Genomic DNA, 244,348 nt, shown 5'->3' with positions numbered 1-244,348 from the left:
ATAATCATTTGTCTGAAGTGGTGTAGGGTTTCCTGCCTAGGCAGGGGGTTGGACTAAAAGACCTCCAACGTCCCTTCCAACTCTGTTATTCTGTATGTGGTTCAATGGCTAACTGGGAAGCCCTCTTTCTCTCTCCACCCACTTATGCCCTTTGTTCTCCTTTGCTAACTTCAATCTTGTGCAATCAGCTGGAAAGGGAAGAAGCAGAATGCAAGTCTGCTGCCATAATTTGGCTGACAATCAGGGCCAGGGTCTCTACTTTGTGAACAAATCATTAACGAAAGCCTGTTTACAGGGAATTGTTGGCAAATGCTTTGGCGGTCACCTGAAACAAACCAGATTTGCTCTACGTCTGATGTCCCAACTTATTTGATGGTCATGTTCCTTGAAAAAGAGCAGAAAAAGTTACCTTTTAGTAGATCAGATCAGTGGGCAGCACACCGTGAGATTCTGGAGTGGCAGTGGATTCTAAGCCATGGGTTGGGTCCTTGATGCTATTTGAGCTTGGTTGTTCTCTAGCTGGATAATGAACTGTCTGCAACTAAAGAACCAAGCTTAGAGAGCACAAGGATTCCACAATTCAACCTTGAGCTACATATATGCTCTTCTATGGTATTGGATCTAAAACCAGCCTAATTTCATGGACCACAAATCCCAAAATCAGAAGAGAAAGACAGGAGGGGTGAATAAAACCAGTATTGGCCGTTTTAAGATGCATGGATTTCAACTCCAGAATCTCCATAATTCCAGAATTATCCAGCCAGCATCTTTATAATCCCATTACGTTGATACACTTACACTATTTATTTGCAATTGTTCAGGCTTGACCTCTAGGTTGCTCACACTATCACTAAGAGGCTACCTATGAAGACTACAACCTTCAACTATACTATGTATATGCGTGGGGCTAGCTGAGATATTTGTGAATGATTGAGTAGATGGTTCCAATAATGTATCAACTGCACTGGCTGCTTACTGGATTCTGAGCTCAGTTCAAAGTGATGTGTCTGTGTGTGTGTTTGTGTGTGTGATAAAAAAAATCTTTAAACCAATCTGCCTGGTCTGGCACCTTCTAGACACTATTTATATCTACATCATGTCTTTTGGGGAGCAGCACAGCCATAGAATTGTGCCCTAAATATTCAAATATCTAAAGTGAACTTGTTTGTGCAACCAAGTTCAATCACAGATCAGCATGGATATTTTTTTTCCGTAAAATGTGTTTTTATTTTCCATTTTCCATTTTCATACAGTCACATATATACTGTGCATAACCGGGGCCATACAACATTAAACAATAAACACAGCAATTCCTCTTGTCAACAATACCCCCCAAAATAGAAACCCACTATACCTCTTCAACCCTCCATACACCTCTTTCTTTTGCCCCCCTCCAACTTTCCATCTTCCCTCCATCATTCCCCTCTACCCTACTTCCCCTCCCCCTCTACCACTCCTCTCTCCCAGTCCACTCCCTCCCTTCCTTCTCACCCTCCCTCCCATCCTCTCTCCGGCCCTCTCTACCTCTCTTTCTTCTATCCTGCTACTCCTCCCTTTGGTGTATTTCTACTATATGTCAATATATTCAGCTTGTCCTATTTTTACAGTGACATTAAAGAGAAACAGTATACATGTGAGATCAGCATGGATTTGAAAGACTTTGGGTGGACAGATGGATGTGGACTCTGTGAGAATGATGGCAGCTTTAGTCCAACACATTTAGAGGTTCCCAAAATGGAAACACTAATAAATATTATAGTCAGTAGATATCCTTTTATTTTTGCAATATTTTGTGATGGGAAAATGGATTGACTGAGGCCTTGTTAACACATTTTTGTTACATTCAACTTGGTAGACCAGCTCCAAACCCCCATATTAGAGATCCAGATATTCATTACAGAACCATCATAATGATAAAAACTGAGATCTATTCCTGACCTGATGAGCGGTTTGAACATTGTCCTGTTTTATGCTTCAAAACTGCACTTATCCAATTGCCATATCTGATAACCTATCATTATCTAGATCATTTGATTGAATCATATCTTGGCAGATAGGATTGTTTGCAATCTTAATAAATGCCAGTTGCTTAATTTTGCTAGCTGACTTTGGGCCATTCACAGATTCTCAGTCCAACTCTGAGCAAAATAGGAGCAGGAAGGAGTATTAGGTGCCACGTTGAGTTATTTATGAAAAGAAAAGAAAAGTGGCATTTGAAAATATCTAATGTCAGAATTATTTTTAAGACTTTTAAAAACGAAGCATTAAAAAAAATTACATAGACTGCTCTGGTGCTGTTTGGCTTAGGCACAGATGTACTGGGATGAAATGTGGAAGGACTGGCTTCCCACCCAGAACTAGAAGAGATGCCTGCAAGTGAGGCAAAAAAAGGGCAAAATAATGGCAGTGACTATGCAATCAAAATCCTGCCCTTTTTCCATGTCCCTATGTTGGAATGATGAAAGAAATGTCCTCCTGGGTTCAGCTCCAAGTAGGGAAAAAGGCACTGGAGACATGGAGGCTGCTTGGAAAGATGGTTTATTAGTGGACAGGACCACATGGCTTGAGCCCTGAACAGGGCTCACAAGCGTCAATGTTGGTGGAGAAGAAGAGAAGGGCTGAGGGAGGGGCTTGCTAGACTTTTTATAACCTGTTCAGTCCCACCTCTCTGTTTCCTGATCCTGTGTAAGAAATGTATTCTGATTGGTTGTCAAGACTCCCATGGGGCCATGCAGGGGCAACTCTCTAGGCTGTGTTTTGAATCCAGGTCTGGTTGAGTTCTCAGGTGCCATGTGGTCAGTTGGGGCCAATATTATCATGCTTTAATCCCATCCCCCTGGAGCTGAAGTGGAGAAGCCTTTATTATGTAAAGTGGACTAGCTTGGCCTTCTTAATGGCCCATTGACAAAGTGGGGATGGGCAGGAAGCTACAGGCAGCTATTCTGTCTTTTAAAATATGTTTCTTTTCTTTTCATATCCAGAGACATATTCTGCCTTTTCAATATTTCCTAGGATATTTCATTTTTCTGGGAGAGGGCTGGGTGATACTTCCTACAGGAAGAAGTGTCCTTCTGAGTTCAATTCCAAGTGGGGAAAAAGACACTGGAAACATGGAGGCTGTTTGGAAAGATGATTTAATGGTGGACAGGACCACATGGCTTGAGCTCCTGAACAGAAAATGGGGATCATATGCTTCCAGATGTTAGGTGAAAAAGCAAGGAGAGAAAAGGGACTTGATGAGAGTTCCTGAGTTTTTTATACTCTCTGTTCATCCCCACCTCTCTGTTTCCTGTTCCTGTGTAAGAAATGTATTTTGATTAGTTGTCAGACTCTCAGGGGCTGGGTGGTGGTCTTAGCTAACGTTGTAGGCTGTGTGTCTTTTGAGTCCCAGGCTTGGTTGAGCATTTCTTCTTCCCAGGCGCCCTGTGGTGAGATGGGTAAAGGGCTAATACTATCATGTCTTAATCCCAGCACCCTGGAGCTGAAGGGGGAGATCTTTGTTATGTAGAATAGACTGGCTCAGGCATTTTAATGGCCCATTGACAAAGGTGGAGGCTATTAAGAGTGAGTCTGTTTACTTCCTAAAACATGTTTCTCCATTTCTTGGCCAGGGAAATATAATCTTCTACCTTTTCAATATTTCCCAGGATATTTCATTTTTCTAGGAGAGGGGTGGGTACTAACCCCCCATACTTGTAATCCAGCTATATTCATAGACCTCAACCACTCCTTCCCCTTGACAACTGAGGGGGAAAAACTAGTCATTTGAGTCATTCTAGCACCCTGAACACCTTTGGAGAATGTTAAGAATGTTATCAGTTTTCACTTGACTTAAGTGATAATTGCTTCATTGTAGGCACAATGTCTCCTGACAGCTGGAAGGGACCCAACAAGGTCATCTTAACCAACCCATAGCTAGCTGGTCATGTTTTGCTCAGCAAATACAAAACTGGCAGCACTGCAATGGCTTGGACTGTCTGACCTGCTTTATGGCTGATACGTAGGCTATTTCTGGATGACTGTGCTATGTTTCCATAACACACTGTGGCAGAAGATAGTCAATCAGCCATGATTTAGTGTGCTATGCAAGGCCAACTTTTGAAATTAGTTACAGGCATGTCAATCAATCACAGGTATGTCAGTCAAACAATACTCAATAAAAATACTGGGGCTTATTTTTAACGCTGAAGAGATCTGTATTGTCACTTAGATTGAAAGCTGGACATAACCTGATACAAGCTATTTTTAATCCTCATGCTGTCTATGCCCCCAAAATTCTCTAAACAGAGGTAAAAATCTAGAATATGCTTTCATGATTCCAAGCCTGGTTATTGTAAACCGTATTTATTTATTTAGTGTGTTGTACAAATGCAACTTGTTCAGTTAGTTTATTGTTACTATTATTATGCAAACACAGAAAATAGCCTAATTCAGTTAGCAGGTTGTGTGGATGTGTTGTGAATAGAACAGCTACTAAGTCACCAAACTGCCAGCCATATTTATGTCATGTGTGTTGTGCAAACCCAAAAAAGTACAGGGAGTATGTTATGGTGTAATGAGCCATGGTGTGTACCTTGTGCAATCCCTGTCATTTTTCAGTGTCCGTTATATCTGTTATTGAGTGAGCTACCACCTTGTGTGCTTTCAGAACCCTGAACGGTTGTTCTGTGTGTCAATATTTGATTCTACCAATTCAGTTGTTCTTACAAAAAGCACATTTGCTGCAATTACATTCATGGAAGCACTGAAGGGGGAGATTCTTTTAAAGCATAAGTTATATATCTACTTTTTAAACAAATAAATATAGTTAGGAACTGCCAGCGGTCATTCGCTTCGAAGGTTAATATTAAACTATCGTGTCAGAACTTTCAACTGTACCTTGATTTCACTCTAAAAGCAGACCTGTCTCTCTACCTCAAAGCGGTGTTTTGGAAAGTGCACAACATTTTGATACATATTTTAGAAAGTAAGTTTTGTTATCCAAAAAGAACCCAGTGGACAAGCCTTTAGAGCAGTGTTTCTCAACCTGGGCGACTTTAATATGTGTGGCCTTCAATTCCAAGAATTGCCCTGCTAGCATGCTGTTGGGGAATTCTTGGAGTTGAAGTCTAGACAACTTAAAGTTGCTCTCTTTGGAAAACACTGCTTTAGATTATATTTAAGTTACAGTCAGAACAGTCAAAGTAGACATTTTGAAAACAAGAAGCAGAAAAGCACTAAGCAGCTGGAACAGGTTAACTGTAGTTAAACAATTTACTGATTAAACTAAGCTACACACACACACACACACACACACACACACACACACAAATCAAGAGGGGAACTGCAAGTTATAGCCAATTTTATCAACATTCCAGCTTGCAACTTTTCTCAAGGCTGTCAAACTTTTATGCAAAGTACAGACTATCACAAAATCATACAACTGAAAAGTACAATTTGGATCACTGAGTCCAACACCCTTTTCCCCACAGGAATTTTCAAACATTCAGGATAGATAGCTCTGGTTGTCGAACTTACTCTTGAATCCAGCATTCTTATTAATTAAGCTCACCACTTCTCTTGATAAATGGATCTATTGTGGCTGGTTCTGACAGCTTTTCTAACATTTAGCTGGAATCTGCCTTCCTGGAACCCCAACTATTATTCAACCTCTTGGGAGAATAGCCAACATAATCTGTTACATCCTTCTGGGTACCCAAAAGGTACAATCATGTCTCTTTCTAATCTTCTCAAGGCTAAGTATTTGCAGATCTTTCAACTTGTCTTCATGGGATGTGGTTTCTTTCCTCTGTTCTTCCTTGTTCTTCTTGGGACATATTTCGTGGAGATCACTAGATCCCATTTCTCAAGAATGGACCTGGACAACGCAGCATATAATGGATTCCTTCCTTCCTAAGATCCAGAAATTATATATTTGTTGACACACCTTAAAACTGCATCTGTTGTTTTTTTCTCCATTGTATCACATATGCCAGTTCATATTTGCTAATCACCAGCATACATTGCAACACAAGCTTCCCCACCTGTTGCCCTCCAGTGATACTGGATTACAGTATTATTCCCACAGGGAAATTGCTGAATTATGGAAATTGTGGTGCAACACAGGTGAGGTACTAAATTTGGAAAAGCTTCAATCTACCAGAAGAGCAATAACACAATATTAGCATCAGGAACTCATGCGTAGAAGCAACTGTTTACTCCTAGTTTTTGGGGCGTTGCTGGTATATACTGTATACTGCTGCACATGCTAATAACATATGAGGCACACATCATGCTATCACATTACTGATTTAAACACCAAACCAGATTCTTTATAGCCAAGCATAAGGTATGAGCCCAGCTTTCGATTGGGAGGGACACATTTGCAATTTTAGAATATAGTATGAGCATTAGGGGACACAGTGATGCTAAGATGATCAGAAAGGTCGACTGCTCGGCGGTTCGAATCCCTAGCGCCACATAACGGAGTGAGCTCCCGTTACTTGTCCCAGCTTCTACCAACCTAGCAGTTGAAAGCACGTAAAAATGCAAGTAGAAAAATAGGAATCACCTTTGGTGGGAAGGTAAGTGTTCTGTGCACCTTCGGCATTTAGTCATGCCAGCCAATGACCATGGAGACGTCTTCAGACAGCACTGTTTCTTCGGCTTTGAAACAGAGATGAGCATCGCCCCCTAGAGTTGGGAACAAGCACATAGGTGCGAGGGGAGCCTTTACCTTTATAACCATTAAAGCAAAAAGGATGGGGTCTTTTTGGGGGGGGAATGTTCCCCCCATTTATAAAGTGGCTGCCAGGACAATGCACCCATTTCCAAAACAACTGCTACATTTATTAAAAATATTTGCTGTCTATCTCACTCGAGGGGCTACTGAAGGTAGCTCAGGGAGTTGAGAGGCATTCTTGGGAATAATGAGCTGAGCTGGATTGCTTCACACATTTAAAATAAATCATGTTTGAAATATAAACCGAGAGAGGCAGGGAACTCTCTAGATAGCAAATGGATTTCTTCAGGGCCTACAGTATTTCTGGGTGCCAGGTTGGGGGCTAGGGAGATGAGCCTCTGCCAGTCCTGGGGCCCCATTTCTCCAACGGCTCTAAGAGTTGGGATTTATTCAGCGTCTTCAGGGCAGGCTGTTGTATTGTAGCAGAAAATCTGTTTTTGGGATTGTTGGAAGAAATGTCCATCTGGGTTCAGCTCCAAGTGGAGAAAAAGACACTGGAAACATGGAGGCTGCTTGGAAAGATGGTTTAATGGTAGACAGGATCACATGGCTTGAGTTCCTGAACAGAAAAGGGGGATCACATGCTTCCAGATGTTGGGTGAAGAAGAAAAAGAGGGCAAGATGCTAAAGTCCTTGGTTTTATGTCCTTTCTGGCCTTTGATCTTGATCTTGTATTCTGATTGGTTGTCAGACTCCCATGGGGCCATGCAGGGGCAACTCTTTAGACCAGTGTTTCTCAACCTTGGCAACTTGAAGATGTCTGGACTTCAACTCCCAGAATTCCCCAGCCAGCTGGCTGGAGAATTCTGGGAGTTGAAGTCCAGACATCTTCAAGTTGCCAAGGTTGAGAAACACTGCTTTAGACTGTGCTTTGAGCCCAAATTTGGTTGCCTTCCTGGCTGATATAATTTTCCCAGATGCCTTGTGGTGAGTTTCTGTAGAAGGCTAATACTATCTTTGTTATGTAGAGTAGACTACCTGTGGCTTTTTTTAATGCCCCATTGACAAAGGTGGGGGCTATTAAGAGTGAGCCTGTTTCCTGCCTAAAAACATGTTTCTTAGCCAGGGAAATATAATATCCTGCCTTTTCAATATTTCCCAGGAGATTTCATTTTTTTTCTAGGAGAGGGGTGGCCTTTTAATTTCCTACAGGATAACAACAGGAGCAGTGGAATCCCCCTGGAGGGGAAAGATGCAGCAGGGGATAAGATAAGAACAAAAGAGCTCTCCCCTCTTCTCACTCCGGCCAAGCATATCCCTCGCCTCTGACTTGGGACCTTTGCGCCCAACGGCGAAGACGCTTCGCTTTGGGGAACCCAAAGGTGCTTTTTCAAGAGGCAACTGAGCTTTCTGCTCCACCCACCCCCGCCTTGAAGACGTTTCGCTTCTCATCCAAGAAGCTTCTTCAGCTCCGAAACTTTTTGGATGAGAAGCGAAACGTCTTCAAGGCAAAAATAGAGGGTCCAGTTGCCTCTTGGGGGGGAAAAAAAGCACCTTTGGGACAACCCTGCCCTGGATGACTGAGCATATAGACCTTTGCTTTTGGGGAGCTGGTCCTCCTCCCGCTGTCCTCGCCCTTGACTCGCCCCAGACTTTGAGTTTCTTTGCAGACGTCGCGAGAGTTGCCGAACTTTGGACCGTATCCAAACTCGGAGGCAAAACAACTCGAGGGGGTATAAATGCCAGCGAGCTGGGCGGGCGAGCGAGCAAGCGGCTTGCGAGCGGGGGAGGATCCTTCCGAGCTGCGCGGTGAGTTTTCTTGCGCGCCTCTGGAAATGTTCCGTGGAAGTGGCAGAAGGGGGACTTTGAAGGTCAATTACGAGCCGGGAAATGGGGGGGGGGCGGGAAAGGGGACTTCGAATGCATTAAAAAAAAAACAACCACCCTATTTCCCTCCTCTTCAAGACGCTGAGATCCACGCGCGCGTGTAAAAATACGGTTTGGGTCGAGCGCGCCTCCGGAAAAACGCGCGCCTGTGTACCGACGTAGCTCCAGGAAGCTTAGTTGGTTCAAGCCAGGGGTGTCCAAACTTGGGAACTTTTAAGACTTGTGGACTTCAACTTCCAGAATTTGGCTGGGGAATTCTGAGAGTTGAAGTCTACAAGTCTTAAAAGTTTCCAAGTTTGGACACCCCTAGTTCAAGCGATTAAAGCGGGGAGTATTTTTGGGAGACGGAGCGGAGCGGGCTCGTTTGAAACATAGTTAAGAATCCAAGTCATCAAAAATAATAATTCTCTAGCGAGGTTGTGCGTAATCCCAAAGTTAGTGCTTTGGGATGCGCGAGGCTGCTCCTCTTAATTTCATTCAGTAGTAAAACCCGCGGAACTCTGCGCGGCTGGCTCCCTCCTTCATGTATGGAAAGGACTGCAGCCTTTTTTGCTTTTGCTTTTTGCATGAAGTACGATTCCGCTTGTGCCCTGTACAAGCTCCGAGGACACGTTTCTGTAATACTGCCGTGCTCCTCTTCCGTGGGATATCTATTCCCAGTTTAGATGTGCGACCTGCGAGAGAATATTTGCTCTGTACTGTATGCGAATACAACTTTTCATGAAGTTATGTTCAGCTTAGAATTGCCCAACGAATAAAAAGGAAACTGAGAATGGCAATGCATGAAATATTGTGAAGGTGGGCAGGAATGCATTGTCACCCATAGTACAATGTGAACCATGTTAGTCTATGGGAGCCCCAAATTAGGAGTTAATCTTACAGCACCTTTTCAGACAATAGTTGTTAGGCTAAGCTACTAGACACCTCCTGATTTTTGGGTAGCTTCCTAGGAGAAGACCAGAGTTTTTAGAATAATCGAACCCATTGCATTCTTTACATTACATTCTGCAATGTAAAGTGCAACTCTGCAGTGATTTCTGAGTAAACAGATTCAAAGATCTTATTTTCATGGCAGAAAAGCTTTCTGTCTCTCATATGTTTTCAGGTTTCATCCGTCCCCAACCGCATGTCACTTTCCATGAGCCTAATAACCAAGAAATGTGAAATTTTACTATTTATGTATGAATAGATTGAAGAACAAAAAATACTTTTCATGGGTTTCAAACATATTCTTGTTCCAATGGTGGACATAGTGAAGTAGAAAAAAAAATTTTAAATAGGAAATGCTTGAACACTTTGATTGATTAGATATTTTATCCTGCCTTTATTACTTTATAAGTAACTCAAGGCAGCAAACATATATAATACTCCTTCCTCCTCGTGTTTTCCCCACAACAACCCTGTTGAGGTAGGGATCAGTTGAGCTGGCTTTCATGCCTCAGATGGGATTATGACGCACAAGTCTCCTGGTTTCTAGACCAGCATTTTAATCACTATACCAAATTGGTGTGGCAAATTAATAGTTCATGTCCTGTAACTTTAATTTGTACAAAACAATTTTAGGGAAGAGATGTTCCCATGTTTTCAAAATCTGTTGGTGCTGCTATTCTGAAAGAGTCAGGGCACAGGACAGATGGTGTGATACAGATAGTCCTCAACCTATTACTACAACTGAGCCCAAAATTTCTATTGTTAAGTGAGACATTTGTTAAGTGAGTTTTGTTCCGTTTTACGATTTCCCCCCACAGTTGTTAAGTGAATCATTGCAGTTGATAAGTTAGTAACCAAGCTGCTAAGTGAATCTGGCATCCCCATTGACTTTGCTTGTCAAAAACTTGCAAATCACATGACCTTGGGACATAGCAATGGTCATAAGTATGAACCAGTTGCGAAAGCATTTGGACTTTGTTCACATAATCATGGGTTTGTCACATTTTTTCAGTGTCGTCGTAACTTTAAACAGTCACTAAATGAACTGTTGTAAGTCGAGAACTACCTGTAGTCTTTAATTTTCTTCCTTATTTTTTTTTCTCTTTGCAGGCCACATCCAGCCATGTGGGCTGGGCTAGGACTAGCCTTGGTCCTCTGTCTCCTCCCAGGAGGAGGATCAGAGCATCCGGGTCGTTGTAAAGAACCCCCAGAATGGAGCATCGGGGAAGAAAATCCCATGATGACCTCAAGAGGGTCAGTGACTGTGGTGGCTCTACTCCAAGCTAGCTGATACCTGTGCCTTTTGCAGGCTTCCAGGTAAGGTCCACCCAATTAGGCAAGTGCCCATGAATGTATATCCTTTTGGGATTTGTTTCTTAAAGCAAGAGGAATTTTTATTCAGCTTTGGGTGGGGAGTGAAAAAAAATTCTGGCACAATAGCAATGGCACTTAGACTTATATATCGCTTCATAGTGCTTTACAGCCCTCTCTAAGCAGTTGGCAGAGTCAGCCTATTGTCCACAACAATCTGGGTCTTTATTTTACCGACCTCGGAAGGATGGAAGGCTGAGTCAACCTTGAACCAGTGAGATTTGAACTGCCGAACTGCAGCTAGCAGTCAGCTGGAGTAGCCTGCAGTTCTGCACTCTAACCACTGCGCCACCTCGGCTCTTAATAGCTTTTGCTTGCTTGCCAAAATTACTGCTTTACAGTTATGTTTCGACTGAAACTGGCATTCTGGCTTTGTTAAACAGCCCCAGGTGACAATTTGTAAAAACAAAACACCTTGGTGGCATAGTGGTTAGAATGCAGCATTGCAGGCTAATTCTGCTGACCGCTGCCTGCAATTTGGCAGTTCCAATCTCACCAGGCTCAATAGCAATAGCAATAGCAGTAGACTTATATACCGCTTCATAGGGCTTTCAGCCCTCTCTAAGCGGTTTACAGAGAGTCAGCATATTGCCCCCAACAATCTGGGTCCTCATTTTACCCACCTCGGAAGGATGGAAGGCTGAGTCAACCCTGAGCCGGTGAGATTTGAACCGCTGAACTGCTGATCTAGCAGTAGCCTGCAGTGCTGCATTTAACCACTGCGCCACCTTGGCTCAAGGTTGACTCAGCCTTCCATCCTTCTGAGGTTGGTAAAATGAAGGGCCAGATTGTTTGGGGGCAATATGTTTACTCTGTAAACTGCTTAAGAGAGGGCTGGGAAACACTGTGAAGCAGTCTATAAGTCTTAAGTGCTATGGCTGTTGCTATTGCCTTCTTCAGTAATATTGTCTCTTCATTTTTGAATTTAATCCCAAAGTGGTTTTTCTGAAAAATTAGTGACTGCCCACCCTATTGCATATGACCTGTTTTTTATGAATTGTTCCCAGGCTAACAGATTAGTTTGTTTTCTTTTTGGTCCAGGTGTATTAAAGCGGCTGTGGCTTTTCAAATGTGAACTGTTTGATTGTATAGTAGGACTCCTAATTCTATAGTATCAACTTAGATAATTGTAGATAACAAATAAACAAATTCTGTTTTTCTAAAGGGAAGAAAATGAAGGCATAAAATGTTATTTACTTATTAGACTTGAAGACCTGCAACTGAGGCTGGCAAATAGTGGACTGGTCAATATCTCTTTCATTGTGGTCAATCACCAAGGAAACCATTCCCAGCTGAAGTACCAACTTCTAAGAGAAAGGGTTTCAGAAGACATTCCTGTATACCAGCAGAATGCAACGCAACCTGATGTCTGGACAACTTTAAGAGGCAGAAAAGATGATTTCCTGATTTACGACAGGTCTGTTTATCAAACAAATCAAATGGATTAGAACTTCTTAGGTACTTCATATTTTGAAAGCACCCGAGGCTTATTTGGACCAGATGGCGCCCTAGAGTTTTGCCTAAGAAGCTCTGTGCGTCTATCTGCACAATACATTCAGAGTACATAAAAGTGGTTTTCTCCATTCATTTGGCTCTGTGGGTTGGGTAGGTTCACAGAAGATGTCAGTGTGATTGGCTACATCATATGTGTTTGGTTTGGTGAGTAAAGCATCAGGCTAAGAACTGGAAGATCATGTGTTCTAATCCTGCCTTTTGCATTAATAATTCAGGTGGCCTTGAGCCAGTCACTTTCTCTTAACCTTAGGTAGGAGGCAATGGCAAACCCCTTCCAAAAACTTGCCAAAAAAACCTGCAAGGACTTGTCCAGTTTCCAGAGTCAACATTGACTCGAAGGCACAAAACCCCCAAACCTACAAATAGTTTATTTTGTCCCAAAGTGGTTTATCTGGATCAGTTTACGCAACTTAAATGAGTGAACTTCCTTACAAGTATTCGTGGCCCTTGCATACAAGTTCTCACTTTACAATTTCCTTCCCCTGGTTTTGCTGCTTTTCCAACTAACGGGACTTTTGCAGAGAGATGTGTTCTTTCAAATGAGCCAAGGGTGGGCTGCTGGGGGTTCGCAGGAACCTCTACTAAGATTCTGTGCAGTTTGGAAAATCCTCAAATCCCACTCCTGGCTGGCCCTGCCCACCCCGCCCACCCCATCCTGCCCCTCTCAAGTCCCCATGTGGCCCGTTTTGGATGCAGGTAAGTGCAGGGCACGCACGGAGGCTTGGGGAGGGTGAAAAACGGGCCTACTGGAAGTTCGGGAAGGCCAGAAACAGGCCTGTTTCCAGGCTCCACAGGGCCTAAGGAGCATGGGGAGGTCATTTTCTCCCTCGCAGAGGCTCGAGGAAAGCCTCTGGAACCTGGGGAGGGCAAACTGCCCCCCTCTGGCCATGATGCCACTCCCATCATGATCACACCCACCCAGCAACCGGGCAGAGAACCCCTTGCTAAAATTTTTGAAGCCCACCCGATATGGGCCCTTCTTGTTAATGGGTTTTATCAGGCCCCTCTTAATGAGATTTATCACTCTTCTGCTTTCATAAAGGTAGGAAAGTTCAGAAGGAGACAAAATAACTCCTGTTCATTCAAAACAGACAGCAGAAGAGAAAGGATTAGGATTACTGTAATGATGCTATGACAGAAGTGCTAGTATGACCCTAATCCTCACCTTTACTACAACAGATTTTGGGAATCACGGCAGAAGATAAGAAACTTAAGTTGTTTTTAAAACTCTTCTTCTTAAATATGGTGATGCATTGATATTAAGAAGTGGCTTGCTTTCTTCCTAGGTGTGGTCGTCTTGTTCATCACCTTGGCTTACCTTATACTTTCCTGAATTTTTCATATGTAGAGAAAGCTATTCAGATTACCTATTGTGAGGACACTTGTGGAAATTGCTCATACACAGTATGTATTCCTTTTTCCCTTTCACTAGAAGTATCCACGAAAAAGAAAAACGGATTAAATGAAAACTTAAAAATGACCACTGACCATTTGGTCATTTCTAAGAATTGTATAACTTCTTAGCAAATAATTAACAAACTTTTTCAAATGTTTTTATTCCAAAACAAAACCGATTGCTAGCTTTCTTCAAGGAAAAATAGAGAAAGAGGTATAACCAATGGTATCCTTCATTCTGATTTATTAAGTCCCAGTGGCTAAGTCAATGAAGAAGACTGAGGGGAGACAGGATAGCAGTCTTCCAATACTTGAAGGGCTGTCACAGGAAAGAGGGTGTCAATTTATTCCTGATAGTAATCTTGAGGTAGGACAAGAAGCAATGGATAGAAGTTCATCAGAGGGACATCCTACCTGAAAATAAGGAGGAATTTCCTGATGGTCAGAATTATTAAATAATGGAACAGTTTGTCTTCTGGAGTTAATGGTGCTCCACAGTGGTGGGTTCCGGATCCCGTTCCAACCAGTATGCTTGGAACGGTCCTGGGGTCGTCCACATGGATGCGTGCAGCGTGCGCACATGTGCGCAGGGCACATAGCACGTGCTTGTGTCTTAGCACCTCCGTGAGCCTCCATGACACTCCAGCTGCTCAGCAGAGCATCGCATAGGCGCTGTATATGCCGTGCGTGTATGTGGAAGTGCCAAAGACTTAAAAGACCGGTAAGGAGCTCGGGCGGGTGGGCCGTCTGGAGCACCATACTGGAACGGTATCCGATGCTACAGGCAGGCTCCTGTACACCCCTTACCGGTGCGTACCACCTGCAACCCACCACTTGTGCTTTATTTCTGGAAATTTTCAAGAAAAGCATGAGCAACCATTTATCTGAGATATGAAGACTCCTGCCTTGGACAGAGGGTTGGACTAGAAAACCTCCAGGATCCCTTACAACCCTATCATTCCATGAGTTCACATAACATGCTAAGCTCAAATTCAGTTAGTATAAGGCAGTGATGGCAAACCTTTTTTGGCTCATGTGCCAAAAGCGGGGGGAGTGCAGTGGGGTCATGAGCAGGTGTGCCACACCCATAATGAAGTGTGCAACCCCCAGCGCGCATGCACGCATAACCAGCGTGACCCCCCAGTTTTTGCATGCTTTTTTTTTTACCCTCCCAGGCTCAAGGCTTTATAGGAGCCTGGGGAGGGTGAAAACAGCCTCCCCCCACCCGGAAGCTTCAGGAGCTTCCCTGAAGCTTCCAGAGTGCAAAAAACTGACCCTATGGACAAACCAGAAGTTCGGGAACAGGCTTCCGGTTTGCTCGTAGGGCCGGTTTTAGCCCTCTGGGGCCTTCCGGAGGCTTCCCTGAAGGCTCTGGAGGGCAAAAAACGACCCTACGAGAAACCGGAAGTCACTTCTGGTTTGTCCAGAGAGTCGTTTTTAGTCCTCTGGAGCTTTCAGGAGGCTTCCCTGAATACTCTGGAGGACTAAAAACGGCCCTACAAGCAAACTGGATGTTTGTTTCAGTGAAGCTCCTGAATCCTCCAAGCGGCCTCGGGGGGGGGGGAGGGCTGTTTTCGCCCTCCCCAGGTTCCTATAAAGCCTCTGGAGCCTGGGGAGGATGAAAAATGGCCTCAAAAGAAGGCTGAAGTCAGCCGCATTGCGTGCCCTGACAAATGGCTCCATGTGCCACCTGTGGCATGCGTGGCATAGGTTCGCCATCCCGGGTATAAGGTATGAAGCCAGATAAGGTGTATCTGTACAGATATCATTCTACCTCTGGTATGCTTCATCTTCTAGGCATTTACTCTCCAGATGCTTAATTTAGAAAAAAAATATTCCCATAAATGCAGACCTATTGAGCATTTCCTCAATTTCAAAATGATTGGATTGCCACTCCACAACCAATTTGTCATTAAACTCAGTGCTGTTCATCTATAAGATTCAGATCTTTGTAAATAAGTAGTATTTTATACATTGTTTTTAATTCCTTGAGAAGGAAGCAAAGTGTTGAAATAAATAATAAATAAACCAACATCAAATGGAACTAGGACTCTCACAGCTTTTGCATGGTCAGATAATTATAAATCTGGATATTTTCTAATGTAAGAGTCTCAAGAATAGTCCTGAGAGAAGCTGAACACATTGATTGTGATTTTAAGCAGAAATCCTAGGCTTAGTTACATTTATTTTCTTTAAACTGCTTTTAATCTGATCTCTGCTTGCATTTTGTGTTGACATGCTGTATGAGAACTACTGAAATTCTGACTATGTTGTCTGAACTTTTTCAGACACCTGAAATCGAAGAAATATGTAAAAGAATCTCAGAGAATCTAGAAGAAAAGCAAATTGAGGCAGCTTCTCCCTCACAGTTGCGTCCCACTGAGCATCCCCGCCATCATCCCCACCACCACCACCACCACCATCATCCCCACCACCACCACCACCACCATCATCCCCACCACCACCACCACCATCATCATCATGGACGTCATCCCAAAGGGGATCGGCCAGAAGTAAACGATCAGCATAACAGGAGAGTCTTGGGCCAGGATCCTGCAGAAGCTGACCTTCTATCAGCAGCTCTAGACTTGCATAGCGGCAGGCTCTGACAAAAGGGGGGTGGCATCTGCAAGCGCCAATTAAGCTGAAACTGGCAGCTCCCATATGCCAGTTTCAGCTTAATTGATCCCATCACCACTAGCTGATGCTGACACTGACGGCACTTGTTGTTTGAAGATCAGCAAAGCACCACTTCCTGACATTGTCGTGGAGTGCTCCCATCTTCCTGACGGTGACAAGGGCAGCTGTTGGCAGATAATGTGGCTGAGTCTTGACAGTGACGTCTGCCAACTACTGTTTGACTGTTACCAGCAGCAAGAAGGAGTGAAACCTGACAATGAGCAGGACTGGACAACTGAGCCTGAGGAACAGTCTAAACACCTATGGAAGATTGCAGACTTTGGAATGCATTGCACAATAATTTGAAATTGGTCCTACTATCTCTGCCAAAGTGTTTGGAAATCCTTGCTGTAGGTGCCCCCAATGGCATTAAAGCAGAGGAATGCATTCCAGCAGTAATCTTCCTGGCACACATACCACTATGTAAATTATTGGGGAAGAAAGAAAAATAACCTTTACACCTGCCACTTAAGCAAGAGTTCTTGGATTTCAGCTGTATTTGTTCAGGTGTAATCATGTGCTGTGGTTTCACTGATAGAGAATACAGTCCTTGTCATCCGACTTTGCCTTAAACAGTAAGAACAAAACTTTCCCATAATGGTATGCAGTTGTTTCTCAGTGCCAGTTCCAAGTTTCTGTGGTGTTCGTTAGCCTTTCTTTTTGGTTTCCTCCCCTATCATTCTGTTTGCATTCATGAAAACAGGAGCATAAACTATGACTTAGGGGCTTCTGTTGGATACGGAGCAAATAAGAACAGGAGAGGGTAAGAAAAGGTTTGCTAGCTATGTTTTACAATTATGGGTTAAGACCAAGTGAATAAATGAAAATGTTTTTCTCAGAAACTCTAGTCATTTAAGATAATTGTAGAGAATTCTGTGCGTACTATTCCAACCCAATATTTCCACCAAGAAGTCTACAGAATTCATTACTCTAACATCAGATTTTATGTTATAAAATGTGAGTCCTATAACAAGACCTATGAAAATCAATTTCTGAAACTGTTCTTCGTTTGAAATTTGGGATAACAGTCTTGAAAAACATGAAGTGAGAGTGATGGGATGAAACAAATAGTAATTTCATTGAAGGATAAGTACCTGGTAATAAAATTTGAGACTTGCACTTAACCATCATCTCTGCTAACCAGTGATTTAGACAATCTTTTGTAAGTGATCAAGCATGTTTATATACTGTCTATCTTTATGTAGCAAAATAGTCTTGTTGTTTCTGAAATTTCTGAAATTAACTGAATTTTTGCAAGTTCTAGAGAGGAAAGAAAATGTTGAACAGAGGGAAACTCTTTATATTGTATTTGCCATAGTTCATGATGGTTTGGTAGGGAAACCATACCCCTATAAAACCTGAATTATTTTATGGTGAATGCTTACAAGTGGGAAAGTAGTTCAATATACATAACTGGAGATCTTGCAGGTGGACAAACTATGTTTTAATAAATGAAAACATCTTTGAATTCAATGTGTGTCTCCCATTCAGTTCTGTTTCCTAAGTAAAATTTGTGGTCTCATGTTACTCTCAAAATTGCCGCTGTTTAAAATAGCAATCTTTACGTTTGTCGAGCTTTTCTTCTAAGTCTTTGATAGTACTTCGAAGAAATTCAATTTCTTTATTCTTTTCTTCTTGAAGATGCTGGAGCTTCTACAAAAACAAACAATAACAAAATTATACCCTCTTATACCTATACATGAAAAAGTGTGTATGTGTATCCATATTTCCAGAAATGTATACACGTACACAAATTGAGATATTGATGTGTTCCATAACTTAGTTTCTAGGAATCGGAATTATTTATTCTCCCATAGATCAACAAATAAAACAAGAAAATCATAATTATTCTAAAATATTTATTCTAAATTATTCTAAAAAATATTCTAAAATATTTAAGGATTAGACCAGACAATACAGCATACTATACAGATTATAGAACAGTACTTAGCTATGGTCAAAGAAGTCAAATCAGATTGATCTGATAATATTAAGGTAAAACAAGTTAAAACAACCAGGTTGTTTAGTAAAGTATGGGAAAAAGAATTCCCGGTGAGTATCTGCATAGAGGAAATAATGCAAAATATCATGCTATCTAATGAGAGAAGCATTTATAGAACTTCTCTTTCTTTTGAAGTAGCTCTGGGATGTTTCCTCCTCACCCTCATCCCAGCATAAGACACTGATTAAAACAGAATTTTTATTTTATTTTATCTTGTAAATTGATAGAGCTGCCCATCTCACATATGTGACTATATGTAAACAGAGTACGGCAAAATATCTGCAGTCAAATCATCTTAACACTTAAAACACTTTACATTTTGGAGAACAATAAAACACTTACCTTTCTATAGATATTTTGAGGGAGTCCTGTTGGGTTAGTCTGCATTTTCAGTGTTTTGGTCTGCAGCCTTTCCAGTTTAGTATTGAACTGATTAAAAAAAAGATTCAGTATATTGATAAAAATGTAAATGAGAGGAAAAGCTTCTCTGAAATTAATACTGTTTTAATAATGTACAAGCAACTCTTGGCTAAGGATATTTACATTAACACAGGGAAAACAGACTCCCATTTGGCCATGAAGTGAAAATGGGTAAAATTGGCTCATTATCATCACATGGTAATATCAATTTTAAAGAGCTGAAATGGAATTTCCCCAGAGGAAAGCAAAGTATAAGTGTAATACATGCACTGAAGACAAATTTCTTGTGTGTCCAATCACACTTGGCCAATAAAAAATTCAGTTCTATTCATGTGATTAAACTGTAGCTTAATTGACTAGGTCATATATTTGTTTACTGCTCAGAACTGACGACTTTGCAGAAAATGGGGAGGGAAAAATGCAACTATAAGAGAGAAAGATATTAAGGCTATAATCCTAATAAACTATCAACAATTATGGTATCAACACAAACTCTTAAAGGCATGAATACATTTCTTTTAGCGCTATGAAGCATAAAATACTGCACAATATTTGTTTACTCCCTTTTGGGGGGGGGAGAAGGAATGAAAACATGAAACAAAAACATACTTTTGCCATCTTAATGTTAAACTTATTTACTAACATTAATTGGATATCATCTGCACTCCAATTATATTTCATTCCAAACAGTAGATGACCCTCCTCCCTCAGCAGGCCTTCATGGCAATTGTCTGGATCCATATCTGTGCTCCCCCACCATTGCTTCAGCCAGCCAGAAAGGGCAGGGGTCAGGTATGGAAGTCAAGGAACTAAAGTTATAAAGAACCCTGTCAACTTCTTCAGAAGTCACTGGTTTAAAAACGTCCCAGGCAGCATTGCAAGACACTGTTTTGGCCATCTCACTGACTCTTGTCCAGCCAGTTTCTAGTTTATCCTGAATCATGTTAATTTACAATCTAAGACCCAATAATCTATGGTGCGGGAACTCATGGGACTGCACATGCTAATAAAGAAGGTTCCGAACTAATATCTATGGAAATTCTCAATCATCCAGGTCATGGTTGTCCCAAAGGTGCTTTTTTTCAAGAGGCAACTGGACTTTCTTTTACCAGAGTCAGTGGCCTCTTGACAAAAGCACCTCTGGGATTGTGAACTAATAATTCTAAGTATGCAAAATACTTTTTACAAATACAGAAACTATGTGCAATAATGGGGGGAAAAACCAGTAATAATTTAACTGACATTCTCAACCTTAAATAAATCTCAGCACAAAATTCAACAGACTGGAAAGACACCATTCCTGAGGTATCCTCACTGATGTTCTGATCCCAAGGGAAAATATTAATGTGACAGCTCTGGCAAAAATGAATCTGAATGGAAAATGATGAAATATGAAAAATGAAATATGGATGCATACTGAAATCGTATCAATTTCAAACTTAAAATTATTCCTTGTCAGGTAGTTCTTTTAATTTTGTAAAATGCAATGTTTGATTTTGATCCACAATTTATAATAAATTATCAATGTAGCATACTGTTTCTCTTGTTATTATGGCATATTCTCAAGGTGTCATAGATGGCATACCTCTATTTGTAACTTGATTATCTCATTCTGCTTTTCCTTTTCTTGAGCTTTCAGTTGTTTAGTTAGTTCTAAAATCTCTAGATCTTTCTTCTCCGTTAGCTTCTTATGCTCTTCCATGTTGCTTTCAACTAATGCAATTGTTAATACATACAAAATTAAAAATGAAGCAAAATCACTGCATTAATCAAATAGAATTATATACTTTATTATTTTAATGTCAACATAATTAACAAAAACAATCATTCACCATAAGAAATTTCAGAAGTTTCAGTCTTTGTTAATTCCCAAATGGCCTTCAGAGGGGCTTGCAGAAGGAGGTGTTTCATAGCATAGCATAACTAAACAAAGTGCACATTAGGCCTCAAACCTTTTCACTTCATAAAATGAGGGTACATTATCTGTTTCCTCTGGGAAAATTTCATACATTTTAGACAGATCAAATCTATTAATAGTAGTTGATCCTCCAAGTACACGGGTGGTAAGGCATACAGGATTTTGAAAGTGAAAACTAGCACTTGGAATTGCAACCAGAAACTTATTGGGAACAAGTGCAAAATAAGTGTAATAGTGATTAACAATACTCAACAAGTGCACCACTGCTTTTTCACCTACCTATAGTTCTGTGTGATCTTCAAAGGCAGCCCCATCTACAATACATTATAGAAGCCTACTTTCATGGTGGTGAGGTTCTGTCACTTAGAGGTATGCTAGTTTCAGGCCATCCAGATTGTAGCAACATCCTGACTTTGGGATAAGTGCCATCCGCAGCTGTGCTGCAGGTGGCTATATCAAACGGAGTATAATTTTAAAAAGGGGAGCTAGGAGGAGCATGAATAATTCCTTCAAATGGCAAGTGTCATATTTCCTTCTCCAGAGTCAACAGATCAAATTAATCTCAAAAAAACCCCCAAAAAACCCAAAAACCCAGAACTAAATGATGCCACAGTCACAAAATCAGACTGCCCAGGAGAAGTCAAGATTGATAAATCTAGGTAACTTAGTTGACAAAATGTTGAGTAAAATGGTCAACAGTGGTCACTGGAGATTCTTCCATTCATCTTCCTTTAACAGGGAATTTGTTATGTTAAACAAGGCTGGTGATGAACAGCCTATTGATGCAATAAGGGAGAAGTTTGCCATCCTTTCCAGCATACTATAAACTGACACTTCAGCTTGTAATCTTGGTCAGTCAAATTTACTTTTGATCTTTCTCTGTTTTAGGTGTCATTTCTAAAGCTTCATTTTCAATGCAATCAAGAATACTTCTTATTGTAACAAAATAGATTAGAATAGATTTTGAAAACAATGTGCATTCACTCTGCAGAAAAAAAGTCTTCTGAAGGCATGGGACAAGCCCAAATGCTTCAGTATTCTTCATATCTTCTTCATGACTCCATATCATATAGAATATGTCGCCAGAATTAGCAATTGTCAGGGACTGGACAACTAAGTGGCAGCACATTCTGTCCTCATCCATCTGCCAAGGGGGCCAAGGGCCATGGGGGGGGGACTGTATACTTTGCTTCCCAGAAAGAACATACTAGTAGGAAGACGACAATCTGGCTCCCTACATTAGCTAAAGCAAAAGCAGCTGTTGTTGCAAGCTTGCTCCCTGGCAAACAGAAAATCAGATCCTATTTTTACAGTTGATTTTGGGGCAAGAGTAGAAAACCGCTTAATTCTTGCTCTATTCGCCAGCTATCCATGAAGGACCACCAACTGCTGCTCAGAGACTAGCTTGCTCTGAATTGGGGGTAAATTATAGTAATAAATTTTGTTGCAAACCTGAAGAAATCCTTCCTTCCTCCTTCCTTTCACTTTAATATTTTCTTTACTGTTTTTAAGCAGAAGCAAAGTTAGTTTTTTAGCTGATGTAAAGTTTTTTATGACATAATTCATATCTGAAAAGGCAGGACAAATGAATTGTGTTACTCATTTGAAACTGTCTAATTTTGCTAGAATGGAAAATAAGTTATTAAAGATGTGCAGAGCATACATGTACAGCTTTACACTTATTCTCTTTTTCAGTTGGGAATACATATTTTCAAAATACTTGTAACATGTAAATCTCAGTCTTTTATTAGTGAAAAGTAATTTAATAGTGCACTCAATGAAGGCTATGCCTTACACTCTGTATCTCTCAAACATGGTGTACACATTATTTATTATGCTTACGTTGCTTGTTCATGTCGCTGTGAAGTTTGTTCTGTTCGTGGTTGTGTTCCTTCTCCTTGTTTTTAATTTCTGTAATGAGTTTATCAACCATATTTTCATGTTCCTAGGAATGTATTGAAACATTTAAGTCTTTGCAATTGATTTATCTTAATATAGTTTTCACTCAATGTACCCCTGCAAATTGCTTTTTAAAAAACAAACAAACAAACAAAAACTTTAAATTGGGTTCCTCAGGGATTCCTTTAGTGTTGGGATCATTCTGGCACCCATTGATCACTTAAGGTGGTATGGGCATACCTGAATCCTCTGGTTCCTGAGCATGGTTTTCCAGAGCCATGGGCAGATGGAAAGTGCAATTCTTTTAAACTGGGCTCTCCTCCTGTACCTACCAGTAAAACAATCCCTATTTTTGAAAACTGAATCAACCAAAACAAGACCTGACTAAAAGTGATCGGGAACAGGCAGCGTGTGTGAGAGAGTGATGGTGGCTAAAGGGGTGGATGAAGACAAGGAGTTAATTTTCTTTGTTGGTTCACAGTGCAATCCTCCTCTCAGCTGTGATTTGGGCTACTTTTGAACATAGGGTATAGGACAGAGGTGGTATGTATGAATAATATTTCCGTTCAATACACACCAGAGGTGGCATTCAGCAAGTTCTGACCCGTTCTGGAGAACTGGTGGTGGACATTTTGAGTAGTTCAGAGAACCGGTAAATACCACCTCTGACTGGCCCCATCCCCATCTATTCTCTGCCTCCAGAGTCCCAGCTGATGGGTAGGTAATGGGGATTTTTCAGTAACCTTCCCCTGCCACGCCCACCAAGCCACGCCCACCAAGCCACGCGATAGTAAAATGTTTTGAATCCTACCACTGGTATAGGGATCTAGCTGTCTGTAAAAATCTGCAGCCCTATTTAGCATTTTGTATTTGTATTTGTGTTTATTTGTATGCCGCCCTTTTCCCTGGGGGGACTCAGGGCGGCTCACAATCCAAAGGAAGGGGGGAAAACAGACTTTTACATATAAGACAGTACATGATTAAAACGCAACATTCATACCATTCGGGCGGGTTACAATCTTTAGCCCCAGGCCTGACGTGATAGCCAGATTCTAAGGGCTGTGCGGAAGGTCTGGAGGGTGGTGAGGGTACGAAGCTCCACGGGGAGATCGTTCCATTGGGTCGGGGCTACCACCGAGAAGGATCTTCTCCGCATGGTGGCCAGTCGACATTGGCCAGCGGATGGAACTCGGAGGAGGCCTAAACGATGAGATCTAATGGGTCATGTGGAGGTGATCGGCAGTAGGCGGTCTCTCAAGTACCCAGATCCACTACCATGAAGGGCTTTATAGGTGGCAAGTAGCACCTTGAAGCGTATCCGGAGATCGACAGGTAGCCAGCGCAGCTCGCGGAGGATAGGTGTTACGTGGGTGAAGCGAGGTGCACCCACAATCGCTCGCGCGGCTGCATTCTGGACAAGCTGAAGTCGCCCAATACTCCTCAAGGGCAGCCCCATGTAGAGCACATTGCAGTACTCCAGCCTAGAGGTCACAAGGGCACGAGTGACTGTTGTGAGAGCCTCCTGGTTCAGCAGTAGCCCCGACCCTTTGGAACGAGCTCCCCGTGGAGATTCGTACCCTCTCCACCGTCCAAGCCTTCCGCATAGCCTTGAAGAACTGGCTCGCCCGTCAGGCCTGGGGATAAGGATCGCTACCCCGCCCGAATGATGTATGCATGTTGTTTACTATTTTATTATATGTTGTTGTCTCAATGTTGTATTCCCCCCTCCCTGGTTTTCTGTGAGCCGCCCTGAGTCCCCTCAGGGAAAAGGGCGGCCTACAAATGCAAATAAAACCTCAAAACCTCAAACCTCAAAAAAAACCTCAAACCTCAAACCACCAGGCGAACCTGGGCAAATGCCCCCCTGGTCACAGCTGACAAATGGTGTTCGAAAGTCAGCTGTGGGTCCAGGAGGACTCCCAAGTTGCGGACCCTGTCTGAGGGGTATAATGTTTGACCCCCCAGCCTGAGAGATGGAATATTTGCCAAATTGGCGGGAGGGAAACACAACAGCCACTCGGTCTTATCCGGGTTGAGCACGAGTTTGTTAGCCCTCATCCAGTCCCTAACAGCTTCAAGTCCCTGGTTCATCACGTCCACCGCTTCATTGAGTTGGCACGGGGCGGACAGATACAGCTGGGTATCGTCCGCATACTGGTGGTATTTTATCCCGTGCTGCCGAATTATCTCGCCCAGCGGTTTCATGTAGATGTTGAAAAGTAGGGGAGACAGGACCGAACCCTGCGGCACCCCATATGTTAGGGGCCTAGGGCTCGATCTCTGCCCCCCGACTAACACCGACTGCGACCTGTCCGAGAGGTAAGAGGAGAACCACTGTAAAACAGTGCCTCCCACCCCCACCTCTCGCAGTCGTCGCAGAAGGATACCATGGTCGATGGTATCGAAAGCCACTGAGAGGTCAAGGAGAACCAGGATGGAGGCATGGCCTCGATCCCTGGCTCTCCAGAGGTCATCGGTCAATGCGACCAAAGCGGTTTCTGTGCTGTAGCCAGGTCTGAAGTCGGACTGGAATGGGTCAAGATAGCTGGTTTCCTCCAAGGCCCGCTGGAGCTGAAAGGCCACCACCTTCTCAACAACCTTCCCCACAAAGGGGAGGTTGGAGACTGGACGGTAATTGTTAAGAACGGCTGGATCCAAAGATGGTTTCTTCAGGAGGGGTCTCACCACCGCCGCTTTAAGTGCGGGGGGAAAGACCCTCTCCCGAAGGGAGGCGGTAACAACCGCCTGGATGCAGCCCCGTGTCACCTCCCTGCTGTTGACAACCAGCCAGGAGGGGCACGGGTCCAGTACACATGTGGAGGCACTCACAGCTCTCATGGCCTTGTCCACGTCCCCAGGGGCAACATCCTGAAACTCAACCCAGAGATGGTCTGCCAGATTATCCCCCTGTGCCTCGGCTGGATCTGCAAGATCGGAGTCCAACTCCGACCGAAACTGAGCAACTTTGTCTGCCAAGAACTGGACGTACTCTTCAGCCCTACCCTTTAAGGGGTCCCCCGTATCCCTCCTATTTAGGAGGGAACGGGTTATCCTAAACAGCGCGGCTGGGCACGACTCGGCGGAGGCAATCAAGGTGGCAATATAAGATCTTTTTGCCGTCCTAATTGCCCTGATGTAATCCTTGATGCATGATGTTAAAAGTGCTCGGCTCGATTCGGATTTGTTGGATCTCCACAAGTGCTCTAGGCGTCTCTTCTGGTGCTTCCTCTCCCGGAGTTCCTCGGTGAACCAAGGGGGCCTCCTGGATCCACAGCCTCGGAGCGGCCGTAGTGGCGCAATCCGGTCAAGGGACCCCGTCGCTGCCGAGTTCCAGGCAGCAACCAGGGTCTCCACCGGACTGTGGGCGAGAGTATCAGGAATAGCCCCAAGCTCCGTCTGGAACCTCAAGGGATCCATAAGTCGCCTGGGGCGGAACCATCTGGTCGGTTCCTCCTCCCTACAGCGGAGGTTTGGCCTCCGAAAGTCAAGCCTCAGTAGGCAATGGTCTGACCACGACAGGGGTATGATCTCATTACCCCTCAGACCAAGATCACAAGTCCACTGCTCCGAGAGGAATACGAGGTCGAGCGTGTGACCCGCTGAATGGGTTGGGCCCCGAATTACCTGGGTCAAGCCCATGGCTGTCATGGAAGCCATGAACTCCTGCGCTCCATCAGAGTGTTCACCGAGCGAAGGCAAATTGAAATGCCCCAGAACCATAAGCCTGGGGAACTCAATTGCCAGCTCGGCTACCGACTCGAGGAGCGAGGGGAGGGCTGCTGCAACGCTGTTGGGAGGCAGGTACATTAACAGCAAACCCACTTGACCCTTGAGGTCCAACTTCACCAGCAGGGACTCACACCCGACAAGCTCCGGAGCAGGGATCCTACGAGGTACTAGAGACTCTCGGATAACAATAGCCACACCTCCACCCCTTCTCTGGGCTCTCGGCTGATGAAGCACCTGAAAACCTTCTGGGCACATCTCTACGAGGTGGACTCCTCCCTCCGGGCCCAGCCAGGTTTCAGTAATACCTGCCAGGTCTACCCTCTCATCTAAAATTAAGTCCCGGAGGAGGGGAGCCTTATGAACTACAGACCTGGCATTTAGCGACAACAGCCTGAGACCAGGGTCCTGATTACTCGCGCCATCTGGCCTTGGAGTGGGACTCATAGGGCCGGAAGGAGGGATCTCTATGACGTAGTGAGCCCTCCTTCCCCGGTAATGGCCAGCCCTAAAGTCCCCGCCATATCTGCCCCTCCCTGTTACGACCATAATGCTCCGGCCCACTCCCGTGGCCGTGGTTCCCTCAACCACCCCTATGGCTCCCGCGTTCCCCGGCAGGCCCTCCGAATCAAACACACTCATTTGTTCACTCAGACAGTCCCCACGTGGTAATTAAAACACATAAAATACAATAAAATGGAATAATAAAAGTGGGATCATTCATTCAATCACAAGCAAGTCCCATGCACTCACCATGTCTGTAGCAAATCTTATGCCAGTATCTTTGGATAGCATTTTAACTTGGCTAGAAAGAAGGGCTCAATGCCTTCTTCAAATTCCACTCTCTTCGAGAGACCAAGCCAGAGCAACAAAAAACTTCTCACTCCACAGAAAAGGGAAAAAAATGCAAACCCTTCCCTTCTATGAGAACATTACCCAAGAAAGACAAATAGCAGGGTGCCACTTTGCAATTCACTGACTCCCTGCTGAAGAGGAAGTAATAACTCAAGTGTTGCCAATTTATTTTTCTTTGATCTGAATTACTAGGCTTCATGGTTCTACAGCCAAAAGAGCTAGGATAAATCTTTGTGTAGTGCAATCAACAGGAATGTATGCATTTGTCTGATTGTATTAAAAACAAATCTAAATTGTTGTAGAGAAGCAAGTCTTTTCTCCTCTTTATCCCTTATGAACAGTTTACAACCTCAGTCTAAATGCCAGGAGGTAAGGTGAGGCTTCCTGACAATAGGAAAACAGACTGTCCACAAACTCTGCAGAGTTCTGTCCCTGCAAATGAAACCATGATGTGTGTGTGTATGTGTGTGATTTCAGAAATACTTGCAGCTCACCCAGAAATAAATCCACTCAGCCCCTTCAATGTTCTAATAAAATAATTTTCCAAGGCTTTTTAAGTGGAAATTGGGCATAGACTTGCATTCAAACATTATGATTTAGTGGTAAAGGCAAGTCTTCCTTTCTAAACTGTAAAGATGTTTGTATTTATGCAATTTATAATTGCCTTAAATGCCATCAAATGTAACATGCAAATTTTACCAATTTAAAATGTAGTATAATATATTGTTGCTTTCATGCACTTGCAAATAATTGTTCCACTCCAGTTACAATTCCTGGAAACTGTCAGGAATAAGTATAAAATTACCAGGAGACAAGGCTAGCTTTTAAAAAATTTATTGTGAGCCGCACATAAAACATTGAATTTTAACCGAACAATCTAATATGCTTGTATTTAAGTCATTAACAAACAATAAGGAAGATAGTAATGATTACTATAAAAATCAGAAAATCACCTAAAGGCTCTCTAGAAATCAGAAACAAGGAACTTTGAAAACAGGGTGATCCTACCTTTTCACGACTCTTCATTTTCTCTTCTAAAATCTGGATTGTGTTTTTGAGCTTCTCGTTTTCATCTATATAAGGATATTAACATTACAATGTAAGAGAGATAAATAAATTCCAAACTATTCTGAACTCTAAAAAAATTGTAAGGATCCTTGACTTGAACGTCACTGATTTAAAACTGCAGGACCATCTAAATTAAGGGGTTCTTACATAAGACAACAAGAGAAGAAAAGGACTTTAAAAAAATCCTGAATCTTTTCATTCTCACATTCTCTCTCAACCGGATATGCTGGCAAAATTGCTTAGTACTGCCATAAAAGAATAATATTTTTACTTGTTTTTATGGAGCAGAAATCTAGGAAAGGGGTTGCAAATCAGAGAATGACAATTGAACTGAAAATATTTAAGAAACAACTTAACTCTCTGAAGGATGGTCTAAATAGGAAAGATGTTTCTCGTGAAAAACACTTTGCCTGTGCTGTACTGAAAAACTGTGCATGGCTTTTTCTTCTTCAAGAGTCAGGCATAAATTCTTCTGGCTATGCAGGTAGTCCTTGACTTATGACCACAGTTGTGACCAGACCATTAAACCAATCAAACTTCCCCAATAGGTTTTTGTGTGTGCTGGAAACAGGTTAAAAAGTGCACAAATTATGATCATGGGACCATAGGATGCTGCAACAGTTTGTAAATATGAGCCAATTAACAAGCACACAGATTGTGATCATGTGACTCTGGAGATGCTGTGATAGTTGTAAGGGAGACCACAGTTTGTAAAGCGCTTTTTCTAAGGTCATTGTAACTTTGAACTGTTATTAAATAAATGGTTTTAAGTCAAAGACTATCTTTACAGGATCTCCAGTGGTGGGTTCTGGATATTGTTGCAACCGGTATGGTGCAACGGGACTGGGCATCCACCACATGAATGCGTGCAGCGCACACATGTGTATTTACTGCTTGTGACACTCTGTGATGCCTCTGTGACGGTGCATGTAAGCCTGAAAAACTCAAATTCCGGTAAGGAGTGTGGGTGGGTGGGCAGGCAGTCCAGAGCACTGTACCGGAATGCTACCCGGTGCTCCCGGCAGACATTGCCCGTACTGGGGCGTACCAATCTTAACCTACCACTGCGGATCTCCCTCACAACCAAGAAAAATAACATTTTACGAAATCAGATTGCACTTCTTTACCTCTCAAATTATATTGATCCTCTATAGTTTGTTGAAGACCTTTAATCACATTCTGGAATGTAGCGCAGTCTTTTAAAAAGAAAAGAAGAAAAATTATTATATTTATTTTTAAGTTATTGTTATTTTGATAATTATACAAACTTTTTAAAATTATTGCACTGAGGCATACATGCTTCCAAGATGGGTAGAATGAAAGAAAACCCAAATTTGATATCTGAAGTATCATTATTTTCTATTTTAAGTTTGCTTATTTAAATATCAGCAATTGTACTTAAAAATAAACTGTATTGTCATATTCCAACTCTCCTGCAATTGCAAATAGTGGCCACAAGATGGACCTCTGGTATCCTGAATTTTACTCATAACATTAGTTTTAAAATTAAAATGTGAAATATTGATTTGTAAGAGTTCAGGGAATACAAATGTGGAGAATTTAAAGCCACATTATATTTTCCCATTCTGGAGAGATTTAAAAATGCCTAACAATTTCAATTAAGGAAAAAGTATCACATATTTAAATGCTTCTTTGGGCTTGCCTTGTATTTATTGTTGCTAAAGTGGAGTTCAAGTAAAATAATAGCTCAGTGGTTCTCAACCTTCCCAATGCTGTGACCCTTTAATACAGTTCCTCATGTTGTGGTGACCCCACAACCATAAAATTGGTGTCTTGGTTCCTAAGACTATTGAAAAATATGTGTTTTCCGATGGTCTTAGGCGACCCCTGTGAAAGGATGGTTCGATCCCCAAAGGGGTCCCGACCCACAGGTTGAGAACAACTGTAATAGCTGCTATATCTTAGAAGAATCTATTCATTATCAGCTTCTTGTATATAATTATATATAATAATAATTATATAATTATAATTATGTATTTGAAAAAAGTTTAAATATTTCTAATGAAAACTGAATCCTAACATTCAGGTATGACATTGCACAATTTATATTCTTTCCAGTTATCATTATATAACTTAATTTATCTAGGCACTTATATCTTTTTTCAAGATAGATCATCAATTGTAAAGTAACTAATTAAAAAGCATGTATGAATAATTGTTCCTTTCAATACACGCCAGAGGTGGCATTCAGCAGGTTCTGACCAGTTCTGGAGAACTGGTAGGGGAAATTTTGAGTAGTACGGAAACTGGTAAATATCACCTCTGACTAGCTCCACCCCCATCTATTCTCTGCCTCCTGAGTCCCAGCTGAATGTGAGGAAATGGGGATTTTGCAGTAATCTTCCCCTGGAGTGTAGAGGAAATAGAGATTTTACAGTATCCTTCCCTTGCCCTGCCCAAAGACCCAGTAGTAAAAAATATGGAATCCTACCACTGATACACACATTAATGGAAAGTCTGCAGAAGCAGGTATTGTCTCTAACAGAGAAGAGAATGTTTCTTCCAAGATGAAGCTTGCTATAAAATTATAATGCACGAATTTAAAAAAAAGTCTCTCAAACCTAGGCTGATCTGAAAGCGTTGGGCCTGCTTAGTTATTAAACAGAGTTGGGTCTCTTAGTGGTGGGTTGAAAGATCACCAGGAAAAAGTTAGCAATTAATTATCATTGCTGATTGTGTATTATTATTAATGGTTAATAAGTTTTATTTAAATGATAATTTTAATTTGTTAAATTGTTGTCTTAACACATGATGCAATTCTCAACCTGTCTTCAAATGTATAAGGAACTAAAATTAGACACACTGAATGGACACTTATTTTGCAAAGGAATAATCTGTGTTCAGATGATTATATATTAAAAATAAAATTCTGATTAATGTTAAGCTTTCAAACTAAATGTTATAAAATGAAAAGGCTATTTTTGGTTAGAAAATCAATTTCTCTGGAAATATATATTATTTTAAATCTGCAATTCTGCACACTTTTGTTTGTAAGTAAAACTCACTGAATTTAGTTTCTGTAAACAGACCCCTGAAACCTACCTGAGCAGTTCTGGGTTGCATGAGGCCCTCATTCTTGAGGTAGCTTTGAAGAATGCTCTTTTGCAGCCTCTGCAAACCACATGTCTTACAAATTTCAGAGGTTTTGAACACCACATGACTTCTGTAGAATCCAAGGGCTATGCAAGAGCACATTCCATTCTTGTGCGATCTCCACAGCCTCTGAAAATTGCACAAGACTGTGCATTTTTCAAATGTAGTGTACTTTTAATAATATTTGCTGTCAAGCGAATGCTGGTGTGTCACCCAAATGTCAGTCCTGTCACCTTTGATACCTTAGACACTTGTGCCATAGGTTCACCTCCACTGTCCTACAGTAATTAGCAAATTCCCAACAATTTTCTAGCACGGTATATCTATTATGATAGTATGCAGGGTGCTTGCGTTGCAGAGGCCAAGGTGGAGCGAAGGGAACTGTTTTCAGATGGAGCAACATTAACCTGCATCACAGCAATACATCTGGCATGAAGAAACAGCAAGATAGTATGTATGGCTATAGACAGCCAATTTGGTATAGTGTTGATCAGTTTACAAACTGGGAGATCATGAATTCTAGTCCTTCCTTATGTCCTCCCTCTCAGTTCTCAGAAATAAGGCCATCCCCGGGAAAGGGGGAGTTCCCGAAGGGAATAAAGTTCTGTCGCAGTATAGCATAGAAAAGAGTGTGGCATCAATCAAACAGGATGACATCACGGGGAGATGGAACGAGGAGATGACATGTCCACGGGGGGGGGGGGGATCCGACAGTATTCAAGGGGGTAGCGGGAAACTGCTGCTGGGCACACCCACACCTAAAGATTTGAGGCTTAGTTACTGTGACTTTTTTCATTCACCTGCTAGCAATATCCAGAGCCATTCTAAAGTGGCAATGAACTTCATTCCCCAAAAGATCCAATTGCTTTCCAATTTTAAATAGTGAAAATGTATAGGGAAGTACTCTTCCCACTACAAAACCCCTATGCGTTGAATGCCAGCTCCTTTGGCGCTGGTGCAATAAGAAAGTTCATTGCCACTAGCCAGAGTATTGGGGCTGCTCTGCTCTTGGACCATCTCTATTACAAAAAAGTATCCACATACACATTTTATGGGTTCTAAGATACTGTATGACTGGTGGTAAACATCGCCAAGGAAATGAATGCTTACCTCGTTTAGCCATTTCTTCCCTTGCCTGGCTTATTGTCAGCAATTTATTTGTTTTGTCCAACTCAAGATTCAGAAGATGATTTTTTCCGTGAAGTTCTGATATTTTCTGTAGGAAAGTATTTGCATTTCAAATGAAACCTCTTGTTTGAAGGAGCCTTCCCAGCTCTTCAATTATTCTGACAGAAAAATCTTTTTTGTAAAAAAAAATACATGCTGAACGTTTGCTGATATTTGGTCAAGCATTAGAAATCTAAAAGCATGATCCTTAAAAAAATAAGAATGATCTTGGATGTGCTTCATAAAGAATGGTGAATTTAAAGGGGCTGATTTCATATCCATTCTGAAACTGAATACTGACTGAATAAAACACTAATAAAATTGGTTATCTGATTATTGGGATTCAGAAAAGGGATTTTGTTAGCTCTTTTCCAGAGATTATTTTTTGGAAAAATGAAGTCCAAGAGTTCATTATGAAGGTAAATTGCCCATGCATTCTATTGACCTATGGGTCTTCCCCCTGAAACTTAATTCATTATATAAAAAGGTAAGTATAAAAATAGTCTCATAATGTCGAGAGAAAACAATTAGATTCAGTCTATGACAGACACTGGAGAAATCACTACTTCAAATTAAAAAGCATTTTCAGTTGAAAACTGAATTGACTTGAAGAGCTGAATCTCCTAAATGAGATCAGAGCTTACATAACACCTTACTACATCTACCATGTACCACATTTTTCACAAGTTTAATTATCAAGAGTTCAATTCCACTGCATAATCAGACCCATAAAAAGAGGGACTTCAAAGGCATAGTGAAAGAAAGTATTTATATATTTAATTTATATGCCACCCATCTCGCTATCCAAAATGACTCAGTGAGTTGCTAACTTTTAGGGAAATGTATAAGAATTTGGGTAAAGTATATTATTGTTTTTCTACTTGATCATTTACCATTTCTATATGTGAGAAGTCCCCTAAAAGTTTGTCAAGATTCACCACGCTGGTTTTCTTCATGTTGCAAGACTGCTTCACAATTTGCTGTACATCAAAGAAAATATGTAATATGTATAAATTTAGCTATCTTAAGCATAATGGTCTATTCCTTTGCCATGTGAGAAGCAATTTCCATGGGGAAAATTAGCATTTTTTTACATGGTAATAAGTGACATAGTAAAAATTTAAAACATATAGCAGTGCCTGCATTCTGTGACCTGTATGCACAAATGTTACAGCCATTTTTGTAGACAAGGCCATGAACTGTATTCAGCAATGCTTAATGTTAAATTGTTAAATATTCTAACAATATTGCTATTATTAAGTATGTCTAAGTTTTCTGTCTTAGACTCAAGTATCAACATCAAGAATATCAATATTTCAAAATTATTAACATTTCATGTTTGGGTTAAATAGCTCCATTTACATAATCTCAGTTTGCTTATATGCTGTTGATATTTTAAGCTCTTCCCATTTATAAATTAATCAGTGTATTTTTATTTGTTAAATTTATATGCTGGACATCTCACTGTTGAAGTAACTCTACTTTTCTCTGATTTGGCTATGACTAGCTTTGCAAAGTCTGTTTTTTTTTAAGTAACTGAAATTTGGACTCTTGTAAATAACATTTTCAGTCAGTAATAATTTTGCCTTCAGGGAACCAAAAGAATTGGCAGTTTTCTTTTGTAGAAACTTATCTGTTATTTTTGTGTGTATAACATTACAGATTGCAATGTATTGTGCCATTCTTATCTTTTAACTGCAGGCTAGGCTGTTTGTAGAGAAGTTCCCAAATCCCCATCTAGCATTTAGTCAATATTGTTAAATGTTTTTCAGCACTTTTTTCCCCATAAAATGTTCCAAATTATTACATTTCTTGAATAACATCTTATATAACATATGCATTGCCTTTTTCTGTACTGTGAGCTGCTTTCTAAGCATCTAGGCCTTGAAAGCAGGATATAAACCTACGGTATTGATAAATATGTTAAAAAATTAAAACAGTCAAGAGGAGCAAAAATGTTCAGCAGGATTATATTACCAATTTCTATTTATCTTGGACAAATGATGTATCATTTAAAATTTATGTTTTAAAATTAAGTTGCATTGAAGCTGAGGAAAAAAATGATGTGATAATTTTGTGAAAGATACAAACACACACACACACACACACACACACATCACCATTTTTTTTCTTATCCCTTCAAAAATTAATTGGACATTATGTTTAGTTTCATTTGTAAATAAAGAAGCTATGGCTTGTCCCTATCGGTTTTTATCATTAAAATATCTCTTGAAGGCAGAAGAGCAGGCCAAGTCTATGTTCTAGTTGGCAACCCCATCTCTGAAGGAAAGTATCTGAATATATATTTGAAGTGAATGGAGAATAAGTTGATAATACGAGCCATAGGATGCACAGTGAGGAGTTGTGTACATTAAGAGAGAAAGTAAGAAGCTCTGAAGGCCGATGGGCTTAATCTTTATGTGGAATCATAAAGTGACACACAAACCAGAGATAGAAACACCCTGAAACTGAACTTTCAGGCAGGGAAAGATTCAGCCTAGGACGATTTATGGAACCTACCACTCATCATCCAGAATGGGGGACAGACACCCCCCACCTTTGTTCTCCTTTTGCTGTCCCAATTGTTGAATGACCCGCATAGTGAAATGCCCTAGGACTTGGGGAGATCCTTCTGCAGTTTTCTTAGGGGAATTAAATAAACTGAGTCCTCTCTGAAAGCAGAGTGCTCTTGCAGAGAAGGTGACATATGTCAAGTAACAAGCAAAACAAATATTACAAAAAATTTCCCCACTGCTCTTTTGGAAGAAAAGGGTACAGTGATTGTATAGCCAAGGGAAGGTTCTGGCCAGAAACCTGTATTAATTAAAATGATTAATTTATATAATTCCCATTCCTTTCCTTTCCCTCCCCCTTTTTCTTTCCTTTTCCCTCCCTTCCCCTCCCCTCCTCTTCCCTCCATTTCCCTTTCCCTTCCCTTTCATCAAGCAGAAGAATTATAATATTTCCAGATGGTGGAAACTCTTTGAGAGGCCTACCAGCTGTGCAGCTATTAAAAACCTAGGAGCACTGCTAGATGAAGAAAATGTGACTATATTTGAGTAGAGGAAGAAATTATGTTTCTTAACGGACTTTAGGGCAAAGATCAAAGCTCGAAATTCAACCCCTAATTTTTCAAAAAGTGTTAACTGCATATGTTAACTGTATGATTAATACATTAGATAATACAGAATAGAAGTACACAGCATTCTAAACCCCAAAACACAATTGGGGTATTTATGCAACCAAAATAAATTTATAACTTAAGTAAAATGTAAATTTTAATTTATTTATATTAATATAGAAACGTAGAAAAGTGAAAACAGAAAAAGACCCGGTGGTCCATTGAATTTCCCCTTTAAGTTTTTTGTTTGTTTTATTTTTAATTAATTATTTTTATTATTCATTTTTATCTTATTATTATTAATACAGTATTTTTATTTGTTCCTTATTAGTTCATCAGACAGGCAGTCAGATGTTCAAACTGGATTTGGCATTTTTGTTTAAAGTTTAAAATTTTAATATAGTGATAATAAATACATTATGCTATGGTTTTAATGTGATCCATTTCACAAAATATTCTAAGACAAAAATTATAAACTACCATAAACTACCAAACCCACTTTAGCTTAGAATCATAAAAATAGGCCAGGAAGAAATATTGGAGGTCTTCTAGTCCAACCTCTTGCTCAAGGCAGGAGTCCTTATACCAATCTATGATCCAGAACAAATTCTGAGAAGTTAGTTGAATGCCTTTTGAGAATCCAACCAGGATATCCAGACAAGGTGGTGGTAGGGCAAAAAAGTCAGGATGGTGGTTGCAACTGCAAGTTCAAACCCTTTAGATATGTTGTACACGCATACACACATTGATCACACAATCACGGCTTCCATCTTGATACTTTGACTCCAATCCTCACAGATAATCCTCTTTATCATGACAACAATCGGGCAGTATTTTGTCAAATTTTGTCAAGAGCCAAGGTGGCGCAGTGGTTAAAAAGCAGCACTGCAGGCTACTGCTAGATCAGCAGGTCAGCGGTTCAAATCTCACCGGCTCAGGGTTGACTCAGCCTTCCATCCTCCCGAGGTGGGTAAAATGAGGACCCAGATTGTTGGGGGCAATATGCTGACTCTCTGTAAACCGCTTAGAGAGGCCTGAAAGGCCTATGAAGCGGTATATAAGTCTACTGCTATTGCTATTGCTATTGCTACAAATATTTTAATTTTTCCTTTCTTTTATAATTGCACCTCCATCCCTACACTGGGGCACCTGCAGGAAAAGGTTTTAAAAAGTCAAGATGCAACCACAACCCGCCAATTGAAACGCCATAGATTTTTACATGTATTGCATGCCCAATGTACTTTAAAAATCAATTACGCAATCATAGCGGCCATTTGGCTTTTTTGACCTCTCTTGCAGACACCCTTGCTATCACTGATGTCTAACATTGCCCATTGGCATCATATGCACGTGCATTTTTTCTCCTTTAGGCCCAGTCAGGTATTGAGGGATTCAAAATGAAAACAAGGAGAGAAGCAACTTAGAACTGAGGAGAAATTTCCTGACAGTTAAAACAATTTATCAGTGGAACCACTTGCCTCCAGAAGTTGTGAATGCCCCAACACTGGAAGTCTTTAAGAAGATGTTGGATAACCATTTGTCTGAAGTGGTATAGGGTTAAATGTCTAGGCAGGGGGTTGGACTAGAAGACCTGCAAGGTCCCTTCCAACTCTGTTATTCTATTCTATTCTATTCTATTCTATTTCACAGCACTTTATTTGTTAAAGAATCTCCACCTTTCCTGTTGTTCTTTAAGAGTTGGGTCATTGATTCTTGGGGCCGTGGGGCTGTTGGGATTTGCTGCTACAAGAGAAAACTATAATAAATGGAAGATTGCACCATGCATGGATGCCTCCTGAAATGAGTACCAATGGAAAACATGACAAGCAGAGAATAGGAGCAGGGGAAAATAAATAGCTCTTGTATTTATGAGGCTATGTGAGAAGGTATTGAAAAATATAGAGATCACATTTTAATGCAGTGTAATAGTTTGTTGACTTCACGTCTTCTGTGCTTGTTTATTGTGTATTGCCTTGCGGCCTCAAGTCACAAGGTCTTCTAATTCTGCCTCAGACAGGAATGACTTTTGCCAAGCAAAACTCACCTCACAGGGTTGTGAGGAAAAACAGGAGGAGGAAGTAATATTAGGTATGTTTGCCACTTTGAGTTATTTATATAAATAATAAAGGTGGGATAAAAGAAAGACATGAGCTTGAATTTTCTACAAATTTGAAAGAGATGAAAGAAGGATCAGCTGTGTTTTGTTGTAAGAGAAAGAGTGGACAAAAGTTTACTTCCTAAAGTACGCCATTTATTGGTTCAATCATTATAATAATGATTGTTTACAGCCAAAAAGGTTCCCCAATCCTTATATTTTGCTTTTTTAAAACCAGAGAGACCATTAACTGTGCTCATTGCAATAAATGTTTGCAAGCCTAAGAAATTAATGCTATGTTTTAATACTTGGAAATATTAAACGATACCAGAAGCAGCTTCGCTAGGTTCAGGTTCAGAGTTGATTAATTTAATGAATTCTAGGGAACAAATTTAATGAATGCTAACCAGAGATTTTAATGACAAAGAACACAGAGATTAGATATTGCAAATGGCTGTTTACCTGCTGTTTTAATTCTTAATATCGATAGAAACTGCTCCCTGATTTGTATAGAAACAATTATTTTAGCAAAAATAACAAGGACCTTTTTTTTTCATCTTTAGCAGAAATCTGAGGGTTTTATCAATTTATTTAGATTCACAATTATTGTCAGAAAGGAAGACGTCCATACACCTAGAATTCAAGACTAGGTTGTTTCTAAGTCACAAAACAGAAAGAAATTACGAATTCAAGCAAGAAACCTCTGGCTAAGTTTCTATTACGTATACGCATTAGTAATACATTGTATTACCTGGATCAATATTTTCCCAAATTCTAATTAAAAATATCACAGACTAATTTTTAAACTGTACTTTTGCTATTCAGTACATGATAATTTGTTCCGTATATTTTTAAGTTTTATCACAGATCCTCTGAAATGCTGTACTATTAGTTTAAAAGCTATTATTATATACTTCAATTTCAGTCTGTCCACCTCGTCTTCTTTTTGCAGTACAACCATTTTCCTTCCTACTTTTTCTGATGGAGGGAAGGAGAAAAAAATCCATTTGGGGTTTCGTAATTTATTAATGAATGAGGACCCAATTTTAAATCAGGAATCATCTATTGGCAAATATAATCATGCCAATCAGATAAGAACCTTGAAATGAGTAAATCTGCTCACAACTGAAATAATGACTTGAGAAAGTTTTTTTGCCTACTAAAAGTCTAATTTGCATTAAATGTTGCTCAATTTTTTTCTCTAGGCTTTGATCTCATTTGACCTGGGGCTGTGATGACGAACCTGTGGCACACAAAGCCCTCTCTGGGGCACACGCACCATCGCCAGCTGCTCTTCTGATTTCTGGCGCATGCATATGCGTTGCCCAGCTGATCTTTGCATGTGCTGGAACCCCTCATCTTTGGGTTTCCGATGCTCATGAAGACCAGCTGGCTGGCGTGCATGCACGTGGCAGAAACCAGTGGCCAGTGTGCACATGCGCACTGGCCAGCTGGTCTTTGAGTTTCTAGGGGTCTGGTATGCACACACATTCTGGTTTGGGCACTCAGCGCTGAAAAGGTTCGCCATCACTGACCTAGGGTTTTGATCCCTAATCCCCTATTAAAAGTGTTCAGGAATCATAAAGCTGAAGTGTTCATCACTCAAGTGCTCCAGAGAATCCCTGAACTTTGTGTGATGTTTTCTGGAGGCGTGGAATTAGTTTCACCGGTGCCACAATCAGAAGTGTGGAGTTTTTGGAGCTTTCTGTACTTAGTTGTTTGCTTGTGGACATTTCATTATCTAACTAGGTAACATCTTCTGTCCATTGATGACGTTACCTAGGCATGTGATGAACCATCTCTTAACAAACAACCAAGTTCAGGGAGCATCAAGGGCCCTGTAGTTCAACTCTGAGCTACATATATTCTCTTCTATTGGTTCAATCAGAAGTTCACAAAGAAGCCAAAAGATATCCTGTAATATTTAGAGAATTTTTTCACCTGCTGTGTCTTACACCTATGGAATTTATTTTTGATTTTTAAAATGTATTCAATAATTTATATGCTTCCTTTTGAAACAGATGGAAAGATGGAATAACAGCTCTGGAGATTTTCAGGATGCTAGAATTTCCATGTGGAGTCTTTCATGAATTAAATGAATCAAATATTGTTTAGAATTCCCCAGACCAACTTTTCCCGTAACCAAAAGAATATCCACCTTCATTACATTTGGGGCTATATAGTCCTCCTAATATATCTTACTGTGTTTCACCAGTGGGGGCAGTAGAGTTCATGAGGCAATTTCACCTTCTGTAGGTCAGCCTTTTCATATCTGAGTAACCTGCAGACCTCATAGGATCACACCACGTATGTTGATGAGGATTTTGCATACTTTTCTTGGGGTTTTAACTGTGACATTTTACGGTTTACAGAATGATGTGAAAGAATTATTTCAGTTTTCAAAAGGTATCTCGAGGGCTACAACTACAGAAATTAGGGCCTCTGAACTAGATGAGTGGGACTATAATTCTTAGAACCCAATCTGGCATATCTATAAGCAGAATTGGACTGCCTTATTCTCAACAACAAAAATATGTGGAAATTAGGTCTGCCAATCATGCTTTATGTATTTCCCCGGATTTCATTTATATTGCATAGAAACAACATGTAAAAATGCATCTGCTGACAGTACAGTAAACTATCTTTTTTGATATTGTCCCCTCCCCCTTCATTGTAAAGGTTTGATAATAAAGTATGCAACAACATCATGATGAATTAAAGAAAATAAATTTATTTAAACTTTGAGGATGGAATCAGAACACTGACATAAGGCAAGTTAAATACATAAAACAGAAATACACAAATCGTCATACTGTGGTATATTGTTTTACGTAACCAGCAAAGTACCAAAGGACATTCTGAGATTGAGGTATTTAACTAGTTTTTGGTGATGGGAAAAAAAAAAACATCCATCAAGGGAAATGTATCATTAATTTCCCTTGTCATTAAGAACGGCTTACATAGCTCTAATTGCAATAGTGCCTAAAATCAAAGGTTCCAGCTGTTAGAGAAAATACATCTTAAATACAAAAGCCAAATGCAAGCCAAAGAATGAATATCAGAAAAGTTTATTTCTGAAGCACTGACTTGATTTTGAGCAATTTTCTTCCTTTTAAGAAGCATTATACATGATTCAATCTCCAGCTAAAATGTGCATTTCTACTCAAGGCCTACTTATATAACACAGGATTAACATCGTAGCTGAGAAGCAGGTGCGTGGTCATTTTAAAATTTCTGCACCATTTCATATGTTTACTAAAGCTTGATGTCAGATCTGCTCACTTGGTATTCTTTTCATTCTAGCTGTTCTTTGCTGACAGGGTCTCTTACAACCTGCTAATGTTTCCCACCATCCTCTTTCCCACCCCCAGTTTTTCTAGTGACAATTAGCTGAGTGTGATGAGTACCTATATGGAAAAAAGAGTCAATCTTTCAAAAATGTAAATAAATGAAGCTTACATTCTTTTTCCGTGGTGGTGTCATCCCAAGCAACTTTATTTAGATGTCCTATGTGAGCTTTTTGGAAACTTCATCCTTATTTGTTTGGCCAACATAAAAACCCACAAAACGGAAGTTGGCCCGATAGCACATTCTATGGTTTATTTCTAAATAAACCAGAAACAATTGCACTACACTTGTCTTTAAGACTGAAGACTATGGCAAATACACGTAACAAGACCTTCACCTTACTTCTTTAAAACAAATCAAAACAATACTAACAAAACTGCCACCCAGGTATAATATCAACGTATTTCCAAGAAGGCAGTTATAATCTACATACTACGATCATTATTATCACAGCTTATCATATGGCCATTAATTGTAATGGCCCATGAAGGGAACAGCAATGAAAAGGAAGGATTTTTCATCTAGATTTAAATCCTTTTAAGACCAGTTCAGAGGCAAATCCTACACATTCCTCCCCCCCCCCTTTTCCAACGTTTTTTCTTTTTGGTGGGTTTCCATTATTGTGATCAGTGCAAAATATCTGCACCCTTTCCATAGGGGGCACAACCTATAATCATCTCTGAGTACCTCTGAATTCACTGCAATGTTTCCCCATTCACATTTTTGCTCCTGTCAGGGATTAGTGGCTCGGCGATATAATCCATGTTTTATGTGCAGAAAGGTCCACGGATTGATCCCTGACATCTTTTTTAAAAAAATAGACTGAGGCAATAGGTAATGTAAAAGACCTGCGCTAAAGATCTTGGGGAAGCTAAATTCAATAAGAGGCTAAAGGGAGAAGCTTTCTGAATCAGAACAAGGAACCTTTAAATGGCACAAGGCTTCCCACCCCCAGGTCATAAACTCCCAGTTCAAATCAGTAACTCTGGGAAGTTTGTGTGACATTTGCGTGATGTTTAGGAACGGGTTACCTCCAGGCAGGCTAAGGCTGAGATTAATATTAGCAGTCTGGAAAACAGCAAGGAAAAAACCCCAAGCAGACTGCATATTTGAAAAGGAATTTAAACCTCGTTTATGTAAACAAAATATAAAATTAAAGTATGTTAAGGCATACCTTGAGAAAGGAACAGATACACGTAAGGCTTTAAGCACACTAATTCTTTAAAACTTTCCTACATCGGTATTAATTAGCATATTATCCTAATTTAAAAAGTTATACTGTTCATAATACTGTTCTATTGAATTTTGTATTTTCATTCGATTCACAATCTAAAATGATGATAATTTTTGACTCTATATTAATATTAGGTTTGTTGTTTAAAATTTAAGGGATGTAAACACTTTCTTGTGAAGAACACTATTAAATCGCCTACTTAGTCATAAAAAAATAATTGTATTCCTAAAAAGCCCTCAAATTCCAAATCCATCTTAGGCTTTACTGTTATAAAACTGTAATGACAGATTGGTTTTACCAATACAAAAATATTCAATGTTGTACATGTTTTTAGTTTGCTACAAAAGGTAAAAATATGAATAGTGCTTTTAAGAAATGATCACCCCCACCCCCAGCAGCACTGCAACTTAAAATTCTCTATAGCTTTGATGGAGATATAAAAATATTTTCCTTATTCTTTTGGTAATTGCTATACTGATTGCAGCAGACACATTCCATACATCGATCATAATAATTAAACCTCAGAATGTAGTCCAAGTATAAAATATTCATGCTTGCTTACCTGAAGTATTAAAGTAGATTTCTATTTATATTAACCATAATAATGCTTTACTTAACAAAACTTTTTTTGCTTCTTTATCTAATCTTTCATTCTCCAATTCCCAGTATAAACATTTCAAAATCTTCAAACAAGCGAGCAAACAAACAAAATTCCACACTTGCTAATAGCTTTTTGAAGAAAAAAAAATGATTTACAATGCATGACACAGATACCCAATGTGTTTGGGAGAAGCCCAAAGCAACACCTATAATGAAGGACAGTCATGCTACTGAATCAGCACCAGCAACATTTGGTTAGACAATATTTACAAGACACAAAAGCAATACTGTGATTGATTCAACAACACAGGTAAAAGTGGAAAGGACTGCATCATCACCAACCATCTGAATCTATTGGACACCTTGGCTCTGGTTAAAGCATAGGAACACAGAATTCCTTTTGGGAATTGGCCTCCCCATTCACATCATAGTTAATAAATGTTCTGTGAACTTCAGACGTTTTCTGTAACACTGTACTGAATTGGAAAACTCCAACTCCATATGTGTTCTGAGCTTCAGAGAGCTAGGGATGATACAGTTTCCTACATACTAAAAAGAAAAAAGAAAGAAACCTATGACAAGATTTTGTTAAGTTGCTCTGTGCTCACATAGCCAGATGACATGATGAATTCTTTGCTTGGCACATGGAGAGCTGTTGCGTTGAGAACAAGACCTTGTGGGGACTGTACCATATGAATGGAGGTATAGTCTGCCACAGGTATCTCAGAAGCTTCCGGATCTTTTTCTTCTGCAGCTGTTGTTACCATAGCAGGGATCACAGGATGAAGGACAAGGCTATCAGTGGTCAAGTAAGCATCCTCTGAAAAGCTCTGTACTTGAACTTCTGGCTCATCTTCTTTGGGGTGTGTGACAGTGACACATTTTTTCACATCCAGCTCACAGAAATAGGCATTGTCCATGGCCAAGGTTGATTGACACTGTGCAACTGGTTCTCTCTGAGCTTCACTTTGAGTTTTTCCTGTCTTCATTTTTTGTCCTGGGGAGAGCACAACACTTCCTCTTGGTGTAATGTTGCTGACTTGTGCGTAAAAATCAATGTTCCTTAGTGAACTTTGATTGCTCAACTGGGTCTGGACTAGTGGATTGGTTATCTCAGTGGCAGGCACATGGGATTTTAGGTCCTGTTCTTTGGTTGGATTATCCAATGGCAAGCAGGCAGATGCATCGTCAAGACCTGGGATTGATTTCTCGTTGTCTTTTTGATCAAGGCACAAGAGATCCTCTTCTTTATCACTTACCCTTTTGGACTGATCAATGTCAGAAGCTCCATCACATGTATCACTTGCACTAAAATCAGTCTCTGGGACATCAGGCTCACAGCAGCTGGCCCGTCCAGAATCATCATCCCTCACTGCAAGGCATCCATGAGACTTTGTGTGAACATCACCAAGGAGCCTTTCAGTATCTGATCCTTCGGTTCTATCTTCAGCGTCATCTATATCCAGTTCAATAAATTCCACCCAAGAGTCATTTCCATAAAGCTGGGGCATGTAGCTACCATGACTTGCTAATATGAAATTAACTTCATCCAATTTTCCTTTCTGAAAACAAATGTTTGAAAATAAAACAAGAGAGTAGCAATTATTGTTGAAATTTAATCATTCATGTGCGAATTCGATATGCATGGCAGCAATATTTACTCTATTCAGACATAATTTTTAATCAGTTTCCCAATTAAAAGATCCTGCAAATTAGGGCACAAGACTTGGAACTTGGTCACCCAGAGGATGGAAGTGTCAGCATCACTCCATTACATAATTAGGAAAGAAAGACTAAGAGACTCCATGGAAAAGGAAATCCAAAGTACTTTTACTAATTATAAATGGTAAGCAAGCAGTTGCGAAGCAAAGTCTACTTAATTAGGCGCAAAAGCGATTGATATATAGAATAGCCCATTCCCCACCCCTTAGGATCATAGCTCCAGGCCAATCATAAGTCCTTCAAGTGTCAGGTGTGAGATAACTTCAAACAGGCATCACGAAGATGGAATGTCGAGGCCGTTAATCTACGCGGGAAGCTCTCACGCATGCGCCATCCGAGCATCTCGAACATCCTAGAAGACTCCTCCAGCACATCAATTAACCCCCCCCAAATACCAGCCCTCCCTCCCCGTTTCATGGCAGCTGAAGCAACAGCAAGGCAGAAGCTGACATCCGGCCGTCCCCCGGAAAAAGGCTGTTAGGCCTGGGAAAAAAAACAAACGAAAGAGACAAACAACAAAACACAAAAAGAAGAAGGAGGGGAGAAAAGAAAGTCAAGGCTTGTCGGGATAAGCAGCATAAAATTCCTGCAGGAGGCGGGGAGCACGAACATGGGATTTATCAACCCATTCCGTGTGGGAGGGAGGAAAGTGCTTCCAAGCCACCAGGTATTGGATGCAATTACGGTGCTTGCGGGAATCAAGAATGGCACGAACTTCAAAATGACGTTCCCCATCAATTAGTAATGGAGGAGGCGGAGGTTCATCTGGGGGACGCAAGTGGGAAACCCGAACAGGTTTGATGAGGTTAATGTGGAACACCGGGTGGATTCGGTTGAGGTGTTTTGGCAATTGTAAACGAACAGAAACAGGATTGATGACCTTTACAATAGGGAAAGGGCCAACATATTTGGGTCCCAATTTCTTTGACTTCTGCGTAGTGTGCAGGAACTTCGTGGACAAATAAACCAAATCTCCAGGCCGGTATTCATAGGGCTGAGAGCGTTTTTTATCTGCTTGCTTCTTATGGGCTTTATGTGCAGCGTCCAAAGTGGAGAGGGTCAATGGCCAAATTCGACTGAGACGCTCACTCCAGTCCGCAATTGAAGGGACTTGCGGTTGGTCACTAGGCAATTCGGGAATAGGAACAAAATCTTGACCGTAAACGACCCGAAAAGGGGTGAAACCCGTGCTGGAGTGAACCGAATTGTTGTAGGCCACCTCAGCATGTGGTAACAAGTCTACCCAATCGTCTTGTTGATAATTGATGAAACAACGTAAATATTGCTCAAGAACGGAATTTGTACGTTCACAGCCGCCATTAGTCTGAGGATGGTAGGTGGAGCTAAGGCCCTGGGCGGAGCCAATGCGTTTGAGAAATTCTTTCCAAAAATTAGATGTAAATTGGACCCCACGATCGGAGATAATACGGTCGGGCACTCCATGCAAAGGGTAGATGTGGGAAATGAACAGTTTAGCTAATGCCTTGGCGGAAGGAATTTTGTGACAAGGCACGAAATGAACTTGCTTGGAAAACAAATCAGTGACCACCCATATAACAGTATGCCCCTGGCTTTCGGGAAGCTCAACAATAAAGTCCATAGAAATCTCTTTCCAAGGGGCAACCGGGCGAGCGACAGACTGGAGCAGTCCTTGCGGTTTCCCTGGCGGTTTTTTGGCGGCAGCGCAAACTGAGCAACTGGCAACATAAAGTTCAATGTCCTTTTTTAAAGAGGGCCACCAGAATTGTCTCTTCACGAGATGTAAAGTTTTTACGAATCCAAAATGACCCGCCAATCTGGAGTCATGAGCGCGACGAAGGACCACGAGTTGTAGGGACGCAGGGATGTATAATTTAGCACCAATCCACGGTAGATCGTCCCTCATGGTGCACTCGTCCCGATGGTGCAGGAACCAGTTGTCGTGAGGAAGAGCTTTTTTGAGGTCAGAAAGTAGATCGTGAGGCACCTCCCTCTGTGCTTGGGTCTGTTGACGCGTGAGTACCGGAGCTGCTAGGAGCGGTTGGACGATACTCAGTTTAGAGCAATTATATTGAGGTAATCTGGACAAAGCATCCGCCATGAAGTTCTTCCCTCCCGGGATATACTTTAGAGTGAAATTGAAACGCTTGAAATATTGGGCCCATCGCATTTGTTTGGGGGAGAGACGACGAGGCGTCCGCAACGCTTCCAGGTTCTTGTGGTCAGTCCACACCTCAAACGGGTGTTTAGCGCCCTCTAGGAAATGGCGCCACGTAGCCAGGGCCCAAAGGACCGCGAAAGCCTCCTTTTCCCAAACCGCCCAACGCCTCTCCGTGTCAGTAAGCTTTCGGGAGGTGTACACGCAAGGCTGCAGGTTACCGTGGTCATTGGCTTGCAGCAGAATGGCCCCTACGGCGACATCGCTGGCATCAGCCTGGACGACGAAAGGCCGGTCTAGGTCAGGATGCTTAAATACTGGCTCAGCGGCAAAGAGGCGTTTAAGTTTCTCGAATGCCGCCTGGCATTCCATGTTCCAGTCCAAAGGCTTATTAGGTTTAGGTTTCGAGTCTCCCTTCGTCTTGAGCAAATCAGTAATAGGAAGAGCAATCTTAGCAAAAGAGGGAATGAACTGACGGTAGAAATTAGCGAAACCCAAAAATTTTTGCAATTGTTTACGGGTTTTGGGCGCGTCCCATTCAGTGACCGCTCTCACCTTCTCAGGGTCCATTTCAATGCCATCTGGTGAGATGCGATAGCCAAGATAGTCAATTTTAGTTTGGTGAAACTCACACTTAGACAATTTGGCATAGAGGTCAGCGGCACGGAGTTTTTTCAAAACAGTGCGCACCAGAGCGACGTGGTGGTCATAGGTGCGAGTATAGATAAGGATATCGTCCAAATATACGATAACTCATTTGTACAGATGATCGTGCAAGATTTCATTAATAAGTTGCATGAAAACAGCAGGAGCCCCCTGTAGGCCAAAAGGCATGACCCGGAACTGGAAGCAACCAAGAGGGCAGTTGAAAGCAGTCTTCCATTCGTCTCCTTCCTTTATGCGGACTCTATAGTAAGCTTCCCGGAGGTCCAATTTAGTAAAGATGCGGCCCTTCCCTAGCTGTGCCAACAAGTCTTTCATCAACGGGAGTGGGTAGAGATTCTGAGTTGATACAGCATTAAGATTTTTAAAATTACAGCATAAACGAAGAGAACCATCTTTCTTTTCACGAAAAAGTACAGGGGCAGCCACTTTGGGTCGAGCCGGTTCAATGAAACCACATTGCAAATTTTTGTCAATGAAAGAACGCATTTCCTCCATTTCCCTGGGTGACATGGAGTAAATCTGGGGTTTAGGGAGCTTAACCCCGGGTAAAATGTCTATGGAGCAATCAGTAGGCCTGTGGGGGGGGCAGATTGTCTGAAGATTTTTTGCTGAAGACCTCCTTAAGATCCCAATACTCTTTCGGAATTTTCTCCTCTCCTGCAATCCTCTCCTGCCCTCTAGCGGCCACCTCAGGAATGTCAGTTATAGGTTGGTCCGGAGAGCCCTCCCCCACTGGAGGCACCTTTGAGTGAACGCGTAAGCGGCCTGTCCGCCAATTTATGTGAGGGTTCCACTTCCGGAGCCACGGGATGCCCAAAATGAGTGGCCTGTCCATGCCAGGTGCGACCACAAAGGAAATTAGTTCAGTATGGGTACCCATCTTCATTTCCAAAGGCTCCGTAAAAAAATGCCCCCCCCCCCTGCAATAGATCCATCTATTTGGCAAAACACAATTGGGGTTTTCAAAGTGCGCAATTTGAGGCCCAATTTTTCCACCATGGCTGGATTGATCATGGATCGGGAACAGCCTGAATCGAGCAAGGCCTGAAGGGTGGCAGGTTGCCCCTCAGGGGGTACTTTTAACTCTATGGGGATTAGCAGGGGCCCTTTGTTTGAACTCAACCAGTGAGACGATGTGTCGTCATCGGAGTCCTCGGAAGAAGAGGAGTTGGCGTTCGCGTCTCCCTCTAATGGCTGGGCGAAACGAGGGGGGTTGGAGTCCACAGCGAAAGCAGTTTCCTTTTTCTTCTTCTCGGAGACTCTGCCAGACTTTTCCTCACGTTTGGGAGGGAGTTGAGCAGAGATGGGCAATTTAGCACGACATTCGGGGGCAGTGTGCCCCAATTTCCCACAACGGAAGCATGTTAAAGGTCTGGAGAGGCCTGAAGGGGGCCCCCTCCCTTCACCTCGTCGTTTGAAGAGTGATTGAGTGGCTTGAGGGGGGACGGACTTAGCAGCCCTCTCTTTCCGCTTCCTCCTTTCCTCTTTAGCATAATGGAGCCTGGTTAAGTCTAGTTCAGCATCCGCTGCGTGCTCAAACCACGTGATCAAACGTCTGGGCAGGTTACGATTGACACATTGCTGATAAATGTCTTCATCTAACCCCGAAGCAAATTTGTCCAGCAGGGCGTCCTCCCCCCAGCCTCTCATGTATTGTGAAAGACACTGAAATTCCTGGATGTATTGGGCGACAGGTCTATCGTCCTGTTCGAAGGTTATAAATTTCAATTTGCTCCGCTTCTCCGTTAAAGGGTCATCAAAACGTTGGCGGAAAGCCTCCATAAAGAGGTTGAAATTCCCCAAGAGGGGAGAGCCAGACATATGTAAAGCCGTTGACCATTTAGCAGCTTCACCATCCAAAGATAAAAGAACCATTCTGACCCTCATGACATCAGTTTCAAAATCACGGCCATAAATTTCCATGTAATTAAAAACCTGCATAAGAAAAGAGGCTAGGCCAGCAGAATCACCATTGTAACGCACAGGCAAGGGAGGGATTTTAGCCATCCGATGTCTTCGGGGAGGTGGGGCTCCTGGGCCAGCAAAATCTCTAGCCGCAGGGGGTGAAGCAGGCCGAGGGGGAGGGGGAGACGGCGCGCGTGGGTAATGTTGCTGCCAACTTCTCCAGTCTCTTTCATCGTCCCCCCTTCTTTCCCCAAAGTACCTTTGACCCCAATAATCGGGTAATTCACTCCTCTGGGGTTTTCTCATGGGCCCCTGTTGCTGCCAGCTTCTCCAGTCTCTTTCATCGTCCCCCCTTCTTTCCCCAAAGTACCTTTGACTCCAATAATCAGGGAATTCACTCGTCTGGGGTTTTCTCACGGCTCCCGTCTCCAGCGTTGGTTGTCGGGGTTGCCTTTGGGTGATTCCAGCATTCCAGCTAGTCTCTGCCTCTCTTTGTCCCACCGAAGTCGACCATCGGGGGGGGGGGGGGAGGGTCAGGCTGGCTGGAAATTTGCAGTTGAAATAAATCTTCGTGCAGGGAGAGGTCGGGCGGGCTGGGCTCGTGAAGCGAAAGGTCGGGAGGTCCTACTCCGCTGGAATCCGCACCTCCAACGGCCCCCTCCTCCTCCCTGATCGGAGAAGACATTTCCTCCCTTCACGGTAGACGTAAATCTCCTGGAAAGGGTTTTTGTAGACTTTGCTTCTTGTCAGCATCACTCCATTACATAATTAGGAAAGAAAGACTAAGAGACTCCATGGAAAAGGAAATCCAAAGTACTTTTACTAATTATAAATGGTAAGCAAGCAGTTGCGAAGCAAAGTCTACTTAATTAGGCGCAAAAGCGATTGATATATAGAATAGCCCATTCCCCACCCCTTAGGATCATAGCTCCAGGCCAATCATAAGTCCTTCAAGTGTCAGGTGTGAGATAACTTCAAACAGGCATCACGAAGATGGAATGTCGAGGCCGTTAATCTACGCGGGAAGCTCTCACGCATGCGCCATCCGAGCATCTCGAACATCCTAGAAGACTCCTCCAGCACATCAATTAACCCCCCCAAATACCAGCCCTCCCTCCCCGTTTCATGGCAGCTGAAGCAACAGCAAGGCAGAAGCTGACAGGAAGAAAGCAGAAGTTTTACTGAGATGTCCAAGAATATTAGCTTTGCTGGAGAGACTCATGAAAAGGAGATTTGGGAATCAGCATAAATATTATTTGTTCCTGCCTTCTGTTTTATTCTCTTTTGAGTCTTTTGCTATTACTAGCCAAAGACAAAACAAAACAAAACTCTGGCTTGGGATTATTAAAGTTGGTTGTAGGGTGCTGGTAGCTAATACTAGGTCCATAATAAAATCTGCATGAATATAGTAGTAATGAAAAAAAAAAACAAAATATTCCTTTTGGGAGTCATTTTAGTTCCAGTACATGCAATGTTTATTTCTGGAGAAGTCTATCATATTGGGGAAGGTGGAAGGAAAGAGAAGATGAGGACAAGATACAATTACAGAGGTGATGCATGCTTGGAAGTCCTGAAGAATCAGTTTGGAGACAGACTGTCCTATACATTTATTTATATTTATATTTATATAGTCACCAATGTTGACACCAATTTGATGGCACATAATAAATAAATAATCTCAATACCTAACTAGAAATAATGTTTTGAATAAAGGTGTAAAAATTTATTCCACAAACTTGTGCAACAATTGGGAAAAACCTTTCTTTAGAGAGTAGGCCATTTTAGACTATTTAATCCATCCCTGCTATGCTGGCAAACCTTCAGGTATACTGATTTCGTACAACAGCAATCAATTTCTCATTACCTTTAATAGGTCTGGATCAATTCCTTTAATTTTGGGCACTGGAACAGGAGGAAATATTAGTATTTTCAACCTGAAAAAATAAGATTAACATTTAGGTTCTAGGACTTCTAAACTGCATCAAGAAAAATACAATACAATTCCTTATTTTAGGAGGATGGCTATATCTTGGCAAATCCCAAACTATGGTGGAATATTTTTACTTTTTGGAACATCAGATATGTACCATTGTGCCATTTCAGATTGTCAGCAAGACATCCCATTCAACCTCATTAAAAAGTGTTTGGTTTATGGAAAATGAAATAGTCTGAAAAATATTTAGTTTAGATCTGTTGCTAATACGTTGCACTCAAAACCCAGAATAAGCCTATTCTCACTGCCCTCTGGAAAAGCCCTTTGATACTACCTTCCACATTTTCCACACAAGCTATGCAAGTGACACTACCTGCATCCTGAGAGTCTTGCTGGATTGGTTTGGTTCAGTTAAGGAGAATATATTAACATCTTCAAAGCAAAGATTCTTAAAAGCAAAGGGAAGGAATATAGGGTTGGTTTATTTGCTCAAAGTTAAAATACATATGTTGTTTTTGGTAAGTGGATTGTTGTTCACAAGGATCAAATGACAAGGCATTAAGGATTTGCTTACAGATCCAAAATAGAGGAAGAAGAAATCTTTTATTACATTTTCATTATATTATATTTCCATATACATTAACAAAAAATTAAAGTGTCTGGAAGCTTTAATTGGTTCAAAATATGGCTGCTTACATGGTTTTATGCAGGCCTAGATGTGTATTTATGTCATCTCCTGTAGCAGCTGCATTGGCTGCTGATTTGCTTCTGGGTCAAATTCAAGATGATGGTTTTAACTGTCAAAGCCCTCTATGAGGCAGGAAATGCTATGGTTTCCCTCTCCTAAAGAGGTCCATCTAGCGAGACCAAAGAGAAGGGTTTTATTCATGGTGGCTCTCTCCCTGTGGAACATCATCCCGACTGAGATAAGATTGGCTTCACTTTGGCATTCTTTTGCAAGGCCCTGAAGACCTAGTTTTGCCAATGGACCTTGGGGACTCTAGTGGGATGGAGCCCATCAAACGGCTCATTTTTTTTTTGTTGCTAGAGGGTGGGTGGGATGGTATGGCTTTTATTGTTTTTATATTGGGTTTTTAACCTTTGTAAGCCACTTGGAGTGAGTTGGGTGGCCATATAAACATTCATTCATTCATTTGTAATAAATAATCTAAACCATGCCAAATCATTGTTATCTGAAAGTCCTTTTCACGGTTGCTTATCTGTTGGTGAACTGCATCTTTTAATAGCTCCTTTATCACATACTAGTTTATGAATACTAAATTCTGTTTTAATGGGTTTTCAATCTAAGCTTGGCGTTCCAGATTTTCTTGGAGAGATTCATCCAGTCATGTTCTTTTTCCCGCGATTTAGAATTTCAGTTCTGAGTAATAGAGTAGTGTTTGTTTTTCATGTGGGGTTGCTCAGCAGTATTAATTTTGTCAATTTGTTCAGCAATTTTAGCTAATTGGTCTTCTGCAACTCTGCACTTGTCCTTTGACTCCTAAGCGCGGTTTCTGAGAAAAGTGAAGGAATTTTAACCTTTCATTTTGGCTTCTTTACAAAGCAGCATTCTCCAAGCAATTAAAGAGCAATATGCTAGCTTGTGGCAATTTTTAAATCCCTTTTCTTTCTCCCTCCACAGGAATGAATCCAGCGCAATAAAAAAGTTACTTCCTATTCCCCTTCAATGGGAGGGAATCCTGCCTATAAGCATGATCTAATTCACAATCATTTCCCACATTGCTGCCTGTAGCTGCCTGGTTACCCTAACTGCTGTACTTGGGGGTGAAAATTTTAGTAAGGGCATCTCTGGCCGGTTGGTGGGTGGGCCTGGGTGTGGTGGGTGTGATCTATTCAGCCTCCTGCACCATTACGGGGTGGGGGTGTTTTTGCCTTCCCCATGCTCTGGAGGCTGGAAATGGGCCCGTTTCTGGCCTTCCTGAACTTCCAGTAAGCCCATTTTTCACACTCCCCAAGCCTCCGTGTGCGCCCTGCCCTTACCTGCATCCAAAATGGGCCGCGTGGGGACTCCTGGGAGGAGTGGGGTAGGCGGGGTCATCCAAGAGTGGGATTTGGGGGTTCTCTGAACTGCCCAGAATCTTAGCTAGAGGTTCTCCCAAACCCCTGCAAACCCCCAGCGGCCCACCCCTGGCTGTACTCAGTATGCAAATCAATCAATCCAGCAAATACCGTCTACAAGGGAAGCTCAAGCAAGCACCTTGGCAACCCTTCGGAGATCCACCATGCAACAATCACAGCTGTCTTGTTGAATTTGTTCACTCCCAAGATACACTGCACAATGCCCAATAACCCTGGATGTATTCTGCAAACTCAAGAGTCTGAGGCTTAATGCCAGGGTTATCGAGGGATTAAAACAGAAGTGTAGTATAGACCTCTCCATAGCACTGAAAACTCTGGATCATTTAGCTCCATGAGACTTGCCTTCTCTCATATTATCCAATGCTTTTCAGACTCAAAAGTTGCCTCCCAACAGGATAGGAGTATCATCACATTTGCCAGAAAACCATTTGCTAATATAGTAAAACAAGGACGGGCAAGCTGAGAATATTCCAATGTATCTCTTGGGTTCTTTTAAAGCAAAGTTTGCAAACAAGACTCAATAATCAAACCAGCCTGAAAACTGAACATGTTATTTATTATAAGATTGGTTCAACCTAATCTAAACAAGGGAAATTAAAGGTGCAGGAAGACGCTAAGGAGAAATTCATCCACTTCTTCTGATGTTTCAATTGCATCAATACAATTGATTTCTCACTGATATTGATACCTTCTCAGAGCTGTCAATGTTTTCGTCATTTTAGGGCATCCAAGAGTAGGAACAAAATGTATGTGCTATGTGGAAGCTTCAGGGACTGACGATTTTCTGCAGGAGGCATGTCTACCATTTTGTCTCCTTTTCCTCCTCCTCTTCCCCTTCATTCTCCTCCTTCTCTTTCTCTGGGGTTTTGACTTATGGGTTTTTAATATTAATCCCTTCCTTGAATTCAACCCTCTGAAATAGAATCCAGCTCTGTGGCTTCTATCTTCATTTTGGTTGGAGATCCTCCTAGTCTTTATGCCTTCCCATAAATATAAGTAGCCTTCATTACTGAAGTCTCATTGGCAGCTTTCGTCTCTATTGCCACATGGTTGTTGCTTTTCCCTTATCTGCTTCATCTTTTGGACTTACAAAGATGAAGCAGTTGGCATAGCTGTTATCGTGATATCTTCTTAACCTTTTGAACCTACAGCTCAACAAGCATGACCAACACTAGAATACATAATACGTTGAACTTTGATTTGCAAAAGCAACTGGATGTTGCCCTCAAGGCTACTCTAGCTGTCAACATGTAAATTGAGATGGAGAGATTTTAAGGGGAAGGAATGTATAAAGGAGAGGTATCTTTATCCCTAATGCAATATCCTCACACAGTGCGGGACGCATCCGGCCAGCAGTCTTGGAGTTTGACAGCCCTGATCTAGAGTGACGGAACCTAGTCTTTATGACCTCAGCCATACTGCAAACTAGCTAATGGGCTGTTACAGATTAAATCAGTTCCTCATCATCAAAGGAATGAGACTAGAAACAATTTCCTCATCATCTAATTTCCTTTTCATTTCTGCCATTCTCTGTGAGGAAAATTATGTTTTTTATCAGCTTCTCCCAAACCAAGTAGAAATGTATGTGCCATAATACAAGTATATAAGTAAATTTCAAATATGTGTAAGGGTGATACGTTGAAATGCTTACAGATTTGTTAGTAAAAGTCCAAAAAATAGGAAGTATGCCATATACACACTTCAAGGTGTATTTTTCAGTCATTTTTGACTGCTAGAAACTATCCTTGCAGGTTTCAATAGTTTCCCATTCCAATATCTCCAGTAAAGATTATTTTGCTCCCCACATGACCACAATCTACCATCAGTCGTAAAACTAATTGTCTGGAAAGAGTTTCTGAACATCCTTTTGTCCTGATGAAAGAACAAATGTACCTGGGAGAGGCAAAATAAAATGACCCTGTCAAAAAGTTCTTAGAGAAAAGCCACAGAAAATGGATGAGTTAGATTAGAGGCAAAAATCTACCAAAAACTTACTTTTGTTGTTTAGAATAGAAGATTGAAGACAGTATCACAATTAGGCCAAGTGTTCCAAAGGCTATCGCCAAAGGCCAAGCAATTTGGATTTCTGGAACAAAAAAACAATTAAAAATGTGACATTTCTATCACTTTCCAGTTTTGTTTGCATTTCTTTGATCAACATGTTGCTGTTTCATGATTGTTTAGAAAATATCTGCATGTGATGTATAGATTTCCCACACATGGCATCTCCCTAGTAAGTCAACCAGGTCAGTCTTATTTAGTTCTCTGAACTTGGTCCAGATAAATTGGATTTCAATGCCTACAATTTTCCAATGGCTATGCTATCTGGGTATTGAAGTCTAACACCACTGGAACTCAAGCATGCTGTAAGCCATGGGTATCAAACTTGCCACGTCACGTTGCTGTCATTTGACATTCTGCATCATTTCCCCCATTTGCGGAGCTGGGGTGGGCGTGTCTTGTGTGTGAAGCATCCGGCCCATGGGCCATATGTTTAACACCCCTGCTATAAGCAATTTCCCTTTTGTACATGTACATGATGACATGATGCACAACAAAAGGGGTGGTATTTGTAGCACAATCATCTGCCTCTCTTTTCTCCTCCCTGTGGACACTTTTGACCCGAAAATAACCAGATTGGGAAAAGATGATCCAGTTGAATGCCACTAATAAACCAAGACATTTCGTCCCTACTGTAAGAAATAATACTATTTGCTGACTCATAGTCACCGAGGCTTTTCATTTTTTTTGTTTACAGAATTTGCTCAGAATTCAAATATTTTTAATTGCTATTTCTAGCTTTTCACATCTTGCAAATCTTGCCTCTGTTTTAAATCTCTTCTCTTTCTGCAAGGCTAGAACTTCAAATATTATCCTTATTTTGCTGGCTCGATCAGCAGTTTGCTTACAGTAAGTAAATTCATTTCACATAACAGCAGTAATACCAACTCACCAAAGCATAGATATCAGATAATGAGATAATACTGGCTATTTAATAAAGGTCCTTAAGCTGTTCGGCTTCTAAAGTTTCAGTTTTCATAGTTTATTTTGTTTTTTCAAGTCAATTTTATGTTGCAGAGTGATACATCCAGGAGTGATTCAACAGGTGTAACTTTCACAATCTCTTCATTAGAAATATTCCTGAAGAATGTATACCTGATAACATCTACAAGTCTTCAGAGATGAAGGTGGTCTGTTTAATTAAACCAGAAGTAGATTCCCACGGGTTTGGACCGGTTCGTCCGAATCAGTAGTAACTTGGCGGCCTGGGTCGCTGGAACTGGCAGCAACCCAGGCCTGCCAGACTTCTAAACTGGTTCTCTCTTGGCCGCTATAGGGGGCGCTATCTTGTTTTTGCCTTCTGTTCATGTGCAGAACAATTTTTGTTGCACTGTGCATGCAACAAAAGTGAACCAGTAGCAGCAGCAGCTGGAACCCACCCCTGAATTATACATGTGCCACCCTATCCTGCAGATGAAAATTGGACATGGATACTGCTAGTCCATCCATTTCCTAAACAGTAATCCAAGTCTCCACTTCACTCTACAATCTCATCAGCCATAGTTCCACTAACAGAATATGGAAAGATGGCAAGGCCTCCTTCTCCGTGGCTTTTCATTCCAGGATTCAGAATGCTTTGTTATGCCAACAAATAATCTTATCTTCATGGAAATTAAGTTCTCTATTTAGAGCTCCCAAAATATATTCTCAGGTGCTCTTGCAAGTTGGAATTTAAAAGTAATCTTGGAAGCACCATTGTGGGGAACAGGGTGGAGTGGCATCATTGTTTTTTGACATGTTTATGTTTTATTTTTATTTATTTTTTGTTATACATCACCCAGAGTCTCTTCTTGTGAGGTGGATAACCATATAAATTTGATAGATTAGACAGGTAGGCAGGCAGGCAGGCAGGCAGATAGATACCACATATCTGCCTGAGTAGAGTCCAATGAAAACCCTCTGCCCATATGTTTACATCAGACATGGGCATTTTGTAGCCTACAGAAACATCTGGCCCTTTATTTTTTGGCAGTAGTAGCTCTATTAGTTTGGCCCTCCACAACAGTTCCAGTTTCCCTTGTGGCCCTTTGCCCACAGTTTACATCAGGGGTGGTTAACCTTTTTATACCTACCGCCCACTTTTGTATCTCTGTTAGTAGTAAAATTTTCTAACCGCCCACTGATTCCACAGTAATGGTGATTTATAAAGTAGGGAAGTAACTTTACTTTATAAAATTTATAAAGCAGAGTTACAGCAAACCCCTACCGCCCACCACGAAAGCTGGAATGCCCACTAGTTGGCGGTAGGGACCAGGTTGACTACTACTGGTTTACACGATAGATTCAGTCAGCCCTCCCAGGTGAATCAGTCAGGAAATATGACCAGATCATCTAAATCTACTTTATCGTATGGTTACATCAAGAGTCTTACCACTCCGAAAGTGCAAATCTCCTGATGTCACTTTTAATAGCATGATGAATTAGGGTAGGTGTTTTTTAAGGTGTGTGTGTGTGTGTGTGTGTGTGTGTTTTGCTCTGGCTGTTAAGGGGCTCCTTCCTCTCTTGACTGATCTTTCCCTAGACCGCATCTCTTCCCCTTGTCCTTTAAGGTCATTCTCACATACCATTACAGTTCATTTTCCCCAGTGCTACCAATTCAGATTCCAGCAAAAAACGGCATAAGAGGAAGCATGGCTTATTTTCTAGGCTAAAGATTCTGTGCATGGGAAAGTTGGGTTCAGAAGAATGTTGCACATGTTCTCAAGCATTCCATGCACAGGGTGAGCCAAATACAGAACAACAGAGTTGGAAGGGACCTTGGAGGTCTTCAAGTCCAACCCATTGCTTAGGCAAGAACCCCCATACTAGTGATGGTGGATGCGTGTCCGTTTCACACATGTGTGCTCGTCTGGCCCACAACCCAAAAGAGGAGCTGCCCAGGAGGCATGCGTGTCCCGGAAAATGAATTTCTGGTTTCTGGCATGCACACGTGCGCTGGTCAGCTAGTCTTCCAGTTACTGGCTCGCATGCGTGTGCGACAATCAGCTGGCCAGCGCGCATGCTCTCATTGGAAAATGGAAGACCAGTTCTTCCAGTTTCCAGCACTGCTGCACACACAAAGGCCAGTTGATTGTCGTGGGTGCAAGTGCGCCGGAAACCTGGAAGAGGAATGGGCAACGCTGCACATACCACGCGACATGGCTCCGCGTGCCATTTTGAGCACACGTGTCATAGGTTCACCATCATGGCCTTATGCCATTTCAGACAACTGGTTGTCCAATCTCTTCTCAAAAACTTCCAGTGTTGGAGCATTCACAATTTATGGAGCCAAGTTGTTCCACTGATTAATTGTTTTAACTGTCAGGAAATTTCCCCTTAGTTCTATGTTGCTTTTCTCCTTCCGTAGTTTTCATCCGTATGGGCATACAATAGTTTGTAGTGAGTTCTGATGCAAGGTGTTAAGAAAATATTTCAAAAGCAACATCATAGAAGAGATTTTTCTCACCTTCTTCACATGGCACCAGTCCTTTTGAATCAAATGATACATACAGGATGTCACTGAATTCGCCATAAATTTCAGGTAATCCTTTTGCTCGAACCCGCATCTCATAATCTCGGCATGTCTTTAAAGAATATACTGGAACTTCTGTGGCATGTTTTGAATCCACCTGTAATAATACATTGAATCTCCTCAACTGATTGTTGCTACTCATAAAGAAAAGTACTCTTTAAATACAAAACTTAAGCAAGGAGGCAGAATTAGGATCTGAATGTTTTGAAATTCTAGAACATTCTTTCCTAAACTTAACCTTCCAGATGTGATAGACTTCAATACACATAATCCTCAACCACCCATAAGAAAAAACAACAACACCTGGGAAATGCTTCTTCTACAACAATATTAAGGTGGATACTACCTTAATATGTAGTCTATTAGAACTTATTTATCAGCAAGTGGTTCTAATATTTTCCAATCTTTTAATCAATGAATTGAATGAGGGTTGAGTGGACACTTAAGAATTTTGCACGTGATACAAAACTGGAAAGTTTGATTGAAAATGATTAATTGAAATGGGAGGGTATTCTATAGGGAGAAAAATAAAATTCTGCACCTATGGGGAAAAATGTAGGGCACATACAGTATACGGGATGGGACAGTCGTGGCTTGTAGAAATAAATGGAAAAGAGTTTTCGGATGCCCTTGTTGACATGAGCCAGAGGTTGAGATGTTAATTGCTAAAAAGGCAAGTGCAATCTTGAGCTGTATTAACAGAAGCATATAAATCATTTCATGGAAAATAATTGTGCCACTTGACTCTACCCTGATCAGACCCCACTTGGAATACTATGTCTGTTTAGGACATTCAAAAAGGGTAGTGACCAATTGGAGTTAGTTTGGAAGAGGGCTACTGAAAATATGAAGGTCATGGAAACAACCCCCTTGAGGAATGGTTAAAGGTTTTGGGAATATCTAGACCACAGAAGAGACTGAGAGGAAATATGATAGCTGTCTTCAAATATTTGATATGTAGAAGAGGAAGTGGACTTATTCTTTGTCACCCTAGAGAGCAAGACACAAACCAGTATATTAAAAGTATAAGGAAACAAATTCAAGTTAAACACCTCCTTTACTCTTCAGAGAAACTTGGGATCAACTGTGAAAAGATGTTCTACTGAATCTTCTGAACAATATTTAGATTAGGTGATCCCTAAGATCCTCCCACCTCTATGGTTCTGTATAAATTGCAGATAATTCTAAAATGTGAGGCCATATATTTTTTTTCTTTTACGGCAGGCTGTGAACTTAACTGTGCAAGTTTATTTTTGGACTACATGTCTACTGTAGTGTACATTGTTGATGTAATACAATGCTTATTTTTAAGTTCAAGCTGTGCTATTGGCCTTATCCATATGCAAGAGGGATGTAGAGAAGCAGAGGGGGAAATGTCAGAGGTCTATTAAATAGTGGGATCTCCATCTACTAAATATTAAATACTGAATACACGAGGCAAGGGAGGAAAACACAGTATGAGAAATAGAAAGAGAGAGCTGGGACTGTGGAATCACTAAAGTGTGTTGCTCTCACTTGCACTATATATTACATAGGAAAACAGAGTATGTTTATAGAGTCTATGAATATATATGGTAACTCATTGATTTGCAAATATGCAGATGTATTGTTTTCAAAGTATTTCCCAAACTGTAAATTACAAGCTTTTAAGCTTTTGCAGGTCCCTGATATTTCTTTCTCATTCCCAATAACTCTGAGGAAGGTATCTAAGTTTTGTTCTTGCAATACATACCTCATGCCATTCTGTTTCATTGACAGATTTATACTGAAGCTGATAGACAGGTATGATCCATCCATTAACAACATCTGCAGAGAGTGGAGGCTTCCATGAAACCTGAACATCAGTAAAGACACGACTTGGGCTGGTGTATAGCACTGTCCAGTTCAGCCCAAATGGAGGATCTGGAACGACTGTGATTTAAACGTATTTTTCCACAGAGTTAATCAAAATGTAATAGAAAAAGTCTATTAACAGTATACCCCTCCCATCAGCACACATCATAAATAGAATACAATACAATACAATACAATAGCAGAGTTGGAAGGGATCTTGGAGGTCTTCTAGTCCAACCCCCTGCCTAGGCCAGAAACCCTGTACTGTTTCAGGCAAATGTCTATCCAACATCTTGTTAAAAACGTCCAGTGTTGGAGCATTCACAACTACTGGAGACAAGCTGTTCCACTGATTAATTGTTCTGTCAGGAAATTTCTCCTTAGTTCTAGGCTGCTTCTCTCCTTGATTAGTTTCCACCCATTGTTTCTTGTTCTGCCTTTAGGCACTCTGGAGAATAGCTTGACTCCCTTTTCTTTGTGGCAGCCCCTGAGATATTGGAGCATTGCTATCATGTCTCCCCTAGTCCTTCTTTTCATTAAACTAGATATACCCAGTTCCTGCAACCGTTCTTCATATGTTTTAGCCTCCATTCCCCTAATCATCTTTGTTGCTCTTCTCTGCACTCTTTCTAGAGTCTCCTCATCTTTTCTACATCGTGGTGACCAAAACTGAATGCAGTATTCCAAGTGTGGCCTTACCAAGGCCTTATAAAGTGGTATTAACACTTCACGTGATCTTGATTCTATCCTTCTGTTTATGCAGCCTAGAACATTATAGAACTGTTTACACAGCCTAGAATAAATAATGCAAACAGTATTATTTTGAAAAGACTGTTGTATATTTTAAAATACTTAATGCACAAATTGAACTGGCATTTTGAAATTGGACTGAGGAAGGGTAGTAAAGTTCCTATGCATAAAAAGCAGTTTGGGATTCTGACCAGCAGTGATTTTCTAGGTCAGGGTGAGGAATAGCATCTTAGGAGTTATTATAGTCCATTAACTTTTTCTTAATGTTCCCCAGGATATGACTGTCACATCTTGGCAGCACAGTTATTGAAAACTGGCACCAATGCATTATTTTCCCATTTAAGAAAGGATACAGACGAACACTATACTATAAGCCCTAAAATAGTTTTCAATAAGGTTCTCCCCTTGTACCTGGGACAGTCACCCTCTTTCTTACTGGTACCTCTACATATATGTGGAGTAATGGCCCCATCTGCTTCAAAGTCTCAAATTTAGCTATTTTAATTCTGAATAGGGTTTTGAATTGAGCCACTGTAATAGCGAGCAGTGATTTTAGATCTTGCTCTCAGCCCAATGTACTCCAAAGCGTTGTTGTTATGGGAAGACCTACCTAGAACTTACTAGAATCAAACTGAACCTGAACTAAACCTGCTAGACAAGAGTAGTAAAGTCATGCTTCTCTAAGTTGTAAAGAGCAAAGATAGGCAGGAACTGGGAAGGATAAATGATATCTTCATCCAGAATCAGGAAGAGATTCAGAATGGGACACAATTTCCATTGCAGGAAGGTTAGAGAAAAGCACAAATTATAATAGGAGCTGATGAATTTATTTTATGAATATCCTTGTGTGTGAAACTTTTACTCTAGTCTAAGAAGCAAAGCAAAGGGGATTCATATCAAGAGTACCTATCTCTTCCACCCGGAAATCTTTTTCATCGTATATCTGATCGGCAATGTAAAGCCGAACAGAGTAAGGGACCCAAATGGAGGTGAAGGATGCATTGAAGTAACAGCTGTTTTCACCAGAAGTTGTATAATCAGGACAGTCTTTCCATTCTTCCTCCTTCTCCTCCTCCTCCTCCTCCTCCACCTCCTCATTTGACCTAGAAATGGTAAACCAAATAATGAAGATCAAATCAAAGGATTGGAAAGAGGCAGGTAGAACCTTTCTGATTACCAAGTTACAAACGTATTGACAGACTACTGGCATGTCATCTGTTGCTCCCATTGCTGATCCCTGGCCAGATCCTACTGCATCTGTACTAGTTCACTGCCAGATGGCATGCTCCTGAATTTGCTTGCATGGGTTGTGATAGACAAAGCGACTGGTTAATCTAACAGCTTTGCTGCCCTCTTCAACACATCATTAGTTAATGACATTTATGGAGTAGGAGCCAACATTGCGACGATACGGACATGCGGTCTCGATGATCCGAGACTGCCGCTGATACTTTTGCCACTGAGTGGTCCAATCGGACCTAAACTATCTCGTAGAGACGATGAACAGGAAGAATACGTCTTGCTGATCTCAGGGACATCACAAAGTCCCTAATCGATCCAAGAGAAGTTCTTCAAGCTGGCAACAAAAAATCCAGCCATTAGGCTGATGAAGTCAGGGCGGCTCCAAAACTGAAGGATACGGAAAGAGAAACCAGCTGGTGAGGAATTTTTACCATTTTAAAAGAGACTGCCATCCAAAAAACATAAAGTTAATTTAAATTTGAGAACAGAAGAAATAAGTGGCGGAATTAAGCTTTGAATTGTTTTGGGCAGTGGGTTATCTTACTTTTTAAATGCTATGTTCATGGATGGAATTTATGCAAGCCTTTTAAAATGAATGGATTAAGTTTTCTTCTATTTTTTTCTTTTATTATTATTCTTTGTAACCTATGGACTAAAATTCTCCTTCTTCATTACTGTGGGTGTTTTTCTCCTTCTCTTCTCTAACTCATAATTTGACTTTTTAAAAAAAGCTTGGAATATAAAAAGATACAAAAGGAAACAAATAAAATTGTAACAACAGAAGGAAAGAAAAACACTGCTATTCGGAGGCTGGAGGTTTGTGTATTGGAAACAAAACACTTTTACTTTCCTCACTGATTATTCTGGCTTGGCACTTCAAGGTCTCACTGTTTGTTTATAGAGAGTGATAAGAAGAAAAGCATACAGATGTTCCTTTGAAGTATATCTTTAACCAGAGAAAAGTGAAAATAAGACCTTATTGTGAATTTATGCTTAATCTTGTAAAAACCTTCCAAGCCAGAGCAGCAGTGTTTGTCAGCTGGAGATAATGGCACAATTTCAACAGCAGAAAGAAACTTTAAGCCTGCATAAGATATTGTTAGAAATTCAGAAATTATCAAACACATTTGAGAGGACAGAGAAGAAGTTAGAAAACCTAGAACATCTAACAGTAAAATATGATGAAGAAGTTGGAGATGTTTATCAAGTGGAAAAAGTGGAGGTTAGAGTCCTAAAAACCGAAGAGGAAAATGACCATAAAGAAATTAAATCCGCTGATATCTATGGTGATTGGTTTGTGTCTGGAAATGGAAAGAGTGGAACACTGAAAGAGGAATTAAATGGAAGGGAACTCTACCCCAGATGGCAAGATACAGAAGACGAAAAAACAAAAGAATTTATGGATTTAAAGAGAGAAATTTTATTAGCAACATCATTGATAACACTACTGACAATTAAAGATAAGCTAATTAAGGAAACAGAAGAAGGTCATTGAAATTACATGAGAGACTTAATAAGCAATGAGTTGCTAAGAGGAGTCCATACAAATTTGATTAAGGAGATGATTAGAGGACTGATATCACAAATGGCAAAAGACTGTTTTCTTTTGCCATTTGTCAAAACAAGAGACTGTTTTGCTGCTGGAAAGATACAGGTTGATAGATGAAAGTGTATAATTTAAAACTAGTTAAACTTAGTGAAATTTAGTGACAATAGATATAGTCAAATAAATAATTGATAATGATAATAATGTATATATATATATATATATGTATATACATTATATATATGTATGTATGTATGTATTGTTATGATAAGTAATAATTGGATATGAATATTGAATGGTACCTATGAAAGGAAGATTAGAAATCTTTTTGGTTATATATAAAGGCTAATAAAAAAGAACTAAGTATTAGGGGGAAAATGTTATAATACAGGATACAGTCAAATAAAGGAGGGATAATGATAACAACGTATATATATATATATATATATATATATATATATATATATATATATATATATATATATATATATATATATATATATATATATATATATAGGTACAACATAAGGAAACTGGATGTAAATTGTAAACAGTGATTTGGAAAGGAGGATTAGAAAATTTTATTATTAAATATTATGGATGTTTAGCTAGAATAGGCCATAAGGATTCAGTGTTATTGGAGGATTTTACAAATAGCAAATGAAATGCCAGTATGTGGTTATGTTTTAAATCTTAGTATATTTTATGATGAAGGACGTTTAAACAATTATAGTCAAATAAAAATGGAGGTATGATGATAGTAATATGTATAAATATCTGAGTTAAAATACTTGAGTTAATATGAATTATGGTTGATGACTGTGGAAGAGATGCACAAAAGTTTTTTGTAACCAACTGATATACTTTCTACAGTATGTAAAGAAGGAGGATTCTTTGTGTTGTGTTTTAAAAATTTAAAAAAATATTTAAAAAATGAGTTAATGACATTTATGCAGGAACTAAACAGAGTGTACACTAGGCCTCTGTCAAGTATCACTATATTGTTTTGTCTGCCCTTCCTTTCAGATCCCATTCTGTCAAATTAAGTCCCATTAAACCAGGGGTGTCAAACTCGATTTCATTGAGGACCGCATCAGGGTTGTGTTTGACCTTAGGGGTCCAGGGTGAGCATGGCCAGCTTGTCACTTGTGTTGGGGGCGCATGTGGTGGCCCAAGCGCTCTGCCAACAAAAGCAGGCTCCCCAATCTTCATTTTCGGCTGTGATGGCTTCCTACAACCCTCTGCCAGTGAAAATGGAGCTCGGGAGGGCCACAGAGGCACCGCGGGCTGGTCCTTTGCTGTTTCCGGGGCAGGCCCATGGGCTAGATCTAAGCACCCTGTGGGCTGGATCTGGCCCACGGATCTTGAGTCTGACACCCCTGAATTAGACCATTATCTGTTGTGACTCAGCAGATGTCTGCTGTGAGCTTTTTCAGGATACAAAATTCAGGGCTGTGATTCAGCAGTTCTGCTGAGAGTTTTTTCGGGATACAAAATTCAGTATGCAGCTGGGGCTTGTGGGAGGAGGTTTGGAGATAAAAGGAGAGATGCTGCCCCGCCCCCGTCGCTGGAGTCCACGTTCCTTCGTGTGTTCTGTGTTTGGTAAAATATTGTTTGATTACTAATCGTGATTTATGCCTGTTACACTTGGCTTTGGTGTTTCTTGTAAACTGATCCGTGAAGACTTCGGAAGAAGTGCATACTGCTTGTAAGAGTTTTGTTTTGAATTCTTATCGAAGAGTGATGTTTATGTTATTTCTGGGCTCGAAGCCAGTTTGAACTGAAAACTGATAAAGAAAAGTCCTTTTAAGTTTGTCTGCGTTTGTTAACGAGCCGTCAAGGGGGGGGTCAGAACAATTATCTATTTGAACTTGGGACACTACTGGTCAAGGTATCATTGCCAGCTAGAGTAGCCTACTGTTCTTATGCAAATCCAATGAGTTTCTAATGTTGCATTAATACCATGGCAGAATGATGGCAGAAGAGGCTAACCAAGAACAAGAAGAAATGGGATATACCCTTACCAATCTGGAAAAAAAGCTCATCTTTGTTTATTTCTCCCGGTGCTCAGCACACTTTAATAGAAGTACTGTATTTTTCAGACTATAAGATGCACTACCCACCAAAGTGGGTGGAAATGTCTGTGCGTCTTATAGAGCGAATATTGCAGGGGGAAGGGTCTTGGTGCAGTGCTGACCAGCTGTTCTAGGCAGCAGAGATCGCCACTGCTGCCTGTTCGTCACTTCCCGTTTGCTGGTGATCGGGGCAAAATGGGCTGTGAAAGCAGCAAGCGGGCTGTGGCGTGAATGGGCTATGGGAGCAGAAAACAGGCTGCGACAGTGGCAATCCCCGCCACCTAGAACAGCTGATTGGCAGTATTCTGGGAGGCAAATCCAATCACCAATCAGCTGCTTGGCAGTGAAGCATTCCCCGGTGGTGGCATATCTTATCTCCTAGAACAGTGTTGGAATAAGGGGGAAAGCAAATAAACAAGGAAGCGTTACTTGCACATCATGACAATATTAAGGATATTGACCACCTTAGCAGATATTATTGATTAAATGTCTGTTTAAAAATAGGAAGGGAAAACCAATAGCTATCCCAGATGACCACAAGTGTGGCCGAGTACAAAGCTTCCAGTTTTCCATTTTTGTCTTTTTGTGAGTTTTCAATTGTTAATATCTCAAAATTTCTTCTAGAAATATGTGTTATATTAGAAAGGAAAAGTCAGGGTTGAACTAGCATATATGAATATGTTTTTCATCCTGGGAAAATGCTTTGGCAACCTTTCTGCTTACTTATTGTTAAATGCGGTAGCATTTTGAATAAGACGATATTCGTGTTTTTCACAATAGGAAACGGTACTATATGCAAAATGTGCGATAATGACATGGCCAAGCTGGTCAGGTATTGTTCAAGTTGGGTGTAAACCTGAAGTTTGATTTTGATTTTATTGGGTTTGTATGCTGCCCTATTCCCAAGAGACTCAGGGCGGCTCACAATAAAAATGGGGAAGGGATACAAAAAAATAAAATAAAACAACAATTTAAAATTCTACAACAGCCATAACCTCGAATGGGGCTGCCGGAACAGCCAGGTCTTAACTGCTTTGCGGAAGGCCAGGAGGGTAGTAAGGGTCCGGATCTCCACGGGGAGATCGTTCCAGAGGGCACTTAAATCATGTTCCAAAGCAACCTGCATGACAATTTCAACTGGCAGGAGCTAAGAAGAGGGCCTTCCTTTAGAATATCTTACTCTAAGAAGTGAGATGGGTCACCACCCTTCTGCCTTCTGGAGTAGAGTTAAGACCTGGCTCTGCCAATTGACATGTCAGGGTCAGGGTGTAATGCAACCTTGGGGATGGCTGATGGCACTTCCTCCACCTTGTTTAACCTTTTAGCCGGGTCAATTTCTTAATTTTGATTTTTTTAAACTTTTAATTTGTAACTTTTAATCTTGATTTTTTAACTTGTTTTTAACTGTGCTTTTAGTCATATTTAACATTATTTTGTAACATTGTTTGTAAAGCACCAAGTGTCACTAAGGGGAAATGGGCAGTGTAGAAATCAATAAACAAACTGGCAGGTATGAGTTTGTGTGCACAAGCCATTATCTCTGTTTCACTTCATCATACAGTACTCTGGGTTGTCATGAAAAAATTGTCACAATTTGTTGGCTATATAAAGGGGAAGCATTGCCTGAGTGCTAGAAAAGCTAAAGACAACTGCCTCAGTCATGAGTTGGCTTCAAGACTGGATGAAGGCAATAAAAATGTGGTAATTTTGCAGGGAACCCCAACTAAACATCTGAGTATAAAAACCTTTTGAACATATGGGTATAATAATATACATGGATCAGCCCATCCATGGAGAAACCAAACCTCAACTTTTTAACCAAAATTCCATGAAAAATGAGCCATTGCAGATAAAGTAACCTTTGAATATTTTGTTTGTTTTTCAATCTATTATGAAGGACATTGCTTTCATATTTTGTATGAATAAATTTTGTTTTCCATAACAGATTTCATTCTCACAATTGGCTTATCTGTAGATGGATAAGGAATTTGGTGGAACTGAATGATTTGGTGGCTACTAGTTGGTTCTAAAAGAGCATTACAGAAATTCATTGAAAATTACTAATTAGACGCAATACCTCAGTAGAGAAGCAAAGTGTCACTGGGATTCCTGAAGGTAGGGATTATAAGCACCCCTATCTTAAATTTTATTTAAGAATTTTCTGGAGGCATCTGTCTGCTCAAAGTTGGAGGTGGAGAATGTACATTTGTTTTTCTTCATTAGGACTCTTAGGTTCTTACGAAGTTATTTTACATGTTGCCCACCATAACATGACTAAAAACACATTTTCATGTGTCTGAACAGGCAAGATTGGTCTGGAAGAAACCTATATTCTTCTGTTATCCAACCATGACATTAAGCTTGATTGTAATTTAGTGCGTCAGACAGAAATTTATCTTCTGATCCTCCAGGCAATGCAGTAAAAAGATGTTCTCATAATTGAAAATAGGTCTTTATTTCTGCAGTTGCAACAAAAAATGGAAATCATTTCAGATAATAATTTTCAAGGGCATGATTCATTTCTCAGTACCTTGTTATGTACAGCAGTTGAATTTTTCCTGGTTTCAATTCATGAGGAAAATCATCTGTATACCAATAACAAGAAAATGTTTCCATTTCAGGTGATCGACACTGAATTATATGTGGTTCCCTTGAAGCTGCTGTAGGGAAAGGAAAGGGAAAAAAAGGTGAGGCAGGGGGACAAATAAGAGAAAGGAACATATGTTTATAGACAAATAAAATTTGGAAAGTTGAGACTGAAACATTACAGGAAGCCTCAAATTATCTATACATGTAGTCCTCAACATACAACAGTTCATTTAGTGACTGTTCACGCCAGAGGTAGTGGTCAGCCGGTTCTCTCCGGTTCGGGCGAACCGGTAGCAGCAGCTCTGGGAGGCTCCACCCACCCGCCCCAACGTAATGCATTACCTTCTGCGCATGCACAGAAGGTGGCCCGTGCACTCACATTTGTGAACTGGTAGGGAAGGAAAGTGGATCCCACTGCTGGTTCAAACGGTCACTGAAAAATGTTTTTCAGTTACGACCTTGCAGCATCCCCATTATCATGTGATCAAAATTCAGATACTTGGCAACTGGTTCATACTTAAGACCATTGCAGTGTCCCAGGGCCATGTGGCCACTTTTTGTGACCTTCTGACAAGCAAAGCCAGATTTACTTAACAACCAGATTTCTAACTTATCAACTGCAGTGATTCGAAGACTTAGCTGTACCGAAATCCAAATTTTACTACTCAAATTTGATGTGTATTCATATACTATTAGATACTGTATTTATTGCTATTGCTAGGAGGGGGGAATAGGAGGAGGGATAATTATGTACCCTGCTGTGAGTTACAAAGGTGGGATAAAAATGTAGTAAATGAATAAGTATTGATTGTACATTTTCCATATAGTTTGAAACTTTGGTTTTTCATAGCAACTTGCCTTTTGTTTTTTTTAATTCTTATAAAGTTTTTTATTTTTTTCATTTCCATAACATATAATCACATGTATATTATTACATAGCCAACATCATATTGTATTATTAAATGTTTACATTGATTCATCTTACCTTCAACTCCCCAAAACAATTATTGGCTCTTCTGCTCTCCATATACCATATTTGTACCTTATCCACCACTTTCTTCTCCCTTTCTCCTCCCCCTCCCTCCCTCCTTTCTTTCCTCTGTCATCCTTCCCTTCTCCACTTCCCCTTCCTCTCTCCTTCTCCTCTCTCCCCTTTCCACTCCTCATTTCTCTCCTCCTCTTCCCCCTTTGCCCTCTGTTCTATCCCTCTCTTCTTCCCTCTCTCTCTTCTTTTTCCTACTCTTCATCTCATTTATTTGGTGTATTTCATTTTCTGAGCAAGCTCCATTTTATGTTGATGGTATTTATAATTTCTTTTCAATATACATATTTAATTTAACAAGTATTCTCCGCCTTTAAAAAATAGAACAAAAAAGTATACATATATAGTCATTGTACTTTTAGAACTCCCCCCCCCCTCCCAGCCTAATTTTGGTTGAGATGTAGACTTGGTTACAATTCTCAGCTATTCTCATCATTATCTTTATATAATTATACATCCTTACATGGCCACAATTAGTGGTTCTGTCTTTAAATCTCAATAGTTTCCCATTTCATGTTCCCTCTCCATTTTCCATATCTTAGATTAGATTACCCTTAATTGGGTATCAGTATCATATTTATCCATATTCCATAGATTTTAACCTTTGTTTAGTTATTTTTCCATTATTATATTCAACCAATTAGCAACTCCATTTTATTGTCATATTTAGGAATAAAATCTTTATCTTAGCTTTATATTTTCCCATATAAAAGTTTCTAGTTGTCTGATTTTTTCCTAGTAAGACTTTTGTCCCACTTCTCTGTTTCTGTCTTCTCCCTTTTCTTTGTTTTGACACATCCACTCTCTTCAATTTTTCCCAGGTCACCATCAAAAGGATATTTTATATTTCTCTTTGTTGGGGCTAAACCTCCTACTTCAATTTCCCTTATGCCACTAACAGCCTCAACCTCTTTTGTCTGCTTTTTATTCCCTTTTGTTGGGACACCTCTTTTTACAGTTTTTCCTATACCACTGCCAAGGCTAATGGAGTTTTTTGTCTGCTTTTTATTTCCCTCCATTTCTACCCCTTCATTGTCTTGCCCCCCTTCTTCTTTAAATATCTGCTTCTCTGGGTTCAGAATTCTATTTAGGCTTGATTTTACTGATTTTACTGATTTATGCATATTTTTTTATAATTTCACGTAGTTCTTCAAATTCCCAGCTTTCCATGATGTCCAGTTCCAAAGTTACAGTTAGCTATACAGTTCTTATTTCAGAGTTCTGGTCCACCTTAAATTTATTTGCTTCAGCTACTGTGGGGAAGAACGATGGGAGCCATCTTGGTATTTTGTTCTTCCTTAATGTACAGTTCCAAAATTGCAGTTAGTTATACAAGTCTTATTTTGAGGGTCTGGTCAACCTTAAATTCCAACTACTGTGAGACCAGAAGTGTAGCCGGGGCCATCTTATTCTTTTGCAGGGGAAAAGAAAGACGAAAGAGGGAAAAAGAAAACCCGCACATTTCCCAGTTCTTGACTCTATAATAATTTTTCCCCTATCACCTTCTACCTCCAGTCAGCCACAGCTGCTCAAAACATATCAATTGGAACAAAGTTGCAAATAGCCAGATTCAGGTACTCTTTTGCCTCCTGCTTCGCCAAATTCTGAATTATGGTGGTTGGCTAATTAAAACTTCCCGCCCAATCAAGGTTAGGTTATTGGTTATAAGTTAGGATAGGTAGCAAGTAAAATGAGAGAAAGGCTGCAGTGTCTCTGAACTAAATCCTGTTAGCTGTTTTGGTTGATCCATATTTCTGAACTGAATTCCAGCTCAGAGACCTGGATCAACCAAAACAGCTAACAGGCACATTTATACATGCAGTTGTATACCTTCTTTCAGCTGCTCCATCACTTGTGAAGTGTTGTTTAGGCAGGTTTTGAACATGGCTTTAATGCTTTTTGGGAAATGAAGACGCTAGGCAAGGCGCAGGGTTGTACCAAGATATGTCTGAATCTCTGTCTCTCTCATACACACAACCAGGGGTGGGATTCTACCAGTTTGGACAAACTGGCAGCTCTGACAATCAACTAGGAGCGAACCAGTTTGCCCTGACGATCAGATGGGTCCACCCATCCGCCCGTGCTATTTTCCTACTTTATCTTCTCAGCTGATTCACAGCAGAGCAGATTGCCGTGCTAATCAGCTGTGTTACTTCTCCGAAGAAACCAGGAAATGAAAATTTCTTCAAACTGTGCATATGCACGCAGCGCAAATCGCACGATCACCAAACTGGTTGTTCAATTGGGAAAATCCCACCACTGCACACACTTCTTATTTCTTCTGCTTCACTTATTCAATCCACCCTCCACCATCATGATCAATTGCTCCACTCCTTGGGCTGATCTAAATCTCTGAGCTGGAGATTGATTTGGAAATCTGGCAGAAAGAAGGAATAATTTTGATTTGAAAGAGCCAGACTCTTCTATTGCTATCACCTCATCAACACCGAGGCCAGTGAAGCATGTAAGATTGCATACACATGTCATAGTCTCTTTGCTAAGACGAAAAATATTACATCAAACTGGAACTAAGGATAAATTTGAGTTATTTCAGATATGAGCTGGGGACAAGATGAAGGTGACATCATGGGGACATTGCAGGGGGGAAAGGCTGCTGGAGGCATATCTGTCCCAGAGTTAGGTTCTAATAGAGAAAGGTCCTTTAACTGGAGTATCCTTGTGACATTCAACATTCAAGAAACCTTCTATGAAAGATGAACCTATTCTAATCCATCACAATACCTAAAAATGATCTAGTGTCAATAAATTCTGGGTAACCCTCTCCTGTTGTCGTCTTCCTCCCTGTGGTATTTTTTCACAGCTTTTCCATCATTTTTCATATTAGAAAAGAAATCTGTGAAAGGAAGGAAGGGTAGAATAGTTGGAGGATAACTTTGGAGCCTTCAGTCTGAAAGCTTTATGTCTCTGTATCATAATTCATGGCTGTAAAATATGCCCATATTTTCTGAATTACTCTTTGCCTCAAATTGTACTGAAATTTTAGGCTCAATTGCGATCGTAAGTCGAGGCCTACCTGTAAGTCAAGGCCTACCTATATCAGTGAATTGCAAATTAATATGTTATTTTTCAAGGACTGGAGAAATACTTTAGCTCTTAGGGATTAAAAAACTTATTTTGCTTCATCCTAATACCTTCTCTGTTAATTCAGTGCCATAATATTACAAGTTGCCCAGAGCTAACTAGTGTGAGGAAAAAATGGTGTAAAATAAAATGAATTCTACTAGAGTTTGTCAAAGAAATGAAAACAGAAAAAAAGAATATTGCACAAAATAGATTAGAATATCGACACGGAACACATTGTACATGTTATATATTGTATAATTGTCAGTTGAAGTTCTCATTCTGGTCCTCTGTTGAATTCACTCTGGCACCACCTCCATTCTTCGCCCAGAACCTAACAGTATATGTAATACACTATTGTGAATTTGAATGCTGCTATTAATCCCAGGAGGTAACAAAATCAATATTTTCATTTTAATCGCCATCTGGAAGGTAACAATATGCATCTCTTTTTATTCTTCACCCCCACAATCCATCCATACTTGCTATATTACTTATAACTGGAATATACGATATCTGGCTCTCTTTTAAGAAGTAGATTTGGATATGGAAAAAAATAATGTGAAATTCAATAAAAGCTTAAAATGGCTTGAACAGATGTTATTCACAGCTTAATAAGAGAGAGAAATCAGCACCCAGATACCGTCATTGATTTTATATTATGAATGAAAGTCAGCCATTCATATTATCGATCTTAAAATCTCAGCTTAAAGATCAACAATGTATATTTCATGATGTAAGAAGAGTAAAGCTAACTTGTATAATATAAAAACTTTTAAAAGTTCTTTGCAGTAAAACTTTTTGACATTTTTAAAACGAAAAGCAGCACTTGAACATTTTCAATGAAAATGAATGAATGTCCAGTTATCTAACTTTACTGGAGTGCCTGAGAAACCATTCTTGGCAAACATTCCACAAGGCAGGAATAATCACAGAGGAAATATTTAGTAGTTCTCAGCTTTATGTAGTCAGCAGAAAGGAATTCACACTAAATTCCAATGCTATTGGCACTGTTGGTAGGAAGATTATAGTCCAAGAACATTTGGGAGCTTAACATTGTGAACCACTGCATGAATTTTGGGGGTGACGTATCTATGAGGATGGGCCTCAAGAGATGACTACAGCATGCAGAGAATTGATTAGGAAAACATAACCTTTTCTCGAGCCATTACAAGTGAACACCAGCAGCTTAAAGTGAATTCAGAAATAAAGGGTTGTGAGTACAAACTTGTTAAAATAGGGCAAAATGGTTAAAATGCTTAGCATTGAACAGCAACGAAGCTATCACATTTTGTGCCATTTGCAACTTCTAGACATTCTTCTATGGGGAATGCATTCCAAGAATGTAATTTGGAGGGTCATGAAAGAGAAGATGCTAAGAAAGGTAGCTGGCCATCAGGCAAAGCAGGTAAAAGATCTCATAACCAGTTCTGTTCCCATCCTAATGTTCCTCAGATGAGACTATCTGCAATTAGCTGGAAATTTAGATGGTCTAAATTTAAATTTCCAGCTAGTATGGCCAACAACCATGCTTCCTGGGAAATGTTCTGACCTAGGCTTCCCAAGAGCATGAAGCAACTTCTTGTCCCGACAAGAAAACCCTTTTATTAATTTATTGTGAATTCTGCTCATTCACATCCAGTAAAGTCTTTCAAAGGAGGATTTACAGTCACAGACCTTATCTGGCTTGGAGAGCTGACAGGCCGATATCTGCAAAACTTGGCAAGGAGTCTGAGAGAGTCACGAACCAATTAAGCGAATTAATTGTCTCCTGCAAACTCCACTCCCCTTTCATGCCTCTTTTATTTCCTCTGGGAGGGGCCATTCACCGTCCACCTGTGGCCTTACTCCCAAGCTGACCCCTGTTCTTTAGCTGTTCCCTTTGTCTGGCAACTCTGTGCATGTGTCTGACTCTGAAGGCAGCTGATAACTGGTATAAGAGCCAAGGTGGCGCAGTGGTTAAATGCAGCACTGCAGGCTACTGCTAGATCAGCAGGTCAGCGGTTCAAATCTCACCGGCTCAGGGTTGACTCAGCCTTCCATCCTTCCGAGGTGGGTAAAATGAGGACCCAGATTGTTGGGGGCAATATGCTGACTCTCTGTAAACCGCTTAGAGAGGCCTGAAGGCCTATGAAGCGGTATATAAGTCTACTGCTATTGCTATACGGCTCTAGCCCCCAGTCTGCCTCCAACACAGAGCCCTCCTCAGAGCCTTCCCCAGACTTCAGGTCTGGCCCATGTTCCTCCCCAACCTCCTCACTGTCCGAATCTGCTGCCAGCTCTGCTGGCTGCGGGCGGGCCACAACAGGAAACTCATTATCCAACACATCTGACTCTAAATTAGAGAAGGCATACCTAGTGCAATTCTTATACTCTACTATGACTGAATTAGAAGCATAGACATTAAGCTTATATGGATTGCTTTTGTTCCCTAGCAATAAAGATCAGAGATTCCGTCGTGATTTACAAGGTGAGTTCCTTAGACTGTGCTCAAACATACAAGCAAGCTGAGGCAGTTATATGTTTCCATATGGAAAAGTGACTTTATATATTAATTGTAACTTAATGGCTATTGCATTTATTGGCATAATACTTAATCTATATATTTTCAAGTTTAATGATTGCTGTTTTAGTAGCATCCCTACAGATGTGAGGGATGAGAAAATGCTGATTAAAATATACAGTATATTTCCAAATACATATCCAAAATATAGGTAGTCCTAGACCCGTGATGGCAAACCTATGGCATGCATGCCACAGGTCGCACACAGAACCAATTTGCTGGCACGGCAGCCCTCAGCTCCAGCATGCAGGTTGGGGACGGTGTCGCACGTGCATGCGCAAGTGGGTGGGTATGTGCACTTGCGCAATAGTGCACAGTTTGGTATCCTTTAGAAAAAGATTAGCCATCACTGTCCCAGACTTACAACAGATCATTTAGTGACTGTTCAAAGTTACAACATCACTGAAAAAAGTGACATGACAATTTTTCATAGTTACGACCATTACAGCATCCCCATAATCATGTGATTAAAATTCGGATGCTTGGCAATTGGTTCATATTTATGATCTTTGTTGTTTCCCAAGATTTGGTGATCATCTTTTATGGCCTTCTGACAAGCAAGGTCAATGGGGAAACCAGATTCGCTTAACAACAGGATTAGTAATTTATCAACTGCTTTGATTTATTTAACAACTGTGGCAAGAAATGTCGTTAAATGGGGAAAAACTCACTTAAGAAATGTCTCAACAACAGAAATTTTGGGCTGCCATAGACTGATATGCTGCTCTTCAAAATTAAGGCAATAGAAAATATCCTCAAAAATTGGCAACTTACACCCTGTTACAAGGATAGAAACGGTGCTTTTAATTAATTTTGACCATGGATATTTGGTACACTCTGAATTCTGGACAAGCAGCAAAGCAGTTAATGCCAAGTTAGTAGCACTGGAAAACCGCACAATTAGCAGGCATAATTCAGAAAGCAAACATGCTATTTTCCCCTTGAGATTATCTTAGGATCATCACAATGTTTTTTTCCCACTCTCTTGCAGTCAGGGCTCAATAGACTAATCATTTAAAATCATGACACTGAAACCAATGTATAAATCAAGTCTTCCCAGGAAATGCAACTCCCCAGGCTTTTATGTAATTTAGGACTTACAGACCACAATACTGCTAGCAAGTGTTGGTTAAAGAAGGTCACAGATTCCACAAACTACAAATGGAATTTTAAATCCCACTTTGAGGGAGATGAGCAGTTTAAAAAAGCATGAAATAAATAATAAATAAAATAAAATAAAAATTTCTGAAGGAGAGGAATAAGCAACACAAAGTCTTCCCTTACAAATGGGGTGGTTGAAAAGGAAATCCCAAAATGCAGTAAATAGTAAGTCATGTTGAAAATCAAGGATTTTGAGAATATTTAAACATACCCTTCATGATAAAACGTACTAGTTTTGTCAATGATTTTGCCAAGTTTTCTGATAGGTTACAATTTACTGGTGAATTGATTATATGAATATAACATTATCACCCAATGAGAAAAATGCATCTTATATTCTTATGATGCATTTTTCTCATTGGGTGATAATGTTGCATTCATATAATCAATTGGTCAGCAAATTCTAACCAATCTTAGCCTAGAACTGTTTCTTGGAGCAGCAATACATTCAGAGGTGGTATTAAGCAGGTTCTGATCAGTTCTGGAGAACTGGTAGTGGAAATTTTGATTAGTTCAGAGAACCGGTAAATACCAACTCTGACTGGCCCCATCCCCATCTATTCTTTGCCCCCCCCCCCCGAGTCCCAGCTGCTCAGGAGGGAACAAGATTTTGTGAATTTTGACTTTTTTGATTTTGCATAAATAGAAGCTTATCTTCCTGATGATAATTTATTTTTACCAGAATATCTCTTTTTTAAATTTCAAAAATGAGTGGAACAATGTATTTCCATATGATCTACATGTCATGATAACTATAAGATTGAATTAATCTATTATTGATATCAAATTGTTACTGTATGGAGCTCTTCCTTTTATATTAGTTTTTAATGTTGATTTTAATCACTGTAGTGAATGTTAATTGCTAATATATTTTGTTATAGCAGTACTTTGTTAAACCCCACATCAGTAGAAAATGATGTGATTAATATTAAAATGAGAGAGCTTGATTAAAATGAGATAGATATTAAAATTGGATGCTTTATCTGTCTGGCTTAAATCTAATTCATTAGTAAACCCAATATGAAAACAAATGCATTGCTTTATAGTCAGTAGCAAATGGTAATCTGCACACCACATGTTTCTACCTGAGCTACTTTTTAAAAAATGAGAGCAACTAGTCTTTTGGAGAAAGCTGGTGACAGGTATGAAGGAGGAAACATGTGGCAATATTTGGCAACTTGGTGCCAAGGGCAATTTATGTTATGGTGTCAGCTGAAGAAATGATACAACCAGGAGGTGGCACTACACAAGTACAATATAGATATGACAAAGGGACAATCAACTTAACTTTCATCTTTGATTTTAGTATGTGTCTAGATAAGGGACACACACAGACACACACTATACACAGACACACACACACACAAACACACACTATACACAACTGTACATATTTCCATAACTACAGTTTTTAATGGGTATGTGGGCTGCAGATTATGAAAACTGTATCTTAAATACATCCAGAAATTACAAACAAATGCTTTAAAAAAACAGTAGTTGGCAGAAAAAAAATTAACCCTGCATTGATAGTTAGGAATATCTTCTTTTATTCTACATTATGTTTTGTTTTATTTTCTTATTGTGAGTTTGCTGTGGAAGAGAAAGGGTAGTAAATAAATACATTGCTGGGAGAAATTCAATGATGATGCCCCCAGTGCACTAGTTAGTAGAATTACTGAGTGTCCTAGAATAAAATAATCATATAAAGTACAAGATGCCCTTCCATGACTAAATAGATCTACTGAATCATGATTGTCCATTACCGGATAGATGGATGGATGGATGGGATGATAGATGGATGCATAGAAAGATTCATATCCTTCCTTTCTATATCACTTTAAATTTGAACCAATTCTCCAGGAAACATGAATCTAGACCCTATGAAACGGTACCAGAACCTCAAAAATATTGAGTGGCAGTTTTACAGCTAATTTTTACCTTTCACCCTTTCATCAAAGGGATTAAAGGGAGTGCAGTAATGAATTCTATTAGAAGTATAAATTGTCCATAAATATGGAGGATTCATATAAACAATATGGAGCATTCATTGTTACTTATATAAATAGCAGGCCTGGGCATGATTTTTATTACATGACACAATAAAAGCAAGGTTAAAATGCAATTATTCCGTAATTAACTGTTCACAGAGTTCTTCCATTGAAACATTTTCTTCTAAAATAAAATCACCAGCGGTACGTTTATTTATAGCTAAAAATTAGAAACAGTGACACTGGAGCAGACAAAAATTTCCTTTTGAATAAAATTACAAAGGCCCATTAGGAATAAAAAGCTTGTGACAAATGAATGCTATTAAGGCCAGAATAGTCAATCTTTATTGAAGCAAGATCATGCTTGGCTTTTAATTTTTCCAATGGAAGCTTCTTCTAATAAATAGTTAGGGTCATGATAATGAAGTGTGTAGAGCAAAACTCAAATTTGACATGATTTAATTACAATTTAATGAAACACCCTGCTATTATAGTATACCTCATGTATTTAACAATTCTCTACTGCATTGAATATTATAATTTTGCAGCAGCATTGATTTTTTTTTAACAAACAGCATCCTTGAATCAAATTTAGAATACTTTAACCCTATCTGGTTAGTATTTGAGACAGGGACCATATGAAAATTCCCTAGGCTATAGTCTGGGAGGCTGAAAAGTATTCTGGCAGAAGGCAATGGAAACTAATTATGTATTCTGTCAAAACCAGAGGTATTCATATAGACCAATGACTGAGATCTAAGAGAGCTTTTCTCTTTTGCAACTGTTGTGGTGATCCCTATGGGTACCATATTTATTTATTTGTATCTTTCTTTTATTGTTTTTGTAAATAACTCAAGGTGGGGGTGAATATATGCAATATTCTTCCCTTATCTTATTTTGTGAGATGCATTGGGCTGAGAGAGAATGACTAGCTCAAAATCACTCTGCCAGCTTTCATGTGTAAAGTGGGACTAGAGCTCATAAAGATAACACTTTAGCCTCCAAACCTAATAGGCTCTCTATTCAAGAGTTTAGAAGGAAATGGCAGAAGTGATGGTTCAGAACCACTGAGCCATATATTCCATAGATCCTAGAGCACCCAGGAATTACCAGAGGACTAGAAAACAGCTGATTTGGTTCTCATCTTCAAAAGGGGGAAAACAGATCTAAGAAACTACAGACCAATCAGTTTGACATAAATACCTGGGATGAACTTGGAAAAGATAATCCAAGAATGGAATTTGAACACCTAGAAACAAGCAAAGCTAGTATTATTAGAAGCCAGCATGGGTTTGTCAAAAACAAATCATGCCAGATAAAGCTTACAGAATTCTTTGACAAAGTGACTAAATTAAGTGGATCATTGAAATGATTCACTGTGGGCATGGCTGTCTTAGACTTCAATAAGACATTTGACAAAGTAGACCACTGACTGCTTCTTGGTAAAATAGTAAAATGTGGGATAGACAGCATCACCACCAGAAGGATTTGTAACTGGCTGACCAACCACATTCAACATGTAGTCCTTAATGCAACTATATCAACATGAATGAAAGCATGCCTTGGGGTGCACCAAGGCTCTTTGGCCAACTCTCTTCAACTTCTTCACAAATGTTTTTAATGAGCAGATAGAAAGGGAACTCATCAAATTTGCAGACACCAAGCTGAGAGGAATAGTCAATCTTCCCTTAGAAGATATGCACAAGATCCAGAAGGATATTGACAGACTTAAACACTGAGCTGTATCCGACAAAATGCAATTCAGTGGTGACAAAGGTAACTCTTACACTTAGGCAAGAAAAAACAGCAAAAATAGGTGGTACCTGTACAACAGTCCTAACTACTATTAGTTAAATATTCATTACACCTTTCTTCATTCCCTCTGATGAATAACTTACTATATTACTGCTATAAATCTCATATCTCATTTTCTCTGACAAAATGGGACAATGAAACATTCAATCTTAAATTACCTTAGGGATGAATATGTATGCAGTTGTACCACGCTGGAAGCAATTTCCGGGAATTAGCAGCTTGGCTGAGACCAGGATTTGGGGCTGAAGATTAACTGTCCTGCATGCTAATGACGTTAAGCTGTCTATTAAGATTCTGTGTTATTATCTGATATCCTCCCCCATTGGAGAAAGAGAATTACAGGACTTGTGTTATGATTCATTAGGTGAAATATATGTAATACCTAATATTTAGCAACACAGTTCCAATTACAATGTTGGAAAAACCTTTCTTGGAGTTAGATGGCTGCACTGGTCATGGGTTAGATTTCATGGGTATTGATTTATTAAATGCCTGAAAATGTTACATTTTGGAAAGTAGTCAAGATATGCCTCGCCTACTTACAACTTTAAGATATGATCTAGAATATTATATTTATACTACATCCATGAAGCTACATTATGTGTGCAAACATGAGGTTTGTAAAACTGTACCTAACATATCTTGAGAGAGTGCTGTGTATAAAAGGCAACATGCAAGTATTTTTTAAAAAATCAATAAATCATAAATTATCAGATGCCAGAGCAGCATAATTTGTTTTAAGATTTCTACTGGGATCACAGCTAGGTAGAGAAGTGTAAATATTAGGTCTCTTCATTGCATCTTAACATTAAAAAAAATCTTGACTATATATTAAATTACCGATTAAGAATTCTATAATATCAACTTTTGTGGAGGACATAAATTTGGATGAGGATGTGAAGATTTTTTTTACTATTTACTATGAATCTTTTCTTTGGGCTTAGCATGCAGTGGCAATATACTTAACCACATAAAATAGCCAACTACATGTTAGGCTAGGGAATAACAATATGAATATACAATTGTGTTGCATATAATCTGAAAACTGGACTACAGTGGAACCTCCGGTCACAACCATAATCCATTCCAGGACTTCGCTTGGCATCCAATTTGGTCGTGACTGGAAGCAAGACTGACTGCGCATGTGCGCACAAAAAAGAAAAGACGTGGAAGGCAGTGGTAAAATTCAATTGTTTTTACTGCCAGTTCTGTGGGTGTGGCTTGGTGGGCGTGGCAGGGGAAGGATACTATAAAATCTCCATTCCCACCCCACTCCAGTGGAAGGATACTGCAAAATCTCCATTCCCACCCCATACTGGGTCAGCCAGAGGTGACATTTGCTGTTCTCCAAACTACTCAAAATTTCTGCTACCAATTCTCCAGAACCTGTCAGAACCTGCTGAAGTTCACCCCTGAAGGAAGGGGAAATAGCTGCGGCAGGGAAAATCACCGAGGCTGTGATTGATTGCCTGCCGAGATGTGTTTGTGAACACAGTGAAACATTTAGCAGATTTTTTGGTCAACAGAAGTGTTTGTGACCCGAGGTTCCACGGTAAATGAATCATGATTACATGGTCATGGTTTGCCATGAGTAAATGTGTGCTATGAAGCATATTTTATATGAATTCACCTATGGAACTCAGCCAACAAAACAGAGTGGAACTAACCTTGCTGGACAATATAATCTGGGATGAAAAGAATATAAATAAGCAAACAATATAGAATGGGCATACATATGTAGTGTCAATGCTAACTGGCGCTAAATATATGTAGAAATTGCCATATGTGGGACAGTATGCCTTCTTTTGAATAATATGACAAATTGAAGAAAGGGATAAAACAAGAATCTTCTTATTGTGCACATTTATCAACAATTGGTCTATCTTTGATGAAACTGAAGCCATGTTAAAATATAACTTCAAGCTATTGGGTTATCTTGGTTTTCCATCACCTAAGAGCTTTCTGGCTGAGAATTCCAGACGCTGCAGGTTCTAAATTAACTCAAGTATTCAGGCGATTGGAAGATTTTGGCCCCACACCTTGGACAATGTCACAGATCCTCCTTCAAAAATAACTGTGTTGTTCAAAATAAAATCCATTTTAATAGAAAGCTTGTTGAAATATTAATTGTAAAATGGCAGATCCATTAGCTCATTGTGACTTGCCTAAACAGAAGCCAATCCAGATAGATAGATTAAAAGAGTCCTCCGGGAGTGGGCGGCATACAAGACAAATAAATAAAAGCCCTTTACTTATGTACAGAAGTAAGGAGAGGAGTAGCTTAGAAAGTTAGAAAATCATTTTATATATAACCATTTGTCTGAAGTTTGTAGGGTTTCCTAACTGAGCAGGGAGTTGGACTAAAAGATTGCCAAGGTCCCTTCCACTCTGTTATTCTATATTTTATATAGTTTAAACACACTGGATTTGGAATGAGTTCTTTCATTGGTAAAAATCATTTGACTCATTGTTGACATTGCTCATACAACATTTCATAGCATCCCATAGTATTTTTCTTTGTAAAAGATCCACGTAAGCAATATAAAACATTCAAAACCTTTTCTAATATCAACATAAGCACTCTTTAGATCAGTATCAAATGGTACTACTGCAATAAAAACCACAATACATACATATTGACCCTGTCTTTTGGGTAAGCGTGCATAGATTTGTGGGTTTCATCACAATATCAAACTCTTTAGCCCAGAGTTTTTTTTCTTCTACCCTAGTTTCAAAAAAGAAAAAAAAGAATTCTATAGCCAGAAAATTCTACCAGGAAAATTCAAAAATACACTGAACTCTGCCATCTACTGTATAACATCAGTTTTTATGATCCTTGTCAACTATTTGTTCTAATCTGTTTCTTGTGATTTTGCCATGAAAGTTTCAGCTTTGTCAACAAAAAGGATCTGCCTTCTGTCCCTTGTTTCTGTATGGCTAAAAAAAGCATTGATTTCAATCAAGTGTTTATTCATGCAACTGACTTTTTGATAATGATTATCTAGAAATATGAACTGCAAACAGAAACCAAGTAGCAGTAATAAATACAAAGAGATAATGAGAGGCGAATTCTGAAGCGCAAGCAATGGAAAACTGTAAACGAATATGGACACTGCAGTTGGAGGGATCAAAACAGAAACTCAGCAGAAAAAATATGAGCAGTTACAAATGGAAAAAGAGTCTTAACTTAGATATTATCCTAGCATGGAAGATAGAAGTTTTGATTAATTAGATGCAATGCATTGAGGGTAGTTAAATTCAGTGATTAATTCTGTTTGGAATCAACTCCAGAAAAAAATTGAATTGATCATCAGAGTGTTGGCATCATATACTGTACATATACTTTTAGGATTATAGCTTAAGAAACACCTAAAAGAAATTCTGATTTGTACCTCATGTTGCTGTGTTATGAACCTATCCCTTTTTTTAAAAGCATTTTTTTATTTTTTGGCAGCAACTCACAGTTTGAAACTAATGAGCAACTTTCCTATTTGTTAATCGCCCAATTCAGACTGAGCGAAGTGCTGGAGAAAAGACTGTCGATAACATCAGGATTCATACGGACACATACAGGAAGATATAGTCCTTCTATTATAGAGATCTTATAGGGCTTCAAAAATACAAATTAGTCCTTTGAATCCAACATGAAATAGGTTGAGAGTATAACAATGGCAGGACTCCAACTTTAACCTAATGGGAAAATTGATTCTCTATGTAGAGGTTCCCAGCTCAACATGTGACACCTCCAATTAAAAGAACTGCAATACAAAGTGGAAGAAAAGAAATATATTATTCATAAATACTTCGCATAACTATACGCGCAAGATAGTATGGAGAAAATCAAGATAAAACATTATTTAAACACAGAAAAGATAACACCAATTTCAAAAGAACAAAGGGAGCCGATAAACAGGCCAATAACGTTAGCCGAAGTGGAATTAGTCCTGAAAAACCAGACGGAATACTAGTGGAGCTATACAAATATAATAAAATAATATTGGAAGAACTAGGAGTGGAAATGTTTAACGAAGTTTTAGGTAAAGCCAAGATGCCTGAATCATGGACGGAAGCAATAATACCGCTAATCCCGAAGAAGAAACCAATCTACAAGAAATCTAAAACTACAGACCAATTTCATTACTAAATTCCGATTATAAAATATTTGCAGCAATTATGGCAGGAAGAATTAAACAGGTTTTAAATGAACGAATACACCCGGACCAAAATGGATTTTTACCTTACAGAAACATTAAAAATAATACGAGAGTCATCCCAGACATAGTAGAATATTACGAGGCGCATCCAGAAAAACAAATGGTACTGGTTTTCCTTGATGCACAAAAAGCATTTGGCAATGTAATTTAGAAATTTATAATAACACTATTAGGATGAAATTCGGAGGAAAATTTACAAAAATGATAGGAAAAACTTTATAACAGTCAGAGAGCCAAAGTTCTGATGAACGAGAACTAACAAAGAAGATCCAAATAAAAAAGAGAGTCAGACAGGGATGCCCCCTCTCTCCTTTGCTATCTATATTAACCCTGGAAATTTTATTAAATGAAATTAGGAAGGACCAGGGAATAAAAGGTTTGAGACTCAAAAACGAAGAACATAAGGCCAAGCCTATGCTGAATATCCATTAGGATCCAGTCTGAAATTAATTAAAAAATTAGAAGAATATGGCGAAATGGCAGGATTAAAAATCAATAAAGGCAAAACAAAAATGATAACCAAGAATATGACAAAAAAGCAAGGAGAGGAACTAGAATTAGCAATTAGAATGCAAATAACTAAGAAAGTGAAATACTTGGGGATCTAGATGTCTGCAAAATGTTCCACAATTAAGGACAATAATTATAATAAACTAGTGACACAAATAAAGATTTAGAAAGCTGGAAAAATATTCAGCTATCACTAATAGGACATATAGCCACAGTCAAAATGAATATTTTACCAAGAATCTTATTCTTGTTGCAAGCCGCACCTATTAACCTAGGTAAAACTTTCTTTCAAGAATTAAACAAAATAACTGCTAAGTTCATTTGGCAAGGATGAAAAGCGAGGATTAAACTAAAATCAATGTAAGATAGCAAGGAGAGGGGAGGTTTAGCATTACCAAATTGGGAATTATACACATTAGCAGTAACAATAACATGGGTGAAAGATTGGAGAGAGCTAAAGAATAAAAGAATGTTGACCTTAGAAGGCCATGATTTGCAAGCAGGTTGGCATACATTCCTATGGGATGATAAAAATAAAACACACAAATATTTTCAGAAACATTTAATTAGAAGAGCGTTATTGCAAAACTGGCTCAAAATAAAAAAAAAACACTATGTGAAAATCCCGAATTGACTATCACCGACAGAAAGGACGACCAATCCAAATTTTATAGATATGAATAAAATGCTAAGATACAGTAACATAATTGACGGACAGGGAAATTTAAAAACACTTGAAGAATTGGCAGAACAAAACATAAAAGTTGACTGGCTAACCTACTTGCAAATCAAAACTAAACACAATAATGATACTAAAATATATGACATTGAAACAGAACCACACGAATTGGATAAAATAATTCATAGCTCGGATAGAAAGATGATAGGGAGAATATATAAATTTCTCCTGAAGCATAAAATGGAAGAGGAAATCGTGAAAGAATAAATGATAAAATGGGCATAGAACTTTGGCTATAATATTGAATTAGATAAATGGGGAAAAATTTGGGGAACAAACTTAAAAATGACACTATCAGTTGCATACAAGGAAAATCAGTACAAAATGTTTTACAGATGGCACCTGGCACCAACAAGGTTAGCTAAAATCTCAACAAATACCTCCCCAAAATTCTGGAAATGTGAATCAATACATGGAACATACTACCACTTATGGTGGACCTGTGAGGAGGCTAAAATTTTTTGGAAAAGGATCAAAAAGTGGCTAGAGGTAATAACAGGTATTAAAATAGAATGGAAACCTGAAGTTTTTTTATTAGGAATAATGACTGTGAAATATAAAAAAGAAATTCAGTATTTAATATTACATATAATTGTGGAGGCAAGGATTGCCTTTGCCCAGAAATGGAAAAACAAATTAATTCCAAGCGAAGATGAAATAATAAGAAAGGTTATGGATTGTGCTAAAATGGACAAACTAACTAAAGAAATGCAGGGAAAAGAAGAAACAGAATACTACAAGATATGGGATAAATGGTATAGGTGGATGGAGGAAAGAAACAAGGATCAATGAAGGAAGACAACAAAGCCCAAAAATAGTAGTTAAGGAGAATTAACACCTATATATGTATCCAAGTGGTTTAAACTTACTAGAGGTAATCAGCCAATATAGCAGACAGAGGAGTAAGATAAGAGGGTTAAGAAGGGTGAAATACAAATGAAATATAATAGAAGGGGAAACAATTTAAGATGAGTGATATCGATTGGCATTTGCTATTAGAAAGAACAGGAAGCTCCTGTTCATATTGTATTGTGTAAATGTGGTGTACGTCTAAGTTTTGTGTGTGTGAGTATTTTACATGTTTGTAAATAAAATTTAAAAATAAAAAATAAATAAATAAAAGAACTGCAAATAAGTGCAATGCTGCAGTCCTTAATCCAGCACTTGGGAGTAAGCAGTATAACAAAACGAATCAATGGCCTAACCAATTAAGGATTTCCTTTGACCCATGCCATTAGTGTGTAAACTAGGGCAGGGATAGGGGTTGGAGGAGACGGTGGGAAGACTCCACGCATAGATCCTTGATTGCAACAATTCTTTGAACTAAATTTCTCAGGATGTTCCCAGTTCATTAATAGAACAAAGCACTTGACATAAATTCCCTTGACCCTGGCACACTGGTTATGTGAAAGGGAAGACTGACAACTAAAGATAATTGTTAAATGCAGGAAGACTTGGGCTTAAAATCTGCTATTAGAGTTCCTTGACCTCTTACTTTATGATCCTGTTTATTTGAACAATCAGAGGGACGGCCAATAATTTCAGGTCATAGGGCTTTCAAATAACAATGCCAAAATCAAGAATGGATGCCTACAACCAAACCAATATGTGATATTCAGCCCTTTCCCCATTAAGGACACAATGTAATGTCACACAACAGTAATCGCAGGATCAAAGTCCATCAGAATGTATAACTTTAGATGCCTAGCTTAATAATCTGTCTCTTGGTTATCAGGCAGAAGAAAAATGAATGGAAAATGTCAGCCATGTCAAAAAAGATAAGAGTATTGGAATCTTCCAGATTCTGGTTTTTGTCGCAGTTCACTGGTTGATTGAAATGGATGGTCAGATTTTTAGTAATCTACCTGACAAGTTAGTGAGGGTAAAACTGAAAAGTAACCTTCATAGAAGAAAAGTGAGAAATAAACTAAGCAATAACAAAATTACATCATCCCGACTCTATTACTCTACTACTACTACTACTACTACTACTACTACTACTACTACTACTACTACTACATTTTTATCTTGCCTTTTAAATATATATATTTCAAGGCAGCAAACAAAAGCAATACACCTGCCTCCTCTTTCCCATGACAACAACCCTGTCAGGTGGGTTGGACTAAGAGAGATTGACAGTCTCAAAGTCAACCAGCCATCTTTCCTACCTAAGGTAGAATTAGAACCCAAAGCTTCCTGGCTTCTAGGCTAGTACATTTAGCCCTATACCAAACTGGCTCTCTCCAGGAAAAATGGAAATAAAATAAAGTGCTTGCACAACTACACAACCCATCTACATATCCAATACATAATCCATCTGCGGGGGTCGTGCATTATTGCAAATTGCATGCTTGTTTATCTGCATGGACATTAAAAAAAAAAAAAAATCACAATTGTTCCGGTGGCAAGAAATTGCAAAGTTGTTGAACCTTCCACCCTCTTGAAAGAGATGCGAGAACATTTAAAGCCCAGTAGCTGAAGTTGGACATGGAGTTCCTACAAAAGGAAAACAGGCTGTCCACATATTTCATAGGCAGGGAAAGGTTCAAAAGAAATAATCCACTTACTGCAATTTGGAATGCAGTATATTAATTCAGCATGAGCTTAAGCAAGGAGCTCTGTTTGAAGTGGTATAGATATTGCTATATTCTGAAACTCACAAAAAGTTCGTGATTTTGGAGTGTTCAGATTAATCAAAACATCCAATTAACCGATGATTTAAAGGGCACGAAGGAACAGTACGTACAATAGGGAATAAGGGATACTTTTGAGCTTTAAGCCTTTGTCTTAATGTGAGAACCAATCAAAAGGGAAGCAATTTCCTATTACTGTTATTCTTTCTCTTTTTTTATGATTTGTTTAGCACCAAGAAAGCAATGATCTATAACAAATGAAGTTATTTTACAAGCCTTCCCGACTTAGTGGGTCACATAACTGTCCTCTCAATAGAAAGCAAATAAAGGACAACAATGAAAACACAGGAAAAATATGGACAAAAAGAGCAACATCAAAGTAAAAGCATTTATGTTATTATTATATGAAATCAAGATGTGCTTGGGGTGACTGCAAACTTCAGAAACTATCTGAATTCAACTCTTGAGTTATTGACAACTGACTCATAACTCATGAGACAGGAGAATGTAAGATTGGATCACAATTTCTTTCTCTCTTTTTCACTAGGCTATATATATTATTTTCATTTAGTCTGGATGAGTTTAAATCATATATCAGAGCATAGACCAGTGAAGATGAAATTATAAATTTCCACTGGATGGGATTTCATCTTCTCTAAGTGGTTCAGTGGATGCTGTCATAATTAGAATAGGTTATCTCGGAATAGGATTTGATGTTCTAGTTATGTTTTGGCCTTATTCCATTTATTTTAAATATTCTTCTTTTGCAGTCAAACTGGCCCTCCATATTAGTTTTCAACAATTAATATTTGTCTTTATTTCTTGGTATCTCTCTCTCTTCTCAATTCTAAGATCTGCACTTTTATCAATCAGTATTTATTTAAGTAGCTTGTGAAAATATATGAAGTAAAACAATATATATAAAGCTAAATGTCCTGATATTTATAAGTTATACACACAACCAATACTAGTAGCATTCAATTGTAGATGTGCATGGTTTTTATAAGAACATTTATCATATGTTTATACTGCAATAGATCCTAAAAGTCTGCATATTGGCTGGCTTTAACTACATGTAAAATCTAGAGTACGAAACTCAGAAAAGACATTAGTAGCTTCCTTTTAAGTTTTTACTAATCAGAATTACAAATCTCATATCATAAACTAGGAATTCACAGAGTTGTAGGCAAATACATCTTGGCAGCATCAGACTAGAAAGAGCTGGCATTGTAGATTATGATGATGATGATGACGATGAAGAGGAGGAGGCCAAATCTTTCTCCTCTCCACATTGTTTTTCTGCCAGCTTTTGGATAATTGAAACCTGATGTCCTTCAAAGTATAATTCCAGTCATGTGGAAGAACTTCCAAATACTGAGCTCCTGGATTCTTGTAGAATTATTTTCTTTTTTTTCTTAATGGGATTTTTTTTTGTGGGGCAGAGGTGGGGGAGGTAAGAAAACGAAGGAGTGAGAGTTAAAAATGAAATCAGATAACATTCAAACTGCTGTGATTCAGAGAGATGATTTAGTGACAAAAAAAATCATTTGGAAGAGTTAAGAACCGATGCAGTTCCTTCTCCATCAACGAGTTGTACTTCACAGGGCTTCTTCTGGACAATATGTAAAATCCACTTAAATCTCAAGCAGGGGCAAATGGTTTTAATCCCTGTTTAGAACCATGCACTTTCTTTTAAAGCCTGAACATATAAGCTGTCTCCAGGTAGATTTGCCTTGACATGCCAAAGGCAATTAGAGTTGGGAATCTCATATAGACCAACTTCCACAATCATTTTTCATTTGCAGTTTCTAAGTCACAGTACAAAGTTGATGCAATGGTTAGTTTTTAAAATGCTTGAAGACCTTCATTGGTTTTGCTGCAATCACACAAACACAGCTGTGCCTCTGTGCCATTTTTAAATGCCCAAGTCATAATAAATGCATACTGATTTTGTTTTAATGTCAAATATAAATATATGGAATTGGATATCTTGGATATTTTTTTAAAAAGTGAGATTACACAACTACAGAGAAGATCTGAAGGATTTTAAAAATTCCTTGACTGTAATATTGAGAAGCAGTTCTTAAAGGCATTAAATTCCTGAATAATATGCCATAAATAACAGATATACCTTTTGGAATAAAAATGCTAAAGATTTATAAAATAAATTCTTTCCAGATGGCCTCTATTTTTCCTCTGTCCAGCTTGCTTTTAGTTTCCATGTCTTGCTTCCAGCCAATAAAAGTAAAGGCTTACTCAGGAGAGAGTTGGTGAGATTTTTACTTTGCTTGCTGCAGAGTCTGCCTCTGAACAAGAGAATTATAAAAGCAATCACTAAGAGGGTCTATGGGTGGGGAACAAGTAGCAATGTCATGTAAAAACAGGGCAGGGCTCTGAGATCTCAACTGCAGTAATCATGTTGACTTGCAGATGTCTATGGTGGTCAGTGCACTGCAACATCAAAATGCAAACTTTACATGTTTGCATCCAACACTGTAACACAAGGGTGTCAAACTTGATTTCATTGGGGGCCCAATCAAGGTTGTGTTTGACCTTGGGGGGCTGGGGGCATGCCAGTTCGACGTCACTCATCGAGGTTCTGTCTTTGGCTGTGATTGCCTGCCTGGGCTCTGTTTTCGGCCATGAAGGCCTCCTGCAGCCCTCTGCCAGTGAAAACGAAGTTCGGGGAGGCCACACATGCAGCCTTCCCAAGGTCTGTTTTCGCTGGCAGAGGGCTGCAGGAGGCTGTTGTGGCTGAAAGCAGAGCCCAGGTGGGGCCATGCACAGCCTTCTCAAGCTTCATTTTCTCTGGCAAAGGGTTGTAGGAGGCCATCGTGTCCTAAAATGGAGCCTAGAGGGGTCGCAGGCAGCCCCCAACCTCCATTTTCACAGGCAAAAACACCACAGACTGGTCCTTCTCTTGCTTCCAGGGCAGGCCCATAGGCCAGATCTAAGTACCTTGTGGGTTGGATCTGGGCCGTAGGCCTTGAGTTTGACATCCCTGCTGTAACACCAGTGTCAGAGAGCAGTTTTCTGCTATGCCATTATGATGCACATTTCACCATTTTTGCATCTTTGTACTTAAAAAAGCACATCTGTGTGTATCACTGATATTGGGCAATGTATTCACTCCTTAAAAGGTTCTAAATACTGTAAATTAATTTTGGAGAGAGTAAAAGTCGAACACCACATTAAGTGTTCTTGCAAAAAAGAAATCTAAATATATGATCTTGTTCTTGAGTTATTACAATGCACGCTTAAAAGGAAAAAAGTGTCTTACACAACGTCTGAAAATACCAGCCTAATATAAAAAGTTTCTGTGAAGTCAATAAAAATTCAAACAAGAGGAAAGTATTTTGACCATTCATCCCTTTTCAGGAAAAGCAAAATATAAAGTTAGAATATTTTCTAACTTTATACTTTGCTTTTCCTGAAAAGGGATGAATGAAAAAGAAATAGTTATGCTTTTGTTGTTTGTTTACTTATTTTTGTATATGTGGCACTAAATAGTAAAGCTTGCTCTAGTGGTTAAGGCATCAGGCCAGAAAGCTGGAAGTCATGACTTCAAATCCTGTCTTAGCAATGAAAACCAGGGGCGTGACTTATGGCTAGTCACCCTCTCCCAGCTTAACCCACCTCACAGGGCTGTTGTTGTGGGGAAAACAAGAGGAAAAGGAAGGTGTGTTGGATATGTTCACCACCTTGAGCTATTTCTAAAAATAATAATGGCATGATACATATATAATATATAACATAACATAATAACATAACATCAAACTGGATCGTGTCAATGTAACGTGATGTATCGTGGCATTTTTTGCCTTTGCGGAGCCAGGGTGGGTGTGACTTGCATGTGACACATCCAGCCCGCCAGTTTGATACCCCTTTTTCCAGTGTTGGAGCATTCACAACTTCTGGAGGCAAGTTGCTCCACTGATTAATTGTTCTAACTGTCAGGAAAATTCTCCTCAGTTCTAAGTTGCTTCTCTTCTTGATTAGTTTCCACCCATTGCTTCTTGTTCTACTCTCAGGTGCCTTGGAGAATAGCTTGATTCCCTCTTCTTTGTGGCAACCCCTGAGATATTGGAACACTGCTATCATGTCTCCCCTAGTCCTTCTTTCTATTAAACTAGACATACCCAGTTCCTGCAACCGTTCTTCATATGTTTTAGTCTCCAGTCCCCCAATCATCTTTGTTGCTCTTTTCTGCACTCTTTCTAGAGTCTTCACATCTTTTTTTACATTGTGGTGACTAAAGCTGAATGAAGTATTCCAAGTGTGGCCTTACCAAAGCATTATAAAGTGGTATTAACATCCCTGACATAACATAATGCTGACTGACAATGCTCCCCTTTGAAATGTGCCAGATTTTTCTTATTATATCTTTTAGGCCCCAGTTGAATTCCTTTTTCTCCACTAAGACCTTTCTTGTACTTCAGTGTTTGTCCTGTATGACTTCTCGATTGCTTTCATATAATGTTTTCATTGTATCATTGATATTTTGTAAGCTATTTGGCATGCTTCTACCTAGAAACAATTGACAAACACATGACTGCACAATTTCACTCCCACTAATATACAAGAGCAATCAGAGGAGTTACAAAACATGGATGATTAAACCAAGATAGCAATAAATAAATAATTTCCCGAAGCTGAAAATGTTATTAAAACCAATCCATTTCAATAAAAATTAATAAAGCAATGTTTATTTTATGGCATTCAATTTAACTAAAACAGATAATTTGCTAACCGCTTTAAATAAATGTCAAATTTAATTTGTTCAAATCATCAGAGAGAAAAATAGGGATTGTTTCTTCTTATGTCTGTTCATAGATGGAAGCCTCTGTTTTTTCCCTTGATGCATCTTGCCAATCTGTTCCAAAATGGTTTGGCAATCCTGAAACAGATTTCAGGATACAAAAGGGGAAAAAAGGCAGCTCGTTATTCCCCCAGTGTGTGTGTTTATCTCCTCACAAAACAATGTACACAGCTCTAAGTAATGAAAGGAAGCACTCCTATGAATTAGCTGGCAAGCTAAAATTGATGGGTACAATAGTGTGCAACTTTTTTAAAATGGTGCAACAGATGTTTTCCTGGCCAGTTTTCATACACATTTACTGAAGTTAATCTTCTCACGGTTATTTGTTTATTTATTATTTATTTATTTAACTGATTCATTGGCTGCCCATCTCACTGTTACAGTCAGTTATTACAGGTAATCCTCAATTTACGACCACAATTGAGCCCAAAATTTATGTTGCTAACTGAAACATTTGTTAAGTGAGTTTTGTCCCATGTTTTCTTGTCACATTCGTTAAATGAATCATTCCAGTTGTTAAATTAGCAACATGGTTGTTAAGTGAATCTGATTTCTCCATTGACTTTGCTTGTCAGGTCGCAGAAGGTGATCACATGACCCTGAGACACTGCAACTGTCATAAATGTGAATCAGTAGCCAAGCATCCAAACATAAATCATGTGACCGCAGGGAGGCTGCAACAGTCGTATCTGTGAAAAACGGTTATGTCACTTTTTTCAGTGCTGTTGTAACATCGAATGAGTGCTAAAGGAAATGTTGCAAGTCGAGAACTACCTGGGCTTTAAGAAATGCTAGAATGTCATTTTCTTCACCCAACAACCCCCCCCCCCATCCTTGAATCCACAGCTGGAGAAAAAGATCCAATCATAGGCATCCAGCAGAAATTAGATGTTTGGTAGAACCTGAATGGCATTAAAGTAGTCCTCATTTTGTGACCACAACTGTGGGAGCAACCTGGTCCTTAAAATCAAAGGAAAAGAAGACCGGATTATTTTATAACATGGGAACTATTCTACAAATGGTAAAATATTGAGGTTAGATGAGTGGATTAATGTGAAATGTGGATTACATCAGCAGTGGGTTTCATATTTTGTTACCACCAGTTTGTCCCCCCGCCACGCACTCACTTTACACATGCCTGCTCACTTGCGTATGTACCTGGCCTCAAAAATGAGCCTAAATAGGATGGCATAGAGCCAGGACGGGTGGGGGCCCCCGGGCGGGGCCACCCGTGATTTCATCTACTGGTTCGCGTGAACCAGTCCGAACAGGCTGAATATCACCTCTGAATTACATGAGAAAGAAAAACCGATGAGTAAATATTCTGATGGTTATATAATCGACACTATAATGGAAGATAGTATACGTTGTAATAATGATTGATATTATCGCATATTTGTGTGTGTGTTTGTGTGTGTATATGTGTGTGTGTGTGTAAGTTACACAAAAATGGTTTTCTGCCTGGAGGGCTCCTAGGGTGGAGCTGAAAGGCAAAAGGAAAGCATATGCTCCCTCCCATATTTGGCTATCTATCTATCTATCTATCTATCTATCTATCTATCTATCTATCTATCTATCTATCTATCTATCTATCTATCTATCCATCCATCCATCCATCCATCCATACACACACATATATACATACATACATACATACATACATATACACACACACACATGAATATATGAATATATACATACATACATGCATACATACATACATGCATACATACATACATGCATACATACATACATACATACATACATACATACATACATGAATCAGGGGTGGGTTTCTGCCGCTTCTAACCTCTTCAGGAGAAGAGGTTCCACAAATCTACCGAACCGGTTAGAAGAGGTTCCTCACAGAGCACCTGCCCCGTCACCCTTCCTTGCTTTCCCCACCCGTTCCGTCATCACTCGTAGGCAGTAGCATGTACGATGCGCCAGCCTCCTAGGACCTCCCTGAACTTGCCTAGGAGGCGTGGCCACCAGCAAAACATGGGGGCGTTCCAGGGTGTTCCCCCCCTGGTTCCCCACCTCCCTTTCCAGCGAAGTTTTCCAAGGTGTGGTTTCAAAAGCAGCCTCCCATCCCTTGTGCCCGGCTCCCGTTGAGCTCCGGGAAGGAGATGAGCGTTTGGGGAGTGAGGAGGAGGAGGAGGCATGAGCACAGGCCCATGCCAGCTGGGCAACCAGCGCTAAGAAAGCGCTTCACAGCTTTTGAAGGGAGAAGGGGCGAAGGAAAGGGAGAATGCAGAGTTACCTTTCCGGATACTCCGAAGTGGATTGTAGATTGTAGATTGTAGATTTATTTATTTATAGGCCGCCCTTTTCCCTGAGGGGACTCAGGGCGGCTTACAATCAAAAAAAAGGAAGGGGAGTGTAGGACAATACCAAAAAGAAATGTGCACAAAGTAAATTAGACAATAAAACTCAAGTGGCGGGAAACAAGCACTGTGGACGAAGTCTAAAGCTTTCAGCGACTCCAGACAGGTGAGGCGGGGAGCGGAGAACCAGGCCGTTTCCTTTGCTCCCTTGCAAGGGAATAGTAGGCATTGTTTTTGCATTCCTGCCTCCGCTGGACTTCACGCTCTTCTCCGCGTGCTCCTCGTAACTGTAATAGACGACCAGAAGTGGCGGGGGCTGTCGGGCTGGAAGCCCAGGTCCCATTAGCCACTTCTGGACATCTAATGCAGTCGTGACGAGTGTGCAGAGAAGAGCACGAAGTCCAGTGGAGGCAGGAAGGTTCAAAAGGTTCAACACTTCAATGCCAGAGTTTCTGAGCCAACATTTTGGTTGCTAAGCAAGAGCATTGTTAAGTGAGTTTCACCACATTTGCAAGTTGGCCCCACCCACCCAGACACATGACTGCCAAGCCACTCCCACCCGGTCACATGACCACCAAGCCCCCACAAAACCCACCATTGATATGAATGATTATAATGACTATGATGATGTTTGTATGTTAACACTCTGAATACCTAGAGAACACACTGTTCAATATAGAAATGGAATGTGTGATATAGGACAATAAAACCCCTTGATCCCTAAGTGATGTGATCACATATTTGCAACTATGCTTATGATTTTATTTTTATTTCCCTTCCCTTCCTCCCTCCTCTGCTCTTTCAATTCCTCAGCCCTGCACTAATTATTATGAAGAGAATTAATATTTGCATTCATTGCAGAGGAAGTGATTACAAGAGACTAATTGGAAATACACTGCATTCATTTTATGTGCATTCTGTATTGTGTGTCTACTGACTCTCTTGTAATCACTTCTTCTCTACTCACTCCCCTCTGTGAGGAGGGGGAGAAAGAAAAAAATGGGTCAGGAATAGGACAATGTGTACTAACCGACTGTAATGGTAAACATATCCTTGAGAGACATTGTAAAGGTCATAAATGTGCACCTTAGTCACAAAGTTGGTTTTTAAAAACAACATTGCTATATGATGCAGTTGATAAACAAGGTCTATATGTTCTACGTAGGAATTATTGAGTCTGTCATCTGTACCTCTATAACTGTCTGGTTTGGCTCTGCAACCAAACAAGACAGACACAGACTTCAATGGATAATTAGAACCGCAGAAAAAACAATAGTGACCAACCTGCCTTCCATTGAGGACTTGTATACTGCATGAGTAAAAAAGAGAGCTGTGAAAATATCTACAGACCCCTCATTTCTGGACATAAATTGTTTCAATTCCTACCCTCAAAACGATGCTATAGGGCAGTGTTTCTCAACCTTGGCAACTTGAAGATGTCCGGACTTCAACTCCCAGAATTCCCCAGCCAGCATTTGCTGGCTGGGGAATTCTGGGAGTTGAAGTCCGGACATTTTCAAGTTGCCAAGGTTGAGAAACACTGCTATAGGGCACTGCACACTAGAACAAACAAGGACAGTTTTCCCCCAAATGCCATCACTCTGCTAAACAACTAATTCCCACAACACTGTCAGTAATTTACTAAGACTGTATTACTAATATTCTTCTCATCCTTCCTAGTACCTATCTCTTCCCACTTATGTCTATAACCATATTGCTTGTATCGTTACAATTTATATTGTTTATTTGTTACCTAGTGTGATTTTATTGCTTATTAGTAACCTATGACTAACACTAAGTGTTGATTCTTGATGAATGTATTCTATTTTATTTTTCTTTATGTACACTGAGAGCATATGCATCAAAGACAAATTCCTTGTGTCCAAACACACTTTACCAATAAAGATTTCTATTCTATTCTATTCTATTCTATTCTGACTTTACTTTTATAATAAATTTACCTGTATTCAGGTCATGTTGCACAAATGACATTAGTTTTGTAATTTGCAACATTGTCATCATTTTCATCATTTGAATGATCATCTAATGTTGTGCATGACAACATTCAATCCCTGTTCCATGAGCCCAACTTATTATGATTTAATAAGGTTCCATAAACTTATATCAATAGCTACATCCTTCATTGAATTGGTATAGAAGATATTTAATGTTAAATAGACTTACCTCTTTGTAGACTATTATGGAATGAATTAAAAATCGTATGGAAAAGAATATGATATGAACTATGAAAAACTATTTTTTGAACAGCATGATAATTTATTTCATCAATTGCTATTTAAGCTCTTCTACAATAATTTTCTTTTAAGACATAATATTCGGAAGATCCAAACAAGAACAAATACAATTTGTAACAGAATTTAAAATACAGCCTAATTGGTAAAATAATACATTTTTAATTAAGCAGAGAAAGACCACTGGGCTTACTTGAAGGGTCCTTCTCTGTGCACTGCGGGAGAGTCCAAGCAATGGGTAATTGGTAAAATAATACATTTTTAATTAAGCAGAGAAATAATAGAGCAAAGCATAGGGTAGTAAAAGTTCATTAGTCTGGTGCCATGATGGTGAATCTATGACATGTGTGCTACAGGTGACATGCAGACCCCTCTCTGTGGGACAGCCCAGCTCCACCGTGCATGGCCAGCTGTCTTTGGGTCTCTGCTGCGCATGTGCAGGGGGCATGGCATAGGCAGGGGATGTATGTGCATGTGTGGGGGAGGGGCACATGTGTGTGGGGCACTCGCATTTCATTTTGGGTGTTTGTGTGTGTGCACCCCCCCCCCACTCCATTTTGGGCCTGGAAGGCTTGCCTGCACCAACCTGGAAGTCAAAACGGGGCGCGGGGGCTTCACACAAGGGCCCCCGTGCCCTCTTTTGGGCCTCGAAAGCCTCCTGCACCAACCTGGAAGCCAAAAATGGGGTGCACGTGTGGAGGTCCAGGGGGGTACGTGCATGTGCAGGGGGTGCATGTGTGTGCTTTGGGTATTCAGCACCAAAAAGGTTATCTATCACTGGCCTAGTGGATGGCAAAAGAAAACCTCTTGTACCTCATAATCAAATAAAAACTGTTAAGTACTGAAGTGGCAAAAAAGAAAAAAAAATATGGGGAGAACACAGGTTGTGGTAAAGGAGATTTTGTCTGTATGTTTGGAAATATCTGTATTAGAGTGAACAAAATAGTGTTAATTCTCTGATAATTCGCTAATTGTTCTGACATGAGGAACAGATACGCCTGGAAAATGGGAACCAGGACATACATTTATTTGCAAAGTCCAAAATAGCTTTTGAAATCTTTTATGGTATCTATTACTGTAGAAGATGACCAGTACAGAATTAGATTTCTATTTTTTTCAACACATTTTGAGCCTTATTTCTCTTCAGCCCTCTTGTATAATTAAAACTGCAAAGATAACTAATTTTACTTGGTCCTTTAATCCCTGCTCGGGTCCAAAGCATGGCCCCAGTTCAAAATTATTTGGAAAGCCTTGTTAAGTTTTAAGTTACAGTTATTTTAAGCATGAACCCTGTACCGCTGCTTCATATCCATGCTTTAAATACTGCGTAATTTACAGACGTTACAAGGAATGCCACTTTCCACACAGCAGGAAAAAAGTCACTGTAACCAACAATAACTACATGATTTGAGAATTGGGATTAATTGGAAAAGGGGCGACTTGGTGCAGATTTAAATAATGTTTCAAAATAGTTTGCCGCACAACCTTTATGGCTTTGCTCTGCTTTGATTTGTTTTAAGCAATTAAAAAAATGTCCTTATAATCACACTCTGAGATAAATGATTATTTTCACACTCTGAAATAAATTAGTCGGCCTAAATATGCCTTATTCAATATGTCACAATGGCCTGGATTCACAAGACACAACAGAATACAAAACCTGGCTCATGATTCATTAAAAAAACATTTTCACAAAACATGCTGAACTACAAATAATCAAATTACATTATAGCTGATTCATAATTTAATAAGAATGAATATTGATATGAACTTAGAACTTAGCTCTCCCTATTCTTAATTTCCAGTCATAAAAACTATACCATGCAGAGTACTCGAGTACATCCTCATTTAAAATTGATGTACAAGTTGTAGTGATATCACACTTTCTGAGGGAGAATGTCTTTTCTTCCTTCCTTGCACCATCCCGCCTGCCAAGTGAAAAATGCAATGTTAGTATCACCTTAGCCTAGCTCGAACCTTGTATGCCAAGGAACTTCCATTGCTAGGATCTGTGTTAGAGGCAAATGCCAACAGAAGTGCATGCAGATTCATCACTTTCCAATGCTGCAAAATTTTAAATATTATGCCTTAATTATACCAAGAAAAGGACTGTGCTTTCTCCTCCAGAACTGTTCTAAAATGCATCCAACAGCTTTTCCTACATCTCCTACAATGCAATGTTTGCCATTTTATTTACCTAAAATGCTCAGTATTGCTAAAAATAGTCTCTATTTGCAAGACACCTGGCACAACGTAATGTGCAATCAATTCAACTGTTCACGCAAAAGAGCATGTCAAATTCTGGAGAACATACAGTAGTTGAAATATGACTCCCCCTCTAGACATGACATCCAGTTAATTAAAATTCTTAACCATTTTTACTCCTTATCAGAGGTAACATTTTGTATTGACTGAAATAAAGAATGGTTTAACGCGGAAGTCTTTATTCATGCACACTGAATGTAAAAGAAACAATATCATGCTGCAGGTGGGAACTCATTATCATAGTGAATACGCTCCAGTGTAAAATACAAATATGCACAACTGTGCATATCACTGAGAGTTACAGTGTTTAATTTTCTATACTCCATCAATTTCTTATTTACTGATTACAGATTTAGGAATTTTCCATTATGAGAACTCTTGCCTATGATAAATTCATAAATACATTCCCTTTATTACTCCTGAAATTCATATCCCATGATTCTGCCAGATTCATTTTTTGTCACATTTTGTCATATTTAGCATTTTTGCACATATGTACCAAGGAAGCAATAAAATCGTATGCTTCCAAGACTACATACAGGATAGTCAAAATCTGCAAAATGGCCAATATGGTATCATCCCTACAAAGTAGACTAGATGAAGAAATCAATGTCAAATAAATCACATCTACTTTTATTTTAGAAGCCATAGTAACAGCTAGTCCGAATGTGCTTTCCCCTCCTTCCCTTTATATTTCTGTGAACTAGGGAGTGGCTTGTTTGTCACATTTTTTCAGATTACTATCTTGGCCTGAGCTTAAGCCCCTCTTATCTAATCATTGCTTTTGCAGTGGTTTTTTTCTCTGTCCTTCAAGACCATTTCCTCTTCCTTCAACAGGTGGCATTGCAAGCAATATCCCACTCCTTTTGGACAATATAATGATAGATCTTACAGATTTTGACACCCCATATGGTGTCAAAGGTCGCTGTTGTACACTTCCATGAATGGATGCCATTTCCCCCAATGGGGTGATCAAAAGAAAATGTCACACTGTCTTCCCCGCTGTTTACTATGCATCTCCAAGTCTCCTTTGGACAATTGTCCAGTTCTCCTCAGCAGATCTGAAGATGCTCAAAAGTTTTCCAGAAGGAAGATAGGATGAGACACTTAGCTGTTCCAGGTTTTGGTATGACATTGTATTGCCTTGTTAGAAATGAGAGGTTAAATGTCAACATTTGCAGAAGACAATTTTGAAAACATTTTTAAGGATAAATCTTGCCTTGAGTTGATCATTCATTTATAATACCCCATAGACAATTCAAACCACTAATAACATTTACTGACTGTTAGGAAAATGCAGAAGAAAACAAGATAATTTAACTGGCATGGAAATAATATTTAACCCACCTCAATTGTTCAGAGGAACAATAATAAAATTATTTGGTCTTAAGAAAACAATCTTTGTTTTTGTTATGCAATAGGATAAACATGCTCCCCATGATGACTATCTGCAAATCTTTGTCACTTCACTTTTTTGTATGTATCTTTATTTTTATTGCACCTGGCTAATAGACCAGAAATTTTAACCATTATAATCAACACAGAAATCACACTGAACAGCTTGTAATTAAACTAAACATAAACGAAGCAGGTTGGCACTGTCAAAAGCAAGAGAGGATTAATATGCTGTTACCAGAGCAACAATTTTCCTTCAAGCTCAGAGTACTTTGATTATGAATGAAAATAATTTTAAGTACCAATGCAAAAAAGAAGGGAGAAAATTTACAAACTCTTACAAAAGGTAAACAGCTTCAAACACCGATTGGAAAAAAAACACCATCTGTACAATGAGAAAGCACTGAGAAGTGGAATTCAACTGGAAAAATAAATGACCTCATATTTTTATGATCTTTGCATCTGTGTGGCATATAAAAAGTGTAATTGAGCTCAATTTCTACTAATTGATGTATATTATATACCACTATATTTGTTATAGTGATTCAAGTACCTGTTAAGAGACCATGAATTCCAGTCCTCTTTGGTATAAAATCAGCTGGGTGGTCTTTAACCTGCCCCCCTTTTAGCTCTAGAAGAAGGCAAGGGCTGACCATTTCTGAAATCTTGCCAAGAAAACTGCAGTCCAGTCATGCACTAGAATTAGACATTGATTTAAAGATAATAGCAATAGCACTTAACTGCTTCACAGTGCTTTACAGCCCACTCTAAACACTTTACAGAGTCAACATATCGTCCGCAACAATCCGAGTCCTCAGTTTACTGACCTGGGAAGGATGGGAGGCTGAATCAACCTTGAGCCTGTGGGACTCAAACTGTCGAATTGCTTGCAGTCAGCAGTGAGCAGAAGTAGGCTGCAATACTGCATCCTAACAGTAAAATTTTATTTTTCATTTCATTATCAAATGATTGATCTCACATACAGATAGTCCACGATTTACGACTCCAATTGAGCCCAAAATTTCTGTTGCTAAGCAAGACATTTGTTAAGTGAGTTTTGCCCCATTTTACGATCTTTCTTGCCAGTTAAGTGAATCAGTGCAGTTGTTAAGTTAGTAACATGCAACTGTCATAAACATGAATCAGTTGCCAAGTGTCTGAATGTGACCATGGCTGCAACAGTCATGAGAAAAAATGGTTATAAGTCACTTTTTTCAGTACCATTGTAACCATGGTCACTAAAGAAATTATTGTAAGTTGAGGACTATCTGTATTGCGGAAAAAAGAAATTGTATCCAACAATGTTCTGAGAAAGGAATTAAAAATGTGGAGTCCTTGGTACTCTCTGGGCTTAGTGGTTTTCTTGCAGATATTTCATTACTAACGAGGCTATCTATTAGAATAACAAATCTGTCTCCAATCTGTTCTTTTTTCATGACAGCAAATGCATCAAAATAGTCACGTTGTTAATAATTTTTTCCTCCACTCAAGCAGAAAATTACTACCTATATTAACTTTCTTGGTCTTTATATCTTTCAGTAACACCTTGAAACATTTCAATATTTAAGACAATGCAGGAGAAAGCAGCTCTCTGAAATGAATACTGGATTCCTTTAAACTGTGGGTGTTAAATGAATACTGTGACACTAAGCTTGTTAAATGTGCAAATTATTAACAGTGCATAGGAAGTAGGTGATGTAAATATACACCATAATGTATTTATCCATTTTCAAAGTATCAGTACTTTGTCTTTAAATCTAAAGGTTTTGCTGTACTGATCGTCCTTCCTCCATCCTTCATCTTCTGAAATTCATTTAGTCTGCAAGAAGAAAACCAATCTCAGAGAGCACCGATGACCCCTCATTTTAACCTTGAGATACAAATAGTCTCCTCTATAAGAGTCTTCTAAAATTAATCTACTCATTATAGTAATATATTGATCAGTATTCAGCTGGGGGGATAATATGTGTATAATATGTTGGGGCTTTTTTAATGTTCTGATTGTTTTGTGGTTTGTGTTTTTATTTTCTTTTATGTCCTTGGATTTTTTTTTATTTAGTTTTGTATTTTGTATTTTAACTTTGTTCTGAATAAAATTAAAAAAATAATAATCTACAGCTCTTTATCACTGACCTCAAATCTTCATGTTTGCTGACTACTTGATAAGTATTGTTTGGGTTGGAGACAAGGTGAAATCATTTTCCATATTAGGGATCATGGGTTGTTTCTTCAGCCATCCCGACTGTGTTTTCTCTCACAAAAAGCAGTTTTAAAAGAACACATGTGTAAAACATTTTCTGCCAGGGACATGTTTTGGCAGTGTTTCATGTAAACAGGCCAAAATGTCCTCTCTTTAGCTGGAGGATCTCTCTAATAGCCAGGCAACTGCCAGCATTCATTACTCCCAAATTTCCTCCCTGTCCTAATTATAAGCTAACTTCTCAAACTATAAGCAAATTGTTCCTAAATGCATAAGCATTGAAAATGCAACACTAATCCCAAAGTTGCTTGGTTCTTTCATAAATCACATTTGCTTCAATATGATTTATAAGCCTTACACTGATAATCATTGCTTGCTTGCAAAATAATTTGGAAAACAACATTTCCTCTACTGAATTCCTATGAAGAAATTTTTCATTTTACGTAAGTAAAAATAACATCTCAACAGGAGTAGATTGTGGGTTCCAAATAATCTATCTTTTGAACAGTTGAGGTTGCATTTTTATTCCCACCAATTAATGTTGCTGAGATTCCTTCTGTATTATACAAAAGCATTTATTTTTGTATCCTCAATCTAGTATGTAGGACTACATCTCCCACAAGTTCTACCCAGCATTGTTCTCTCCTAGTTTTTAGGACTCTTTCATGAATAATGGTTCTGTTGATTTTCTTGCTTCAGAAAATAAATGACTAGTATCCATTCAAAACATGAGAATCCAAACACGTCCTGAATTCAAGGCCTTAAAGAATCATGTTCTGTCTCCAGCTTGCTTTGACCAAAGATGAGAATTGCTTGAGATTTGTGAGATAAGATCAGCAAATAATTGCAGACGATATGACCTCTTATATAAGTTTCTGCTTTTCTCATGCTTGTTTGCTCCTTTAAGTAAGAAATGACTAGTTGCTGATTGCTATAGAACAGCCTACTGCCCTTCAACTCTACTAAGATTGTAATTCTTAGCCAGATATACTGCATTCTTGACATATTGGAGAATTTCAGGTTAGGAAAAGCATGTACAAACCTTCTTTATTGTCTTAATAATGTCTTTGCTGAGCTTATTTCCATCTTAACAGGACACAATTCTGTTCCCCTTTCCTCTTCTGCTCTCCCATAACACAGAAGGCTTTAAAAGGCTATCAGTAATCATCGCAAAAATAAGTCTGTTAATGCTGTCTAATTAGAATGGCTATATGCCACACAAGCATGATTCTGCTATTCCATTCTGACTTCTTATTGTAAAAAGTACCAATTGATTAAGTGAACATAGGTGCACTCCTAACAACTGGGCTTCTGGACATTCAGTGGTACTTCTCCCTACAAGCACAGGTTGTAGTATCAATTTAGCCTCCATATTCACCAATATCCCTTTTGCCATGAGTCAGTCTCTCTCCCTCTCTCTCTCTCCCTCCCTCCCTCCCTCCATCTCCCTCTCTCTTTTCAGTTTAATTGCATTTAGTTCTTGACCCATATCTAGTTTGACAATACATCTGGCACTTTTAAAGTCTGAATCTCACTTGTGTGCTGGAAACAGATTCAACCTGATGTTATCAGCAAATTAATCATATATTATTTATCAACATTCTGCCCGGCATGTATGAAACCAAAGTAGGTTTGCTATCATAAAGAAGAGCTATTACATTAAGAATTCACCATGGAATTCATCCTCCTCCTGGCCAGAATGAGAAACAAAATCCATTGATGGAGGAACAGTCCTGCAAAATAATATATGATTCATGAATGCAATTTTCTTCCTCATCTAATTCTGCTTAATACAGAGTCAGATTTCCCAATCTAAAAAAGCCCAATATGTTAAGTTATGGAATATTTTTAGTTCCAGTTGTTAGCTTGCCATAGTTTGTCATGCCAAGTACACCATTTGGCTTAACTCAGAAATCCAGTTATTTAAAATGAAACCTCCTGTAATGTAATTTTTTTCCAAATAGTACTTAGCAATAGGACTTATATACCATCTCTTATGTTTTACAGCACTCTCTATAATCAGTTTACAGAGTCAGAAATCTGAGTCTTCATTTCACCAACCTCGGAAGGATGGAAGGCTGAGTCAACTTTGAGATGGTCAGGGTTGAATTCCAGGCTGTGGGCAGAGTTAGCCGGCAATACTGCATTCTAACCACTGCACCACCAGGACTCATATGCACTTTTGGCAATGGCCGCCTTAAACTGGTCCACTTTGTTTGCACTGAATGACCAGGCACATAATCTCCAGTCAATGTGGATTATTTTTATGGTTGATATTAATTAACATGGCGAAGAGCCATGTTATTGCTATGGATATTTATTGGTTCAAAGTGACCAATTCCTCTAGCAAGACTCTAATGATTGAAAACGTCTTACATTCAACATCTGGTATTGTACAATAAATAAATATATAAAATATACAGGATTACATTATAAAGACCTACAGACTTGGCTCCACTACTATGCTAAAGACTAGATTACATATCAAGGTAAATTTGTCATCTAGACTGCAGTTAAGGAACTAATATACCATTGAGGTAATTGACATTTACCAAAACAATTTCCAGCAGCTATAATTAGAAATGTTAATTACGTTTCCAGTCAGACATTTTAATTTTAAAAAAACCAAAACTAAATATAAGTTAAAGGCCTCATGGATAGAAACTTTATTTAATGCATATCATCTGAATAGGTAACAGGGAGAAAAGAGAAGTAGACTGTGACATTAGGTCTTTCAAAGCTATTTATCTGATCAAAAATGAGCATTGTGAGCAGACACTGCTCAAAGTAATCTTAAAGGGAGTGATCAAGAAAAATGTCATCATGCTCTCTATTTCCATAGCAACCTCACATATATTGTCTCAGTTCTTGGCTACACTTAAGAAAACTCTTTTGTCATCTTAAAAGGCCCTAAGAGATGTAGACTATCCATCATTTTACAAATACCTGTTATTCAACTTCCTTGTCTTGTCCTACCTACATATCTCCTAGCAAAGTTATGTGTACTCTTTCCTTCCTTCTTTCCTCCTCTCCCCCTCTCTTCAAATATAGTCAATTCAAATGTTGAAAAGAGCAACAAAATGCTCAATCTAAAGGCAGAGAAGAATTTGTCTTGTTGCAATAACTCTAACTTTAGTCAAAGTTACAAAAATATGCATTCAAATATGAGATCACTATTTAGAGTTAATAAAGAGTTAGCATTTATATGGAATTTTTGACATGTATATATTCCAGCTGGGTAAAGTATTGATTCTGCCCTGTGATTCATAAAAAGTGAAAACTACAGAACATGTTCTTCTTCATTGCTTCTTTTATAGAGACATATGAACCAGATCAATACTACTTCTGATTAGAAGATATCCTAGTAATCCAGATGCTGCTCATACGTGAAGTACCCCTTGTTACAGTGCCTGTTGCTACGGTCTGTGGAGTAACACCGAAGATCTGAATACCTTTGTGCCAATATACTGCAATACATACTTTGCTCCTTGTGAAAGAGAATTATTTCATTTTTTTGTGCCATAATTCAGGTTAACTAAATAGACTTAGGTGTCATTGTCAAGCACCACTCTTGTTGTCTTCTCAAACTGCCAACATAACTGTTTTAAAATATGCCTGACCATTAATGGTGATGTGCAGAGGTGGGCTGATGCCAGTTCAGACTGGTTCAGGTGAACCGGTAGTTCCGACCAGTGGTTGGCCCCGCCCCCGCCCTGGCGCTATCCCGTCCTATATAATCGTGTTTTTGATGCTGCGCACATCCTCTCACATTTTTGCTTCTGAGCGAATCGGTTGTTACATTATGTAACACCCACCTCTGTCACAGTAGATAACACTACAAAATACCGATTAAATGTAAATTGCCTTCATTTGTCCCTTCAGCAATTAACATTAAACAGATATACTGCACTGGAGTGTGGGAGCGTCATAAAGGCAGTGATAAATTAGCCATCATTATTGAAAGCAAATCACAATCCATACTGAGATAATTTCATTTTTATCTTTTAAAATGCAGGCTTTGTATTTAAAACAGTTGTTAAAAGTTAATAGTTGATTTTGACTTTGGGGTTTGAGGATTGATGTGATTGAAGAAATATTGTGGATGTTAGCTATATGATTATGGTGTATTTATAGGTTTTTATATGTTAAAGCAGTGTTTTTCAACCTTTTTTGTGCAAAGGCACACTTTTTTCATGAAAAAAATCACAAGGCACACCACCATTAGAAAATGTTAAAAAAAATTAACTCTGTGCCTATATTGACTATATATAAAGTGTTTTTCCCACGGCACACCTTACACTATGTCACGGCACACTAGTGTGCCACGGCACAGTGGTTGAAAAACACTGTGTTAAAGAAACTAAGAATATAGTTAAAGTAAGAACCAACATTTGAATATTGGTTAATATTTTAAAAATGTTTAGATATTGATATTATTTAAATTTAGAGAGAATATATATTTTTTATAACTGTTTCTGTATTGAAAAAGTCAGAGGTCCCTTTTTGTATAATTTGTTTTATGTATTGTTTTTGTTACTTTTTAAATTTTCCATTTTATCTCCTCCCCTTTTTTCCATTACATTACATTAGTTTATGTTTTATTGCTTTTATGAAAGTTAATAGTTGAATTGCTTTAAAGGAGAAAAACAACAACAAACTACTTCAGCGACCAAAACACATTTCAGCACCCAAGGCCCTTCACAATGGTTTGTTTGTTTCAGACACAGTGAATAATTTTAGCCACAGCATTACACAATGTTTGCATTCCTTCACCAAGTTACAAAAGTTTAAAACACAGTGGGGGCAAAGAGAATATAGAACTCACCTATCATTTGCTACTTTTACCCTCATCAAAAATCAGTTAATATTTCATTGTATATGTGTTACCAGATCTTTTTTCTTCTGGGTTTCAGAAAAGAAAATAATACAATACAATGCAGTAGGAAGGTACCTTGGAGGTCTTCTAGTCTAACCCCCTGCCTAGGCAGGAATCCCTATACCATTTCAGACAAATGGCTGTCCAATTTCTTCTTAAAGACTTCCAGTGTTGGGGCATTCACAACTTCTGGAGGCAAGCTGTTCCACTGATTAATTGTTCCAACTGTCAGGAAATTTCTCCTCAATTCTAAGTTACTTCTCTCCTTGATTAGTTTCCACTCATTGCTTCTTGTTCTGCCCTCAGGTGCTTTGGAGAATAGTTTGACTCCCTTTTCTTTGAAATATAAAATGTTCATCTTATATTGCCTAAGGCAAGAGGCATCCTTGCTAAAGATTGTGACCATGAACATCCAATACAGGTAGTCCTCTACTTAAGACCACAATTGAGTCCAGAATTCATGTTGCTAAGTGAGAAATTGGTTCCACTTTACAACTTTTCTGGTCACATTTCTTAAGTGAATAACTGCAGTTATTCAATTAGTAACATGGTTGCTAAGTGAATCTGGCTTCCCTATTGACTTTGCTTGTCAGAAGGTCACAAAAGGTGATCACATGACCCCGGGATACTGCAACCGTCATAAATATGAATTAGTTTTCAAGTATCTTGATGTAACCAATCGTGACCATGGAGATATTGTAATGGTCGTAAGTGTGCACAAACTTGTGGCCTGCCGGTCGGATGCATCACGCACTGGCCAGGCCCATGCCTGGTTTAGTGAAGGGGAAAAAAGCAGGGGTGGGTTCCGGCAGTCACTACTGCTAGTTTGCTCGTGGCCGCACTGCGCATGCATGTACAGTACAATAAAAATTGTTCTGTGCATGCACAGAAGCAAAACACAAGATGGTGGTGGTGGCAGGCCTGGGTCGCTGCCTGTTCCAGCGACCCAGGCCACCAAACCACTACCGGTTCGGCTGAACATGTCTGAACCAGTAGGAACCCACCACTGGAAAAAAGTCCCAATAGGTCACGTCACGACGCTGTGATGACGCGAGTTTGACCCCCCTGAACTAGTCCAATCTCCAAATCAGTCCTGGATCAACTAAAGTATCTGTGACAGATGAACATCCAGCTCTGTCTAAAGACCTCTAAAGTAAATGAAAAGTCATTATTGGTTGACACTCAGTCAAGAAGTTCCTCCTCCTGATGTCTAGCTTGAAGTCCATTACTTGTAGCAATAGCAATATCAATAGCAATAGCAGTAGACTTATATACCGCTTCATAGGGCTTTCAGCCCTCTCTAAGCGGTTTACAGAGAGTCAGCATATTGCCCCCAACAATCTGGGTCCTCATTTTACCCACCTCGGAAGGATGGAAGGCTGAGTCAACCCTGAGCCGGTGAGATTTGAACCGCTGAACTGCTGATCTAGCAGTAGCCTGCAGTGCTGCATTTAACCACTGCGCCACCTTGGCTTGTAATTAAATTTAACCAACAACATGCTGCCCTTTGGGATAATAAATAAGATATTTCTTTCTGAGTTACAATGAGGATAGAATATATATATGTGTGTGTGTGTGTGTGTGTGTGTGTGTGTGTGTGTGTGTGTATGTATGTATGTATGTATGTATGTATTTGTATATATTGTTTGAGGAGATCACCTTACAGTGCAAAACAAGATGAAGGGCATACAGTTTAGAGCAGGGGTGTCAAACTGGAAGCCCATAGGCCGGATGCATCATGCACACGCCACACCCACTCCAGCTCCGTGAATGGGAAAAACTTCATGAAACGTCATGTGACAGCAACGTGACACAGCAAGTTTGACACCCGTGGTTTAGAGACTTTAATACATCAACTACTTGTTGTGATAGCATTGGTTTTGGCACAAGGAATCATGTAAACTTTAATTCTCCCAAGTGGTTAAGAGCACAGAAGGAATTTTGACAAACCAAAGAACAATATTTCCCAAACTCTCTGTAGTCCATCTTATAATAGCTACATTTCTATCCGATGCTTTTGAGGAAAGTAAAGTAGATGAAAAGGCGAGATTTTTGACCAGATATTGGCCATGTGACAATCAACTCAACCCTCCAAAAATGAATAAAAGTTACTTTAAAAACTGACTGAAAAACCACAAGATTTACAAACATTGCAGCAAATTAATGTTCCCATGTTATGCTCCAGATTTTAGGCAAGAATTTTGCAATCTTGACAGACTTTGGCTCTCATGGAAGATTACCATACACTCATAATCTGTAGAGATACTTGTTGATCTGAAATTGATCATAAAAACAGCTTTTAATATGTAATCTCAGCCAAATGCCCCAAAGGCATTAGTTCTGCCCCACCCTCTGATCATAAATTTAAAGTAAACATCATTATAATTTTAAGAATTCTTTAATTGCTTGTTTTTTTCCATTATTTTTACCTGACTAATAGGATAGTATTGCATAGTTAATTGGCTTGTTGTTTTGGTCTTCAACTGCAAATTATCTCATAGGATTTTAGCTTTTCAGGCTTCCCAAAATATAAGTTCCAAATGCATGAATGCCTGAAAAGATTGTTAGCCCCTGACCTAAGGGTTCAAGGAATATAGAGACCATGTTTCCCTTCCAATGACATTATAAGAAGTCCAACATTATATTAGATCGAAATCTGATTCAGTTTAGGAATGGTTCCTAATTTCACTATTTCAATCCAAAATTTCAGATTTAGTTAAAAATAGCAAATAAAGACATTGAAATAAGTCTCCCTTGAGTCAAGCTTTACTCATGGTGATTATACAGACCCAAGTTAATTCTTGGAAACAACATGGATGTAGCTACAATTATTTTTTGAGGAATGTTTTTTTAATCTCTCCCTCTAATCTACAATCCTGAGATTTATTCACATTCTCCCAACCAAGACCTGACCTTGCTTATCAAGATTGGCCAAATTTGCTTAGATGCTTCCACTAATTTCAGTCAAAGACATAAAACTGTGTTTTTCAATCTTGGAAATCTTAAAATCTCATGCTGACTGAAGAAGTCCACGCAATTCAAAATTGCCAAGGTTGAGAAACATTGACATAGACCAGGGGTATCAAACTCATGGTGTCATATATCACGATTTTTTTCTCCCTTTGCTAAACTAGGGTGGGCGTAGCCATGCATGATGCATCTGGCCCGTGGGCCCCAAGTTTGGCACCTCTGACATAGAGCAACTGATTAAACATAGTACCCCTTAAGTATGGTCAGAATCATCCAACCATGATTCTACATTGTACACAAGTTTCCAATGGTGGGCTGCTGCTTAATTGCACAGGTTTGGGTGAATCCTTAGCTGTGATTGCTGGCTGCACCCGCTCACATGCTATGCTTTCCATATATAACTAACTTTCTGGCTCGTTTCCCCCTGCCCATGTTGCCCAGCTGAATTCTGCGCCGCCACTGCTGTACTCACCAGAGCTGCCTGAGTTGAATAGCTGCATGTTTGAAGCTCCATTTCAGTACCAAAGGGGCGCATGTGAGCAAAGCAAGAGCACATGCACATGTGCTCTCACAACCAGCTAACCCATTGTGAACATAAGTACAGCCCACCTCTGCAAGTTCCCTTTTAGGGGAAGGGGGAATACTTGAAATCACCATCATTCCACGAGGAACACCAGTAGCAGCATTAAAAACCTGGATAATGCTCTGTACTATGGATGGCAAAGTACTGAGCTCCTAAGCTGTGTGACATTGCAAACAGCAGTTGTGCTGATCATAGCATAACACTGAGAGATTACATCTGCAAATAATGGTTCCACATCTTTGCAGAACCTAGTAGCAATAGCTTAAATGTGACTCAGCTGCCTTTTAACTTTATCATCCTGGCCACTTTCATTCAATATCAGGAAAGACATAGAAGAATTTCTTCTTACTAGCAAGAATTCATTTTTAACAATCTGAAGATTTTTAACATATGATGCTAGAGAAAAAGGCAACAGCACATTTATTTTGGGGTAAAATAGAACTAACTAAGCTCTACAAAAATCTGTAACACTCTTGAGAATTGTAGATTACAGTGGCTGCCTGGAGATTAAGGGACTTGTTTGTCAAATCAGAATTTGACATTTTGAGGCATTTTCTGCATTTTTGGCAGCCTATAGTAATTTAGGATACTGAATGTGGTAAATGTAATAAAAGAAATTGTTACAAAGCAAAGCTATCAAACTCATACAATTGTACAGGATGCATTGTTTCATATATTTTTTGCAAATTTACTATATTTAAGAGTGAGGCTATAGTTTAGTTAGTAGCAGCTCTGAAGTTTGAATTCTTTATATGTCCAATTCAAAAAGTTGCCTAGGGGTAAGGGATAAGGACTAATATGATACATTCACATTGGAAACAGCTTTGATTTTAACAACTGGATTTGTTATTTCAAACCAGTAACAAATGTTTATTTTTCTTTCCCACAAATACCAATTTAATCTAAAATCTACTTTGCATCTGACTAATCTCAGAAAGCAATATATCACAGACATATAGACGTACTATAGACATATCTTAAATGTCAGTCACTTTCCCCATGAAATTCCTGGATTTTAGTTATTTTGTCTGAAGGAAAAACTTTGGAAAGCTGAAAGCCTGAACTAAGCTCTAAACTCTTTTCCAAAATTTTAGATTTTAATTTCTTAAGTGTCAAAATACATTAAATCCAGAAGGAGTAAATAGTAACTATAATTATAAAACTTACTAAAGCCATGAGTACCGGTAAGAGTTTCAACTATTGCATCTACTTTCTACAATAATAGATCAGGAAGGATTAAAATAACATATGTTTTAGTCAAGATGTGCAAAGCAGCTTTGTTTTTCTTGATGATGTGGTCTTGAAAAATCCATTCCCTGTCCTAATAATGAATTATTACTATCACAAGGACATCATAGCAGTTTTATAATTGGATCCAACTTTACTCCAAAAAACAAAACAATATGTGTTCAGCTAAGGTTGTTTTTTTTTTAAACTTGCTAATATATTATTCCATGGGCTGTTTCCCAAGCTTATGTTCTCCAGTTTCCTCTACAAAGTGCATTAAGTAATCCACTTTATAGAGGAAATTGGCTGGAGTAATCTGTACAGAGTACAGAAAGCAATTTTAGGATATTATGACTTATTCTATAGAATGGTTTTAATGAATTCTTCAAGTATTCTCATACAAGAAAAAACATTTCATTAAATATACCTAAGATAATACAAATAAACCTTCATTAGGTTTATTTGAGTTTCCACATTGAAATAAAAAAGATGTGTGCTTATTTGCTTTCAAGTCTCAAATGCACGAATCAGTCAGTTGTCACAGAATAATTACAGCAAAAGAGCAGCCAGCAGAAATGTAGAGAATGCACAGACACACACAGACGCACACACAATCCCTTGACAAAAGAAAGTCTCCTACAACAGATGTTACTTTTATAATCTCATAAGGATCTGAATTACTACAGTTATAAGGCCTTACAAAAATAAAAGTGCCTACAGGGGATCTTACTGCAGTCCTGCAGGGGGAAAAATAATAAAACATGGTTGTAAGGGTTCAATTGATCGTTCTTCCTTTCTGGCATAACTGTGCTATTTGCATTTGTACATTAGTTCATAGACCAGTGTTCTTCATCCTTAGCAAATTGTAAGTTGTGTGAACTTCAACTTTCTGAATTCTGAGCGTTGAAGTCCCCCAATGAGCTTGTTCTGCCTTCTAGACTCAATAGATAACCCACTCTGATCTTCCATGATTCAACCAAACTCTTCCTTAAACTTCTAAATCTCAATTTGTTACCCACTAACAATAAAATTTAAGAACAAGCTGCTTCTCACTCTTAACTTGAATTTGACTGAGCCAAGGAACTGATGGGAAACTTTGCTACTGTTAGCACAGTGATTTTCTTTAATGGGCACTGAAACACCAACACATACCCTCCCTCCCCCCAACTTTCTGCAGCTGCAAATGGGGTTAGTCTTTTGTTACAAACAGCGATAGTAGAATTTGATCTATAACAGATTTTGGTCTGATGGTTAAGGTACGAGAATGGAAATCGGGAAACCATGAGCTCTAATCCTGCCTTAGGCATGTTAAGATGACTCTAGATTGGTCACTCTCAGCCCAACTCACTTCAGAGAATAGAATAGAATAGAATAGAACAGAATAGAATAGAATTCTTTATAGGCCAAGTGTATTTGGACACACAAAGAATTTGTCTCTGGTGCATAAGCTCTAAGTGTTGCATTAAAAAAAACAAAGTAGTAATAATCATAATAATAAAGGATAGGTTTAGAACATTGTTGCAAACACTTTGATGATTATTTCCTAAAACTATTTGTACCAAGATAACACACTATTTCACCAAAAATGAATTTTTTATATGTTATAAAATCTAAAACTTTATGCAAGAAGGAGGAGGAGGAGGAAGAAGAACAAATAATCAGGAAATCCAGCTTCCTGCAATAACTCCAGCAGAACTGCAAAAAACTGCGCTGCTTGGAACATCATATATTTTAAGAAGATAATTGGTTGATACCTAGGATGCTGGCAGCAACCCGTATCAACCATTAGCACCAGTCAATGGTATTTGTGACACATTTTTAAATGTTCAGTTGACTGAGTTTCATATTAATGAATAAAAGAGATAATAATGCCAATAGAGAAAGTAGTGGAATAGATGAGAAGGATAAAAGTAATATGACCATAATACGTGATTAATATAATTAGACATAAGATAGAACTGTGTAAATTTAGTACTCAGCAGAGGAAAAAGCCCTGTCTCTGTGTCTGTAGGAGGCTGAAGGAGTATTAGGTATTTACTGCCTTGGATTACCGGTATTTATAAAAATAATAAAGGTGGGATTAAAAAAAAATCTAAAATAAAAAGAATAAACGTTCTTCAAAAGAAGATAAACCTTGCAGTGCTTTTAATTTTAGCATGATAGATACCATGTCTCTCAAAGCATTGCATTGTGGAGCTTCTTCTAAACATCCCTTCTTAAAATTATTTTATGCAGATAAATTTGCATATATTAGTGTGTAATACTAAGCACTGAGAGAGGTGTGCCTTTCAAATATTCTATTTGGTTTTTTTAAATCCTGTTTTGAAGATTATTTGTTTCCTTTGTTAGGAAATATTTGATGTACAAACACCACCAATTAAGAATTATTTTACAATAAGTTTCAATCCATTTCTTCCTCCAGTTTTCTTTCCCACCACGTTCATTAAGCTTCCGATGCTGAAAATAAAATAATGGATCTAATAAAAACAGAACAGGGTGCCCAAACTAGCAACTCAAAGCAGAAAAGAATAGGTAGTGATTCAACTCTAGATTCAATACAATCACCTCCGAACTAGTGGTGGGTTTCCAGTTTTTTTTATTACCGGTTTGCTCATGCGCATGCGCAAAAGCATCTGGGCAGATGGGCAGAGCCTCCCATCACCACCTCTACCGGTTCACCCGATCCGGGCCGAATTGGCAGAAACCCATCTCTGCTCCATACTAATGAATGTACACTGGCTAGAAAGGATCTAAAATACAAAATAAAGCAATACCTTCTATGTTATATATTTAGAAATAAGTAGAAACAAATACTGGGTTGATATTATGTTCAAATAAAGGAAGACAAGGGGGTTGTCTTCTCACCACTTTGATGGCTGAAGATTCTTAAAGAACAGAGGAGCATTAAAAAAAAATTCTACCTGAACACTAATCCAAGAATCCCGAGTTATAGTAAACACAAGCAATGTGATTAAACACAAGCAGACAGGATCAGAAGTGCTGTGAATTATGATTCAGGTCAGAGTCTCATTTGTCTTTTTCTTGTCATGCCATAAGTCACTTTTGAAGAAGGAATCACAACAAATATTCAGTGTCTTTTCTAAATATTATTTAACCAAATATATGGGATATGAGTAATAATTTATAACAACATGAAAATGATTTCCAGCATTTAATGATTTCACGCTTTTATCACCACTTAGAGCAGTGGTTCTCAACCTGTGGGCTGGGACCCCTTTGGGGGTTGAACGACCCTTTCACAGGAGTCGCCTAAAACCACCGGAAAACACATATTTAAAAAAAAATACTGAAAACAAAAAATAATTTTATGGTTGGGGGTCACCACAACATGAGGGTCGTGGCATTAGGAAGGTTGAGACACACTGACTTAGAGGGTACCTGGTTGAAACTTTGGAGCCCCAAGCTGTGGAAAAAGTCATTCATTTAATTTGGCTGTGCCAAGGATCTCTGCTTGTGTGTGTAGGCTCAATAGTAGCCTTGTTTTGGCAATACAAATTTAGATTACAGCATTTACCACATTAGCATTGTAGGAGAATCCTGCCCCTTACCAGTGTCACTGAAAGGGTACGGATAGAATAAAAGTTTTTCGTTTTATATACTAGTGGCTTGCCCTTCCGTGTAAGTGTGAGTGGTCTTGGTAGTTCCTTGATTGGGATATTGTTTACTATTAGCCTGTTTGTCTGAGTTGACACTTCCTTGATTAGGATATTGTCTGCTTCTTAATTGTTGGTCTTATGTTAATCTTGGTGTTAATTTCTGCTCATCTGGGTGTTGATTACTGATGAGAAAGTATTTTGGTTGTTGTGTTTCCTTTTTGGCCTTTTGACTGTCTCTTTTGAATGGTATTTAGGCGTTGTTTATCACTATGTGCTGTTGATGCCCAATTTGTATGAGTGCCAGGCTTCCAGGAATTCTTTAGCATTTTTGGACTTGGTTTAGGAGGCTCACTGTTTCTCAATTGAAACTGATTAAGACTGTCCCTGCCTCTGCTGATGAGTAAATCAGGAAGCATGTTGTTTTCTTCTTTCCCAGTGAATTTTATTCCTTTGAAGATGATGTTGATGATTTTGTGTATGTTTTCTAGAGGTAAAGGTTCCCCTCACACATATGTGCTAGTCGTTCCAGACTCTAGAGGGCAGTGCTCATCTCCGTTTCAAAGCTGAAGAGCCAGCGCTGTCCGAAGACGTCTCCGTGGTCATGTGGCCGGCATGATTAAATGTCGAAGGCACAAGGAACGCTGTTACCTTCCCACCAAAGGTGGTCCCTATTTTTCTACTTGCATTTTTACATGCTTTCAAACTGCTAGGTAGGCGGAAGCTAGGAAAAGTAACAGGAGCTCACTCCATTATGCGGCACTGGGGATTTGAACTGCCGACCTGATGACCTTTCTGATTGACAAGCTCAGCATTTTAGCTACTGAACCACCACATCCCTGTATTGTTCTCTAGTTAATCCTTTTTTATTATGACAAAGATGTCATCTACACACTGGATCCATATTTTGGGTTGTATGTACTGCAGTACACTATTTGTCCTGAAAGCAGTAATTCCATGGGTGTTCCTTTGATTTGTTGATGTATACTTAAAGTATATGGTTAGGCAAAGGTTAAGAAAATCCATGGTTCTAGATATTTCAATCAGTGCATTTGGTTAGGTTCAGGGTTCTGTGCTGTCATGGATTCTTGGCTAATTCTGGGTCTATGGATGTAAAAAAGTGCTATGATATCAAATAAGATCACAATTTCATTTTCATCTATTGTCACATCTTTGAGTCTTTGAAGGCACTATTGTGGGGAATTGGAGAATTTGCTTGCTTCTTTAAGGTGTCCAAGTTTTTTTGTCAATTCTTTAGCGATCTCATTGAAATGGCATTGCATTTCTGTAGAGATGTGTTGTATTCTGCACAACAGTCTATAGATAGAAAACCAGTTGCCTTTAGCCATTAGCTTCTAGGTGGGCCATGATCCTGCAGATTCAGACAGTGAGGAGGGTAGGGAGGAACATGGGCCAGTCCTGGAGTTTGGGGAAGGCTCTGATGAGGGCTCTGTGTTGGAGGCAGAGACTGGGCCAGAGCCATATGCCAGTTATCAGCTGCCTTCAGAGTCAGACATCAGTGAGGCAGACAAACAGCTGGAGCCTGTTCCCAGTGTGCGCATACACAGAGTTGCCAGACAAAGGGTTCCCTTTGCTAAAGAACAGGGGTCGACTTGGATGTAAGGCCACAGGTGGACGATGAATGGCCCCTCCCAGAGGAAATAAAAGAGGAGCAAAAAGTGAGTAGAGTTTGCAGGAGACAATTAGTTCGCTTAATTGGTTTGTGACTCTCCAAGACTCCTTGCCAATTTTTGCAGATATTGGCCTGTCAGCTCTCCAAGCCAGGTAAGGTTTGTGACTGTAAATCTTCACTTGAAAGACTTTGCTGGATGTGAATGAGCAGAATTCACAGTACATTAATAAAAGGAGTTTTTGTCGGGACAAGGAGTTTGCTTCATGCTCTTGGGCAGCCTAGGTCATAACATTTGGCTTAGATCGAACCATTGTGATACCTTTCCTGCAGGCACTGATGCTTAATTCACAGACTATCTAGTTAAAAGTAATGAAAAGTAAAAGTAAAAATAGAACTTGGTATAGCAACAGCTCATGCTGATAACAATTATAGCAAAGACTTAATGTTGAAATTTCTTATACCAAGTACCGCAAACATTGTTAATACCTCTTTCTCAAAAGCATTTAAACTCACGTTTCATTGTGGGAAAAGAACTGTTCGCTGATGCCAGAGCCAACGTAAACAGCAACAACCAAAGATCCATTCCTCTGGATTCTGCAATTGCAGAAAAAGATAATAGTATAAATAAGACGGAAACACCATTTCACTTCTTTGCTGTTTTAGTGGTGAACTGGATGGAATAAAGCCAAAGATCTACGAAGGGACTAGATTACAATAAATATTATGACCTTATAAAGTTTTATCATATATTGAATCTGCAAGCGACAATAAATCATGAGGCTGCTGACCAGTAAATAAAGACATTCCAGGACATGTATTCATTTTCTACACATACAATTACCATCAAAGAAACTTGGGGGTTCTTGATGAGTGTCTTCAAATGTTTTATTATCAAGTCCCCTTAGGCATGAAATCTAGATAGGTGACTCTGAGCCAATCACCAGGAGGCAGTGTGTACCGGAGAAATATATTATTATACCAGTGCCATGCAAAAAAAAAAAAAAACTGTATGTCCTTTTTCTATCAATTCTCATAGGCAAGAGATTTTGTGTTACCTTTTTTTTAACAGAAAATTTGGATTGCATTCATCTGCTGTTATTATACTTATTGAATGAAAAGACAGTCAAAGGACTATTCTGTCTTCCATTGGATAATCATCTCTCGGAGGTGGGGGGTTGTTACCCATACTTTCCAGAAATCCCAAGGGAAGACCCTCTGAAGAATTTTCTCCCACTGGATTTTTTTTTCAAAAGGGGAAGAAAAGGAAGCCAGGGAGGTTTTAGTGTAATGGAAGGATATGCAGCTTCTCCATGAAGAGAAAGAGTGTGCTATGATTCAATTGTTGGAAGTCACAAGTATAATGTTTTGACCTTGTATTGGGGAAAGAGATGTATGCCCAAAATCAAAGCTCTCATACCTTTTGGTATATTCAGAAAGAGATGGACACCTTAGCTCAGTGATGGCGAACCTTTTTCTCCTCAGGTTATAAAAGCACATGCACACACACTATCATGTGTGCTCGCATGCCCACCCCATAATTTAATGCTCCCCACGGCATGTCCCCTATGCATGCACGCGTGACCTTCCTCTGCTACCCCGCGCATGCATGCATGGCTTTCTTGCAGCCTGGGGAGGGAGAAAACAGCCTCCCCCACCGGAGGCCCTCCACAGCCTCCAGAGGGGGAAAAATGGCCCAACATGCAAACCGGAAGTTCAAGGATGGACTTCTGGGTTCCCTTCTGGGTTCCCTGGAGCCTTGGGGTGGTGGTGAAAAATGGCCAAAAATCAAGCCCAAAAATCAGCTTGCCCGTACGTGCATGCACGCTGGAGCTGACAGGGAAACACCTTGCATGCTCTCAGAAATGGCTCCATGTGCCACCTGTGGCACACGTGTCATAGGTTCGCCATCACAGCCCTAGCTCTAGAGATTTAGATTTAGTAGGAAGGAACAAAAAAAAAATGAAGAGGAAAAGAAGCAGAAACAGCAAAGCTGTTTAGCCCTACCCTGAATGAGGAGAACTTTGACCCATATAGTAGCTGAGCTGCAAGCATAACTCTATCTATGTACTATATTGACTCCCTATGGTCAACACCACAAACTTCCAATATACAACCACTAAACAGCTAGAAATCTAGAATTAGCTGTCTCAACAGATCTGGAGGGTTCCAAGTTCTGTAAACTTGAATTGATCTTTTCCAAATAGGAATAGAACAATTATGATCTAGGAAAGCTACTTGATTCCTGCAAAATAGGGGCTTAAATATCTCTTTCAGAATTCAACACGGCTTGGGTGTGCCAACTTGACTATAAGCAGGGGATTCCCCTGGCACAAGGCTTCAAAAAGGCAGGCAAATACGAGACATGCCAAGAAAATCATGCCTCAAGATATTATTAATTATGGAGAACGCTTGTGGTTTAATATTATACAAGACTGTCAAGAGAAGCTTTTATTCCATTTTTTAATGATTTCCTAGGAAACCCTACTGTTTTGTCCTGGCAATGTATTTATGTATTCTTTTCAAACTACCCCATGGTACACCAGACAAAACTGAGGAGAGAAAAAAACAAAATGTGATATTTCTTTTTACGCAAAAGGGATCACAGGGAGATTTCCATACGCACAGGGCTGGCTTTGAAGGGCTCCCCCCCCCCCCCCGAGATATGGGCCAGTTGGAAAGAATTAAAACACTCCACAAGTTTCCGCTGTTGCAAAGAGATTTACAAGTTTTTCTCTCCAAGTTGGGATAAAAACCAACTTGCTGAACCAATGGCAAGTGTTAGCAACAAAAGAGCTATTTTCATTAACCCATATTATGCTGTATTTATTCAGAGTTGTTTTGTACCTAGGATCCCCATATGTGTAAATCTTGGCTTTCCTTTAAATATGGTTGTAATTCCATTTTGCACAATTTTAAAGTAAGTATTAGAGCTTGAAAATTTAATAGCGTAACAGCCAAACCATGGTTTCTCTGTCTCTTCTTCCTAATCATGCCCCAGATTGCCACTTTGTCTTCCTTTGAAAAAGTAAATGTTGTTTTCCAAGTCTATTTTCCCATATCCAATTTCTGTGCGATTATATTTTGAGAGCAAAAAATATCGTCCCAGAAAAAAGGCAAGAAAACAGAATCCTGAAGAATATCTTCAATGCTTTAAGGATGGAAGCAGCAGATAAGCAACCAAAGGGGAACTCACCAAATTTGACAACATCAAGCTGGGAGGAAATAACCAACACCTCAGAAGATAGGCTCAAGATCCAGAAAGATCTTGACAGACTAGAACACTCGGCTTTATCCAACAAAATGAAATTCACTGGTGAGAAACATAAAATATTACACTTAGGCAAGAAAAGCCAAATGAACAGGTAAAGAGCAGGTAGCACCTAGTTCAATAGCAGTAACTATAAGAGGAATCTAGTGGACAACCATTTAAGTATCAGCCAACAGTTTGCTGCAGCTATGAAAAAAGCCAATGCATTCCCCAGCTGCATCAACAGAGAAACAGTATCAAGGACATGTAAAGTACTAGTACAGCACTGGTAAGACCACACTTGGAATACCATATCCAGTTTTTATCACCACGATACAAAAATGTTTAAACTGTGTAAAAAGTGCAGAGAACAGCAACAAAAGATGATAAGTAGTCTGGAGGGAATTGGGAAGGACAAGGGATGACATGATAGTAGTCTTCTGTCTTTGAGGGATGATCACAAAGGAAAGGGTGTTGACCTGTTCTCCAAAGCACCAGAAAGCAGGACAAGAAGTAATGGAGGGAACCTTAACAAAGAGAGATCCAACCTAGAATTAAGGAGAAATTTCCAGTCAGTGAGAACTATTAATCTATATATCAGTGGAACGATGAATAGTTGTGGGTACTACAACACTGGAAGTTTTAAGAAGAGACTCGACCAACCATTTGTCTGAAATGGTATAAGCTTTCCTGCTTAAGGAGAAGGTTGGACTAGAAGACCTGCAAGGTCCTTTCCAACTCTGTTATTCTGTTAGTTGCTGGGCAAAAAGGATAAGTTCAAAATGTAAAAACAAATTATTATTTGTGTTATTATTATTTTTGCAGAAGAAGCATTATACATGTATTGCTCCCTTAATTTGAAAATAAACTTGCAACAAATTACAGTGAGATAAATAATATATCTGTGTATGAAGCCTGGCAAGCAGAATTGTTATGCTTGGCTCGGGATGTTGATCAACTCACATAAGTAACATCACATGAAATGGTCTCATGAATCTCGTCATTTGCAAACTACATCCTCCCAGGTCAGAGAGCATGTTATCTTATTACCGTGTTTTTCGGACTATAAGATACACCGGAGTATAAGACGCCCCAAGATTTTGAAGAGGTAATTTTTTAAAAAAAAGGTTTTGCAGTCTGCAGGCCTCCCAAACCCTCTGCATGCCTTGTTTTTTGTGAAAAACAGGGCATGCAGAGAGTTTGAGAGGCCTGCAACGTGCTCCGGGGGTTGGGGTGGCAAAAACGTGCAAAAAACAGGCTGTTCTTTTGCAAAAAATAAGGCATGCATATGCTTTAGGAGGCTTGTAGAGTGCTCCTGGGGGCTGGGGGGGGGGCAAAAACGGGCAAAAAAAAGGCCTGTTTTTCGCTCGTTTTTTGCCCTCTCCAACCTCCAGGAGCACTTTGCAGGCCTCCCAAAGCATATGCATGTCCATTTTTGCAAAGGGGGTGGGGTTTCAGGAGGCCAAAAATGCTGTATAAAGTTGCCAAGGTTGGAGACCACTGCTCTAAAAGGTAGAGTAATTTTTTCCAAATGAAGACTATTATACTAAGGGGGCACAGCAAGAGTAAAGAGGAAAATAACTCTTTCCATAGACAATCTTCTACCTCATAAAATTGAATTCTCATTGATCTGTGTTAAGTTGCTTCTGGCGTCCTACCTTTTGTCTGGTGTTGATAAAGATTGGGTGGCTTCATCTTATGTGGTGCTTTTCTTTGGTCTGACTGTATTTTTAATCAGCAACTATTCTGTGTGAATAGTCTTAGTAATGAATGAATATAATTAGATTTGGATTCTTCAGTCACATTTCTTCATTCATCAACAATAACTTGCAGAAAGCAGTAATGGCTTTAGAAGAGGGTTTTGACAAATTTGTAAAATATAAGAGTAATGATGGGTAAATTAACTGTTCAGGAGCCTATTTTTTAATAAACCAAAATATGTTTGTGTGCGTATGTATGTGTGCGTATGTACTGGTATCTCTACTTATGAGCTTTTTTATTCCCCTGCATTAAATTGATTTTAGCATTCAGTCCAGCAAAATATTCATGTAAATTGGTTCACGTATTTCCCTAAGCCATAAATCACCATTTATAAATTGAATTGGCTGAATTATCAGAGCACACAAATCTACAATTGAATGGACCATGTTATAACATTCTTATAAGAGGAAAAGCATGGTCTTTTCAGATCAGTCTAAGGCCACTTAGTCCAGTGGTTCTTTAGTTCCCTCGATGCTCCATGGCATGCATGATTTCATGTCCCTCAATCTTATTCCCTCCTCAGTTCCTTTGGTCCAAACTGAAGAAGATTAAGGATTGTTTTGTTTTGGGCTTGGGTCAGGGGTGGGCTGCTGGGGGCTCACAGGGGTTAGGGAGATTCTGTGCAGTTCAGAGAATTCCCAAATCCCAGTCCTGGCTCACCCCTCTCAGTAGTCCCACGCGGTCCGTTTTGGATGCAAGTGCAGGGCACACCGGAGGCTCGGGGAGGGCAAATAACAGGCCTACCGGAAGTTTGAGAAGGTCAGAAACGGGCCTCCGGAGCCTAGGGAGGCTGTTTTCACCCTCCTGGAAGTTTGAGGAAAGCCTCCGGAGTCAGGGGAGGACAAAAACACCACCACCACCACGTGGTGCAGGAGGCTGACTAGGTCATGCCCACATAGCAACCGAGCAGAGAACCTCTTGCTGAAATTTTTGAAATCCACCCCGGGGAAGGTATTCAGCTCCCTTGATCATTTTGTTTGCATTCTTCCACCTTTCCTTACATTGCTATCATACCCTTTTTCATATATACTGTTCATATATTTCAGATGCAGACAAACCAAAGATTGACATAAGAACATTTGAAATCAGTTGGTTGGTAGTTTCACTTCCTCTACTAAATCTTTTGACAAAACTCTCCAGCTTGTTCCCTGCTCCAGTCACAAAGTTCCAGCTACCCTTCTTCTGAGGCTGCCAAATCATAAGAAACAACTGTCTTAAGAACTAAAACAACAGCCATCAAAATGACGTCTACTGGAGCAATAGTTTCAGCAAATTAAGAAATTCCTGTTATTTCCGAGAGTGACCTTTCATGCAAGTAGCTTATTGAACACAACCTGAAATTAGATCCTCTTTCCAGGAAGAGCCAAGCACTATAGAAGCCACAGTTTCAACATGATGCAAATGAATTTCACATGATCTGTTAACATACTGTCACTATTAGAAGCTGTCGCCTGAACTTAGGTAGCTTTTGCTAAAGTGGTAAGGAAACCTGCTACAGACAAGCTATAAAAAGGACACAATTTTAGGATCAATGATGAGACCATTTCTCTGTTCAGTTAAGCAGAAAATTATGGCCCTGGGTGAGTTTTCACATTTCACTTTGTGTACTGATTCCTTTTCAGCGCCTTTCACCAAAATGTAATTTCTATATCTTTAAGAGCCTTACCTTGCCAGATAATTAAGCCAAAGTGTCTCGGTTACTCTAATGTACATCTTGGTTTATAATGCCAATTGGTGACGTGAGGTCAGAGAAGAGGGTACTAAACAGGTTAGAATAACTTTGGAAAGTGTTAGAACACAAAATCCAATTTAATGGTGGCATCCTGCAATTCCATCCAGAACCAAACAATGTAAATTTAGCAGAGTTAGGTGGATGGAACAGTTTGTGCTGACCTGTTCCACTTGAAGGATTTCACATGTGTAAACACTGCACTTCATTACAATTTTCTGTACATTTAAAAAGAAAACAAAGTGCACAGGAAAGTGACTGGATTTCTATCTATTGTGAGTTTTAACAAGGCACACCATTCAGATATATGATTTGATGCACGAAAAGGGAACAGTCTAACTAGAATTCAGTATGTGATATATTTTTTCTGCTCGTGAAACAAAATTCCTTTCAGCAGTTACTGGAACTATGTATATAATTAAGTTTCAAGAATGCCCCAATTTTACTTGACTATATAGCTTGCTGATATTTTACCTTTTCCTATGAGAACTCAATATTGCAAGATTTCCCAGAAATACTAAATTAAACCTAGCTACTTGCTGGTCGGAAAGGGGTGGCTTGTTCAGTCCAGAACAGGATGCATTTTATGGTGCAATTAATTGCAGCATAAAGAATGTGTTGATCAGTCCCAGGTCACCTCCACCGGAAGTCCATAAAACTGGAGATCCAGCAGAGTCTGGTGAACAGATTGTACTGGACAAATCCTGGCTCAGCTGCAGGTCACAGAAAATCATGGGATATATGGCCTTCTGATGCATAACTACCCAGACAACTTTGCACAACTGCTCTCTATTTGCCCTGGGTCAGTGTTTCTCAATTTGGCAGCTTTAAGAAGGATGCTGACTGGAGAATTCTGGGAGTTGAAGTCCACTCCTCTTAAACCCACCATGACTGAGAAACTATACCATCAGTTGTCAGGAAATTTCACTCAGTTCTAAGGATTAAAAAAGGAAGAATAGAAAACATTACTGTTGAAATAGCTGGGTATGTTTAGCGAAAGTAAATTAAATAACGAAGACAGCTAATAGTATGATACAACTCATATGCCTACATCTACCAATGTGTCACATTTTATTTTATTATCTCCTTTTGGTGTGTACACATACCTATAAAGCAGGATTCCTGACTGACAGAGTATTCCAAGAGGAACAGAAAAGCACGAGGCTGAGAAGGAAGGGAGGGAGTGGACTGGGAGAGAGAGGAGTGGTAGAGGGGGAGGGGAAGTAGGGTAGAGGGGAATGATGGAGGGAAATAGTAAATTGGAGGGGGGCGGAAGAAAGAGGTGTATGGAGAGCAGAAGAGGTATATTGGGTTTCTATTTGAGCTTGAATTTGAGTTTTATTTTATTTATATTTCTGGGGGTATTGTTGACAAGAGGAACTGCTGTGATTATTGTTTAATGTTGTATGGCCCCGGTTATGCACAGTATATATGTGACTGTATGAAAATGAAAAATGGAAAATAAAAACATTTTATACCTGGAGGAAAAAAAAGAAATTTTGAGAACATAAGTAATACTGATGGTCAGATCAGGCCTTTTTTTTTCCTAAAAGAAAAAGAACAAAGGAAGGTGGAGGGTTGTAACAACAGCCCCTCCCCCACCGGGAAGTTCCTTGTCTGTGCTTTCGAACAGAAGAACAGAAAGCAGAGAAGTTACAAACCCATATAATTATAATGTTAAATTTTGGTTTTGGATCTTAAACAGAAACCAATATTTTTACTTTGTTTGAATTCCTTCCAGCTAAAATAATCAAGAAAAAAACATCTTTTTCTTCTGAACCCATTCAATATAAACTCTAATTTGGTCTTGGATATCAAATATAAACCAAATATTTTGATCTCTTTTTCTCTGATAATGGATAATCTAACCTTGACTGTGTGGGAAGTTTTAATTAACCAACTACCATAAATCCGAAATTGCAAGAGCAGGAGGCAAAAGAGTCACGTACCCGAATCCAGTTCCTTGTAAGTTTGTTCTAATTGATATGTTTTAAGCAGCTGTGGCTGATCTGAGATGGAAAGTGACAGGGGGAAGAATTATTACAGAGCTAAGAACTGGAAAATGCTAGGGTTTCTTTTCTTTTCTTTCTTTTTTCTTCCCTCCTTTATCTTTTTATTTTAAGATGGCCCCCGGCTTCACTTCTGGTCCCACAGTAGCTAAAACTTAAGGTGCACCAGAGCCTCAAAATAAGACTTTGTATAACTAACTGCAATCTTGGAACTGGATATTAAGGAAGAACAAAAGACCAAGATGGCTCCCATCGTTCTCCCCTACAGCAGTGGAAGTGGACAAACTTAAGTGGACCAGAACTCTGAAATAACTGTATAGCTAATTCTAACTTTGGAATTGGACATCATAGAAAGCTGGGAATTTGAAGAACTACATGATATTATAAAAAATATATGCACATATCATTAAAATCAAGCCTAATTTTGAACCCAGAGAAGCAGATATCTAAAGAAGAATTCAAAGGGGGGCAAGGGGGCAAGATAATGAAGGAGTAGAAACAGAGGGAAACAAAAGGCAGACAAAAGAGGTTGAGGCTATTAGTGACGTAAGGAAATTGAAGGGGGAGGTTTTGCTCCAATAAAGAGAAATAAAAAACATCCTTCTGGTGGTGACCTGGGGAAAGTTGGGGAGAGTGGATGTGCCGAAGCAAAGAGAATGGAGAGAGCAGAAGCAGAGAAGTGGGACAAAAGACTTACTAAGAAAAAAATCAGACAACCAGAAATTTTTATGCGGGAGAATATAAAACTAAGATAAGGGTTTTATTTCTAAATATGACAATAAAATGGAGTTGCTAATTGATTGAATGTAATAATGGAAAGATAATTAAGCAAAGGTTGAAATATATGGAATATGAATAAATAAGATATTGATATTGATGTGGGGAGGTTGTGAAAAACATGACAATAAAATGGAGTTGTTAATTGGTTGAATATAACAATGGAAAGGCAACTAAACAATGCCCAAAATATATGGAATGTGGATAAATATGAAACTGACATGGGGAGGTTGTAAAGCAGAGGTTTGCCATTCACTTTTATACATGATAATTAAACTGAGTGGCAAATTGACTGGAAACAAAATCAGAAGGACAACTAAGCATGGGGTAAAATATATGAAACACGGATATACATAGAACTTTTAAGATGATGAAATAAAGCGAGATGTTTACCGTTTGTTATTCTATACAATAGATTAAGGGAATTGAAATGAATATTGAACAGCGAAGTTTGCTACTCATAGACAACTAAAGGTAATTTAATCCAAGACATGGAAAAATTAGAGCAGGAACATGAAATATACTTGTAAGGGGAAACTATTGAAACTTTAAGGCAGAATCACAAATTGGAGGCGCGTAAGGATGTATAATTATATAAAGATAATGATGAGAATAGCTGGGAATTGTAACCAGGTCTACATCTCAACCAAAATTAGGCTGGGGGGGTGGGGTTAAAAGTACAATGACTATATATGTATTCTTTTTTGTTCTATTTTTCTTTTTTTTTAAAGGAGGAGAATATATGTTTAAAATTGTATATATATATTGAAAAGGAACTATAAATACCATCAACATAAAATGGAGCTTGCTCAGAAGCTGAAATACACCAAGCAAATGAGATGAAGAATGGGGAAAAAATGAGAGAGGTAAGGGAAGGAGAGAGGGATAGGAAAGAGGGTAGGAGGGGGAAAGAGGAGGAGAGAAATGAGGAGTGGAAAGGGGAGAGAGGAGTAGGAGAGAGGAAAGGGAAGTAGAGAAGGGAAGGAGGACAGAGAGAAGAAAGGGGGTAGGGAGAGGATGAGCGAGGGAAAAGAAAGTGAACGCACAAATATAGTGTATAGAGAGCAGAAGAGCCAATAACTGGTGTTCATTCTTTTTCTTATGGGGAGTTGATGGTGAGACGAACTGATGTAAACATTTAATAATACAATATGATGTTGGCTATGTAATAGTATACATGAGATTATATGCTATAAAAATGAAAAATAAAAAACTTTACATTAAAAAAAGAAGAAGTTACAAGTGTTTCAGAAATGTGCTTTAAAGATAAAGGTTCCCCTGCGCATGCATGCTAGTCGTTTCCGGTTCGGGGGGGGGGGGATTGCTCATCTCCATTACAAAGCCGAAAAGCCAGCACTGTCCAAAGATGTCTCCATGGTCATGTGGCCGGCATGACTAAATGCCGAAGGCGCACAGAAGCATGTTACCTTCCCACCAAAGGTGGTTCCTATTTTTCTACTTCCATTTTTTACGGGCTTTTGAACTGCTAGGTTGGCAGAAGCTGGGACAAATAATGGGAGCTCACCCCGTTACACGGCACTAGGGATTCGAAATGCTGAACTGTCGACCTTCTGATTGACAACCTCAGCGTCTTCTGACCCACTGTGTCCCTTGAAAAGGTAGTTTATGACCTGTCAAAATCTTCTGGCCATTACAAAACGTCACATGTGACTCCATCTGGACGCTTGGTAACTTGCTCACACTTACAACCAGTTGCCAAGCAACCCCACAATCATGTGATCATCGTTTGCAATCTTCTCTACCAGCCTCCCGTGAAAGTCAATGGAGATGCCAGCAAGGAAGTTGCAAGCTAAGGCTACCTACTGAGAGGACTCCCTCTAGCCTCCAAGCGCTGGCTGAAAGAGCTCCCTCCCAATCTGTTTTTTTTAGTTTTTTTTTTAGTTTTATTAAACATTTATAGGCCGCCCTTTTCCCTGAGGGGACTCAGGGCGGCTTACAATAATAGGGGAGGGGAGTGCAGGACAAAACACAAAAAGAAAATGTGAGTAAAAATAATTAGCGGTAAAAACACAACATTCATTCAACATTCGGGAGGGGCGAGAGTAAAGTCTTATCCCCAGGCCTGACGGGATAGCCAGATCTTGAGGGCTGTGCGGAAGGCCTGGACGGTGGTGAGGGTGCGGATCTCCACGGGGAGATTGTTCCATAGCGTCGGAGCTGCAATTGAGAAGGCTCTCCTCCGCGTAGTCGCCAGTCGGCACTGACTGGCGGATGGAATTCGGAGGAGGCCAACTCTATGCGATCTGATGGGACGGAGGGAGGTAATCGGCAGAAGGCGGTCTCTCAAATAGCCAGATCCACTACCATGGAGCGCTTTATGTATGGTAAGTAGGACCTTGAAGTGCACCCGGAGATCAACAGGTAGCCAGCGCAGCTCACGGAGGATCGGTGTTATGTGGGCGAACCGTGGTGCGCCCATAATCAGTCGCGCGGCTGCATTCTGGACTAGCTGAAGTCGCCGGATGCTCTTCAAGGGCAGCCCCATGTAGAGCACATTGCAGTATTCCAGCCTAGAGATCACAGATCATCTGTGTCTGCTTGGATCTCCACAGTTGAAATCCAAGCAGGCACAGAGCTTAAAATCCTTCTTTTTTTTTTTTTTTTTTTTGCTTCCCTGAAGTTCTCTCTAGAGGCAGGGAGGGCAAGACCCCATGTTCTGTGCATGCCTAGACCACAGTTGCTGAAGTTCAAGCAGGAATGAGCTTGAAACAGTTGTACTGATTTTTTTTTACAATTTTTTTTAATTTTTATTAAACAAACTACACACACAAAAAATAATCATCTTACATTACATCTTGTAGAAAGTGTGTCAATTGGTTATAATTAGCTTTCATGCCTCTCTTCCACAGTCATTACTTAGATTCATATCAAGTGTCAAAGTTCTTAATGAGTCTTACTTTCAACATATCATAGTTCTCATTCGACTGAAACAGTTGTATTGATTGATCCATGAAATGCAAACTTTTCTTTATGAAGCCTGTTACTTTGATTTATTGAGCAGATGATGAATTTGAATGCCTGTGAAAGAGAATTAAAAAAAAATCCTTCTGGGTTCAGTTCCAAGTGGGGAAAAAAGCACTAGATTCATGGAAGTTGCTTGGAAAGAATGTTTACTGATGATGAGCAGGACCACAAGATTTGACGTCCTGGGGGAAAAGGGAAGAGATGTTGAAAGTCCCTGGTTTTATGCCCTCTCTGGGCTTTTGAATTTGAGCTTGTATTCTGATTGGTTGTCAGACTCTCATGGAGCCATGCAGGGGCAACTCTGTAGGCTGTCCTGAGTCCCAGCCTTGGTTGACCCTTGGCTGGGTGATGATATAATGAAAAGGCTTTGTGATTCCTATAATGGCTCTGCCTGAAGGAGACAGATCTTTGTTATGTAGAATAGTCTGGCTCAGGTCTTAATGGCCCATTGACAATGGGGGGGGGGATGTTGAGTTCCCTTTTAGGGAAATATTCTGTCCTCTTTAATAATTCCCAAAATATCTCATTTTCCTAGTAGAGGTGTGGGTGCTAACTTCCTACAGGCACTTTAAAAAAAATGAAACCAATTATGGCACAGAATGTATATTTTATGGTGACTTTTTCTTCAACCAGCTCTCTTTCTCTGTGTTCATTCTGTAAACAGAAGTTTCCATCCTATCAAGTCTGGATGGTAACATCTGGGGCAGGGGTCCTTATAAGAGATGGTGGGAGGAGACACTGACAATTAAGGACCTGTATACTGCACGAGTCAAAAAGAGGGATGAGAAAATATTTACAGACTCTTCACATCCTGGACATAAATTGTTTCAACTTCTACCCTCAAAATGATGCTATAGGGCACTGCCCACCAGAACAACTAGAAACAAGGACAGTTCCCCCCCCCCCCCAAATGCCATCACTCTGCTAAAAAACTTAATTCCCACAACACTGTCAAATTATTTACTAAGACTGTATTACTATTATTCGTCTTATCCTTTCTATTACCTATCTCTTCCCACTTATGATTACAGCCAGTGGTGGTATGCTGCCGGTTCACACTGGTTTGGGCGAACCGGTAGTGGCAGTGGCGCTAGGTTCCACCCATCCATCATCAAGGACCTTCTGCACATACCCAGGCGCGCACACTCCCGCTACTGAATTGGTAGAGAAGAAAACAGAATGCCATTACTGACTATAATCATGTTGCTTGCATTTTTATGAATTCTTTAGTGGCCAAGTGTGATTGGGCGTTGTATTTTTGCGATTTTACATAAAAGTATGATTTGATGGCTTATTAGTAATCTATGACTATCACTAGGTGTATCTTACGATTACCTATCTCTTTCCACTCATTATTATAACCATATTGCTTGCATTTTTATGATTTACATTGTTTGTTTCCTAGTATGATTTGATGGCTTATTAGTAATCTATGACTATCACTAAGTGTATCTTACGATTATCTATCTCCTCCCACTCATTATTATAACCATGTTATTTGTATTTTTATGATTTATATTGTTTGTTTCCTAGTATGATTTGATGGCTTATTAGTAATCTATGACTATCACTAGGTGTATCTTACGATTATCTATCTCCTCCCACTCATTATTATAACCATGTTATTTGTATTTTTATGATTTACATTGTTTGTTTCCTAGTATGATTTGATTGCTTATTAGTAGCCTATGACTATCACTAAGCGTTGTATCTTATGATTCTTGATGAATATATATTTTTCTTTTTCCTTTTTTCCCTTTTATGTACACTGAGAGCATATGCACCAAAGAGAAATTCCTTGTCTGCCCAATCACACTTGGCCACTAAAGAATTCTATTGTATTCTTCTATTCTATTCTTCTAATTCACCACAGCTAACTTGCTGAGGCCAATTCACTGCGGGAGAACTCACCACAGCCAACTCACTGCAGGACAAGAGTTACAGATCAAAGAAATAGTGGAATAGAATAATTAAAGAAAGGGTGCAAAAAGAGGGACAGAATGAAATGGGAATTGAAAAAATTAAAATATTTTTTTAATTTTATTTTAAATAATTAAACAGAGTTGTTAAATTGTCATGCATCAAGTTGTTCCACAGCAAGGTGGCCGTGGCGAGTTGTCCCATTCTGAGCGGGAGGCACCCATCCAGTCCTGATCAAAGGGAGGGCCACACCATCATAGTGAGACAGACCGTGACCTTTCACTAGCCTCTGAAATGCGACTGGAGAAAGACTTGAAAAATCATGCTTGGAGGTGATGATACTTCAATGGAGAAGAAATATAACACCAGCTGCCTCAAATTGCATTTGCAGGTAGGAAAAATATAGCTGATTCTTTGCCAATAAGGAAAATCTACTTCATTCCTCCAGGTAATGGTTTCATAGTGTCCCAGGAAAACCTTATTTATAGGTTGAATGCTTTGAATTGTCACAACGTGTTTACAGTACACTGATGAGAGTTTAGAGCCACTTAAACCACAGAGAAGAAAATTGCATTTGGCAAAGGCAGCTGTCTTTGTTTCGGCTGATGGTGTGGATAGACAAATAGGCTTCCTGCAATAGAAAAATTTATTAAACTAGCTTTGCTTCCTAAGAACTTTTCTTGTTTCTTTTGGTTGCACTGAAAAATAATTTGGCACACAAGACTTAAAACTGATACATTAGAAAGAATCTAAAACCTCTAATGGGCTCCTAGAAACAAAAATACATAATGGAGATTCTTCCTCCAGATGACTGACATTCAACTTCTGATGTTTTTAAAGGCAGACATGCATTGCAAGATTAGAGTGGCTAGCAATCTTAGTTAGAGTAGATAGTTTACAAGCGCAAGTATTTTCAACAGTCATAGTAGCCTCCCATTATTAACATGGTTTATAAACTGCTTCAGACTTAAAAGATTCTAACCGTAATGTTTATATGAGCCAATATAAAATAATAGAATACAATACAGGCAGTTGTTGCTTAATGTCCAGTGGCTTAGTGGTCATTTAAAGTTATGATGGATTCCCTCCCCTCCAAGCTACTTATAATGTGGATTTGAAGTTCTGATGGCTTCTCCTTCCAATCACGTGACCATACTTTAGCCTGCATGTACAGATGACTGCAGTATCCCAGGGTCAGGTGACCATGAGGTACCATTTACTTTTGGTTTCAGGGAAAGATGCCCATTGCAAATAAAAATAAAAATAAAAATGGATTCACTTAAGAGCCACATTCACTTAATAATTGCAGTATTTGCTGAATGACCACTGCAAAAATGTTGTAAAATCAACTCAGTCATGTGATGATCCACATTAACAACCAGCAGATTCAGATTCAGATTTAATTTATTTGTATGCCGCCCTTCTCCGGGAGGGACTCAGGGCGGCGAACAACTCAAAAGGGGAAAGGGGATACAATCACAATGCATATAATTAAAATACACAAGAGTCATACAGCCATACAAGTCGAGTGGGGAGGGGAACTCATCAACCCCAGGCCTGCCGGCACAGCCAGGTTTTGACGGCTTTCCGGAAGGCCTGGAGAGGGGTGAGGGTCTGAATCTCCGCGGGGAGTTCATTCCAAAGGGCCGGAGCTGCAACAGAGAAGGCCCTCCCCCGGGTAGTAGCCAGATGGCATTGGCTGGTAGACGGAACCCGGAGGAGGCCGACCCTGTGCGATCTAACGGGTCTATGGGAGGTAATTGGCAGAAGGCAGTCTCTCAAGTACCCAGGTCCAATACCATGAAGGGCTTTATAAGTTACAACTAGCACTTTGAAGCGTATCCGGAGACCGATCAGTAACCAGTGCAGCTCGCGGAGGATAGGTGTAACGTGGGTGTACCGAGGTGCACCCACAATCGCTCGCGCGGCTGCATTCTGGACGAGTTGTAGTCTCCGAATACTCTTCAAAGGCTGCCCCATGTAGAGCGCATTGCAGTAGTCCAGTCTTGAGGTCACGAGAGCATTGTTGTTGCTGGTTATATGACTATGATCCCAGGCTCGATTATGGTTGTAAATTGAGGATTACCTGTAAAGCTTAATGCATAATATTACTGCAACCATGTCAGTGCCATTAGGTAAACCAAGCCAAGACACCAGCTCTACAGGAAGATCAAAGCTACTTTTATTGTATAAGTTTTGGGATTGACTATTATAACAAAATCTTGCAAGTCTGATTGTGTTGTATAATTCTTCCTCTTCTATGTAGTTTGATAAGCTGTCTTCTAAGCCACTTCCAAACTTCTGGACATTCTAGACATACCCAATGTTTTCCCCTTGTCATCCTAGAGTTTGCATATCTCAGTCAAGGCCAACTTTCTTACTCTCTATTAAGTATCACATATTTGGCACAAAGAGGCATTAATCAGGTGCCAAATCCTTCCAGAACAGCCAAGTTTTACAAGTTACAAAAGGCCATGAATGTGGAAACCACCTTCATCTTAGAGGGTGAACTATTCCAAGGGAGACATGTCAGTTTTAGAGCCTCTTCTCATTATAACACCTGTTGTTTGGTTGGTTGATTGATATGCCATCAAGTCAATGTCAACTCTCATGTTTGATACTTGTCATGATGATGCCTGGAATGCTCTACCCGACTCCATTGCTACAGCCTCAAAACCTCTCAGCTTCAATCTCAAATTGTCTACCATGGACCTCACCTTCTTAAGAGGTCAATAAAGGGGTTGTTCATAAGTGCACCAATGTGCCCTACTGTACCTGTCTTACTGTCCCCATTTATCTGTATTTACTTCCTTTTTTAATGTTTATGTTCATATCTATACATTATGTTGTACGTGTTTGACATACAAACAAATAAATAATGTCACAAATTTTCTACAAGATGATTAATCCCTATCTTCACATTTTCCGACAGTGTACTTGTTGCTTTTATAAATGAATCCATCCCTTTTTCTGCTGGTCATTCTTTTGTCCTCTTCCCACCCACCTTTAGAGTTTTCTCCATAGAATTTAATCTTTGCATAATATGCCCAAAACATGTAATACAATCCCAGAACCAGCAAGCTTCTATACAAATAGCAACTCAGCCTATCATGGTTTGACTGTGAGCCTATTTTAAAGCCACTTGTGCTTAGTGCAGCATCCAGTTTAAAAAAATATATCTTTCTTTATTAGCCAAGTGTGATTGGACCCACAAGGAATTTGCCTTTGGTGCATATGCTCTCAGTGTACATAAAGAAAAATAAAATAGAATACATTCATCAAGAATCTTAAGATACAACACTTAGTGATAGTCACAGGTTACTAATAAGCAATCAAATTATACTAGGAAACAAATAAACAATATACATTTTAAAGATACAAGCAACATGGCTATAGTCATAAGTGGGAAGTGATAGGTACAAGGAAGGAAGAGAAGAATAATAGTAATACAGTGTTAGTAGATAATTTGACAGTGTTGTGGGGATTAGTTGTTCAGCCAGATTGATGGCATTTGGGGAAAAGCTGTCCTTGTGTCTAGTTGCTCTGGTGAGCAGTGCCTTATAGCGTTGTTTTGAGGGTAGAAGTTGAAACAATTTAGGTCCAGGATGTGAGGGGTCTGTAGATATTTTCACAGCCCTCTTTTGGACTCGTGCAGTATACAGGTCCTCGATGGAAGGCAGGTTGGTAGCAATTGTTTTTTCTGCAGTTCTAATTATCCTCTAAAGTCTGGATCTGTCTTGTTTGGTTGCAGAGACAAACCAGACAGTTACAGCAATGCAGATGACAGACTTAATAAATTCTCTGTAGAATAGAATCAGCAGCTCTTTGGGCAGTTTGAACTTTCAAAAATAGAAAATCCTCACAGGTGGCCATCCGGCCTCTACTTGAATAAAATACTTGAGTGAAAAAAACATCTTGATGAATTCAAGCATTTGCTTTAACTATCACACTCTTCCTGAAGATCACACAAGCAAGTCCATGCAGTTTGGGCAATCTTTTTTGGGGGGAAAAAATCAGAAGTGGCTTGCCTTTTTCCTAAAGCAGAGAGAGATGGATTGGCCCAAAGCCCACCAGCTTCTAGTTTCTAGTCCAGGGTCTTTAACACTGCATCAAATTGTTCTTACCTCTAATCAACTCATTCCACTCTCAGGGCTCTTTAAGTCCTAGAAAATAATCTGACTTAAATTTTTCAAAAGGTTTCTATCTTCCCCACAATGGGATTGTTAATGGAGCATAAAAGTAAAGGTTCCCCTCGCACATATGTGCCAGTTGTTCCCAACTCTAGGGGGCGGTGCTCATCTCCGTTTCAAAGCTGAAGAGACAGCACTGTCTGAAAACGTCTCCGTGGTCATGTGGTTGGCATGACTAAACGCTGGACACACATAGAACACTGTTACCTTCCCACCAAAGGTGGTTCCTATTTTTTCTAGTTGTATTTTTACATGCTTTCGAACTACTAGGTTGGCAGAAGCTGGGACATGTAATGGGAACTCACTCTGTTAGGCTGTGCTAGGGATTTGAACCGCCGACCTGCTGACCTTTCTGATTGACAAGCACAGCGTCTTAGCTACTGAGGCACCATGTCCCTCGTAATGGAGCATAAAACTGTCTATTTTGGAGCCTCCTTGGCTGTCTATATTTGTCAATCCAAAATATAGAATAGAAAGAATTCCTTCTGATGACAATGGGAACTCATGGAGATGGGTAATTGTGTGAGCAGGTGGAGAAGCTGCAATTCCCTGGAGAAAAGGACTGAATGAAAAAGGACTTTTGCAAACACTTCATAATAAAGCAAGCAAGATTATTACTATTTATAGCAATAGCAATAGCAGTTCGACTTATATACCACTCTCATAGGGCTTTCAGCCCTCTCTAAGCGGTTTACAGAGTCAGCATATTGCCCCCACAATCTGGGTCCTCATTTTACCCACCTCGGAAGGATGGAAGGCTGAGTCAACCTTGAGTCGGTGAGATTTGAACCGCTGAACTGCAGATAGCAGTCAGCTGAAGTGGCCTGCACCCACCCACTGCACCACCTCGGCTCTATCCATCTACAGTTCACCAACATTCTCCTTTCTTTTTTCCTCACAGCAATGTTGGGAAGATTTTTCCAGATTTTCTAACAAGAACATCCCTAAAGGTGTATGTCTCTGTTCTTATAGATGGATTTTAAAAAAACATCTGGATAAGATTGTGGTGGTACTGCTTTTTGTTTTCTGATGCTCTCGTGGGAATCTTTAGGAGTCTTCATTGCGTAGTGGTTGTGAACATGAAGAAAAATTTGCACAAAAACTTCAAAGTTTTATACTGGAGCTGATCCTTAGCCCACAGAAATCACACCATGGCCTCATTAACCTCAGGAAGGTAATCCTACTAAACCTCAGAAAGTGGTTGGAGGACTCAGCACAAAATATCCTTTTTCCTGCACATCTCTTGTAAAGCTTATGTCAATTACCCTAAACATCTCCATCTGTTTTAGGCCAATGTGGTTGGCCACCATAAATGTAGTTTTTCTTTACACTGGCACAGAAGACAGATCCTACTTTCAAGAGAGTTCTTTCCCAGCTCCTTTCTTTCTTGTGCAGTATTTCTCAATATATACACATTTTCTTCAGCTTATAAAAATAAATCACCAAAGATACCATTCATTTAAAAGCTGTACAGATCCAACTGTAGTTTAGGAATTGTCTGCAAATTAGGCCTATTTACTCTTCACATTTATTAAAGTTATAACATTAAAAGAACACTGTTACAAATGAATTCAAGGACACACATTTCCTCTAGCAGAATGGGTAAAATATGAACTGGAAAAATAAATATGAAATTTTAAAAAAATGTTTATAAAGAGCCAGGCTTATGATTAAATTTATTTTATATTTAAATAATCACTTTCAGTGTCACAATAATTTATTATGCACATTGGGAAAAATGATGTTTTTTTATAAGAAAAAAAAATCTTCTGCAATGATATTTTCCAATCCCTTCAGGCTGCTTCGTGTTGCTACTTTAAGGTGTAATTTGAAAATATAATTTGAAATTATATTTATAGTGTCAAATCACAGTACTTTTACAGTGATAGATTTTGGATTCAAGTTCTGTTAAGGTACAGCCTGTTGTGCCTTAAAATGGCTTCTACTATATAGCACAGTGGAGTTGCCATGGTAACGGCTTCACAGTACTCCACAAGGGGGTTCTCTCTGGTAAGGGGGATTGGTTTTTAAAAAAACAAACAAAAAGTAAGGAAGCTCCCCTCTAGTAAGGGGGATTGATTTGAGATTATAGATATAATTCATTCTTTTTCCTGTCTAATACAGGATTAGGTTAAATAAATACCTAGGCAATATTCAGCTAGATTATAAAATTAATGGCATAAGAACCTAACACCATATAAAATCTTTGTAAAACTTTAGATCTCATACTGCTATGATAATTTAGATTTATTATTTCAAATCTTAAAGAAAGTACACCCTAAGGAATGTATTGCATCAAAGGGAAATGGAATGGTCCATGGTGCTGTGGACCAGACAGTAAATTGAGCTGTGATTTGTTCAAAAGAGTTGACTGTACAAATTACAATTGTTTAGGCTTACACAATCAAATCAACAGTTTAGAAGTGCAGAGTCTGGATTCTCAAAATAAATTAAACCTAAACACAGACCATATTATGATTCACAATAATGAGTGAGCCGGGGTATTATGGATACCTAAAATATAAACTCACTTCATAAACTTGACTGCAGCACTGTTCTTTGCTCCCTCCCTTAGAAGAGTAATTTGTTAAAAGGTTTATATCTGAGAACTAGATCTAATACAGATAGTCCTCAATTTACAACAGTTCATTTAGTGACCATTCAAAGTTAAAATGGCACTGGAAAAAGTGACTTATGACCATTTTTCACACTGATGATCTTTGCAGCATCCCCATGGTTATACGATTTACATTTGGATGCTTGACAACTGACTCATATTTATGACGGTTGCAGTGTCCCAGGGTCATATGATCCCCTTTTGCAACCATGTTACTAATTTAACAACTACAGTGGTTCATTTAACAATTGTGACAAGAAAGCTTATAAAATGGGGCAAAACTCAGTTTAAAAATGTTTCACTTAGCAACATAAATTCTGGGCTCAATTGTGGTTGTAATTCGAGGACTACCTGTACTGTATGGAGAAAAGTCAGAAAGATCCTTTCCACTAAAATCAAACATTATTTGGACTCTTCTGTCTGCAACATGTTTGCAATTATTGCTTATTCCCTTTCCTGCAATTCTCTTTTCTTAATAACTTTCTCTCTTTTACAGCAAGTCTGAATATATGAATTTCATTCTCTTTTGTCTAACGTTCTCATAAGGTTAGTTAAGCTCCAAGGCAATTTAATCCAAGTTTCTGTTCTCATAGTAGCCAATGAGATGGTCTTTGGAAATCCTCCCAATAGGACAGGTTTGCAATAACATCACCCGCTTCGCAGATCTTGGCAATTATTAATACCCAATTATAGCTTTGTTTTTCATTAATATTCTTTTGAATCCCACTGGTTAATTGTGTGTTGCAAGAAAAAAAAATGACTTTGTTATCTGTCAATTCAACTTCATTGGAAATACTGAGAGAAGAGAATATTTGTAGCTCAGGTTGAACTGTGGGGTCCTTGGTGCTCTCTGGCCTTGGTTGTTTTCTTGCAGACATTTGATTAGCAAACGAGGTGTAGGATCATCAGTGCACTGATGATATTTCTTAGTTTGGTAATGAAACAGATCCCACATTTCATTGGAAGTGCTGGCATCAGGATAAAAGAGAGACCCTGGGATAGGCCCAGCTATTTGCAATCTTATAGTTGCATAACATACACTGGAACAGGACTGGACTCTTTGAACAGGTACTTAAAAATCACAAGTTCTAATATTAGAGAAGGTTAAAGAAATTTCCCACAACTTTCCGTTCATTGCACATTTTATACTTTTCTATTATGTTCTTCTGAAATATACATACAAACACACACACACTCATATCCATCCATCCATCCATCCATCCATCCATCCATCCATCCATCCATCTATCTATCTTCCTTTGGGGATAGTTGTTAATTAAAGAGTCAGTGTAATATTAATATCCCACTAACCATTATGTATTAGAATAGAATAGAATAGAATAGAATAGAATAGCAGAGTTAGAAGGGACCTTGGAGGTCTTCTAGTCCAACACCTGCTTAGGCAGGAAACCTTACATGACTTCAGACAAATGGTTATCCAACATCTTTTTAAAGTTTTGGAGCATTCACAACTTCTGGAAGCAAGTTGTTCCACTGATTAATTGTTCTAACTGTCAGGAAATTTCTCCTTAGTTCTAAGTTGCTTCTCACCTTGAGAATTAATAATTGCTTACATGCTTTATTGTTACCAACTATCACCATCTTCTGTGAAAATTCACTTCCAATATTTAAGTTTAATGATTTAGTTATAAGGCAAACCAACATGAGATCTACATGAACATCGTGTGATGGACAACCTCTTTAAGAATCCTAGTTCTTCTGCCTGGGCAGGTTTACAAAGATGTAGGATATCATTTGCTGGAGATATATGACATTCCATGTGAATGGTTTATTTTGTTTTTATCAGAAGCACAAACAATGTAATCATGAATTCTAGGCCTCATATACCAAGTCATCTACAGACCTTTACCTCTCTGTTTGGTGCAGGCTGGCGAGCTTAATTAGCTAAGAAAAGTCATCCACTACACTTTCCCCAGGTGAAATACAACAATAAATATAAATTTTAAACACAGTAAAGGCTAAAAGCAAGAGAAATGTCAAAATCAACCTATTAAAGATGCTTGACAAAAGAAACGGATTTTAAAGACAATTTAAAATCCATTCAAACTTGGCAGAACATGAATATCTTGGCTGCCTGCCTAAAAAGGTGAAAAAGAGGGCTATTTAAACTTCTAAATGAATCAGTAACAAGATACAGACAATGGGAGAAAACAAAAACTCCAATCTACCTCCTGTCACCACCAAGGATGCCTCCTATGACAATACTAACACTTAAATCAGCCCCTATTCTACAGTAAGTATGACAGACATAATTCAGATTTTATAAGACCAGTGCAGTGGTGGGTTCCAGATCCCATTGCAACCGGTATGCTGCAACGGGGCCGGGCGTCCACCACATGCATGCGTGCAGAACATGCGCAGCATGCACATGTGTACCCACCACCCGCAACTCTCCAGCTGCTTGGCGGAGCATTGCGTAGGTGCCATACGCTCTGTGCATGTGCGTGAATGCCCCAATCGGCTCAAATAGAGATAAGAAGGGCGGGTGGGCAGGTAGGCCCTCCAGAGCACCGGAACGGAACGGTACCTGATGCTCCCAGCAGGCACCGGTATGCCCGTACCGGGGCGTACCGGTCGTATCCCACCAATGGACCAGTGGACACAAGTGATAGAAATAAACTCAAAGCTCCATTCTGAACTCTTATCTCCTCCACTGACTTCATGGTTTGTTATTCAGTTGTGGGGTTCATCCATGCCAAAATATGATTTTACTTCTTTCAGCATGCTGTGAAAATGTATGTTATTGTAGTTTATTATATAAGCAATGAATAAAGAAATCTGGTTTACCATGAACCAGGAAATTCCAGAATAATCCCCAAATATATCATTTATAGATTCACTGTTATCAAATTGTTATGTAAGTTTTTTCAATAGCAATATTCAGGCACAGTGAATTAACAAGCTACTCTGTTTGAACATAATCCAGAAAAAAATCTGAAACATTTTTGAGGTTTCAGTGGCAGCTGGCATTCAGAAAAAAATGAAGTAAGTAACTGATCTTAAAACTGATAATCTAATCTCAACTGGTTTAGGTGCAACATGAATGCTAATCTTTGGTTTATCATTAATTTGCAGTCACATTTAAAATCAAAACAAAACTTTGAATTTTTCAAGCAACTTGTCAGATTGTTGAAACAGATACAAATTTTGTGGATAAAGTAAGAAAGGCACCGCCAAGAAAAATAATGTCCAGGAAAATAAATTTGGTGAAGGCAGAGTGAAGTTGGATTTCTAAATGTGAAAACATTTTTAGGGCTATCAAACAGAGGCCAAAAACAACATCAAGATTATGAAGAATGAAGAGAAGGCTGATTTGACACCCTATGTTTTCTCATACTTTAGAGCAGTGTTTCTCAATCTTGGCAGTCTGAAGATATGTAGACTTCAACTTCCAGAATTGAAGTTGAAATCCACACATCTTCAAACTGCCAAAGTTACCTCAACTGCCAAAGTTGAGAAACAGTGCTTTAGGGAATTATGAACCACTAAACATTTGGGATAAGGGGAAGCAGGCCATTATGCAGCATCTTAATTTTCCATCTTCAAGATTATGTTTCATGAAACAGGATGACCGTCATTGCATAAACGCATGCATACTTTCACATACCAGTTTCCCCCCCCTAAAAGAGGGTGAAAATTTGGGTGCGTCTTATACACTGAATGTAGACCCACCCACCCACTGGCCCCAACCCTTTGGCCTCTGCAGTCCAGCAATTTACCTTTTTACAGAGGCTTCCATAGGCTGTAACAATCCCGGAAGCCTGAAACAGCTGATGATTGGGAGAAATTGAAAGTGAAACTTGCTGTTTGCTCCAATAGGCAAATTGCTGGGAGGCAGATTTTTTTTCTTGTGTTAATCAAGCTGTTTGCTGCAAGGAGGTAAGTCAACAACCATAAATGCCTACAGAATGTTCAAATTATTACTTATTTTTTAAAGACTGCTGTATAATAATAACTTAACAAACTTAACAAAATGAAGCTGCTTTATTATTATTCTAGACAACTTAACAAAATGAAGCAGCTTTTTAAAATAAATGCTTGACCTGAAGAGGTCAAGTGCTATTGTTTTAAAAAGTGCTATTCTTTTAAATAGCAAAAATAACTATACTTCCAGAAAGCACATCAATTTTAACAGCATCTGTACAAGTATAGTCTGAAATATAACATTACAAACAGTGTATATTGTTTGTACGGTTTGCTGTTTGTTGCAAGGAGGCAAATTGCTGGAGGCAGAGGCAGATATTTTTCCCTTGCTTTGCTCCCCAAAAGCTAGGTGCATCTTATACTTTGGAGCATCTTATACTCCAACAAATATGGTACTTTCCACATAAAACATATGAAGAATGGTTGCAGGAACTGGGTATGTCTAGTTTAATGAAAAGAAGGACTAGGGGAGACATGATAGCAGTGTTCCAATATCTCAGGGACTGCCACAAAGAAGAAGGAGCCAACCTATTCTCCAAAGCACCTGAAGGTAGAACAAGAAGCAATGGATGAAAACTAATCAAGGAGAGAAGCAACTTAGAACTAAGGAGAAATTTCCTGATAGTTAGAACAATTAATCAATGGAACAACTTGCCTCCAGAAGTTTTGAATGCTCCAATACTGGAAGTTTTTAAGATGCTGGATGACCATTTGTTTGAAGTGGTGTAGGGTTTCCTGCCTAAGCAGGGGGTTGGACTAGAAGACCTCCAAGATTCCTTCCAACTTTGTTATTTTATTCTATATTCATACTACTGTAGATCTTATGAAATGTTCAGAGAAAAGTTATGCAAACAGCCTTTTTGTACACTCTGAGGTTAAATAAATCATTCAGCGGGCATGACTGAAACATGCAATAGTGGCTTCCAAAGACTATTCCTGGTTCTTTGAGAAGTACAGATGTTTCTGAAAAGAGATCAGTAGTATTAGACAGAATTCACAGAGGGAAATGTTGTCTAGTAGAGCCAGAAACCCATGAAATAAGCAGTCCCAGGGTTGTACTGATTATGCTCTAGGGCACCTTGTCATTCCATGCTGGAATTGCCCGACAAACTACAGTAACTACAAACATGCATAGTTAAGGCTATCATGTTGTGCAAACTCAGCTAACATACTGACTTTAGAGTTTCATGTGTTATGTGAAACCAGTAATTGAGACAACTGGGCTTCTGACAGAGGAAGACTGGTATAAATATAAAATCTGTCAACCAGTGCCAAAAGCCCATGGGTTAATATGTCATGCACACACAAACACAGGGCATGACAGGTCATTCCAAAAATCCATGTCAATTCATATGCACCCATGTTTGGATATGCACACCAATCATCCAACAAAGCTATTGGAATTCTGCATAAGACAGATCCATGTGCGAAGTAATTTTGCAAAAGCTCAAGGTTCCTGCACCTGAGTGAACAGATGGTTCTTTGGCCAAATGTCCACATTATGGGATTCTACTGGCCAAATAAGATTAGCTGTTGCTAATTATCAAGAAATGTTTCTTACTAGAAAGTTAACAGTGCGTGTCAATTAGACCACCGGCTGGAGCACAGCAAACCGAATCCCAAGTTTTCTAATTTCATCTGATGTATTGTGCAAGCCCCACAGTGTGAACAATTGGGTTCAGTAAATGAGAGTTCAATTTTTGATGCATAAACATGCCTTGTGAATACAGCCTTTATGTTCAGCCTCTCCTCACATGAAAATTACCTGAACATAAATGGGAAACAGCATATATAGGATGGTGCTGAAAGCTATTCAGCTAGTCCAGAATGCGGCCGCGCGAGTGATAGTGGGCGCACCGCGGTACGCCCACATAACACCCATCCTCCGCGAGCTGCGCTGGCTACCTGTTGATCTCCGGGTGCGCTTCAAGGTGCTACTTACCACCCATAAAGCCCTTCATGGTAGTGGATCTGAGTACTTGAGAGACCGCCTTCTGCCGATTACCTCCCTTCGTCCCATCAGATCGCACAGAGTGGGCCTCCTCCGAGTTCCATCTGCCAGTCAGTGCCGACTGGCGACTACACGGAGGAGACCCTTCTCAGTAGCAGCTCCGACCCTTTGGAACGATCTCCCCGTAGAGATTCGCACCCTCACCACAGTCCAGAGCTTCCGCACAGCCCTTAAGATCTGGCTATCCCGTCAGGCCTGGGGATAAGATCTTCATACACCCCACCCGAATGTTGAATGAATGTTGTGTTTTATTGCTATTATTATTTGTACTCACATATTACTTTACGTTTTGTCTTGCACTCCCTTCCCATGAGTTGTAAGCCGCCCTGAGTCCCCTCAGGGAAAAGGACGGCCTATAAGTGACAATAAAATACTAAAATACTAAAAATACTATTAAGAATTCAGAACTGATCCAGTCCCACATCCTTAGAAATCACAGTGTGATGAACAAGTATTTAACTTAGATATTTAAAAGCTATATTTTATTTTGTAGCAAAATGAAGAAATTACAGAATCTCTCTTCTTTTCCTTCTACACTGCTAATAATCCAGTTAAGTGCAAGCCACATTGGCATGAAAACATAATGCTTGTAGATCAAGGTAAAAGTATTGATTCAAGAAAAACACAACACCTGGTAAATGAAAAATATAATTCACGCTCTCAATCAATATTTGAAACTTCAGATGAAAGTTAGGGATAATAGATTGTGTCACAACTATTTATAATAGGAGCACGTGTGCCCTGATGGATAAACCATCTATAGGCCCACTTGACACTGATCAATGCATTCTGAAAAGACAAGGAGACTCTAATTTTTCAGCCAAGTTATTCTTTGTAGCCAAGTCTAAATTCTGGTTCTTATCTGCATTCTTGGCATTGGGTTTAACAAACTATCACAGTGGGATATTCAAAACAAGGTGCTGAATAAATTCTCCAAAAGTGGAACTCTTGCGTATCTTCTCCAAAGATTATTAAAAAAAAATACATCATGTTGCAGAGAATTATTATAGATACTCCACTTTGTGTTTGTTTATTCCAGAAATAACTATGATGGGGGTCAAATGGAGAGTCTGAATTTTCTAAAATAGACAAAGTAGGCCAATTACTACTTTTCAGTAGTTTCTGAATCAATATGCCATTTGTTTTTATCTTTTGTTACATATCCACCACATAGCAATAGCAGTTAGACTTATATACCGCTTCATAGGGCTCTCAGCCCTCTCTAAGCGGTTTACAGAGACAGCATATTGCCCCCAACAACAATCCAGGTCCTCATTTTACCCACTTCAGAAGGATGGAAGGCTGAGTCAACCCTGAGCAAGTGAGATTTGAACAGCCAAACTGCAGAACTGCAGTCAGCTGAAGTAGCCTGCAGTGCTGCATTTAACCACTGCGCCACCTCGGCACATAGGTTGAAGCCTATGAAATCTTTCTAAGAGTATGTCTCAGTGGTGGGTTCCGGATCCCGGTGCAATCGGTATGCTGCAACGGGGTCCAGCGTCCACCACGTAAACGCGCACAGCACGGACATATGTACTTACCGCCCACGACGCTCCAGCTGCTTGGCGGAGCGTTGTGCAGGCACCATTCAGTCCATGCGCAAAAGCCCCAACCAGCTCAAATAGTGGTAAGGGGAGTGGGCTGGCAGATGGGTCCTCCAGAGCACCATACCTGAACAGTACCTGGTGCTCCCAGCAGATACCAGTATGCCTGTACTGGGACGTACCGGTTGTATCCCACCACTGGTAGGTTTGATCCTAGAAGATGCCTTAATAAGTTTACCTGGGAACCATTAACTGCTCCAAACTCCTTGGAGAAAGACCAGCAATGTAAGCCAGATCAATGAATAAGAATAGGGGATACCAACTTTTCAGCCCAGCATCTTAATTACTGAGAACCAGTTTGATATAGTGAGTAAGATAGTGTTTTTCAACCTTGGAAACTTTAAGATGTGTGGACCCATCTTAAAGTTATCAAGGTTGAGAACCACTGGCTTAAGGTGTTGGCCTAGAAACCAGGAGCTTGTGAATTTTAGATCCACCTTAGACATGAAAACTGGACCAATACCCTGAAAGACGCCAGGATTGTTGTCGTGGGAAAAATAGGAGGTATTAGATATGTTCTCCACCTTGATTTGTATATGAAAAAGGTAAAGGTTTCTCCTGTCCAGTCAAGGGGAGGGGGTGCTCAGCTCTGTCTCTGGCCAAGGGCGTCAGTGTTGTCCAAAGAAACTTCCATGGTCATGTGACCGGAATGACTATACACCAAGGTGCATGGAACACTGTTACCTTCCCACTGACGTTATCTACTTGCATTTGCATGCTCCCGGACTGCTAGGTTGGCAGCAGCTGGGGCAAGAATGGGAGTTCACCCAGTGGTGTTCTGCTTGGGTTTCAAGCTGCTAAGCTTTCAGTCAACAAAGAGGGAGGGAGAATAAAAATCTAAACAAAAGGAAACTACATATACAAACTCTAGCAGCTGATAAGGCTTATCGTCACGCTGTGAAAAGGGTCACCTGCTCATTTATTTATTTAGGGTTGTATGGATTTTTATTTAAGCCACTTACGTGCTGCTAAAGGCACAAAAATTAGCTGGACTTCATCTGGTTCACAGGCAACTCTAACTCCAAGATTAAGAGGGAGGGGGCATAGGCTTCTTTGATTTTAGGATACCCATGCTTTGAAAAGACAGCTTCATTCCCCTTTTCATTCTTGCGGCTTTAATTACATTTCACTGGGGTTGATTTAATTGAAATTGTTAGGGCTTCAGCAACCTTTTCCACATGTAATTACAGCTGTACCCGCAACATATAGTTGGTCCAGACAATTGGTGATCGAAGAATCAAATTTCCACATGCTCATATGCATTTAAGGTACTGTTTAGAGCAGTGGTTCCCAAACTTTCTTTGGCCATGCCCCACGAAAATCCTGAACCCCCCCCCCTGGTGACATATATTTTTCACTTTACTCAAAAAGTGAACTCTACTCATGCAGAGGAAGCCTAAAAGGCTATTAACTTGGTTTAAACAAGGTTCAAATTGCCCCCATCGAAAATCAAATTGCCCCCCTGTTGGGTGTGGGTCCCACTTTGGGAACCACTTTTTTAGAGCAAGGGTGGGATACTATGGCCCTTTTACCATCTGTGGACTTCAACTCCCCCCATCTCTGGGAGTTGAAGTCCAGAAGTCATAAATAGCAATAGCAATAGCAGTTAGACTTATATACCGCTTCATAGGGCTTTCAGCCCTCTCTAAGCGGTTTACAGAGTCAGCATATCGCCCCCACAGTCTGGGTCCTCATTTCACCCACCTCGGAAGGATGGAAGGCTGAGTCAACCTTGAGCCGGTGAGATTAGAACCGCTGAACTGCAGATAACAGTCAGCTGAAGTGGCCTGCAGTACTGCACCCTAACCACTGCGCCACCTCGGCTATAGTTCTCCACCTCTGGTTTAGAGGGTATAAAAATAGCAAAACAAAACCACAGAATTCTCGAGATACAAAAACGATTTGCAGGAACACTGCCTATATAACAGAGGAATATGGGAGGGTTTTTTTCTTTTTAAATGGCATCATAGCTGGAAAGCAGAAAAGATTAAATAATAGATAAAATAGGGAGAGACTAAAATTATAGAAGTGGGGAAAAAGCGAAGGCAAAAAAAAGCAATATTCTGTTTGAGAGAGAAAATGACAAAAACACAATAAATGAATAAATAATAAATGGCACAGCTCATGTATTTCATGTGATTCATCTGAGAGCTCTTCATGCTGATTTTATTCAGCCCCTGTATCACAGCTTAATCACAACAGCATCCTCACAAATTCTCACAAAGAGATTCAAAACAAGATAATAGGAAGTACCATTACTTGAAGAAGAAAAACACCACCAGCAGCTGGCGTTTTATGACTTGCTAAATTTCCCATTGTCTGCCATTCTGCCTTTATGTCTGCCTCACTATTTAGGCAGCTCATTTATTTAAAGTGTGCAGTGTAGCATATATTAAAGGGATGTGGTGGCTCAGTGGTTAAGACGCTGGGCTTGTCGATCAGAAGGTCAGCAGTTCAGTGGTCCGAATCCCTAGTGCCATGTAATGGAGTGAGCTCCCGTTACTTATCCCAGCTTCTGCCAACCTAGCAGTTTGAAAGCACGTAAAAAATGCAAGTAGAAAAACAGGGACCACCTTGGTGGGAAGGTAATAGTGTTCTGTGTGCCTTCAGCGTTAGGTCATGCCGGCCACATGACCACGGAGACGTCTTTGGACAGCGCTGTCTCTTATCTATGTACCTCTATCTGTATAAAAGACCAAAGCAAAAAGGGATTGAGAAGGTAAAGGAAAACAGCACCTCTGAGAAAGCAGATCTTTAAGGATGGTAAAGATTTGCTCAGGGAGAAGATGACATGCCTCCCTCTCCAAAATGGCTAATCCTGCTGCTTTTCCCTCAGAGGATATTTTCTGAAAATCCCAGGAGGCTGGGGTAATTGATGCCATTCTTTGAGGCAGGGAAATGTCAACATCTGTCAACTCAAGGACGACACCCAGCTTTGAACAGCATGTTCAGAGCTGCCGTCCAAAAGAAGGTGGAGCAACGTTTACATTTAGTCACAAGTTGTTTGGCTGTTTGCTTGGCACACACAGTGGCTGATCTCCAACCTTGCGGTCCCCAATAGCTAAGCAGCATCACAGAGTGGGTTAATATCTGGATGGAGACCATTAGTAAATTCCAGGATAGAAAGCAAAGTTGGAGGATTAAAAAAAAAAAAAGATCCTAGAAGAAAACATGGTTAGTCCTCTCTGAACAGAGGAAGGTGTAAATCTACATCAACCAGACACCCACAACATGTATTTTGGCAGTTTTAAAATTTTCCAAATCACCAAAGTGGGTTGCAGTGGCATGATTTATATCCTTAACCTTTCTTCCATCTCTCATTTCCCCTTTGCAACTCCTTTTTCATTGGCCAAGTGACGCAGCAAGCACTGGCCATGAAAACCACAACGAGGGGTGAGTGGCTTGCAAATGGCTAAGATGTATTGATGGACAGTGTGATGGAGCGCCATCCTTCTTGCATATAATTTAGAGTTAGACATACATTGTGAGTAGTTAGGGGGACAACATGTAACTCCTCCTCTATTATATTTATAGCATGGACAGATTATTGCTTGCAAAGTACCAGTGACTTTGCTATTTCTGAATGGAATGTTCTTTCCTCCCGCCAACTCAGCCCACCCTCCCACTTGCATCCTGTGGTTAGATTCCCATCTTCTAAACAGTACTGAATAATCCCCCTTTAAGCTCTAGAAGGACATAAACAAAGCGAACATAAATACTGGCAAGAAAGAGTCCATTCAGATTTGCTTTCACTAAAGCAACAGCACCAACAAGGTTTAGGAACAGATAGGGTTTAGAGGCATTAGCAAACACAAGGGATGAGATCGTCCATCCCAAAAGTTGTCTTGATGATAGACTCACATCTCAAATGAATGAAAGATGGAATTAGAGAGCGGGAAGGAGAATTCAGAATATGAGAGACTCCAGAGGGTCCCTAAAGACGAAGTGCATTGTCTCTACAAGAAAATAATAATAATAAAAAATCAAAAAGCCATTACTGCAATACAAGTAGTCCTTGTTTTTTGGCCACAACTGGAATCAGCAACTTGGTCATGAAGTTGTTACTAAGTGAAACTGCAACTGTGCTCATAATCTTACTTCAGTTTTCCTTTGCTTTAGACTCGAAAACGTTGTAAATACAAAGATTTGTCCTAAAGTTATTGTTTCATCACCATCAAAACTGTAAATAGTCACCAAGAAAGGCAGTCACTAAATAAGGACTACCTGTATTTTCAAAGGAAATAATTGAAATGCAAATGTTTGGATTCTCGTCGTCATCTGGGGTAAAATAGAAGACATGGCAGTAAAGCAGAAAATTCCAAAAATTAGATAAAATTGAGGAGATTATTTTTTGGAAATTACAATCTTTTCAAAATGGAGATTGCAAACTGACACAAATATGCATTAATCACTTGTAGCTGTTGTTAACAATTCTGGGACAAAGGAAAGATGGTTGCTACCTCATACACACAACACATATACTATACATACAAAAAATCTGGAATGTGTGGCGGGAGAGAAGATTATCTATACCTCAGATCAGTGGTGAGATTCAACATTTTTACTACCGGTTCTGTGGGTGTGGCTTAGTGGGCATGGGGTGACTTGGTGGGCGTGGCAGGGGAAGGATACTGTAAAATCGCCATTCCTACCACACTCCAGGGGAAGGATACTGTAAAATTTCCATTCCCTCCCCATTCCAGAGGAAGGTTACTGCAAAATCCCCATTTCCTCCTGGTCCGCTGGGACTTGAGAGGCAGATAATAGATGGGGGCGGGGCCAGTCAGAGGAGGTATTTACTGGCTCTCTGAACTACTCAAAATTTTTGCTACCGGTTCTCCAGAACTGATCAGAACCTACTGAATATCACCTCTGCCTCAGATCTATTCCAGATCTTGCGGAAAGCTTATAGTTTCTTGCAAAGTCCGATTTCCAGCTACTACTAAACCAAGTGGATCAATTTAATAATAATTTCCATTTTAGGAAGGTTCTCCAGCATAATTTCTACTAATTAAAGAAAATATATTGTTGTTTTGATTATTAACTGTTACCTTTGCTCTCAGACTTCATCTTGATAAGCAGCCATCTATTATTCAGAATGTTTTTGAACAAACATTTGACTGTTGTTTTTTTTACTATTTTATGAAAATCAGTTGAGACATTTTTTTAAAAAAATCAGACATATCAGTGTTTCAAATAAGTACCCTCAAAACATTAAACCACTCTACATGTTCTTATTTCTCTGTGTCAAGTTGGCTACCTGTGGTTCAAAAGCAATAGACAGATCCTAAACTCTTTTGTAGTTCCTAGAAGAATAGGATACGATAGGATAGGATCTTCTATAACTGGGATTACTAAAAAGTGTGAAACAGAAAATATTTCAAAAATATAATTTAAACCCAAAAATAATTCTATCATAGGGTATGAAAAAAATATATGAAGAACAAGTGGATGAGGAGGATCATTGATCCTGGCCCTGATGTTGTGCATAATTAAGGTAAAAGTAAAAGTTCCCCTCACACATATGTGCTCTGGGGGGCGGTGCTCATCTCCGTTTCAAAGCCGAAGAGCCAGCGTTGTCTGAAGATGTCTACATAGTCATGTGGCCGGCATGACTAAACACTGAAGGTGCATGGAACGCTTTTACCTTCCCACCAAAGGTAGTTCCATTTTTCTACTTGCATTTTTACGTGTTTTGGAAATGCTAAGTTGGCAGAAACTGGGACGAGTAACGGGAGCTCACTAGGGATTCGAACCGCTGAACTGCCGATCTTTTTGATTGACAAGCTCAGTGTCTTAGCCACTGAGCCACCATGTCCCTTGTGCATAATTGGGATAAACCAATATTGGGTCAAATGGAGTGCCAAAATTTTTACCTGCACTTCTCAGCTAGAAAACTTTTACATTTTTTCTTTTCTTTTATCTTTTTCTTTTGTTCTTCTTTTGAAACTGAAAAACATTCTCTAGTGTCCAATGAGAAAACCTATATATTTTTCCAATCCAAGGTACAGAAGTACCTTTCCTTATGTGAGGGAAAATATAAAGCAACACCATGAAGTGCTTTTGAAAAGATACAAGGACACACAGATATAATTTACTGATCTATATGCAAAAGACCCACTTCTAATAGGCTACCTGTTCAAGTTCCAAGGACAGAGTGAGAAATACATTAGTTAGTAGAGTTTTATGAATATATATTCATCACTGTGCCAATTTTTAAAAATCCAAGGAGATAGAAGATAATGTAATATTATCTTATTCTTTCTCTGTTATTCATTCTAAGTGGAAATTTTTGTACTGTATCTACAACTGCAACAAAGTTTTAATTAAAACAAAACTAGAAACCTGCAAGTGCAGGGGTTTCAAACTCATTCATCGAAGGACATAACGGTTGTGTTTCACATCGGGGTGGGGTTGGCCAGCTTGACATCATTCGCATCGGGGATGCCTGTGGCAGCGTTTTCGGCTGTGACGGCCTCCTGAAACCCCCTGACAGTGAAAACGGAGCTCAGGGCCCCCCACATGCAGCCCTCACGAGGTTCATTTTTGCTGGCAGAAGCATCGCGGGACAGTCTTTCAGTAACAAAAAAGACAAAGTCTGGGATCTCCTGTCAGGCCCCCAAACTATGAATGACATAAAGGTAGTCCTCAACTTACACCCATTAATTTAGTGATTGTTCGGTATTACGACAACACTGAAAAAAATGACTTTTGACTGGTTTATACATTTATGACTGTTGCAGCATCCCTACAGTTAGAATAGAATAGAATAGAATAGAATTATTTATTGGCCAAGTGGGATTGGACACACAAGGAATTTGACTTTGGTACATATGCTCTCAGTGTACATAAAAAGACATGAAGCGATACATTCGTCAAGAATCATAACGTACAACACTTAATGATAGTCATAAGGTACAAATAAGCAATCAGGAAACAATCAATATCAATATAAATTGTAAGGATACAAGCAACAAAGTTACAGTCCTGCAGTCATAAGTGGAAGGAGATGGGTGATAGGAACAATGAGAAGACTAATAGTAATAGTAATGCAGCCTTAGTAATAGTTTGACTATGGTAAGGGAATTATTTGTTTATGTGATCAAAATCACATAATTATGACAGTTGCATTGTTTTGGGGTCATGTGATCACCATTTGTAATCTTCCCAACCTGCTCCCAACAAACAAAATCAATGGTGGAAAGCCAGATTCGCTTAATGATTGGATGATTCACTTCACAACTGTGGCAAAAAAGTTGTAAAATGGAACAAAACTCACTTAACTGTCTTGTTTAGCAACAGAATTTTTTGGCTCAATTGTGTTGTGGATTATTTGTATGGCAATTCTTCCAAACTGAATTATTTATTGTTTCACATCAACAGACAAAATCTTGCCAGACTGGCCAACCTATTTGCATCCACAACATATTCTGTGATCTATTAGGGAGGGCTGTCTTCACCTTCTTTCTTTCACACATAGTATCTGGGCTGAGTTGCTTCTTACTCCTCTGGAATGAATCTTTACATTCCTTCTGTTAGCCCTGAAGCTGGCCTGACTGAGGCCATTTTGAGAGTTCAGCGCCGTCACACTGGAGAAGAGGGACAGGGAGGGGAGGAATAGAGATAGTTGGGGCTTGTAGTCAAAACAAAATACTTTCGCTTGGGAACCAAGGACATTCCTGCAGGTGCTCAGAAGGAGGGGACTGGAGTTACCTAGCAACTGGACAGTATTCTGATTGGACCATGTGACTGATAGTTTTTACTTTTAATTAGGTGGAAACCATGGGGAATAGCCAGAGTTGGTTTTCACCATCCTGTGCCAATATGACATATCCAATAAACGTATTCTTTGAGGAATTTACCTGCCTCCGAGTTTTGTTTGCTACAGGATGTTACCAGACACCTTCAACACCTCCATAAACGTTGGTCACTTGCTTTTATTCATTTAAGAAGGGGGCAAAGTCCTTCCATTTTAACCATGGATTTTTTATGGATTTTTCATAACCATCTTAATACTGTATTTAAACTTTTGTTTTTATTGTTAGTGGCTGTCTAGAACTTCATCCATGGAGAAAGATTAAATTAAAATATAAACAATAATAAATGAATCTCCTGGAACTTCTATCTCTGCTTGGCCTGTACCTCACACAGCACAGGAAGTGGAGAAATGGTCATAATCAGAGATGGATGATTAAAGAAGAAATATGCTTTTCTATTTTTTAAACACCCTACAAGTCTAAGATTAAAGTCTTAATTGTAGTTGGTAACTTTTTCTTCATTTAAGAAAGGGGCTTGGTCACTTTACAGAGTTGATAACCCATGACTGTTGAAGGAGGATCGTTTTATTTACATTATTTGTATTCTGTTGAATCCCAGTGAATGCCTATGAGCGGTACATGGACAACATGCTGGCTGGAGACTTTTAGGAGTCCACACATCTGACAGTTCCTAAAGTTGAGAAACACTGTTTTGTATTGATGAACATACTAATATTTATATCATGGTAACAGTGGTATAGATTGCCTATCAATTGCTGCATAAATATACATCAGCAGCCAGGCTCCTTTAATCATGCACAGTCTCTGGCTCTTGCTTAAAGTTCATTAACTGCTTCAAAGCAAAGGTCAGAAAAATGTATCCCTCCAGATGTTTTTGAACTACAACTCCCAATGGCTCCAGCCAGTATGTCTAATGATGTGGGCTGTTGTGGATTGCAGTTCAACCACAAATTAGGATAATTTCAAATTCTCCATTTCTTGTCCAAAACAAGGCATAGCTGTACAGGGGTGTCAAAATGGCGGTCCTTGAGTTGGATGCGTCACATGCAGGCCACGCCCACCTCGGCTCCGCAAAAGCAAAAAACGTCACGATACATTACGTGACGTGATCGAGTTTGACACCCATGGTATAGCAAATATATTCATTATCTTCAAGCTATGAGGCTAAAAAGGGGGGGGGAAACTTGAAAAGTGTGCCATTCATGATAATGTAAGAGTATTGTCTGCCACCACACTATACTAGAAAACTCATTTCTAAGACTCCAATTAACAAAAATATTAAAAAATGTACTCCCACATTGCTTTGACATTTATTTCCAAATTCTCTCGTTTTGTTGATTAAGTAGTTTATAAGCGTTTTCAATGCTTGACAGAATGCTACAAATTTAGCACAGCTTTCTTTTCTTCATCCCTGATTCTATATTACATAAATCCAAGGCCATGAATATATATCTGCAGTTTCAAGAAGAAACATATTCATATATAATACACCTGAATCTTTATTATTTTGAAAACATATTCTCAAAGACCAGGATGGAGAATATTCTTGATTTTCCCCATCCAAACACACAGATGTTGCAAGCCAGGAAACAGAAGGCAAAAATATTGTGGAAGCAGATGCCAAACATCTATAGGAAATGGGGGAAAAAAGGCTAAGGCAAAAAACACAGAGGAGGGAAAAGGCTGTAATTCAGAATAAAACCTTTGTTTGGGGAATATCCCAATAAGAAGCACAGGAACGATTGCAAATGCAGTCCTGAAGGACAGCTATAAATCAATCTATTTAATACTGAATGCAATAAATCAGTGTTGTCACTTGGGGCCAAGATATCACAGACAGTAGCCACATATTTTTAAAAGGGTCATAACCTGCCCATCCATCTGGTTACTACAAAATACACTATATTGCCAAAAGTATTCGCTCACCCATCCAAATAATCAGAATCAGGTGTTCCAATCAGTTCCATGGCCACAGGTATATAAAATCAAGACCTAGGCATGCAGACTGTTTTTACAAACATTTGTGAAAGAATTTGTCCCTCTCAGGAGCTCAGTGAATTCCAGCATGGAACTGTGATAGGATGCCACCTGTGCAACAAATCCAGTCGTAAAATTTCCTCGTTCCTAAATATTCCACAGTCAACTGTCAGTGTATTATAAGAACGTGAAAGTGTTTGGGAACAACAACTACTCAGCCACATAGTGGTAGGCCACGTAAACTCGTGAAACATCAGTGTGTGCTTCTGGAAGAATGGTCAAAAATTCCCATAAACACACTCCTGAACCTTGTGGACAGCCTTCCCAGAAGAGTTGAAGCTGTTATAGCTGCAAAGGGTGGACCGACGTCATATTGAACCCTATGGATTAGGAATGGGATGTCACTTACATGCGAGTAAAGGCAGGTGATCGAATACTTTTGGGAATATAGTGTATATCCTTCCACCTGAATTGTCAGTGGTGATGAGTTGGTTGCAAAGGGCCCTTTTGTTCCAGACACCCAGAATAACAGAAATGACTAGGTAATAATTCACTAGTGATTAATTCCCTGATGTTTGCACAAGGCTGGGGAGATAATGTACCAAGTGTTGCAATGCCAGTTAGGAAAGCTGTCTCCTTTTGAAGCACCGCTGTAAGTTAGGCTAGGAGAGCAGATTCAAAGTCCCACTGAGTTCTTTTAAGATCGCCTTTCCTAATTATCATTATGGGAGTTGTAATCAAACACATGTGGAGGGCTCTAGGTTGGAGAAGATTATCAATGCTATTTTAAAACAAAGAGCTAAGTAAGCAAGAGTTATCTCTCAAGGTCCATATATTTTACCTGTATCAGATAGCCCAAGTTCACCTGAGTGAGTAAATACCGCAGTCTGAGTGCAGGGGAAAAGATAAGGGTTAAGGGAACAAGTGAAAATAGTAGGTAAAATTGAAATAAAATGCTTTTATACTAAAACAAAAAAGGGGTCGTTATGGCTCAATGGCTAAGACGCTGAGCTTGTTGATCAGAAATGTCGGCAGTTCGGCGGTTCGAATCCCTAGTGCCGCGTAATGGAGTAAGCTCTCGTTATTTGTCCCAGCTTTTGCCAACCTAGCAGCTCGAAAGCACGTAAAAAATGCAAGTAGAAAAATAGGAACCACCTTTGGTGGGAAGGTAACAGTGTTCTGTGCACCTTCAGCGTTTAGTCATGCAGTCCACATGACCATGGAGACGTCTTCGGACAGCGCTGGCTCTTCGGCTTTGAAACGGAGAGTGATGTGCGAGGGGAACCTTTACTTTTACCTTACTAAAACAAAAATCCCTAATCATAGCACCAAAGGCATCTGATCTTTACAATATTTAAAATATTTCTATTGCATTTCTTTTGCAAAGGATTTAAAACTGCTAACAAAAGTAATGAAAACTAGATTTTAAAAACTAGTTATTCAATCTACACAAAATGTAAACATTATGGTAGTCTAGAAAGGTGATAATGATTATTTTAAAAATGAAATCACTGGAGTTTAATTATTTGCTCCATAAAAAATTCAAAGATAGCTAGCTGTTGTAATTGCCAAAGAGAAACTGAAAACTTCTTGACATTCTCCTTTTCAATCTAACCTACATCTCTAAGTTATTTCACACAGGAAAAAAAATGAAAAAGACACAGGATATTCTGCCCTGAACTCCTGGATAGAAAAAAAAAAGCACAATCAATGGGGAAAAAAAGTCAAAGTCACTTTGCAGAGTGAGATGAGTAGCATATAAATTTAATAAATAAGAAAATAGCTGGGGCTATCAACCCTTCCTTTTGCATTGCAGAATAAAAAATGATGTACAATGTGCTATGCCAGGATTGGCAAACTGGTGGCCCGCGGGCCGGATGCGTCAAACACAGGCCATGCCCATTCCAGCTCTGCAAATGGGAAAAACATCACAAAATGTGATGCTGCAAGTTCGACACTCGCATACTATGCCATCGATGATGCAATTATCTGCTTCCTTTTCCCAGTAACTTCCACCTGTACGTGTGTATCAAAATCCGCAAGATGACAAGCAGAGATTCATGATTGTTATACCACTATTTTTACAAGTATGGCAACTGAACAAGCAAAAGATGCAGCTTTGATCGCAATGCACCGTCTCCCATAAAGACCCATGACCTCCTCTATCTTCAACCACTTTCCTAGGTACTCTTCATCCCACCTATCATAATTGATAGGATATAGCTATTTATAAACTGTTTTAAACGTGATTTGTTTCTATCCAACTTAGCTGTGATTAGGCAGACAATTTGTCCAACTGGTATGATGTCAGAAGCTGTGAAATCGTGGTCAACTTCACTGTTTTGATGTTGCTCCCCGTTTCTTAATCCTATGAAAATGGCACCTTTGATCAACAGATCTATCCACAAGGAAGGAATGGAAATGATGGAGTGATAAATTTGGTTAAGATCTTACTCAAGATGCTTCCAACTATAAAGTAGATCTTTTGCAACAACTAGCATGTTATAGAAAACATGGATTAAGTTGTAACTTGGTACCCTAATTCAGAGAAGATTCTGAGCCTTGTCATTAGTGGCCCTAATTGGATTCAAATTCTGCAGGAAGTCACTTCAAGTGATTTTATCACCTTTCCCCAGAATAATACAATTGTCCATTTCAGTGGATTTCTAACTGGTTAACTAATTTTCTGGTGGCATTAGTATTTCTCTTCCTGCTTTTGACTGTCCAGAGAGGTCAGACAATGTTTGCTCAGAGGTTTTGAACAATTCTCATCATTCCTGACCACTGGCTCATGTGGCATGGATGGTGGAACTGTAATCAAAACCAACTGAAACTGGCCTTGTTTGCTTATTTTAAAAATAAAAGCCTTTCCTGTAAAAAGGAATCCGCTGTTATAAGAACTGTGGTTTTTTTTTAAGGTCAAGGTATATCCATCTTAGTCTACAATTTTGCTATGCCAAGTGGCCAACTAGATGTCTTTGGATTGCTTAAAAGCAGAAGATGGAGATAAAGGTTGTCCTCAGTTTTTGACCCCAATTGGGACCGTAATTTCGGTCATAACTTGTTGCAGCCTTAAGTTTTAAGATTTATGACAATTTTATGTAGTTCTTTAAGTGAATCACTGTGGTCATTAGGCAAATCACAATTTTGCTGGAAATCAGCAAAAAAAAAAAGCTCACAAATCATGATCATATGATTGTAGGATATTGCAACTGGTCATAAATGCAAGCCAGCTGCCTAGTGCCTGGATCATGATCCCATGATCATGGTGATGGTGCAACAGTCATAAGTGTGAATACAAGTTGCAAGTCACTTTTTCCAAGATTGTTGTAACTTTGACCCATTGGACAGTTATAAGTTGAGGACTATCTTTATATCTTTTACCTGCCATTGTAACCACTGGCTTAGGAGACATTAACCTAGATATGATCCTTTATAGCCATGTCCTCCTTGAATTCATTCAGTCCATTTTAAAATTATCCAAACAACCTTGTAGTCATGAGTCCCGCAACTCAGTTATTTGCTGAACAAGATGCCCTTCTAGTCTTGCAAAGACAAGCAAATGCTTCTCCACCAAGAATGGCTATTTAGGGATAACAAAAGCAATGTTTTCTTTTCTCACCTTTTCATGGCCCATCCAATTCATTGGCAGTGACGACAAAATGAACAATATAACAGTCGTGATCAATAAGGTACTTCCCCCAATTTTCCAGCAGGTTGGTGAGACAGATTTAATGGACTACAAAAAGTCAAGATGGCAGCCACAACCATGTGATCAAAGCCACACCAGTTTTTAGTGCAGCCAAACATATAAAGGGGAGGGGATTCAGCTGTTGTCAACCTTCCTAACATTTTTAATCCTCAGTCTCTCCCAGTTGGGCTCCAAGAACATGTAAATCAGCAACATATGAAGATCTAAAGGTTGCCCACACCGATAGAGGCCTTTCCTTGAAACAACACAGAAAGAAATTAATCTGTACAAATTGGAAGAGTATCCCAGGTGAAAAGGGGATGGCAAGTGAGGAAGGAGATAACTAATCCTGAACCTCAGGATTAGTTCAGATTTGCTGCCTCTGAATCTGCTGAGAAAAGAAAATCCAGATAATGCTACTAGAACTTCGTTGCTATTCTCCATAACAAATGGGCCTTAGCAACTGTTCAGCCTTTGGAACCAGTTATAGCAGTAGCAATAGCAGTTAGACTTATATACCGCTTCATAGGGCTTTCAGCCCTCTCTAAGTGGTTTACAGAGTCAGCATATTGCCCCCACAGTCTGGGTCCTCATTTCACCCACCTCGGAAGGATGGAAGGCTGAGTCAACCTTGAGCCGGTGAGATTTGAACGGCTGAACTGCAGATAACAGTGAGCTGAAGTGGCCTGCAGTACTGCACCCTAACCACTGCGCCACCTCGGCTCTCTAATTATAGCTGGGCTCTTCATAGGGCATGTATTTTACCACACTGTAATCATATGGTGAATATGGGAAAAAAGAGGCACGGAATAAAAAATGTTAGGGATCAAAAACTTACCTTGCAATTAAACTTCAAGTGAGACAGAATAGATAATCAGCTCCAGCAGCCTTCCCCAGCCTGGGGGCCTTCCAGATATGTGGACCTCAACTCGCAGAAGTGTGGCGATTGCTGAGATTTTTGAGAGTTGACGTCCATCTGGAGGGTGCCAAGGATTGGGAAATCTGGGGCAGAGCAAACAAATAGAACTTTAGTGAAAAGATGAAAACATGAGACTGCCGTTTGCTTATTCTTAATAACACAGAGTTAAAACCAAAGCCTTCATCAATTATTGATAACTAGCTTGGAACCCCAGGTTGTGCTGGGCTCAACAAAAAAGAGAAGGCAGAACTTTGTGGAAATCAAACTGGTCCTCCTAAATTGCCTTCCGTCTTGATACTGTCTATGATGAGAATAGAGTCAAAGGAACAATTGGCTAGCTGCATTCAGTATGTTTGTCATCAAGTATTTGAAAGGCAGCCTTCCCCAAGATGCTGTTCTTCAAATATATTGGAATTTGACTCCTGTAATCCTAGATAGTCCAATAGATGTATTATGACTCTATCTCAAGGGCATCTATTACCCTAGGACCGTGATGGCGAACCTATAGCACGCGTGCCACAGGTGGCACGTAGAACCCGCTCTGCGGGCACGTAGGCCATCGCCCCAGCTCAGCTCCACCGTGCATGCGCACATGCCTCCCCGGCCAGCTCATTTTCAGGTCTCTGCTGCTCATGGAGGGGTCGCATGCACATGCACGGGGGATGGGGGAGCATCCCCCACAGCAGTCCATTTTTGGTCCCAGGAGGCTGCAGGGAGGCCTACTAGACCCAAAGCAGGGCGTGGGGGTTGCGTGCACATTGCATTATGGGTGCGGGGATGCAACAACAAAAAGGTTAGCCATCACTGACCTTGGACATTCCCAAAACTGAGCCACGATATAACTGTTCAATGATATATCTGATCTAGAACAATGATATATCTGATCTAGTACTACGGCAGAGAAATATCATGAAGTTAGCAATTTTGAGGGCATAAGAATTCTCAGTAAATGGATGGACATGTCATATCTCAAGGTGTGATAAACCAACCTTCTAGAAGATGGAACCCCTCATTCTGATTATACTGAGAGGATCTTGAGACTTCCTTGCCTTGAAGAGACAACAATGAGACTAAGCAGGCCAATCCTGGAAATCTCCCATGCTTCCCAGAGAATGGAGAGGTGAAGGACACGGTGGTACTGTCAACGGTGAATCATCAATGTACAAACAACTGAGCAAATGGCCTGAAACTGCACGATTCAAAAAATGCAGAGTAAATACACTGCCTCAGTGGTGGGAGTCAAATTTTTTTTAATACCAATTCTGTGGGTGTGATTCAAAAAATGCAGAGTAAATACACTGCCTCAGTGGTGGGAGTCAAAAAATTTTTAATACCAATTCTGTGGGTGTGGCGTGGCTTGGTGGGCATGGCAGGGAAAGGATACTGTAAAATCTCCAATCCCACCACACTCCAGGGGAAGGTTATTGCAAAATCCCCATTCCCTCCCAATCATCTGGGACTTGGGAAGCAGAGAATAGATGAGGGCAGGGCCAATAAGAGGTAGTATTTACCGGTGCCCCAAACTATTCAAAATTTCCACTACCGGTTCTCCAGAACTGGTTAGCACTTGCTGAATACCACCTCTGGGCTGCCTCCTTTACTGAGAACCAATTGCTGTATCTTCTTTAATCACTAGTTACTAATATGAGGCAGACTGAATCTTCATCTACCTTCTAAAATTACACTCCTTGCTGGGTGCTTCAAGAACACTGACACCCTACATTAGATGTGCTAACTCTCAGAGATTTCCTTCAGGCACAAAGACCTGACTTCAATAATGGGCCCTGCAATCATCAGGTAATAAGAATGTGAAATGTTCCGTTCAGACTTGAAAGATGCTATATACTTCAGTAGCTCCAGTTCTGCCACTTGATTGGAAAGCCATTCTGGGCTGAAATGGGCATTCTGAGAGCAGGCCACATCTCACTGACAGAACTATGTTTTTGCATACAGAGGCTCAATATTAGCACTTGTTTTTATCAGCTAAGAAAGAGATCAGGAAGATGAAATCTCAGAAAACTACTATATTAGCAAAGTATGGGTTCGCCTGAACTTACAATCCTTCGTTTAATGACTATTTAAAGTTGTAATAGCACTGGAAATGTGACTAACAACCAATCTTCACACTTATGAATGTCATAGCATCTCCACAATCATGTGGTCAAAATTTAGGGACTTGGAAATCTGCATGCATTTACAACCGTTCTAGTGTCCCATTCTCACTATTTGTCACTTCCTCAGATGGTTTCCAATAAGCAAAGTCAATGGGGGAAGCCGGATTCTCTTAACAACCACATGATTCACTGAACAGCGATATGATTCACTTAAAAACTGTAGCAAAAAATGTCTGTAAAATTCTTTTAACAACCAGCTTGCTTAGCAATGGAAATTCTGACCCCAACTGTGGTTTTTAAGTTGAGAGTTACTTGTAGATAACACTATGTGATATGCACTATGTGGACTAAGGATCTCTTTTAATTATATATTAATAATTAGAGCATCAGTTAGAACCCTAATGCTATCTTAAAAGAGATCCTTAGTCCACATAGTGCAGTGTTATCAAAGCTTTCAGAGGATCTAATAATGGCATTGTTTTAATGTGGACTGGGATCAGAGCCTCCAGCCAAAAATGAGAAATGAATGATCATACTTTGTGGTTTTTAAAGTCCAAACCCTTCTATTTTTGTTCTCGCCTTTTCATTCTTTCTGCCCAAAGCCATGCTCACTCTTTACAACTGATATGTGGTTGTCATTGGTTTTCCAAGAAGAAACATTAACACTCCACATTTGTACAAACAGTAAATGTGAGATACAGGGGACAGTGTTGTGGTATTATGGCTCGGCTGCACAAAATAAGAATAATGACCCCATGTACCCAAAAATCAATGTATTTTTCCAAGTATTTTAGAAACTGTACTCATTATTGCTCATGCTGGCCGCATTTGCTGATCCAACTATGCCAGAAAACTAAGTGAAAAAGGAACATTTTCGTTTTGCAACAGACCTTGGAGAGCATCCCCAAAGTTACCCAAGCAGAACTCTGGACAGGCTGGAATTCATCTTTGCAAACTCTTATAAACAACAGGACTGAAGAAGAAATCTACATTGCACAGCTGAGCTCGAACTCCAGCGTTATTACTCTAATCCCCAAGTTAATCCTACACAGATCATTCTCTGACCTAGAGCCAAGAGCAGCTTCAATTTGAACTTTCAATTGCATGAAGCTGCAGGCAATCCTGCAATCCTCTTCTAATCTTGTGGCTGGAATCTGCCCAGACATTTGAGGCCATTGCTTAAAAATAAAATCAGATTTCTGTGTCTTTTGCTTTAATCAATCTGCTAAAACAAATGTTTGCTTTCAGGGATTATGAACAATGCAGGGGGAAAAAAAGGTTGCTCAAAGGGCAGGCACAGGTTATTAAATGAAATTACAGTTTTAAACAATCCGTTCATGTATTCATAAATTCCAAGATTTAACAGTTGTGTACAAGCAATGATGCAGCTCTAGAAAAGCATCCTTAGATGTCCACAAGTATTTAATCTCTGGAATTTAAACCATAGCAGCACTTCCTTAGGATACTATATTAGAATATTCATGACTCGGTGAGACACGGTAACAAGGTCAGCCAATGAATAGGCATAGCAACTAAGTCAGCCAATGGGAGCTTAAACAGATCTTGAGTCTGTGCTGAGAATTGAAACTGAAACTACTCTGTCCGCTCTGAAGTCTGAGATGAAACTGTTCTTTCCTGCTTGTGTTCTACTTGTAACTTTTACCATATTGAAAGAATCACCTGTTGGTATTGCACATTTATTTATCTGTTATTATATATATAAAGAAGTTAATGAATCCAGCTGAATCAGTTATCTATGTGTGCTTTCTGGATTTGATTTTTCTGCAACAAACTCTGATATACTATATGTTACATTTATATTTAGTTCTTCGGCAACTGAGTGCGCAAATGGGGCCTTTAACCCTGGCCATGTGAACTGCAGTGCATAATTATGAGTGCACAAGAAAACACCATGCTCTTTCAAAACAAGATAATCGTATTTCCGAGTACCTGAAACGTTTGCTATCTGAATTTTCCTTCTGCTTCCCATTCACTGCACAACACAATCAACACAAATGCCCAGGCTTAAAAACACAGCCAATCGGGCAAAATAACAGGTTATTACAGGTAGTCCTTGATTTACGACCGCAATTGAGCCCAAAAAGTTCTGTTGTTAAGTTAAACATTTGTTAAGCGAGTTTTGCCTCTATTATTATGTGAATCACTGCAGCTGATAAGTGAACACCAGAGTTTTTAAAGATTTTGGCTTCCTCCTTGACTTTGCTACTAAGGAGGGTCATAAAAGGGTATCACATGATCTTGGGACAAAGGCATGAGCCAGTTGCCAAGCATCTGAATTTTGGTCACATGGCCACAGGGATGCTACAAAGGTCATAAGTGTGAAGAACGGTCATAAGTCATTTTTTTCAGTGCCATTGTAACTTTGAACAGTCACTAAATGAACCATTGTAAGTTGAGGTCTACCCATATTGGGCTATCAGTTAGTTAACTAAGACTGGTCAATTTTTAAAAAAATAAAAAAGGGAAGTATGGGAGTTTCTTAGGAAGACACTTCCCCTTTTATCCCCAATACAGATAGATACCTATGACCACAACTGAGCCCAACATTTCTGTTGTTAAGTGAAACATTTGTTAAGTGAGTTTTGCCCCATTATATGACCTTTCTTGCCATAGTTGTTAAGTGAATCACTGCAGTTAGCAATAGCAATAGCAGTTAGACTTATATACCGCTTCATAGGGCTTTCAGCCCTCTCTAAGTGGTTTACAGAGTCAGCATATTGCCCCCAACAACAATCCGGGTTCTCATTTTACCCACCTCGGAAGGATGGAAGGCTGAGTCAACCCTGAGCCGGTGAGATTTGAACCGCTGAACTGCAGATAGCAGTCAGCTGAAATGGCCTGCAGTACTGCACTCTACCCACTGCACCACCTCGGCTCTATCCATCTACAGTTCACCAACATTCTCCTTTCTTTTTTCCTCACAGCAATGTTGGGAAGATTTTTCCAGATTTTCTAACAAGAACATCCCTAAAGGTGTATGTCTCTGTTCTTATAGATGGATTTTAAAAAACCAGCTGAAATAGCCTGCAGTGCTGCATTTAACCACTGTGCCACCTTGGCTCTATAAATAAATAACCCGGTTGTTAAATGAATCTGTCTGCTCCATTGACTTTGCTTGTCAGAAAACTCTCACATGAACCTGGGACACTCCATTGGTCATAAATATGAGTCAGTTGCCAAGCATCTGAATTTTGATCACAGGATCATGGAGATGCTGCAAAGGTCATAATTGTGAAAAATGGTCATAAGTCACATTTTTCAGTGCCATTGCAACTTTGAACGGTCACTAAACGAAGTTGAGGGCTACCTGTACTTAAAACCGTAAACTCAACCTTGGGACAGATGACAGTGAAACTAAATAGAAAAGGAAAATCAAATAGGAACGTTTTTAAGAAGTCTGCCTGGTGCTTGGTAGATGCAGACTCTAAATGGGAATTTTCTGTCTAGGAGCAAGATACTGTAGCGCAGCAGCCGACACTGAAGAAATGTCAGAAGAAATATCTATCTGGTTCAGTTCCAAGTGGGGAGAGAGACACTGAAACATGGGAGGCTGATTGGAAAGATGTTTTAATGGTGAACAGAACCATCAAGCACGTGTGATTCTGGATAGCTGACCACATGGAGTGGAGAGTATTATTTATACCCTCTCTTGGGCCTTGCCCTTGAGCTTCCTGTTCCTGTGGCAAGAGCATGTATTCTATTGGCTGTAGTCAGACTCCCATGTGGAGTCATCTTTGTCTGAATCAAGTTTGGTGGACGCTTGAGCTGATGTAATGACCCCAGGTGATTTCGCAATGCAGTGAGCTCTAATGCTAGATGAGTAGAGGGCTAATCCTATCATGTCCCAAGGCGTCATGTTTTAATCCCATCACCCTGGAGCTGGAGGTCTTTTGTTTTATAGATTGGGTGGCCCAGTCTCTATTAATCTGCACCAAAATATCTGCTGGGGCAGGGAGTTGTATTTCTGGGTTTTTGTTTTAAGATTTTTATTTCTCTTTTAAGGAAAATATTTTATCCGCCTTTTTAATATTTCCTAAAATATTACATTTTTCTAGGAAGTGTGGGTGCTAACCAGTGGTGGGTTACGGATCCCGTTCTAACCAGTACGGTTGGAACGGGCCCGGCATCGCCCACATGGACGCGCATAGCAGCCATGGTGGGCCGGGAGCATAGCTGGGTACCTCCTGCACTGAGTGCTTTGGCAGAAGTGTCAGGGGGTCCCAGGCCTAATCCCGCCCTTAGATGTGTGTCAAAGGGCCTGCCGGTGAATCCGGCGGCCAGGGGAGAGAGTGGAGGGACCATAGATGCGGGAGTGGGCCGGAACATTAGGGTCATAACGGGGAGGGGCAGATATGGCGGGAACTTCAGGGCGAGCCATTACCGGGGAAGGAGGGTTCCCTGTGTCATAGGGATCCCTCCTTCCGGCCCTGTTAGTTCCACTCCAAGGCCAGATGGTGGGACTAGTCAGGATCCTGGTCTCAGGTTGTTGTTGCTAAATGCCAGGTCTGTGGTTCACAAAGCTCCCCTCGTCCAGGACCTAATTTTAGACGAGGGGGCAGACCTGGCATGTATTACTCTAACCTGGCTGGGCCCGGAGGGAGGAGTCCCCCTCACTGAAATGTGCCCAGAGGGTTTTCAGGTGCTTCATCAACCGCGACCCCAGAGGAGGGGTGGGGGAGTGGCCATTGTTATCCGAAAGTCTTTAGTTCCTCGTAGGATCCCTGCTCCGGAGCTTGTCGTGTGTGAGTCCTTGCTGGTAAAGTTGGACCTTGCGGGTCAAGTGGGCTTGTTGTTAACATACCTGCCTCCCAACAGTGTGACAACAGCCCTCCCCTCGCTTCTCGAGTCAGTAGCTGAGTGGCAGTTGAGTTCCCCAGTCTTATGATCCTGGGGGACTTCAATTTGCCTTCGCTCGGCGAGCACTCTGATGGAGTGCAGGAGTTCATGCCTTCCATGACAGCTATGGGCTTGATTCAAGTAATTCGGGGCCCGACTCACTCAGCGGGTCACACGCTCGACCTCGTATTTCTCTCGGAGCAGTGGAGTTGTGATCTTGGTTTGAGGGGTAGTGAGATCTTGCCCCTGTCATGGTCAGACCACTTCCTACTGAGGCTCGACTTTCGGAGACCAATCCCCCACTGTAGGGAGGAGGAGGCGATTAGGTGGTTCCACCCCAGGCGTCTTATGGATCCTCAGGGTTTCCAGACGGCGCTTGGTGTTGTGCCTGATACTCTCGCCCACAGTTCGGTGGAGACCTTAGTTGCTGCTTGGAACTCAGCAGCGTCTGAGGCTCTCCACCGGATTGCGCCTTTACGGCCGATCCGAGGCAGTGGATCCAGGAGGGCTCCTTGGTTCACCGAGGACCTCCGGGAGATGAAGCGCCAAAAGAGAGCCTAGAGTGCCGCTGGAGATCCAGTAAATCCGAGTCAGACCGAGCACTATTAAAAGCCTGCATCGGAGCATACCTTCTGGCAATCCGGACAGCTAAGAACACCTATATTGCCGCTCTGATTGCGTCCGCTGAGTCGCGCCCAGCCGCCTTGTTTAGGGTAACCCGCTCCCTCCTGAATGGGAGGGTTGTGGATAATCCCTTACGAGGTAGAGCGGAGGAGTTTGTCCAGTTCCTCGCGGACAAAGTTGCTCGGCTTCGGACAGACCTGGATTCCAATTGTGTAGAGCCAGCCGAGGTACCGGGGGAGGGACATCTCTGGATTGATTTTCAACTTATTACTCCTGATGAAGTGGACAAGGCCATGGGAGTGGTGAGTGCTGCCACGTGTGTACTGGACCCGTGCCCCTCCTGGCTGGTCGCGAACAGCAAGGGAGTGACGTGGGGCTGGATCCAGGTGATAGTGAACGCCTCCCTTCGGGAGGGCTTCTTTCCCCTGAAGGCAGCGGTGGTGAGACCCCTCCTGAAGAAGCCATCTCTACATCCAGCCATTTTGAATAACTACCGTCCAGTCTCCAACCTTCCCTTCGTTGGGAAGGTTGTTGAGAAAGTGGTGGCCTTTCAGCTCCAACGGTCCTTGGATGAAGCCGATTATCTGGATCCCTTTCAGTCTGGATTCAGGCCTGGCTACAGCACGGAAACTGCTTTGGTCGCACTGACCGATGATCTCTGGAGAGCCAGGGACAGAGGTCAATTCCTCCGTCCTAGTGCTTCTTGACCTCTCAGCGGCCTTCGATACCATCGACCATGATATCCTTCTGCGGCGGTTACAGGAGGTGGGGGTGGGAGGCACCGTCCTTCGGTGGTTCTCCTCCTACCTCTCGGACAGGTCGCAGTCGGTGTTGGTTGGGGGGCAGAGGTCGACCCCTAGGCCCCTGAAATATGGGGTTCTGCAGGGTTCGGTCCTGTTCCCCCTCCTGTTTAACATCTACATGAAGCCATTGGGCGAGATCATTCGGTGGCACGGGATAAAATACCACCAGTATGCGGACGATACCCAGTTGTATCTGTCCGCCCCGTGCCAACTCAGTGAAGCGGTTGACATGATGTGCCAGTGCCTGGAGGCTGTCAGGGTCTGGATGGGGGTAAACAAGCTTACGCTCAATCCAGACAAGACAGAGTGGCTGCTGTGTTTCCCTCCCAAAAATTGGCTAAGCATTCCATCACTCAGGCTGGGGGTGAAATTCTACGCCCCTCAGACAGGGTTCGCAATTTGAGTCCTCCTGGACCCACAGCTGACCTTAGAACATCATTTGTCAGCTGTGACCAGGGGGGCATGTGCCCAGGTTCACCTGGTGCACCAATTGCGCCCCTACCTGAACCGGGAGGCACTCGCAACAGTCACTCATGCCCTTGTGACCTCAAGACTGGACTACTGCAATGCACTCTACATGGGGCAGCCCTTGAAGAGCATTCGGAGACTTCAGCTCGTCCAGAATGCAGCCGCGCGAGCGATTGTGGGTGCACCTTGGTACACCCACGTTACACCTATCCTCCGCGAGCTGCACTGGTTACTGATTGGTCTCCGGATACGCTTCAAGGTGCTAGTCGCCACTTATAAAGCCCTTCATGGTATTGGACCTGGGTACTTGAGAGACCGCCTGCTGCCAATTACCTCCCAAAGGCCCATTAGATCCCACAGATTAGGCCTCCTCCGGGTTCCATCTACTGGCCAATGTCATCTGGCTACTACCCGGGGGAGGGCCTTCTCTGTGGCTCCTCCGGCCTTTTGGAACGAACTCCCTGCAGAGATTCGGACCCTCACCTCTCTCCAGGCTTTCCAAAAAGCCGTTAAAACCTGGCTGTGTCGGCAGGCCTGGGGTTGATGAGTTCCCTTCCCCTCTCGAATCGTGTGACTGTTGATTGTCTTTTAAATTCCCCTGTACCTTTTCTGTTGTAGTTTCTTCGTGTTTACCTTTCCCCCCCCCTTGGGTTTGTGAGCCGCCCTGAGTCCCTCAGGGAATAGGGCGGCATATAAATAAAATAAACCTTCAAACCTTCAAACATGCACGGCACATGCATGCATCGTACCTGCCAGCGATGCTTCAGCAAGCCTCTGCGACACTCCAGCTGCTCGGTGGAGCGGCGTGCAGGCGCTGTACGCACCATGTGTTTGCAGGGAGGCGCCGAAGGCTTTAAAGGACAGATAAAGAGCTCGGACGGGTGGGTAGGCCCTTTAGAGCATCGTACCGGAATAGTACCCGGTGCTCCGGGCAGGCTCTGGTACGCCCATACCGGGGTGTACCGCCTGCCACCCACCACTGGTGCTAACTTTCTACAGAAGTTAATCTCCCAACGTAGTTGGAACAGGAAAACGATTTTCCTTACATATGTTAAAATCTTGATTAACCATGAAAGCGTTAGCATTTGTGACTCTTTCAGCCATTCATTTCTGAGTAGATATTTCTGAATAGTACAGGTTACGTGTTCTCTCTGAGGTTGATCTTCATCAATATGGCTTTCTTTTCACAGGTGAATTTTCTGTGAGGGAGGATGAGCGAACACACATAAGAGAAAGAAGCTTGCATTTTTCCTGCTGAAGCTCTTGTTAGTTGTTCTCCTTTCTTTGGATCATCTGACTGCCATCTATGGAGTGTTGGAAGAAATGTCCATCTGGGATCAGTTCCAAGTGGGGAGAAAGACACTGGAAACAATGGTGGCTGTTTGGAACAATGGTTTTAAAGGTGGACAGGATCACATAGTTTGAGATCCTGGGCAAAAAAGGGAAGAGTGCTGAGTGTGCCTGGGTTTTATGCCCTCTGTTGGGCTTTGAATTTGAGCTTGTATTCTGATTGGTTGTTCAGACTCCCCTGGGGCCATACAGGGGTAACTTTGTAGGTTGCCTGTGTCCCACGCTTGGTTAAGCCTTGCTAGGTGATGTTGTAATGAAAGGGCTTTGGGCAATTCCTCGTATGGCTCTGCCCGAAGGAGGTAGATCTTTGTTATGTAGAATAGACTAGCCCAGGCCTTAATGGCCCATTAACAAAGGGGGGGGGTGAGTTTCTGCCTCCCTTTTAGGGGAAATATTCTGGATGCTATCTCCACCTCCACAAAGAACAGGCGTCTCAGGTAAGACCAACGCCCATTCTCCATTGTTGGTGGAGATAGCATCCATGCATGGGACATACCAAAGCCTGGACTGTCCTCACGGATGGGCCGATGTCTGGGCCGGAGTCACCTGGCTCTCGTAAACTCTCTGCAAAAACCACCTACCAATCGCTGCATCTGCAGATGCATAACTGTCTATCTTGTAATGGCGGATAAATGGCGATGGGGAAGCCCCGGTGGCATCTCGACACACTTCCAGTGAAGCTTATGTGGCCCATGAGGCTGATGTGGCATGTATTATATTAGGAATCTATCTCCTAAAATATCTCATTTTCCTAGGAGAGGACTGGGTGCTAACTTCCTACAGGGGGAAGGACAAACCTGAATATTTGGGGAGGGTCCAGTTCTCAACAGACCACTCTCATCTAAGGAACTGCAAGCCTCCTGCTATTTATTTCCAGGGTTTTTTTCCCCACTTTTGAAACTTCTGCTGCAGGCATTTCATACAAGCTCTTTGTAATACACCAGAGACTTAAGAGAGTCATAAACTGATGTTTCCGATAGCAGCAAGAGGCAAAACAGGCCCAATTTGCCGGCTCTTAAATTCTGACCATGACAGTTTTTCCTGCCTGTTAATCCCTGGCTTTGACTCTTAGCCTTTGCCCGATCTATTATAATAACTATGCCACAAGAAAGCTGGGAAAGGATAGCCAGCAAGGCCACTGAGAAAATGGATGGCAAAGCTGTTTTAATCTATGGCCACAAAGAATGTACCCTGGTTTTGACTTTTACAACCATAATTATCTTTCAGCTGGAGAATAAGGTGAGCCAAGAGCCAGGGGCTCTCAGATTTAAATCTAACTTTGAGATTTAAACCTAAATCATGCAAGCTTTAAAAAGGCAACCGTAATATCTTCTCTTGTGACTCAGAGGATAATAATTGGAGCCACAAGATTTGGTCAATTAATGAATTACAATTTACAAGGCCTTTGAACTATTAGAGAGCGGTACTGCTTCATCAATAACTAAATCTTTCTAAGATGTTTTTTCCCCTTACAAAGGCAAGTTTAGAGTGATTTTCCACCTTTTATTTTAAATTTCACATTCTTCTCTTCCAGGATTCTGCTGTTCCACACTTCCATCAAAATTGAATGTTACATTTGCATCTAAATTTACACTCTTAAAACTTTATTAGCTAATGAATCAAGATGATTTTCATCAACCGACAGCCCTATCAGCCTTTCCTATGGGGTTTAAAATGACTTTTTAAAAAGGCCTCTAAGTGTGGTGTGAAATAGTGATCTAAAACTATTATATAAGTACCATGTACTGTATTTTTCAGACTATAAGACGTACCTTTTTCCCTCAAAAAAAGGGTGAAAATCTGGGTTCATCTTATACACTGAATACAGCATTTTTCACTTCCTGAAACCCCGCCCCCTTTGCAAAAATGGCCATGCTTAGCCTTTAGGAGGCTTCCAGAGTGTTCCTGGGGGCTGGAGAGGGCAAAAAGAAGTTAAAAATGGCCCACTTTTTGCTTGTTTTTGCCCCACTCCAGCCCCCAGGAGCATTTTACAAGCCTCCTAAAGGCTATGCATGCCCTTTTTCTGGACAAAAAAACGGGTCCGTTTTTGCAAAAAAACAGGAAGTTTTTGGGATGTGTGCAGAGTGCAAAAACTTTTTTTTTTAAAATTGCCTCTTCAAAATCTTGGTGCGTCTTATACTCTGAAAAATACAGTCGTTCTATAATAAGTATACTGTCCCAGATTCATTTCATTTGTTCTCTTTACCATCCAATTTCAACCAAACTGATGTCTCTGCCTGGCTTCACCATCATGATATGATTGTCCAATGCAAAGGGCTTGTCCTTTTGGGGTTTTTTTGGTTATAAAATTTGTGATTTACTTCCAATGACAACTACAGACATTCCAAAACAGGGTACAAAATAGGATTAAGAGAGATGCAATTGCGTCATCTTAAAAACTGTAACATGCCAACATGTTACCTAATTTGGGTCATGAAATGTCTGCAAGAAACTCAAGAGTGCACCAAGGATATCTAATCTTATGTCCGTAACAATTTGTCCTGCAGGAGTCAGCTTATTTCGTTTTCTGAGTCTGAAGATAATTGTTGTCATGTTGTAAAAATATTTACACTGAATTCCAATGATCTTGTCCATTTTTAATAGCATTGCACCTGCAGTGAGTGCTCACACTCCTATTACCTTCTATTTCTAACGGTACAATTATCTATGCTAGTTAAAAACATGGGTTGGTTTTTAAGTGGCCCTGAAAATTAGCAGATGTATAAAATGTGGTGAGTCAGAAACCAGCATACATGAGCCTTAGGCATGAAAGCTGCTGGATGAATTTGGGCCAGTCACTCTATCGTACTCAATTTACTCAGAAGGTAGTTGTGGGGAAAATAGGAGAAGGAAGGACTAGTAGATATGTTCATCACCTTGAGTGGTTTACAATGGTGATATAAAAATAAATAAATAAAAGTTTGTTTGTTTGTTTGTTTATTTCATTTGTATGCCGCCCTTTTACTCGAAGGGGACTCAGGGCGGCTCACAACTCAAACAAGGGAAGGGGAATACAAACAATTTGACAATAACACAAAGCAATACATAATTTAAAAGCACAACAATCATACCATTCGAGATAGGGGCAACAATTCTTTAGCCCCAGGCCTGTCGGAAGAGCCAGGTTTTAAGGGCTATGCGGAAGGCCTGGAGGGTGGTGAGGGTGCGAATCTCCATGGGGAGTTCGTTCCAGAGGGTCGGAGCAGCCACAGAGAAGGATCTCCTCCGAGTAGTCGCCAGTCGACACTGGCCGGCGGATGGAATTCGGAGGAGGCCTAGTCTGTGGGATCTAATCGGTCTGGTGGAGGTAATTGGCAGCAGGTGGTCTCTCAAGTACCCAGGTCCAATACCATGAAGGGCTTTATAAGTGACGACTAGCGCCTTGAAGCGTATCTGGAGACCAATAGGCAGCCAGTGCAGCTCGCAGAGGATAGGTGTTACGTGGGTGAACCGAGGTACACCCACAATCACTCGCGCGGCTGCATTCTGGACAAGCTGAAGTCGCCGAATACTCTTCAAGGGCTGCCCCATGTAGAGCACGTTGCAGTAGTCCAGTCCAGTAGTCCAGTATTTCCCTGCTTTTTAAAAGTATTTTAATTTTTGTTAAATTTGCTCCATCTATCCGTTGTAACAATGCAATGAACATTCTAATATCAAGTAAGCACGGAAAAGCAGGGTAATTATATGATGAGAGTGGCCAGAGAGTGGCTGGGGATTTGCACAACATCAAAAATTAACAATAGGTTAGACAAGATTTATAACCTCTGTGATTTGAAAGGTGGTGAGAAAGCAGGCACATAAGGAATCTAAAGGTTTGGCTAAGCATTATAATGCTAGATTTAAAAGTCATAAGAATATCGAAGAAACCATCTAACTAACTACACTTCCTGTCCAGCATTGGAATAGGAGCCAACTAAATTTTCAAGCAGCACAGCACATAGCTCTCCCTGGTTTTGGAGCAAATTGTCGGTCACTATGTTTATCACAGCAGTGTTTCTGTAAAGAGCAGCATGCTTTCCAGGAAAATCCTCATTTTGTTATACTTAAATCAGTATATATAGTTAAGTTACAATTCTATACACAGTGATTTGCAAGAAAGTATGTGAAAATTAAGGCTTAACTAAGATGAACAACCCCTTTCAAATCATGATCTCAAACCAGAATGACAGTCTATCAAGACTTATTAATAGATATTTGAAGCTATGAAGTCAGTGCGTCCACTGGGCTAGCTGAATTGAAAAAATCTGGGGAATAATCAGCACCAGAGGCATGGCTTAAAGTTTCAATTCAGTCCTGGGCAGATTGGCTGTATTTAACCCATGCTTGGACTCTCCAAGCAGCACCCAGGAAAAAAACCAAGGTTTCTTGCCATATGTATAAATGTTGATCAATTTTATATATTGATGGAATTCTTGGAAATCCTACATTTTGGAATGCCCATATTTATTTGGAATCTATGAATGTAGAAATCAATGCTTTGCTTAAAATGTGAAGTGAGAACAAGATAATGTTTTAAAGCATGAGTTGATAACTTATTTTTATTCATTAATACTTGAAAACTGGGTGGGGAAATAGGTAAATCTGGAATAATTTATTGATTTTGAGTAATTTGCAAAAGATTTCCAACAGATTACCAATAGCAAGAATACGATTCCCTTGTCACCGTTGTAAACAGGGTGACAAGGAGCGACAACATTGCATTTCTCATGATCTATTTTGCATCATTTGCATAATGATGTCATGACACCCATGACATTATAGGAGCATCTGTCAAATGAGTTTGTTTCATCAAATAGCCTCTACTATTTAAATAGGGAGATTTTAAAATGCCAGGATTAGATATTTTTGTAGCAATGTTCTGATCAGTTCTGTTGCTTAGAGCATAATTTCCTGGTTAGAATTCCATTAAGTCTAAATTTTCTAAGTGAGGTTTTTTTTGCATATACTTCAATTAATAGAGGTATGTTGATGAATGCCAGGCTGGATGAATCACAAACTAGAATTAAGATTGACAGGACAAATATCAACAACCGCAGACGATATCACTCTAATGGCAGAAAGTGAAGAGGAACTAAAGAGGCTCTTGATAAGGGGAAATGCAAAAGTTGGCTTGAAACTCAATATTAAAAAAGACTAAGTTCATGACATCCAGTCCACTAGATTGGATCACTTCCTGACCAATAGAAGGGGAAGAAATGGAAGTAGTGGCAGATTTTATTTTGGGGGGTTTCAAAAACACTGCAGATGGTGACTGCAGTCATGAACTTAAAAGATACTTTCTCCTTGGGAGGAAAGTTATGGCAAAGCTAGGTAGCATATTACATACATTACTACTGGGAAATCCATATCTTCGACTGGATGGATCATGCTGACAAAAGTCCATAGGGTCAAAGCTATGGTTTCCCAGTAGTAATGTATGGCTGTGAGAATTAGACCATAAAGAAGACTGAGTGCCGAATAATTGATGCTTTTGAACTGTGGTATTGGAGAACACTCTGGAGAGTCCCTTAGACTGCAAGGAAATCAAATCAGTCAATCCTAAAAGAAAACTCTGGAAGAACAGATGCTGATGTTGAAGCTCAAGTACTTTGGCCACCAAATAAGACAGGGGTGTCAAGCTCGCGGCATCACGTTGTTGTCACGTGACATATCATAACTTTTGCCCCCTTCACTAACATGGAGGTGGCCATGGCCAGAGCGTGACACATCTAGCCTATGGGCTGCGAGTTTGACACCCTTGAAATAAAAAAAGAAAACTCATTGGAAAAGACCCTGAGGTTGGGAAAGATTGAAGGCAAAATGAAAAGAAGATGGCAAAGGGTGTGATGGTTAGATCCGTGATTGCGAACCTATGGCACCAGCACACAGAGAGCCATATTTGCCACCAGGGGAGCTGTCAGCTCTGGTGCGTATGCGAGCACCGGCCAGCTGATTTTCAGCTTTCCAGAGGGCTGGGGGAGGCCATTTTTGCCCTCCCCAGGCTTCAGGAAAGCCTCTGGAGCCTGGGGAGAGCGAAAATCCCCCCCCCCATGGTGGTGGTAGGTCGTGAATGCTTGGGTGGGGCAGGGGTCACGTGCGCAATTGCAGGTGGGTGGGGCACATTGAGTTGTGGGTGTAGACATGCACATGTGCACGATTGTGCATGTGCGCGTTTGTGTGTGTACGCACACAATTTTGGCATGCCTTTACAAAAAGGTTCGGCATCACTGGGTTAGATAGTGTCATCAACAAAGTGAACACAGGTTTGGGCAGACTCCAGGAGACAGAGGAGGTCAGGTATGCTATGGTCTGTGGGGCTACAAAGAATCGAGCACAATTTAGTAACTGAACAACTGATAGAACTCTGGAACATAACCCAACAGATTCTTCCTATATTTATAGGCAAAGCATAATAGGAATGATGTAAAGGGATATTTTCTTTTCTTTTTAAGTAATTAAAAAGATATATTGGAATATGTGAATAGATACATCATCCTAATTAAATTATCCCCATACTTTCAGGATTTCTATTTCGGTACTGCATTAATACGAAAGACTAGTTTTTTGCGCAAATAGTTTAATTGTTGTGACGAAGTAAATGTATCTGTCAAACATCTCCCTTCCATTTGAGTCATCCTACAGTAGGTAGACAAACAATTTAAGTGATAAATAGTAGCATTAAATCACTGTGTTTCAAATAGCTTATATCTGTTCCAGTATCTTACTTAGGAGCCAGATGTCTTAAAAGCACAGAGAAAATAGAACCTTACCCTTTTACATATTGTACTAAGCATGGTTTGTTTAACTAGTTTATTAGCTAAGCCATAACTGTCTGGTTTTGCACAACAGATGAAACCCCTAAACGTGATTAACAAACCACAATGGATGGCTTCATATATCTTGCTAAGCCACTAACCAAACTTATCCTGGTTTAGCTGAGGGGCTGCTGCACTCTTTGGACTGAGGGTACATTAAGAAAGTTGTCACCCTCTCAGCCAAGCTTCCCAACTCATCACTTTAAGAGCCAAGGTGGCGCAGTGGTTAAATGCAGCACTGCAGGCTACTGCTAGATCAGCAGTTCAGCGGTTCAAATCTCACCGGCTCAGGGTTGACTCAGCCTTCCATCCTTCCGAGGTGGGTAAAATGAGGACCCAGATTGTTGGGGGCAATATGCTGACTCTCTGTAAACCGCTTAGAGAGGCCTGAAAGGCCTATGAAGCGGTATATAAGTCTACTGCTATTGCTGCTATTTACTGTCTCTTTAGTGTATTAGATATCAGAGACAGTAAACAACTAGAAAAGTGGCTTTATCTTGCCAGTGTTCTCACCATAAGAAGAGTGGACAGAATCGAGAAAAATCAGTGTGCCTAGATTTTCTGGGAATTTTTTAAAAATCAGATAAAACACCATAATCCAAGCTTGTCTCCACAAAAGCTTGCTCTGCTACCAAGGGAAGTAAGAGTGCCAGCTCAGAACAGCAAAAAGTACTGAAAGAAATTTATTTTGGACAATCTTATAAAAAAAAGTAGGAATAATATTAGGCCTATGTTTCACATAGCAGAAGAGGCAGAACTTTGGCACTGAGTAAAAAGAAAAGAGGAGGCAAATCCACCAGCTTTGCAATCAATCTTAAGATTCCAAAGATGAAGTTCGAAGCATCATTCACTGCATATAATTCCATCATGTTGAGCATCAAAAAATATTCCGAACATATATACATTCCGTGTTTCCATAGATAAAGGTTCCCCTTGCACATATGTGCTTGTCGTTCCCGACTCTAGGGCGTGGTGCTCATCTCCGTTTCAAAGCTGAAGAGCCAGCACTGTCTGAAGACATCTCCGTGGTCATGTGGCCGGCATAACTTAACACTGAAGGCGCATAGAACGCTGTTACATTCCCACCAAAGGTGGTTCCTATTTTTCTACTTGCATTTTTTATGTGCTTTTGAACTGCTAGGTTGGCAGAAGCTGGGACAAGTAATGGGAGCTCACTCCATTACTTGGCGCTAGGGATTCGAACTGCCAAACTGCCGATTTTTCTGATCGACAAGCTCAGCATCTTAGCCACACACACACAAACATTCTATTTCACCAATCACCTGTCCATTAATCTGCCACCTACATTTAATCAGGCATTTAACAAACACTACAAGCTTTATTTTAGGTTAATTTATAATGTAGGTTAATTATGGATTATAAATTAACAATCATACAATAAGAAGCCAAAGCTTCTTAACAATCTCCACAGTTCAAATTATGCCTATAAAATAAAATTAGCATCATCTATGTATAGAAAAATAAAACAACCAACCAGACTAGATGGCAGAAATATTCAGTGTACCAAAGAACCTCCTAATCTGCGCTCTACATGGGGCTACCCTTGAAAAGCGTTCGGAGACGCAACTAGTCCAGAATGCAGCCGCGCGAGCGACATTGGGTGTACCTAGGTACACCCATGTTATACCTATCCTCTGCGAGCTGCACTGGCTACCTATTGGCCTCCGGACACAATTCAAGGTGTTGGTTATTACCTTTAAAGCCCTGCATGGCTTAGGACCAGCATACCTGCGAGACCACCTACTGCCACACTCTTCCCAACGGCCGGTTAGATCCCACAGGGTGGGCCTCCTTCAGATGCCGTCAGCCAGACAATGTCGGCTGGCGGCTTCCCGGAGGAGAGCCTTCTCTGTGGCTGCCCTGACCCTTTGGAACGAACTACCCCCAGAAATCCAGACCTCACCCACTCTCATGGCCTTCAGAAAAGCTGTCAAGACCTGGCTATTCCGGCAGGCCTGGGGCTGTTGACTTCATTGTTGAAGTCCAGCCCCGACTGAAGTGAATGTATCTGTGTTGTTTTTTTAACTTGTTTATTTTATTTTTATTTTATTTTATTTCCCCTCTCTGTAAGCTGCCCGGAGTCCTCCGGGATTGGGCGGCCTATAAATAAAATTAAACTTGAAACTTGAAACTTGAAACTAATCAATGAATGTAAGTGGTAAATTACCACAGGGCTAACAAGGAACCTTGTTTGATACTTTTTCAGTTACAGACAGCTGGCCTTTCTTGAATGGATGTCACCCCCAAAAATATGCATGTCTTACTCTACTATAGTTGTCTTTTAAAATCAAATGCTGACTTGAGGTCAACCACAGCTTATACAGAGTGATAATAATCTGGAAGTAAGACTGCCTCCATTAATTTATAAACCTGTCTTTAGATGTGATCATAGTGGATCTGGATAGAAAAAATGTGCCTGAACCAGGAGGCTTCCCATCCAGTCTATATACTGTATCTGTGGGAATCAAGTCCTTGCCAATGGTTTGATAGTCGTTTAATCAACCAACCTCATGATAATTGTGGCCCATTCTAGATGAAATGTAAGGCATTGTGAGAAGACTTTCATGTAATTTTTTCAAGCGTCTTCCAAAATGTAACTCTATGATTAGGGTTCTCTTTTCTTAAAGCCACCCCAAAGTTACTAATGGCTTACAACCATTTGTTTAGTGACCATCCAAAATAACAATGGCACTGAAATAAATTACTTATGACTATTTTTCACATTTATGATCTCCATAGTCACATGACCAAAATTTGGATACTTGGCAATGTCACTGGGGTCATGTGATCATCTCTTGCAACCTTCTGACAAGCAAAGATCACTGGGGAAGCCAGGTTCACTTAATAACTGTGTTACTAACTTAACAACTGCACTAATTCAGTTAACAAATATGCCAGAAAGATGACAGGGAAAAAACTCAGTTAACAACTGTCTTGCTTAGCAACAGAAATTTTGGGCTCAATTTTGGTTGTAAGTTGAGGCCTACCTGTACTGCAGCAAAAAATCAAACTGAAGGAGTCAGAGAATGATGAAGATTATTACCATCATACTTTAAAAGTGCCTTATAAATGGGTAAATTATTTTAAAAGCCATGCTTTTAAGTTTTGGGGGCTTATTTATGAAGCAGATTTAAAATGTTATTTATGAACCAAAGTGAGTGTTCCTGGAGCAAAATGAAGCTCTTAGAGGTGCGATAACAAGAGATGTGTTGTTTTCCTCCTGAGATCAAGGATCTAAAAGAGACAAGAAAGCTCACAACTCAGCATGGATTTACATCTTAACTGCATGACAGCTTTGCAATTTCAGCAGAAAAGGCTCCTTTTTTTGGACAGCCTAATTGATTTGACCCCTGTAAACAGAAACTGAATTCCAAACACAATGTACATCCTGTAAAATCTAAATGTTAATAGTCTCCTTTATAGGCATCAATCTTAGGGTTGAAAACACCATGAAAATCAACCAATCTTAAGGACGGTACTGGATTTATTTTTCTTGCTAAAACACTTAAGGATTGACCAACATATTGGCCACTCATGTGGAATGGAGACTTTGTACTACTTGGATGATATTTATTTTGCAATCCTGTCAAAGACTGTCAAAATGGTTGACGGGGAGATCAGGGTAAGTCTGAGCATATTTTCTCAGCAAAGTTCTCAGCAAAGTTCTTCCAGACTGCCAGATTTATTCTGTTTCAAGCAGGAGATCAGATCTCCACCTGCTTTTCTCAACCTGCAAGCCATATAAATTAGGAAATTCTGGAGGTGCAAACACATAAACTGGAGGTAGGGTGTCTAGTTAAGTAAGTTTCACATTTTTATTTAGCATAAAAAAGAAGCCTTGTATATTGGATACATGTAATGGCCTTCAATCTGGCGGCTCTTCTGATTTTTGGTGCTCCCACGCACACGAAAAGCAGCTGGTGCGCCGGGACCCAGAAGAGCAGCTGGAGATGGTGTGCATGCCCAGAGAGAGGGCTCTGCATTCCACCTCTGGCAAGTGTGCCATAGGTTCACCATCATAGATATAGGGTATTTCAGAGACACAGTGCCATAAGAAAGCCTATGATGGCTATGCGTAGATGCACTATTACTGACTTATAGCTGGGTATTTGAAAATTATATTCTATATGCTGTACATGTAAGTCCTCACTATGCATTCAGAAATTGTTCAAAGTTACAATGGTGCTGAATAAACAATTTTACAGCCCATTTACAATCTTTGTAGTGTCCCTCAATCATGTGACTGCCATTATAGTTAGTACATGTTATCCTGTCCCTGATCTGGGTTTTTCTTTTCTTTTACAAAGCAGGAGAGATTGGAAAGAAAGTTTGCTCTGCTACACGTAGGAAAGCGGTGTGACCATGCCAGCAGCCTGGACCTGGGAGTAAAGGCATGCTAAGAAAAAACAGCTTAAAGTACTCTTTTGAAATCTCTCACCAATCTCTTCTTTGCCTCTCCCCTTCCCTGCACAGAGATACTGAAAAAGGGATTTCAAGAGAGTTAAATTTTTGCTGTTCTACACATCAAAAACAATGCAATCACTTCAGTAAGAGGGAAAGTGTCAGCAACCATTTTTCTTAGCAGCAAAGTTGCCAGTCCCAAATAAGGTTGTTAAGCAAGGAGCGTCTGTACCAGCAAAAATTCTTCTATTATGTTTAAGATGTTTCTATAAAAAAGAAAAGATGTTGCAAACATCTCTAATGCAGTTTTCATAGTGATATTCTGTAAATTATGTTGGTCATTTGCTTCTGCTACCTAAATAATAAATTCTTTGTGGTAACATTGTCAGGAGGAAATACTCTTCTGACATAAATTGGCTTGAAAGTGTATTAACTGATAATTTATGAAAAACACTGGTGTCTATGTTTTCAATATGCTCAGGTTTTTAAGTTCAGTCTTAAGGGCTTATAATTATGTATGTAAACAGAGCACCATGACTCCAATAATCTATGACAGGAGTGTCAAATTCACATTGTCATGGCAGCATCACGTGATGTATTGGGACTTCCCCCCTTCGCTAAACGGGGTGGGGGCACGGCCAGTGCGTGATACATCTGGCCTGCAGGCCGCACATTTGACAGCCCTGCTCTATGACATTCTTCACCAACTGGGTATCCTCCACATGTCTTTAATCACAACAGCCATCATCCACATGGCCACAATAGCATGAAAAAGACATGAACTGAAATTAAGCACATTTGGCAAGTACCAATCGGAGAAGCCTATTCTCTACCACTGTTATCCAAATCATACGTAGGAGGATAATCCAAAACTGATGGGCAGTACGTGGCCTCTGCCATTTTTGTTATCTCTGGAACCTTCTTAAACTAAGCAATCAAAATTTGCCAGCAAAATGCCAAAATTCAATTGGATGATTCTATTTATCCTTTTTTCTTTGGTGAAAACAAGAACCAGGTTTAATACACTTATTATTCCACTTTCCTAAAATAAAATAAAATAAAATAATAAAATAAAATAATAAAATAAAATAATAAAATAAAATAATAAAATAATAAAATAAAATAAAATAAATAAAATAATAAAATAATAAAATAAAATAAAATAAATAAAATAATAAAATAAAATAAATAAAATAATAAAATAAAATAAAATAAATAAAATAATAAAATAAAATAAAATAAATAAAATAAAATAAAGCTGAATGGTCTCAGGAAGGCATTTTGTTTTTTGACAAACTATTTATTTTTATTCTTTAAAGCTTATCTCCTTTTCTTTAAAGTAATGAAAGTGAATTCCTAGGCTGACTGGAAATTCAGACTTGGAATTTTTGTACATGTGGGAGGAACCAAATTGGAAAAGGCAAAGCTCAGAGATTCCAAAGAAAGATCCATCATTCCATTTGCTAAATCTAATTTCTGCATGGCATTAAGGAAAAATAACCAGTGGAGGAAATGCTTGTGATATTTCAGTTTAACTGCAAAAGAAAGAAAAAATGGAAGGTCGAAGGCTGTAACCGCAATAGGATGAAACAACCTTGGTTTGAGGATGATCCCAAAAAGAGGGGTGATTGCAGGTTAGGGCTATAAAGAAATTTAAGATGCTAAATCAAGGACATGTCAAATTATTCTGGGAAACGTTACTTGCAGATAACAGACATGAATGTGATATTGGAACTGGCCAGTGCAACAGGAGGCAGTTTCTCCCCATAAAAATTTAGCCATCTGTTTGACCATTAGCCATAAGAGCTTAAAATGCCAGGGCAGAGCAAGCAGCAAGGATAAACTTTTGGCACATCAATACAATTGTCTTAAGAGTTCTGCTTGCATTTGGGATTCATCAGTCATAAAACACCACCCAAGCTGGAAGTAGACAAGAAATAAAATGCATGAAAAAGTTAACTGCCATAAAATGAAAAGGAGATTGTCAATGACTATCTAATCACACAAATACACATGTATCTAATTACACAAATCTGCTTACACCCTTTTCCCCTGCATCAGAAATTGATCGCATTCAGTATCAAACTGGATGCAAAATGGATTTGCAACATTGAAATTGTTTAATGCAGGCTAGGAGCTTATGCCCTTCAATTTTTTAAACTATAATTTCCAGCGTACATCACTATTGTCAATGAAGTCAGGGGCTGTTGAGAATCACTATAGCACTGGCCCTCAAATTATGGCCCGTGGGTCAAATATGGCCCACCAATGTAAAGAAACTGGCCTATGGTGTGGTGGGATTCAGCCCCACCCCTCCCCTCACCACTGGCCTTAGCTTCCAGCGAGCATCCACTCCAGCTGCACTTCTAGATAGTTATTTCACCAGTTGAGCTGCACTTCTGATCACACCGCTGCTGCTGAAGGTAAGGCCGAAAGGTGCGGGGGAAGGCCAGCTGATTGAGGGGTGGTCTCGCCAGGGCAGTCACGTGATCCAAGACCAGTGGGTGAGTTGGGGGAGGGGCTGCTGCTGGCTTGAAAAGCAGCTGCCAGCTTGTAAAGTAGCGTTTTAAAAGTCTTTAAAAACACTTTTAAAAACAGCCTTTCTGGATGTTTTTTACAGCCATATGATTCAGGGCTATGGCTGGCACATGTACAGCAAGGACAAGGGCAAAAGGGACTGCTAAATTGGCCATGTCCACCCAGTCACATGACCACCTAACCACGCCCACCCAGCTGGTCCACACACACCCCAACAGTCAGAGGGACCGTGAATTGGCTCCCTGTTTAAAATGTTTAAGGACCCCTGCAGGAGGCAGGGCTGACATCGCTACAACACAACATGCAATCTTGGAGGTCCAGGATTGCTCTTGATAGGTCTGTTGCTGGACGGTCCTTTTGGACCTAAACCATCCCGAAGAGATGGTGATAGAGAAAAGCATGTCCTGCTGACCTTAGGGACATCACAAAGTCCCTAATCGTTCCAGGAGAAAGTTTTTTTTGCCAGCTACAAGAGAAGCAGCCATTTTGAAGCTGTATAAGATTGGGACAGACCCCTGAACTGAAGCTCAGCAGGAGAGAGAGTGTGTCAGAATTGGTGAGATAAATTTTACTTTTAGAGAATATCCAAAAAGATTTAGAATAAAGTTAAAATTGAAGACAGAAGAGAGTAAGCGGCAGATTAGCCTGAATTAAGACTATTGTGTTATCTTTTTTTTCTTTAATTTTGTTTTCTTTTTATGGATGACATTTTTATAAATGCCTCTTACTTTTTAAATTGGACTGGTCTCTTTTTCCCTTCTTCTTCTATTTTTTCCTCATGTATTAAGGATTCCTTTCTTATTTTTCCTTCACGCACAGCAGGATTGTCCTTTTTAACCATTTTTTTCTTAACGCAAAGAAAGCTTAAAGAGAGAGCTAAAAGCAGAGGAAAAACAAGTAACACTGCCATCTAGAGGTTGGAGGCTTGGAAATATTGTTTTTTTTTAATATTTGACGTATATTTCATGCTTCGAGGCTTCAGAATTTGTTTATTGAAAGAACAGTGGGAAGAGTACAGTTTGTTTACACATGTGCTCTTATGGAATATTATCAGTAGCTGGACTGCAGTAAAGAGGAAGCCTTGACTTGAAAGATTATAGTGAATTTATTTGAAACCTAGTAAAACGCCTTGGATGGCCTAGTGGCAATGTTTATAACCTGGAAAAATGGCGCAATATGAAGAAGAGGAGGAAATAATGTGCGAAATGTGGAATGTGCGAAAATGAGTAAGTTGACATATGAAATTAGAGAATAAGAAGATAAACAATTTTATAGGACATGGGATTTATTTAATTAGTGGTTAGATTAAAAAATAATAATATGGAATTGAACGTTTATTAGAGAATGTTACCAACACCAAAATAAGAGAATGATTTAAAATAGGATATAAAAAAAAATACTTATTATTGGATATGTTAATAGCAATAGCAGACTTATATACCGCTTCATAGGGCTTTCAGCCCTCTCTAAGCAGTTTACAGAGTCAGCATATTGCCCCCAACAACAATCCGGGACCTCATTTTACCCACCTTGGAAGGATGGAAGGCTGAGTCAACCCTGAGCCAGTGAGATTTGAACAGCCGAACTGCAGAACTGCAGTCAGCTGAAGTAGTCTGCAGTGCTGCATTTAACCACTGCGCCACCTCGGCTCAGTTAAGATGATGTAACAAATCATTATAATATAAATGAACCCATATTTAGAATATCTTGTCTATAATGAAGAAATAATAGTGACAGTCAAACAAATGAAGTACTGTAACAATAATGTATACAAATATACTTGTTTGGCAATATGTGACTTTACATAAAATTTAAGGGATGACTACGGAAAGGGTGCACTAAAACCTTGTAACCAATCGACACACTGTACGGAATTGAAAATATTTTTATGTTACGTGTTTTGTTTATGTTTGTTTTTAAAAATAAACACACACACACACACACACACACACTGATTTTAATGGGTATAGGTGTGCTGGTCTTGTTGTATTCAGGTCTTTTCCTGTGTAAGATTGAGATTGTCTTGGCAACATTTCGGCGAGATCTCACTCGCCATCTTCAGGCTGGGTTTTGGGCTTAAAGTGTGGTCGGAGCTGCCGTCTTTCTATAAATCTTGGTGTGTGTGTGTGTGAAGTGCTGGCTTTGTTTCAGTAAGGGGAATGATTGGTTGTGTGGTTCTATCATGATTGGTAGATTGGTGCTGACTGTGTGTCTATTGTTGTTCCGTGTTGTAACGGCCTGGATGGTGGGTGGGGCTTATTTCTTGATTAGGGCTAGTTTCCAGATGTCTGGTAGGCGGGAGGTATCATCACATTTATTCATGTTGTGGGGGTGTTTCTCTATTTCAATAGCTTCCATAATTATTCTCTTGTTGGAAGTGTTCGGTTTTGGAGATTAACCTGGTTCCTTCAAAATTAATTTCATGTCCTGTAGCTTTAAAGTGCTGGAAAAGGGAGGAAGTTTTTTCTTTCTTTTTTTTCTTACTGCGTTCTTGTGTTCTGCGATGCGTGCATTTATTGTCCTGTTCGTTTGTCATATGTATGTTGCAGGGCAGATTTTGCATGGTATTTCATAGACTCCTTAGTTTTCTAGCTGGATTTTGTCTTTTCAGCTAGAAAACCAAGCTAGGAAAAAAATCCAGGGGTCCTTTTATATATATATAAAAGGACCCCTGCACTATAGGAACACTTAGAAACCTAGAAGTTCTTCAAGCTAAGCTTAGATGTTCTTCATGAGTATATGGAGGTTTTTTACCCCTTTCTCTTCCAATCATTCCAAGGCAGACACTGCCTGGATGAAGTTGAGGTGACTTGGAGTTTAATTCATGGGAGAGCATTAAGTTAGGGAAGGCTACTATAAAGAAATTGAATTAGAATAGTGCAGAACATTAAAGCAAGTTGGAGTACCTCAGTTCAACTAAAGACTCTAATGTATACTGGAACCACACATTTAACTAAACATCTATAGATCATTGTATGTCACAATGGTTGTATTTGTGCATAACATTAAATTATAAAACATGCAATATAAATCAAAGTAAAGGAGATGCATGCATCATAGTATACCAAATCAACGGAGTCCTATCTGGATTTAGCATAAAATATGAACCCCATGCAATTATCAGATCCTGATAGCCAAGTTCAGGATGAGAGACGCCATGGTGGAATTTCTCCAATGTTACTTCCACACAGCATATTTACCAGGTCAATCAAAAACCAGTGAAACCATTGGAACAACATTAGGTTCTTGGTTAGTTTTAACTCATTTGGTTAGTTTATAGTTAGGTGTTATACACCCCCCTCCCAAATGAGTTAGCAATATGGTTAACTATACTGTGCAAATACAGTCATGTCTTTTTATTATTATTACACAAATGAAATTATAACACACACACTCCAAGATGTCAAGCTGTAAACAAGGAAACTGACTTGTACATGAAAATCAAATAGATGACTTTGGGCCAGTCACTTTCTCTCAACCTAACAGGATTGTTGTGAGGAAAACAAGCGGAGGAAGCTTGTTTATTATAAAAACAATAAAGACAAGATCCAAACAAATAAACCTTAAACTGGGGAATAGGTCTAATAAAATAACACAAATACTAATTGATTGACAGTATTAAAATTATTGATATACCCTAATTTCCCATCTAAGAAAGGCACGCTACATCAAACATTATTCTTTTCGTAACTCAGAAAAGGGAAAGAAGCACAACTGAACTTAATAACACTTACTACCATTTAACACTCATACAGATAGTGGCAAATTAATGCTATGAACAGTCTTCACAAAAACCACATATTACAATCGCATGTCTATGAATCAAAGCTGTCCTGGCCATTTTCTCTCTCTGCAACACCCAAAGCACAAGAAAAGAACACTTAGCTTCAAAGTAGATAAGTGTAAAGCCTACGGCTGGTAACAGGATCTCAGGTCTGCCTCCCATTAATAGAAGCTGGGTGGAATAATTTAAAACTGCTGCCTTAATCCATGTTCTCTTCATGCTTAGCCAGGAGTTAAGTAAGATGCACAGCATAACCAGTTGTTAGAAATATGTTCCAATTAGTCTGATAAGCTCAGTAATACAAATGTAGAGCCTGCAGAGCCTAATTTTGAAATAAAGCTGCATCATAGTAATTAAATGAACCATCCTTATATTTACTGATATAAATAACAGGCAGGTATATATAGTAATTGAAACCAAGTGTGAAGAATTCATCAACTGTATTTATATTTATTTGCTAGCTTTAACATCACTCGGCAAATCTGGACAATGCGCAGGCAATCCCATATATATCTATTTAAAGACAGGTTACACTGAAGGTTCCTCCCAGAAAATTAAATATGGGATTGTAGCCATAATGGCAGCACCTCAAAGATGCTGGCTAAAGAGTAGCTTAATATGCAGTGATGCAATTGTCACTAAAGTAAAATACGCAGTATAGAACCTTTTACACCAGCAGTGGAGCATATCTGAATCATCCTGACATTATGAGCAAAATTGTTAAGATGTTATGAATAACCCCTGTTAAAGTTTGGCATATTGTACTGGGAAAGAAATCCCATTGAAATTCAGCAGATAAGCACCCATAAAAATTGTGCATCTTTTAGGAAATGTTATTTCCCAACAAACCCCCAACTGGATTAAGGGGGCTGCCTGCAATCTTAACCCATCCTTGAAAATTTTAAAGGTTCTGGCTACATCTTTCATAACCTTTCATAGAGGAAAACTAAAATAACTGGAGATTATAGTTCAGTATTTGAGACAAAAAAAACCGAACAGGGCGAACTTAATATGGTTGCTGACAGGACATCTTCAATGTTAAGGACAACAAAAACCTCACCTGTAGCACACAGAATAGCTGGTGGTTTGTCAAAGATTGTCAGAAAGTTCTGTTCCAAATTGTGGGTATCTTTTCAAAGCACACTACTGACTTTAGCAACACTCCCAAACGCAACTGGTTTTTAAAAAAAATATCTCGTTACTTTGTGTTTATGCGCTCACATTTTACTTCAGCTGCAGCCGTCCTACTCGCTTGCCTGCCTACCTGCCTTTCAGCTCTCTGGCTTCCACTCTCCCCAATGTTCGCCAAAGGAAATGCCTCCACTAGAAAAGGCCAGAGAATTCGGCTGCCACTTAAACACGCCTCTAATCTGGCCGACTGAACCCAGCTGGACCTCCTCCATCCACACAAACCCTTGGAAGAAACGCTTCGGGGTTTTTCTTCTTCTCCTTCTTTTTAAGGTGTCACAAAGTTCTCCCTTTAGCTCCAACGGATTGAAAACAGCTGGGCTACCGCTCAGGCAATCCTCCAGAAACATCCCTTCCCCTGCCCGAACAGAACCAGACTTTCGTCCATAAAAGCCAGAAACCAGACGCTGCTTTTTTTTTTGCTACTAATTCCCGCACCGGGACATATTTTCCCCTCTCCAACCCGCCCTTCTCCCCGCACCCGCTTCGCCTCTCCAACTTCCCATTGCCCGAGGAAGCGAATCCTACCCTGGATTTTCAAGGCTCGGGGAAACTTCCCAGAAGTTGGCGCGCAACAGGCGGCTGCCGTTCCTTCTTCTACCTGAACGAAGAGTTCGGCCGATGTTTTTTAAAACAAGCGGCCGCTTCCCCGGCTCTCTTTGGGAGGGGGGGAACCCCTCACCCGGAGCTCGGATCCTGGGACGGGGGACTCGAAATACACAGCCGCCGCAACTTGGTGGAGAAGGAAACGCGGGCACGGCTCGCCCTCAGCCCCAAACGCTCCAGCATCGGCCGGGCTTTTCACCACGCGGATCGCATAAAACCACGAAAAGCATATTCCACCCTTGCACCCGCTCCTCGACCCCCCCCCCAAAAAAAAACCCAGCGCGCCCTACCTCCGTGTTCAGCCAGGCGCGGGGAGACGGGCTGGGCTTGTGCCCTGCCTTCTTGGCGCCGCGTCTTCGCCACGGTGCATTGAGCTCTGGGACAAAACAGCTACGCCCCCGGCTGCGCCCCCCAGCCTGTTTGGCCGTTGCGGGCGCTTTATTTGTCACAGCCACGGCGCCCGTTACCGCCGCCGCCTCTCCTCCTTGCCATGGCTGCCTGCCGCGGGCGAGAGTTGGGGAGCTCAATCGCCGGGCTGGGGACAAGGGAGGTGTGGTGGGAGGGGGTAGTGGGAAAGAAGCAGCTCCTGGGTTGGAAGGGAGGGGAGGCAAAGGAAAAAGGGTTAAACCTCTTTAGGACGGGGTTGTTCTCTCACTTTCTGATCCCGGGTTGTTGTTTGGGGCGGGGGGGGGGGAGGGCGCTGCCTGGTCGGTCGCGGCCCGAGGCGGGCAGATGCTTGAAGGGAGGTTCCTGCCTTCATAGGGAGCTCTGATTGCTGGCCGGGCCGCCGAAAGAGGAGTTGCGAATTGGTGCGTGTCACTTTTGGCCCAGATATTAATATCGCCCTTTTTTTTTTGTCGGGGGGGGGGGGGAGGTTCCCTGCCTAGTGCGAGAACTTTAATGCCGCACGGCTGTCTGCAAAAGGAGCGATGCAAGAATCTCAGCAATAGCTATCAAATTTCTTGGGGGGGGGGTTAAAAAGAAGGGGGAGGACAAAACACTTCCCCACCCAGTTTTTTTATAAAAAAATATTTTCCTTTTGCCCACTTGTGAGCAGATTTTTGGCCTTCCCATACATACTTGGCCTGTCAATATGCTTGTATGCTGACTGACAGGATACCTGTGGTGTTAATATATTGAATTACAAGTGTGGGACTGCTGCCAGGATACCTTTTCCTGGGCTGAAGTCTTCACCAGGCATTTGAAACCATGCCTGGAGTTGTTTCCCCACCCCACACCCCAAAAGACGGAAAACAGCTTTTATTTTATTTACAATGAAAGTCCGCTAATGAGAGTTGCAACAATTGCCTCTGGTCCTACATTTAATGCAATCACTATGCATACTCCTGCAGAAGCATTTTGTTTAATTCAACGTGGGTGGGTGAATGCTTCAGGAAAGAGATGTGGAAGAAAGAATCAGTTCAGGACTAGTGAGAAAACAATATAAATAAAACCCAGATAGAATAGCCAATGGGTAAAAATAATAGATTGAATTTAGTATTTAATGGATGGTATGAAGGTAATATACGTATATGAATGAAATGGGCTTATTGTCTAAACATCAAGGATGAGCTGCAACATCTGGCTATCTTTTCTGGAAAAAAAGGGATGAAAACATCAAACAACTCTTGAAAATTGGTAGTCCGGCTGGGCCACAATGACTATTACCAGAAATGTCTGGGAAACTGAACTGGTGATTGGGGGAGCACCTGGTAATCAAATTATGGTGTGGACTGCTGGGGGTTCTCAGGGGTTCAGGAGAACCTCTAGCTAAGATTCTGTGCAGTTTGGAGAAGCCTCAAATCCCACTCTTAGCTGGTCCTACCCACCCCTCCTCTCCCAGGAGTCCCCATGCGGCCCAGTTTTGGATGCTGGTAAATGCAGGCCATGCACAGAGGCTTGGGGAGGGTGAAAAACAGGCCTACCGGAAGTTCGGGAAGGCCGGAAACAGGCCCGGTTCTGGCCTCCAGAAAGCCTCTGGAGCCCGGGGAGGGCAAAATCAACCCCTCCCCACCATAGTGCAGGAGGCCAATTAGGTCATGCCCACCATGACCACGCCCACCCAGCAACCAGGCAGAGAATCCCTTGCCAAAATTTTTGAAGCCCACCCCTGGTTAGATCTCCCACTTCTTGGGTGAGAGACCTTCAGAAAATGTCAGGGCTGTAGACTAGACTGCACAAAGGAAATGGTAAATGGCTTCCATACTGTTGCTAAGATCATATAATTGATGTGAATGCTTGTTATTAGGGGTTGAATTTTACTTAAATGAGATTCGATTTCTTTATCCTCATGTCATCATTGACTTTTGCTCCACCGATTACAAAAGCTTAGTTTTGTAACTTCAGTATTGCAATAGTGGAAAAAAGCACCAGCATTCCAGAAATCTCATTGCTTTGGTACCCTGAGTGTCCCAGTGGAGCTATTATTTATTACAGCACCATCAACTTGCTTATTGTCCAAGAGGAGAAGCATTGCTCACACAAGCTTGGGCTGAGTTACAAGCTCAGGACACTTCCATGGAGTCACTTGGCACTGCTTCAGGATTGAGGTGATGTTCCCTGTTATTGTTCAGCAGCTAAATTGGTTAATTTCTGTCTCAGCTTTGGCAGACAAATACAGGTAGTCCTTGGCTTACAACTGGTCACTTAATGACCAAAGTTCTGATGGATTTGAAAATTGTTGCTTACAACCTGTCCTTCGTGTTACGACTGCCAAACCAACCCTGTCATGTGATTGCATTTTGGCTGCTTTGCAACTAACTTGCATTTATAATGGCCGCAGTGTCCTGTGGTCATGTGCTCTCATTTTGTAACCTGTTTTTCCATTTCCCAGGCAAAAGTGGCCATTGGCTAAGCTAGATTCGGACTTATGACCATGTGATTCACTTGACAATTCATTACTTGAATTACTTTAGTCACTTGATAAATCATTGAGCAATGAGTTGTTTAATGACTACAATGACTCTTATTGAACATGGCCAAAACAAAATTGAGTCCAATCACATGTTTACTTGATTTATGACCTCAATGAATTACAACTAAAATTCCAACCTCAATTATGGTCATAAGTTGAGGTCCACTTGTACATTTTTCAAGTACTAAAGGAAACAGTGGAATTTGGAGAGATTTTCCAATTGGCAAAAAATCTTCTTTTGTTCTGCCACCTTTCTCTCTACATCCAATTTTCACTGACAGGGCCTCTTCTTCCACAACTGATGCTTATGTATTATGGCCCCTGAACCCCCATTAAATCAGACTTTCAAATATTTTTAATTTTAAAACAAATATGTTTAGAGTTTTCAGGATGGTAAATGAACAAAGGAAAAAAGCAGTAGCAATAGCACATAGACTTATTCACAGTGCTTTAAAGCCCTCTCTTAAGTGGTTTACAGAATCAGCCTATTGCCCCCAACAATTTGAGTTCTCATTTTACCGACCTCAGAAGGATGGAGGGGTGAGTCAATCTTGAACTGTTCAGAATCAAACTCCTGGAGTGAGCAGTATAGCCTGCAGTACTACATTCTAACCGCTACACTACCATTGCTAAAAAAAACCAGTTACAAAATCTGTTTGCACAGTATTAGATGTCAAGCAATTTCTCTCTCGAAACAATTCACCATATGCAATATTTGGAGGTGTAGATCTTAAACTGATTGTCGCAATTATCCCTTCCTAGATCATTACCTTCCCCAAAAAAACCAGTTTCTGTTGTTTTGTACAAATGTATCTGAATTCCCAAAATGGATCATTGACCCACAAAAAAGCAATTAAAAATTGTTCTACTACCCATAAATTACTCTCAGTTTAAGAAAGAGTGCAGAGAAGAGCAACAAAAATGATAAGGGGTCTGAAGGCTAAACCATACAATAAGCAATGGAGGGAACTAAGTATGTACTGTAATGAAGAGAATAACTAGGGATGACATGAGAACAGTCTTTCAGTACTTGAGCAGATGTCACACAGAAGAGAGGGATCAACCTGTTCTTCAATAACACCTGAAGCAAAAGGAAATGCAACTAGTAAGAAGATCATTAAAGAAAGATCCAACCTAGAACTAAGAAATTTCCTGGCAAAATAATCAGTGGAACAGCTTGCCTGCAGAAATTTTGGGTTCTCCATCACTGGACCTTTTCAAGAAGAGACTGGATAGCCATTTATCCAGAATAGTATAGGGTCTCCTACTTGAGCAGGATTGGACTAGAAGATCTCTAAGGTCTCTTCCAGCCTATTTCTTTGTTTTATGGATACAAAATTGAAGAAAGGAGTGGTTCTGCTACTACCTCTCCTACAAAGTTCAGCTAAGGGGGCAGGCAGATAAAGCTATCTGGATGTGGCGGGGGGGGGGAAGCTGTTTTATTGGCCACTTGGAGAAGCACTGATACTTCATCCAGAGATCTCAGTGATTTTAGTTTGGCATCCATAGCGCAACGTAAACTGGTTCCTGCAAACATGAAGCCATGGAAAAATGACAAGTGTAGATTTTGACAAAGTACTAAAGGATTTCAGTGAAGAACTTTCCATACAGGTATGTGAAAGGCGCAGATCCTTCTTTTTTTTTTTTAAGGAGAGGAAGAAAAGTATTTATATTGTTGAATGGTGCTGATAGCAATATTCCAGTTACTTGGAGGCTCAGAAAGAAAACCCATAGATAAATGAATTTTAAGGTAAACGGATTAACAAGAGTTGGAAGGGACCTTGTGGGTCAACTAGTCCAACTCCCAACCCCCCTCAAGTAGGAGGCCTTACACCATTTCTACAGGTGGCAGTCCAGTCTCTTCTTGAAAGCTTCCAGTGATGAAGCTCCCACAACTTCTGAAGTCAAGCTGTTCCATTGGTTGATTGCTCTCATTGTCAGAAAATGTCTCCTTATTTTCAGGTTGAATCTCTCCTTGTTCAGTTTCCATCCATTATTCCTCGTCTGGCTTTCAGGTGCTTTAGAAAATAGTTTGACCGCTTCCTTTCTGTGGCAGCCCCTCAAATATTGGAACACTGCTATCATGTTTCCCCTGGTTCTAACCATGCCCAGTTCCTGTAACTGTTCTTACTATGCATGAAATAGCAATAGCAATAGCAGTAGACTTATATACCGCTTCATAGGGCTTTCAGCCCTCTCTAAGCGGTTTACAGAGAGTCAGCATATTGCCCCCAACAATCTGGGTCCTCATTTTACCCACCTCGGAAGGATGGAAGGCTGAGTCAACCCTGAGCCGGTGAGATTTGAACCGCTGAACTGCTGATCTAGCAGTAGCCTGCAGTGCTGCATTTAACCACTGCGCCACCTCGTAATTTACCTCTTTATTTTAGTTCTGAATGTGTCTAAGAAAAACAAACCTCACTGGGAAATCGCTTTACCTTTCTGTTAAATCAGAAACAACATCCTCGTAGGAAACTATAACAGACAGGCTGTGCACATATTGGTGAACGAAAAGAGCCAGTGCAGAAGTGGGTCTAGAGAGACTCCTGCTGTTTGATCTGTTTCCTGTCTGACTATAGAGAGCAGAAGCAGAAAGCAAAGGATCTGAAGTGGTAGCCCGAACCCGTGCAAAGGATAGAAATATGGAGTTGGAATTTAGACCATGAAGCTCAACTCTGGCCAGTGGGGGATATAAATTAAGTGTTCATAACAGATGGCAGTCCAACCCTGCTTGAACATATCTACTTCTTTAATTAGTTCCACTGCCAAAGGGTTCTTGTTGTTAGATGCTTTTCCTATCATCCAGTCAATATCTGCCTTCCTGGAACTTAAGATCTCATATAACCTGAACTCTGGAATTATGATGCCTTTTCTGGATTCTCTTTAAATTCCCGAAGAGTACTATCATATTCCCTCTTGGCCGTCTTTCCTCAAAGTTAGGCGCATCCAGTTTCCTTGAGTTCTAACAACTTGTCTAGAAGGTGCTACTGTACAGTTGAACTACTTTCCCCACATTACTTAGGAGCATTGACAGCATTTACACATCATGCTGGAGCTTAATACAGTGAGATCCTTAGCCATTATGCCAGCTAGCCATAATGAGGTAAATGTCAGCGTTCCAAATACCATGCAGAATTAAATCAGAGTCAAAGGCAAAACTATCCTTAAAGTTCCAATTTAATAAGACAGGCATGTTGGCATCGTGCTATGGAATACCAATACTGGAAATGACATCAGAATTCCACCCAGTTAAAAGTTCATGATCTTGTCCCCACATCCACAGTTCATCACATGGTCCAATCTTCTTCCTCCACGCTGGCATCCGCACCCAGCTGCTTCCGGTCAGGTGTACTGGTGCGGAGACAAAGGATGACCTTGGCTTCTAGTAAAGTATAAAAACAATACATTCCACAATCTCACTCCTGTCTATTCCCTCCTCCCATCAACTATACTAAAGAAACAGCATAATGAAATAAGAGAAAGTGTGGCAGGCCAAAATTCTAAAAGGAATATAATTGCAGGCCTGACAGTAAACATGATGGAATATGCATCATGGCATCATGACATCATAGTGCAAGGTCTACCCTTTGGATTGTGTCATGGCATCACAGTCAGGCAAGAAATGGGGCTTTGCATCATTGTGTTGCAGTCCCCGTTTCTGCAATTGTCTGCCAGTCTCGGGTGCATTTAAGAACTGTTATATTCAGTAAATCAGAGTCATGCCATGTCTTGATATGACATGTGAGTGCAGCCCCTGAAAATTAAGCAGGATAGTATTGTAATGATATGGGAAAGCTCTTGCAACAATGCCTTTCCAAGGATTGAGTTGCATTGTGGCCCCTTGGTGCAGCTTTCTTTGCATAATTCTTGTTTAATTCAGTGGGATAGCTCCTGAATAAATGTTTGTTTGTATGTTTGTATGTTTATTTCATTTGTATGCCGCCCTTTTCCCCCGAGGGGGACTCAGGGCAGCTCACAACTCAAAACAAGGGAAGGGGGGGATACAAACAATTTGACAATAACACAAAACAATACATAATTTAAAAGCGCAACAATCATACCATTCGAGATAGGGGCGGTGAGTCTTTAGCCCCAGGCCTGTCGGAACAGCCAGGTTTTAAGGGCTTTGTGGAAGGCCTGGAGGGTGGTGAGGGTGCGAATCTCCACGGGGAGTTCGTTCCAGAGGGTCGGAGCAGCCACAGAGAAGGCCCTCCTCCGGGTAGTCTCCAGTCGACACTGGCCAGCGGATGGAATTCGGAGGAGGCCTAGTCTGTGGGATCTAATCGGTCTGGTGGAAGTAATTGGCAAATGTCCATAGATAGGAGATTCAAAGAGGTAACTAGCATTTAAGAAATTTCTGCAGGAGGAAAATGGTGCTCAGAAAACTATAAATTATGGTAGGTACCTGCACGCAGGAAGCCAACCCCCCCAGTTGAATTCAATAGAGTTGAGAAAATGTGTATAACAGTGGGCTACAAATCCTTCACCATTTGGGGCACAACAGATTTAGGGTGTGATCTTATTTTTCAATGAGAATAAAACTCAGGGATGAAATGTAGGGTTTTTGCAGTTAAAAAGTCTGCAGATCTGGAATTATTCAATAGGCAACAATATAAGCAGATTTACGTAGTAATCAGGCAGATATTTTCTATTTCACTATTGTACTTTTAGAATAATAGATTTAAATTGCTTCATTTTATTTTTCTCTTGTACCAAGGTCTTGTTTATCCTGGCCAAACAAATGCTAGAATTCAGAGCAAAGATCAAAACTTGCGGCATTATTGTAGGGCAATCCTGATCCAGTATCAAATTCCAGAATAAATTCTATTAAGTCTGGGCTGCTTCCAGGAGAACATACATTGTGAAATCATTAGATTCAGAAATGTTCTTTTGTGTTTTCCTAGAAACTTCACTTTCCCCCTCCGTACTGGGAGGAATCTGACTTCAATGGAAAACAGAAAGTTTATAGTCTTAATTTATTAACTTCTAATTAAAATTTAAAAATCTGATCATCAGCACTGCAGGTAGTCCTCAATTTATTACCACAATTGAGGCCAGAATTTATATTGCCAAGCAAGATCAGTGAGTCATGGCTGATTTTATGACCATTTTTTTTACAACTGTTGTTAAGTGAGCTGTGTAGTCATTAATTAAATCCAGCTTCTCCCATTCGCTTTGCTTGTCAGAGTAAGATTCACATCTTAATACAGAAGATTCTCAAACTGAATATAAAACCAGAAAATTTTCTTGTGGGTTTAATGGAAAAAGATTTGGAAGGGTTTTTTGGGGGGGGGGGCACTTTAAGGTTATATACTGTATATTGATAGTAGCAAGATTATGCACAAAAATGGAAGGACGCCGATTCCTACAAAGGATGAATGGTTGCAAAAGTTGATGAAGTTAGCAGAGATGGCCAAATTGACTGCTTTGATTAAAGAAAAGAAATACAATTCCTTTGTATGGTTCCTTTGGTTCCCTTGACTGGAACCAAAGTGCAAAACTTGGACAACTAAAGAAAATCAACAAATCCTCAAATATAACTATCAGGCAGAATCAACAGCCAGGGGTTTAAAAAAAAGAATGATGCAACTGTGGAAGGAACAATACCTGGAATGTGACATAACTGAACAAAGATTAATGGATCAAAGGAACTTCATCATCCATAATGATACTGGCAAATTCAGTATTTAGTTATCTGATGGAAAAATAGTTTACACAAAAAAATACAACCTGGAGGAGAAAACAATAATGGAAATTATGGAGAACTAAAACAATGTGCAATAGCAACAGCAAGGAAAATTGAAAGATATAAAGGACGAATAAAACAATATCATGAAAATGTCCAGTTCAGAAGCAACCAACACTTCTTCTACTGGTCCCTTGATGAAACTCGAATCCAAACTAATATTCACCCGTGTAAAGAAAAAAACTTTGAACTTTTGGAAAAAACTGTGGGAAAACTCAGTGGAATACAACAACACTGCCTCCTGGATCAAAGATATTCAACAACAAACAACACAAAACCAGATGGAAAATAATGTAATAAAAACTGACATGGTGGCAAAACAAGCAAAGAAGGTCAAGAATTGGAGTGCACCTGGCCTAGATGAACTGCGTGGATACTGGCTAAAACACCTGACAAGCCTCCATCATCGCATGGCCATTCAATTTGATCAAATGCTTCAAAATGCAACAAGCGAAGAATGGTTAACAACTGACCGAACATACTTGATAATGAAAGATCCAGAAAAAGGCACAGAACCGAGCAACTATCACCCAATTGCCAACAACGTTCAAACTTTTTACAATGATACTGGCAAATTCAGTATTTAGTTATCTGATGGAAAACAGTTTGTATCCAGTAGAACAAAAAGAAATTATAAAAAATCAAGAGGAACAAAAGATCAGTTGCTCATAGACAAAATGGTACTAAAAAATGCAAAATGAAGAAAAACAAATTTAAATATGGCGTGGATTGATTACAAGAAGGCATTTGACTCATTATCCCACAGCTGGATTAACACCTGTCTGGAAAACTTTGGAATCAGCAAAATTATCTGTACATTTTTGAAAACAAATATGCAAAAATGGAAAACAGTTCTAACAACAAATAGGGAGAACATTGGTGAAGTCAACATCAGACGAGGAATCTTCCAAGGGGATTCACGTTCACCACTACTGTTTGACATTGCATTAATTCCATTGACAATAATCCTACGAAACACAAAACTGGGATACCAAATCTCAAGCCAACATAGCAAGATAAACCATCTACTATACATGGATGACTTAAAAATGTATGTGAAAAGCCCCACTGAACTTAAATCAATACTCAACACAGTTCAGCTGTTCAGCAGTGACATCAAAATGAACTTTGGGTTTGAAAAATGTGCTATATTATCCATCCGGCGAGAAAAAATGGAAAAATACAGAAGGAATAGAACTGGGAAATGAAAATATAGTGAAAGCATTAGCAAAGGATGGTGGTTAAAGTACCTAGGCATATTCCAAGCAGATAACATCTTGAACGGAAAAGTCAAGGAGTCAATGCAAAAGGAATACATCAGGAGGGTCCACAAAATATTAAAATCAAAGCTGAATGCTGGAAACATAATTAAAGCCATTAATACATGGGCAGTTCCAGTGATACACTACTCAGCTGGAATCATCAACTGGCTGAACTGGAAAACCTGGACCGGAAAACACACAAACTTTGGAATATGTACCACGCTTTACATCCACAAAGTGACATTGACAGGTTGTAGAGTAGAGTAGAGTAGCCAAAAGGGCATATTTCTTCCTGGATGGAGGAAGACCCTGGATACCCCAAGGAAGCTGTAAGTGAAGAGGCTTGAAATCCCTCCTCCATAACTGGGGGAGAATTACACTCCCTTGGAGAATCCTGGGAAAAACCTCTTGAGGCTGGGGCAAGGGACTAGGATCCCTAGATGGCTGTCCAGATGAAATGGACAGTCTTCTGGCCCTTTCAAAGGTCTTTTCTAGAGCCCTATGCCTGCGGGCCTCAGTCTTGGATAAGGCCTTGCCACCTCTGGGGTTAGTGCTCCCTTTAGTGCTCTTGATCCCCTTTTCCACCTCAGGCAGCTCTGGCCAACTGCATTTCGATGAGGGTTCTGGATTGTCCTATGGCGCCCTCTTGCTTCTTTCAGCCATGATGTCTTCACCTGTAGTCTTCAAGGCTGCAAAAGCAGTAGGCTTGGCACAGGCCTTAGTGGATAGAAGCTGCACGCTACGCAGAAATGTCCTCCGCACGGGATTATGACCCAAGGGCCAAAGGTCTCCCCCGCTGCTTGCTGTAGGTCTTCTTGGGGGAGGAAGCCTTGCCGGCGCCCCAAACTAAGGCTAAAAAACTCCCCTGCGGCTATCTGCTTGCTGAGAATGAAAGCACAGTAGCTGCAACGGCCAGAGCTCCAAAGCGCACCAAAACTGCTTCAAAGTGGCTGCCGCGTTTCTTCGGGCGATAAGGGAGCTGCCAGACGCAATCCGGAACCTCCACCGAGATCTCCGGGTGATAAACAGTTAAATGACAGCTGGGGGGGGGAAGGAAGCCTCCTGCCGCCCTCGTGCTCGCCAGCTGCCGCCGGATAAGCGCCCCAATGAACCTCGGCTCTGTTAGCAAACAGAGAGCCAGGAATCTCCGAAGTCCTCTCAGCAGTTTAATAGGAACCTTGTTTTAAAGCATTATTTTTGTCCTGACTACGATGATGACAAAAATAAGAAAATCTCTATCTAACTAGGAGAGTCCCAGTCTATTCACCCAAAAACTGAGGAACTGGGCTGGGCTGGGTTTTTGAACTGGTCCTCAATGAGGAGAGGAGGCATGGCTAAGAAAATTAACTCAGTCCTTGGGCGAATAGACTGAATTTAACTCATGCTTGGAGTCTCCAAGCAGCGCACAGGAGAAGAAGTGAATTTCCAGGATAGTAAATAGAAATGACTGTCAATTATAGATGGTTGATTGTAGATTAAATGGACCTACAGTATGTAAAATCTGGCATTAAACTGTAATAGTAACATAGGATGCTGCTTGTTTTCTATCTAGATCGGGCACTTACTTGAATCCACATAATTATGATCTCGTCCAATCCAGTCCTCCTGCAGCACTCTGCCAGGCAAAAATGGGCTGTGTGGAGGCCCTGTGCTGGCAGACTGCTACTAGAGGCCAAGGAGGCCAAAAAGGGACCGGTCATTTGATATTTCTAGGATGGACCCGCGAGCCAGATTTAAGCATTTTTGGGGGGGGGGGTTCCCTTGAGAAACTGAAGAAGCTTCTTGGCTGAGAAGCAAGAATTTTCAAAAAAAAAAAAAACCAAGAAAGTTTAGTTGCTTTTTGGAAAAGCACCTTTGGGACACATTTTTCCCCACTTTATAAACATAGTTTTCAAAATACAGCCATAAAACAGGCTACATTATTAGCATTACTTTGAAACTTGAAATGACAGATAATTATCTCCACTATCCCAATAAATCTGAAAGGAGGAACATGGTCTATAAGAATGTAGTTTGAAGAACTCGAGAAGTGGGCCTTCTTTGTCCCAGCATCTGCCTTTTGAAATACCAAATTAAGATTGCCTATGATCTTTCTGACTTTTCACTAGACTCTTAAGACCTGGCAGTGTTCCTGAGAATGGGGGTTGAGAGATTAAGTGAGCCTAATTTCCTGTTGAACGAATATCTTGATTGCCACTTTGTGCTTTTTATGCTTCTTACTCTATGATGTTGTTGTCATTTGTATTTGAAGTATAAAGTTGCCTTAAGTTAGAAGCTATTTGGGAGCATTTCTAGACACAAATGGTTTACAGGTTATTGGCTTAAAAAAATCCACAGATTTATTTTTCTTATAAGCAGGAAGATTATAAACTTGCTCTTTTTGTGTTGGCCTCTTCAGTTCCTATTTCTGCATTGTGTAGTGCATGAAGGGGCTCATTCCAGAGCACCACCCATACTTTTTAGAAATATTTCCAATACCTTCACGGAGAAATTCATCAAGCCAATTTTCTCAGGTTTGTAAAGACTTTCCAGCAATTTGAATGTTGAACGCTGCATATATTTATACCCTAAAAACAACTCCTTTGTTGAGCTTAGGATATTTAATCCAATACTGAGCTGTCTTTTCACTTTTATTTATTTTACTTTTACTTGACAATTTTTTAAAAAATGGGAAGCTTATAAGCTATTACAGATGCTTGGCAGAGAGTCCTGTAAGGCAATAAAAATAATTATCAGCGTTTCTAGGCATTTTATTTCAGTAGCTTTAGTTAGAACTGCTGCTTTTCCCTTTAGGTCAATACAATCACAGAGGTGGATTACTCCCGGTTTTACTATCGATTCGCTTCACGCATGTATGCACAGTTCAAAGTAAATTGTTCTTCATGCATGCGCAGAATAGCAATAGCAATAGCAATAGCAGTAGACTTATATACCGCTTCATAGGCCTTTCAGAACAATTTACAGTGAACTGCGCACGCACATGCACTACTAAACAATATGCCGGCAATGGCAGAGATGACCAGGGAACCGGTTCAGGGGCATGGCCAGCCTGGGTCTCTGCCAGTTCTGCGACCCAGGCCAAAATACCACTACTGGTTCAGCCGAATTGGGCCTAACTGGGAACAACCCACCTCTGACACACATCCTTTAAAATATCTCTTCCAAATAGTGTCCTTGGATAGTTGAGTGTGAATTTCCAGACAGCATGGGAACTGTAGTCTAGCACAGGGGTGTCAAACTGGTGTTGTCATGGTGGCATCATATGACATATTGGGACTTTTTCCCCCTTCGCTAAACCAGGCATGGGCGTGGCAAGCCCGTGATGCATCTGGTCTATGGGCCGTGAGTTTAACAGCCCTGGTCCAGCACATCTGACTAGCAGCAGGAAGGAAAGGTTATTTTAGACTACTACTCACGACAGTCACTAATGTAATAAAATATTCCACTGGCACAAACTTAGTATCTTTAGGGGATAAAGAAGCTAAATGGAACAAATCCAGTGAAGCTGGATCAGACTCAACATTTAGTTAGTCTATTATTTTATTTCTAGCAGTAGATAACCAAATGCTTGCAAGAAATCAAGACTGCTATTTTGTGCTGACTTGCCTGTCCTCAGTTCCTTAGTTTAGTGGGAAAAAACGATCTGGTTCCCACCATATTGTTTGACTATAAATTTCAGAGCCCTCTTAAATAGCTGACGATTGTGGGAGTTGTAATTCATCATACTAGAAGATCACTTGTGCATGATTTATAACTATCCTGTGTATTTAAAGTTTTTGAATAGTTATGTTCGGGAAGCAGTAGGAGAAACACAAGGTTGGGTTCAGATAGGTTCATTCCCCAGCCCCTTTGCAGTTGAAGTGTCTTATCTATTACCAGGTGAAAATACAAAACAGTAATTTTTCTTCACCTCCATTCTGCTTTGTATTGATTAGTGAATGAAATGCCTTTAGAATTATCTTGTTATGACACATTTGTATATAAAGCACACATCCTGACCACATTTTGACAGGAATACGTGCAGAATGGTGTACCATGTGCATGAAAAGAGGTTTTCTTTGTTCTTCTTAAAGGAAGAAGGAAAACATGTAGGCTAGGGAATATACCGAAACTGTGGTAAAGTTTTTAAATTGCTTCCTCCAGAAGTTGAATGCTGCAGCTAAAAGAAAAGAAAAACAATAAAACAGAAGTAAACTATCTGCATTAAAGAAGCAAATTAATGAAAGCAATCAAAACTACATTTTTTTTTAAGAATTAGGAATTGGGATGTGTTTCCTAGAATTATTATTTTTAATTAAAATAATCCTTTACTACAAGCTCACTGAGTTGTTGCTATGAGGGGAAATAGGAAGGAGCATTATGTTATGTTCCTGGAGCACTTATACTGAAAGGCAGGACATAAATCTAATAAATCAACTAACATGACTTTTAAGAAAGTCTGTATATTTTTTTATTTTATTTTATTTAAAAGTGGTAAAGTGTTTGCTTCATGGAAGCACTTGTTATGTAAATAATACATAATCTAAAACTAAGGTGACCAGATTTTCAGACTGGTAAAGAGGGACACCATTGACCGGAGGGGGGGGGGCTTGATTAAAAATTTTATATTTTGTCAAACATGACCCCAGGACACTCCAACCAGCATAAATACGAATGTGTTGCCAAACATCAAAATTTTGATCATGTGACCATGAGGATGCTGCAACGGTCGCTAAGTATGAAAATGGTCGCTAAGTGTGAAAATGGTAATCAGACACTTTTTTCAATGCCATTGTAACTTTGGTCACTAAATGAACTGTTTGAAAGTTAAGGCTAGTTTGCATTATAATGCCTTATGCTGGCTTACATTTTCAAGAGAGAGAAGCTAAACTCCTTGTTAGAATTGAAATAGAAATGAATAGAGTAGAGTAGAGTAAAATAGAATAGTTTATTAGCCAAGTGTGATTGGACACACAAGGAATTTGTCTTTGGTAAATATGCTCTCAGTATACATAAAGAAAAATAAAATAGTAAGATAGTGGGATCCTTGTCCACCAAGCTCAGAAAACAGCGATCCCATGATCTGCCCCACACCTCCTCTTTCCTCAAGAGGTGGTGGGGTGGGGGATCCGTGCCCACCAAGCTCAGAAAACAGCGATCCCACGATCTGCCCCACACCTCCTCTTTCTCCCTCTCGTTCTCTTTTTGGGGTAAGGAGCAGAAAGGACAAAAAGGAGAAAGAGGGAGAAATGGCTGCAGGGAGAGCGGTGCCTGAGAGAAACAGGCAAAAAAAGAAAAGAAAAACCTTCCGACGGCTGAGCCTCTTGGCCCGGGACCGAGCCTCCTTCTCGCCGCGCTGCCTGCAGAAAAACAGTGTGCGTCAGCACGTGCACGCGCAGGAGGGGAGGGAGCCGAGCGGAGAGAGGGAAACCACTGCCCTCTAAAGGCCACATTGGGAGCGACACTTCAGAGAAATAAAAACTTTTTTTTTTAATGCCGTCCTTTTTAAAATTGTTTCTTTCTTTTGGAAAATCGGGACTTTTTGAACATGCTGCGGGACACGGGACAAATCATTAAAAACCGTGCCTGTCCCGCTGAAAGCGGGACATCTGGTCACCTTATCTAAAACCCCTCTTATTTGGGGTACAGAGAAACGTCCAAGTTTTTACGCTAGCTTACTTCCTACTCTGCAGACCTAATTTTGATAAATTTTGCAAACATTAATTAATGCCCAGATTAAAGGGGCCACAAACAGCTTTCATTTCTATCCATTTGCTACCCTGCCACAATCATACAACTCTCAGTGGCATAGTAAGAAAGAATACAAACGCCCACCCACCCCTGCATGCGCAAGCAGCCCTCACATGCCCCATGCCCCCCACATGCGTTCCCCGCATATGCGCACCCCACACACGTGCTCCACCCCGATGCATGTATGGCAGAGACTTGATGACCAGCTGGCTGCCGGGAGGCACACACGCATGGGCGGTGGAGATGAACTAGGGCAGCGATGGCGAACCTTTTTTGGCTCACGTACCATAAGTGGGAGGAGTGCAGGGGGGGGGTCATGCGTGGGCATGCCACACCCATAATACAATGTGCGACACCCTCCAGTGTGCATGCGCGCATGAGAGGTGCGACACCATTTTTTGCATGCTTTTTTTGCCCTCCTCAGGCTTCAGAGGCTTTATAGGAGCCCCCTGCCCCTGGAGGTCCTCTGCAGGCTTCAGGGACCTTCAGGAGGCTTTCCTGAAGCCTCTGGAGGGCTTAAACCGACCCTACAAGCAAACCGGAAGTCAGTTCCTAAACTTCCTGTTTGCCCATAGGGCCAGTTTTTTGCGCTCTGGAGGCTTCAGGGAAGCCTCCAGAGGGCCTCCAAGGGAGGCGGGGGAGGCTCTTTTCGCCCTCCCCAGGCTCCTATAAAGCCTCTGGAGCCTAGGGAGGGCCTAAAATGGCTTTTAAAAAGGCTGAACTCAGCCAGTGCGCGTATGCGTGATGGCCAGCTGACAGGGCAACGCCTTGCGTGCAATAGGTTCGCCATCCTGGAACTAGGGCAACGGCTTGTGTGCCCACGAAGTGCTGCATGCCACCTGTAAATCAGAATCAGCCATTCACAGTAAACCAGATCAGAAGACATACACTGCAAGGATTCTAGAAATGCTATTTTACTATTATAGGGAATCTTGAAAGCCTGTGAGAGTTTCTCCCTACTTCATTTTATACCTGTCAAAATCAAAGTAGGGTTGTTTTGAGAGATTTTTCTCATGCTTTCCAGTCTGAGGGCTGAGTTACCAATCTTGGTCCCTTAACAATTCATCTAATCCTTCCCCAAGATCAGCTTTACATTCCTTTGCAACCACACACCTCCACATATTTTCTTGACCTCCACCACTTGGGTGGTTGGGACTTGAATGCACCTCCCTTTGCTTCCTAGTTTAGGTCTCTTCATTGGATGGCATTGCTTAGAATCCTTAGATAATCAAGATGTCCTTTGCAGCAAGGGCACAGCTGCCAGCTGGGAACTGGATTTGGTGATGGATTCGCATACATCAAGATACAAGTAAGATATAGTCAGGATTGTGCCACTGCGGATGATGGAAAGTGTTGTACTTTACTAATAAATGAACATAATGTCAGATAACATCCAGTTTTCTAAATGAAATTCAGGATGCAGGTAGACTTTGTCTAGCAAACCACATTGGGACCAGCAACTCGGGGATTAAATGAAGTGGTCACTAAGTGAAACAGCAAATGTGGTTAAGATCTTATTTCAACTTTACTGCAGGGGTGTCAAACTCAATTTCATTGAGGGCTGCATCAGGCCTGTGGTTGACCTCAGGGACCAGGCCAGGGTGGGTAGGTGTGGCCAACTGGGTGGATGTGGCTAGTTTGATGCCACTCCCCAAACTGCTGACATGTTTCTTCTTCACATTGGGTAGACCAGGCCAAAACCATGCTAGCCCGATCTTTCCTCTTCTCATTGGGTAGACCAAGCCAGGTCTGGCCCATGGGCCTTGAGTTTGATACCCCTTCTTTACAGTCTTGCAAAGATTGTAAATGTGAGGATTGGTCAGAAAGTTACTTTTTCATCACTACCGTAATTTCAAATGGTTACTAAACAAGGCAGTTGCTAAATGAGAACTACTTGTAAAAGGAAAGGATTCCTTAGGTTGTATTTAACTCCTGATTACATTATTATACTGATGTTTTATTGGAAAGAGATTGAAAAGGGTTTGACCTCTTGAACCAAGCATCATTTTTCAGTGTGGTTCACCGTTAATTAAATGCCATCTGCTGTAGCAAATCATTATTATCGTTGTTGCATTCAATCATAGATTTAATTTTGAACCAGCATAACCTAAACCATCATTTACCAAACTTACTTGTTGCCTGCAAAATTAGATTCTGGGAACTGGAACCAATCAAGAAATTGGTTCAAGGGAAAATGAAATATTCTCAGTCTTTTGTAATCCACCTAAATCAGTTTGCTTTTTTCATGTTATATATTCTACATGGAACTGTGACATTTAAAGACAATATTTGCAATCTGATCAAGGTCTTGTACAAAACAATACTGCTTCTGGTTATTTTTTTGCGAGATACTATAGGAACCCTATTGATGAAAATACCTTGTGAAGTCAGTTTACCAGTGGTGACTCACCATCTCTGCCTTTTGAAAAATGAAAGCAGAATTAATGGGAAGAGAGAGCTGGTAAAGCTGCTTGAGCTGTTCAATTGGTAAAATTAATTTGAAAAATGGGAAGGTTGTTTTTTCAGTACCAAACAGAATTAAAGTAACAACATTCAGGGAACATTCAATGTTCTCTCACCAAAGCGATGCTGAAAGGAAATTTGGGCAGCTAATTCAAAATGCATGTAATGACTAACATCCTGACTGTATATATAGAATAACTTTACTTAGGATACCCCATTACCACACCACTTCCAGCTCCTAGTCTCTCACAAAGTAGTTTGAAGCCAACCAGTAATCATATTTACATTTGTAGACCACTAATTTCTGAGAATAACATGGGGCAATCTTTGCTTACTTTAAGCTTACTGTCAGTGTCCTTCCTACACTGCAGCAAATGCTGAATAACAAATATCTCTTAGCCCTATATCTAAACCACAAGAAGATAAAACAGACCATTTGTCAGCCCATAGCCCAATCCATTTGTTAAACTTCCCCAATCTAATTCAATGTATTTCACATCCATGCACTAAACAGGGCCTGTCCCTTATAGCTTTCAAATTCAGAGGAAGCCAGCCAGGTGCTTAGATTCTTTCTATTTTGGCTCATATGCCATATCTCTTCTTTTTTATCTGCTGCATCTGCATGATTTTTTAAAGTAATTTAGGTACAAGAAGAATTTTAGCTTTGTTTTGGGGACATATGACCAGCTTAAATGGAAATCTTGGAAATAAGCAGCTGTTCAACAGTTAATCTATGGAAGAGTTTGTTCTACCGTGTTGGACTTCTGACCTTGATGTTATCATTAAAAGTGAAGGTTCTATTCATCTGCATCCTGGTATAGATGATTCCACTTTTCATTGATTCAGCAGCATTGTTCCTCTTCATCATGGCTCACAGTGAGTATACCTCACCCATTAAACTGTAGGAGATGGTGGGATACATGCTCTGAGTAAATGCCCCATCCTGAGACCTTTGGAAAGCCCAAAAGATATTGCATATCTTTCTCCAAAGGACACCATCTTGCCTTTATAACAAATATTCTGAGAATATAAAAGTGAAACTAACTTCATTGCCTTTCCAGAACTTGGTGCAGAAGCCAGGGAGATCCCTTGCAGGTCCTTGCTTCTGAAGCTTCCAAAAGAAGAAATATTTATCCTCTCTATCTCTTCAGGGTTAGTCTGTCAAGGACTGTTGACCAGGGATAAAGGGCGTGACCTCAGCCTCATATACAGGCACATTCTTCTGGGGTTTTTTCTCTCTTTAAAATCTTCTTTCGCTTCTGCTCTCCTTCCCTGTCTAGTATCCGACAGATTGGTCTGGATAGACATCTCTGTGCTGGTTAATATGTTCTCTCTTCTAATAGTATAGGACACGTGCCCAACATTCAGTATCCTCAAAATCACAGAATACATAAATTGTAGTTATTAAAGGACACATGCTTTTATTTACTGCATTGTATCGAACTGCATTTGTCTGTGTGGGGTATGTGTGTGTGTGTTTAATACCATCTTTTTTCTGAGACTTTAAAGTTCCACACATGGAATCCTCTTCTCTCTTAAAGCAATCTTCAAAGCAATCCTGTGAAGTGAGGTGGGCTGAGTAAGTATAACTGCTTCAGAATCGCCTCCTAACACAACTACACTATACTAGCTCCTTACCATTTATATTTTAAAAAATCCCCTTTTCACCCATATAGGTAATGTACATCCTCCTCGATCATGGGTCCACTACCAGAAGCCTGAGGATTTATGCAGCATTATGTATTTTACCTTTGTACTCTTCTGGACAGAGAACTCTGATGTTGTTCCTGGGATCTGTTGGAGCCATTCTCTCAGTTGAGGAGTCACATCTCAAGTGCTCCTACCAGAGGTGGGTTCCTACCAGTTCGCACCAGTTCGGTAGAACCAGTTCGTCAAATCTACCGAACCGGTTAGAAGAGGTTCCACCAGTGGACCCGGAAAGCAGGCCACACCTACAGAAGAGGTTCCAAAAATTTTTGAAACCCACCACTGACAAACACACAAACAGACAGACAGACTCACAGAGAGAAAGAGAAAGGAAGAAAGAAATAAAAAAAGAAAAAAGAAAGAAAAAATGAGAGAGATGAAAGGAAAAAGGGACAGAGAGACAAAAGGAAGGAAAGAGAGAGAGAGAGAAAGAAAGAAAGAAAACACATGTCCGACAAGCCACTCCCACCAGGTCACATGGCCGGCAAGCCACTCCCGCAAAGGAGGCCACACCCACAGAGTAGGTTCGAAAAATTTTTGAAACCCACCACTGGCTCCTACCACCCCTAGAACTACTTTGGCCTTTACTTTCCACTTCCTCTCTAGTACCTCCTTCAGGCCCTGGTTCTTCTCCAGCTTCTCATATTCCTTTTTCCTAATGTTCCTTCACTTGGCACCAATGTATCTATCACTACCACTGTCTTCTAGTCCTTGTCTATTACCACAGTGCCTGGTTGATTGGCCAGTACCCTTTTGTCTGTCTGCATCTGGAAATCCCACAGGATTTTAGCCCTGTTATACTCCATGACCTTCTATGGAATCTCCCAGTCTGAACATGGGAGGTTATAGCCCAGGCAGTGTGCAGATGTTTCGGTACACAATACAAGCACCATGGTTTTGCACTCAGCATATGACATCCCTGCCTTCATATTACATCCTGCCACTATGTGTTGGAATAGCTTTAAGGCCTCTCTGCATAGTCTGCAGCTCTGTTCCGGTCTAGTGTGGTGGGTCCTGATTCTATGGGGCTGGTGCTTAGTGCCCATTCTTGTGTCTTCTATGATCAGTGCATTCCAACACTTTCCAGTCACTGGCAGGATTGCCCAATTACTGTCACCTCAGGTACCCATGAATGGTACATCTCATGCAAGGTCTTGTCTTACTTTGAAATTTTCTCTGCTTGATCTCTCAGTGTCTCATCTCCGGTTGTCGTTTTATTGATATACCCATGGAATGCTCTGGATTTCATCCAGAATGGTGTCTTTGATACTTAACATACTCCCTCCACCCTTTTTCCAGCTGGTGTATAGACTATAGGTTTTGGACTCTGGGTGGAAACTCCAGCTGGACTTTTCATTAGTTGCTGATAAAACAAAGGACATACTTTAAGCAAGAATATATTCTGGTGGTTCTATAGAGGCAACGTATTTCAACAATTTGTTGATTTTCATACTATTTCACTAACATAAAAACACTTTGGCCTATTGTGATATAGATATAAAAGCCTGCATTCCACAAACCTATTATCATGCCATTATAATAAAAGTGTATGCACATGCCTGACAAATATTGATGTCTGCAAAAACATAGTTGTTGTTACAAATGCTTTTACTTCTCTTTAAGAACACATATTCCTCTGTTTATTCACATTCTACTGAATGGCAAAAAACCCTATCTGGGAGTAGAATTAGTGAAGAAATTGTCTGATACTTGCTAGTTGTGTCAGTGCAACATTATCAGTTGTTAAAGCAACACTTTCAGTAATTGTATTATTTTTGAATATAATCAACAATGCATTAAATTCAGCAGACAGTGTAGAGACATGTGGCATGCTAAACCATATAAACTTTTGCTCTGTATTTTGTCTGAATCCTTTTAGTGAAGTGATTCTTGAACTTAAAGTGGTATTAGATTACTTGCCAAAGTCAGCCTGTAAAGTGGCTCCAGCTTAGTTCTGTTTTTACTGTTGATTGATTAAACTGAGGATTCATAAGAAGGATTTAAACTATACTGTGAATAATATATAGGTTATTGTAAAAGAAAATGCAAACTAGTGAAAAGTGAATCGACTGTATGTTCACAAAAATTCAGAACTATGTTATAGTTGTGTAGGAAGCCCCCCCCCTTCCCCAGATTAAAATGTTTTTTTTATTCTTAATATTAAAAAGAAGCAGGATAGAATATTTCCTCCAAATGAGAAATGGAGAAAAATCTTACAAAGGCAGAAAGCATCCCTAGTCCTCCTGCCATAGGAAAACAGCCTCAAACAGAATCTTGAAAAGACTGACCTTTTGTAGAGACTGTAGCCATTCAGAAAGACTGGGTCAATCTATTCATAAGCAAAGAGACTCCAAATAAGCAACACAAACCAGAGCTGACAAGATTTGCTCAGACAAACACCTAGGATTTGCATTTCCCCTTTTGCCTGTAGAGCCAGCCATGACCCCATAGGAATTTGGCAATATCCTTTAAAATATTAAAGGACACATTCTTACATAGGAACAGACATCTTAATCATATACATTATACAAATAATGTATAAAAGCCTACCTATCCTAACCACGTTGTGTCAGCCACCCTAGAAACATGCTGCTGTCACTGAAGTTTCTGGCATCCAAATAATAAACACAGACCTTCTTTCCTGCAGCCAGACTCCATTTTGTTTTTCACGTTTTTCTCCCCAACTTGGACCTGATTTTTCTTCCAACAGTTGAATATAACACAACTTCAGAGAACTGACCATAATTTAAAGTAAAGACATTCTTGTTTTGTTCTGATCATTTCGAAACTTAAATGACGATTGACAATATCCAATGTATTCAATCCAAAATGTTATGTTTTCTTGGTCTGGAGGAACTCTGATAATTTCGAAGCCATTACAATAGTGATAGAGATAGATCTAAAATTGAACTAAAGATCTAAGAGAAGTATAAACATGAATGGAGAAGAAGAAAGCACGGTACTCAATGTTTATTCTATTGGAAGAAATGAAAATGTTTTTCAATAAACTGTTGGTTGCATCCTATCGACATTCCCATATGTCCATCAAATGCAAGCTGTGACTTGAGATTTTCATGCCTGTAACAAACAGAATAAAGTATAAAGGCTTAAGTGACATTGGTTTATTATTAATAGAATGGAAACTCTCCAAAGCTCTGGTCTTGAAGCAGAAATTAATCAGCTTGTATAATTGCGAAGTGTAGGCAGATTTAACTAATGTATATACTAACATGTGTCTTTCATTCCATTCTCATCCATCTCACAGACTTCTCATTTGGTCAACTATGTCAATCAGCCAAATGTTGAATAAACAATAGCATATCATAATTCATCCTGCTTCATGTATTTGACAAAGTAATTTGTAGTTTACGAAAAGTTATGCTTTGTAATATAGTTGTTTAGTTGGAAAAGATGCTTCTAGTTTCCTGATTTTTTTTCTCTGTAGCTCACTGACATCTAGTGAATCCCTCAAAATATCTGTAGTAGCAGCTCTCAGAAGTATAAAATAAATCCTTTAACAAATTGTGCTGTTTTCCTGCCTATGTTTTACATAAAATGTTAAAAAAATGTTTTCCTTATCATCTCAAATGAAGTTGGCAAATACTTGCTTGCAATATAAAGAACAAAGAACAATGTCACTTAATTTCATTCAGGTCATTATATTTATTTCAAACACATAAAATTGTGCTCTCCCAATGCCAACTCATAAATATTTCTGACTCACATCTGTTAGGTAACATATCACTGAATACCAGAAGCTGATTTTTATGGGCATATAGTCCTGCCTATAAATAGGGAGTTATATTTTCAATCACTGAAAAGCATACTGGCATTTAGGTATGTTGCTTAATATGGCTTTTAATTGATGTTATATCTAAGTATTCCTGTTTGTTTTTCTTTCTATTTTTTCCAACCCAGTTGAGCTCTTGAGATGCTAGAAATTGAGTAGCAGTTCACATCTACACAAGTATAAATTAATAGAAAATTAATGCCAGAAAATTTCATTTTTAGTAAAAAAAAAAAATAATTATACTTTATATTTATACAAGCCAAAAGAAGGACAAGGACAGGACTGCATCAACTCTGATATATGTTTGAGCAGGTAAAGGCAAGAATCCTGCTAAATTAAATCTACTGTATGGGAATACTTTTACTTTTATGATTAAAGAAAGATTGATTTTAAAATAATATTAAACTGTATTGTGTGCTAAGCATTAGCAGTACAGAGGGTGTGGGGTGGGGGAGAGAGAGAATTGGAAAATTGAAAATCAGTTGAATAAATTCCTGTGAATATATTGTTCCTAAATTAAGCCTCTTCTATTTTTATTTATTACAATGTGTAATATTTTAAAAGAAGCAAACCATTATCTTTATGAGGGGTGTGTGTGTGTGAGAGAGAGAGAGAGACAGAGACAGAGAGTCAGAGAGACAGAGACAGAGAGAGAGAGAGAGAGAGAGAGAGAGAGAGAGAGAGAGAGAAAGAGAGAGAGAGAGAGAATGAATTCATTAGCAACACAAATGCCAATCTTTGTGAATGCCCTTGAGAGTTTTGCACCAAATGCATAATGTCCAACATTCTAAGCTGAGTGTAGGTTGCAAATGGCATGAATGAAGTGTTGGCATCTTCTTTCCTACTTTAGTGTCCCCATTTATAGTGGGGAGGGGATCGTACAGTACCCTCTAGACTAGGAAGAATCAGGTGCTGTAGGAAGATCATAGTGTAAAATGTTATATTTTTGTGCTGGCTTCTGACTTTGGTTAGCACCATGACTAATTCTTTCAATAAATGCTGCTCAGCATTCTGCCAGAGGGGAAAAAATATGTCCACTTGTAAAAAATAATGGGGAGGGAGAGGGAACAGAGACTGAAGCATCTATTTCAATTGCCAGATAAGATAGGTAAAGGCAGCAGCATTACTGCTAGTTTCTTTTCTTCTGTTTTTTGTGAAGCAGAAAGTGTGGAGAAAAGAAAATAGCAATTCTGGAGGTTAAAGTCCACACACCTTAAAATTGCCAAGTTTGAAAAAGTTTGTCTCAAACCTTCCTGACATCTACTTAATACCTTTTTAAGTACAGGCTCCTTTTAAATTTATTTTCGTGTGCCTTTTAAATTAGAAGATATTTTTACAGTATAGGTTTATCTAATATAGTTTTACAATATAGGTTTTTTTAACAATATAGTTTTACACAGGAGTGAAATCCAGCAGGTTCTGACAGGTTCTGGAGAAAAGGAAATTTTGAGCAATTCGGAGAACCAGCAAATGCCACCTCTGGCTCGCCCCAGAATGGGGTCGGAATGGAGATTTCGCAGTATCCTTCCCCTGACACGCCCACCAAGCCACGCCCATAGAACCGGTAGTAAAAAAAAATGCATTTCACCACTGGTTTTACATTATAGTTTAGGTCTAGCTTTATGTGTGTGTGTGTGCGTGTGTGTGTGTGTGTGTGTGTGTGTGTATACATACATACATACATACATACATACATACATACATATATATATATATATATATATATATATATATATATATATACACACACATACATACATACATACATACATACATGTAGGTCTCTAGTTGTTCGGGTTTTCTCCCGCGTAGAATTGGAGATGTCTTGGCGACGTTTCGACGAAGTCACATTCGTCATCTTCAGGCTGCTGCTGACTACTTCAGGTTTGGGGTTTCCTGGAAACACCAAACCTGAAGTAGTCAGCAGCTGCCTGAAGATGACGAATGTGACTTTGTCGAAACGTCGCCAAGACATCTCCAATTCTACGCGGGAGAAAACCCGAACAACTAGAGACCTACATACTAACACCCGCAAAAACCTCAGAAAACATATATATATTATATATATATCCTGCTTCTTGCTTTTCATTGAACCATTCTAATCTCAATAAAGCATGCCCTTTATCTGTTGAAAGTAATGAGGTTTTAATTCTTGACAATAGTTAGACATCATATACCAACCAGAAAGTTTTCTATTATGCTACAGGCTGAAAGTAAATCATTTCTCGCTTTGTCTTGAACTGCTGAATCCTTGGTAGATGACTCCCCCCTCTGTAGAATAGCAATAATTGTTAATAAATGCCTTTTTTGATTCTCTATCAATCAGACATACGTTTTTAATACTGCAAACGTGTGCTTGCTTCCTGGGCTCTGATTTTCCATTTGTCGCAAAAAGGAATGCATTGTATTGCTCTCAATGTAATCGGTTTTTTTCCTGAGCTGCTGATGGCTTTTCTACCTGACAGTTGTTGCCTAGGATACGCAAATAACAGTAGGCCCATTTTATTACCAGCATTTATTTCAGTCCCCCATCCCTAATTTTTGCATTAGGAAGGGGCAATTTCCTTCTTATCTCCTATTTCATTTCAAATGACTGCACCCAGATTTAGAAAGCTTTAACGCTGCCAGCCAGCCATTTCAATCATTCTCGATGGGCTGGTCACAGAGAGAATCCAAATGATTGTTCCTTATATTATGTCGATCCAGCCTCATCCCTGCATGTGGTTTGTACCCATTCCTTCTTCTGAAAGTGCCAGTGAAAAGTAGGCTTCCTTTTTAAACCCAGCAAGCTCTTTTCTCTACAAATGCTCATATCCCATTATGATATTAAATGTATATATTACTAATAATACAGGGTGATAATATATTATTATGACAAATATAAGGGCAGAACACTCTGATTGCCTTGCTAGCTCATTTCAAGGCCTCTGTTTTCCAGCAGTTGCCTTTGGCACTTCTCAAGCAGGATATGATAGGAGTGGCCTTTATTTCTTATTTGGAAAATCCTTGGGCAGGTCTTATTTATATCTTCTTGTCTCTTTGCTGTCCTTGCTCAGGCGAGCACAGAGATCTCAGTCATTGTCTCCTGTTAGTAAATGTTTTATTTGGCACTCCCCCCCTCTTCTAATGTAAAATGTGCCAAATGTCTTACTTCCAAACCTATTAACACAGAAACATCTCGCTAATAATTAAAATGTCTGCTTATTACTTTAGGCATCATCAACTTCCTCAGTCTTTTGGCCAATGTCAGGTGTAGTGTCTATTCTTATCAATTGGATAATTGCACATTAGAAGGTTGACTTGGTGCCAGGTCTTTGTTGTTTTTAATGTTTTAACCTTTTAACCTTTTATAGTTTTAGTATGATTTTATATATTGTTTTAACTTTTGACTGAGAGCCACCCCAAGTTTGATTAGACAATGGGTGGCTATATAAACGTTTTAAATAAACCAGTAAGCAGCAATCATGTGGCAATAGGATCAGACACAAAATATAAGTAATACTTGACTTATGGCCACAACTGAGATGAGAATTTCAATTGTTAAACAAGGTGGTTATTAAGGAAGTCACACCCAATTTTACAATCTTTTATGCTGGGGTTCTTAAATGAATCACTGCAGATGTTAAATGAATTGTGCACTCATTAAGTGAATACAGCTACCCTCAATAACTGCTTGTTGGAAGCTGGCTGGGAATGTCACACGTAGTGATCATATGATCCTGGGACGTTTCAATGCTAAATACAAGCCAGTTGCTAATGTTACAAATGTTGATAACATGACAGTGGAGATGCTACAACAGTGGAAAATGTGAGGACCAGTTGTACATCTCTTTTTCAGTGCTGTTGTAACTTTGAATGGTTGCTAAACAAATTCAAGTTTATTGCAGTGCAAAAAGTTCTCCCTGCTTTTCAGAATGGTTAATTCCACTACCTCTGCCCCAGTTAAGTACCCTACTTTATTTTCTGATGATGACCATTCATTTCACATTACAATCCAATACAATAGAAGAGTTGGAAGGGACCTTGGAGGCCTTCTAGTCCAACCCCCTGCCTAGGCAGGAAACCCTATACCGTTTCAGACAAATGGCTATCCAACATCTTCTTAAAGACTTCCAGTGTTGGGGCACTCACAACTTCTGGAGGCAAGCTATTCTACTGATTAATTGTTCTAACTGTCAGGAAATTTCTCCTCAGTTCTAAGTTGCTTCTCTCCTTGATTAGTTTCCACCCATCGCTTCTTGTTCTATCCTCAGGTGCCTTGGAGAATAGCTTGACTCCCTCTTCTTTGTGGCAATCCTGAGATATTGGAACACTGCTATCATGTCTCCCCTAGTCCTTCTTTTCATTAAACTAGACATACCCATTTCCAGCAACTGTTTTTCATATGTTTTAGCCTCCAGTCCCCTAATCATCTTTGTTGCTCTTCTCTGCACTCTTTCTAGAGTCTCCACATCTTTTCTACATCGTGGTGACCAAAACTGAATGCAGTATTCCAAGTGTGGCAACATTGTTATATTTGCAGTTGGCATATATTTGTAAATATGTATCTCATATAATGTCTCATATAATATATATCTCATATAATGTCATATAATGTCATTTATTAAATGTAAAAGGCCTGTTTCCACTGCAACTCTGGGTAATGTACAGAGATGGTATTCAGCCAGTTCTCTCTGGTTCAGGAGAATACTAGTAGCGGTGGCTGCGGGAGGCTCCAGCCACCCACCCCAATGTAATGCACATGCACAGAAGGCAGTGCGCATGTGCAGACGCGATGCGGAGTCCTTTGGGATTGGACGGCCTATAAATCTTATTAATAACAAATAAATAAATAAATAAATAAATAAATGCGAGTGAGTGAAGTGAGCGCAAGCATGCCCACTCACATTTGCGAATTGGTAGGGAAGGTAAGTGAATCCCACCGCTGGTAACGTATTATATTAAACAACTTAGAAATACAGGTGAAAAAGCAACAGGTATCTGTACAAATAATCCACCAATCTAAAAACAGTCACTTCACAGACCAAAGGCCATCACTCACCCACTCTGGAGAATAGCCAACTTTTAAGAGCTCTTTTGAATAAGGTCAAGGTGAGGGCCAATCAAATCTCTGGAGAGATATTATTTCAAATGGCAGGAACTGTGGCCAAGTTGGCAATTTATTCTATAATATGAAAATTTCTTACTGACAGGTAATTTCTCTGACAACTCAACAGATCCAGTTCTATACTTTGCAAGTACTGTACTTCTTCAGTGGAATTAACTACGGTGTAGACTTGCATGTTTGTCCAACCACCTCATCACAGAATGTGTTCTGGGCGCCGTTTATGGCTTCTTACATTTTGTTTAGTCCAAAAAGTTGCTAAGGGCCCCTGACTTTATAGGTTCAAGTATTACTGTCATGTAAAGCAGGTATTAGATTTATAGTGTCAGAAATAGAGGATGCCAAGTTGCTTGTTGCCCTAAGCCATGGCTTTTTAAACTTGGGTTTTTGCACAACTAAGCAGTCAAGCACAATGACTCCATTCGCACAATGAGCCAAAATGAGACAAGCCACATTATGAACAAGTGTGATATGTTAATTTCAACCACTGCTTATTTGCGGTTATCAATGTTTCTGGAAATCAAACACACACACACACCACACACACACATACACACTCAGCATGGGGTGTTTTTTTGCTCCCAGTGTCAATCCCAATCTTGTTCTATTCCTCTATTGTTCCCAGTCACTACAATCCGTGACCCGTCAAAACCACGTTCCACAAAAGCGCGGTCGACGAAATCGGGTATGTGACGTCATCACAACGCGACGAAAAAGATCGAAAAATTGAAATAAAAATTAAATTACAGCAAGCCGATTCACATAAAGGTAAGCGTTAGGTTAAGGGTTAGGGTTAGGTTAAGGGTTAGGGTTAGGGTTAGGTTTAGAGCGTTAGCATTACGTTTAGCGTTAGGTTAAGGGTTAGCGTTAGGTTTTTTGTTAGGTTAAGGGTTAGGTTTAGGGTTAGGTTAAGGGTTAGGTTTAGGGTTAGGCTTGGGGGGGTTAGGGTAAGGTTTTCGCTTTATTTTTACATTTTTCGATCTTTTTTGTCGCGCTGTGATGATGTCACATACACGCTTTCATCGACCGCGATTTTGTCGTCTGCGGTTTTGTGGTGGAACCACTACAATCATCTGATTTGCCCCAAGTTAATGGGTGATAAATATACAACTTGAAGGTGCTTTTGGGTAAGGTTGGACATGGCAGAACAAAGAACAGTTGTCAGGGCATACCTTGCTTCCCCGAAAATAAGACCACCCCAGATAATAAGCCCAATTGGGCTTTTGAGCACATGTGCTAAAATAATCCCTCCCCCCAAAATAAGCTCCCCGAAAATAATGCATGAGGTGACCACACTCGCTGCCTCCTGCACCTCAAAAATAATAAGTGGTTATTTTCGGGAAAACACGGTACTGTATTTATGCAAATGAAGAATGTTTAAAATGCAAGCTTACTGTTATGATCATTTTTATTTTACGCTCAGAAAAATGCAAGGGGGAAAATGAAATTCTGGCAGAAGTATGATTTTTAGCAAACCCAGAATGGAATTTCATGGATTTAAGCAAAGACCTTCTACGTTCCATGTGAACTTAGGAGAAAAGAATTGCTACAGCAGTATTTCAAGGCACTGTAACAAAACTTTTAAAGGAAACATTATTTTCTTACAAATAAGTGTGTTTCTCATTTTTAATAGGAATTTCATCTTGCAAATTCCAGTACAAGGGGAGCTGATCTATCAGATGTCAAGACTTGTTGCAACGAAAATCTCCTACATTCTTTCCAGGGAGTTCTATTTCAGAATGATGGAAGATAATTTACTTTAGACAGATTGGCAGGAGTTTGGAGAAATACTCATGGGTGATGTATAGTGACTCTTCCTGCATTTATTTAATTATAACTTAGAGTATGCATTAATCCTTGACTTTTATCCAACCATCTCTCTAGTGTTCTGTAGCTTCTCTGACTACCTGTTCCTTTTTTTAAAAAAGTTTTTTAAATTTTATTTATACAATCATATAGTCTTTGTAGCACATTTTACATATTTTACATATCTATTGTGTTTCCTTTATCAATACATATAGATTTTATATAACGATATGCATATACATATCTATATGTATATGCATATCGTTATATAAAATCTATATGTATTGATACATATATATACATATTTTACACATTTTATTTCATACATGCTATATACATTTGATCATCTCATATTTATTATTTCATCTACAATCTATCTTGTATTTCCCCCTCTTATTGATTCTGTGGTTTTGTATTTGTTTTTTAGTTTCTTGATCTTTCTTCTTCTCTTTATTACTATCCTGTTTTTTCCCCTTTCCTCTAACCAATTATACCATAAGTCCCATACTAAGTAGTACTCTGATTCCTCTTTGTCTTTTAGCTCTTTTGTTCCTATTCAAGACATCTCGGGTGTTGGCTATTCCTGCCAGTTTAGTATCATCCGCAAATCTGGATATTATGGTGTTCTCTGTATCAAATGGTTTTCCATTTTGGGTTTATCTGAAGCACCCCAATTTCCAATTTCAGCTCAGTAGAGTTTTGTACTAAAACATTAAAACAAACTAAACAAACACCCAACTTGTCATTATAATTAAAAAACAAAACAAAACACAGTTGACAAGCGTCTTCGATGGTTATTACTTGCAGGCATGAAGAGAAACCTGACTGCTGTTAAAATAACAGATAAATTTAAAGGCATAAGAAACTCAGGCTGGTGAAGAAAGCAATTGATGTGGCAAATAAAAACAATGTTGTCCTTTATAACTTAATCCCTGCTGTCGCTGGAAATACAGTTGATATTGCTGTCATTAGTAGTGGGAGTAAACAAGTATTATTGCTCAACATCCCATGCGGCTTGAAACAAGATCTTTTCCAGGCAAATAGATTGCCTTCTAATAATAGGTCTGGTTGTTGTGGGCTGCAATCTGGAAAATATGTGTATATGCAAAATCCTTAATGGGGCTGATGATTCAGTAGCTGTGGCTTCATTTCAGAGACTTTCCTAGGCTCCTTGTTTTCACTAGTCTTCTTCCACTCAAAGTCTTAGCCAAGGCCCTTAATGAATTAGAAAAGGAAGGCGTGAATAGAAGTGGGCATTGTTGCTGCTTGAAGAAAGAAAGAAAACACTACATGAATACTTCCCAGTTCATAAAATCAAATGACACTGGCTGTTTCTGTTTCTGCTGGGAGAGGCTTAGTTTAATTTATTCTGCCATTCTATCCATTTGACATGTCTGACCATTTAGCACGCACCACTGTTTTTCAATCCAACCAAACTCTCTGGCTTGAATGGCAGCCCCATATAGAGCGGATTATAGTAATCTTATCAAGCGTTGGCAGGAGCATGAGTGATTGTCTTAAGTGCATTCTATTTAAGCTGAGGCTGTAATCTGCTCACCAACTAAAGCTGTGCAAAAGCACTCCTGGTCACAGTTTCCTCTCAAGTACCCTATATCGGAGGTCAACAAGGCACCAACAGGGTTGCTATTCAGTTGTCAAGAAGCCAGCTGGATCCACCTGTAGCTTTTCTGTGCTTCCAATCTGCGCTGTCAATTTTTTTGCTGTAATGTAAAAGGGAGTCTGGAGCGATATAAAAAGAGCAGGCATTGGTGAGATTCAATTTTTATTACTACCGGTTTTGTGGGTGTGGCTTGGTGGGCGTGGCTTAGTGGGCGTGGCAGGGGAAGGATACTGCAAAATCCCCATTCCCTCCCAATTAGCTGGGATTCGGGAGGCAGAGAATAGATGGGGGCCGGGCCAGCCAGAGGTGGTATTTACTGGGTCTCCAAACTACTCAAAATTTCCACTACCGGTTCTCCAGAACTGGTCAGAACCTGCCAAATACTACCTCTGAGAGCGGGGTGAATAAAGTTAGGGGGAGTAACAGCAGACAACTGACTTACTCTGCAGAAAATCCTACGTCCTCATGACCCTGAATTTAAGATCTTCCAGTCCACAGGAAGAAAAGATAGAATTATAAACAGGGAAAAGTGTCCTGAGCCATTTTTCAATCTTACCAACTTAAGGTAACAAACTGTGGAGAATTGTATTCTTCAACATGGCATTTTATCATTTGAATTATTTTATTTAGAAACACATATAGTATGGTAGTTTAATCAAATTCATTTAAATGCATAGATACACTGTAAATATATACTGTATATTCATTTCACATATCCCATTAAGATACAAGATTAACTTCCCAATAATAGGGACATTAGGGACGGGGTGGCTCAGTGGCTAACATGCTGAGCTTGTCGATTAGAAAGGTTGGCAGTTAGGCGGTTCGAATCCCTAGCACTGCGTAATGGAGTGAGCTCTTATTACTTGTCCCAGCTTCTGCCTACCTAGCAGTTCGGAAGCACATAAAAAATGCAAATAGAAAAATAGGAACCACCTTTGATGGAAAGGTAACAGCATTCTGTGTGCTTTGGCATTTAGTCATACTGGCCACATGACCACAGAGATGTGTTCGAACAGCGCTGGCTCTTCGGCTTTGAAATGGAGATGAGCACCGTCCCCTAGAGTTGGGAACGACTAGCACGTATGTGTGGGGGAACCTTTACTTTTTAATAGGGAAGTTAAGGTTTTTCTCATATGGTATACAAGACACAATCCCAAAGGCTGCATTTGTTTTTCCCACCCCAAATGTTTATTGTGCAGAATTAAATTCCCATTTCTTACTTCTAAACTGAATGCTAACTCTATGCTTGCATTTTCTTAATTGTATTATTCTACTGGCCTCCTGTTACTATAAGCTTAAAACTGTTTTAATTACTTAATTGATGGGTTTCAATCACCACGTTCCTATTTCTCTTTTTGTAGCATCATCTTTTCTGCTTTCAAATACATCTTAGCTTTTAAATCCTTCCATTTTTCCTTCAGCCAATCTCAGTCCGTGTGCATGCATGCAAAAACACGCTTATCGCTCTCTCCTCTGTAGACTTGCAAATGGTCTTTTCTCTCCTCCCCATCACAGCGCTCACAGCTCCAGCTGTTTCTGGAGTTGATTTGTGGAGCTCTGCCTTGAGGCTGCTGTAGGCGGTAGGCTTCGGTTTTTGATTTGCAGGCTTACTTGGGCCAGCAAACTCCGGTCCACAGTCTCTCGGCTCTGCTTCTTGGTCATTCTCACACTTTCACATAATGAAGTCATCTCTTGCGCTCCTCTAAGAGTCCCGCTGAGGTTCTTCTCTTTAGATTGAAGGTTTCTTTTTCCGCACATCACTGCTGGGATTTTTTTTTTTTTTTTTGGCTTTGACTCTTTTCTTCATGCACCACACCCAGGCTTACTTTCAGTTCCCTTTTCTAAGACAAACTTTTGGGTGGGACTGTTTTAATCCTCTTTCCCAGGCAGTACAAAAACTCTGGATCCCAGAAGGGAAAAAATGTTTCTGCGTTCTGATACCCTGTTTCCCCTAAAATAATCCCTTCCCCTGAAAATAAGCCCTCTCCAAAAATATGTAAATGCATGCACAGCCAATCCCCGCCATTTCCTGGGGGGAAACATGCCCCACACGCCCGCATGCACCTGCCATCCACGCAGGATGGCCTCGTGGAGGTCTCTACCACAAACACTAACTACTGTGTCCCTTCTCTTAGTGGCGGCCGCAAAAAGAGTGGGAGGACCAGCAACGCTAGAGCTGGCAAGAGTGTGCCAGAAGCAGAGACAGAAGTTCTGGCCCTCTTTGGATACGTGGGCCACAGGCCAAGATTAAGGGGCCTCCCCCACCTCAAAAATAATAAGACCTCCCTGAAAATAAGACCAAGCACTTATTTTGGGGGATCAAAAGGAAATAACACCCTGTTTTATTTTCGGTGAAGCACTTTAGTTGCTTCACTTGTCCAGGGTCTTAATTATTTTGTAATAAATCACGTTACTGGATATTACTTAAAACCTTCGAGGCCTCATTTCTTGAGGGAGACTAGTATAGATGTATTTCAAGCTATTTAGCTCTCATCAGCTAGCCATACCCTTACTGGGATTCGAACCTGGCTAGCTGATGAGAGCTAAATAGCTTGAAATAGATCTATACTAGTCTCCCTTTATTTATTTATCAGCACAAATTAAAAAAACCACAAATATAACAAAGGCAACAGTAAAAATATTGGGTTTCTGCCATGATGGACTCTTGTGACGAGCCGATTGACAGAGAATGGAAGCAGTTAGCTTCCTCCCATAATTGGGGCATACCAGGGGTTGTATTATATATAATTTATCAGCACAAATAAAACACACACACACACACACACACACACACACACACATGAATATATATATATATATATGTTTTCAACTTATGACCATTTGAAGTTATGATGGCACTGAAAATGTGACTTATGACTAGTCCTCATACTTATGACCATTGCAGCATCTCCACAATCATGTGATCAAAATTTGGTAACATTTGGTGTTTTGTGATGGTTGCAGCTTGTTTATGTAATTATCAAAATGATATAAATTGCTCCAGGTCATAATTTATGATCATACATGTGATTCATGCTTTGTTATTTCACAGATCAACAATAAAGTACACATTTATGTGTGTAAGCTCACCACATTTGTCAGAAGCTACACACCAAAAAGGTTGCAATGGGAAATATGCAAATACCTTCAAGTTAACATGCACCCTAAATGCAAGAACCAGTTGCATAGTTATTTTTCATCAATGTTGTAACAATTGGCTGATGTATGAGGCAGTCACTGAACAAGGACTAGCTATATTTATCTACATTAGGCATGGGTGTTGCACATATATTAGAAGGGTGAGATAATATTTTCTCCGAAAATATGACCTATCCTGAAAGTAAGTCCTCCCTTGATTTTTACACATTTATACCCAAAATAATCCCTAATTAAGACTCCACCCACTCCAGGGTGCATGGATAAAAGTTAAGCTAGAGTGGAGATGCGGGTGGAGTTACCCTACTACTTACCTTTGAAAAATTGTAGCCAGGCCTCATACACCCCAACACCTGCCTTGTCAGCCCATTTCTTCTGCAGCCAGCAAGACCGCCAAGGCTTTCCTGAAGGCCTCTGCAGCTGATAACAGAGCTTTGGATGGATCCAGAGCTTTGTTATCGGCTGCAGAGGCCTTCAGGAAAGCCTTGCCCCCTGCAGAAAAAATTCCTGAAGGCCTCTGACAGTGAAAAGGAGGCCGGGCGTGACGTGCGCAAATGAGGTGAGTCAGTGGATGACATCCAAAAATAAGACCTGGTGCCTTTTTGGTGGGAAAAAATATAAGACAGCATCTAATTTTGAGGGAAACACAATACATATTTTAATTTAAATAAAAATCTCTGCCCATATTGCATAGTAGAGCAATTGTGTGTCCCTATGTATCAGTGGTGGGTTGCAGGCAGTACACCCTGGTATGGGCATACCAGAGCCTGCCCGGAGCACCAGGTACCGTTCCGGTATGGTGCTCTGGAGGGCTCACCCACCCACCCATGCTCCTTACCTGTCTTTAAAGCTTTTAGCGCTTCCACAAACATGCATAGCATCTGGAGTGTCGCGGCAGCTTGTGGAGGCATCGTGGAAGGTAAGATGCATGTACATGCTGCACGAGTGCACGCACACGCCGCACACGTTCATGTGGAGGTACGTTGCAACGGGATCCGGAACCCACCACTGCTATGTATCTATCTTTGCATATATATTTTCCTATTTTGTTTTTGCAGGGTGTAATAATGTATAGAAAGAAAAATGGGTGTTACTTAGTAAAAACTACAGAGAATAATACCATCCCATGTTTTCCAATTTATTGCCAAACAATGGCTTGCATTTAGATTACAGTAATCCTTTGTTTTCTAGGGTATAATATTAATTGATTTATTTCTAATGCTGAGCAACTTTATTTAACTGGCGTAAAGATGCTCACAGAATTCAAAACTCTGTTTTTAGTCTCCCAAAATTAGAACTTGTTTCTTATGTTTACACCTAGACAGCTTTTCCCAAATAGTTTCCTTATTCCAGAAAAGACTCACCTGATGTCAGACAATTAGTTCCTATAGCAACATGTATCTTGGACTTGGATATTTAGTTCCCCCAGCAACAGATTGTTTATACACTATTTGTGTAGCAAAAGAATCTATCCCCAGGATCTGTCAACGCAATGTAATCCAAGTAGGATCCTACTTCAACACCTTGTTCACAACAATCTCATCCATAGATATAAATACTTCATGAAATCTTTTGTTTGTATGTCAAAGACTTTTTAATACTTGATTATGATTCCTACACCCACACAGAAGTTCCATTTGCTCTATACAGTATACTGTATTTTTCCGAGTATAAGACGCAAGGGAGTATAAGATGCACCAAGATTTTGAAGAGGGAAATTTTTAAAAAAAGTTTTTGCACTCTGCAGACCTCCCAAAAATGGTTGGTTTTTTGCCCTGTTGGTTTGGATACTACATGATATTGGCACAACTGGTGAAAACTGACTCTAAAAGTTCTTATGGTTTTCACCTCATTAAAAAGTGAAAGTTCCCCCTTTCCCCAAGTCATCAGTCACATTGTCCAATAGAGATGCTTGCCGGTTGTTGGTGACTCCACTCCTCCTGTCCCCAGCACCCATTGGAATGTCCTTGGTTCCCACAGGAAAACTTTTTGTTTTGACTACAAATCCCAGCTATCTATTTCTACACCCTCCCTGTCTCTTCTTCTGCCTTGTGGCAACCCTGAAGTCTGAAAGATGGCCTCAGCCAGGTTTGCTTCAGGGTTGACACAGGAAGCACATGGATCCAATTGCTAAAGTCATACAATTTCAGTTCATTACTTATAAAACCTAAACACTAGAAAATGAGTTTGCAAATTATAATTCAGGTATTGCTCAATTATAACTCCCAACATCTCTCACTGCCTATAGTTTTTAGGAATGTTGAGAATTATAGTTTAGCAACTTCTTAAGTGTTATAGGTTACATATTTTTATATTATGAATTATGACTCAAATGACAGGTTTAAGTAGATTCTCTAATTCCTCCGCACAGTAAGCAGAATGAATTGTCCACATTCAGAGTCCCATTTAGGTTGCAGCTAACCTTAGTTCCCAACCATCAATCTGATGAAGCCTTAATCTACTCTCTGAGTTACTAATATCACTATTTTAAATTGTACCCAGTCTTTGGATCCACAGAACACTTATTGCAAAACTAACAAAGCAAGCAAAAGTATGCATCCATCCACATATATGCAGAATAATATAAAATAATATAAAATGCATGAAACAAAATATAAAAATAGTTAAATCCCAATAAAAGAAAATCAAAAGCAACCAGAATCAGCACCCAAATAAAATATTGAATTTTACCAAACCTTTCCCAATAATTAGACTACATTTCTAAATAGTTCAGACCTATTTGGGGTAGGTTTTGGATTCTTTTACTGCTGGTATGCTCAGGGACGTGCTTCGGCGCATGCACAGTATGAAAAAATTGCTTCTGCACATTTGCAGAAGCAAAAAACAAGATGGCGCCACTGTAGGCATTGCCAATAGAACTGGTTCAGGGGTGCGGATGGGCGAGTTACTACATACTTGGCCGAATTGGTCCAAACCGGTAGGAACCCACCTCTGGTTCAGACCTACTTTTCAAATAGCAAATTTTAGTCATTTTTTTTTAGTCATTTTATTAAGATTTATAGGCCGCCCTTCTCCCTGAGGGGACTCAGGGCGGCTTACAATCACAGGGAAGGGGGTGCAATATCAAAGACAAACAATATGTGAACAAAAGAAAAAATAATAATAAAACACAACTTGCATTCAACAGTCAACACTCGGGCGGGTAAATTGGGAACCTATCCCCAGGCCTGATGGGAGAGCCAGGTCTTGAGGGCTGTGCGGAAGGTCTGGATGGTGGTGAGGGTACGGATCTCGACGGGGAGGTCGTTCCACAGGGTCGGAGCTGCAACAGAAAAGGCTCTCCTCCGTGTAGTCGCCAGTCGACATTGACTGGCGGATGGAGTTCGGAGGAGGCCCAGTCTGTGTGATCTAATCGGTCGGAGGGAGGTGATCGGCAGAAGGCGGTCTCTCAAGTACCCAGATCCACTACCATGGAGTGCTTTAAAGGTGGTCATCAATACCCTGAAGCGCACCCGGAGATCGACAGGTAGCCAGTGCAGCTCGCGGAGGATGGGTGTAACGTGGGCGAACTGCGGTGCGCCCACTATCACTCGCCCGGCTGCATTCTGGACTAACTGCAGTCGCCGGATGCACTTTAAGGGCAACCCCATGTAGAGCCCATTGCAGTATTCCAGCCTAGAGATCACAAGGGCTCGAGTGACTGTTGCGAGAGCCTCCCGGTTTAGGTAGGGCCGCAACTGACGGACCAGGTGAACCTGGGCAAATGCCCCCCTGGTCACAGCCGACAACTGGTGGTCAAAAGTCAGCTGTGGATCCAGGAGGACTCCTAAGTTGCGGACCCTATCTGAGGGATATAGAATTGCTCCATTTACTGTTCTTCCCAACTATATCTTTAAAATTGATCCCCAGCAGGTTTTCATCATAACCTTGCTTCTTTCTACAAGATTCTGGGCCATCAAAATTCAGTCTTAATATTTACACTTCATAAAAAGTCTCTGTTGCCTTTTGAAAAAGGTCAGATTAACATATTTGAAACAAGATATTAATGGCATTTTATATACGTCTCTTGCCAAAGGCATGTGCTAAATTATACAGAAATTCTCATTTCTTCAACCTCTGGGTTTTTTCCCCTGCTAATGTCACCATTCTCAATTTCAATGGTCAACAATATTACAGAGAATAAATATGCAACCCTGCTATAAATTTAACCCTTACATTGTTTTTACAGACTGAAGTTCTTTATTTGAACAGTAATAATAATTAGCATTAATATATTCTTGCAAACATTCTGTCTTATTTCCAAGACAGGCCAACATTATTAATCTGATGCTACAGAGAGAGACAGGAGGCAATGGAGATTCATTCTTTGTTTTTAATTTGGATATAAATCTCTACATCACATTTTATTTTAAAATGTTGAGACAGTTCATAACTGATAAAAACACAGTCAGAAACTAATTAATTTTTTGTATTTATTTTTGATAACTGTCCAACTACGTATAAAGCCATAAAAACATTAAATAACAGCAGAGAAGATAACATAATGGGACCTATAGCGATGTCATACAAATGCCATCATTATATATGGCATTCCAACATCTGATGTATGCATTAAATCGTGGCATTTGAATGATAACATTGTCACACAGTTTGGATTAGCACCTTAAAAACTGGAACTAGCCAGCTTTCTTGGGAATCGAATCACAAAAATGTAATCGTCTACACAAAAGACCTTGGGAGGACCTGTAGGCTAGACTGTAGGTGTCTCAGCCACAGAAGAAAAAGGGTGTGAACATGTCTCCCTAATTTTTTGGAAAGTAAAAGCAAAAAATAGGAGAAGTGCTTTCAGGCTTGCAAGATTATGTTACTGCAATTTTACCATAAAGGTAGTGTTAGTACTCATGGATTGTGCTTCTTGTCTGGACTACCTCAAAGGGCTGAAAATACGAGATACCACAAATGAAAAGGCCTTTTTCCTCCATAGCCTATCACCTTCCTCTAGATCAGTGTTTTTCAACCTTGGCAACTTGAAGATGTCCGGACTTCAACTCCCAGAATTCCCCAGCCAGCATTCGCTGGCTGGGGAATTCTGGGAGTTGAAGTCCGGACATCTTCAAGTTGCTAAGGTTGAGAAACACTGCTCTAGATGACCAGTGATCCTGGAGAAAAGGAATAAGTGTACTTCCTCACTACCTTTATTATCATTCCTCAAATCCGGGGGGGGGGGGGAGGAGGGGGTGTTGATCTAAATATGAGCCAAGCCTATTTTTACCTCAGAATGTGGACCAACTGGAGAGCACACCAACACACCAACACACACACCATGTTCCGATAGTGTCCTTCTCCCTCCCACAATGTGTATATGTTTGGTCATTTAAAAAAAAATCACTGTGGGTTCAAAAGCTATGATTCCCATAACACTGTCAAATTATTTAGTAAAACTCTATTGGTATTCTTCTTCTCATCTTTCCTATTATCTATCTCTTTTTCTACTTATGACTATAATAAGGTGACCAGATTTTCAGATTGGTAAAGAGGGACACCATTGACCGGGGCGGGGGCTTGATTAAAAATTTTATATTTTGTCGAAAGGTCACCCCAGGACACTGAAACCAGCATAAATACGAATCTGTTGCCAAACAAAATTTTGATCACGTGACCATGAGGATGCTGCAATGGTCGCTAAGTGTGAAAAATGGTCGCAACGGTCGCTAAGTGTGAAAAAGGGTCATCAGTCACTTTTTTCAATGCCATTGTAACTTTGGTCACTAAAGTGATGATGTTTGCTGCATATCAATAGAATAAAAAAGTTGTTACACTCCTACTTGGCAGTTTCAATATACAGCCTCAATTGTTCTAATGTAGGGTCAGTTGTTGCTACTTTTTAATAGATAGATGACAGGTAGGTAGGTAGGTAGGTAGATAGATAGGTTTATTCTAAAGGGAAAAGTTTATGTACACCAGGAACTTTTGAATGAAAGCTGGGAGAGGAAATTGGACAAATGAACAGAATAGTATAGTACTCTAAAGGAATAAATGTGCTCTGGCTAATAAATGCACAGAGCAAAGATTTATAAAAATAGAAATGTCAGTATGAAATTACAAGCTATTACCTTATGTATTAATTAAATATATATCCTGCTTCCCCCCCACCCAACTCAAGGTGGCCTGCATGGTGCCATCTCCTCCAATTTTTTATCACCTTCTGAGTTAAGCTAAGTGAAGATAGAGGAATAACCAAAGTCACTTACTGTATTGAGTTTCTGTGGTTGAGAATAGAGCAGAGCCTGACTTCTCACATCTGACACCTGCTAGAGGCTGTGAGAGTTTTCTTTCTGAGCAAGAAAATTTTGTGACCAGCCATTTCACAAAATCTATTAATGAAAGGATAAATCCCTATTTGCGAAATAGCCAGAATATTCTCCCAAAATTTAAAAGATTCCTCTTCTGGAATTACAAATAATGTCTAAAAGCGCTCTACCAGAGAGGGAATATGATCATTAAGGTGGAAGAGTAGAAATACAATAGAGAAATTCATCTTCAAGTTTTCTTTTGCTCTGCTGGGGGATTGGGGCAAGCCATTTTCTGTTAGCTCTACCTACTTCATGAAAGTATTTTGGAAAAATGGGAGAAAGGAGGTGATGCTTTGAGTTCCTAAATGGAAAAAAGGAATATATATCTAAAAAATAAATGTTAAGTCAGATTTTTCCCTGCAAAGTATTCATGAAATAGACCAGGTTGAAAAAAAAAATTCCAACAAAATTACCCCTAATCAGTTATGGAATAATTAAGGCTTACTCTGAAGTAGTTAAATATATAATAATTATGCTAACTAATAATATAAGACTGTAGGAATTAATATCAGTAGCTTTTCTACTGTCCATAAGCTATTTTCTTAAAATTTAGGTGTGAATGCTCTATACTATTATTTAATGTTGAGATACCAAAAAGATGCACACAAAGACAATACAAACACTTGAAACTACAGGTAGTCCTAAACTCAACAACAGTTCATTTAGTGACTATTTAAAGTTACAACAGCACTGAAAAAAGTGACTTATGACAAGTTTTTACACTTCTAAATGTTGCAGCATCTCATGGTCATGTGATCAAAATCAATGGATGGACGGACCATGCAGACTTTCTATATTCTTAGCCTACTTTCTCAAAGTTTCTGATAAATCTTCTGTCTTGAAGCTATTATGATTGTTTCATCTAACCCTTAATGGTGAATTAGGGTATTGGTTTGTTTTTTAAAGCACTAATCTTGCTTCCCCTAGCTTCCCTGCCTTCACCCACCACCTGCACTAACCCCCCCCCATGCCTCCCCCCCACATCACATTCCTTACCTGGGACTCCAGCCAACTCCCTAAACACTGTCAGTGTTTAAATTCAGATTATTGTACACCAGAAAGTCTGAATTTAAGTTTATCATATGAATAAAAATGAAAATCATTCTTGCACTATAATGAAAGGGGTGTATATTTCCTGGGGACAATTTATAAAGTTATTTAAATGAAATAAAGCAAGCAGACTCCTGCCATAGCGCAGCAATAATGCTAGGCATAAGATTAAAGGAAACAAGCTACCCCAGGGGGAAAAATATTCACTCTTGAGCTGCTACAATTCCTGCGGTTCAATCATGTGGCAGAGTTAAACATAAACAAGCCAATAATATTCCAATTTAGCGATGATGGTGCAGTATCCACAAAATTGAGGAAACCTTGAGGATAACACAGATAGCTTATGTGACAGGAACAGCCATCTTAATTGTGAACGTCTTGGGATCAGCACTTTTTGAAAGCAAATTGTCTCTAGAGACAGCAACCCTCCCTGTATTTATCGGGTGAAACCAGCACCGAAAATAATACAATTGAAAACACCGCTTAGGCTGGAAAGCATCTTTAAAACCAGCAAAAAAAACAAGGCCGCCGTTTTGGCTAAAACCTGTTGATAAACTACTAAGCCGTTGCAACGAATTATCCATACAATATTGTGGCTCAGACGAAGGGAACGAATCAGTCAGGAGCCGGTTAAACGCGCGGGGACAACGAAATGAAAGTTGACGAGCGCATTCCTGCGGCCGAGACCATCACTCCGCGCTTCGGAGCTCGGAGCACAGCGGAGAGGAAGGAAAGCGGGCGGGCAGCACTGGCTCCCGTGAAACGGAGCCTTTAGGGATTTAGGGAAGGGAGCCAGCCATGGAAGGGAAGGGAGTGTGCGGGGCTGTGTGTGTGTGTGTGCGCGCGCAGACCAGCCGCCGGGGAGTTGCGTCTGCCTTTGGCGAGGGAATATGTTGCTGCTGCGGTGGTTGCTGGCCTCCCGTTGCCAAACGACGCCTGGAAGCCACAAGCGGGAAAGGCGTGCCTGTCCCGCCAGATGCGGGACGTCTGGTCACCTTAGACTATAACTTTGTTGCTCATGTTTTTATGATTTATGATTGCTTTATTTAGTTTCCTAGTACAATTTATGTTGATTCTATCACTAAGTGTTGTACCTTATGATTTATGATGAATATATTTTATGATGACTATGATCATGATTTATCACTTATAGCTTTTATGTACAATGAGAGCTTATGCACCGAAGACAAATTCCTTGTGTGAACAAATCACACTTGGCCAATAAAGAATTCTATTCTATTCTAAAAATCAGAATCACATGTAAATTCCAGGTCAGAAGATCTATTGCTCAAGTCTATACACAAATATCTGGTCAACAAACGGTCAGCACTAAATTGGTGCTAGCTAAGAGTTAATGACATTCAAAGAAGGCCAGACTTGGAGTGTTTGCAGACGTATAAAGATTCTAGGTTGAGTCCTCTTTTGACTCTTCCTCTAGACTCTGCCTGTTCTTCTCCTAGACTTTCACAACACCACACAGTATCAGTGTGGGGTGAAAGGGGAGCCCAGAAGGTGGAAACTATGAAGTTCTTACCAATGGAAAAATACCCTGTTTCCCGGATAATGAGCCCAATTGGGCTTTTGAGTGCATGCCCTAAAATAAGACCTCCCCGAAAATATTGCAACACAGCAGCAGCCATGAGGTGACCACACTCGCCGCCTTCTGCACCTCAAAAATAATAAGACCTCCCTTAAAATAAGACCAAGTGCTTATTTTTTGGGGGGGGGTCAAAAGAAAATAAGACCCTGTCTTATTTTCAGGGAAACATGGTAGTCAGAAACCTAGCATTTCATATGGAAAACCTAGCCATTTCTAAAGTAGTCCTAGAGCAATGAAAATAAAGAGACATCCTTCCCCAAGAGATAATGGTATGAGATCACAAGAGTACAGGGCTAATCAAGAATCAATGTACATGCTAGGCACAGAAGGAACTTAAAGGGAAATCTTGGCATACATCTGAGGGACAACTCATTCTGGGGATTCTGTGGAATTCTCCGAGGGCAAATCTTCTTTCTTTGTGGCTGATTACTGAGTAACTATAGTATAATTTTCTAGGCTAGATGTCAAGCCCTTTAGCACAGCATGTGGCAACATGTAGCTTAAATTGATTGATCTTGAAAAAGCTAAGTCAGATCAGGTTTCTAACTAGATGGGAGACCAGTAGAAATCCTCAAATCTGAAAATTAGATTACATTAAAAAAAAACACAGGAAAAAAAGCCATGGCAAACTACTATTGCTGCCAAGGAAAGTACTACATGGACATCTCTCTCTCTCTCTCTCCCTCTCTCTCCCTCCCCCTTCCTCCCCCTTTCTTTCTTTCTTTCTTTCTTTCTTTCTTTCTTTTCCTTCCTTCCTTCCTTCCTTCCTTCCTTCCTTTCTGTCTTATCTGACATGATAGCAGTATTCCAGTATTTGAGGGGCTGCTACAAAGAAAAAAGAGTCAAAGCACCAGAAAGCAAGACAAGAAACAATGGATGGAAACTTATCAAGGAGAGAAGCAACCTCAAATTAAGGAGAAACATCTTAACAGTGAGAACAATTAACCAGTGGAACAGCTTGCCTTCAGAAGTTGTGGGCGCGCCATCACTAGAGGCTTTTAAGAAGAGTTTGGATAGCCACTTCTCCGAAATAGTATTCAGTCTCCTGCTTGAGCAGGAATTTGGACTAGAAAACCTCCAGTCTTCTAGTCCCTTCCAGCTCTATTCTTGAGTTTCTGTCTGTCTGCCTGTCTGTCCACACTGTTCGTCCATCCGTCTGTCTGTCTATCTACTAATATTCCATTAAGTTCTAAGAGACAATGATTAAATCTGGCTAAACAATCCACATTCACTCTGGAATCTCATTACTTTCCCCCCCTGTATTTATTTTTATAAAGGGACATCCATCCTCACAGATTTCATACGCATTTCACCGTAAGGGAAATACTAGCAGTGATAATATCTGAATTGTAGTCATCCTGCTTTACAACTCCATATTTAAAATTATGAAATTATTCATAATGAATAACCAAGATGATATCTATAAAACAAGGTGACATCTCAGTATAATAAAGAAAAACGCTATATTTCTATGGCCTAGTTTTCCAGTCATCCACCAGTAATCAAATGTATGTATTCTATGGACATAACACATAGGGGTGTTTTATGGGTGTTTCAGGACAGCAACAGCAACAGGAAAATTCAGATTCCACATTAGTTGCTACAGCAACCAATTTATTAAGAGTCACAAAGATCTTGTGCAAACTGTTACTATCCTCTTCCTTTTCAAGTAAGGTAGAAGTGTCCTTTTATTTTAATATTTTAAAAGCAAGACTTTTTCAAATCCTTTCCCTTTCTTAGATTTAATGCATTTTTTGTTAAAGACAAACAATTTATCTTTCTCAGATAAAAGAATAGGTATTGGAGGAAACAGAAGTGAATGCTGTGATAGCCATTTTCTGATGCCATTGGCTGCTGTATATACTGGTTTGTTTGGCTTCCTTTTACTTAGAAAATATCTGATGGAGCTCTTTTGGTTCCTCTGAATTCCTTGCCTTTTTGAGTATATTTTGACTGCCCTTTTCTGGTTCCACATTATTCCGTCTTTTTGAAGGACTTATGCCCTTGCCAACATCTTCTAGATGTTCTTTTCTGATTTCCGAAGAACTTAAGAAGCTTCTTGGATGAGAAGGAGATGTCTTCAAGGAAGAAAACCCCCCAAGAAAGTTCAGTTATCTTTGAAAAACACCGTCAGGACAAGAGTCCTATACGTTTTGCCAATTTAATATTAGTCTGACAGTTTAATTTATGTCACATCCCTTTTAGTCTCCAAAGATAAAAGATTAGGCAGTCAGAAATTAGGCATCCATTCAATAATATTATTGTGGACCATCATGTCATGCAATGATCATTCATCAGAAGAAATGATTATGTTTCCCAGTGTATAAATGGTTCCTTTTAACAGAAGGATAGCTATCAAAATGTATCTTTGCTCTCACAGCAAGACTATTATGCCAAATGAGAAATGAATGGCTTGGCATATTTGGGTATTATTAAGTCACCAGGGATTTTATTTTATATATATATATATACATATACTTATTAGATTTTTAGTCTCCCTTTATTTATTTATCAGCACAAATAAAACTTATACATAAACATATATACATACACACACACACACACACACACACACACACAATCTATTGAAGTATTATGATCTAGGATATGCAATCTTGCTGATTCCTCTCAGCAAGAAGGCGAATGCAAATAATACTTTATGGAGAATGATTTCCAGTGGGCCATTCAGTTCTTAATGTTTGGGGACGATGAAAAAATGGGTGCCATTAAGGAGAATAAGCAATGGGCATTTTCCTGAATTAGTTTGTATTTCTTTGTGCCTGGCCTGTAGCAATGAATTTGGATTATTTTAAAAAATGACATAGTTATACAAAAAATCTAGGGCTATTATGCAGAAAAAGCCCTAACATTATAGCAATAGCAATAGCAATAGCAGTAGACTTATATACCGCTTCATAGGCCTTTCAGGCCTCTCTAAGCGGTTTACAGAGAGTCAGCATATTGCCCCCAACAATCTGGGTCCTCATTTTACCCACCTCGGAAGGATGGAAGGCTGAGTCAACCCTGAGCCGGTGAGATTTGAACCGCTGAACTGCTGATCTAGCAGTAGCCTGCAGTGAGTGCTGCATTTAACCACTGCGCCACCTTGGCTCTTATTAAAAGCCGTGGATTTGCATATTGCTGGAATATATTTTGAGTGGCCTGAGTTTCATGGATAATACATACATACATACTGTGGGAAGTTATCATCCAGCCCTCTCTCAGAAAAATGAAATATCCTAGGAAATATTGAAAAGGTAGAATATTTCTCTGGAAGTGAAAAGAAAGAAACATGTTTTAAAAGACAGAATAGTTGCCTGTAGCTTTCGGCCCATCCCCAGTTAATGAGCCATTAAGGTCAGGCTAGCCCACTTTACCTAATAAAGACTTCTCTGGTGCAGCTGTAGGGGGAAGGGATATTACTCAACTCTCCACATGGCATCTGAGAACTCATCTGTGGATTCAGAACAGCCTAGAGAGTAGCCCCCTGCATTGCACCATGGGAGTCTGACAACCAATTAGAATACAGTTCTTACACAGGAACAGGAAACAGAGAGGTGGGACTAAACAGGCTATAAAAAGCCTAGCAAGCCCCTTCCTTAGCCCTTCCTTCTCTTCTTCTCCATCAACATTGAAGAATGTGATCACCTTTTCTGGTCAGGGCTCAAGCCATGTGGCCCTGTCCAACAATAAACCATCTTTCCAAGCAGCCTCCATGTCTCCAGTGTCTTCTTCCCCACTTGGAGCTGAACCAAGAAGGACATTTCTTTCAACAATACAATTAAAACGAAGTAATAGTTTATTATTTGCAGGATGGACCTCATATCAGTAATAGTGAATTTGTTTTGAATGTAGAAAGTACCAGGTTTAGTCTCTGGTATATCCAGATTGGGATCAAATGTATCTATCTGACATATTACAACCTGCTGTATTCCTTCAGGACTTTAAGTGGGGTATAAATTAAAAGCTAAGCCTCTTTCCCAAAGCTTTATTGGGAAGCACTGCAATTTATCATAGGCTAGGGGAAGGGCTCATTATGACTCAATATAATGTAAAATCATATGTGCATTAAAACCCTATCAACATATTTAATGAAATTAAATATTTCTATTTTCTTCATTTTGGCTGGGTTTTTTTTTTGCTTGACGTGCCCCCACCTGCCCCCAATATATTATGGACATCATTTTTTTTTTTGAAAGAAACTTGTAAACCAAGCTGAGGATGCTAACTCTTAGCTACTAATTGAATTGTTGTATTGCTGAGCCATGAAAATGTAAATGCCTACCCAGGGATTTTCAGTAGCTGTTAATAGCCTTGTGACTGAGGTAGAAGTAAAGCTATTAAAACAGTCTTCATCCAAACAGTTGGAAGGTGCTGGGGATTTTTTTCCCCCCCAAATAACAAAGGGAAACATTTTCCATCTGGAAGCAGTAAATATAGTTTGAAACTTTTTATCCGTATTATAATGGTTTGACATTTGTGTTTTATTAATAATTTACGGTAATGCTTGTTAAAATGAAGTGTGGGGAGTGCAGTACAGAGCCGCTCTTCATCTGAATTTTTTTATTAGGATACAATGGAAGGAAAGGTGAAAAGATGGATTTGGTGTGGAATAACTGCCATTCACAGCTCAGTGGTCAGTGATTAAAACAGCTGATTCATCGGAAAACAGATTTCTCAAAGAAATGAACTCCCACTGCTAATTCCACTGCACTGCTTTTTCTCAAAGACATTCTAGTCTTTTGATAAAAATTAGATAATCACCCAGAGATTGAAAAAAACAGAGTAATTGAGGGTGGTTCTTGACTCGAGGCTAGGTTTAAACTCTCTTTTTGAAGAAAATGGCCTGTTTCAGATTATGGGTCATCCTGTATTGATTAGGGTTACCAGATGAAAATGAATATTTCAAAATGAAACATTTTCTGGCTTTTTTGCTATATATATATATTTCATCATTTTATTGTTATTTCACAAGTGTTCTTCAAATATTCATACATTGTGACTGTATGCTGCATATTTTATAAACTGTTTGCTCTTTCTTTCCCTCATCCAGCAAGGGACTAGACAGCTAGATCAGGGAAGTCAAACTTGATTTCATTGAAGGCCACATCAGGGTTGTGTTTGATCTCAGAGGGCATGTCCAGGGGTGGGCATGGCCAGTTTGACGTCACTGTGATGGCCAAGAGCTAAGGCAGGACTTCCCTGAGACCCTTACTCACTTTCATTATAATCTCCTTCCTTCCTTTCTTCCTTCCTTCCTTCCTTCCTTTTCTTCTTTCTTCCCCTCTTTCCTTATTTTTCTTTCCTTGCTCTCTTCCCATCTTATTTTCCTTATTTTTCTTTGTCTTTCCTCTTTCTCCTTTCCTGTGACTTCTTGCATGCTCAAATGCAAAAGAGGAAACATTTCTCCTTTTGTTTTTAGTTTGTTTTGCTAGCCCTCTGCCAGCGAAAACAGAGCTCAGGAGGCCCATGCGTGGCCCTCCCGAGATCTGTTTTTGCTGGCAGAGGCATCATGGGCCGGTCCTTTGCTGTTTCCAGGCTGGCCCCATAGGCCAGATCTAAGCACCCGTGGGCCGCATCTGGGCTGCGGAGCTTCAATTTGATACCCCTGGCCTAGATTTACACTATGTACTTAAATTTTGATTCCAACAATCAACTTCAATTCAGTCTTTTCAAATCTATGATCACTGTAGAATTTATGCTCATATTTCTCCCCATCCTGAAGGAGCCGTGAAATGAATATTATTGATCCTTAAAAGTTGCTGGATCTCTTTATAGGATGTATAAAAAGGAGATCATCTAAGAAAAAGTTCACAGGTTCACTTGTTCTATTTATATATTATTATATGGTCAAATCCTTCCTACTGAAGCAGTGATGAGTCTTCAGGCTGAATGATAGTGGTCTCTTTTGTCCTGACTTTTCACCAGCAGCTGTGCTTGGCATCTTCAGAGATAGAGTGAGCTGTTTTGTGATGTATCTCTCAGCTGCTTACATTGTCCACTTCGTTCTAGAGTTTTTTAAATTGCCGCATACATCATATTTTCAGCAGTTCCTGAAACAAATAACTTCCCTCTTTTCCTTCAAAATGTTCTAGGTGCTCAAATAATTTCTGTTTGAATGTGTGTGTGAAATTGACAATATAATTCCATAAATTACAGTCAAGATTGTCATTTCAAATAGGACTTATCCACCTCCATCTCTTTTATTATTAAGCATTAATTCAAGTTTTTCTTATTCTTATGAAATGAATCAAGTGCATTTTAGTTAATATCTATCAATGATTTAGTGTTTACAATAGTGTTTTGCAAGTCAGTGTGTAGTGTCATAATTTTATCACATGCATCATTTCTTGTTCTTATTGTAGTATTATGGACGTAATTACATGAATAGCTTTAGCTGAAATAGTAGTTTCTGATCTGTGTTTGCAACACCTGCAATGATTACAAGGTGGTATTTGATTTGTTTTAGTTAGACTAATTGTACAGAAAGATATGCTGTGTTGTACAAACATGTGGATTGTAAATATAAGTTATTTGAAATAAAACAGTGACTTTTGAGTTGCATTTCCAAATCAATAGCCATGCAAAAACCGTAACCTATCGGTGTGGCAAGAATATAAAACTAGATTTAAAATAAGTGCCATATATAGAGTTTGTGTTTAATGCTCAATGAAAATAGATGAAGCTACCATGAATGAGATTAGACTGTTCGTTTTGGCTCATCTACTATGACTTCAATGTGTCGGTTGAAATTCTTACTTTTTAACTGATTGAACTTGAGATCATCTGCATGTAGAAAGTGTTTTCTATCGCTATGGTTCCTCATTCCGTTACTAATACATTGTAAAAGCTCTGTTTATGACCAACTGTTTTTATCTTAATACATATTACAATATTATAGGTTTCCTAATCTAATTTTTTTTTAATTGCCCCTTTTAGATAATACCCGTTTCTATAATCGACTGTGTTCTCTGTACTTGGAAAACTATGGAATGGTTGCAGGTTATATATATGGAGACTCCCACTGTGTAGTTTTTGTTCAGGCCACTTTGTTTGGCTAGGCAACTGATGGCTGTTCTCATCCTATCTGTTCTTGTTTTACTAAACACACTCCTTAAATAATCTGTTCCCATTCAATTTAGTTTTATCTTTCTTCTGGCACACTCAAAGCAGAAGTGCGCTCTTTTAAACACTGTCAGTTCTTCCAATAGACATTCATTCATCACATCTGACCACATTATTTGTTACTTTTCTATCAGCATTTGCACATCTTAAAATGTCAATGTCTTTAGCAAACATTCAATCAATTTCCCAAATTTATCTATTTCTCCAGGTTTTTGCCACTAACGTCAAACTTTAGTCCCTCAGCTATAGTCATTTATTATCTGCATTCAAGTACTTCATTTCCAAAATGAAATCAAACCTACCTTGAACGGGTGCATACAATAATTAAATTGCTTACGTGATATAATTATGCTGGAATTTAAAAGTTAAAATAGTTTGAAGTTGAATGCAAAGTTTAGAAGAAAATCCTCCTGTACGCTAACCTGTAATGGAAGTTTAATAGATTTCAAAGTGGATGATAAGCACTTTTCTGAAGTATTGCATAATACTAACAATAAATATTAAAATGTACATATTTGCTATGGGAACATAGCACAATTGAGATAGAAAAAAATGTTCCTGCTCAAATCACCACCTACTTGTATTTAGCCGCGTCACAAATCTATGCACACACAAGGTTCTTTGTGCATTTCAAATCTATAACAGGGCAAGCAATATAAGGTTATAGAAGATTATATTGCTTTTTCTATTTAAAAAATAGGCTACTTGTTCTCTGTTCATGCTTTAAAATGACCCTTTTCCTGTTTATATATTATCTTTTAAGATTTGAATAGTGACACTTCCGAGAGGGATGTAGTTGTGCATGGCCACCCTTTCCTTTATATATCAGTAGGAACTGCACAGTTCACAATGATAGGATTAATAATTATATATGAGAATCCAGTTTATATCTTCTGTACCTGGAAAGATAGAAAGGATGTAACAGATTTTAATTCGGATTGTCATTTGGTCAAGGAAAAATACAGTTTTCAGAAACTAAAGAATATTTTTGAGGAGACCCACAGAAAATCTCTAGAGGTTAATTGATAGCTCAATGACATGTCCTTGAGATGATTTCTCCATGTCCCCTATTATTTGACATATTATGTAAAAAAAGACATCAAGATCAGAGGTGTGGGCTGCCATCTCAAATATCTGCCTTTGTTGGATTACCCTTCATTCAGAGATGCATATCTTAAGGAAATAGCAGGTTTATCACAGCTTGAATCTGTTTCAGTATTCTCCTTCCAAGTATAAGCTAGGAGTAGGTCTTTTAACCAACACTCCA

At 40.0% G+C, this 244,348-nt stretch overlaps 3 protein-coding genes across 6 annotated transcripts; 1 reads left to right on the top strand and 2 right to left on the bottom strand.

The window, feature by feature from the left end:
* The first annotated feature begins 8,322 nt into the window (after positions 1-8,322).
* On the top strand, positions 8,323-17,400 carry SELENOP (selenoprotein P). The gene is made up of 5 exons (XM_087715466.1): positions 8,323-8,470; positions 10,589-10,795; positions 12,054-12,266; positions 13,651-13,768; positions 16,048-17,400. The coding sequence occupies exons 2-5, from the start codon at positions 10,602-10,604 to the stop codon at positions 16,366-16,368; spliced, it is 846 nt and encodes a 281-aa protein (XP_087571592.1). The 5' UTR covers positions 8,323-8,470; positions 10,589-10,601; the 3' UTR covers positions 16,369-17,400.
* A 495-nt stretch (positions 17,401-17,895) lies between these two features.
* Positions 17,896-33,586, bottom strand: CCDC152 (coiled-coil domain containing 152). Its single transcript, XM_087715465.1, has 8 exons — positions 33,501-33,586; positions 32,551-32,656; positions 29,454-29,522; positions 28,267-28,331; positions 22,621-22,723; positions 20,446-20,573; positions 18,783-18,869; positions 17,896-18,091 (listed from the first exon to the last, which is right to left on the bottom strand). Exons 1-8 carry the CDS (start codon positions 33,561-33,563, stop codon positions 17,969-17,971), a joined length of 744 nt encoding a protein of 247 aa, XP_087571591.1. The 5' UTR covers positions 33,564-33,586; the 3' UTR covers positions 17,896-17,968.
* A 9,501-nt stretch (positions 33,587-43,087) lies between these two features.
* GHR (growth hormone receptor) lies at positions 43,088-192,367 on the bottom strand. Of its 4 annotated transcripts, XM_087715461.1 has the most exons (10): positions 191,981-192,367; positions 162,062-162,225; positions 119,496-119,576; positions 69,017-69,146; positions 62,530-62,726; positions 60,773-60,951; positions 58,975-59,137; positions 55,464-55,554; positions 51,300-51,369; positions 43,088-44,567 (listed from the first exon to the last, which is right to left on the bottom strand). In XM_087715461.1, the coding sequence occupies exons 3-10, from the start codon at positions 119,563-119,565 to the stop codon at positions 43,578-43,580; spliced, it is 1,890 nt and encodes a 629-aa protein (XP_087571587.1). In that variant the 5' UTR covers positions 119,566-119,576; positions 162,062-162,225; positions 191,981-192,367; the 3' UTR covers positions 43,088-43,577. The 4 variants fall into 4 exon arrangements, with proteins under 4 accessions (XP_087571587.1, XP_087571590.1, XP_087571588.1 ...); XM_087715464.1 differs by lacking the exon at positions 119,496-119,576; XM_087715462.1 differs by lacking the exon at positions 162,062-162,225.
* Positions 192,368-244,348: the final 51,981 nt, after the last annotated feature.

Source organism: Thamnophis sirtalis, unplaced genomic scaffold (assembly GCF_051295495.1).
Source record: "Thamnophis sirtalis isolate CommonGarterSnake01/CBP01778 unplaced genomic scaffold, rThaSir2_p1.2 scaffold_5, whole genome shotgun sequence".
NCBI lineage: Eukaryota > Metazoa > Chordata > Lepidosauria > Squamata > Natricidae > Thamnophis > Thamnophis sirtalis.
This window is presented reverse-complemented; position numbering and strand designations above follow the sequence as displayed.

What these genes read in the sequence shown, in the direction of transcription:
- CCDC152 (XM_087715465.1), bottom strand. Translation starts at nt 33,563, where the DNA reads ATGAAGAAAACCAGCGTGGTGAATCTTGACAAACTTTTAGGGGACTTC. An exon ending in GGAAGAAATGGCTAAACGAG is followed by an intron (nt 29,523 to 32,550) that starts GTAAGCATTCAT and finishes TCTTTTTAAAAG; the next exon opens with ACTGCGCTACATTCCAGAAT. An exon ending in TAATCAAGTTACAAATAGAG is followed by an intron (nt 18,870 to 20,445) that starts GTATGCCATCTA and finishes TTTTTTAATCAG; the next exon opens with TTCAATACTAAACTGGAAAG.
- GHR (XM_087715461.1), bottom strand. Translation starts at nt 119,565, where the DNA reads ATGGATCTTTGGTTGTTGCTGTTTACGTTGGCTCTGGCATCAGCGAAC. An exon ending in TTTCCGGGTGGAAGAGATAG is followed by an intron (nt 60,952 to 62,529) that starts GTACTCTTGATA and finishes TTTAAATCACAG; the next exon opens with TCGTTCCAGATCCTCCATTT. An exon ending in ACTGGTGCCATGTGAAGAAG is followed by an intron (nt 55,555 to 58,974) that starts GTGAGAAAAATC and finishes TTTTTGTTCCAG; the next exon opens with AAATCCAAATTGCTTGGCCT.